Source organism: Chiloscyllium punctatum, chromosome 15 (assembly GCF_047496795.1).
Source record: "Chiloscyllium punctatum isolate Juve2018m chromosome 15, sChiPun1.3, whole genome shotgun sequence".
Taxonomy (NCBI): Eukaryota; Metazoa; Chordata; class Chondrichthyes; order Orectolobiformes; family Hemiscylliidae; genus Chiloscyllium; species Chiloscyllium punctatum.
This window is the reverse complement of record NC_092753.1, coordinates 92748482-93036839: the sequence shown is the minus strand read 5'-3', so window position 1 is coordinate 93036839 and position 288358 is coordinate 92748482. Positions and strand designations below refer to the sequence as shown.

General features: G+C 43.2%; 2 protein-coding genes and 1 non-coding gene across 3 annotated transcripts; 1 reads left to right on the top strand and 2 right to left on the bottom strand.

Moving 5' to 3' along the window:
• Positions 1-108579: 108579 nt before the first annotated feature.
• chodl (chondrolectin) lies at positions 108580-133986 on the top strand. Its single transcript, XM_072585747.1, has 7 exons — positions 108580-109205; positions 115656-115974; positions 121817-121974; positions 123792-123839; positions 128915-129010; positions 130187-130289; positions 131740-133986. The coding sequence occupies exons 1-7, from the start codon at positions 109115-109117 to the stop codon at positions 131822-131824; spliced, it is 900 nt and encodes a 299-aa protein (XP_072441848.1). The 5' UTR covers positions 108580-109114; the 3' UTR covers positions 131825-133986.
• A 2861-nt stretch (positions 133987-136847) lies between these two features.
• On the bottom strand, positions 136848-244014 carry tmprss15 (transmembrane serine protease 15). The gene is made up of 26 exons (XM_072585746.1): positions 243837-244014; positions 232567-232706; positions 230413-230480; positions 218973-219124; positions 218802-218855; positions 216986-217033; positions 215460-215579; positions 211492-211600; positions 201698-201807; positions 195352-195492; positions 192016-192165; positions 187528-187633; positions 186794-186944; positions 183553-183697; positions 178446-178535; positions 172707-172832; positions 169379-169519; positions 164758-164868; positions 163828-163960; positions 157117-157212; positions 154154-154203; positions 152698-152872; positions 150411-150592; positions 147344-147439; positions 140510-140649; positions 136848-139057 (listed from the first exon to the last, which is right to left on the bottom strand). The coding sequence occupies exons 1-26, from the start codon at positions 243973-243975 to the stop codon at positions 138890-138892; spliced, it is 3141 nt and encodes a 1046-aa protein (XP_072441847.1). The 5' UTR covers positions 243976-244014; the 3' UTR covers positions 136848-138889.
• On the bottom strand, positions 204961-205093 carry LOC140486564 (U6atac minor spliceosomal RNA). The gene has a single exon (XR_011962635.1). It is a non-coding gene; the product is annotated as a U6atac minor spliceosomal RNA (small nuclear RNA).
• Positions 244015-288358: the final 44344 nt, after the last annotated feature.

The window sequence follows — 288358 nt, the reverse complement described above, 5'->3', positions numbered from 1 at the left end:
GTTTTGAGCCTTAATACAACGTACCAGTTGCTATTGTTCACCCAGTTTGCTTAATTCCAATTCTGCAATATTCATAGAGTAACTACCCTTCGATCCAACTCTTATTAGACTGCTGAATGGACCTCTTGAATTTAAAATCTAATGTTGATCTTGCTTTTGTGCACCTCCTATGTATCTGTAACTTTGTATACCTCGCTCTGTTCAATCACTCTATGATCTGTATGTCCTTGTATGTTATGATGTGTTTGTACTGCACGCAAAACAAAATTTTTCACTGTACGTAGGTATGTGTGAGAATAATAAATCAATAAATTAAATCCATGTCGATCAAGTTTCCCCAAACAAACCAGTCCCACCTACCCTCTATCCCTTTAAACCTTTCCCATTCATGTACTTGTTCAAATATCCTTTAAATATTGCAACTGTACATGCATCTATCACTTCCCCTGGCATTTAATTCCATACACGCATTACTCTGTGTGAAAAAATTACCTGTTGGGTCTCTTTAAATCTTTTTCCTCTCACCTTAAAAATATGCCCCCTAGTTTTGAACTCCCCACTGTAGGGAAAAGGCCTTTGCTATTCACCTTATCTATGTCCTTTATGATTTTATAAACCACTATAAGGTCACCCCTCAACCTCCTATGCTCCAACGAAAATAGTCCCAGCCTGTCCAGCCTCTCCTTCTAACTCAAACCCTTCGAACCTTGCAACATTTAGGTAAATCTTTACTGAACCCTCTCCAATTTAATAATATCATTCCTATAATAGGACAACTAGAACTGTACACAGTCCTACAAAAGTGGCCTCACCTGTACAACCTCAACATGATGTTCCAACTCCTATACTCAGCATTCTGAGCAGTGGAGGAAAGCAGGCTAACACCTTCTTAACCACTCTGTCTAGATCACATCCTCTAGCTCGTCTTTGGCTAACAGATTTTTCTGGAATGCCCTCCTCTTGACCAAGTCGTGTTGCCTCAGCCTTATTTTACCATACACTTCCAAGTACTCTGTTATCTCGCTCCTAAAATTAACTCTAATATCTGACCAACAACTGAGGTCAAGCTAATCGACCTACAATTATCTGTTTCTGCTTCCCTCCCTTCTTAAACAGGGGTGTTACATTCATTGTTATCCAGTGCATTGGGCCCCCCTCTAACTACTGTGATTCCTGAAAGATCACTGTGAAGGGTAGGTTGTGCCTCACTAACATTGAGTTCTTTGAGAAGGTGACAAAAACGGTGAATGAAGGATTTCAGTAAGGAGTTTGATAAGGTTCCACACGGTAGGCTATTGCACAAAATATGGAGTTTCGGGACTGAAGGTAATTTAGCGTTTTGGATCAGAAATTGGCTAGCTGAAAAAAAAGACAGAGGGTGGCAGTTGATGGGAAATGTTCATCTTGGAGCTTACTTACCAGTGGTGTGCCACAAGGATCTGTTATGGGGCCACAGCTGTTTGTCATTTTTATAAATGATCTGGATGTGGGCATAGAAGGATGGGTTAGTAAATTTGCAGATGACACGAAGATAGTGCTGAAACATGTTGTGGGTTACAGAGGGACATAGATGTGGGCAGCATGATGGTTAAGTGGTTAGCACTGCAGCCTCACAGCACCAGGAACAGTCTCAATTCCAGCCTGAGGCAACTGTGTAGAGTTTGCACATTCTCCCCATGTCTGCTTGGGTTTCCTCTGGGTGCTCCGATTTCTTCCCACAATCCAAAGATGTGTAGGTCAGGTGGATTGGCCATGTTAAATTGCACATGGTGTTATGTGCATTAGTCAGAGGAGAATGGGTCTGGGTGGGTTACTTCTCAGAGAGTTGGTGTGGACTTGTTGGGTCAAATGGAAGAGAAAGTGGGGACTGCAGATGCTGGAGATCAGAGCTGAAAATGTGTTGCTGGAAAAGCGCAGCAGGTCAGGCAGCATCCAAGGAGCAGGAGAATCGACGTTTCGGGCATGAGCCTGAAGAAGGGCTCATGCTCGAAACGTCGATTCTCCTGCTCCTTGGATGCTGCCTGACCTGCTGCGCTTTTCCAGCAACACATTTTCAGCTTGTTGGATCAAATAACCTGTTTCAACACTGTATGGAATCTAATCGAGATAAGATGCAGAGCTGGGTTGAGAAGTGGCAAATAGAGTTTAATGCTGCAAAGTATGAGGTAGTTCACTTCAGAATGTGAGAAACAAAGCCCACTCACTTCAATAATTTCAGTCCGAGACAAGATCTGAATCAGTAGTGTCATTTATTTTACACTTGCAAGTGGGTGTGATGTCCAGTGTCTATAAGGCAGAGGACATACACACACCAAGTTCAATTCATACATAATATTTATATGATTTGATGTCTTTTGTTTTACACTGCTCCCTCCCCTGCTTACATTGTCCACTTCCCTAAGACCGGCCCCCATTACCCCTGTTTATCTCTTGCCTTATCCGGCCTTGTCTGTGACAAAATGCTTATTTCTGGCCTCACAAGGCTGTTTGACCTCATCCTGCTGTAGGTCATTGTTAGGCATATTCTTTCTTCATCATTATCTACCCCCTTCATCTGTGCCTTTCCCGAGGCCGTTCTGATCCCTATGACCCTTTTAATTGGGATTTGTTCCTGTATTTTTGTAAAAGTGGGAAGCAGATGTTTATACCTACTGTTTGTACAGGCGTATCTAGCTTAACTTCATCCCCTCACAACATCTTATCTATTTGCCCGTAATGTCTACCTTCTGACATACAGTTTTAGCTAATACAAAAACAATTATATATTTCCTCCACATCGTTTCCATTCTTGTTGACTCAGCTCGTGGCTAAAACAATTACACACTGGTGTGAGCTCATTTACTTTGTAAAATGAAATTGCAGAATTGCAGAAGTAACATTAATTTACCTATATCCCACAAGAAGAAGTAACAGGAATGCTAATGCTAAAATTCAGTGTCCAGGTGCATAAATCCCTGATAGTTGCCACCTAGGTTGATAGGTTGCTAAGAAGGCATGTGGTGAGTTGGTGTTTATTGGTAGGGGGATTGAGTTTCAGAGCCACAAGGTTGTAAGGCCGCACCTGGAGTATTGCATACAATTCTGGTCACTGCATGTTAGGAAGCATGTGGAAGCTTTGGAAAGGGTTCAGGGGAGATTTACGAGGATGTTGCCTGGTATGGAAGGAAGGTCTTACAAGAAAAGGCTGTGGGAACTGAGGCTGTTTTCGTTGGAGTGAAGAAGATTGAGAGGTGACTTCATCGAGACGTATAAAATAATCAGAGGGTTAGATAGGGTGGACAGTGAAAGCCATTTTCCTCAGATGGTGAAGGCTAACATGAGGGGACATAGCTTTAAAATGAGAGGTGATAGATTTAGGACAGATATCAAGGCTAGTTTCTTTACTCAGAGAGTAGGAGGGGCATGGAATGGTCTGCCTGAAACAATAGCAGACTCGCTGATGTTAAGGGCATTCAAATGGGCATTGGACATACATATGGATAATAATGGAACTGTGTAGGTTAGATACTTTCACAGGTCGACACAACAGGAGGACTGAAGGGCCTGTACTGTGCTGTAACATTGTATGTTCTATGTTCTATATCAACAATAATACCTCCACCATCTCCTCAGCTATCTTCTTCAGAACTCTGGGGTGTAGTCCACCCAGTCGGTTGATCTATCCAACTTCAGATTCTGGATTAGTGGTGCTGGAAGAGCACAGCAGTTCAGGCAGCATCCAAGTAGCTTCAAAATCGACGTTTCGGGCAAAAGCCCTTCATCAGGAACAAAGGCAGCGAGCCCGAAGTGTGGAGAGATAAGCTAGAGGAGGGTGGGGGTGGGGAGAAAGTAGCATAGAGTACAATGGGTGAGTGGGGGAGGGGATGAAGGTGATAGGTCAAGGAGAAGAGGGTGGAGTGGATAGGTGGAAAAGAAGATAGGCAGGTAGGACAAGTCCGGACAAGTCATGGGGACAGTGCTGAGCTGGAAGTTTAGAACTAGGGTGAGGTGGGGGAAGGGGAAATGAGAAAACTGTTGAAGTCCACATTGATGCCTTGGGATTGAAGTATTCCGAGGCGGAAGATGAGGCGTTCTTCCTCCAGGCGTCTGGTGGTGAGGGAGCGGCGGTGAAGGAGGCCCAGGACCTCCATGTCCTCGGCAGAGTGGGAGGGGGAGTTGAAATGTTGGGCCACGGGGCGGTTTGGTTGATTGGTTCGGGTGTCCCAGCGATGTTCCCTAAAGCACTCTGCTAGGAGGCGCCCCCAGTCTCCCCAATGTAGAGGAGACCGCATCGGGAGCAACAGATACAATAAATGATATTAGTGGATGTGCAAGTAAAACTTTGATGGATGTGGAAGGCTCCTTTAGGGCCTTGGATAGAGGTGAGGGAGGAGGTGTGGGCGCAGGTTTTACAGGTCCTGCGGTGGCAGGGGAAAGTGCCAGGATTGGAGGGTGGGTTGTTTGGGGGCGTGGACCTGACCAGGTAGTCGCGGAGGGAACAGTCTTTGCGGAAGGCGGAAAGGGGTGGGGAGGGAAATATATCCCTGGTAGTGGGGTCTGTTTGGAGGTGGTGGAAATGTTGGCAGATGATTTGGTTTATGCGAAGGTTTGTAGGGTGGAAGGTGAGCACCAGGGGCGTTCTGTCCTTGTTACGGTTGGAGGGGTGGGGTCTGAGGGTGGAGGTGCGGGATGTAGACGAGATGCGTTGGAGGGTATCTTTAACCACTTGGGAAGGGAAATTGCGGTCTCTAAAGAAGGAGGCCATCTGGTGTGTTCTGTGGTGGAACTGGTCCTCCTGGGAGCAGATCCGGCGGAGGCGGAGGAATTGGGAATACGGGATGGCATTTTTGCAAGAGGTAGGGTGGGAAGAGGTGTAATCCAGGTAGCTGTGGGAATCGGTGGGTTTGTAAAAAATGTCAGTGTCAAGTTGGTCGTCATTAATGGAAATGGAGAGGTCCAGGAAGGGGAGGGAGGTGTCAGAGATGGTCCAGATAAATTTAAGGTCAGGGTGGAATGTGTTGGTGAAGTTGATGAATTGCTCAACCTCCTCGTGGGAGCACGAGGTGGCGCCAATGCAGTCATCAATGTAGCGGAGGAAGAGGTGGGGAGTGGTGCTGGTGTAATTACGGAAGATCAACTGCTCTACGTAGCCAACAAAGAGACAGGCATAGCTGGGTGCCATACGTGTGCCCATGGCTACCCCTTTGGTCTGGAGGAAGTGGGAGGATTCAAAGGAGAAATTGTTAAGGGTGAAGATCAGTTCGGCCAAACGAATGAGAGTGTCGGTGGAAGGGTACTGTTGGGGACGTCTGGAGAGGAAAAAACGGAGGGCTTGGAGGCTCTGGTCATGGCGGATTGAGGTGTAGAGGGATTGGATATCCATGGTGAAGATAAGGCGTTGGGGGCCAGGAAAACGGAAGTCTTGGAGGAGGTGGAGGGCGAGGGTGGTGTCTCGAACGTATGTGGGGAGTTCCTGGATGAGGGGGGATAGGACAGTGTCGAGGTAGGTAGAGATGAGTTCAGTGGGGCAGGAGCATGCTGAGACAATGGGTCGGCCAGGGTGGTCAGGCTTGTGGATCTTGGGAAGGAGGTAGAACTGGGCAGTGCGGGATTCCCGGACTATGAGGTTGGAAGCTGTGGGTGGGAGATCTCCTGAGGTGATGAGGTTCTGTATGGTCTGGGAGATGATGGTTTGGTGATGGGGTGGTGGGTCATGGTCGAGGGGGCAGTAGGAAGAGGTGTCCTCGAGTTGACGTTTGGCTTCAGCGGTGTAGAGGTCAGTGCGCCACATTACCACTGCCCCCCCTTTATCCGCTGGTTTGATGGTAAGGTTGGGATTGGAGGGCTGCGCGTTGTGAGGGTGAGATATTGGAGTGGGGGAGGGAGGTAGACAGGTTGAGGCAGTTAATGTCCCGGCGGCAGTTGGAAATGAAGAGGTCGAGGGCAGGTAATAGGCCAGCGCGGGGTGTCCAGGTGGATGCAGTGTGTTGGAGGTGGGCAAAGGGGTCCTCGGAAGGTGGGCGGGAGTCCTGATTGTGAAAGTAAGCTCGGAGGCGGAGGCGACGGAAGAATTGTTCGACATCACGGCATGTATTAAATTCATTGATGCGTGGATGGAGGGGGATGAAGGTGAGTCCTTTGCTGTGGACTGATCATTCGTCCTCAGTGAGGGGGAGGTCTGGGGGGATGGTGAAAACTCGGCAGGGCTGGGAGCTGGGATCTGGTGTGGGTGTAGAGCTGGGAGTGGGGGCGGAACCTGTAACTGGAGTGGGAGTGATGGTGGGGGGAATGAGGGTGGAGTCATTAGCAGGGGTAGTGTTCCCCTTGGGGTTCTGGGGGGTGGGGATAGTGACAGTGGGGTCTGTGGGGGCATGTCAGCAGAATGCAGGTGAGTGGCTCTGGTGGGGGCGCAGGTGGTGGTGACCACGGCAGTAGGGGTGGCGGGAGTCACTGAGCATGTGGCATCTGCGATGGTGTGAAGGGCAGAAGTGATGTCAGGTATGATGCATGAGGAATTGTTCAGGTCCTTTTAGCTTCCTCAGCACCTTTTCCTCATTTCACTCACCTCTGCCTGCTTACTGTCTTAAAATTCTGCTATGCTGCTGATGTCTTCCACTGTGAAAACTGACATAACATAGCCAGTTTCTTTGCTATAGCTTTGTTCCCCATTGTGGCTTCTTCAGCCTAATTTTCCAGCTGTCCAATGTCTACTCTTGCCTCTCTCTTACATTTTGGATGTCCAAAACAACTCCTAAAACCTTATTTTATTTTACTAACTAGCATACTTTCATATTTAATCTCTTCCTACCTTTTCCTTCCTCTGCTGTGTGTTTAAAGTCTTCCGAATCCTTTGGCTTCCCATTAATCTTCACCACATAGAATGCTTTACCTTTTGTTTTTATGCTATCACTGATAGAAGATCTGGCATCATCTACAGGATGAAAACAGTATCAAGGAGTCTGGTCACTCTTTACCAGAACTCAGTAGTATTCAATGATTTTTTTTCTGTCCTCCATAGTCCACTTTCTCAATAAACTCCAATTTACTCCCATCCTTTTCCCACATGAAGACACATTGACTTTCAATGATAACCTGCCAGCCCCACAATTACAATTCTCTTCCTTACTTCACTGATGGCTTGCCCAAACTTATCTCAAAAATGTTCCTACAACTTCTATTGAACATTTCACAGCTCAAAATTAAACCTCCCATTCATTCTATCCTCTGCTTTTTTGTTTCTTTTTGTGTTACATTGTCACTCCCTTTGGGCTGTGTAGTGATTGGAACCAGATGGATCTCATTGACTATGACATCCTTGGTTGGGGTGTTAACCTGGGCCAATCAGGAAAGCCCTGGCTGACTGATTTAAACAGGAGATTCAGCAATCCTCTTCAGTACTGCAGTCAGTGTCTTACTGCTTCTCTTTTTTTGGAGGGGAAAACCTGATTCCTGAACTGGCTGAATTATTTAGTCAGTTTTTAACTGACATTCCTTTTAGTGAGGGCTGATTGTTAAACTCCTGATGCACATAGTGTGTTTCAGGTGTAACTCAGTTCTCATCAGGGGATTGTTGTTTCATTGGCTAGTTACAGCCTATGTGTTAGACTTTTTTACTTTTTGAGAAAAGGACAATGCTAATTTTGTGGTAGGGCTTAGCCCTTGGACACTAGTTTTGAATGTGCCTTCACTGTTTTTGGACTGAGCCCTTGTGGAAGACATACATTTCCCCAGAGGAGCTGTTCCTGTGGGGAGGCCTAGCCCTGGGACTGGGCCTCTGAAGATTTAACATCTGTGTGTGCTGGGAGGTGAGCACTTGCTGTATCCTGGAGTTTGGGAGAAGACCTTTCCTTCAGGAGTGGACTAAACCCCTGAGTTAACTTCACCTGTATGATGTTCCTGTGAGTGGGCCTGGTTTTCCAAGGCTGGGCCAGGACTCCATGGAGACTGAACACCTGTGTGCTGTGCATTTGCTGCCTTCAGGAGTGGACTCTGCAGTTTGGCATGGACTCCATTTTGGACCATGCAGCTTTAAAAACTGGAGTGGACTCCATTCCTTGGAGTGGACTCCATTCCTTGGAGTGGACTCCATTCCTTGGAGTGGACTCCATTCCTTGGAGTGGACTCCATTCCTTGGAGTGGACTCCATTCCTTGGAGTGGACTCCATTCCTTGGAGTGGACTCCATTCCTTGGAGTGGACTCCATTCCTTGGAGTGGACTCCATTCCTTGGAGTGGACTCCATTCCTTGGAGTGGACTCCATTCCTTGGAGTGGACTCCATTCCTTGGAGTGGACTCCATTCCTTGGAGTGGACTCCATTCCTTGGAGTGGACTCCATTCGCAATGTGTATCAGAAAGGACACTTTTTGGTAATTAACTGTATTGTGGTGTTGGGTCCATCACTTGCACTATCTTGTGTGCCCCTGGGTCTGGCAGGCCTTACTGTGAGCTGGGAGGTTCATGGATCATCCTGAAAGCTGTCACCCCGTGAGCCGGAATGTGGGTAGGCTATCCTGTGAACCTGAAGGTTGGTAGGCTGTCCTGAGAGCCAGATGGTGGGTAGGCTGTTCTGAGTGCTGTCGTCCCACGAAGGGGTAATCTGGATGGGCTGTCCTAGAAGTGGTCAAAAGGTATCAGCAGCCAAGTGCCAGAAGGTGCATTGGAGCAGGCTGAGATCCAGAAGGCTTGTGGGCTACCCTGCATACTGCCATCCTTGGGAAGGGGACGGGCTGGCCTTGAGATGGCCAGAAGGTGTGCAGGATAGCCTACTGGCTGGACGGTGCACTGGGGTGAATGAGCCCAATGGTACATAGGGGTAGACAGAGCCAGAAGGTGGGTAGCCATCTTTGGCGCTGCCACCTAAGTAGGTATGCCCCAGAGGTGGTTGGAAGGTGCTAAGGGTGGCTAGTGAAGCCAGAAGGTGAGTAGGCCGTCTTGACTGCTGTTCACCCCGGGTGGATACTGGGGTAGGCCCTCCTAGATGTGGGTCAGGGCAGACTGAACTGGAAGTGGTGTGGGGTGGACCAAGAGCTGGAAGGTGGGTAGGGGTGGGGGCTTGCTGGGTCTGTATTGTCTGCACGGTTTATGTAACTGGATTGGCTTTTTAATGTACAAATGTCATTGTCACTGTCTTGTCATATGTACAACTGGGATTTGAGGTTTGTCCTCCACTCTGTGAAGTGGTTGAATGGTAGGGTTTGGGGCCTGGCTTTGCTGCTCCTCTTCCTTGTAAAATTGCTGTTGTATACATCTGTAAATGTTAACTTAACTTTTGTAATTGTTTAATAAAAACAGGTGTTTTCTGTAGAGTCTGTGGACTATATATAGTGTGGGTGTTTGCACTCCCTTTTTGATTTTTCTCAAACCTCCCCTACACTTCAGTTTCACGCTCCTGATCTCTGGGTACCCGGTACTGAGGGGGAGGGCATGTCTGAAGACCTCCCCGTGGGTCTCCTCCTGGGCCTGGCCAAACTGACCATGAATAGGTCCAGGCAGCAGGCCATGGAGGGGGTCATTCGGGCCGACTGCCTGTCCCTCTTCTGTGGTTACGTTAAAGCCTGGGTGTCTCTGGAAAAAGAGCACTGTCCACCGACACCCTGGAGTTCAGAGACATGGGTGCTGCAGGGAATGGAGTGCATTATTTTCCCCCTCCAACTCCATTTTGATTTGATCTGTGCCCTCCCCTTCTCTGATCACACAGCATTGCCCTTTGATGTGAAGGGCACTTCTTGTCACATGCTATTCAGGTGTTTCCTTTCTTTCTGGTGGTGGAAATTTGAATAAAGATTTGGTGTTTGGACTGAACCCTTGTAGAAGACATACATTTTACCAGAGGAGCTGTTCCATTGGGGAGGCCTAGCCCTGGGACTGGGCCTCTGAAGATCGAACACCTGTCTCTCCACTTTCACTGTCTCACCTGCACACCACAACATGGGTTTAGGGTGTAGGTTTGCTCACTGAGCTGTAGGTTTGATATCCAGACGTTTCATTACCTGGCTAGGTAACATCAGTGGCGACCTCCAAGTGAAGCAAAGCTGTTGTCTCCTGCTTTCTATTTGTATCTTCCCCTGGATGGGGTTCCTGGGTTTGTGATGTCATTTCCTGTTCATTTTCTGAGGGGTTGATAGATGGCATCTAGATCTGTGCTTGTTTATGGTGTTGTGGTTGGAGTGCCAGGCCTCTAGGAATTCCCTGGCATGTCTTTGCTTAGCCTGTCCCAGGATAGATGTGGTGTTCCAGTCAAAATGGTGTTTTTTTTTTCCCATCTGTGTAGGGCTACGAGGGAGAGAGGGTCGTGTCTTTTTGTGGCTAGCTGGTGTTCATGTATCCTAGTGGCTAACTTTCTTGTTTGTCCTGTGTAGTGTTTTGTGGCAGTCCTTGCATGGAATTTTATAATGACATTGGTTTTGTCCATGGGTTGTACTGGGTCTTAAGTTTGTTAGTTTTTTGTTTGTGTTGGTGGGTTTGTGTGCTCTTTGGATTCCGAGGTGGCTCAGTAGTCTGGCTGTCATTTCTTCTGAAACTTTGTGGTTAGGTGGCTAGGGTATCTAGCTGTTTTGTCTGCTTGTCGTGGTTTGTTCTTGAGGAATCTGTGCACTGTTTTGAGTATCTGTTCTTCTTGAATACATCATATAGGTTCTCCTGTTTTTCAAAGTTTCTGTGCTGCAGTGTGGTGGCTTGTTGGAATAGTGGTCTGATACAGCTTTTTGTGTGCATTGGGATGGTTGCTGGTGTAGTTGAGTATTTGGTCAGTGTTTGTCAGTTTTCTGTATATGCAAGTTTGTAATTTTCCCTTGTCCTTTCTACTGTGACGTCCAGAAATGCAAGTTTGTTTCTTCCTCCTTGGTGAACTTTATGCCTGTGAGGGTGTTGATGTTAAATGTCTCTTATACCTTGTTTTGTGATGACAATGGTGTCATCTACATAGCGAACCCAGATTTTTGGGTTTGATTGGTAGGGCTGTTTGTTCTAGCCTTTACCGCTTCTGCTATGAATCCTGATAGTGGAGATCCTATGGGTGTGCCATTGGTTGTTTTGTAGACTGTTGTTGAAAATGAAGTGGGTGGAGAGGCACAGGTCCGCTAGCTGTGTGGTCAAATGAGATCATTGCTTCATCTTCCACTATTTTGGTGCTTTTGATTTTTAGGAATTCCTGGATGGAGTGCTGTGACTCTTCTAGGTACTTCAGTCTTGTATGTAGCTCTTTGGCCAGTCTGTAAATTTGTGTTCTGGGTAGTGAGACTATAGGTCTAAGGAGGCTCCTGGTTTATGGATTTTTAGTCTGTAGAATTGTGGGGTGTTGGTCCTATCAGGTTTCATTTTTCTGGCATCCATCTTGTTTAATTGTCTGGAATTGTGTAACTTTTGTTTCCTAGTTGTGGGGTTGGGCCTAGTGCCACCTTTTGATAGGTGTTGGTGTCTGCAAGTAGTGCATTGTCTTTCTCTATGTAGTCCCTTCTAGTCAGGATGACTGTGAGCCAACCCTTGTCTGCAGGTAAAATAACGATGTTTTTTGTCTTTTTGTGTTCAGTTTGTTTCCTTTCCTTCTTTGGCTCAGTAGGTGCAACTGTCTGTCTGATCATTGGTGTCTCACAGAAGAAACACAAATGCCATAAACAAATGCAGATCCAGATACCATATATCAACCTGTCAGAAAATGAACAGGAAATGACATCACCACAAATCCCAGGAACCCCATCCAGGAGAAACATAAATAGAAAGCAGGAGACAACAGCTTTGCTTCACTTGGGGGTCGCCACTGATGTTACCTAACCACGTAATGAAACGTCTGGATATCAAACCTACAGCTCAGCAAGCAAACCTACACCCTAAACCTCAACCTGAGCTACAAACCTTGCAATAACATGGGTGCTGGAAAAAATAAGCACTACTGCAGTTAGTGTGGGGGTAAGAATAATAATGGGTGTAAAAGAAAAAATATAAACCAGTTTAACCCTCTGAAGAGAAAAAAACAGGAGTCTATAGATTTATGCACCTGTTGTTGTTCACTGTCTTACACCTGCACACAAGACCTGAGTGCTGGGGGAAAATAAGTGCCACTACTGCTGTTAGATGGTGGTGGGGGGAAAGAAATAACAATTTATGCACTTAAAAATCTCTTTAGTTTAGTGGACTGATTGTGCAGGCTGGGCCATATTGTGTTATTACTGCTGTTAGTGTGTTATTTCTGGGAGAAACCTGGTTCCTGAACTGGCTGAATTATTTAAGTCTGTTTGTTAACTGGTATCCTTGAGTGAGGACTGATTTCTAAACTGCCTGATCCACACAATGTGCCTCAGGTGTAATTCAGTTCTCTCAAGGGAACTGTTGTTTCACAGGCTGGTTACAGACTGTTAGTCCTTTTTCTCAACTTTGAGAAAAGGACTATGCTGATTTTTCTGTCCCGAGAGTCAGTGGGAAGGCCATTCTGAGTGCTGTTGCCCTGCAAAGGGGTAATTGGGACGGGCTATCCTAGAGGTGGTCGGAAGGTGTTTCAGAGTGGCCGTGAACCAGAAGGTGCATGGAGCAGGCTGGCATCTAGAAGGCTTGTGGGCTGCCCTGTGTGCTGGTGTTCCAGAGGTGACCGGAAGGAGTGTCAGGGCAGTCCATTGGCCAGATGGCATGTAGTGGCAGGCTAAGAGCCAGAAGGTGGGTAGGTCATCCTCAGCACTGTCACCCCAAGTGGCTATCAGGGCAGGCTGTCCTAGAGGTGACAAAGGGTGGTTAGGGAAGCTGGAAGGTGGGTAGGCTGTCCTGACAACTCTCATTCTGGGGGAGTTTGGGGAAGCAGGAAGGGATGGCGTAGAGGTGGCTGAAAGATGTCAGGTGGACCGAGAACTAGATGGGGCACAGGATCATGCTGCTTTTGGTTAGGGAAGCCAGAAGGTTGGGGGAATGGGTGGGTGGTGGGGTGGGGGGAGGAGAGGAGGAATGGGTGGGTTGTGGGGGGAGGGGAGAAAGAGACAGGTGTTCTATATTCTATGCAGTTTCTTATTTGATCAAACTGTCTTGTGTGTATTTGTTACTGTTATTTTTGTGATGACTAAGTGGAATTTGAGGTTTGTCCTCATTTTCCCTGGAAACTGGTTGAACGGTAGGGTTTAGGGCCTGGCTTTGCCACTCCTCTCCCTTGTAAATTGATGTTTCTCTGTACATGGCTGTTAATGTTTTGTAAACTGTACTTTTTAGTAAAATAAAAAAAGCAGGGAAAAAACTTAGAATATCCTCAGTTTAGGGGACTAACTACGCTGGCTGGGCCATAATCAATGTTCTCCTGCTGCTGTTGGTTTCTGTTTTTTGTCGGGGGGAGAGACCTGATTCCTGAACTAGCTGAACTATACAGCTAGTTTGTTAATTAGTATTGCATATGTATGTATTTATTTTATTTTTCCCCACACTACAGCCTAATAGCAATAGTGCTTATATTTTCCCCCAGCACCCATGTTGCATCTGTACAGGACGTTGGACATGGTGAAAAACAAGTGTGTAAATCTTTATTCATATTCCACCACCAGGAAGAAAGAAAACACCACAGTGACCAGTGATGATGATCAAAAAAAGTGAGGGGGAGGCCAGGGATGAAATAAAATACCGTTGGAGGGGGAAATAAAACACTCAGTATTCCTTTTTTAAATTGAGGACTGACTTTTAAAGTGGCTGATTTAAACAGTCAATGTGTCACAGCTGTAAATCAGTTCTCATTAGGCAACTGTTGTTTCACTGGCTGGTTAAAGCCTGTGTTACTCTTTTTTTCTCTCTCTCTTTGAGAAAAGAACTATGCTTATTTTGTACTGGATTAGTGGTGCTGGAAGAGCACAGCACTTCAGGCAGCATCCAACGAGCAGCGAAATCGATGTTTCGGGCAAAAGCCCTTCATCAGGAATAAAGGCAGTGAGCCTGAAGCGTGGAGAGATAAGCTAGAGGAGGGTGGGGGTGGGGAGAGAGTAGCATAGAGTACAATGGGTGAGTGGGGGAGGAGATGAAGGTGTGGGCTAGTCAGTACATGTGGTGGCCGGGAGCTGGAGGGTCTGGAGGAAAGCAGGCCGTGTGGGCTGGGCTGAGGCAACTGATAGTGTGCTTGTAGGAATGCCGGTATAGGGCAGGCCAGTCAGTACATGAGGACGCTGAGTCAGGTGGCCACGGCAGCCCATAGGAAGGCCGACTGGGAGAGGACCGGTCAGTATGCAGGGAGACTGGGAGCCAGACAGCTGATGGCTGGTCCGTAGGAACGCTGGCCAGGGGAAGGGGTCAGTTAGTACGTGGGGCAGCCGGGTGCTGGAAGGCCAACAGCCTGACTGTAGGAATGCAGGTTGGGGGTGGTTTGGTTAGTGTGCAGGGTAACCGGGAGCCAGTGGATGATGTCTATCCCGGAGGAAAGCGGGCTGGGGAGGGTCGGTCAGTATGCAGGGGTGGCTGGAGACTGGAACACCAACCAGCTCATAGGAAAGCGGCCCAAGGTAATCTGGTCAGTACATGGGGTGACTGGGAGCTGGGTGGTCAACGACCAGCCTGGAGGAAAGTAGGCCTGGGGGTTGTCAGTCACTATGCAGGGTGGCCAGGGACTGGAAGGCCGATGTCTGTCGTACAGGAAGGCTAGCCAAGGGCCGTCTGATCAGTGTGTGGTGTGGATGGGTGTCAGATGTCTTTTTTTATGATTTGGAGATGCCGGTGTTGGACTGGGGTGTACAAAGTTTAAAAATCTCACAACACCAGGTTATAGTTCAACAGGTTTAATTGGAAGCACATTAGCTTTCGGAGCGTCGCTCCTTCAGCAGGGGGTAGTGGAAGGTTCAATCCTAACCTACAGAATTTATAGCAAAAATTTGCAGTGTGATGTAACTGAAATTATACATTGAAAAATTGATCATCTGTTAAGCCTTTCATCTGTTAGAATACCATGACAGTTTCACTTCTTTCATGTGTAAATCACAAAACCTTTTTTTAAGTTGCATTCTCAGGTTAGCTGTTAACAATGGTGATAGCTAGACAATATGTTGAAGGTGTTAGCCCCCTGTGTTCTTTGTCTATGCCATGATGTTTAGATTGATTCTAATCTTAAAAAGTGAGACAATGGAGTTTTACATAAATTCATGCAGTTTTTGAGCAACTGCCAGTGTACTGTGCACAAGTAAATAAAGGGTGACTTGGTGACAGGGTACAAGCCTCTGTGCAGTTATTTCAGACTGGATATCACTAACTCTTCTGAAATGTAATCTCGACTGTTATTCAGCCTATCGGTGTTTCCTTTTTGCTCTTTTCCACCTCTTCTTCTTACTCACTCAAAACTTATCACTTGTCCAACTTTTTTCCAGTTATGATGAATGATATTTGACCTGAAACATTGGCTGTTATTCTCTCCTTCACACTTGGTGCCAGACCTACTGAACACTTCACCTGTTCTGTCTTTATTCAGATTTTCATCACCTCCAGAATTCCGCTGTAAGGGAATATTGTAAGATCACATCAATTCCACTGTGTGAACATAGAGGCATACATACTGTGGGCAGGAGCAGGTTAGCTGGCCCCTTGAAACCGCTCTGCCATTCAATAGAATCTGATTGTGCCTTCAACTCCAGTCTTCTACCACAATATAGAACATAGAACGTAGAAAAATACAGCGCAGTACAGGCCCTTTAGCCTTCGATGTTGTGCCGACCGAAGCCTACCTAACCTACACTAGCCCAATAACCTCCATATGCTTGTCCAATGCCCGCTTAAATGACCATAAAGAGGGAGAGTCCACCACTGCTACTGGCAGGGCATTCCACGAACTCACAACCCGCTGAGTAAAAAATCTACCCCTAACATCTGTCCTATACCTACCATCCCTTAATTTAAAGCTGTGTCCTCTAGTAACAGCTGTCTCCATACGCAGAAAAAGGTTTTCACTGTCAACCCTATCTAAACCCCTAATCATCTTGTACACCTCTATCAAATCTCCCCTAAACCTTCTTTTCTCCAATGAGAAGTCCCAAGTGCCTCAGCCTTTCCTCATACGATCTTCCTACCATGCCAGGCAACATCCTGGTAAACCTCCTCTGCACTCGTTCCAATGCCTCCATATCCTTCCTATAGTATGGCGACCAAAACTGCACACAATACTCCAGATGAGGCCGCACCAGAGTCTTATACAACTGCAACATGACCTCAGGACTCCGGAACTCAATTCCTCTACCAATAAAGCCCAGTACGCCATATGCCTTCTTCACAGCACTATTTACCTGGGTGGCAACTTTCAAAGATCTGTGTACATGGACACCAAGATCCCTCTGCTCATCCACACTACCAAGTAGTCTACCATTAGCCCAGTAATCCATCTTCTTGTTACTCCTACCAAAGTGAATGACTTCACACTTAGCTACATTGAATTCCATTTGCCACCTTACTGCCCAGCTCTGCAACTTATCTATATCATGCTGTAACCTGCCACAACTAATATATTTTGTGACCAGACTAATCTATTGAATAGTAGGACTGACATATGAACAGAATGGATTGATTAGGATTATATTTGCAGGTGTTTAGAAGAATAAGGTGGATGTTTCATAGAAATCTATAAAATTCGCACAGGATGAGGCAAGTCTTACCAATCTGCATTTCCCTTGTGTATTTTTCCTTTTCCATCTTTCGTATCCTGTTTAGCCTTACGTGTCTGCCTGTGTCTAAAGGAGGAAATTTAAGAAGATTTAGGGTTTAAGTTAGAGGTATCTCTTTGCAAATCACATTTCCTACTTAGTTATAAACAATTTGTCTGTAATGAACAGATGTTTTCTTGTTAAATACAGAGACCTGGTGAGTGTTTTCATTTTAAATATAAGTTCATCAGTCAGATAAATTGGGGATGAAATAAAACAAAGAATTGCGGATGCTAGAAATCTAAAGCAAAATTGGAAAATGCTGGAGAATCTCAAACGAATTGGCAATATCTAGTTTTCCCTGGAGCTTTGGAGGCTGAGGGGTGACCTTATAGAGATTTATAAAATCATGAAGGGCACATAGTTTAGGATAAATAGATGAGGTATTTTCCCTGGGTGGGAGAGAACAGAACTAGAAGGAATAGTTTAGGGGAGAAGGGAATGATTTAAAAGAAGCACCTAAGGGGCAACTTTTCCACACAGAGGGTGGTGCGTGTATGGAATGAACTGCCAGAAGAATTGGTGAAGGCTGGTACAATCACATTTAATAGGCATCTGGATGGATATATGAATAGGAAGGATTTAGAGGGATATAGGTCAAATGTTGGCAAATGGGACTAGATTAGTTTAGGCTATCTGGTTGGCATGGTTGAGTTGGATCAAAAGGTTTGTTTCCATGCAGTACCTCTCCATTTCTCTTTCATAGAGTCACAGAGCTAATGTTTTGACTCCAGTGACACTTCCAGCTCTCTGTTGTTCTCTCCACAGATACTGCCAGACTTGCTAAATTTCTCCAGCACTTTTTGATTAAACTGGGGTCTTTGACTCAATCTTTTCACAACTGTGGTGACTAAGAATAATGCAGCTTGATTTCCAGCACACTACCCCAGTAAAATAGTGATAGGAGACAATCACCTTTAACTATGAGGGAGCAGTATTAATAGGATTTTCATGGTATATCTTAAAAAAAAGCTTGGTACTTATTTCTCCAAGCTGAGTTGGATGGATGGCTGATTTGTGATGCAGAATGATGCCAACAGTGAGAGTTCAAATTTCATATTAGCTAATGTTACTGTGAAAGGAAATACTGTGGGACTATGTAGGTTACACATTTTGATAGGAAGAATAGAGGTGTGGACAGTTTTCTAAATGGTGAAAGGCTTTAGAAATCTGCAGCACACTGGGACTTAAGCCCTAGCTCAGGCTTTGCTTAAGGTTAGGAAGGATTCAGTTGGCAGTTAGGAAGGCAAATGCAATGTCAGCATTCAGTTCAAGAGTGCTAGAATATCAGAGCAGAGACGTGCTGCTAAGGGTGTATAAGGATCTGATCAGACTGCATTTGGAATACTGTGAGCAGTTTTGGGCTCCATATCTAAGGAAAGATGTTGGAGAGGGTTTTACAAGAATGATCTCTGGGTTGAAGTACTTGCCATATGAAGAGCAGTTGAGGACTCTGGGTCTGTACTTGGAGTTTAGAAGAATGAGGAGGGATCCCATTTAAAACCTAAAGAATACTGAGATGCCTGGAGAGAGGGGATGTGGCGAAGATGTTTCCACTAGTAAGAGAGACTATGACCTGTGGGCACAGCCTCACTGTGAAGGGACAACCCGTCTGAACTGAGATGAGAAGGAATTTCTTCAGCCAGGGCATGGTGAATCTGTGGAACTGATTGCTGCAGTTTTCTCTCTCGTTCTCTCTCTCGTTCTGTGGTCCGATGGGACTATCGTGATTTTACCTTTACCTTTACTTCTCAAATCAATTTCCAGGCACATTTCATCTCATCCATTTATCAATCCAAAGAGATGGACTTTAATACCAAAGAGAAATTTGCAGCTCTTCCAAAGTTGAGCTTGGTGACAATATCACAATCAATCTCTCTTGAAAAGAGTTATTGATTTAGCTTTCTCATTTCAGAGATAATGCAGCATCTGTTTCATCTCCTCTGATGGGCTTTTTGAAGTTTCACTGCAGCTCTTTTCATCATTTTTAATTTCATCCACAAAAGGCAGGCGATATTGAATGAACTTACTGCTGATAGCAACCTTAATATTTCTCCCCTCACAGACTCTAGGATGTAAGGTTCAGGCAAATATAGGATCTGAGCACTATGTAATTTTGCATATTTCTATAATGTCTGATCAAAGTACTCAAAGCATTTCACGCAATTAATTACTTTTGAAATTCAAAGTCTCCGTGCTGATCTAATCTATGCTGAGCCAATCAAGTGAGAAGATTTTTCGGAAACAGTACTGATTGTGATGGGGGACTCATGATAAAAAGTTCCATCGGCATCAGCAATTCCTCAAAGCTTAAGTTAATTGAGTGATTAACACTCATGTGGCAGAATGGTGAGCTTAGAAATCATGATATTAGAGTGCATGATCATTATAAACTAAATGCAGAAGATACAAAGTGAGCCTGTCTTGTTTATGGTGATGGCTGAGCACAGATTAACAAATGGGACAATAAGCAGTTTAAAAGAAATTTGCTGTGGTGAAATAACTCCAGAGACCGATATCCCATCACCAAGTGCATGGAGCGTCCTTAACACTGATCTAGCTTCTCTGGAGTCAGCTCTGAGTGAACAGGACCTTTGACATTCCTGTTTTTGTTTCAGACATTCCTGTTTATAACCGTCAGTCAAAGTTCCCTGATTAGGACTATTAAACTGGTTCAATCGGGAACTCATATTCTATGAGGTCCACCTGGCTGATTCTGTTACAGTCACTACACCTGGTATCTGACATGCATAGGGAATCTTCAGTTTGCTGAGAAATATTAATGGCAGCTGGCAGAACTCAAGTCAATGCTATTACAAGATGAATATGTGTTTTAAAACTCAATGTTTATAAATACTGGTACATCTTGTGTCCATAGGTGTTTCTGTATCTAAGAAAAGGTAAGTCTTGAACGAGCTTTAAAAAAAAATCTGATCTGTTATTTTCTTCCAATAGCCGACACCTGTGAAAGTCCTCATGATTCAGAGCCTAAGTATCTAGGTTATTAATCCAGGGACTCGGCTGATATTTTGGGGACTTGGGTTCAAATTCCATCATGACGGATGATAGAATTTTAATGCAATATGAATCTGGAATCTAGTAGTGACCACAAACTTTTATCCAATTGTCAAGAAAAAAACTCATTGGTTCACTAATATGATTTAAGGACAGAAACCCTTGTCATCACCTGGTTTGGCCTACATGTGACTCTCAACCCACAGCAATATGGTTGTCTCTTAACTGCCCTCTGGGAAATTAGGAATGAGAAAGAAATTCTGAGCTTAGCCAACAACACTCACATTGCACAAAAGAATAAAATAATCTCTGATTCTATTTGCATTAGATTGTCGATAGTTCACTGTTTGTGTAAATGAGTGCACTTTTACCGATCGCCACTTTAAAGTATACCACACAAGGGCCAGTCTGTCTCAGTCACTTCTTTGACTGATTACTCCCCTTGGGCTACTACTCTTCCTCTGGTTTGACCATGCTGTTTAGAGGTCCATTTGTCCACGTCACAAAATTCACCACCTTTCATTCTGAAGGTCTTTAGACATGGTCAGGCATTGGGTGATGACTATAATATTTTCAGTGTGCTTTGTTCCATCGAGAGGTCTAAAGAAGGGTCAGTTCTAAAGAAAGATCAGTTCACCAATTACAGACTGGGAATCAAACTGAGTCTTTGGTTCTCTATGCAGTTCAATACTACACTGAGCAGACAGGGGCATTTACATGTTGTGTATCAAGAGATTTGTCTTTTTTTACATTCAAATATTATTGAGATCATATATCTCCTACCATTAGGACCTATGGTCTAAGATTGAGTTGTTGGTGATGTAGAAACTCTAATTAAAAATGATCTCTAATGTGCATCATTTTTATACCAATTAAACTTTAGTGTTACAATTGAGACAGTTGACTCAATAAAATTTAAATCATTGCCTTTTGATGGTATGGAATGCAAAAACCAAATGTTTCTGGAGAAACTCAGCAGATCTGGTGGCATCTTTGGAGTGAAGGCAGAATTAATGTTTCAGCTCCAGTAAGTCGTCTTTAGATAAGTGGATGCTTAATGCATTTCTTCTGAACTGAGTGTCAATCACTCAAGCTACAGAAAATACCATTCTTGGTTGGGTCTGTGCTCTGGGATAGGGAACAAAGTTTAGCAAAAGTATGGGCAACACAGTGGCTCAGTGGTTAGCATTGCTGCATCATTGCGCCAAGGACCCAGGTTTGATTCCAGCCTCTGGCAACCATCTGTGTGAATTGTGTCTGTGTGGGTTGTTAAGAAGTCAAAAGAGTGTATGGTCACTTTTACGACAAAGTGTTTTCTGAATTTAAAGTACAGCCGCAGCTGCCAGAATGCAGATCAGCTAAGAGACAGGCTTTTCCAACATAGATATACGTGAGAATTGGCTGTTAAATGGATACCTGAGTTTTGGTTGCTGTTTTGACAACAATTCAAGGGTTTCTGAATAGGAAGGGTTTGGAGGGATATGGGCCGAGTGCTGGCACTAGATTGGGGTGGGATATCTGATTGGCATGGATGACTTGGACTGAAGAATCTGCTTCACTGCTGTACATCTCTATGACTCGATAACTAATTAATTTAAATTATGCCCAAGATGCTAAACCCAATTGAAAATGAATTTATTGTATTGACAACATTGGACAAATGAGAGAAAATGATGTTGGGGCTCTAAAACAAAGGCATTTTGAAAATTAGTCAGAGCAACTGCCATCTGAAGAAATAAACATCTTGCTCTCAAAGAAATCTCAGCAGGCACTGTCAATCAAAAGGTACCTTTTCATGTAACAGCAGTAAAATGGAAGATGATGACTCATGGAGAAGACAGCAGATTCGGAACTTGGAAAGGAGATTCTATGGACTTTAGGAAATTAACTTAATGCAATGCTTAATAATTGAGTTATTGGAGCAGCATTTTTATAGAGTTGGGTCAGATAATAATTAGTTAAGAAAAAGGGGGCTTGGATTAGTTAATACTTAGTGTTCACTATTACAATTTGGAAAACAAATTTATTTTTCTATGAACAGTGGAAATCAGGGATTCTCTTTCACTCACTCACTCACTCACACTTTTAGCAGTTTACAAGGTGAGGCAAGCTTTTCTGGGTGTTTGGTTTTAATTACCAGAAGGGTTCGACCTCTGCATCATAACAGGGTTGACTCCCGCATTCCAAAGATGTGCAGGTTAGATGGGTTAGCCATTGGAGATGCAGGGATTGGGGGGTGGGTCTCGATGGGATGTTTGGAGGTTTTGTGTAGACTTGATGGTCTCCATATTGTAGTGATTCTATGATCTTAGTCAAGGCAACATTTTGACACCGACAGATAAAGATGTCAGACAGAAATTGACCATTTGATCCATCAAGCCTGTCTTGCATGGTCTGGATGCCTGTGGCATTATCATTACATAGACTCTATACACCAGCTCATATGTGATCTTTCTGCAGAGGCAGCCCTATAGTCAGGATTACGTGTGCAAGTGGGAGAGGAAATTGGAGACCTCGTTCTTCTTTCGTAGGATGAGGGCATGGCAAGGCCAGTATTTGTTCCCCTTAATTACCTTTGAGACTGAGTACCCTGACAGGCTGTTTCAGAGAGCAGCTAAGAGTCAGCCACATTACAATGAGTCTGCAGACACGTGTAGGTCAGACTAAGTAAGGATGGCAGATTTCTTTCTCTGAAGGACATCATTCAACTGGATGCAATTATATGACAATCGATGGCTTCATGGTCACCGTTGCTAAGACTAGCTCATGATTCAACAATTTAAGTTCCATCAGCTGCTGGGCCATGCTCCCTATAAGTTGCAAACGTGCACTCCGATGTTCCACGCACACCGATTTCAGCATTGACTTTCAGTGCCAGAAGACACAGCTGCACATGGTCTTCAGAGGGGATTAGAAGGGACACTGTTACAATGGTGAGATATTGATCGAAATTCAGAGCATTAACCTGTGACTCTGGATTGCTGACTCACTAACACCACACCACTGTCACCCCAAGACAACTAAAACAAGAAGAAATGCTTACATTTACGTAGTCTGAGGAAAATAGGGGAAGTGCTAAATGAATATTTTTCATCAGAATTCACATTGGAAAGAGACAATGTTGCCGAGGAGAATACTGCGATACAGGCTACTAGACTAGATAGGATTGAAGTTCACAAGGAGGAGGTGTTAGCAATTCTGGAAAGTGTGAAAATAGGTAAGTTCCCTAGGCTTGATGGGACTTATCCTGGGATTCTCAGGGAAGCCAGGGAGGAGATTACTGAGCCTTTGGCTTTGATCTTTATGTCATCATTGTCTACAGGAATAGTGCCAGACGACTGGAGGATAGCAAATGTCCCCTTGTTCAAGAAGGGGAGTAGAAACAACGTTATAGACCTGTGGGTCTATAGGCAATATAGGTAATTATAGACCGGTGAGCCTTACTTCAGTTGTGGATAAAGTGCTGGAAGATGTTATAAGAGGTAGGATTTAAAATAATTTGATTAGGGATAGTCAACACAGTTTTGTGAAGGTTAGGTCATGCCTCACAAACCTTATTGAATTCTTTGCGATCATGACCAAACAGGTAGATGAGGGTAAAGCAGTTGATGTGGTGTATATGGATTTCAGTAAGGTGTTTGATAAGATTTCCCACAGTTGGGTATTGCACAAAATAAGGAGGCATGGGATTGAGAGTGATTTTGTGGTTTGGTTCAAAAACTGGCTAGCTGAAAAAAGACAGAGGGTGGTGGTTAATGGGAAATGTTCATCCTGGAGTTCAGTTAATAGTGGTATACTGCAAGAATCTGTTTTGGGACCACTGCTGTTTGTCATTTTTACAAATGACTTAGAAGAGGACGTAGAAGGATGGGTTAGTAAATTTGCGGATGACACTAAGGTTGGTGGAGTTATGGATAATGCTGAAGGATGATCCAGGTTACAGAGGGGCATAGATAAGCTGCAGAGCTGGGCTGAGAGGTGGCAAATGGAGTTTGATGCGGAAAAGTGTGAGGTGATTCGCTTTGCAAGGAGCAACAGGAATAAAGAGTACTGGGCTAATGGTTCGGTTCTTGATTTGGAGGTACCAGCATTGAACTGGGGTGTACAAAGTTAAAAATTATACAACACCAGGAATAATCCAACAGGTTTAATTGGAAGCACTAGCTTCCTGGTTGTCTGATGAAGGAGCAGCGCTCCGAAACCTAGTGCTTCCAATTAAACCTGTTGGACTATAACCTGGTTCAATTCTTGGTAATGTAGATGAGCAGAGAGATCTTGGTGTCCATATACATAGATCCCTGAAAGTTATCACCCAGGTTGATAGAGTTGTTAAGAAGGAATATGATGTTTTATTGGTAGAGGAATTGAGTTTTGGAGCTATGAGGTCATGCTGCATCTGCTCAGAACTCTGGTACGGCCACACTTGGAGTATTGCGTACAGTTCTGGTCACCGCATTATAGGAAGGATGTGGAGTCTTTGGAAAGAGTGCAGAGGAGGTTTACTTGGATGTTGCCTGGTATGGAGGGAAGGTCTCTTTGAGGAAAGGCTGAGGGAGTTGAGGCTGTTTTTGTTAGAGAGAACAAGGTTGAGACATATAAGATAATCATAAGGTTAGATAGGGTGGACAGTGAGAGCCTTTTTCCTCGGATGGTGATGGCTAGCACTAGGGGACATATCTTTAAATTGAGGGGTGATAGATATCGGACAAATGTCAGAGGTAGATTCTTTATTCAGAGTAGTAGGGGTGTGGAATACACTGCCTGCAACAGTAGTAGATTCGCCAACTTTAATGGCACTTAAATGTCATTGGATAAACATATGGATGAAATGGGAACAGTGTAGGATAGATAGGCTTCAGATTGGTTCCACAGGTCAGAGCAACATCGAGGGACATAGCGCCTGTACTGTGCTAGAACGTTCTATGTTCTATGTTGGGCCTTTCACAGTCACCAAAGCCTAAATCTGTTCTTTTGAAACAAAAGCAGAAATTGCTGGAGAAACTCAGCAGGTCTGGTAGCATTTTTTTTGGAGAGAAAACAGAGTTAAAGTATCGAGTCTAGATACCCTTCCTCACAACTCATTTCTGTTCTTTTGGTGTTGACTGAACTATTGACCAAGACATTGAATAACTCCCTCAGTCTTTGGAATCATGCCTTAGCCTTTTGGGGTGTGCTAATTGTGGGTTGGGCAGGAGGGGCAAGGAGATAATCGCCCACAGTACTGTGCCAATCTGTGTCATCTCCCTCATCACAACACAACCGTGCCAGTCAAAATCAATTGGAGGTATTGACTGATACATGGCTGGTGAGGACTCTGACCAGCTGAAATGAGGACAAACTCTTCCTTGATATGTGAAAGAGGTAGAAAGATTTGTGCACAGTTCCAGGAAGGCATCATTCGGAGTTTTAAGATGAATTGCGTTCCCTGAATGGTTTTGGCTTTAACGTGATTAGAAGGTTTTTTTTAAACTTTGTTCTGTACACTGATCAATAAGTGCATCTATCGACAGAATGGTCCAAGGAGACGGTGGGGGTGGAGGGGGAAGGGTAATGATGCCTGGGAGATGTACAGAGAGATTAGAGGAGAGCGTTTTACAACATGCTGTTTCTGCAGGAAGCCAATTACACTTCTCTTCATTGGGAAGAGACTCACAGCAACCATTTCTTTTTATAGCACATGATGTCATTGTAAAAGGTGCAATTCTGCAGTATTCAGTCAATACTTGAAAATTACAAAAAAAAGTGTGTGGGCCAGGGGAGTATGTGAAAATACATCACTTGTGCTCAGAAACAGAAAAAAACTGAGTGTGTAAATATAAAAAGCCAGAAGGAGAATTGCATCTGGATTAAAGACATACTCTCCAGTCTCCAAGCAGCACAGTGGCTAGCAGTTAGCACTGCTGCCTCACAGCACCAGGGACCCGGATTTGATTCCAGTCTGGGATGACTCTCTGTGTGGTGTTTACATGTATTTCTGTGTGGGTTTTCACTCGGTGCTCTGGATTCCTCCCACAATCCAAAGATGTGTCGATTAAGTAGATTGGCCATGGGAAATTGCCCATAGTGTCTGGAGATCTGTAGGTGAGGTGGATTAGCCATGGGGAATACAGAGATAGGGGTGGAGTTGGGATCCTCTTCAAAGGGTCAGTACAAGACTGAATAGCAGCTTTCCATGCTGTAGGGATTCTTTGATTCCAGCACACTACTGACAGAATGCAGCATTGATTTTCCAGATGTGGAATCATTACATTAACATTTCTGTGGTACTGTTCTAAAATGAGTCAAGAACTCTCTGGTCAACCAGTAGCACCAAAATGTAGATAATGAATCATTATCTCACTGCTATTTCTTAGGATCCCAATATGCTTAAAGTGGTCAACATAAAAGTTTATGGGCAGGTGACGGCCTAATAGTTCATCTAGAGTGTTCGTCTAGAGGCCCAAATAATGTCCTGTGGCCTTTAGTTCAGATCGCACCATGGTAGAGGGTGGAATTTGAAGTCAATAAAAATCTGGAACACAGAGTTTAATGTTTACCATAACGCTATTGTTTTCAAAGTTAAAAATCACACAACACCAGGTTATCATCCAACAGGTTTAATTGGAAGCACACTAGCTTTCGGAGCGACGCTCCTTCACCTGATGAAGGAGCGTCGCTCCAAAAGCTAGTGTGCTTCCAATTAAACCTGTTGGACTATAACCTGGTGTTGTGTGATTTTTAACTTTGTACACCTCAGTCCAACACCGGCATCTCCAAATCATGGCTATTGTTTTCAAAACTGTTAGTGAGTTTTGAGAAGATTTGTAGCTCAGGTTGAGGTTCTGAATGTAGGTTTGCTCGCTGAGCTGGAAGGTACATTTCCAAACATTTCGTCACATCTTCAGTGGGCCTCCAGGCAAAGCACCGTTCATGATTTCTGCTTTCTATTTATGTGTTTGCGTTCCTTTGAATTGGTGATGTCATTTCCTGTGGTGATTTCATTTCCTGTTCTCTTTCTCAGGAGGTGGTAGATGGGGTCTAACTCTATTTCAAAATTGTTGTCAAAACCCATCTGGTTCACTGATGCCCTTTAGGGAAGGAAATCTGCCATACTTACCTGGTCTGGCCTACATGTGACTCCAGACCCAATGGGGTTTACTCTCAATTGCCCTATGAGATGGTTTAGCAAACAGTTCAGTTGTACCAAATATTACAAAGTCTCAAAGAAATGAAATTGGACCTGCCATTGACCTAGGCACTGGAAATAACAATGGCAGAAATAGCCCTCTGGGCAATTAGAGATGGCTGATACATGCTGGTCCAGCCACTAACACCCGTATCCAGTGAATGAATGAGAAAGAAAAACAAGGGGTACAAGGTTATTCTGAATGAATAAAACTCAATCCATTTCACTCATTAATCCAGAAATACCCCAACCTCTATCCAATCATACCATCACTACTATAGCTATTCATTTCTTAACTGTAACCTGAGCTTTTACCTCCGCATTTTGCCATATCAAATATTGATCATTCTCTTTGTGGGAGAGAATTTACTGATAATTTACTGGTCCTTTTACAAACATGGATCTATGGCTCCCTTGTCTTACTGTTACATTTCAAGTTAGAGTAACACTAAATACTGTAATCTAAATGCAGTGCTTTAAATGTAATAATGTTTCCTAAAAAACAATTCCCAGAAGTGTTGCAAAGGAAACAGTGACACTACAGCAGAAAGAGGGTATTTCACAGAATCCCTACAGTGTGAGAGCAGCCCATTCAGTCCACACTGATTCTCCAAAGAGCATCAGGCAACTGTCTCCAGCATTCTCCCCGTGTCTGCGTGGGTTTCTTCTGGGTCCTCTGGTTTCTTTCACAGTCCAAAAACATGCAGGTCAGGTGAATTGGCTGTGCTAAATTGCCCATAGTGTTAGGTGAAGGGGTAAATGTAGGGGAATGGGTCTGGGTGGGTTGCTCTTCGGAGGGTCGGTGTGGACTTATTGGGCCAAACAGTCTGTTTCCACACTGTAGGGAATCTAATCTAATCATCTCACCCAATCCCTGTAACCTTGCAGGCCCCATGGCTAATCCACCTAACTTGCACATCTTTGTGGGAGGAAACCAGAGCACCTGGAGGAAACCCCGCAGACATGAGGAGCTTGTGCAAACTCCACACAGACAGTTGCCTGAGGGTAGAATTGAACCTGGGTCCCTGGTGCTGTGAGGCAGTAATACTAACCACTTGAATCACCAAACTGCCCCTGGGCCCGATGAACAAAAACTAAGTCCGATTGGATGGTTTTGTGCAGACTCTTGCAGGAAGCAAGAGAACTGAACTGGTGAACTGGAGAGATTTGTCAATGATATTCCAGAGCCTCGGTCCTATGTGACTGAAGGCATGGCTGCCAATGGTACAATGAAATGAGGGATACTCAATGATCAACAATTAGAGGAGTACAGTTATTGTGAAGGATCATGGTGTTGGCAGAGATTACAGAGTTAGGTAGGGGTAAAATCCGGGAGGGATTTGAAAACAAGAAACTTAAAATTGAGACTGGAGAGTTTTAATTATGAAGAGATATTGGATGGACAAAGGAAGGCAGAGAAGACTAAGGGAAAATATGATTGAGATGCATAAAATTATGTGGGGCATCGATAGGGTAGACAGGAATAAGCTTTTCCCCTGGATCAATGACCAGATTTAAGGGAAATGGCAAGAGGTTTAGAAAGGAAGTATCTTTTTATCCAGATGGTGGAAGGGTTCTAGAACTCAATGCCTGTAAAGGTGGTAGAAGCATAGGAACAGGAGTAGGCCATTTCGCTCCTCAAGCCCATTCCACCCTTCAATGACATCATGACTGGTCTGTCGCCTAACTCCATCTTACTGCCTTTGACTCATATCCCTTAAAATGTTTGTTTTAAAAATCTATCTATCTCAGATTCAAAACTATCAACAGATCTAGCATCTACTGTTGTTTGTGGAAGAGGTATTGGGATCAGGGGTCAGAGAGGACTGGGGCCACTGGTCAGGGAGGGCATTGGTGGTCAGAGGTCTGGGAGAGATTGGGCTCAGTGTTCAGGGATGGGTTTGGGGTTGGAGGTCAGGCAGACGATTGGGATCGGAGGTCAAAGAGAGAATTGGGGTTTGAGGTCAGGGATGGGATTGAGATTAGTGGTTCGGGAATGAAGTTAATGGTAAGAGTAATGTCGGAAGAGACTAATCAGTCTTTCAAACACTTTCTTGGTGCAAAACTTGTAGAGCTGCAAGAAGATGAAGTAGCAGAAATTCTGCTCTGAAAAGCAATAATTCTGATATTTTATGAATGAACTGCATGAATATTGTTAAGGGAGCAGACGACCACACTTCATGGACATTGAAAAGGGAGCCTATAGCCACACTGCATGGACATTGTAAAGGGAGCATACAAACCACACTTTTCTAAGCTATTTATTATTTCACAAGTCTGTTATATAGACATCTTTTTTGTCTTACCTTACAACATGACAACCGAGATCAGTTCAATGGGGAAATTTTAAACTAATTTAAGATTGATCAAACAATTTGTATCGTCCCTTCTTTACAAATTCCTGAAATACTGCAATTGAGACTCATAAGCTCCATCTGACTTTGATTAATGATTTGTCTTCTTAAACCTGCTGCTTATAATCATTTAGATTGCCTTAATGAATGTGTATAACAGGGAGGAAAAATAAGTGCATGGTATCAAGATGAGTAGCTTTATGGGTTTAAAGATGAATTACAGTACCTGAATGATTTTGACTGAAAGATGATTAGAAGATCTCTTTACTCTGCTTTATACAATGATCAATAAGTAACTCTATCAAAGAGAATGGCATACTTTTCTGCACTCCCTTGCTGAATGTGCCAAGTTGCGCACATTTTCATAGAAGCTGACTGTCTTCTTCTCCAGGGACACAGATCAAATGTAGCACCATAGCTGCCGATAACAATTAGGTGAAAAGGGGTGACAGATTGAACCTGGGACATTCCTGCTATGTGTCACACTGTGTGTACAATGTGTTCTCTCATTTAACCATCGGAAACCACAGTTCTTTTCCCATTAAAGCAACCTTTTCACGAAATATTGAAGGTCGCATTTCCATCCAAGTTTTATCAACTTCATCTACCAGAGTTAATGATTTGAAACTCTGTATTGTTGTAATTGAGTGACATGCTTTTAAACAAAGTGGGGAAAGGTTTCCCAGGGGACGAAAATAAAGGTATGAATCATTACCAACTCAAACTATGAGACAGCGACTTTGCTTTTGGATGTTAATTTGAAAGACATAGAGTCAGGGAGTCATAGAGATGTACAGCACGGAAACATGGTCCAACTCATCCATGCTGACCAGAAATCCTAACCGAATCAAATTCCATTTGCCAGCACTTGGCCCAAATTCCTCTAAATCTTTCCTATTCATATACCCATGCAGATTCCTTTAAAATGCTGTAATTGTACCAGCTTCCACCACTTTCTCTGGCAGCTCATTCCATACACGTACCACCCTCTGTGTGAAAAAGTTGCCCTTTAGGTCCCTTTTTAAATCTTTCCCCTCTCACCCTCAACCTAATTCTGGACTCCCCTATTCCAGGGAAAAGACTTTGTCTATTTATCCTATTCATGCCCCTCATGATTTTATAAACCTCTATAAGGTCAACCCTCAACCTCTGATGCTCCAGGGAAAAAAGTCCTCGCCTATTCAGTGTCTCCCTTTAGCTCAAACCGTCCAACCCTGGCAGCATCTTTGTAAATCTTTTCTGAATCCTTTCAAGTTTCACAATATCCTTCCTATAGCATCTAGACCAGAATTGCAAGCAATAATCCAACAGTGGCCTAACCAATGTCCTGTACAGCCGCAACATGATCTCCCAACTCCTGTACACAATACTCTGACCAATAAAGGAAAGCATACCAAATGTCTACCTCACTATCCTATCTACCTGTGACTCTACTTTCAAAGAACTATAAACCTGCACTCCAAGATCCTTTTGTTCAACAATACTCCCCAGGACCTTACCATCAAGGGTATAAGTCCTGTTGAGATTTGCTTTCCCAAAATGTAGCACCTCAATGATGATTCAGCTGCTTGTGATGGAACCCTCCCAATTTTCATTTTTCAATTGGAAGTTGTGTAAAACATGTGATTGGTTCAAAAATTACTTATTTTGTTCAATTGAACAAAGTCTTACTCAGAGTCCAATTACTGAAACGCTCATTCTGGAGTTCGAAAGGTTGTGAGATCCAGTCTCATTTTGAGCACATTGTAGATCAATGTTCAGGATCCAGAGAGTGCTTTGGATGCAGCTTTACCTCTGGTACAGCAGCTATTCAATATACCATGGCTTTGTTCAATGAAGAACGGGAAGTTTACCTCACTCCTCCCTCAGTCAATACCATCCAAAGCACATAACTTATGGGATCTTGCTACATGAAAAATGGCTGCAATATTTAACCAAATGTTCCAAAGTTATTAATTGAGGAGCCATTTGGAAATGGGCTATAGAAATGTGACAAAGCAAGATTTCCCTTCTTCATAAACTGCGAGAGGCACAAATTTAATTGGGAACGAAACATTGTTTCTTGTGTCTGATGGTCTAATCCGTCTACGTTCCATGAACTCTAGAATAATGGTGTGGGGAAAAAGTGAACAATTCGGTCTATTCAAGGTTTGTCTTTTGCAGTTCAGCAAAGTAAATCAGGTCTTAAGTTTGGCAAAGAGAATTTGTTCTGCCTGTAAATGCCCTAGTGTGTTACATATTTAAGACATACAGAGGTCAGCCAGCTGATAAAGCTGCAGTATGTTGATAAGAATGTTATTCACTGCATGGAAGGATTTTAATGACTACAATATAGTCCTTAGAGCTGGAGAAAATTAATTCTCTGATGTAAACCCCAGAGAAGTCTTTAAGACCGTCCAGGTGCAGATAAGAACTCCCACAGATTTACAGTTTATCGAAAGAGAAAAAGGGGACTAGCAGTTTGCGCACAGTGCTTTTACTTCCATATCTCCTACACTATTTCAATAGTGGTCAGTATTTCCAACAATAATGCAATCTGGAGAGATGCCATACAAATAGAACATTTTGCTCTTTAGGAACTATAAAGGCTGCACGTAGCCACAACAATGGGAGCTCAAATGACAAAGTGTGAGTGGCAGTGTGGAAGCATTACTTCTGAGGATCATTTTACCTCCACAGGATGGGCTGTGACAGAGCTTTTAATTTCTCTTGGGATGTGTGAGGCTCTTAAATGGGTATTTGCTCCCTGTCAGTACGCACTCCAGGTTGAGATTGTTCCTGACATGAGCAGAGAGGGAATTCCAAAAGGATGCTTTAAGTGTTCCACACACATCCCTCTTAACGGAAAGGGGGAGTTGCTTTTCTAGATTGTGTAAGTCTAATGTCACTGTGCCTCAAATAATCAAAGAGATAAAGGGGCATTGTTGAGGTGTCATCACTGTTAGAAGACCATAACAACAGGAACAGGAGTAGGCTATTCAGCCCATCAAAGAGGATCATGGCTGATCCAACATCCCTGTCATCCACTTTCCTGCCCTTTTCCCATAATCCTTGAATCCTCAACTGGTCAAGAGTCAATCTATCTCTGTCTTGAATATCCACAACGACTCTTTGGCCACAGCTCTCTGTGTCAAGGAGTTTGATAGACTCACAACCCTCTGAGAGAATAAATGCCTCCTCATCTCAGTCTTAAATTTGTACTCCTTAATTCAGACACTGTGCCCTCTAGACCTAGACTCTTCCATGAGGGGAAACATCCTCTCAGCATTTACTCTGTCAAACCCCTTAAGAAACCTACATGTTTCCATGAGATCACCTCTCATTCCTCTAAACCCCAGTGAGTCGAGTCCCAACCTGCGTTTCTTTTGCTCGTAAGACATTCCTTCCCCTTTAAGAGACCAGCCTAGCAGGCCTTCTCTGAACTGCCTCCAATGAAACAGCATCTTTTTTTAAAATAAGGAGACCACAACTGCTCACAATACTCCAGATGTGGTCTCACCAGCACCTTGTACAATTGCGGTTCCCTACTCTTAAAGCCTTTCAAAAAAGGGCTAACATTCCATTAGCCTTCCTGATTACCTGCTGCTCCTCTGTGCTCGCTTTCTGTTTTGTGCACAAATCCCACTAAGCCCCTTTATGTTGTAGCTTTCTGCAGTTTTTCTCCATTTAAATAATATTCAATTCTTTCATTCTCCTTCCAAAATGAACAATTCACATTTCCTACATTACACTTCATTTGTCAAAATCTTGACTTAATCTATCAACACCTCTCTGTAAATTGTTTGTATTCCTCTCGCAACCAGCCTTTCCATTTATTTTTATGTCATCTGCAAGTTTGGCTGCGGTGCATTCACTTCCTTCTTTCCAGCCATTGGTATATATTGTAAACAGTTGCCGTCCCAGCACTGATCCCTGTGGAAGTCCACTAGTCACCAACCTGAGGAAGAAACAGCCTTTCGCTGTTCCCTGCCCATTAGCCAATTCTCTACCCACAACAATACACTATTTTAACACTGTGGACCCTTGACAGCATAAGAACTAGGAGCAGGAGTAGGCCATCTGGCCCATCGAGCCTGCTCCCCATTCAATAAAATCATGGCTGATCTTTTTGTGGACTCAGCTCCACTTACCCCACCCTCTTACCATAAGCCTTAATTCCTTCACTGTTCAATAATCTATCTATCTTTGCCTGAAAAACATTCAATGAGGACACCCTCACCTGCTTCACGGGGCAGGGAGTTTCACAGATTCACAACTCTTTGGGTGAAGAAGATTCTCCTCAATCCTTATCTTATGGCTTGATCTTTTGTAAGATGCCTTGTCGAGTGCTTTCTGGGAGTCTAAATAGAACACATTGACCTCACTCTAGTTATCACTTTCTCGAAGAGCCCTGATATGTTAATCAGACACAATTTCCCTTTTGTGCTGCAGCATAAGAAATTCAGATATGGATCTGAACATAAGGACTTCCTGTAGTCAGAAAGTGGATGAGAGGAAATATTTGTTAAGATAGTACTTCTAGTATTTCTTCAAAATAACAGCAAGTAACCTTTCACATCCCCGTGAGAGGACAAAGTGGACCTTAATTTAGTATCTCATCTGGGAAACAGTACTTTTAACAGGACAGCACTTCCTCAGGACTGCCTTGGCTCAGTGTTCAACTTTATGCTATGGAAACTGAATCCACAAACTTCTGACTTACCACAGTATACGTGTTTAAATAAAAATGCCGTTCTATCATCTTTTCACTTATATTGATATGAAACGAATTAGGAAAGTAGGAGAAAGGAAAAAAATACTGCTGAAAATCAATTTTAATTAGAATTTAGCTTTTAATTGAACACCAATTGCAGAATTGGCTTTTCACTAATACTAAATAGATTTATAGCATGAGAAAGTTAATTAACTTGCTAACTGATTCTGACATACCATGGGTAACTACAATAGAAATCAGATCTTTCACATTTTTGGATTTTAACCCCATGTTGTGGGAACTTCAAAGCTGGTTTAATTAAGCACAGTTAATTAGAGCTGGTTTCAGTTGCAATTTTCCCATTAACTCTGATTAATTTAACTGCATGTTTGTAAGGCATAGTCCACGAGGTGTATGAGATGTGCAATTGTGGGATGCTGGTGACTCTACTGCGGATCTTATGACCACATTGCACTTGTACCCCTACCCATCCTGAAGTGGCTAAGGTTAGGTTTTATTTCTTTCAGTGATAAAAAATTGCAATGCTCCTTCTCACCATTGTCTATAAACTGTACTGTAACCAGCATGACAACTTTCTGAATTCCATCTATGACAGGTGAGTACTGTAGCTTTCCTTAGTACATGTTAAATTATCGAGGAAGAAAGAACTTGCTTTTATAGAATCTCTTTCCTGCTCGCAGTATATCCACAAGTACTTTAAAGCTTATTAAGTAATGTCTTGAAATTCAGTCACATCAATGGTGTAGGACATTTCATGCACAGCAAAATCCCACAGGTCATCAGGAAGAAACTATCTCTCCTCTACAAGACACACCCACAAATAAAGTCACCAAAGCTTTATCTGGTTGAACAATCATTTTGAGAAAGACAACTGGTGGTGGTGGGTTTAGCCTGAAGGCTACCACACCTCAGGTGAGGTGCAAGGTCAAGAAGGTCAGAACTTCATGGTGACCTCAGTCAGAGCCGGAAATTAACCCACACTGTTGGCATCACCCTGTGTTAAGAAACCAGCCATACAGCCAATTGAGCTAACTGACTTTACCTATGCAGTTTTAAAGGACAGTTAGGGCCTTGGTTAGACAAGATGACGGTTCCTCTGACAGCGCAGCGCTTCCCTCGGTACAGCAATGAGAGCGCCAGCCTGGATTTGTGCTGAGCTCATGGATTGAGACTTGAGCCCTAAATCTTGCGGTTTTGAGGTGAAAATGCTACACATTAAGTACAGACTGACACAAATATGATGGCTGTGTTTTGGCATTGGAAAATGCATAAGCCATTTTGAGTAAAAGAAGTTACAGCTGAAATGTGACCCAGCTCACTGGCTTTTTTATATTTACTTGTGGACAGCGGTGGTTGGACCAGCATTTATTGCCCCTTGAGAAGGTGGGGGTGAGCTGCCTCCTTGAACCGTTGCAGTCCATGTGAGGTAGGTAGACCCTCAATGCTCATGGAGGGAAGTGCAGACAGCTTGTAAACCATGGCTCTGCATTCCAATCCAAACCCCAGAAACGCTGGCATACTTCCCAGTAGAAGGCAGAAAACCTGCTAGAATTTGGGAAGTGGTTTGGGTCCAGTGCCTAATCTCAGTGATGGACACTTGTCACTTTGAGCCAACATGAAAAGAAAACTTTTGGGCTCCATTCTGCCAACTGTTCACGGTGGCTCAGTGGTTAGCGCTGCTGCCTCATGGCGCCAGGGACCAGGGTTTGATTCCAGCCTCAGGCAACTGTCTGTGTGAAGTTTGCACATTTTCTCCATGTCTGTGTGGGTTTTCTTTGGGTGCTCCAGTTTCATCCCACAATCCAAAGGATGTGCAAGTTAGGTGAATTGGCCATGCTAAATTGCCCATAGTGTTCAGGGATGTGAGGGTTAGGTACAATAGTCAGGGATAAATGTAGAGTAATAGGGTAGGGGAATCAGTCTGGGTGGGTGACTCTTCAGAGGGTTGTTGTATCTGCACTGTAGGGATTCTATGATGTAAAATTATTGATTTTGTGCGTGTGAGGGGTGGCGGCAGATTAGGTTGAGTGAGTTGCTCACATTATACATGTGATTAATTAGCTGACATGCTATTTAATGATGCCATTATATGAGGGTTTTGGCTGCACTACTGCCGGTCAATATCTCACTGCTGACATGCTGCTGACTCAAAGCCGTATGTGGCTGCTGACTCAGTCAGTGAAACCCCTAGCTGCTCAAGTACAGGCAGGGCAACAGCAGGCTCTGAGCAAACTTGTATCAGCTCACATACAGGTCCAACTCAGTACAAGAACCCCGGGCAATAAGGATAAGAGGGTCTTGTGCTATTTTCAACTGAATGTCCGTGATTGTGGAGGAAGAGAAGTAACACATTTTGCTGAAACCTCTCCCCACATTGATATTTCCCAATCTTGGCTAAACGTGCATTTCCAACACACTGTCTGTTTTGTATTTGAAGGATTATGCATTGCCTAGAATCTGTAGCTAAGAGCTCGCCAGAAAGGACCTGCAGCTTGTTAAGAAATTCAAACTCTGCCGCTGTCTGTTGCTGACTCAGGCACAAGACAGCTGACAATCAAATTCTGCTTTAAGTAAGTACTGATGTTTTAATTAACTCAGTGCAAGAACCAGGCTGATTAGATTATGGAGAGTAGAGCACAATCCTGGAATAAAAACGACGCATACACTGGAGTAATGTTATTTGATGATGAGGTCTGTCTCTGCAGGTTCCGTTTTCCCATTTCTTTTCCTCTCTCTCTCTCTCTGTCTCTCTCTCTCTCTCCTTGTCTGTCTGTCTGTCTCTCTCTCTCTCTCTCTCTCACCTTGTCTGTATGTCTCTCTCTCTCTCCTTGTCTGTATGTCTCTCTCTCTCTCTCTCTTCTTTTCATTATATGAAGTTATTGGTAGTCAAAACCCCTTGACAACCCTCAACTCTGACTTCCTCCTTAACACCTCACTTTGTATCCTTTGAAGAATCATTCTCTTCATCAAACATTTCAATCACAAATTACATTTATATGGAATAAAAGCTGAGAGAACTGTGGATGCTGTAAATCAGATATAAGAACAGAAGTTGCTGGAAAAATTCAGCAGGTCTAGCAGCACCTGTGGAGAGAAATCAGGTTGAGTGACTGAGTTCTGAGGAAAGGTCCCTCGACCTGAAATGTTAACTCTGATTTCTCTCCATGCTGCCAGACATGCTGAGCTTTTCCAGCAATTTCTGTTTTTTTGCATTTACCTAGAGCCTTAATGTAGAGAACCTCCCAAAGCACTTCACAGTAGCATGGTCATCTTCTTGAGGAGTTGCCTCAGGGGTTCAGTCATATTTGCCAATTGAGATAAAAAACGTCAGCAACTTGTTTACCTTGCCTAGAAATATTTGCAGATGTTGAACCGATTTCAGAGTGGAACAATCCTAAACAGGTTTTGTTTTTTCGGGTCTGGCATTACTCCATCCTTAATAATAATGTGCCCAAGCAGTGAATAGATTCCTTCAAAAATTCATTCCTGTCATTAAGGGTAAGCCTTGTACGCATTTTAAAAGTTTACATTCCCCTCTGGTCATGCTACTTACCTCTTTCCTGGAAGCAGGGGTAAGGAAAGGGAACCTTAAAAGTGGCACCTGCAGGCCTCAAAGCTAATGCAAAAGCTCGCAGGCTGCACAGGGCCTGAAACCAGTTGACTCGTCAAAAACACAAAGCATTTGCCGCCATGCTCCATGTGCAATGATGCTTTCCTTGGGTGAAGTGGGGCTGGAAGGTCAAGGTCTCAGTACTCATTCAGCACGTACAATCTCCTACTGTCTGTTTGTGGTATAACTCCGGTAGGATTCATCAGAAAAAAGGTCATGTATCAATGGTCCATGTAAAGTCTCTCCATGAGGCTAGAGACATAGAGTCACAGAATTACAGAGATGTACAGCATGGAAACAGACACTTCGGGGTCCAACCCGTCCATATCGGATATCCTAAACTGATCTGGTCCTATTTGCCAGCAATTGGCTCATATCCCCCTTAACTTTCCTCTTTATAAACCTCTTCAGATGCCTCTTCTGGGAGCTCACTCCATACACACACCACCCTCTGCGTGAAATGTTACCCCTCAGGTTCATTTTAAATCTTTCCCTTCTGACATTAAACCTATGCCCTTTATATTTGGACAACCATACCCTGGGAAAAATACCATTGCTATTTAACCTAAGTGAAGAGGGGATCTGATGGAGTCTGGGGAACTGGGAGAATAGCAGGAGTTTTCAGAAGAGGAAAGTTAAAATGTTGAACAAGTGCAACATCTCCTTCTGTGTGATTAAAAAAACTGTAGGTCCAGATGAAACAAGCCAGACAGGACTTAACTGATACCCAGTTGCAGTAGATGAGAACTAGGTGCAGTGATCACTCAGTGACTGTCACAGAGATGATGCTCATAAGGCAAGCTTATTGAATATGATGGCGCCATATTGAACATTGATTCATTGATTAATTGATTTATTGTCATGTGTGCTGGAGTACAGTGAAAAGTTTTGTTTATGAGCAGCTCAGGCAGATCATCATAAGAAAGAATATACTGATCAAAAAGACTTAACAGAGGCATACAGGTAACACTGTACAGAGCGTGCACTAGACAATATCAATGTCAGCAAGATCAGCATTATTTGAGGCTAGAGAGCCCAGTCATCAAGTTAATAATGGCTGGAAAGAAGCAGTTCCTGAACCTGCTGGTGCGTGTGTTCAGGCTTCTGTACCTTCTGTCAGAAGGAAGAGCTTGTAGGAGATCATTGCCAAGGTGTGAGGAGTTTTTAATGATGTTGGCTATCCGTGGCAGTGAGCCATGTAGATGGAGTCCATGGATGGAATGTTGGCTCCCGTGATGGTGTGGGATGTGCACACAATCTTCTGTAGTATCTTACGATCCATGGCAGAGTAGTTGCCATACCAGGCTGTTATGCACCCGGACAGTATCTGTAAAAGTTGGTGAGGGTCCTTAGGATATGCCAAATTATCTGAGCCGCCTGAGGAAGAAAAGGCATTGCTGTGCCTTCTTGACCATTGCATCTACATGGGAAGTCCAGTATAAGTTGTTAGTTATTGTCACTCCTAGGAACTTTACACTCTCCACCCTCTCAACCTCCGCTCTGTTGATGTAGATGGGGGCGTGTTCTCCTCCTTTCTTTTGGAAGTCAATGATCAGTTCTTTAGTTTTGCCAATGTTGAGAGGGAGGTTGTTCTCATTGCACCATGTCATCATGTGTGGTCAAGATGCTGTGTTGCACTGGGCATGGGGAAAGAGTAAAAACAATGACTGCAGATGCTGGAAACCAGATTCTGGATTAGTGGTGCTGGAAGAGCACAGCAGTTCAGGCAGCATCCAAGGAGCTTCGAAATCGACGTTTCGGGCAAAAGCCCTTCTCATCCTGAAAGAGTAGAAGATCATGGTGCTGGAAAAGCACAGCCAGTCAGGCAGCATCCGAGGAGCAGAAGATTCGAAGTTTTGACCATCAGCCCTCCATCAGGAATTTATGAAAGGCTTATGCTCGAAACATTGATTGTCCTGCTCCTTGGATGCTGCCTGACTAACTGTGCTTTTCCAGCAGCTGCAGTCCTCACTTTCTCCATGGGAAAAGCGTAGCACTGACTTAGACAGACTGACATACAAGATGGGACATGATGAAAGACGGATAAGCTGCGTGGCTTGATTGTTAAACAGCAATGGATGTAAGTATATCCACTTGCATGTACAATGAAGTGTCAGCCATGGTACAAACACACCCTGAGAAGCATTGGTTTGTGGTTGCTTACCCACTACATCCACAATGAAGGGCAATTCCTGCTCCTAGACTTGATCTAGGATGGCAAATGGTTAGTGAAATATCTGAGAGGAACTGAGTAATGCAGTTGGCCTGCTCCAAGGATGCTGTCATTCAGCTGTTACTGGATTTCCAACAGAGGGTGAGATTCATGTTGACAGAATTAATTAGAATAGAATTGAATAGCCTTTATTGTCACACATACTCAATGAGTACAATGAAAAGTTCATACATCACCAATTACAGTGCTGACTTGGATACTTTAGGCATATCTTCTTTACTCAGTGCAGAACTAAGATGTCCAGCATTACAGAAATAAAAGTTCATTACAATATACCACACTGGCACTCAGGTTCCAATCCGCACTGGGCCCTGGCTCCACACTGTGCCAGTGACACGCCACACTGGGAGGCTCCTATGGGTAGAGGCTGCTGTGCTAATACTGCGTGTTAAATCAATTAAAGATCTTTATTAAGGGACATTTTCTGTCTGTTTTTGCTCCACTTAAATTCACAGAACAGTGAAAGTCTTCTTCATGTTATTATTTAATCTTATTACTGCAAAGCTTTTAAATTGTTCAGTACAGAACATAGAAAAGTACAGCACAGAACAGGCCTTTTGGCCTATGATGTTGTGCTGAGATTTAATCCTAATGTAAAGTATAGTAACTTAACCCACACACCCCTCAACTCATGGCTATCCATGTGCATGTCCAGCAGTCAATTAAATATCCCGAATGACTCTGCTACCACCACCACAGCTGGCAACGCATTCCATGCATTCACAACTCTCGGTGTAAAGAACCTACCTCTGATGTCTCCTTTATACCTTCCTCCTAATATCTTCAAACTATGACTCCTCATACCAGTCAATCCTGCTCTGGGGAAAAGTCTCTGGCTATTGACTCTATCTATTCCTCTCATTATTTTGTACACCTCGATCAGATCTCCTCTCTTCCTACTTCTCTCCAGAGAGAAAAGTCCAAGCTTAGTCAACCTTTCTTCATAAGGCAAGCCCTCCAGTCCAGGCGGCATCCTGGTAAACCTTCTTGACAAGGTTTCCACAGGTTTTAGCAGTAAAATGATTAATTAAATGAGCTTCTGTTCATTTGCTATTTTGATTGTTCCTTCCACTCCCAACTTGTCCTCCATCTCCTACACTGTTCCAAAAAAGTGGAGGATCTTTTGACAATTACCTGACAACCTTCCAGTCTCAACAATGAGTTTATTAATTTCTGGTCATAACAATTATTCTCATTATTTGTCTTTTGGACAGTGGTAATAATTCTGTCATTGTAATTTACACCTCCTGCTTTTGTTTCCTGATAGATCCTGTCACTAACCTCTCTGCACCATTGTTCCTTTATCATTAATTTTTTTCTACTTTCTCCCTTCAACAGAATTTCCCTTTTGTCCTTTGCTTCTTCCTCCTTTCTTTGTTTATGCTATGTTACTTCTCTCACTTTTCCCACTTCATTTTCATTGTCTCGAAAGATTCCAGTGCCTGGATTTTCCTGTCAGAAGCAGGAATGTGGGTTCGATTCTGGTCATAGCCCACCCTATAGTCTACCATTCCCCCACCAGCACCACCACCCACCCTCCCTGGTATCTCCATCTCCCCCCTCCTCAAGTGAAAGGGACCTACTAAACCAGTTTCTACTAACGTGTCCCTCCTTCATCAGAAACGTAGTTTGCATGGTGCAAATGAAAACTATTTACTTTTCCAGTTTTGTTCGTTGCTATGGTTACCTTCAGAAATTTAACAAGTTGCAGCAGTTGTCAGCTTGGTTCAGTTCCAATTAAGGTTTCACATGGTGTTCACAGGAGGAAGCTGATCAATCAGCAACTGTTTAACTACTTGCACTGTGGAGAGGCCATGAGTGAATGATGGTAGTGTTCCTATAAAACAGAAGGTCAAACATAGCGTTAGTGTTTATTTGCTGTGTACCTTAACCCTGAGATGTTAGGGACTGGATATGACACGTAGGCATTGAATGTGTTTTCAGAATGGGGGCCTGTAAGATAAGGTGGGTAACCATCCATCTTCGAGATTACCCCTGCAATCATGGAGACTTGTTCAAAGTTTAATGGACCCTAATCTTAACATGGCTCATGCTAAAATATGTCTGTGCGTTCAGATGGAACTTGACATATATTTTTTAAAGACTTACATGAACAAGGCAGAAAGGAGTGGGAACCTCATTCAAGGCATGTCCTGCTTTTAGTGTACAATGCCTGTCCTCACATCGTCCTCCCCAACCCCACCACAGTTGCCACCTGGTCATTCCTGCCTTGACACCTGCCCCACAGAACCCGATCCATCCTTTCCTCACTTTCTCCCCTCCCTCTAGGACCCCTCCCCACCCTCTAACTCTGGGAGTTAACCTCCCTGGGAAGCCAAGATCCTCTTTGCCCACTCTGACTGCAAACCAGTTGACCCTCAGGACTCGTGGGCAGGAGGATCTCCCAAGTAAGGGGCAGACATAAAAACATAAGAACTAGGAGCAGGAGTAGGCCATCTGCCATTCAATCAGATCATAGCTGATCTTTTCACGGCCTCAGCTGCACTTACTTGCCCGTTCACCATAACCCTTAATTCCTTTACTGTTCAAAACTCTATCTATCTTTGCTTTAAAAACATTCAATGAGGAAGCCTCAACTACTTCACTGGGTCACAAATTCACAATCCTTTGGGTGAAGAAGTTTCTCCTCAGCTCAGTCCAAAATCTGCTCTCCCTTATTTTGAAGCTATGACTCCTAGTTCTAGTTTCACCTGAACTGCTGTGCTCTTCCAGCACCACTAATCCAGAATCTGGTTTCCAGCATCTGCAGTCATTGTTTTTACCTGTGGAAACAACCTCCCTGCTTCTATCTTGTCTATACCCTTCATAATTTTGTATGTTTCTGTAAGATCCCCCCTCATTCTTCTCAATTCCAATGCGTATAGTGCCAGTCTACTCAATCTCTCCTCATAGGCCAACCCCCTCAACTTTGGAATCAACCAAGGGAACCTCCTCTGCACCCCTTATCGTGTTAGTGCATCCTTTCTCAAGGAAGGAGACCAAAACTGCACACAGTGCTCAAGGTCCCACAGTTAGACAACACAACCTATCTGCAGTGAGGTAAGCTTTTCTGAGCTTCCAATTCACTGACAATTTTCTTTTTCTAAACATGTCACCCCTAACCATCGCACCCAAAAGTTCCTGTCCTGTGTTGTCAACAGTGATTCATTTTCATTTTCATTCATTCAGGGGATGAGTTTATTTCCCATTCCCAGTTACCCTTGAGAAGGTGATGGTGAGTAGCCTTCCTGTCCCATTGCAGTCCGTTAACTTCTCCTGCTTTAGTTATGTGGCCACGTTAGACCAAAATCCTTACTCCACCTAAGGTTATGTTTTCAGGTTTCCATAAGACTGACACTCCAGTGCGCTACCATCACAGGACCCACCTTTCAGGTGAGATGATAAAGAGGTGCCCCATCTGCCTGAGGTGAAGATCCCACTTGGCACAATTTGAGGGAGAGCAGGTGCCTTGGTGCTCCAGCCAGTATTTATACTTTATCAATATTGCCAGGCCAGGCTGCCCTTGGTTGCTGTTTGTGGGACCTTGCTGGGAGGAAATTAATTGCAGATTTTCAAAGGTGCATAAGAGACAGACAGTGAGATTTTCATTCAGGAACCACATCAAGAGTTGTGGGGAAAATGTATGGAATTGGTAATGAAGATTGTCAGATCAACTATGATCTCATTGAAAGGTAGTGCAGGCTCGATAGGCTGAAAGGCCTACTTCTGCCTATATGGTAAATACCACTTAAAAGAAAACCAGTAATACTTGGAAATGAACATACTGGTCACACCTGACCTCCACCTTGAAGTACATGAGAGAAGTCAGACTGATGTTTGCAAGTCATTTGCATGTTTGACCTATTTTTCTTTCTGGTGACTACATTTTGTTGCCTGTGTTGGCTGTAGCTCATTAAAGGACTACATAAATGTAAGTCGGGAGCAGTGGTAGCGTCCCTCCCTCTGAGTCCAGAAGCCCAGGTTCAAGCTCAGAGGTGTGTCATACAATATCGATATTGCATCAGATGACTGCCCACCCCACCCCTAACCCCACTCAGGGGTGCTCAGATCAATTGAGGCATTTCATCCACAGTGTCAGCAAGACTCGGCTGCCTTACTGTATCAAGGACGGAACCTGCAGCATTCCTGATGTGGACCGTGAACATTTAAAGAGTGTCTAAAAAGGAAAAATAGAAAAATGTGCAGATAGGTAGAAGGACAGGTAGCGTTGAGGAGGCAGAGAGGCTGCAGAAAGATTTGGACAGGTTCGGAGAGTGGGCAAGGAAGTGGCAGATGGAGTACAATGTGGGAAAGTGTGAGGTCATGCACTTTGGTAGGAAGAATAGAGGCATGGACTATTTTCTAAATGAGGAGAAAATTCAGAAGTCTGAAGAGCAACAAGAGTTGGGAATTCTAGTCCAGGGTTCCTCAAGGTAAACTTGTAGGTTGAGTCAGTAGTTAGGAAGCCAAATGCAATGTTGGCATTTATTTTGAGACGACTTGAATATAAAAGCACGGATGTACGTCTGAGGCCTGGTCAGACCACATTTGGAGTATTGTGCGCAGTTTTGTGCCCCATATCTCAGGAAGGATGTACTGGCCTTGGAGAATGTTCAGAGGAGGTTCACGAGAATGGTCCCAGGAATGAAAAGCTTAACATATGAGGAACGTTTGAGGACTCTGGGTTTATACTCGATGGAGTTTAGAAGGATGAGGGGGGGAATCTAACTGAAACATACAGAATACTGAATGGCCTGGATAGAGTAGATGTTGGGAAGATGTTTCCATTGGTAGGCGAGATTAAGACCCGAGGGCAAAGCCTTAGAGTAAAGGGAAGATCTTTTAGAACAGAAATAAGGAGAAACTCTTAGAGTCATAGAGATGTACAGCAGATGTTTGGTCCAACTCATCCATGCCGGCCAGACATCCCAACCTTATGTAGTCCCATTTGTCAACACTTGGCCCATATCCCTCTAAACCCTTCCTATTCATATGCCCATCCAGATGCCTTTTAAATGTTGGAACTGTACCAGCCTCCACCCCTTTTTCTGGCAGCTCATTCCATACACACACCACTCTGTGCATGAACAATTTGTCCCTTAGGACTCTTTTAAATCTTTCCCCCCTCACCCTGAGCCTATGTCCTCTAGTTCTGGACTCCCCCACCTCAGGGAAAAGACTTCATCTATTCACTCTAACCATCCCCCTCATGATTTTATAAATCTGTATAAGGTCACCCCTCACCCCCTGATACTCAAGAGAAAACAGTTCCATCACATTCAGCCTCTCCCAAAGCTGAAATCCTCCAGCCCTGGCAACATCCTTGTAAATCTTTTTTGAACTCTTTCAAGTTTCACATCATCCTTCTGATAGGAAGGAGACCATAACTGCAATATTCCAAAAGTAGCCCAACCAATGTCCTGTACAGGTGCAACATGACCCCTCAACTCCTACACTCAATGCTCTGTCCAATAAAGGACAGCATGTCAAATGCCTTCTTCACTATGGAATTCGTTGCCACAGAAGGCTGTGGAGTCCCAGGTCATTGAGTATATTTAAGACTGAGATTGATAGGTTCCTTAGTATCAAGGGGGTCAGGGGTTATGGCGAGAAAGTAGGAGAATGGGGTTGGGAAACTTATCAGCCATGATTGAATGGTGGAACAGACTCGATGGGCTGAAAGGCCTAATTCTACTCCTTATGGTCTTAGGTCTGGACCCTTTTAAATGTTTCCGCTCTCACCCTGAGCCTATGTCCTCTAGTTCTGGACTCCCCAACCCCAGGGAAAAGACTTTGTCTATTCACTCTAACCATGTCTGGCCGGCATGGATGAGTTGGACTGAACATCTGCTGTACATCTCTATGACTCTAAGAGTTTCTCCTTATTTCTGTTCTAAAAGATCTTCCCTTTACTCTAAAGCTTTGCCCTCGGGTCTCAATCTCTCCTACCAATGGAAACATCTTCCCAACATCTACTCTAGCCAGGCCATTCAATATCTGTGGAGAGAAATCAGAGTGAACATTTCAGTTGAGTGACCCTTCCTCAGAACTGATGGTAGCTGGGAAAATGTTGGTCTATACTCAGAAGATAGGGTGGGGGGAGGGAGGTAAGGAGTAAACGATAGGTGGGGATAGAGCCCAAAGAGAGTGAAGAACAGTTGAACAGACAAAGGAATAGAAGAGAATCTGGCTGGGAGGGTAAATAGTTATTAATGGAGACTGTTAGTGGCTAACAATAGGTTGTGTGTAATAGCAGACAATGTGATAATAAGGCTTGGTTTTTGGGTTTCGGATAAGGACATGGAAGAGCTCTGATATAAATTGATATTTTGCTGGCTACCATTAGTTCTGAGGAGTGGTCACTTGATCCTGATTTCTCTTCACAGATGCTGCCAGACATGCTGAGCTTTTCCAGCATTTTTTTTTGTTTCTGATTTACGCATTTGTAGATCCTTTGATCTTTACTTGGTTTCCAAAAGCAACTCCTGTCAAACAAAAATGTAAGGGCACATGGAAGAATGCTATCAGTGTAGAGCTCTCTACCTACAGAGGTGTCACTCTGTTGGATTCTGTTGTACTCGTTTGATTAATAATTAAAAATCGACAATATAAAGAGATTTTCTGGGGTCATGGTGCACCTTTAAGTGACACTTTTAATGCTGTTAACACATCTCAAACATTTTTGTAATATAGCAGCAGAATTAGCAAGTCACCCATTACTATTTTGTAGCTTAGTTTTCATAACCTAATTACATTCTGCATTGTGGAACGATAAATCCTGACAGAGAAATTTAGATGCTTGTCAATTTACTTTGGATAGGTCGTACGATACTGAAGAATTGCTGATTGTGGTTACAGTTCTCATTAATCAATGGAAAAGCTTATTTAACTTCGCGGAATTTATGCAGGACTGACAGAATCACAGCCAATGATCTGACAAAGCTTTTCTGTCTGGAGAAATGCCATATTAAATTAAGTACCCAACCTAATATCTTCCGTTCATCCAACAAACCTTCTGCTGTCTGAGTCTATAGAATCTCCAGCAGCAGAGTTCCATTTTCAGATCTTGTTAAACTCTGCCAGTTGTTCTCTTGTTGTAAATCTTTTGCTTTCTTTTCCTCGCTTTTCTTCCTGCCAATTGTAAGTAATTGAGTTGCTTGATCTATTTGTCCTATTGTGCATCACATCCACTTCTCCCCTTTTAAATTCTCCTCCTCTACCTTAGAAGATCTATGGGGAAAGAACAGGAAGTGAATCATTCCAACGGCTGAATGGTCTCATTCTGCTTAATTTAAAGTGACAGGGTAACAACAAGGACTGCAGATGCTGGAAACCAGATTCTAGATTAGAGTGGTGCTGGAAAAGCACCACTCTAATCTCGAACCTTTTCCAGCATCCTTAATTTAAAGTGACAGACAAACAAAGCACAGGTGATGTCAGAAAAAAATATTCTCACACAGCGAGTGGTTGGGGTCTGGAATGCACTGCCTGTAAATGTAGTGGAGGTAGCTTCCATTGAGCCATTCAAGAGATAGTCCACCAGGTTTATTTGGAAACACTAGCTTTCGGAGCGCTGCTCCTTCACCGAACCACCTCTTGAAGGAGCAGCGCTCCGAAAGCTAGTGCTTCCAAATAAACCTGGTGTTGTGATTTTTATCTTTGTCCACCCCAGTCCAACACCGACACCTCTGCATCATGGCCACTCAAGGAGGCATTGGATGATCATTTGAGTAGAAATGATGTGTAGGGATCTAGGGAAAAGGCAGGAGCTTGGCATGAGATAATAGAACCAGTACAGACATGATGGATTGAATGGCCTCGTTTGCACCGTAATAATTCTATCATTCTACAATTCAATGAAAAGTCTTTTGTTCTAACATTTGGAGATGTTGGCGGAAGAATCTATCCTGGTTCTCAAAATTGGCTCTGAAAATGTGTTGCTGAAAAAGCGTAGCAGGTCAGGCAGCATCCAAAGAGCAGGAGAATCGACGTTTCGGGCAAGAGCCCTTGGCATTGATTCCTGAAGAAGGGCTCATGCCCGAAACGTCGATTCTCCTGCTCCTTGGATGCTGCCTGACCTGCTGCACTTTTCCAGCAACACATTTTCAGCTCTGATCTCCAGCATCTGCAGTCCTCACTTTCTTCTCAAAATTGGCAACAACTAATTCACATAAAACAAGAAGTGCTGGAGAGACTCAGCAGATCTGGCAGCACTTGTGGAGAGACAAACAGAATTAATGTATCAAGTTTGATGCGACTCATCTTCGGTTCAAAGAAGTGTTAGATTAGATTTGAGGTGGTAATGCTGTTTCTCTCTCCATAGATGCTGCCAGACCTGCTGAGTTTCTCTAGAATTTTCTATTTTCATTTCCAATTTCCAATACCCTCAGGGCTTTGCTTTTGCACTAGTAGTAATTGGTGGCCATTTTGCACCTTGCACAATTTTAATTTCTATTGTCTCATTTCCTTTCTAAATTACCTATTACCTAATCCTATATTATTACCCGTTCCCCATACAGTATTTTTATCTCGTCCCTGCACTTTGGCGAGGATCGTAGATCACCCACCATTGACTCATGTTGAAGTATAGCTCCCACAAATATTTCCACTGCACCAGATTGGATCCACCTCCTGGATGACATGGACTATGAGACTTGGGCAGAGATTTTGTTCATAAGAGCATCATGCCATACCCAATTGTGGCCATAACAGCCATCTGTGCATATTGTTCAATAGCAGCTGGTAGGATCCATCAGCCTGAGGGAAGCACATTTGAATCTCTACCTTACAAACCCAATAACACCAGCTACGCAGCACTGAGTGACAGAAGCAGCAGTGTGGAGTAGCTAAAAGATGTATTGCTACAACTCATGAAAGATCCTTCGGCAGCATCTTTCAGAACTACAATTTCTACTACTTAGGACAATTACTGCTGATGAATCAACTGCAAGGACCCTTTGGAAATTTATCACCATTCCTCCAGGGTTACAGGGTCAAAATTCTAGAACACTTTTCATTTGGCACCATGGGTGTCCGTATACCACGAGGAGAGCAGAAGATAGCTCAGTACTACCTCGGACATTTAAGGGTGGGTAACAGATGGTGACCAAGCCAATTATATATTTTAAAAATTCTGTTGGATGAAACACAATCTGAAGGCCTGTCCTACCACCCCAAAGAATTTCTCTCGTTCACATGCAGTAACACGGAAAGGGGATGTGTTTAATGAAGAACATCCAGTTGAGTGATTTCTCTGTTTAAAGGCCAACTCAAAAGGTTGGTCAGAGAGGAGACCACGCCTATTCTCTCAACAAATTCAAAAGGGAGCTAGAAAGATATTCGACAATGAGAGAGAAGTCTGTGTGAAATGGAACAGTTTCAATGATTGTTGGAAGAGACAGAATGATCTGGTTGGAAATTAAATAGTGCCACTCTCTCAGCAACTATTTCACCAAAACAACACCATTTATTCTTTCAAACTAATAAATCTATTTTACTTGTTGACATGAATTGGTTGCAATAGGACGTTTAAAATGAAAACCAATTTCTCTTTAACAGCAGGAACTGAGAACAGTGTTCCAAAGACACATTTTGTCTGATCAGTCCTTGAACAATGGGATGGTCGACACTGTGTTCGAATTAGCTTTCCCTGGGTACAGCAGGAACTGGGTGCCTTGGCTCATTAACCGCACTTACCGTCCATTACGTCTTTGTATTGCCTTTAATTGACAGCTCTCCAGCAGCTGCCTGAACCTCAGCATAAATGAGATACGCTTTTGTCAGTTCCCATGCTTTCTTGGAAACTGCACATTCAAATCACTGTTACTGTTTTCTTTCTGCCTTATTGAACCACAGATTGACGTATGTTCAAAAGGAATGAGAATTTTAGATTTGATGGATTGATCATAGCAAACGTTTGAAGGCTGCGCTGACTCAGGACTCCATTTTGTTCTTCTTATAAGCTGAATTTTCCTTCTTATTCTTCATTGTAATTTGCTTCTTGCAATAAATGCTTAGGCTACATGATCTGTCAAACATATAACTTTGATTTGTTGGTCATGTAGCTGCTTGTATAATTCCCTGTGCACACTCCTAACAGCTCCAGGTTTTTCAGAGGCACTGTTGGCTTTCTCTCAGGTCATGTAAAGTTGAGTCACGTAACTCCATTCAATGAAAGACACAGGAGTTCCCTGCAGTTTCCTGAGTTAATAGCAAGACCTTAACCAACATCAAAATGCTGTTTATGGGAGATTGCATTGTGCAAAATGACTACATCATTTTCCACGTTACAACAGCGACTCAAAAGCACATTGCTGATTATTTACATCATGAGAATGTGAAAGGTGCCATGGAAATGCAATTATAGAGTCATAGAGATGTACAGCACGGAAACAGACCGTTCAGTCCAAGTCATCAATGCCAAACAGATATCCTAATCTAATCTAGTCCCACTTGCCAGCACCCGGCCCATGTCTCTCCAAACCCTTTCTATTCATATACCTATCCAGATGCCTAATAAATGTTGCAATTGTATCAGCCTCCACCACTTCCTCTGGGAGCTCATTCCATACACGTACCACCCTCTGTGTGAAAAAGTTGCCCCTTGGGTCTCTTTTATATCTTTCCCCTCTCACCCTAAACCTTTGCCCTCTGGTTCTGGACTCTCCCACCTTTTTGTTTCCTTTTTCCATCCTGTAACTGTTATATGAGATGAGAAGGATGTTGATGGGACTTAGAATTGAATATAAATATAAGGACATCTTACTAAAACAATACAAGTATACAAGACACTGGTCAGAACATAGCTGGAATACTGTGAACAGTTTATCTAAGAAAATACATTCTAACATTGGAGCAGTCCAGAGAATATTCACTAGGTTGATCACAAGTTTGGATGGAGCATCTTACGAAGAGAGTTTGAATGGATTGGACCTGTGCTAATTGGAATTTAGAAGAATGAGAGGTGACCTTATTGAAACACACAGGATTATTAGAGGATGTGATAGAGTAGATGCCGAGACATTGTTTCCCTGAGAATCTAGAACCAGAGAGTATAATCTTATAACAAGGGGCACACATTCGATGGAAAGATAAGGAGGAAATTCTTCTCTGAGGGTTGTGAGTCTGTGGAGCTCTTTATCAGAAAGGTCTGAGTGAATGCTAAGGGAGCAAGTGAACAGCCCTGTGATGCAGCTGGGTCCAATCTGTGTGTTGGCTCCTTTTCCGTTCATGCAACATGTCCCCACAGCTACCTTCCAATGGGAGCTGCCAGTATTCCCTGCAATTCAAGTCTGTGCTTCCAGTACATCCTGCAAGTGTATTGAAGAGATGCAACAAAGGTTGTGGTAGGCTGGCAGATGTGAGATGACAATGTTCATGGTGAAGAGGAGCATTCATCTGGTGCCCATGAAAAATACTGTCAGATGAAGGTTGATCATAACAAATGGGAAGAGGCAATGTCCTAATAGCATTATCACTGAATCCTGAGATGCAGGTAATTTTCTGGGGACTTGGATTCAAATCCCACCACAGCAGATGGTAGAATTTGAATTCAAAACGAAAAAGTCTGGAATTAAGAGCCTGATGATGACCATGCATCCATTGTCGATTGTCAGGAAAAACCCACCTGGTTCACTAATATCCTTTTGGGAAGGAAATCTGCCATCCTTACCTGGTCTGACCTATGTGTGACTCCAGACCCATAGCAATGTGGTTAACTCTTAACTGCCCTCTGGGCAATTAGGGATGGGCCATAACTGCTGATTTAGCCAGTGATGCTCTCATCCCACGAATAAATAAAGAAAAGAAATGGAGGGCACCTACAATGCATCAAGTGTTCGCTTTGTTTCCAAACCAAATTTATCTGAAGTCTAGCATTTTTGGTGCGTTTGTTGAGGTAGAAAGCTGAATATTAATGAAGTCAGTTTGATCCTCAAACGAGGTGTTTAACGCACAATAATCCCCAATAATTAGCAACGCGCTGCTGCCTAGTGAGAAACGCACGAGACTTAGTGAAAAGTATAGAAGATGGAGCATGATGCTGTGAACATTGGAATAAGTGTCAGCAGACTTTTCATTTAGTTTTGTCACAAAGCTCACGATGGTTCACATCACTCAGACCCATATGGGATGTCACCGTTTAGATTTTTTAATCACTCCATTTCCCCCACAACTCTCTAAATCTTTGCTTTTCAAGCAATTTCTTTTGAAAGCTACTGTTGAATCTGATTCCACGGCACTTTTAAGGCAATATTTCTTATTGATGTTTATTGTGTCAAAGGCGTTACATTAGTACAAATCACTGCTGCTGCTTTTTTTTTGTGTGGGACACATTTGCCCCATTTCAGAGATTCAGCTATTTGCAAATCGAGCAGTCTTGCGTGTTCTTCAGAAATGAGCAAGCTGCCGGTAATCCCTTGCAGGCATGTTTCATATTCATGTCGGCACAATGGATTCATTATCCAGGTGAGCAGGGCTGCAGTGCTGCTCCTGCTGCTGCTGGGTCAATATTGTTCCCCTGGAACCAGGGATTAATTCAGCCTTAATTATGAATAACCGTCAAAAGCTCCATATTCGTTTGACCATGCAATCAGTAAGGCAACTATTAGTGGGGGAATATCAGGTACGAGCAGTAATTGTGCCAACTAGGAACAAAATCTGCTTTGTTGTATGAATGTATATCACTGCTGAGGTTATAGAATCTTAATAGCACAGAAGGAGGCTATTCAGTCCCCATACCTATGTCTGCTCTGTGTAAATTATCTTATTTGAATCATTGATATTTAAAATTCATTTATGGCATGTGGGTGATACTGGCTGGGCCAATACTTATTGCCCATCCCTAGTTGCCCTGGTGAGTTGCTGACTTGTGCCACTATACCCCCAAGTGTTGTTAAGAAGGGATTTCCAGGAATTTGACTCAGAAGGAGCAGTGAGGAATAACCAAGCAGAACAAAACTCACTTATCCTCACTCTTTGGTTAACTAACAGAAAGCAAAGAGTCGGGATAAATGGGTGTTTTTCTGGTTGGCGATCAGTGACTAGTGGTGTGCCTCAGGGATCAGCGTTAGGACAGCAATTGTTTACAATTTACATACATGATTGAGAGTTGGGGACCAAGTGTAGTGTGTCAAAGTTCACGGACTATTATTTAAATAGTGAAAATTTGCATCATGCTGCTATACAGAGGGACATGCGTGTCCTTGTATATAAATCACAAAAGGTTAGTCTTCAGGTGCAGCAGGTAATTAAGAAGGCAAATAGAATATTGTCCTTTATTGCTAAAGACATGGAATTGAAAAATAGTGAGGTTGTGTGCAGCTGTACAGGGTGCTGGTGAGGCCACACCTGGAGTACTGTGTAGAGTTTTGGTTTCCTTACTTGAGAAAGGATGTGCTGGCACTGGAGGGGGTGCAGAGGAGGTTCACTGGGTTGACTCGGAACTGAGAGGGTTGGCTTCTGAGCAGATTGAGTTCATTGGAATTTAGATTAGAGTGGTGCTGGAAAAGCACAGCAGTTCAGGCAGCATCCGAGGAGCAGTAAAATCGACGTTTCGGGCAAAAGCCCTTCATCAGGAATACAGGCTCTCTGCCTGTATTCCTGATGAAGGGCTTTTGCCCGAAACGTCGATTTTACTGCTCCTCGGATGCTGCCTGAACTGCTGTGCTTTTCCAGCACCACTCTGGTTTCCAGCACCTGCAGTCCTTGTTTTTACCTTCATTGGAATTTAGAAGAATGGTGGAGGAATATTACAGAAACATATAAAATTATGAAGGGTATAGATAAGACAGAAGTGGGGAGGTTGTTTCCATTGGCGGGTGAGGCTAGAACTAGGGAGCATAGCCTTAAAATAAGAGGAACCAGGTTTAGGACTGAGTTGAGGAGGAATTTTTTGCACCCAAAGGGTTGTGAATCTGTGGCATTCCCTGCCCAGTGGAGCAATTAAAGCTACTTCATTGAATATTTTTAAGGCAAAGCTAGATAGATTTTTATAGGAATTAGGAGTTATAGGTGAACAGGCGGGTAATTGGACCTGAGTCCACAAAAAGATCAGCCATGATCTTATTGAATGGCAGGGCAGGCAAGATAGGCCAGATGGCCTACTCCTGCTCCTGGTTCTTATGTTCTTCTCTATTCCCAAGTGAGGCTGGTGAGTGCTTGGAGGGGAACATGCACGTGGTGTACAAATGTAGTTGCTGTCCTTGTCCTTTTGGATGGAAATGTTTGTGTTTTGGTGGGTGTTTCCTCGGGAGCCTTGATGAGTTTCTGCAGCGTATCTTGTAGATGTGACAGAACGTTTAGATTAGATTACTTACAGTGTGGAATCAGAACCTTCGGCCCAACAAGTCCACACCAATCCTCCGAAAAGCAACCCACGCACACCCATTCCCCTACAATTACCCCTTCACCTAACACTACAGGCAATTTAGCATGGCCAATTCACCTAACCTGCACATTTTTGGACTGTGGGAGGAAACCGGAGCATCCGGAGGAAACCCACGCAGACACAGGGAGAAGGTGCAAACTCCACACAGACAGTTGCCTGAGGCAGGAAATGAACCCGGGTCTCTGGCGCTGTGAGGCAGCAGGGCTAACCACTGTGCCACCGTGCCACCCATTGTTGTTCCTGAGCATCAGTGGTCGAGGAGTGAGCATTTGTGGATATGGCATTGCCACTAAGCTGCAGGGGTCCACAGCCTCTCTGAGGTTCTGCGCATGCCAACACATTGACTATCGCACATAACAAATAGGAGTAGGCCATTCAGCCCTTTGAGTCCACATGGAGCTCAATGTCCAAAAAAGTATTTAAAGGACTTATTGGTGCCACTCAAGTGATGTAATGTAGAAAGTGGCTATTCTTCATACCTCTGCTCGCTCTTTTGAAAGAGCTATTCAATTAACCCTATGGTCTCTGTTCTTTCCCAGAGAAGAATCTCAAGGTTTGGAAAAATGGGATATCTTATAAAGAAAGAAACAGCAGATTATGACTGTATTCATTGGCATTTCATGTGTTTATCTGTGTGATAGTTGACCAGATGACCACAGGACATAAGATAATCTTACTGAAACATGTAAGATTCTGAGGGGGCTTGATTGGGTGGATTCTGAGAGAATCTTTCATCTTCTCGAGAATCTAGGAGGCACAGTTTAAAGGTATGGATCAGATTTGCTGAAGCAGGAGAAGTTTCAGCTCCACAAACTCAAACTTAAAAATGTCCACCCGCGCTCTCCAATTTTGGTCTGGACTGGATGATACAGGGACATCAGAGGAAATTCCCAGTTCCTGAGCCCAGCTGGGTGGAGAGCTTGCTTGAGCAAGCCCAATAAGAAAATGTAAAAGTAAAATTTAAAACACAAACATCCTTCCTCCTCTCACTCACTGACCACCCCCCCACTCTCACTACGCCTCATCCCTGTCCAATCCATGCTACTTAATCCTTTGTATGTACCCCCATGACTCCCACACCCTCGATGCAATTTATATCTCTGTACCATGAAACCACATAACCCCTGTTCCAATATATGTTCATCTGCCCATTCTCTTATTGCCCCTCAAAATCATGACTAAAACACTAACTTATAGGTGACCCTCAATTGTCATTAAAAACTCATTTGGTTCACTAATGTCCTTTTAACGATGGACTCGTACTGGACTGGTCTAATGTCACTCCAGACCCATAGAAATGTGGTTAACTTTAAATTGTTTACTGGACAATTAGGTTTGTCCAATCAGTTTTGCCGATGGAGTGATATCCACATTAAATGAATGATTAAAAACACTTCATGGTCCTTTGTAACCCCTGTGCCATTTCAGTACCAACCTTCATCCTCTACTCTTTGTCCAAAGATGTGCAGGTTAGGTGGATTGACCATGGATAATGCAAGGTTACAGGAAAAGGGTCTGGGTAAGAAGATGTTCTTCAGAGGGTCAGTGTGGAGTCTCTGGGCTGAAAGGTCTGTTTCCACCCTACAGAGATTCTATGATTCTTTGCACTTCTTTACCAGGACATAGGATCCACCAGAGAAGTAACTCAAGAGGCAGCCTGGCAGAAAATACATTTGCCTGTCTATTAATTGTATTGTAATTGAAGCAAAATACATTCTCAATGATACAAAAAAATCAGTAGGTTGAAACTTCGCCCAGAATATTCTGTAAAAAAACCAAACGTTTCATGTAACTGCTTAATCCATTACATAAACAAACATTTCCAGCAGTTTCAGATGTCCATCAAAATGCTTACTTGATAGGTACCCCATTGTGAAAATCATAGCTCTGAAAATCAGTCATGCTGCATAAATCCTATAATGGCATGTGTCAACAGGAATGTTCACACTGTTTGTTTTTTAATGCCACACAGTTTTTTTTTATTGGACAGTTCTTCACCTTTTTGGCAATCCTAATCAACTTTGATATCATCAACAAAATTATGGAGTGAGTTGTCGACTGTGCCATCAAGCTGCATGTGCTCAGCAATTATCTGCTCATTGATGCTCAGTTTTAATTCTGTTAGAGCCACTCAGCTACTGACCTCATGATAGCCTTGCACCAGTTGTGGACAAAAGAGCCAAATTCCAGAGGTGACACGTAGCTGCCCTTGATATTATAGCAGCATTTCATTGAGTGTGACATCAAGAATAAGTGGGAAAACTCTCCACTGGTTGGTGTCATATCTGTATATCAGGGCATTACCCTGAGGAACTAGAGATTTCTTTGAGCTGAAATGACTGTCCTCCAACAACTGATACCATCCAACCATCTTCAGCTACTTCATCAATTACCTTCCCTCCATTAAAGGTGGGAAGTGGGGATATTCACTAATGCTATGCAATATTCAAAACCATTTGTGACTCTTCAAATACTGACGTAGCTCATATTCGTATGTGGCAAGACCTGGACAATATCAACGTTTGGACAGATAAGTGGCAAGTCACATTTAAAGCATACAAATGTCAAGACAATGATCATCTCCAACAAGTGAGAATCTAACAATCATTTATTTTCATACAATAGCATTACCATTGCTAAATCTCCCATTATCAACTATCTGAAGGTTACCATTGACTGGAAACTGAAATGGACGAGACATATAAATACAGGGCTACAAGAGCAAGTCAGAGGCTATGAACATTGTGGCAAGTAACTGACCTCCTGACTTTCCAAAGCCTGTCCACCATCTGCAAATAACAAGCCAGGAATGTAATGGAATACTTCCCTCATGCTTGGATAAGTGCAGCTTCAAAAACACTCACGACGTTTGACACCATCCAGAACAAAGTAGCCCAATTGGTTAGCATTCCATGCACTGTCTTCAACATTCACTCACTTTACCATCAGCACATGCTGTCAAACTATACAACAGCTTCGAGATGCTCTGCTCTAGCTCACCAAAGCTCCTTAGGCAGCACTTTCCAAAATCACTGCCTCTCCCACCTCGGACAATGGCAGCAAATGCACAGGAACACCACCAGCTGCAAGTTTTCCACCAAGCTAAACATTACCCTGATTTGGAAATTTATCAGTATTCCCTCCCAGTTGCTGGGTCAAAATTCTGGAAATCCCAAATGTTACTGTGGTCTACCTATATAAAATAGGCTGCAACAGTTCAGAAGATACCACACTACTAACTTTTCAGGGCGGCACGGTGGCACAGTGGTTAGCACTGCTGCCTCACAGTGCTGGAGACCCGGGTTCAATTCCCGCCTCAGGCAACTGACTGTGTGGAGTTTGCACGTTCTCCCCGTGTCTGTGTGGGTTTCCTCCGGGTGCTCCGGTTTCCTCCCACAGTCCAAAGATGTGCAGGTCAGGTGAATTGGCCATGCTAAGTTGCCCGTAGTGTTAGGTAAGGGGTAGATGTCGATGTAGGGGTATGGGTGGGTTACGCTTCGGCGGGGCGGTGTGGACTTGTTGGGCCGAAGGGCCTGTTTCCACACTGTAAGTAATCTAATCTTTTCAATTAGGAATGGGGCAATAAATATTGGCTTAGCCAGTTACTGTCTGAAATTTATTGCAGGGCCAGCTCCAAATGGATACCTTAACTCTTAAGAGGGGTATCCTGCCTTTCTAAAAGAACAGCACTGAGTACAGTCAGAGAAAGTGATATTGATTCAGAGACCCAGGTCATATTCTGGAGACCTGGGATCAAATTACAATGTGCCAGATGGCAGAAATAGAATTCAACAAAAATTCAAGAATTCACCATTCAACAAGGTAGCCTCAACTACTTCACTGAGGAAGGAATTCTACAGATTCACAACCCTTTGGGTGAAGAAGTTCCTCTTCAACTCAGTCCTAAATCTGCTCCCCCTTATCTTGAGGCTGTGCCCTCTAGTTCTAGTTTCACCCGTCAGTGGAAACAGCCTCCTTGTTTTTATCCTATCTATTACTTTCAGAATTTTATATGTTTCTATAAGACTCCCCCTCATTCTTCGAAGTTCCAGTGAGTACCATCCCAGTCTACTCAATCTCTCCTCATCAGCCAACCTTCTCAGTTCTGAGTCAACCTAGTGAACCTCCTCTGCACTCCCTCCAGTGCCAGTACATCCTTTCTCAAGTAAGGAGACCAAAACTGTACACACTACCCTAGGTGCCAAACCATATACTGCTGCAGCACAACCTCTCTATTTTTAAATTCCACCTCTCTAGCAATGAAGGACAATATTCCATTTATCTTCTTAATTATCTCCTGCACTTGCAATCCAACATTTTGCAATTCATGCACAAGGACATTCAAGTCCCTTTGCACAGCAGCATGCACAATTTCTTGCCATTTAAATAATAGTCCATTTTGATGTTATTCCAACCAAAATAGATGAGCTCGCATTAACCAACAATGTACTCCAGCTGCCAGACTGCTCACTTAACCTATCTGTTTCTCTCTGCAGACTCTTAGTGTCCTCTGCACACTTTGCTCTCCCACTCATCTTAGTGTAATCTGTGAAGTTTGCCACACTACATTTGGTCTGAGCAACGATGTTTCGGGCATGAGCCCTTCTTCAGGTTTCCTGAAGAAGGGCTCATGCCCGAAACGTCGATTCTCCTGCTCTTTGTAAGCTGCCTGACCTGCTGCGCTTTTCCAGCAACACATTTTCAGCTCTAACCTCCAGCATCTGTAGTCCTCACTTTCTCCGACACTACATTTGGTCCCCAACTCTAAATCATCTATGCAAATTGTAAACAATTGCCATCCCAATGCTGATCCCTGAGACATGCCACTAGCATTCGGTGGTCAAGCAGAAAGATAAGTAGAAACTGGCTTGATGGGCTAAAAAGAATAATCCTACACTATTTCTAGGTCTGAATATATTGCTCACAATGATCTGGATGACATTGGAGATTCATTAAAGGAGGATGGTCGGATCAAACTTGTTAATAGAATCCAGGTCAGTCGATTTGATTGAAATCAAATTGCATGTATTTTTTCTTTAGTATTAAGAGTTTATTGACTTCCTCAGTCTTACTCCTCTCATCCCACACCCAGTGTCACTACTGTAACCTATTTACATATGCTCACACAATTAATTGGCTCAACTTGTTTCTCTCAGCGTTAAAAAAAGGCATGAACAAATTTTCACCAATAGGATTAACTAGCCATTACCATGGAGACTTATTTAAGACTCTCATCTAAAAGATGACACTTCCAGCAGTGTGTCACTTTCTCAGTATTGCGACCTAGATTTGATGCTCAAGCCTGTGGAGTAGGAGTTGAACTCTCAGCCTTCTGACTAAAGTGAGGATGCTACCTCTAATATTACATCCAGTTTAATTGTACCTGATTTCTTACAATTGCTTTTTTCCTACTATCATTGTTGCCTGCTAAGATGCTTGTTCCCTACTAAGCTGAGTTCACGTGTACTGGGTTGCTGATGCAGTTCATTTCCAGGCATTTAGTCAATCAGCTTGAGAGCCTTCTGCAGCAATCTGTTACAACCGTTGACTTTATTTAATTCTCATTCATTAAGCATGCTCTAGATGAAGGGTTTTCAATAGCAATTGTACACGGCAAGCATTTCATGACTTTTTGCTGTGTGTCTGGTAGACTGCTATCAGAGCTACTAAACTACAGCAAACATAAGTGTGTGCGTGATTGTTAACCTCAAAGATAAGGACTTGAATGATTAAAAGCTGGGAAAATTGGTAAGGACCCTGCTTTTGTGCATTGAATGATGAGAGCATAGGGTGCCTTACTAGAGATGGTAATAGGAGAAGAAATCACAAAATCCATTTTGGAAGAACAAATAAGAATGCGGAATACAGGGTTAATGGTAGGGTTCTTAGTCAGGTGGAGGAACAGAGGGATCTTGGGGTCTATGTACATAGATCTTTGAAGGTTGCCACTCAGGTGGATAGAGTTTGTAAGAAGGCCTATGGAGTATTATTGTTCATTAGCAGAGGGATTGAATTCAAGAGTCGTGAAGTGATGTTGCAGCTGTACAGGACTTTGGTTAGGCCACAGTTGGAGTACTGTGTGCAGTTCTGGTCGCCTCACTTTAGGAAAGATGTGGAAGCTTTGGAGAGGGTGCAGAGAAGATTTACCAGGATGTTGCCTGGAATGGAGAGTAGGTCGTACGAGGACAGGTTGAGAGTTCTCGGCCTTTTCTCGTTGGAACGGCGAAGGATGAGGGATGACTTGATAGAGGTTTATAAGATGATCAGAGGAATAGATAGAGTAGACAGTCAGAAACTTTTTCCCCGGGTACAACAGAGTGTTACAAGGGGACATAAATTTAAGGTGAAGGGTGGAAGGTATAGGGGAGATGTCAGGGGTGGGTTCTTTACCCAGAGAGTGGTGGGGGCATGGAATGCCCTGCCCGTGGGAGTGGTAGAGTCAGAATCATTGGCGACCTTTAAGCGGCATTTGGATAGGTACATGGATGGGTGCTTAATCTAGGATAGAAGTTCGGCACAACATCGTGGGCCAAAGGGCCTGTTCTGTGCTGTATTGTTCTATGTATCTATGTATCTATCCTTTAAAACAGCATAGGGATAAGAGAAATAAGCAGATAGACTTGAAGACATAATATCCCTGAGCAGCACTGAGTGTGCACCATCTTTCAAATAAAACTTTAAAGGAACCTTGGTGTCCAGGTGCATAAATTCCTGAAAGTTGCCACCCAGGTTGACAGGGTTGTTAAGACAGCACATGGTGTGTTGGTGTTTTATTGGTCGGGCAATTGAGTTTCAGAGCCACGAGGTCATGCTTCAGCTGTACAAGACACTGGTAAGGCCGCGTCTGGAGTATTGCGTACAGTTCTGGTCACTGCATTATAGGAAAGAAGTGGAAGCTTTGGAAAGGGTTCAGAGGAGATTTACTAGGATGTTGCCTGGTATGGAAGGAAGGCCTTATGAGGAAAGGCTGAGGGAACTGAGGCTGTTTTCGTTGGAGAGAAGAAAGTTGAGAGGTGACTTAATCAAGACATGTAAGAAAATCAGAGAATTAGAGTCGACAGTGAAAGCTTTTTCCCTCGGATGGTGAAGGCTAACACAAGGGGACATAGTTTTAAATTGAGGGGTGATAGATTTAGGACAGATATCAGTATAAGTTCTTTACTCCGAGTAGTGGGGGCATGGAACAACCTGCCTGCCACAATAGTAGACTTGCTGACGTTAAGGGCGTTTAAATGGGCATTGGACATACATATGGATAATAGAATGGTATAGGTTAAGAGGGCATCAGATTAATTTCACAGGTTGGCGCAACATCAATGGCCAAAGGCCCTGTACTACACTATAATCTTCTATATTCTATGAACACCCTGATCTGTTATATCAGTTGGTCACAGCAGGGCACCAAACAGAGAAGGACAGCAAAGTCTCGGTTGTATTAACTTCACCAGAACAGTTTATCTGGCCATTCTCATGTTGTTGTTGGTGGGGCTTGCTTCATGTGGGTTGGCTACCTCATTCCTCACATTACAGCAGTGACAGTGATTCAAAGAAAAAACGCTGTCTTAGTTATGACGTACTTTGTGATATCCTATTATATAAATGCAAGGCTTTTATCGTTTGACTAGCAGTTTCAAAGGGTTGGAATGGCTCTGATAGGCCAAAGGGCCTCCTTCTTTGCTTTAACATTCTATGGGGTAGACTTTAACTTTGAGCGTAAAACAGGGGGCATCAGCTCGCTTCCTTACATCTCCCTTACACTTTACACCTTACGTCTCCCTCATTTTACATTTCTCGGTCAGAGATTAAAGTTGGCTGACCAGCTGTGTCGCACTATCATGGGTGATTTCCCTTCTTTATTTCAAAGAATGAATTTTGCTGTTTTCAATGTCGATAGCTTCTTTGTCCTGGTATTCAGCAATTATCAGTGCGAATTGCAGCTCACCCATCAATTTCTGTGCCCCCTCGATATCATCTTTTCCTTCAGAGAGCCTTGTTTTTGATACACCACCAGTGAAGAATAATCTTGCCCTGGACAGCTGAGGACCGAACCCTGGGGGACTCTGCTGGTCCCAGCTGTTCAGCTACAGCTACATCGATTCCTACTTTGTTTCTTTGAATGAGTTAGTCCATCTGTTACCCAATTTACATCCTTTACCTAACCATAGTGGCTTTTACATTAGTTGCAAGTCTTTTATGAACACTTTATTGAATTCCACATTTATGGCATTACACATGCTGCTGAAAAGGTTGCCTGTGCAAGTATATTTGTGAGGATTATGATATCCTTTCCCTATTTAAAGTCAATTCCATAGATCCATTTGATGATTTTTTTTCAGCAATGCATTGCTTACATTGCTGAATTCAAATTATGTAATAAGTCATTTACTTTGTCGGTTGTGACTGACTTATTAGGAACTGAGCTGAAAATGTGTTGCTGGAAAAGCGCAGCAGGTCAGGCAGCATCCAAGGAGCAGGAGAATCGATGTTTCGGGCATAAGCCCTTCTTCAGCCATTCCTGTGCTTTTCCAGCAACACATTTTCAGCTCTGATCTCCAGCATCTGCAGTCCTCACTTTCTCCTCCTTATTAGGAACTGAGTACATATAGGAGAACCACTCTGAACTGGAAAGCTTTTTAAAAAAATTCTTTCATGCGATGAGGGTATTGCTGGCTAGGTAAGCATTCATTGCCCATAGGGCGATTAATAGTCAACCATATTGCTGTGGGTTTGGAATAGGCCAGACCCAAAGGATGGTGGTTTCATTCTCCATAGGGCACTAGTGAACCAGATGAGCATTTCCAACAATCAGCAATGAATTCATGGTCAACATTAGATTCTTGTATCCCAATTTAAAAAAAAAATTGCAATCAATCCCACCATCTGCTGCAGCAGGATTTGCACCTGGGTCCCTAGAACATTACCCCAGTCTCTGGATCAACAGTCCAGCGATTTTACTATGAGGCTGTCGCCTCCCCTAAAGTAGAGAGATGAACGAGGAACCCAGAACCCAGAGAAAGTTAATAACACAGAAGGAAGCTATGCTCTCCATATCGAGTCTGCACTAGCTCTCCAAATGACCATCCACTTTGTGCCATTAGTCTGACCTCTCCCCTCAACCCAGCCCATTGTTCCCTTCCATTTGATAATCTGACTCCTTCTTGAATGCACCCCCAATTGAACCTATCTCCCTGATGAGTTAAAATAAATGCCCTTAAGAAGAGATGTGTGCTTCGGTGTCCTGGCTGCGTGCAGACTATATTTCCACTAAATGTCCACGAACCGCTTCAAAAGGGATCGCACAAATGATTTACAACAAAGGGTTGCAGATGCTGGACATGTGAAACAAAATCTGAAATTGCTGGAGAAACTCAGCAGGTCTGTGGAGAGAAAGCAGAGTTCTGAAAAAGGAGCACTGGGCTGTAAATATTAACTTTGTTTTCTCTCTTCAGATGCTGCCAGACCTGCCAGCAATTTCTGTTTTTTGAGACCAACAAGTGAGTGTAACTAAGAGATTCCAAAGAAGACTCAGAATTGCCTTGAAACATTAACTTTGTTCCTCTCTCCATAAATGCTGCAGACTTGCAGAGTTTCTCCAACACTTTCTGATTTTAGCCCAGATTTCCAACATCCATGATAGTTTATATTTATTTCTGTGGCTTGAGGGTTGAGCTTGCGAATGGTCTCCTTAACTAATTAATAGCCTTTGCTGGGAAATCATAGAGTCACACAGCACAGCAACAGACCCTTCGGTCCAACCAGTCGATGCCAACCATAATCCCAAACTAAACTATTCCCACCTGCATGCATTTAGCCCATGTCCCTCCAAATATTTCTTATTTCTGTATTAATTCAAATATCTTTTAAATGCTGTAACCGTACCTGCATCCAGCACTTCCTCTGCAATTTCATTCCACTCACAAACTATTCTCTGTGTAAAGAAAAGTTACCTCTTGTGCAGTTTTAAAATCTTTCTCCTCTCACCTTAAAATTATGCCCCCTAGTTTAGAAATCCCCACTCTAGGGAAGAGATACCTGTCACTCACCTGATCTATGCCCTTCATGATATTATAAACCTCGATAAGGTCCCCTCTCAACCTCCTATATTCCAGTGAGATAAGTCCCGTTCTATCTAGCCTCTCATTATAACTCAAACCTTCCCTTCCCAGCAATATCCTGGTAAATATTTTCTGAACCCTCTCCAGCTTAATAATATCCTTCCTATAACAGAGTGACCAGAACTGGACACAACTCCAGAAGAACCCTCACCAACTTGCTGTAAAACCTTAACATGACGTCCCAAGTCCTACACTCAAAGGTCTCCATTCCGTGAGCTGGATATGTTAATTCAGCATTTTACCTGATATGGAAAACCTGCATTTCTATAGCGCCTTGCATGACTTCAGGTATACTAAAGCATTTTATCGTGCACTTCCAATTATTACACAGGCATAGACCCTGCTGTAATGCAGGAAATGCAGCAGACATGTCCAACAATGCAATAATAGATAGAAAATGAGTAGAACACCAGGCTGAACTTTGTTTCTCTTCTTTGATATCATAAGATCATCAAACCAGAAGAAAACAGGACCAAGGAGAGGAGAAGTTGGCATGGTATTCCTGATTGGAGACATGACTTGATGTGTGTTCATGTAACACATGTCAAGATTTCAGGGCATCCTGATGATCCTCACAGCTTTAAAGTGTAATGGTTATAATATCGGAAATGTAACAAATTTGCACACAGATGCAGCCACATCATCCTAATTTCTTCCCTCAGAAGGTTGAGACTTTAGAATTCTTCTCTCTAAAAAGCTATGGGTGTCACACTGTTGAATAGACTTGAGGCCAAGTTAGACAAATGTTTGATTGACAAGGGAGTCATGGGAGATGGGGAGCTGGGTGACACGGTGGCTCAGTGGTTAGCACTGCTGCCTCACAGCACCAGGGGTCCTGGTTCGACTGTTTGTGTGGAGTTTGCACATTCTCCCTGTATCTGTGTGGGTTTCCTTTGGTGCTCCGGTTTCCTCCCACAGTCTAAAGATATGCGGGTTAGGTGAATTGGCCATGCTAAATTATCCATTGTGTTCAGGGGTGTGCAGGTTAGATGCATTAGTCAGGGGAAGTGTAGGGTGGTGTGTTACTCTTCAGAGGCTTTGTGTGAACTTGTTGAGCCAAATGGCCTGTTTCCATGCTGTAGGGATTCTAGATATGACAAGAGAGTGGAGTGAAAGCCACAATCAGATCAGCCCTGAACTTATTGAGGGCAGAACATGTTCAAGGGACCATGTGAGCCCAGGGGCCTTTTGCTACCTCTTGTGTTCATCTGTTCTTGTGTTTAATGGCACTGATATGACCACCCATCAGCAAGTATTAAAGCCTTCTGAACAGAGAGTAGAGTCGTTGGTGGAGCTAAGTGGTTTATTTTTAAAGTTAAACATAAGCAATTTCTCTATCTTCCGATTCTACTCCAATGTTTAATGAGCTCTGAACACCACAGGTCCCTTAAATTTATTCACATTTTTTTAAAGTACTCTCAACTTCTGCTCCACCTGGCCCTGTTGGCTTATGAATATTACAGATCTTAAATGAGTATTTAATGATTACACTTTAATTTCTCCAAAGTGTTCTGTTCCAAACACACTATTTTTACCGGTTCTATCCTCTTTCTGCCTAGGACATTCTCTCTTTGCCGGCCTTCAGAAAATTGTGACTTCTATCAGTTATCCCATGGGAGTGCAGAATCTCAACAAGGTAACTTTTAAGTGGAAATCAGGGAATAATTGACCTACAGGTCTTATTATTTTGTGTTGTTCACATCTATGGTCTCCCACTTGCCCCAGAGTTATGTTTCTGACTCCTATTCCTTCCCCATAACCAAAATCACCTCTTTCAACCTTTTGACGTTGTCCATTTTGGTCCCACTGCAGCTCAGCTACTGCTGAAACCTTCAGTTATGTGTTTCTTGCCTCAAGGTGCTACGACATTACATCTTCTGTAACTCTGAGCTTTTCCTATAGTCCCTCTGTATTGTTCATCAGCCTTACAACCCTCTAAGATTTCTATACCCTTTCCAATTCTGTCTCTTGCCCACTTCCAATTCTTTTTCGATTAGATTCCCGACATGGTAGAAAGATTAGATTAGATTCCCTACAATGCGGAAACATGCCCAACCAGTCCACACTGACCCTCCGAAGAGTAACCCACCCAGACCCATTTCCCTCTGACTAATGCACCTAGCACTAGGCAATTTAGCATGGTCAATTCACCTGACCTGCACATCCTTTGGATTGTGGGAGGAAACTGAAGCACCTGGAGAAACCCACACAGACATGGGGAGCATGTGCAAACTCTACACAGGCAGTCACCTGAGCTGGGAATCGAACCCAGGTCCCTGGTGCTGTGAGTTAGCAGTGCTAACACTAAGCCACTGTGCTGTCCTTAGCTCTATAGCAGGTGGCTGTAGCTGTGAGGGCAGTAATAGTGTCATAGTTATATCAGGGATTCATAACCCAGAGCTAAGGCCAATGCTCTATGGTCAAGAGTCCCACTAAACCTGGTTGTGGAGTTTAAGTTCAATTCATAAATCCAGTTTTGTCATGTTGTTTTGACCGAATAGGACAATGTACTGCAAGTTAAGTCCTGCTATTCCTGGAGTTGTACAAAATGTTAAAGTTTTTTCATATTTGCACAATTCCCCAGTTTACCTACTTTTATGACCAAAGGGAAAAATAATCATGGCCGAGGTTACTGCTTCACTAATCTCCTTTAGGGAAATAAAATCTGCTACCCTTACGTTGTCTGGCCTAACTATGACTCCAGTGTCTAGATTAAAGTGGTGCTGAAAAAGCACAGCAGGTCAGGCAGCATCCGAGGAGCAGGAAAATTGATGTTTCGGGCAATGAAGCACCACTCTAATCTCGACTCTGATCTCCAGCATCTGCAGTCCTCACTTTTTGCCTACATGTGACTCCTGACCCACAGCAATATGATTGATGCTTAATTGCCCTCTGAAATGGCCAAGCAAGCCATTCAATTCAAGGTGCAATTAGGGTTGTGTAAGAAATGCTGACTTTGCTTATATGCTATGCCCAATAAATAAGAAAAATGCTGCCCAGGTGCTAAGCCATGGGATCTGTATCCTAAACCTTTCTGCCTCTATGTTTCTCTTGTCTCCTTTTAAGAGGTCCATTCAATTTACATCAGTGACCAAGCTTTGATCATCTTGTCTGATGTTTTGTGGCACAGAATCAAAATTATTTTTATCACAGATTCTGTGAAGCAACTTAACAAATTTTAAAGGTGCTACACAAATGCAAATTGTTTTTATGGTATGTATCAATGGACTGAATGTTGGATGCCTTCTGACAATGAGCATATGATTGTTTTGGTTCATGCGGTGTCATTGTGTAATTTTAAATCAAAAGGAAACAGAGCTATGGTTATAAGTCAGAGCAGCCATGCTCTTACCAAATAGCTGGCTAGAGGGGCTGAATGGCCTTATTACTGCATCTAATTTATCTATTTGCATGTCCAGAATCTTAATAATTTCAGATTATGCTCCTGTGAGGCTCTTTGAGTGGTCTCATTACATGAAAGGCACGTGCTGACAAAGGGTCTCCGGACCTAAAATGTGACCTCTGCTTTCTCTCCACAGATGCTGCCAGGCCTGCTGCGTATTTGTAGCAATGTCTGTTTTGTTTCAGATCTCCAGCATCTGCAGTTCTTTGTTTTATTTTATATCACTGCAAGTTGCTGTTATTGGTTCATGGCACAGAAAGTGAGGACGTTCACATTTTGAGAGTGATTGGGATTTAGGGGGTCCTTTAATAGGAGGAGGTGAGGAGGATTAGTCCAGCATCTGCTCCTATATTCAAATGTAAGCTGCTGGAGTGATTGCTTCCTCTACACTACCCAGTTGTGTTTCTCCATCCTGTTGATTTCTCTTTATCTCAAGAACCTCCTGGGAACAACTTTGAATTCAGCTTTTGATTGCATTCCCCTGTCTCACTTGGTTACTCAGTGGGTAGCATGCAGCTCCAGGTAGCATGGAGTGTGAAGGGGGTGTGCTTAAATCTCACTTCTGAAGCTTATGTAGTTAATCAGGACTGATGATGAGGGCTGCACAGTTGGACCTGCTGTCCCTTGGATGAGACACAAACCTGATTTCCATTTGACCCACTCAAGTGTGTGCAAAACACCTGAAGCAGAGGTGTTGTCCCTTCTGCCTTGGGCAATATTAGTTCCTCAAGTAAGATCATTAAAGACAGATGAAATGGTTATTGTTTTATTGCTGTTTCTGAGGCACTGTCGTTCACAAGTTAGTTACTGTGCTTCTGTTACTGGAGCGCGGATTGCATTTCTTTGCCTTTTACGAATCGCTAGAACATTATTGCTAAATCAACTGTCTTCAAGGATAAATGTTAAACCTATGAGGAATGGGTTTGAGATCTTCTCTGGAAAAGTAATGACAGAAATCTTTCTCATTAAGAGCTGCCGGAGCAACCATGCATTTCCTCTTGCCATATGAAGGAGAGATCCCATTGAAGACCTTTGGTCCATTCAATGTTGTTCATGCATTGGCCACTTCAATGAGTTACTGTATTAAAAACCCTTTACCCAATTGCTCTTGTCAGTGAGGTGGACAAAGGACACGGAATTTTGTTTGCAGTTCAACTTGATTTTATTAACAAAATATTCCTGATTATAAATACTATGTGAACATTTCTTAAATCCCCACAATATTTATTCTCTATCTAGCTCCATCCAGCTGTGAAAGGATAATTATCTGCAATGATCCACATGTTTGAGCTGGGCCATTAGAATCTCTTCCTGTCTGATATAGGGCTGGCTCTCTTCCACAAGGGTGGGTCTCACAGGTCAGGGTGGACCTGCTACTGGGTCCGATTGGTTGCTGCATGGTCTTCCGCCATGAATCTTTGCTGAGACTCTACATTGAGGAGTTTGTTTCCAGATGTGTGTCTTTATCCCTCCTTGACCCAGACCTTCCAGAGTGTTCTAAGGCCTTTGGCCAATGGGCTCGTGAGCAGGATTCAAAGCATCCAATGGTGTTGCACCAACACTGTTGCCATGATGTATAAAGTGCATGACTTCAGGAATGTTCGGAAATCAAGGTGCCAGAACATTTGATCCAAACTTCACCAACTTTTCCAATTTTGGGCCTGAGATCGCTTGACCACAATTCACTTACGCAAAAAAGAAAGATATTTGAGTTTATTCCACTAAAAGTTGCAAAAGATTCTCATTCCTTTCTACCTTGTCACTGCCACTTCATGGCCTAGCTAGATTGGTTCGGCCATGATGCTGGCCAGACAGTCAAGGAGACGGCCTCATCCATTGAGGAGCAGGACCTTGTTGAAACTGTTTGCCATGGCAACAGAAAGACACCATCTGATTCATTAAATTCCTTTAATGAAGGAAATCTGTTGGGGTGGCACAGTGGCTCAGTGGTTAGCACTGCAGCCTCACAGCGCCAGGGACCCGGGTTCGATTCCAGCCTCGGGCGACTGTCTGTGTGGAGTTTGAACATTCCCCCTGTGTGTGCGTGGGTTTCCTCTGGGTGCACCGGTTTCCTTCTGCAGTCCACAGATGCGCAGGTCAGGTGAAATGGCCATGCTAAATTGCCCATAGTGTTAGGTGCATTCATCAGAGGGAAATGGGTCTGGGTGGGTTAGTCTTTGGAGGGTTGGTATGGACTTGTTGGGCTGAAAAGCCTGTTTCCACATGGTAGGGAATCTAATCTACTTGGTTTGAACTACATGTGACTCTAGACATACAGCAATGTGGATGACTGTTTGGCCATTTTTAGAGTTACACAGCGTGGAACCAGACACTTTGATCCAATTTGTCCATGCCAACCAAGTTTACTGAACTAAACTAGTTTGATTTGCCTGCATTTGGTCGATATCCCTCTAAACCTTTCCTAGTCATGTACTTATCCAAATGCCTTGTAAACATATTTCCACAAACACCCACAAACAGGGTCTCATCTGGTGCCTCCAAGGGCACATCCCTTATTCTACTTCCCTCTACCTCATCGTCTACATTCCCACACTCATGTGGTTCACTGTCACCTAACATCCCTTCTGCTGGGTTTTCCTGGGTATCTCATTACAGCCTCCCATTTTGCCCTTCTCATGTTAGAAAAAGTGTGCAATTTTCCCGTATTTAACATTTTTACAAGGGTGTGTTGGGTATGCAAAATAATATTCCCTGTCATCACAATGGGTTCACTGACCCTTACGACCTATGTGTCACAGTCTAACGCAGCTATAGATCTGGGCAAGCTGTTAACTACGGGATGCTCAGCTGTAGAGTAGTATCCTATAAGTCACTGTTTGCTGCCATGGAGCTGGGTTACTACCACCGAGTAAAAGCCTCCTTTCTTGTTGCAGTCTTTACTCGCATTTGGCAATCCCAGTCCAAGGGCTGACATAAACTCGGCTTTCAGTTTTGCATAGGAATCATCTTACTCCGGTCCCCAGTCAACGGGATCTGTCGCACGTTTCTCCCCCTTTACCAAACGTTGAATGGACTTGACTAATTTGGCAAACTCAGGGATAAAATTCCTGCAGTAATTAAACAAGACCAAGAACTTTCTCACACCAGGGACTGTCCCAGGTCGTGGCATTTGTTGTATAGTGGTCTTCCTATCTTGAGGTATTTTTCTTGTGCCTTGGGAGATTAAATGTCCCAAGTAAAGAACTTTTTAGTTTTCTCAATCTGAGCTTTTTTTGAGCTGGCTTTTAGCCCTCTGTCCTGCAAGTGTTTCAGGGTTAAATCTAGTGCCTCCTGATGTCCAGTTTGGACTCAGAGGCCAGTAGGATGTCATCCACATATTGAAGTATCATATTGCTGGGGGGGCAAATCAATTTCCCTGAGTACCTCACTCATTATTCAGTGAAATTGGCTGGGCTGTTATGGAATCCTTGGGGAAGTCTGGTCCAGGTATACTATTTATCCCCAACTGTAAATGCAAACTTATCTTGAAAATCACAATGGACTGAGTTGGACCAGAACCCATTGTCAATGTCCAATACAGTAAAACTTTTCTGGGTCAGGGAGAACCCATTTAAGATTATAGATGGACTTGCTATGATGTAGTTTAGGAGCGACCTTATTTAAGGCCATATGATCAAGCATGAGAGAGTAACTCCTATCAGGTTTACTGATCAGCCAGGTAGGTGAGTTAGTGGTACCCGTAGTCTCTCGGAGTATTGCCCTCTCTACCAGTCCTTCCACAATTTCCACAACTGTTCTTCTGGCTTCGGGTTTTATAGGGTATTGGCAATGCGGTTTGTGTTCCAGACTCTCTACAACTATGGGTTGATTTTACTTCGGCCTGTATCTAATTTAGTTTCCGCCCATACCCCGGGAATGGAGGCACAATAGACACTGAAGGCACTGTCCTCGAGTTGCCAATTGTGTCCCTCAGTGGATGCAACTTGGATGATGTTCAAGTGGCTTGCATAGCTTCCTATTTTCTCCTTCCTCCCATCAGGATGGGGCCAGAGTAATTCATCCTTCCCATAGTCTGTAAGGACTTTATATTTCTTAGTTAAATCATTCCCCATAATGGTTCCTTCATTATTTTTACACACAAAGTTACATCGGTACATATACAGATTATTGATTTCTACTAAAGTCGATGTGTAGGTTAGGCGAACTGGCCATGCTAAATTGACTGTAGTGTTCAGGGATATGTACGTTAGATGAAATGGCCATGCTAACTTGGCTATGGTGTTCAGGCATGTGTAGGTTAGGTGCATTAGTCAGGGTAAATATAGAGTAATAGGGTGTTGTGGAAATTAAACTGAATCAACTCAGATGCTAGCAAGAGCAAAGAAAAAGCTTTATTAAAAACTGCATGCAGGGCCAATGCACTTGGCAGAAATACCTCATGTAAGGGCTTCAAACCAGATTCACATATTCTTCTTATACCATTCTTATCACCTGCTGAAGGATAAGGGCTGGGGACATTAGAGTCCTTGATTTTTCCATTTCCTTGCTGTGGACATAACTGTCTTTATGTTTTCCTTAGCTCAAATCTGAAGTCGACTGCTCACAAGGCCAGTTTGAATGTTTACAAAGTTCCGCAGAGACAAACTGTCCCTTGACTGCAGACTCCAGCAAAGTTGCAAAGTGTCAGAAAAGTTTTAAATTTAGTAAAGCATTCTCTCTCAGGTTTCAGAGAAAATGGATTTCAGAGTAAATGTTAATTTTGCGTTATATAGGAGTGGGGGGGATGGCTCTGGTTGGGTTACTCTTCGGAGGGTCGGTGTTGACCTGTTGGGCCTAAGGGCCTGTTTCCACACTGTAGGGATGCTATGATTCTGTAAATGTTGCAACTGTATCTTCAGTCGGCAGTTCATTCCATATATGCACCACCCTCTGTGTGGAAAATGTTGTTCTTTTTAAATCTTTCCCATCTCATCTTAAACCTATGCCTTGTAGTTTCGTACTCACACCCCCCATGGAAAAGACCTTTTGCGCCTATACCCCTCATGATTTTGTAAACCTCAGTAAGGTCACCACCCCTACCCCCACCGCACCCCCTCCCCCACCCCCCAACCTCCTGTGTTCCATTGAAAAAAGTCTTAGCCTGTCTAGCCTCTCTTTATAATTCAAACCTTCCTGTCCCAGTAACATGATTGTAAATCTTTTCTGCACTGTTTTTCCAATTTAATAACATCCTCCTGATAAAATAGTAACCAGAACTGTATGCAGTACTTCAAACATGGCCTCACCAATGTCCTGTACAACCACAGCATGACATTTCAACTCCCCCACTCAATGCACTGACCACTGAAGGCAAGTGTGACATAGAACATAGAACAACATTACAGCACTGTACAGGCCCTTTGGCCTTCAATGTTGTGCTGACCATTTATCTGACTTTAAGCTCAAACTAACCTACATACCCTTCATTTTAATATCATCCATGTGCTTATCCAAGAATCGCTTAAAATGTCCCCAGTGCACCACTGCTGGCTGTGCATTCTACGCACCTGCCACTCTCACATAAAGAACTTACCTCTGACATCTCCCCTACACCTTCCTCCAATTACCGTAAAGTTATGCCCCCCCTCGTGATAACCATTTCTGCCCCAGGGAAAAAGTATCTGGGCTCCCAGCCCTGCCAAGTTTTCACCATCCCTCCAGACCTTCCCCTCACTGAGGATGAACGATCAGTCCTCAGCAAAGGAATCACCATCATCCCCTTCCGTCCACGCATTAATGAATTAAATACACGCCGTGACGTCGAACACTTCTTCCGCCGCCTCCGCCTCCGAGCTTACTTTCACAATCAGGACTCCCGCCCACCTTCCAAGGACCCCTTCACCCACCTCCAACCCACTGCATCCACCTGGACACCCCGCGCTGGCCTATTACCTGCCCTCGACCTCTTCATTTCCAACTGCCGCCAGGACATTAACCGCCTCAACCTGTCGACCCCCCTCCCGCACTCCAACCTCTCACCCTCACAACGCGCAGCCCTCCAATCCCTCTGCTCCAACCCCAACCTCACCATCAAGCCAGCGGATAAAGGGGGGGCAGTGGTAGTCTGGCGCACTGACCTCTACACTGCTGAAGCCAAACGCCAACTCGAGGACACCTCCTCCTACTGCCCCCTCGACGATGACCCCACCCTCCATTACCAAACCATCATCTCCCAGATCGTACAGAACCTCATCACCTCAGGAGATCTCCCACCCACAGCTTCCAACCTCATAGTCCGGGAACCCCGCACTGCCCGGTTCTAACTCCTTCCCAAGATTCACAAGCCTGACCACCCTGGCCGACCCATTGTCTCAGCATGCTCCTGCCCCACTGAACTCATCTCTACCTACCTCGACACTGTCCTATCTCCCCTAGTCCAGGAACTCCCCACATACATTCGAGACACCACCCACGCCCTCCACCTCCTCCAAGTCTTCCGTTTCCCCGGCCCCCAACGCCTCATCTTCACCATGGATATCCAATCCTTCTACACCTCCATCCGCCATGACCAGCGCCTCCAAGCCCTCTGTTTTTTCATCTCCCGACATCCCCAACAGTACCCTTCCACCGACACTCTCATTCGTTTGGCTGAACTGGTCCTCATCCTTAACAATTTCTCCTTTGAATCCTCTCACTTCCTCCAGACCAAAGGGGTAGCCATGAGTACACATATGGGCCCCAGCTATGCCTGTCTCTTAACGCAGAACAGTCGATCTTCTGTAATTACACTGGCACCACTCCCTACCTCTTCCTCCACTGACTGCATTGGCACCACCTTGTGCTCCCACAAGGAGGTTGAGCAATTCATCAACTTCATCAACTTCAACACATTCCACCCTGATCTTAAATTTACCTGGACCATCTCTGACACCTCCCTCCCCTTACTGGACCTCTCCATCTCCATTAATGACGACCGACTTGACACTGACATTTTTTACAAACCCACCGACTCCCACAGCTACCTGGATTACACCTCTTCCTACCCTACCACTTGCAAAAATGCCATCCCGTATTCCCAATTCCTCCACCTCCGCTGTATCTGCTCCCAGGAGGACCAGTTCCACCACAGAACACACCAGATGGCCTCCTTCTTTAGGGACCACAATTTCCCTTCCCACGTGGTTAAAGATGCCCTCCAACGCATCTCGTCCACATCCCGCACCTCCACCCTCAGACCCCACCCCTCCAACTGTAACAAGGGCAGAACGCCCCTGGTGCTCACCTTCCACCCTACCACCCTTCGCATAAACCAAATCATCTGCCGACATTTCCGCCACCTCCAAAAAGACCCCACACCAGGGATGTATTTCCCTCCCCACCCCTTTCCGCCGTCCGCAAAGACCGTTCCCTCCGTGACTACCTGGTCAGGTCCATGCCCCCCTGCAACCCACCCTCCCATCCTGGCACCTTCCCCTGCCACCGCAGGAACTGCAAAACCTGCGCCCACACCTCCTCCCTCACCTCCACCCAAGGCCCTAAAGGAGCCTTCCACATCAATCAAAGTTTTACCTGCACATCCACTAATATCATATATTGTACTCGTTGCTCCCGATGCGGTCTCCTCTACATTGGGGAGACTGGACGTCTCCTAGCAGAGCACTTTAGGGAACATCTCCGGGACACCCACACCAATCAACCACACCGGCCTGTGGCCCAACATTTCAACTCCCCCTCCCACTCTGCCGAGGACATGGAGGTCCTGGGCCTCCTTCACCGCCGCTCCCTCACCACCCGAAGCCTGGAGGAAGAACGCCTCATCTTCCACCTCGGAACACTTCAACACCAGGGCATCAATGTGGACTTTAACAGTTTCCTCATTTCCCCTTCCCCCACCTCACCCTAGTTCCAAACTTCTAGCTCAGCACTGTCCCCATGACTTTTCCTACCTGCTTATCCTCTTTTCCACCATCCACTCCACCCTCTCCCCCCGACCTATCACCTTCATCCCCTCCCCCACTCACCCATTGTACTCTATGCTACTTTCTCTCCACCCCCACCCTCCTCTAGCTTATCTCTCCACGCTTCAGGCTCTCTGCCTTTATTCCTGATGAAGGGCTTTTGCCCGAAACGTCGATTTCTACTGCCCCTCGGTTGCTGCCTGATCTGCTGTGCTCTTCCAGCGCCATTAATCCAGAAAATGTATCTGGCTATCCATTCTATCTATGCCTCTCATCATCTTCTACACTTCTATCAAGTCAAATCTCATCTTTCTTCACTCCAATGAGAAAAGCCCTTGCTCCCTCAACCTTTTCTCATAAGACATGCTCTCCAGTCCAGGCAGCATAAATCTCTGCACCCTCGCCAAAGTTTCCATATCCTTCCTATAATGAGGTGTCCAGAACTGAACGCAATATTCCAAGCGTGGTCTAACCAGGGCTTGAAAGAGCTGCAGCATAGCCTCACAGCTCTTCAATTCAAACCCCTGTTAATGAAAGCCAACACACTATACTCAGCACCCTAGAGAAAATCATGCCCCTCATGATTTTATAAGCTGCAGTAAGGTCACCACCGCCCCCCCACCCACACACAAACACACACACACACACACACACACACACACACACACCCCACCTCCTGTGTTCCATGGAAGAAAAGCCCTAGCCTGAATAGCTTTTCCTTATAATTCAAACTTTCCAGTCCCAGTAACATCCTTGACAACTGTTTCAACTTGGGTGGCAACTTTGATGGATCTATAGCCATGGACGCCAGCCCCCTCTGTTCCTTCACACTGCCTTTAACCCTGTAATCTTCAGTCAAATTTGACTTTCCAAAATGAATCACGTCACACTTTTACAGGTTGAACTCCATCTGCCAATTATCAGCCCAGTTCTGCATCTTATCAAAGTCCCATTGCAACCTACAATAGTCCTCCACATTATCCACAACATCACAGTCCTTCATGTAATTGGCAACCTTACTAATTGATTCCTGAAGAAGGGCTTATGCCCGAAACGTTGATTCTCCTGCTCCTCGGATGCTGCCTGGCCTGCTGTGTTTTTCCAGCACCACATTTTTCAACTCTGGTCTCCAGCATCTGCAGTCCTCACTTTCTCCTAACCTTACTAACTCACCCTTCCACTTCCTCATCCAAGTCATTTATAAAAATGACAATGAGCAGAGGTCCCAGAACAGATCCCTGCAAACACTACTGGTCACCAAGCTCCAGGCTGAATACTTTCCATCTACTAACACCTGTGTCATCTATGGGACAGCCAATTCTTTCTCCAGAGAGACAAGTTTCCCTATATCCCATGCCTCCTTACTTTCTAAATGAGCGTACCATGGGGAACCTTATCAAACATTAAAATTCAGTACACCACATCCACTGGTCTACCTTCAGCAATGTGTTTTGTCACATCCTCAAAGACTTTAATAAGGTATGTGAGGCACGACCTGCCCCTCACAAAGCCATGCTGACTATCTCTAATCAAATTATGCTTTTCCAAATAATCCTAAATCCTGTTACTCAGAATCCTCTCCAAGTTGGTCTGTAATTCCCAGGGTTATCCCTATTCCCTTTCATCCGGAGGTTCACTGAAGATGTTGCCTAGAATGGTGATGACGCGTCTGAAAATGAACCTTCCAGTTCAGTGAGCAAATCTACATCCAGAACCTCAACCTGAGCTACAAATCTTTTCAAAACTCAGATTTATCTATCCTTATGTTTTTCAAAATTTCCAACACATCAACCTTCTTAACATCAACCTGTTCAAGCATATCAGTTGGTTGCATGCTGTCCTCACAAACAACAAGGTCCCTTTCAGTAGTGAATACAGAAGCACAGTATTCACTAAGGACCTCCCCTACTTCCTCTGATCCTAGATGCAAGTACCCTCCATTGTCCCTGATCAGCCCTACCCTCACTATGGCCATCCTCTCGTTCCTCACATAAGCAAAGAACACTTTGGGGTTTTCCTTAATCCTACCTGCCAAAGCTTTTTCATGCCCCCTTCTAGCTCTTCTAATTCCATTCTTTAGTTCCTTCCCAGCTGCCTTGTAACCCTCTAGAGCCCTGTCTGATCCTTGCTTCCTCAACTTCATGCAAGCTTCCTCCTTCTTCTTGATGAGATGTTCCACATCTCTTGTCATCCAAGATTTATCCACCCTACTATCCCTCCCTTGCCTCAGTGGGACAAAGCTATCCAGCACTCGTAGTGATTGCTCTCTGAACAACCTCCACATTTCAGAGTCAGAGTCAGACTTATATAGCGCAGAAACAGACCTTTCAGTCCAACCTGTCTGTGCTGACCAGATATCCTAAACCGACGCAGCTCCATTTGCCAACATTTGGTCCGTATCTCTTGATGTACCCATTCAGATGCCTTTTAATTGTACCCACCTCCACCATCTCCTCTGACAGCTTGTTCGACACCACACACAACCCTCCACTTGAAAGAGTTGCCCCTTAGGTGCCTTTTAAAGCATTCCCCTCTTACCTTAAACTTGTGCCCTCTTGTCTTGGACTTACCTTGCCTGGGGAAAAGGCCTTAGCTATTCACCTTATCAATACCCTTCATGATTTTATAAACCTTTATAAGGTCACCCTTTCGCCTCCAATGCTCCAGGAGTAAAAATGTCCTAGTCTATTCAGTTCTCCCTTTTGCTCAAACGCTCAATCCTTGCACATTCATTGGAAATTGTTTATGCATTGTCTCGAATTTAGCAACATCTTTCCTAGTAAATATTCTGAACAGTTTTCTTGATAGTTCTTGTTATGGAAAAGTTTTCATGTTGTTATAACTTTGAATGCATGACTATTACATACATATCTATTTCAATCCTTTCTTTCTTAGTTTCTAAATGCTTAAACAGTTCCCGTACCAACAATGCCATACAGCAATGTCCTGTGTCTGGCTGTTCAGAAGTCATCTCTGTACTTCCTTCAGTTACTTAATTTAGCAAAGGCAAATTCCCAAAACTAAGTACAGCTCTTCCTGAACTTTTGTTAGGACTACTATTGCTACTGTAGTTCAAACTTTGCCATTTAATGGATGGGGTTTGGCACAAGTAACTTGTTACTAACTTTATATGTTTCCCATTTCTTGATCAATAAGCTATGTAGTCATAGAATCATACAGATGTACAGCACAGAAATAGACCCTTTGGTCCAATTCATCCATGCTGACCAGATGTCCTAAACTAATCTAGTCCCATTTGCCAGCACTTGGCCCATATCCATCCAAACCCTTGCTATTCATTGTCCCTTCCAGATGCTTTTAAATGTTATAATTGTACCAGCTTCCACCACTTCCTCTGGCAGCTCATTCCATACACGCACCACCCTCTGCATGAAAAAGTTTCCCCTTTTATAAGTTCTTTGCTTATGTGAGGAATGAGAGGATGGCCAGAGTGAGGGTAGAGCTGATCAGGGACAATGGAGGGTACTTGCATCTAGGTTCGGAGGAAGTAGGGGAGGTCCTTAATGAATACTGTGCTTCTGTATTCACTACTGAAAGGGACCTTGTCGTTTGTGAGGACAGCATGCAACCAACTTTTATATCTCTTTTATATCTTTCCCCTCTCACGCTAAACCTATGTCCTTGAGTTCTGGACTCCCTCAACCCAGGGAAAAGACTTTGTCTATTTATCTTATCCATGCCCTCCATGATTTTATAAACCTTTATAAGGTCACTCCTCAGCCTCCGATACTTTGGGGAAAACAGCCCCAGCCTGTTCAGCCTATCCAACCCTGGCAATATCCTTGTGAATCTTTTCTGAATCCTTTCAAGTTGTATATTACCCTGAGAGCACCAAACACTTTCTTTACCACCCTGTCTACTTGTGATGCCACTTTCAAGGAACTGTGTAGCTGAATCCCGAGAGCTCTCTGTTTGACAACACTCCCCAGGGCCCTACCATTAACTGTGTAAGTCTACCCCTAATCTGTCTTACCACCATGCAACATCTTGCATTTATCCAAACTAAACTTCATCTGTCACTCCTCGGTCCAGTGTCCCAGCTGGTCAAAATCCCTTTGTAATTTCACATAATCTCTTCACTGTCAACTATATCACCAATTTTGGTGTTATCCGCAAATTTATTAACCATGCTTCCTACATTCTCATTCAAATCATTTATATAAGTGACAAACAACAGTGGACATAGCACAAATCCGTGCAGAACATTGCTGGTGACAAACTTCCATTCTGAAAATTAACTCTCTACCAATACCCTTGGTCTCCTACTGTCAAGTCAATTTGGTATCCAATTGGCTCGCTCTCCCTGGATCCCATGTGATCTAACTTTACTAACCAGTCTACTGTATAGAACCTTTGCTGAAGGCCTTTCTAAAGTCCACGGGGACAGTGTCTACCGCTCTACCCTCCTCCAGCTTTTTGGTCAAAGCCTTAAAAAGCCAGATTGTGCTTGTGAGACAGGGTTAAGAATGAGCAATAAATGCTTGGCCCAGCAACATTATACGCCACAAATGAATTAAGAAAAAAGCTGGAGAGCTGAACATTCTTCTTAAGGAAATAGATAAGGAAGAGTTAATCGATGAGCTATATTGACAATCTGCCCACTTTGATCCTGAAGCTAGCCATTGGGTAGAACATCAGGCAGTTTGGGCAGACAGCAGTCTGAAACTATCTTTTTGATAGTAATAGTAAATGCATAACGTAAGTGGGCGGCACGGTGGCACAGTGGTTAGCACTGCTGCCTCACAGCGCCTGAGACCCGGGTTCAATTCCCGCCTCAGGCGACTGACTGTGTGGAGTTTGCACGTTCTCCCCGTGTCTGCGTGGGTTTCCTCCGGGTGCTCCGGTTTCCTCCCACAGTCCAAAGATGTGCAGGCCAGGTGAATTGGCCATGCTAAATTGCCCATAGTGTTAGGTAAGGGGTAAATGTAGATGTAGGGGTATGGGTGGGTTACGCTTCGGCGGGGCAGTATGGACTTGTTGGGCCGAAGGGCCTGTTTCCACACTGTAAGTAATCTAATCTAAACCTGTAAATTGCTGTGGAGATGTAATAAACTGCATCCTAATATCAAAGACACAAAGGTCTTCTGCTGAGGCTTATTAATAGTTCATCCTCCTCCGTGGACAACTGAGTAGCTCCTTAGTTTGATACATGGACGAGGACTGTTGGCAGTACTGTAGCCCAACTCCAAGAGTTTGGAATCCAGGTATCACTTCCTAATGCAACAAAATGACAATGATGGTTTTTCTTTACTGCTATAACACAACATATGATTCTTCCACTTGTGAAGAACGACAAATCTAGGGGCACTTACGACAAGATATTGACTGATGTAATCAATGAGGGAGTTTTTTTTCACACAGAGAAAGGTTAGAAAATTGAACTTGCTTATAGAAACTGACTGGCCTGCCAATTTGGATGATAAGCTCAGATAAAGACAGTTAGGAGGAGATTCGTGTACAAATATCACTGTAGTTTTGGAGAAGGGCAAATATGAGCCAGGAATAAGTGCTTTAAATTGGGGAGAGGGCAATTGTACTAAACCGAGTGGATACTTTTGACATATCATGTCACAGCTTAGTACAATTGTCCCTTCCAGCTAGTTGAAGATCGATCAATGTTCAGAACAGCAGGAGACAGTAGACAGAGAGGTTTCAGAACAATATATTCGTTATGAAGGAGGAAGGGACTGCTAACATGGGCCTGTTGTTTCTAAGGAGAGAAAGATTTTGACACACGTAATTACAGGCCTACCAACCTAACTACATGGTGGTCACCTTATTTTAAAAGAATGTATTGTTCAGGGTGACAGAATTAATAATAATTAAAAAAACCCAGGACTATTCAGGAGGGATTTGTTAGCCAGAAGTCATGTCTGACTAACTAGGTTTTGTTGAGACAGTAACAGGGAATGTGGATGAGGATGGCACTTTTTTTACAATATTTTTGGGTTTTAACAAGAGTTTTAATACAGCCCTATGTGCCTACTGGTCACAAAGCTACGAGCACTTGGATTCAAAGGCAAAATCACAATCTCGATCCAAGATTAACTCAGTGGCAGGAAGCTAAAAAAAAATATTTTTTTAATTCACACACAGATTAAGGGCATCACTGGCTAGGCCAGCATTTATTACCCATCCCTAATTGACTCTGAACTGCTGTCTGGACAATCAGATTACCGTGGGTCTGAAGTCACATTTGTCCAGACCAGATAAGAATGGCATCTTCCTTCTCTGAAGGACATTAATGAACTAAAGAGGATTTTTCTGACATTGACAATGGTTTCATAGTCATCATTAGTCTCTTAATTCCAAATTTGTATTGAATTCAAATTCCATCACGTGCCATGGCAGAATTCACACCCGTGGTCCCCAGAACAACACATGGGTCTCTGGATTAACAGTCCAGTGATCATACCACTAGGTCACTGTTTTGCGCTTTGATAGTCTGCTCGATGGTTGATTTTGGAAGCTGTTTCCTGTTGTGTTCAATGAATACTCAATACTGGCTCCTTTACCTTTCATGGTAATTATTTCATGCAAATAATATGAAAATTGACCATGTGATTGATGAACAGCAACATTCGGAGACATGACTGGTCAGATGGGCAAAGGAGTGGAAAACTGAGTTCAAGTGTGAGGTAATGAATTCAGGGAGAGCAGATAAGGAGACAAATATGCAGAGGGGGCAGTCAATACAGGAATGAAGGTGTACTTAAATGCACACAGCATACAAAACAGGGCGAATGAGCTTGTAGCACAGATTGAAACTGATGGGTACAATGTTGTGGTGCCACAGATGTGGCTGCAAGAGGATCAGGGTGGAGAACAGAATAGTCAAGGATACACATCCCATTGAAAGAACATGCAGATGAGCGGGGATGTGTGAACTTGCTCGGAAAAAATGAAATTTGATCAATAGCAAAAAGAGATCTAACTTGGACAGCATAGAATCTGTGTGGGTAAAGTAGAAGAACCACCAATGAAAAAAGGTGGGAGTTGTGTACATAACTAGCAGCAGTTAGGAAGTGTGGAAGAAAGTAAGTCGGGAGATTAAAAACGTCATGTAAGAGAGGCACTACTACGATAATCATGGGAGACTTCAATATGTAGGTGGACTGGGAAAATCAGGAGTGTAGCAGATCCCAACAAAAGGAATTCATGGAAGATCTATGTGATGGCTTTTTGGAGCAGCTTGTGGTGGAGCTCACGAGGGAACTGCCATTTCTGGATTTGGTGATTTGTAATGAGGCAGACCCGATTAGGGAATGAAGGTGAAGGAACCCTGAGGGATCAGTGACCATAATATGATAGAACTCCCCCTGTAATTTGAGAGGGTGAAGCTGGAATCAGGTGTAACTGTTTTACAATTGGGGAAAGGTAACTACAAAGACACAAAGGAGGAGCTGACCAGAGTTAAATGGAGAGGAAGAGTAGCAGGAAGTGGAGCAGCAATGGCAGGAGTTTCTGGGGGTAATTTGGGAGGCACATCAAAAATTCATCCCAAGGAAGAAAAGCATACTGAGGGGAGAAAAATTGCTAATATAACCTGCCTGTTTAATAAGGGCGTAAGGCAAAAGATCGGAAATTATAGGCTGACTAGTCTGACCTCAACCATTGGTAAGACTTTGGAAGAATGAGATTTCTGAATGTTTGGAAGTATATGGTAAAATAGGACAAAGTCAGCATGGTTTCATCAAGGGGAGGTCATGCCTGACAAATCTGTTAGAATTCTTTGAGGAAGTAATGAGCAGGTTAGACCAAGGAGAGCCACTGGATGTTATCTATCTGGATTTCAAGAAGGCCTTTGATAAAGTACTGCACAGGAGGCTGCTGAGTAAGATAAGGGCCCATAGTGTTAAAGGCAAGGTGCTAGCATGAATCGAAGCCTAGCTATCTGGCAGGAAGCAGAGAGTGGGGATAAAAGGGTCTTTCTTAGGGTGGCAGCCAGTGATTAGTGGTGTTCCGCAAACTCAGTGTTTGTTCCACAACTTTTCACTTTATACATTAATGATCTAGATGAGCAAACTGTATTATCTGCAAATGTTTCCAGAATGCCCTCAAAGATAGATGGAGGGCAGGTAGTATTGAGGAGGGGGGAGCTGCAGAAGGACTGTTTAGGAGACTGGGCAGATGAAATACAATGTGGGCAAGTGTGAGGTCATGCCCTTGGGTAGGAAGAATAGACGCATGGACTATTTTCTAATTGGGGAGAAAATTCAGATATTGGAAGTGCAAAGGGACTTGGGACTTAGAATCCTATTCCAGGTTTCTCTTAAGGTAAACTTGCAGGTTGACTCGGTAGTTAGGAAGGCAAATATTCATCCCGAGAGAACTAGAATATAAAAGCAGGGAGGTACTTCCGAGGCTTTATAAGATTCTGGTCAGACCATATTTAGAGTATTGTGAGCAATTTTAGGTCCCATACCTCAAGAATGATGTATTGGTCCTGGAAAGGGTCCAGAGGAGATTCATGAGAACAGAAATGAAAGGCTTTCCTTATGAGGAACGTTTGAGAACTCTGAAAGTATATTCAATGGAGTTTAGAAGGATGAGGGGGTATCTGATTGAAACTTTCATAGTACTTAATGGCCTGGACAGGGTGAACATTGGGAAGATGTTTGCAATGGCAAGAAAGATAAGGGTACAGCCTTAGAGTAAAGGGAAGACCTTTCAGAAAGGAGATAAGGAGAAACACCTTTAGCCAGAAAGTGGTGATTCTGTGGAATTCATTGCCATAGAAGACTGTGGTGCCTAAATCGTTGAGCATATTTAGACAGAGGTATATAAGTTCTTGACTGCCAAGTGGTTCAAAGGTTATGGAAAGAAAGTGGGAAAATGGGGTTGAAAAACCTATGAGCCATGATTAAATGGCGGAACAGACATGGCCTAATTCCTGCTTCTATGTCTTCTGGTCTTATGGGTGGATGATGCAATGAGGGCTGACAGGGAGGTTGGGGACAGCATAAATGCAAAAGAAAAAGCATACAATGTGGTGAAGATTAGTGGGGAGCTAGAGGATTAGGAAGCCTTTAAAAACCAGCAGAGGGTAACTTAAAAAAAAACACTGAGTGGAGAGAAATTGAAAAAATAACAGTAAGTTGGCTCATAATATAAAAATGGATTGCAAGTTTTTTTGATATCTAAAAGCTAAGAGAGAGGCAAGAGTGGAGATTGGACTGCTGGGAAATAGAACACAGAACACAGAACATAGAACATTACAATGCATTCGGCCCACGAAATTGCGCCAACCTGTGAAACTAAAATGAAGTCCACCTATCCTACACTATTCCATTATCATCTATATGTTTATCCAATGACCATCTAAATGCCCATAAAGTTATTGAGTCCACTGCTGTTGCAGGCAGGGCATTTCATGCCTCTACTACTCTCTGAGTAAATAAGCTATTTCTGACATCTCTTCTATAACGATCACCCCTCAGTTTAAAGCTATGTCCCCTCATGCTAGCCATCACCATCCAAGGAAAAAGGCTTTCACTGTCCACCCTATCTAATCCTCTGATCATCTTGTATGTCTCTATTAAGGCACCACCAAACCTTCTTCTCACAAATGAAAACAGCCTCAAGTCCCTCAGCCTTTCGTCACAAGACCTTCCCTCCATACCAGGCAACATCCTGGTAAATCTCCCATGCACCCTTTCCAATGCTTCCACATCCTTCCTGTAATGTGATGGCCAGAACTGTACACAAAACTCCAAGTGCGGCTGCACCAGAGTTTTGTACAGCTGCAACATGACCTCATGGCTCCGAAACTCAATCACTCTACCAATAAAAGCTAACACGCCATACGCCTTCTTAACAACCCTATCAACCTGGGTGGCAAATTTCAGGGATCCTTGCACATGGACACTGAGATCTCTCTGTTCATCCACACTACCAAGAATCTTGCCATTAGCCCAGTATTCTTTATTCCTATTACTCCTTCCAAAGTGAATCATCTCACAATTTTCTGCATTAAATTCCATTTGCCACCTCTTAGCCCAGCTCTGCAGCTTATCTATGTCCCTCTGTGACCTGCAACATCCTTCCGCACATTCCCCAACTCTACTGACCTTTGTGTCATTGCAAATTTATTAACCCATCTTTCTACACCCTCATTCAGGTCATTTGTAAAAATGACAAATAGCAGTGGCCCTAAATTAGGTCCTTTTGGTACATCACGAGCAACTGAACTCTAGGATGAACATTTCCCATCAACCATCACCCTCTGTCTTCTTACGACTAGCCAATTTCTGATCCAAACCACCAAATCACCCTCAATCCCACGCTTCCGTATTTTAGATTACAGTGTGGAAACAGGCCATTTGGCCAAACAAGTCCACACCGATCCTCCGAAGAGTAACCCACCCGGACCCATTTCCCTCTGACTAATGCACCTAACACTATGGGCAATTTAGCATGGCCAATTCAACTGACCGGCACCTTTTTGGACTGTGGCAGGAAACCGGAGCACCTGGAGGAAACCCCTGCAGACACGGGGAGAATGTGCAAACTCCACACAGACAGTCACCCAAGGCTGGAATCAAACCCAGGTCCCCGGTAATAGCTTGCTGTGGGGAACCTTACTGAAATCCATATACACCACATCAACTGCTTTACCCTCACCCACCTGTTTGGTCACCTTCTCAAAGAAGTCAATAAAGTTTGTGAGGCACAGCCTACTTTTACAAAATCGTGCTGACTATCCCTAATCAAGTTTCCTTTCTAGATTATTATAAATCCTGTCTCTTATGATCCTTTCCAACACTTTACCCACAACAGAAATAAGGCTCACTGGTCTATAATTACCAGGGTTGACTTTACTCCCCTTCTTGAACAGGGGAACCACATTTGCTATCTACCAGTCTTCTGCCACTATTCCTGTAAACAATGACGATAGAAAGATCAAAGCCAAAGGCTCTGCAATCTCCTCCCTAGCTCCCCAGGTGAATCCTAGGATAAATCCCATCCGGCCCAGGGGGCTTATTTATTTTCACACTTTCCAGAATTTCTAACACCTCCTCCTTATGAGCCTCAATCCAATTTGGTTTAGTAGCCTGTAGCTCAGTATTCATCTTCACAGGATTGTCTTTTTCCATGTGAATACTGACGCAAAATATTCATTTAGTGCTTCTCCTAACTCCTCAAACTCTACGCACAACTTCCCACTACTGTTCTTGACTGGCCCTAATTTTACTCTAGTGATTCTTTTATTCCTGACATTCCTGTAGAAAGCTTTAGAGTTTTCCTTGATTCTACCTGCCAAACACTCTCTCATGTGCCCTCCTGGCTCTTCTTCGCTCTCTCCTTTGGTCCTTCCTGGCTAATTTGTATCTCTCAAGCACCCTAGCTAAGCCTTCACAAATCATCTTTACATAAGCCTCCTTCTTCCTCTTGATGAGGAACTCAACTTCCTCAGTAAACCACGGCTCCCTTGCTCGACAACTTCCTCCCTGTGTGGCAGGTACATACTTATCAAGGGCACGTAGTGGCCGTTCCTTGAACAAGCTCCACATTTCAATTGTGATCATCCCCTGCACTTTTCTTCCCTATCCTATTCATCCTAAATCTTGCCTAATTGCATCATAATTGCCTTTACTCCAGCAATAACTCTTGCCCTGCAGTATATACCTATCCCTTTCCATCACTAAATGAAACTGGGGAAGTAGTAATGGACAACAAGGGAATGGCGGAGGAGCTCAATAGGTACATTGCATCAGTTTTCACAGTAGAAGACACCAGCATCATACCAGAACTTCGAGAGTTGATGACAGAGGTGAGTGTTGTAGTCATCATTGAGCAGAGGATGCTGGGGAAGCTGAAAAGTCTTAAGGTGGATAATTCACCCAGACCAGTTGGACTACAGCCCAGAGTTCTGAAGGAGGTAGCTGAGGAGATTAATGCGGTACTACTGGTTACCTTTCAAGAATCACTGAAGTCAGGGAGGGTCCAGGAGGATTGGAAAATGGCCAATGTAACACCCCTCTTTAAGAACAGAGGGGGGGCAGAAGACAAGAAGCTATTGGGCTGGTTAGCCTGACCTCGGTTGTTGGTAAGATTTTAGAGTCCATTATTAAGCATGAGATCGTGCAGCACTTAGAAGTACATGATAAAATAGAGCTGAGTCAGCACGCTTTGTCAAAGGGAGGTCATGCCTGACATTCTGTGAGAGTACTTTAAGTGGCTGGCTAGAAAGTTAGACAAAGGAGAGCCAGTGGATGTGATCTATTTGAATTTCCAGAAGACCTTTGACAAGATGCCGTATGGGAGACTGCTAAGTAAGGTCTGGCAACATCCGCGGAGAGAAACAGAGTTAACATTCTGAGTCCAGAACTTCAGAACTGAAGAAGCAGTTCTTCTGAGCTCCTCTGAAGAAGAGTCAGACTGGACCCATCATGTTAACTCTGTTTCTCTCTCCACAGATGCTGCCAGACCTGTTGGGGATCACCAGCAGTCACTGTCTTTGTTTTTCGTTTCTAGCATCTGCAGTATTTTACCTTTATTCAAGTCACACATGAATTGTGTAAAACACTTGTTGGGCCACAGCTGGTGTATTGTGTAAGTTCTGGTCACTGCATCACAGCATGAGACCGATTCCTTCCTTTAGGCTTCTAATCGTGCCATACATTTTGAACGTTTCTAAGCCAGTTGTGTCTTAGAATGGCCCGTTCCTTTGAAGTAAAATTTCAAAATCTCATTAAGATGAATTAAACAAAAAAAAAATACCCGTGGGTGCTTTAGCTCTTTGCCTCTCCACAAGCTGCTGCCTGTGACTGCTTTGTAATTTAATGTAAGTGCTGATTGACAGACACAAGTGCAGGACGCGATATAGTTGCTTTAAAGATTCATTCTTCAGATCAATAGGAGTCCATTTGAAGGCAGGAGGTGCCATGGAGAAAAAGACAGGCGCTGCAGTCTCCTCATTCCCAACACTCCCACCCCCACCATTTAACTAAATTACACACACAGCGTATACACACACAGCATCAATTTGAGGAAGTACACTTTAGTCCCTCATCCAGCCCTAACCGTCTGCCTCCTAATTATTTCATATCAATGCTGTAATGCACTTCACCTCCCTTGAGATAATGTTATTTAATTTGTGCAAAGGTGTGTAGCTGCACTCACAAAACAAAAGGAAGGAGGGAGCACTGGGCAGCATTGAAATATTAAAGGTCCCATTTTACCCATTGTACGCCCCTGCCCAGAGTACCTGGATGATGCAGGGTGTGATAAAAACCAGACGTTCTGTTACTTCTCTCAGTCACACAATCATCTTTGTAGACCGACACCCAATCTCTCCTCTTTCTCAGCAGGACATCTGAAGCAAGTACGTTGCCCAGCAACAAATTCTTGGCTTCTCTGACGGCAAGGTTCTATCCTCAAAAAGTCAGAGGTTGTGACAATGGTTACTGGCGTGGTAAAGACATAAATTACAACTAATCGAATGAAAATCTAAAGCATTGTCATTAAGTGAGGTCATCTGAGATTCAGCCCCGACAGACTAATCAACCAACTCTGCCTGCTCAAGACGTTAGAGTGCTCAGTATTGGTTGTACTTAGCCATCCATCAGTAATCTTGTTGCTGTCAATCATTCACTGCTTGGATCCATTTGCCTGACAAGGTAAGCATTGAGTCAACACCGATGGGAATCAAATGCATATGGGTTTCAATACAAATGCATTGAGTTATCTTGAGGAAATTCTCATCCCTTACATTAGGGCTGGGTGGTTGATTTGCACCTTGTCCCTTGCATTTAACATCCAATCCTTCCACCCTCAATGCTCAGTAGCAGCAGTGTTTACAGTGTACAAGATACACTGGAGAAATTCACCAAGGCTCCTTAGACAGCACTTTCCAAACATGAAGGATAAGGGCAGCTAATACACAGGAACACCACTATCTGTAAGCTCCCCTTCAAGCCACTCACCATCCTGACTTGAAAATATATCGTTGATCCTTCACTGCATCCTTGATGGTATCAATCGAAACCAAATGGATTGGATTGGTTCAAGAAGGCAGCTCACCACCACCAACTCAAGATCAACTATGGTTGGACCATAAATACTGGCCCAACTCCCATACAGCAACTCCCTTGTCCAATGAATGAAAAAAAAGTTAATCATGAGTTCATTACCTCCCAGACCTGTAAATCAACCGTGCCATTGATATCCCCAATTCGTTTACATCATGGATTTTATATCCCTTGTTTCACCCTCTGAATGAAACCTCTTGCATATGTTCTTAAAATTAATCAGCAAAATAGTTCATCTTTATATCTTCCAGAACCAAACCTGTCCTGCTTCTCTATTCAGCTATCAGTCATGTTATATCTCACACCTGTTACACTGTATACCATTAAGGGACATATCATGGGATCATTGCTGTATTATACCATGTGCACTCAGGATATAATGGTCTCAGACTCCATTTAACTAAAATCACTTGAAGCATGACATGTTTATGGAGATGTGCTACTCTGTAACCAAAATATTTCAGTATAAGTGCAGACACTGAAGTAACTGTCACTGTAACATACATATGTAACATGAGCTACTATAAGGAGAAAGTGGGGACTACAGATGCTGGAGATCAAAGTCAAAAAGTGTGATGCTTTAAAAGCACAGTCAGGCAGCATCTGAGAAGCAGGAGAGTCGACGTATCAGGCATAAGCCCTTCATCATGAAGATCTCTTCCTGATGAAGAGCTTATGCCAAAAACATCAACTCTCCAGCTTCTTGGATGCTGCCTGACCAGCTGTGCTTTTCCAGTGCCACCCTTTTTGACTCGGAGCTATAATAAGTCTAATAAATATTCCAGTCCCAACATCCAGTATTTTTTACATTAAAGGAGCTTACATATATAATGCCTCATCAGATATAAATACACTACTGGAAGCGAAAAGGCCACACCAGACTGTCACATACCTCCCCCAATTAGAATCTTAGGGCAATACACCATAAAATCAATGATAAATAGGACAGCAGGAAGTCATTGGCTCATTATACATTTATTGTTGCTTGTTTATTAACTGGATCTGTCTGTTTTAATCCCACTTTCCTCCATTTCAATAGTAATCTATTTTCATTCTAAATAATGGCTACTTTATTAATGCTCTTGCAATCTCTACCCACTAATCACAGTTTCTAAAGAATTTCATGTTTTAAAAATCAATATAAACAAAATCCTCCTCATCTCTCTCACCTCTTTTCCAGTGACAATACTCAATCTGTATCAATTCACTGATAGATTGGCCATGTACTGTTTACCCTCTCAGTGTTTCATAGTTTTGAGAAAGATCATTTGATTTATCATAAGGCACCTGGGTGGGTGTGTGAATAAGGAAGGGTTTGGAGGGATATTGGCCTGGTGCTGGCAGGTGGGACTAGATTGGGGTGGAATATCTGGTCGGCATGGACGAGTTGGACCGAAAGGTCTGTTTCCATGGTGTACATCTCTATGACTCCAAAAGCTACTGGGGAAGTGTGCTCACAAGGTAATTCCCCCCCCCCGGCTCCCCCCCACCCCCAACCTATTGTTTTAAATGGGATGAGGGTGTCACTGGCAAGGCTTTTGGAATCTTGTGAGCAGTTTTGGGATGTTGGATCCTTCAGGAAGGACGAGCTGGCCTTTGAGTGGGAATACAATGGAGGTTTACAAAAGTGATCCTGGTGAGGAAGAGCTTGTCATATGAGGAGTGGATGACAACTTTGAGTTTGTGCTCAATGATGTTTAGAAGGATGGGGGGAGTCCCTATAGAATACTGAGAGGCCTGGATAGGCTGGACATGGGGAAGATGTTTCCACAAATAGGTTACTCTAGGACCCAAGAGCACTGCCTCAGAGTGGCAACTGTTTAGAATTAGAATCAATCATAGAATCCCTGCAGTGTGGAAACAGGCCCTTCAACCCAACAAGTCCACACTGACCCTCCGAAGAATAACCCGTTCAGACCCATTCCCCCTACGCTCTATTTACCCCTGACTAATGCACTTAACCTGCACATTCCTGAACACTATGGGCAACTTAGCATAGCCAATTCACCTAACCTGCACACTTTGGACTGTGGGAGGAAACCGGAGCACCCAGAGGAAACCTGCACAGACACGGGGAGAATGTACAAACTCCCCACAGACAGTCGCCTGAGGTCAGGATTGAACCCGGGTCCCTGGCTCTGTGAGGCAGCAGCGCTAACCACTGAGCCATTGAGGAGGATATTCTTCTTCCAGCAGGTGATGAATCTGTGGGACTTATTGCTGAAGAAGTTTGTGGAGTCCAAGTGTATTTAAAACAGAGATAGACACAGGGGAACTCATTAAACAGGAGTCCTAGGAAGTGCAGAAGATCAGAGAGACCTTGGTGTGTGTTCATGGATCCTTGAGTGCAGAAGGACTGGTATATAAGTTGCTTAAGAAGGCAGACAGGATATTTGTTATTGTTGGTCAAGACATTGAATACAAGGGCAAACTGTTGCATAAAATCTCATTCAGCCACAGTGGCAGTACGCAGATCTGATGGGCCAAACTGCCTCTTTCCATGTTAGAAAATATCTCTGACTCAATGACTGTACTTCATGAAAATATAAAGAGGTGGAAAAAAACACCTTTGGTGACAGGTTATTTGTGAAGGCTGTGAGCAGGAAGCCTTCTCTTTATCAAGGTGTGTTGAACATTCAAGAGCATTGAATGCTGAAAACTGGTGAAAGTCAAGTAGAAGTCTGAAATAAAAAGTAACAGCTAGCCTACACATCCTGTGCCATCCCTTTAAATATCACTGGTGAGGTAAGGTCTATTTAGCTTATCACCACCATATCAGAAGGATGTGATTGCATTTAGAGAGATTCATCATGATGTGGGCGGTACGGTGGCACAGTGGTTAGCACTGCTGCCTCACAGCGCCTGAGACCCGGGTTCAATTCCCGCCTCAGGCGACTGACTGTGTGGAGTTTGCACGTTCTCCCCGTGTCTGCGTGGGTTTCCTCCGGGTGCTCCGGTTTCCTCCCACAGTCACAAAGATGTGCAGGCCAGGTGCATTGGCCATGCTAAATTGCCCATAGTGTTAGGTAAGGGGTAAATGTAGATGTAGGGGTATGGGTGGGTTACGCTTCGGCGGGGCGGTGTGGACTTGTTGGGCCGAAGGGCCTGTTTCCATACTGTAAGTAATCTAATCTAAAATGATGTTGTCTGGGTTATAGGTAATTCAGCTACAGAGAGAGACCATATAGACTGGGATTGTGCTGCTTAGCACAGAGAAGGCTGAGGGACTTTTGATTAAGGTGTAGAGGATGTTGCTTGGGCTGGAGCAATTTATCTACAGAGTGAGAGAGACTAGGTAGGACGGCCAATCCACTGTAACCAGCACATCTTTGGACTGTGGGAGGAAACCAGAGCACCCGGAGGAAACCCATGCAGACACGTGGAGAATTGTGCAAACTCCACACAGACAGTCACCTGAAATTAGAAGCGATAATGTAGAAGTGATAATAACTCAGTTTTAAGGGAAGGAACAGAAAATTCAGAGGGGGGTTGAGGTTTTATTTTTCACTTGGAGAGTTGTATCCACTTCTCACTGTCTAAAAGGGTGGTAGGAGTGTGAACCCTTCAGCATTTAATAACTACTTAGATGAACAATGAAGTGCTACAGTCTACAAGGCTATGGGCCAGGGTGCTAGGAAATGGGATTATAGCAAACCGATGTTCAGTGGCTAGCATGGATGTGATGAGCTGAAGGGTCTCTTTTTCTATGCTGTAAAAACTTTATGACTCAATGACTCTATTTCATAAAAGATTAATGAGGGAGAAGCAAGCCTTTACCTATATGAGGTGACAGATTATTTGCAAGGAATACAAGCTCAGGAATATGAACAGGAAGGCTTCTCTCTCTCAGGGCATATTAAATATTCAACCATTTTCATACCAAAAACTCTGAGAAGTCAAATGAAGCCTGACACAAAAAGTAACTGTTTGCCTACACATCCTGCGTGATCCCTTTAAATATCTCTGGTGAGGTAAGGGAATGGGTCTAATTAGTGTCCTGTTGTGATGAATGAAGTCAAAAGCATCCTGCATTCAGCATGGAAAACCTTACAAACATGTTTTGCTACCTCATGAACATTCTACCACCATCTGTTCCCCTCACAGAGTTCACCTCCTAAAATAACACCAAATTATCTTTATATAGCACCTCTAAACTATTGAAACATCCCAATATGTTCACAGGACCAGTATGAAATGTTAAGAAATCATAGAATTCCCACAGTGCAGAAGCAGGTAATTTGGCCCATTAAGTGTGCACTGATCCTTCCACCAGACTCTCCCCTATATTTCCAATGGCTAACCCACCTTTGGAATGTGGGATGAACCCAGAGCCCCCCGGAGGAAACCCATGCAGACACTGGGAGAATGTGCAAACTCCACACAGACAGTTGACGAAGGATGGAATCAAACCCAGGTCCCTGGTGCTGTGAGGCAGCAGTGCTAACCACTGAGCCATTGTGCCACCAAATCACATGTGTAAATGTTAGATGTGACCACCAAAACTCTGGCCAAACAAATTGGTTTCAGAGAGTGTTTTAAGGAGGAAAGCAGAGTCAAGAGATGAGAACAGCGTGTGATGGAAATCCCACAGCTTAGGACCTGGGTGACTGAAGGCAGGGAAACAAGAGAGGTCAGAATTCGACGAGTGCAGATGTCTTGGAGGTTTGTGGGGCTGGAGAAGGAAAGGGTGAAGCCTGGAAGTAATGTGAAAACAAGGTGAATTTTAAAAATCAAGACACTGCTTGACCAGGAAGCAAGGTAGGTCAGTGAGCACAGGAGTGATAGTTATGGGAGTTTGGTCAAAGTTCAACCACAGGCAACAGAATCCTGGGTGACCTCAATTTACAGAAGGTGGAATGTGACAGTCCAGTCAGGAGTACACTGGAATACTCAAACCTAGATATAACAAAAACAGGAATATAAAGTTAATAACATTGCCTGTCAGAAGTGCTTGTGTGCAAATTAGATCCCATTTTTGCTCCCTTCCGGTTCCTGAAGAATGGTAGGCATGTGATTCAATTTCATAGAAGAACAGTGTAATACTGTCCAGAAAGGGTTATTTGGATCATCATGCCTGATCCAGTTCCTGGTACACATTCTTTTTCTCATCCTTGACAGCTATTGCCACACCAATTTCAAGGACAATATGAATTCACTGCTGGACAAAACTTGACCACACATTGGCATTGCATGTCCGTCACTGAAAGCTTTGCTTATGAACATGACACTATGTCCTCAGCATACTTGTTCCTTTAGCATTGCACACTCAGCAGGCATCAGCAAACAGCCCTACCACTAGCACAGAGGCTTCACTTTATGCAGCAAATGACCTGTTGTAATGGAATGTTGCATATGGGACATTAACTCTTTGGTTGTTAAATAAATGGCCTTGTTTGCACCCCATCGACTTTCCAGCCCTTTCCCACTCATTTCCGTGAGCAGTGAATGTATAATATTATACTGTTAATGACAGTGCCTCTGGTTAAGTGAGATATATTTAATACTTTCTGCCACATTAGTGCAAGTCAATGCTGCTCGTTTTGAAATGCTGCTTTGATTTCTGTGCTATCTATTAACTATGTTTACAGCTTTTGTCTTTGAGAGCATTAAACATGGCTAACTTCTTTGAGACTCTCACAATGCATAGTATTCCATATGATATACTGCATTTATAATTTTGAAAATATATAGTATCAGCTATAATGCTCAGTATAGAAGATAATTATATTGCAAGTCCCCTTTTCTTCCTAAAAGTCCTATATAATTTATTGCTTTGTAAATCATGGCCATCTCTTCTGCAACTCTTTGTTTTCATCCAATTTCCACCTTTTCCACAGCACCAAAGCAACCCTAAATAAAGGTACGAACACTATTCTGTGTCTTAATTCACATCTGTTATCCTTCGTCATTCTCCTTGACGTCTGCTCAGTCTTCCCAGTCAAACAGTGATGAACACGAAAGAAATGTCTTTACCCAGAGTGGTTAGAATGTGCAACTCGCTACCAAAGGTAGTAGATTAAGGTTAATGGATCGATGCATTTAAGAGGAAGATAGATAAGAGGGATAAATAAATGGAAGAATATGTTGATAAAGTCAGAGAGAGAAAAGTGGCAGGAGTTCCTGGGAAGTATCGATAGTGGTTTGTGAGGGAGTTGGGGGGGAGGGGCATGTTGCATTCATCAACTCAGTTTGACTGGATGGTGCTGGTTTGCGATGCAGAGTGACACCGACTTTACAGGTCCAATTTCCATACTAGCTGAGGTCACCATGAAGGACTCTCTCTCTCAACTACTCCCCTGACCTAAGGGGTGTGGTGATCTTCAAGGTAAAGCACTGCCAGTCATCTCTCTCTGTCTCTGTCTCTGTCTCTCTCTCTCTGTTGAGAGAGCAGTCTTGTGGTCCTCTGGATTATGGACATTAGCAATACAGTGACTGGAACCAATGGGTCCAATTGGCTATTGCAAATACTTTGGAGAGTTGGTCCACAGTAACAATTCTTCAAATTTGGAATTCTTATCCCCCCATTATGTCTTTGCTCCCCTGCCTTGAGCCTCTTTGGTTTCTAGGCCAAAGTGAGGACTGCAGCTGCTGGAGATCAGAGTGGTGCTGGAAAAGCACAGCAGGTCAGGCAGCATCCAAGGAGCAGGAAAATCGACGTTCCGGGCAAAAGCCCTTCATCAGCTCTCAGGGTGAACAGAGCCTCTGATATTTATTTATTTATATATTTATATATTTTATTTTTTTTAAACCCCACACTACCGCCTAACTGCAGTCGTGCTTATTTTTTCCAAATCTCCTGTTTATATCTGTTAGCTGGGGCTCCCTGATTGGCCCAGGTTAACAACTGCAATGAAGGATCTCATTGTCAATAGAATCTATCTGGCGCTCGTTTCCTCCTCCACTACATCTCTCTCCTGTTAAGTCCAAGGATGTAGGCCTCTTCTTTTCCTTGCAGCTTCTCCTCAGATGTTTTCACACCAGGTCTGGTTCCTACAACTCTGATTTGGATATGGGCAGTGTGTACCAGACCATAGCTTGTCTCTTACACCTGGAATGTCTCGGGCAGAGTTTCCTCCTCATCTTCAGATGGTAGAGGCAGAGTTAATGATAGTTGTCTTTTCCCAAGGATGAGGGATTTCAAGACTGCGACGCACATTTTTAAGGTGAGAGGAGAGAGAGATTTTAAAAAGACATCAGAGGCAAATGTTTTCGCAGAAGGTGGTTCGTGCATGGAAATTGATGGATGTAGGTACATTTACAACATTTAAAAGACATTTGGCTAAGTACATGTATAGGAAAGGTTTGGAGGGATATGGACCAGAACAGACAGTGGGACTTGTTTAGTTTGGGATCTATGTTCTGCACGGACTAATTGGACTGAAGGGTCTGCTTCCATGTTGTACGACTCTATGGTAAAGATATCGAGGCTGCATTCATCTTGGACTCTGAAGTTTCATTGATGCTAGATGCAGGGGAAGAACCCACAGTCTCTGACATCCTTTCTTGCTGTTCTGTGGGGCTAGGTACTTTAGCCTCAATCAAGGATCTCATAGTCAATAAGATCGACCTGGTTCTTGTTCCAATTACGACAGACCTGAAACATGAAATCTATTTCTCTCTACAGATACTGCCTGGCCTGTTGCTTGTTTCTTGTATTTTTGTTTTCTATTTTATATTTGCAGTATCTGCAGGGTTTTACTACTGCAACAACATCAACTTGCATTTATGTCACAAATTACATTGACAAATTATTGCTACTGCATTTGTATACACCAACCTCGATACATTATGGGATCATCGACAAGCAGAATTGGACTCTGAACAATACAAGGAGATATTAGGATAGGTGATCAATAGGGGAATGAAGAAAGTCAGAGACATACAAAAGAATAGAAGGAGTACAGAGATCCCAGAGGTTTTTGGCTTGGAGAATGGTACAGGGATGAGTGTCTGCAAGGCCATGGAAGAATTTGAGAGGATTAAAGAGAATTCTAAACTTTACATGTTGCCTAATGACAAGCCAATGCAGCACAAAGGCAATGGGTAAGTGTGACTGGATGCCAATGAACAGAGACTGCATTATTGGAGATGATACCAGATATAGAGATTGTATTTATATTTTGTATAATGTATTTTAGTCGCTCTGGATGGCCAAAGTATTATAATGTGTACAGATTATTTTCAAAGCTTAGTCACATAAGAACACAAGAACAAGGAACAGGAATAAGCTCCACCACAACTCCATTTTTCTTTTTACACTCTCGAACTCTTCAACCCACTACTAATTAAAGATCTGTCTATAAGAATATAATAGCTAGGAGCAGGAGTAGGCAACTTGTTATGTAGAGGAACTTTGTGGCCAATTAATATTCAAAGAAGCTCCATGAAAAATAGTGAGATACTTTAGCAAAGGTGATACAGAGGCACAAAGTAACTAATTGGCTCTCTGTGTGTGCTAAGCCATTCAATGAATCAGTGGATAAATCCGACACTGGTTATTTTATTTTAATACTGTTGCTTGAGAGATTTATAATGGCCAGGACTTTGAGAGAACACATTGACTCTTTTCAATGTAGTGCTATGGTAACTTTAATGACCACGTGAAAACAGCATCTCACATAAAGAACACCACCTTGCAATAATGAGGCATAATCAAAGTCCTCCATAAGGCTTCATCATAGTTTAGGTGCTCAGATCGTGGAATTTAAATCACATTGTACGAGGCTTCAGAAGAAGGATTTCTACCAGTGAAGAAAGTACAGAAAGCTGTAACAAGTCTAATTCCTGACAATCAGATTAGAGTTTGCAAAGTTTCTCCAGTTAGTGTGTGAAACCAAAGTCCAATACGGACAAAATCTCCAAACAGTAGCAATGCACAGATTAAAAAAAACTCAATTTTCTTTCTTTGTCCAGAGATCAATTGTTATTTTCCAATCCAAAACCTCTCTACAATTTGATCTAAAAAGCTTGAGATCTTTAGAGTTTGATTTTTACAAAACATTTTTCTTCGTAGTTAATTATAGAACATAGAACAGTGCAGCACAGTACAGGCCCTTCGGCCTCAATGTTGTGCCAGTCAAAGATCAAACTAACCTACATACTGTTCATTGTACTATCTTCCATGTGCTGAGCCAAGAGTCGCTTAAATGTCCCTAATGTATCTGACTTTATTACCACCACTGGCAGTACATTCTATGCACCCATCGCTCTCTATGTAAAGAAACTACCTCTGACATCTCCCCTAAACCTCTGCTTTCCTCTCACAGTCTCCATGTTGCGCAGGTTTGGTGGATTGGTCACTGTAAATGCAGGGTTATGGGGACAGAGTCAGTCTGTGTTGGGTGGTCTTCTGAGTGTTGGTGCAGACTTGCTAGGCTGAATGGTCTCATTCAACACTGTAGGGATTGTATATTCTACAGCAGATCGTGAAACAATCTAGAGTACAAAGCTGCTATACAGACGGTCGCCAATTTAATGAAATTCTGACTTCCAAGTGCAATCCCATTCAGAGTGTATTAATAACAGTTTTAAAGATCCAACATATTTCTTCCAACAGCTATTTTATGTTGTCCTCATTGAGTTATTGCTGAACCATTAATCCAGGGATCCTGTTAATATTTTGAGGACCTGGTTCAAGTCACGCCATGGCAGATTGTGGAATTTGAATTAAATAAGATTTTAAAAATCTGGAATTAAGAGTCTAATCTTAACAATGAAATCATTGTTGATTGTCAGATGGGGTCATATGAGTCAGATTTATCTCTCCACCTCTGAGGGTCCTGGCCTCATTCTTGATGAAGGGCTTCTGCCCGAAACGTCAATTTTCCTGCTCCTTGGATGCTGCCTGACTTGCTGTGCTTTTCCTGCACCATTCTAATCTTGACTCTATCCTCCAGCATCTGCAGTATCTACTTCTGCCCTGTCAGAATAACTGATCTAATCTAAAAACCGATTCCTAATGTCCTTCACGAAAATCTGCCATCTTTACTCAATCTAGCCTAAATGTGACTCTAGTGTCATAGCAATGTGGTTGACTCTTAATTATCCTCTGAAATGACTTAACGAGCTGCTCATTTGGAGGCAATGTCCACATCCTATGAACAAATGAAGCATAAAAGAACTGATGACTAAGACACCCTGGTCTGACCTGTCCTGTACTACATCACAATGCAACTGCAATATGACTAACATATTCATTTCCAAGGATTACAGGCTGCTTTCTCCTCTTCAGATTTGTTTCAAACAAAACCACAAGCTTTCATCCTGGCATCATTTTTGCCATCTTCTTATCTCAGGACTGCACGGCCACTTTTTTGTTCTCAGTTTTGACACGAGGTACAAAGTGAGGGACACAACCCAATAGCTTCTGCAAACAGCTGACCCAAAAGCATCTTGGAATGAACAACTTTTGACCATTTCAGGATTTCTGACTATAGCATAAATCTACAAGTCAAAAGAAATCATAAATGTTAATCAGGTGAAATGGATCAACATTGCTATCCTGTATCTACACAAATAACAAAAGGGGTGTCTTGAAACACCTCTTAACATTTATTTAATCAATTTAATGCTGGAAATAAACCATTGCCAGTGTTTACATTGCATGTCTTTAAAAGCAACATTTAGCACGAGAAGTCTAGAAGATCAATATTAAGATACACATTAAGTAATAGCAGCAGTTTTCTTCTCTGAATATAATGACCATCTTTAATACACATAATGGTAATGGAACTATTTGCAATGAATGGGGGGGAGGGAATGATACACAATGAGCGCGTCAATATAATAGCTATCAATGGTTGTTCAATACAATATTGACATAGCTGTTTACTTTTCTGTGTGCAGGGTAAGACAGAGTGTCCTTTCTATTTCAGGCATGTGTTGAAATGGGCTGCCATAGGGAACTACAAAGTAAAGTACTGCATGAAGTGTCTGCATTCAAGACACATAGCTTTGAAATTGAAAAGAAAAAGTATATCTCTTTTAGCATTTTGCTACCAATTTCCTAAATCACAGGGTTAGGCTTTTGTGCATGGAATGACGTGCAATTTAACACTTTTTAAGTCTTCACTTCGTGAATGCTCTGTAGATCAAAACAGCAAATTGCAATGTGAGTTTTATTTAAGGTGTCTCATCATCTGATTTATAAATTGATGTAGAACTGGTGAGGCTTACCAAGGTTCTGTGAAACTGCAGTAAGACTGAGAATGTATGGTTTCTTGCGGAAAGCTGTTAAAAACTGACAGATCTCTTTGTTTGTTCATGGGATGTAGGTGTCACTGGGTGGGTCAACATTTATTGTCCATCTCTAGAACTGAGTGGCTCCACAGCACAATTAAGAATCAGTTGTATTGCTGTGGGTATGGAGTTACATATAGCCTTGCCCAGGATAGCAGATTTCCATCCCTAAAGGACAAAACTGAACAAGCTGGGTCTTTATGACCATTGATGACAGTTTCATGGCAGTACTACTAAGACTAGGTTTATATTCCAGATTTATGAAGTGAATTTAAATTCTGCAAACTGCTATAAGACAAAAGAGCAGGAATGAAAGGCTTAACATATGAGGAGCATTTGTGGTCTCTGGGACTATACTCGATGGGGTTTAGAAGGGTGAGGGAGTATCTAATTGAAAGTTACTGACTACTGAACGGCCTGGACAGAGTCAAAGTTGGGAAGACATTTCCATTGGCAAGAAAGACAAGGACCCAAGGGCACAGCCTTAGAGTAAAGGGAATACACTTTAGAACAGAGATAAGGAGAAACTTCTTCAGCCAGAGAGTGGTGAGTCTGGAACTCATTGCTGCAGTGGCATGTGGAGGCCAGGTCATTGAGTGTATTTGAGAAAGAGGTAAATAAGTTCTTAATTGTCAAGGGGATCAAAATATATGGGGAGAAAACAGGAAATGGGGTTCAAAAATGTATCAGCCATGATTGAATGGTGGAACAGACTTGATGGGCCAAATGGCCTAATTCCAATGTCTTCTGGTCTAAGCTGTTTGTCCCATTGGGTCTGATCAGCCTTTCAATAAGATATTGGTTCCACTTTGCTGCTTCTTCTCTATGACAACTTTGTTTAATCACTTGTGAGATGTGGGTGTTGCTGGCTGGCCAGCATTTATTGCCTGTCCCTACAGACTAAATATCTACCTATTTCAGCCTTGAATGTACTTAATGACTCAGCCTCACTGCTATAATGGATTTGAACCGGTGTTCACTCAACGAATTATTCAGGTCCTCTAGATTGCTGATCCAGTGACAAAACCATAACACCACCACCTCTCCGATTGCCTGGTGCTGTACAGTTCAGGAGTTATTTTCATGACTGACAAAGTTGCCTGAGGTGCCTGGCAGATTGGAATAGGTGGAAGTGGTTACGCAATGAGGGATTTGGGATTAAGGTCATTGCTCAAAATGACGAGGGTACATAGCAGGAACTTGCAAAGAGAGCCTGACCCAAGCAGTTGCACTGCAACTTCCACATGGTCTGGGTGACCAGGAAACTTTCCAGCTCCCATTGTCTGCTACAGCTGTATTTACAAGTTGATAAGCATCCTGCTTGGCCACTTTAGGGCTCACTTATCCTGACCATTGAGTGCCAACGTGAGACCCAAACACAGACGGGTGGGTAAGTGGAGCTGAGTCCACAGCAAGATCGGCCATGATCTTGTTGAATGGCGGAGCAGGCTCAAAGGGCCAGATAACCTACTCCTGCTCCGAGTTCTTATGTAATGACTGCTTCGTTCAGAGGTGCCAGACCTTTCCCAGTCCAGCACTGTACAGAAGAGAAGGGAGAAAATTAATTGTATGGTTTTCAAATTGTGGAAACAATTCAGTTTTGAGTCAGAAGTGATGCTTGATTTCAACACAATGATTCACAGGAAGGCGTAAGTGCAGGTTGGATGGCTATTTGAAGATTAGAGTCAAGTAGGTAGTGCCTACTTGCCACCCAGGTTGACCGGGTTGTTAATAAGGCATACAGTGTTTTAATTTGGAGATGCCGGTGTTGGACTGGGGTGTACAAAGTTAAACATCACAGGTTATAGTCCAACAGGTTTAATTGGAAGCACACTAGCTTTTGGAGCGTCGCTCCTTCATCAGGTGGTGCTGGGACTATCACCTGATGAAGGAGCCTCGCTCCGAAAGCTAGTGTGCTTCCAATTAAACCTGTTGGACTATAACCTGGTGTTGTGTGATTTTCAACTTTGTACAGTGTTTTAGCTTTTATTAATAGAGGGATTGGGTTCCAGAACCATGAGGTTATGCTATAGCTGTACAAAATTCTGCTGTGGCCGCACTTGGAGTGTTGTGTACATTTCTGGTCACTGCATTATAAGAAAGATGTAGAAGCTTTGGAAAGGGTGCAGAGGAGATTTACTAGGACATTGCCTGGTATGGAGGGAAGGTTTTATGAGGAAAGGCTGAGGGACTTGAGGCTGTTTTCATTAGAGAGAAGAAGGTTGAGAGGTGACTTAATAGAGACATATAAGATAATCAGAGGGTTAGATAGGGTGGACAGGGAGAGCCTTTTTCCAAGTATGGTGACGGCGAGCACGAGGGGGCATAGCTTTAAATTGAGGGGTGATAGATATAGGACAGATGTCAGAGGTAGTTTCTTTACTCAGAGAGTAGTAAGGGTAGGGAATGCTTTGCCTGCAATGGTAGTAGATTCGCCAACTTTAACTACATTTAAGTTGTCACTGGACAAGCATATGGACATACATGGAATAGTGTAGGTTAGATGGGCTTCAGATTGGTATGACAGGTCGGCGCAACATTGAGGGCCGAAGGGCCTGTACTGCACTGTGATGTTCTATGTTCTATGCCTAAGTGCACAGCAAAGGCCATGCTGGGTTGACAGTGTGGTGGGCAGTTGCTGGGGGTGGTGGTGGTGGGGGGGGGGTGGTGGGTGTGGGGGAGTGGGGATAGTAGTTTGGGGTGGCATAAGCGAGTGTGGGAAGAAGATGTTGTTGTCATGGGAAAGATGCTAGAGTAGGAGACTTGGTGGGAGCTGGGTGCAGTAGAAGACATCGAGTGAGTGTGAAATAGCAAAGAGGGAATGGTGACCCTTCAAACTGGGAGAGCGGAGAAGATAATTCACCTTCTCCCTGCACTGACATGGGTAACCTTGGACCAGGTCATGTCATGTGACCCCAGCTGGCAGCTCTCTCGGGGCAACCCTTGAGGATGGCCTTCCTTTGTAGCATCCCTATCCATCAGGAGGTCCACATTCCTGTTTGCAAAGCAGGATGCCAATTCCCCTTCTTAGCCAAGGGAAGGGTTAATGTCTGCAAGTGAGCAGAGCAGTGCCAGCCTACCAGTGTTTGACTGGGTGCATAGTGGCCTTTAAAATATACTGCCAGCAGCAGGGATGCTCCCTTCACTGGCGAATGCTTGTAGCTACAGCGAGTTGGAGAATCAGGCTGAGAGAAAACCGTACAGACATTGCAGATCATTAATGAGACTAGTAAAAACAGGGAAACTCAGCAGGTCTGTCAGCATCCATGGAGAGAAAGCATAGTTAACGCTTGGGTCCAGTGACCCTTCCTCCGAGTGATTTATGTTGATGAAGCTAGTTTGGGAATATAGTATGAGAAACCCATTTAGTCGCATGCAGTGAAGCCCTGAGTGAAACTCAATGAAAATGACACTTTGCCAGACTATATTCAGGTTCAGTCCTTGAGTCTTTTAGTGCAAAGGAATGATTATCAGGTCCTGTTTTGATAAGAGAGCTGTATTCAGGACCTGCACCTTCTCATACTGGATGGAGAATTGATTGTTGAGGAGAAAATGTGATGACTTTGGTAGGAAGGAGGAAGCCAATCCTCTTGGAGGTAGGTAGAACTGAAGTGTTCCACTCACTGCTGTCTTAATGGCTCAGATCGTGACATGTGCAGTATCGCACAATTCATTCTCATATGTGTCTCAGTTTTCAACAGATGCAATACATATTTGGAAATGGAGCAATTTGTTCTATTTCTCTGCATATGCAATGAACATCCTGCAAAAACAAATTTCATTGCGATCAGAGAGTCTCAGTCATCGACATCGTCAATGAAGATGGGGAAACTGTTCAGAAGAGTGTTCTTTTTGTTTAATCAGTCTCCAATCCTTGTCAAATTCTGTTTTAAGTAGGTTTTCTGCACTAACTAGCTCTCCTGCCTCGCTCACCAATTCACTATAAACATCAATCCTGTTCAGTCTAAAATAATTAAATCAAGCTAATCCTGTGCAGCTTCTCTCTTCGAAATTGGAGCATATGTCCTGGTACAGTATGGCAATCCATGGTGCTTTACTGTGACATGTCTGCCCTATCGACTTTCAATGCTGCAGACATGCTGCAGTTGCCTGGCTTTCTGTCTGTACTAAAAGGCAGAATTACTGCAATCTTCTCATTTCTGAAGGAAGGAGCAATATGCTCAAAAAGAACAAAACTGTTATGAATGTCCAAGTAAACACAATGTGAATGCCTGCTCAGAAAAAGCAAGCTAACAGCCCTGAGATATTTACCTTTTTTTTAATGCACTCATAGTGTGAGGGCATCACTGGCTAGGCCAACAGTAAAGCTGGCACTTTTCTTTCCTAAAGGACTTTAGTGAACTAGATGGGCTTTGACTAACAATTGACAATGGATTCATGGTCATCATGAAACTCTTTGTTCCAGATATTTATTGAATTCAAATTCCACCAACTGCTGTTGTGGGATTCAAATCTGAGTCCCCAGAATATTCCCTGGGTTAAAGTGGATTAACAATCCAGTGATAACACCACTAGGCCATTGCCTCCTCCTTGCACCCAAAGCAGCCCAGCAGCAGAATTGCAATTTAAGGTAGCGGTGAGCTCCAAAGTGCTGAAACTGTACGATAATTTCATCTGAGGTGTGCCATCATGATATGGTGTGGCTGGTACTTTGCTAATGTCAACCTCTGTGGATAGAGTGTGGAGGTGGGCACTACCTATGGACAATATCATCAGATGCTGAAGCATGATGTCTAACCAGAAGAAGATGCAAATGCCAAATAAATGTTCCAACTTTCGAGTTGGGAATTGGCACCAATTAATTTCCCTCCAGCAACTGGGAGAACAGCAGACTACCTAGAAATGAATCATTAATAAGATGCAAATGTCTGGAATTAGGGTTGTCTCTGTTTACTCGTGAGGTTCTCATTCAGCTATTGAAGAGGAAAACTGGAGTTTGTTTTCTCAACACAAGATCCGGTTTTTATTCCTGCTGCATTTTCCCAAATTTCTCATCATTGCCCATGCTGCTCAAAGGCTTGGAAGATTCCATTTCATTTACTGCAATGGCCACGAAATTCAGGTTGATTGCTGCCTATCCTCATACTGGATGGCTCAATTCTTACGTGAAGTTTCCTTACTGCTACCTACTGTGTGATTCATTTCGGTGAGCTCCCCATTACTCCTAGATGCTTTTTCTGTTCTATATCGTCCATTCAAGATTTTTTTGGTTCCTATTCTCAATGCCTGATTCTCATCACTTTGCATTTATCTGCATTAAATGCCAATTGCTTGTTATGAGCTCTTGTTTGCAATTTGTCTAACTCTGCAGTGAGCTTGTCTATTTCCTTCTGTTTGCATTGCGCTCTCCTCTTTATGTCTTAATTTGGCAACGTCTGCAATATCAAATTATCTTTATCTGTCACTACCGCTAAATCATTGATATGCGCCATAAATAGCAAATGTCCTGCATGGTTTCTCCTGCGCTGCAGGCTATGGAGGCCAAGTCATTGAGTGTACTTAAGACAGAGATAGATAGGCTCTTTATTAGTAAGGAGATCAAGGGTTACAGGAAGAAGGCAGGAGAATGGGGTCGAGAAACATAGCAGCCGTGATTGAATGGTGGAGCAGACTTGATGAGTCAAATGGCCAATACCTTATGGTCTTGTGATTGCTCTGGTAGCCCCTGTTTGTAACCCTTTAGTTACCTTTTAACTGTTTCATTATAACCAGGAGCCTCATGAATTTGGCATTGCCAAAATCACAGCTAAACTGGCATTACTTTCTCTTTATTCAGTTCAGCACTGTCGGATTTCTCTTCCCTTCCTCCTGCCCCATCAACTTTACCTTCGGGTTGAATTTTGGCCTGGTAGCTCCGAGAAGAATTCTCTGCCTCAGCACTGAGCTAGCACTCTGTCACAAATTAATCTGTGCAGTGCAGAAGTGAGTGCTTCATGCCAAAATGATTGAGGAGGAACAATAAAGAAAGTCGGAACAGATCCAATAAAGTGTGGCGGGGTTGGGTGCAGTACAAAGGGCTGGGTTAGAAGGAGCTCATTAGTTAAATGTAGAGACTGACAATAAGTACTTATTGCTGGTTGCAAAATGGCTGGCATTACAGAAAGAGAGAGAGATGGCTTTTGAAAGGCCAGGCAGATTGGGTGAGTGTTTTAAAATGAGGACATTGGACACATATCATTTTGTGATTTACAGTTTCCAGCCTCTACCATTTGTTTTCCCAAAGTGTGTCATTTATTTCACAGTTAGTGAATATAATGGAAGATAAGAGGTAATTCAGAGCTTGCAGTTAGTCGACCCCGTAGGAGCCAATGCATGGAGCATGAGCACTGTACTTTGAAACAAAGGATCATAAAACAGTTACAGCACAGAAAGAGGCCAACAGCAACACAACTAATATTCTTAACAAAAACAGCAAGGATGGCGAAACTCAGCAGGTCTGGCAACATCTGTGGGAAGGTGCAGAGTTAACATTTTGAGTCCGGTGACTCTTCATCAGAACAGTTTGCAGCTCAAAAGACCAGTGGTATTTATGCTGAAGATAAATTTGGGGAAAGGGGAAGGGGAGAGCTGAGTGGATGGGTAGAGATGGAGCCCAGAGAGAGACAGATATGAAAGAGACAGGGAAACGAGGAGATTATAGACACCAGGCTCGGACAATACATGGTCACTGTTGCAATGTACAAAACACAGTAAGTTCCATAAGCAGCAATGTAATAAATGAACAGATAATTGCTTTCAGTTATTTTCACTGAGTGCTAGGCTTTTGATGGGAACAGCCTACTCTTCATAAAATAGTACCGTGGCACCATCTACAATCATCCGGCAGGTAGGAAAGGGCCATAGCATGAGCACTTGAACTTTTAGTGTCGGCCTGCATTTTTAGAATCATAAAGATGTCCAGCATGGCCGTTGGGCCCAACTTGACCATACTAGCCAATTCTCACAATTAAATTAGTCCCATTTGCCTGCATTTGATCCGTATGCCTCCATACCTATCCCATCCATGTACCTGTCTGAATGTTTATTAAATGACAAAATTGTACTCGCCTCTACCAATACCTCTGGCAGCCTGTTCCAGACACTGACCACCCTCGGTGTGAACAAATTGCCCCTCCGGACCCTTTTGTATCAGTCCCCTCTCACCTTAAAACCTGAGCCCTGTTGTCTTAAGACTTCCCTCATCCTGGTCTGAAATGGCCTTCCTCACAAATTTTACATTGAAATGTTGATCTCACTCTTTGTACACTTTCTCCACAGCTATAACATTGTATTCCTCGCTCTGTTCTATTGCCCTACTGCACTTCCAACGGTGCGATCTGCCCGCTCTGCACGCAAAACAGAACTTTTCACTGTGTACGGGACAATAATAAATCAAATCAGATCAGTATCCTTCGACTGTGACCTCTGTTTCAGGGCTCCCCAGCTTTCACCTTCTCCAATCCTATTAGCATTATGTAGGAAATTCTCCTAATTCTACCTCATTCTCCTAAACTCCAGTGAATACAGCCCTAATGGATCCAATAGGAAATAAAGTTTGCTGTTGGCAAACCTCCTCTCAGGATTGTATTTGCTGCGGGGGTTTGACAGGGACTGGTTATAGGGGGGTGGGTGAGGAGGTGTTGGCAATGGGCAGAGGAAGGAGGACGCTGATGGCCTGTGATGCTCTCTCAGCTGGTCTCTAGGATAAAAAAGCTTCCGTTCCCAGGCTTCCTGCAACACTTTCTACGGACAACGAGAGGAGAGGGGGTGGAGGGAGGGAGGGGGGCGTGGAGCTGGAGTTAGACGCAAAGGAGGAATCTGCTCTAGAGGCTGCCCCCTGTCTGTGCCGTGTCTCTGTGGAATCAGACGGCGGTCGCTGTCAACTTGCAGTGACTGTCTGTGGCTGCTCCCTGACTCTGCTCCGCGCAAACCCCTCAGTTGTTTCGCAGTTTTGGTTTGGCCGCGTCCCTGGCTTTCACTTGAGCCTTTATTTTTGCGGCGTCGCCGATTTAAGTTGCTTCAAGTTTCGCACGAACCCTTCAGTTGAAAGTAAAACCCCGCAGGAAACTCCACTGGCTGTGCAGCTTCTGTGTTTGCATGGGAATCCCCAGTTCTGGTGGAGTTGTTTCCTCCAGTTGGACCACGCTCCCTTTTCCCCTGGCGTTATCGAAGTTGCACTGCGCCCAGCTTTCCTGGGCTTCTGCGGATTGCATTTCGTCCCATTTACCCCGATTCTCTGGGTTGCACTGCGCCCAGTTTCCCTGGGACTCTCTGGGTTGCACGGCCCCCTCTCTGTGTGGTCGCTGCTGCGGGTCCCAATGCTCCCTCACCAGGTGCTGTCCACTCGGATGTTCGTGCTGATCCTGAGCGGGATTCTCGGCGGCGGCTCCAGCACCCGGGTTTTGAGCGGTGAGTGAGATTCTATCCTTTGCCCCATTCATGGGGGAAGGGGGGGAGGGGGTGTTGCATGTGTCCACGGCGTGACTCGGGGTCGGAGGGCAAAAGTAAACCAGCAAAAGGAGTCATGATTTGGAGATGCCGGTGTTGGACTGGGGTGTACAAAGTTAAAAATCACACAACACCAGGTTATAGTCCAACAGGTTTAATTGGAAGATACAGGTTTATGTAAAACTCTGTTATCTCACTTTTTAGGTTCGAATCAATCTAAACATCAGGTCATAGACAGAGAACACAGGGGGCTAACACCTTCAACATATTGTCTAGCTATCACATTGTTAACAGCTAACCCGAGAATGCAACGTTTTTTTAAAAAAAGGGTTTTGTGATTTACACATGAAAGAAGTGAAACTATCACTGTATTCTAACAGATGAAAGGCTTAACAGACAATCAATTTTTCAATGTATAATTTCAGTTACATCACACTGCAAATTTTTGCTATAAATTCTTATGATCCAGCCCTCCACTATCACCTGATGAAGGAGCGTTGCTCCAAAAGCTAGTGTGCTTCCAATTAAACCTGATGGACTATAACCTGGTGTTGTGTGATTTTTAACTTAGCAAAAGGAGAGGTTTCGATCTGAGCTGCCTTTAACATGTCCCATCTGGACTTTCAATTGTCCGATGTCATTGCGACTGGGGATGCTCAACATTTGCCTGGATTTTGGTTTGAGTGACTTGCTTGGGAAGGAGATCATTACCAGCTCAAGTACCAGCTTGGGCGCACTCTGAGAGTTCAAGTCCCTCACGAGATCTGGGCACAGCAATCGTGATGACTGTCCCACTGTGGTACTGAGGAAGCATTGCATTGTTATGGGTACCGTCCTTAGGATGAGATGTTAGACTAATGTTCACAATTGTTCCATTACGTCAAAGAATTGTTTCTTGGTCCCTATTTATTATTGTAGGCAAGGAAATTACTTATCCCTCAGTCACTTTTACCCCCTCACATTATTATTGTATTTATGATTGTGGAATCTTGTTGTGCTTACACTTGGCTGCTGTGTTTCAAAAGTGGCGCTTGCATTTTGAAAGTACTTCATCAAATAGTTTCAGAATAAAGAGGCATCAATTTAAGACAAGGAAGAATTTCTTCCCTCAGAGGCCTCCAGTGGCAGCAACACCGTGATGAGTTGGATATGGCTCAACCCCAGCCTGGGGTCTCCCTGTGAGTGAGGAGCACTTCCCAGGCCACCTCTTACGCCTCCCCCCCCCACTCCACCGGCCCAGATTGGCAGGCTGAGCTGAGGCTCTAGGTCCACAGCTAAGCCCTAGCACCGGAAGCATCGATGAACAGTCTGATGGAGGACATAGATTCCCAGTGAGCAGTGGCAGCATTGGATGGGAAACAAGAGGGACAGAATCTGCACATGCCCAAGATCATGGCGGCAGCCCAGTTGTGGCAGTCCTGATGGTAGCAGAAGTGGAGGCCAGTAACCGAGATCCCAGAGCCTGTTACAGAGACCCTGGGGCCCATTACAGAGACCCTGGGGCCCATAATATTGACCCCAGAGCCTTTTATAGAGACCCCAGAGCCTGTTATAGAGATCCTAGAGCTTGTTACAGAGATTCCAGGGCCTGTTACAGTGACCCCAGGGCCTGCTACAGAGACCACAGACCCTGTTACAGAGATCCTGGCACCCGGTACAGAGACCCCGGAGCCCATTGCAATGACCTCAGACCCTGTTACAGAAACCCCAGAGCCTGTTACAGAGACCCTGGAACCCAGTACAGAGATCCTGACTGATGTCAATCAGTAACTTGACAGGCAGTGGAGGAGAATCAAGAAGAAGAAAGAAAGATGACCTCTACTGCAATAAAACCTTACTCAATATTAAATGTTTCAAGATGGTGCTGGAGCATGATGTCCCTGTGTATAACACATAAGCAACACTTTTCAATAAATTTGTGCACACATGTGACAAGAAGGAAGGCAATGGCCTAGTTGTAGTAATGGTGGAGCAGGATTGAGAGGTTGAATGACCTGTTCCTGTTTCTGCTTTTATGGTCTTATGAATGTGAAGCATTTTGAGATAGTGAAACACTGTAGGCTGCAACATGTCACACTGTGAATGTATATTTTCTGCATAATGCTTTGGGGGCTGAGACGTAGCTGTTGGCAACACAATTGGAAAGTCCTGGTACTTGGAATATTGCTACACGTTTCAGTGTTTTACAATGTGCTTATGTACATATACGTAAATCCATGTTTATGTGTATGTTCTATGTACCAATATGGGGTAACACCACACCATTTTAATTTGTGTCATTAGTGAGTTGCATACATTTACGTGAATTTCTCACTGTCACTGTCTGAGTGTGTGTTTATGTGACTCTCTATTGCACAATGTACTGTACCTGCACATTCCTACCTTTCAATGGTATGCCTAGCTAACTGTATATGAGAGAGTATGCATTTTCACTGCACTGTGTGCATGTGTATGTTTATGCATCTGTATGTTTGTGTCTTTGTGTGTGTATCCATGTGGGTGTCTGTACTCAACGTCTGTGCATTTTTCTGACACTACCTGTGTGCATGCATCCATGGATGTATGTGTGGGTGTGTACTGTGTCTATTTATCCTATGATATGCGTATGAGTTTCTCTCAAACACTAAGGATGCATAATTGTATGTCTGCGTCGCATTTTTATGTCTGTGTTACTATCTTGCCATCTCCTTTCTGCTATGTAACTCTTAGTTCTCCAAACCTCACCCTGATCAAAACAGTCCATGGCTTTCTGGTGGGTTGCTTCTCTTGTTTGCTCCTGCTTTTACTCTCATTTCCCTCCATACTGATTTTTTTTAACTGTGTAAAGACTCAGCAGAATCCTTTATAATCTGCACCCTGGTATAGTAAAATCTTGATCATCTAAACATCAATTATCCAAATTTCGGATTATCCGAACAAGATCTCAAAGTCCCGTAAAAACAGCATTAGGTAACTCAGCATCCAGTTATCAGTTAAATGGCATTATGGTGTGCATTGCCGGATAACCGAGAAATGTTCGGATAACAGGCACTCATAAATTACCGTTTGTTTCCAGTTATCCAAACAATCAATTATCCGACCAAAACACTGCCCGCCAATCTCATTCGGATAATCGAGGTTCTACTTTACATCCTTTATCTCCCTCTCTCTCACCTGTTGGGGAACAGCAGCTGTTGGATCAGGGTATTTTATAGATTTTGTTCTCATCTGTCACAAATCAGCAAGGTTTGCTAAGTCTTTCTACTGAAAAGAAACAGAACAATTCTCAACTGTCGGTGTGATTTATGAAGGGAAAATAATGCAGACTTAAAATGATTGTAATTTTCCATGAGTTCATATTTGGCTATATATCTGGAGGTGTCAGTTTTTTTTGCTGGCAATTTTAGTAAAATTCTAGTCACGGGAAAAGGTGCTTTAACAAATTGACAGTTATATCACAGTGTTCCTGACTTTACAGTTCTTTAATGGCTGGTTCAAGCGCTGACAGAGTAGTTATGAAGTTGGCTGTAATATCCAGAGTAATTCATCCTGAAATATAATACATCATACATACCAGTAATGGGACAGTAAAGAGCTGAGACTTATCGATAAGGAAATGTCTGGTTGGGTTTTGTGCTGAGCTAGTTGATCCTAAACTGTGGACAAGATTGGAGCCGCAGCCATTGGTGTCGGTTATTAAATGCTCAGAAAAGCAATACCAACCTAGGTCCAAGCCCTGGCTGTGTCAGCCTTTATGTTTGGATGCTTCCTTGAGGACAGAGTTGTGATGAATGCAATTGACACCTCCCTGCATCTCAAAGTATGGTAGGCATGGAAAAATGACAAGCATGCCCACTGCCAGCCTAAATGTGCCTCCTGTCCTACATCAGTTCTTTTTATTCCTTCATGGGATGTTGGTGTCACCGGCAAGGCTGGCATTTATTGTGCATTGCTGATGTCTTTCAACTGAGTGGCTTGTTTAGCCATTAAACAGGGGCATTAAGTGATCCACTCAGACATCCTGAGTACCCTCTGACATGGCCTGATGAGTCACTTGGCCATATTAGGTGCTTACAACATGAAGTGCTGTGGTTCAAGAGGAACACTGACTATCATATAGCAAAGAAGGATGGACAATAAATTATAGAGAACAATGGGGTCTTTTACGTCCACCTGAGAAGGCAGGCAGGACCGTAGTTTCAATCTATCTCTCCAAGGAGTACTGCTTTGATGGTGCGGCACTGATTGTTTAGCTGGAACTAACTGCTCAGGTCTCCACATACATGACACAAATCCCCAACTCTGCTGGTGATAACATACTATCTCAAATTAACTCACCACCTGAAACCTACCTCTCTGACCATTCATCATTCATCAACATGGGACCCCTCTTTGTCTCAGACCCTTTCATTTTGGGTCTTGCTATCGTGAAGTACTTTGAGGCATCTCCCCAGTTAAAGATGCCATGCAATGCTGGGTGTCGGTGCAGTAGTCCATGATTTTCCTCTGCTGAGGATCGCGCAGAAGATGGTGGCTTGCAGTAGGTGTCTTATCAGCTCACACCTCCAGGTGAATGATCAGCCCAAGTTTCTACTCCTGATTATAATCCAGTTAATCTTCATAGAACGCCTGCAATGTGGAAGCAAGTCGTTCTGCCCAACAAGTCCACACTGACCCTCTGAAGAGCATCCGCTCCCCCATCCAATTCCTCCACATTTCCTATGGCTAATCCACCTAGCCTGCATACTATGGGCAATTTAGCATGGCCACTTCACCTAACCTGCACATCTTCAGACTGTGGGAGGAAACCAGAGCGCAGGGAGAAAACCCATGCAGACACAGTGAGAATGTGCAAAGTTCATATAGACTGTCACCCAAGGCTGCTGCTAACCACTGAGCCACCGTTCCGCTCTACCTTCTTAGAGAATGCACGTTAAGAGGCAGCGTGGATGCAATATGTTGAGTAATTGACCAAATAAGATACTCTACTGATCAATATTTAGATTCCAAAGCTAAGCTGTGCAGTTTCAGTTCTGTCTGTGGTGTCAAACAGTCTTAGCACAGGTGCAGCACTGAAGTTAAATGCCATGTACAGATGCCCCTGCAATGTCCTGTGAAGCACTCAGAGAGTGAAGCTAGACTATGCAAGGAGCCATGGAGTTGAATCCATACTACAACAAAGGCTAGTACCAATAAAGTTGATGTGAGGGAGAAATTGGCAGCTACAATTGGAGATGGGAACCACCACCTGTACCCTGGCATAGAGAAATGCTGCCTAATTAATTGTGATGGGATCACATAAAGGATGGAACTGCATTTATATAGTGGCTTTTAATAGCTCAGGATGGAACTGATCACAAGTTTTGTTCTGCAGGCAAGATGTACATGAATAGAATACACAGTGGCAATGAGGTAATGAATATAGTGACTGTGGGATATTTAAAATGCATTTGCAGACAGATTGGGCTTCAGCTTGAAGCCTCGTATCTAGGACAGGATACCCCTCTACCATCATATTCATTCCAAATACCCCACCAGAAACTCCATTGACACTACCCTTCTCTTGGCAAATTTGCCCTTGCTGCGCACTACATCAGTTATCTGTTTAAACTTCCAAACACTCTGAAATTTCTTCAGTGCTCTTCTCTCAAATTCCTCAATTTCGAACACTCCACTACCAGTAGGGATGCCAAGCTATTAATTTCCTCCCTAAATCTATCCACTTTTTTTTCCATCTTAAAGATCCCTCTTAAAGTCCAGATCTTCACATGAATATATGATTAAGCAGGAGTGGGCCATTCACACCCACATCCCATAAAACCCGCTCCACCATTCAATAAGATGATGGTTGATCTGATTGTAACCTCAAATCCACATTTCTACCTACTCTATGTGAACCTTTCACCCCCTTATTTAATCTATCCATGTCTGACATAAAGCTACGCAAGCACTCTGCTTCCACTACTTTTCCATAAACAGGATTTCCGAACACTCATGAAAGTAAAAGGAATCACCTATGTCTGTTTAAAGTGGGTGACCCTGATTTTTACACAATGGCCCCTAGCTCCAAATTCTCCCATAAGAGGAATTATTCTCTCTGTATTCACCCTGCCCTCTGTTCCAATACCTTCTCCTGTGCCTTGATGTAAAACTTTGATAACACTCCTTGGATGAATCATATTTCATCTTGTTAAGAGTTACTGTTTAGTATGAGTTATTAATGTTGATAATTCAGCATTCCCTCTGCACTGTGCTGGATGGGAGCCGCCTATATTTCTTTCCTGAGTGGAAGCTTCAACCCATGCCTTTATCGCTCACATGAGAGTGTTGCCCACTGAGTTACTGCTGAAACTAGTGTGATGGATTGTTGTTTATTTTTTTTTGCTTTGCTCTAAGAGGTGGTTCGTGAGGTGTGAATTGTCCTTCTTGCAGGTCAGACCGTGTGCTATGGCGGCCCAGAGTACCCCTGCTACAAGATCGCCTACTTCCAGGACCTAAGCCGACGTATCGGCTTCGAGGAGGCGAGTCAGGCTTGTGAGATGGACGGGGGAGCCCTTGTCAGCATCCGCTCAGCCACTGAACAGCGGCTGATTGAGAGCCTCCTCCAGGACCTCACCAAGTCGGGCTCTGGGCTTTCGGATGGGGATTTCTGGATTGGACTGAGGAGGAGCGATGAGGGCCAGTCCCACAACACTTTCAGTGGATGCCCCAACCTCTACAGGTGGACAGATGGAAGTGCAGCCAAGTTCAGGTATAGGCAGTTGTGTTTGGAATGTACTGTCTTGTGACTTTGGGTGTTCTCCTGTTGTGGGTCCATCAGTGACTTAGCAAAGGTGTTTTAATGGCAGATTCATACAGCTTGAAAAGTGAACATTCATCCCATTATTTCTTTGCTGGATCCTAGAAAGAGCGATGCAATTAGTCCCACTCCCCTCTCTTTCCCTACAGCAAATATTTACCAATTTTTAAAACATTTTCATCAAATTTCTTTGAGGAAGTTACTATTGAAATTGCTTCCCCCATCTCCCCAGGCACTGCATTCCAGATAACAATAATTCATTGCATAAATGAAAGTCCTCACATCTCTCCACTAATTCTGGTAAAATTCTGGTCTCCCTCCTATCAGAAGGATGTTGTGTGACCTGAACGGGTTCAAAAAATATTTACAAGCATGTTGCCAGGGTTGAAGGGTTTGAGCTATAGGGAGAGACTGAACAGGCTGGGACAGTTTTCCCTGGAACGTCGGAGGCTGAGGGGTGACTTTATATAGGTTTATAAAGTTATGGCGGGCATGGATAGGGTAGATAGACAAGATCTTTTCCCTAGGGTTGGGGCGTCCAGGCCTAGAGGGGATAGGTTAGGGTGAGAGCGGAAAGATTTAAAAGAGACCTGAGGGGCAACCTTTTCACACAGAGGGTGGTTCATGTAAAAACCAGCTGCCAGAGGAAGTGGTGGAGTCTGGTACAATTACAATGTTTTAAAAGGCATCTGGATGAGCACGTGAATAGGAAGCGTTTAGAGGGGTATGGGCCAAGTGCTGGCAAATGGGACTAGATTAGTTTAGGACAGTTGGTTGACATAATCGAGTTGGACCGAAGGGCCTGTTTCTGTGCTGTACATCTCTATGACTCGATAATTCTTTAGTCAATTATCTTAAATCTGTGACAATCCCATCAGTGTGAACAGCTTCTCCTCAATTAGTCTATCAAAATGCCTCATCATATATAAACACTTAGCATTTATTGCTCAGTTATATTCTGTAACATTGTTTCCTGTGGGCCAGATCTAACATATATGTCCAATCAATGGTGGAGATGAATGCCCCAGTGAAATCATTTGGTGGGAGGTTCTGCTGGGGTTCAGGTTGCTGATGTGATCTCAATTAAACGTTCCCACGCAGTGCTTGAATATGGACTAACATCCAGTTGTTGGGGTGAGGTGGAGGAAGGAGTGGTGGAATGACATTGCCGTGGAATTAACTGGCTTTAGTGGCTTGGAGGATGGGAATGACTCCCCTTGGTCAACAATGCTTGCTGCCTACAGTTGCTAAACCTGCAGTACTGGCTACGAGACTCCAGGAATTTAAACAAAAATACAACCCATCACCTCTGTTGTGAGAAAACCCAGGAGAAAGGGCACCAGAATACAACTGGACAAAATCTTTAGGGTGGAATTTTCCCATTCTCCATTGTTGTGAGGAGGTAAATGGAGTGAGAAAGAAAAAAAAACAGATTTTCAGCAATGCGGAATGAAAACCGGCGTTCCTGCGTAATGTTGATGACTAGACAGGAATCTCATTAATGAGGGGTGGGGATGAGTTGCTTGCATTAACGTTCCACCTCATTCCTCAGCAGCTTGCCGTTTGCCAAGATGCAGATAGAAGCTAGATGCCAACAAGTCCCGGCTTGAAGGTCAGAGTGATGGCCCAAGGCTGCTGGTGTCTTCACAGGGTATCCTTCATAGTAACTATTCACCAACATCTCAGCACATACTGCTTGGTCAGGGACTGCTGTACTCTGTCCATGCAGGTTGGCATCAGTAACTATCAGCAAAGCACATTATTATGGCACAATTGAGATTCACTTATAAAATGGTTAGAATATAGTTCATAGAGTCATAGAGATGAACAGCATGGAAACAGAACCTTTGATCCAATTTGTCCATGCCAACCAGATATCCTAAATTAACCTAGTCCCATTTTCCAGCACGTGGCCAATATCCCTCTAATCCCTTCCTATTCATATACCCATTCAGATGCCTTTTAAATGTTGCAATTGTACCAGCCTCCACCACTTCCTCTGGCAGCTCATTCTATACACGGACTACCCTCTGCGCGAAAATGTTGACCCTTTAGGTACCCTTTATATCTTTCCCTACTCACCCTAAACCTCTCCCCTCTAGTTCTGGACTCCCCCACCCCTTGTCTATTTATTCTCTCCGTGCCCCTCATGAATCCCTTCAACGCTGCCCCTTCGGAGCTCAGCACCACCTTACATGGCAAAGCATCTGCCCACTTTCTGATAGACACCTGACTCAAGTATCAGGCCAGGATGCATCTCAAGGTTCTTAACTTGTTCTCTTACCATTCACTCAGTCGGACACTCGGAAATATCAGGTGAGACCACAACTGTTTTGGTCTTCTTACTTGAGGAAGGATATACTGGGGCTGGAGCAGATGCAAAGGAGGTTCACTAGGTTGTTTTTGGAGTTGGGAGGGTTAGCTTATGAAAAGAGAGATTGAGTAGTCCGGGACTGTACCCATTTCAATTTAGAAGAATGAGGGGGGGGATCTCACAAAAACATATAAAATTATGAAGGAAATGGACAAGATAGAAGAGCAGGGAGGTTGTTTCCACTGGTGGTGAAACTAGAACTCGGGGTCACAGCCTCAAAATAAGGGGGGTGGGGGGGGGGGGGCAGATTTAGGACTGAGCTGAGGAGGAACATCTTCACCCAAAGGGTTGTGAATCTGTGGAATTCCTCACTGAGCATTTTTTAAATTCACTCGTGGCATTGTTGGTTGGACCAAGTTTAATGCCTGCCCGTAGTTGCCCCTTGAGAAGGTGGTAGTAAACTGTCTTCTTGAACTGCTGCAGTCCACCTGCTGTGGGTTGACCCACAGTGCCCTTGGGTGAGAGTTCCAGGATTTTGACTCAGTGCCACTGAGGAAAAGACAATATAATTAAAAGTAAAGATAGTGAATGGCTTGGAGGGGAACTTGCAACTGCTGGTATTTGCTGCCCATGACCTTCTGGATGGACGAGGTCGTGGGTTTTAAAGGTGCTGTCTGAGGATCTTTGGTGAGTTCCTGCAGTGCATCTTGGTAGATGGTATACACCACTGCTACTGAGCGTCAGTGGTGGAGGGAGTTGAGAGGATGTGCTTGGGGGCCTGGTGAAGGATTAAGGAAGTACTGAGCAATCACTCTAAAAATGGTAAGGAATCATGCTGGAACTCTCGGAGAGTGGACGGATACATGGCAGGTGTAGTTTAATGTGGATAAATATGTGGTTATCTACTTTCGTAGCAAGAACAGGAAGGCAGATTACTACCTAAATGGAGTCAAGTTAGGTAAAGGGGCAGAACAACGAAATCTAGGTGTTCTTGTACATCAGTCAATGAAGGTAAGCATGCAGGTACAGCAGGTAGTGAAGAAAGCTAATAGCGTGCTGGCCTTCATAACAAGAGGAATTGAGTATAGAAGCAAAAAGGTCCTTCTGCAGCTGTACAGGGCCCTGGTGAGACCGCACCTTTAATATTGTGTGCAGTTCTGGTCTCCACATTTGAGGAAAGGCATTCTGGCTATTGAGGGAGTGTAGCATGGGCTCACGAGGTCAATTCCCGGAATGGCAGGACCATCTTACACTGAAAGATTGGAGACACTGGGCTTGTATACCCTTGAGTTTAGAAGGCTGAGAGGGGATCTGATTGAGACGTATAAGACTATTAAAGGATTGGACACTGTGCAGGGAGGAAGCATGTTTCCGCTGATGGGTGAGTCCCGAACCGGAGGACACAGCTTAAAAATAAGGGGTAGGCCATTTAGGACAGAGATGAGGAGAAACGTCTTCACCCCGAGAGTGGTGGGTGTGTGGAATGCTCTGCCCCAGAAGGCAGTGGAGGCCAAGTCTCTGGATACTTTCAAGAAAGAGTTGGATAGAGCTCTTAAGGATAGTGGACTCAAGGGTTATGGGGATAAGGCAGGAACAGGATACTGATTGAGGATGATCAGCCATGATCATAATGAATGGTGGTGCTGGCTCGAAGGGCAGAATGGCCTACTCCTGCACATATTGTATATTGACAAAAGGCTGTTTGATGAAAATCAAATATCATCCAATTGGATATTTGGTTTCTGATGATTGTGGGTAGGTGAGGATAGATGTTGACACTGAGCAGAGATGTGTTGGTTTGGCCTAGTCGGGAGGACAGGGGTGTCATGTACTGATATCTCCAAAAATGCTCCCAACCAGCGTTCTCAACCGATTGCAATGCTAATCTCTTCCGTTTCAGGGAGCTGATTCTTTGCCGCAAAAAGTTTGCAGACAGTGTCCTCTAGTGGTGAGTATCAGATATGTCAGCACTCCTCAGCAAGAGCACAAAGTCCTTTTAAGTAAGATTTTCGTTCAAGTTTTTCCAGTGAGACTCAAACTCACAACCTTTTAAACTCAGAGAAGTGAGAGTACTACCAGAAGAGCTAGTCTTGGAGGAAGAACGTGATCCTTTTACAGTGTGTGTGTGTAACATTGATTGTTTCTTTTTATATAATTAGCCGCATCAACCCTGGTTTCCTCAAGAGACAATTCAGAGTTTCTTGTGATTTTACTGATTTTATTTTCGAACAGTTTATAACCACCACTGGTGTTGCTCTTTGCTAAGTTGGGTTTTAATCAAGAATGTTAAGGTGAGGATCAACCCTATGTTTTCTAGACTCCTTCTGAATTGGTTTCTGAATGTTATTAATTCTTTTAATCTTCATACACATTCAATTAGATCACCTATGTTATCTACTCAAAAAGTTTAGTCCTCATAAATTAGGCATTTTTAATCACAGTATCATTATTATTAAAAAGCAAATAAACATTACTGTAAGTATAGGGTTATGGCAGAACCAGTACCTTTGAGCTTTTCTGTCAGTAAGTGAGATTAAATGAGCTTATTAGTAATTTAGCTCAATTGACCCGATCTTAACTCCATAATGCTTAATACCATTATCGAGTCAAAATTGATGGTCAATTTAAAATTGTTAGTTGAGAGAGCCCCCATTATGAATTCCACACCAATATAAATCTCTGCATGTTAGAGTGCTTCCTTGGATAAAAAACAGAAGGTGCTGGAGAAACTCAGCATGTCTGCTACCTTCCTTGATTCCAAAGAAGAGCAGTATCAGACTCGAAGCGTTAACCCTGTTACTTTTTGGAGATACTCCCAGACCTGCTGCATTTCTGCAGCAATTTCTGCTTTTTCATTTCAGCTCTTCAGCGTCCAGTATTTGGCTTTTCTGAACTTTCCTCCTGAATAGCTAAGCTGTGGTGGCCTCCCAGGGGAGCTGGTGTTGAGAACCCCATTTCAGACAATGACAAAACACGCAATTAGAAAAACAAAAATGTTTGCAGGCTTAATTGCCAATTATTGAGTTTTATTCCATGTTTATAGAAGCTCTTAAGGTCCAATTTTACATTTCTTGCATGTTTACTGTCAGATACTATTATTCTCCCCTTAACCAATCTCTTGGTCCTCCTGTGCTGAATACTAAACTTGTATTCCTTCTTTATTCAGTCATTGGCAGTGGCATTGTTGGCTGGGCCAGCATTTATTGCCTGTACCCAGTGGCCCTTGAAAAACTAGTAGTGAGTTGTCTTCTTGAACTGTTGCAGACCATTTGATTTAGTTACACACACAATGCCATTAGGAGGGGATTTTGACCCATTAACATTAAATAGGTTTACTACTGTATGTGAATCCTGTTTGGATTGAAGATGATCCTTAATTTCTTTTGCAAGCAATTTACTGCTTTGTTCTAATAAGGCCCTCTCTTTTCTCCTTCTGAAAGCAAGGTATAATCAGACCATCTCTACTTCCTGCTATTCTAGGAACTGGTATGCAGATGAGCCTTCGTGTGGGAGTGAGGCTTGTGTAGTGATGTATCACCAACTGACCGCTCAGCCTGGCCTGGGAGGCCCCTACCTCTATCAGTGGAATGACGACAGGTGTAATATGAAGCACAACTTTGTCTGCAAGTATGCCTCAGGTATGACAGGTCCATTGGGCTGAAACTACTGCTGAGGAATTGATGCAGGACCAGTTACACCTCTCCTTCATCTATTGTTGCAATGGAATGTGACCTTTCCCAACGTGTGATATTGGTCAATATAAAACTTACCAAGCTGTCCTAGATTTGCAATAATTAAGCCTAACAGAAGCATCGAAGTTAGAAAGAGCAGAAGGCTAGTCAGGCCACCAGTTGGGAGGCGATGGCATAGTGGTATTATTGCTTCACTGTTAATCCAGAGACCCAGGTCCTATCCCAGTGACCTGGGTTCCAATCCTGCCACAACAGATGGTGGAATTTGAATTCAATAGACTATTAATTCCCGACTTCTAATGGCGACCATGAAGCTATTGTCAGGCAAAACCCACCTGGTTCACTATGTACTTGTGGGCGGCACGGTGGCACAGTGGTTAGCACTGCTGCCTCACAGCGCCAGAGATCCGGGTTCAATTCCCGCCTCAGGCGACTAACTCAGGTGACTAACGTTCTCCCCGTGTCTGCGTGAGTTTCCTCCGGGTGCTCCGGTTTCCTCCCACAGTCCAAAGATGTGCAGGTCAGGTGAATTGGCCATGCTAAATTGCCCGTAGTGTTAGGTAAGGGGTAAAGGTAGGGGTATGGGTGGGTTGCGCTTCGGCGGGGCGGTGTGGACTTGTTGGGCCGAAGGGCCTGTTTCCACACTGTAAGTAATCTAATCTAATCTACTTCATGGAACAAAGCTGCCATCCTTACCTGGTCTGGCCTACATGTGACTCCAGACCCACAGCAATGTGGTTGACTCTTAACTGTCCTCTGGGAAATTGGGATTGGGCAAGAAATCTGGCCTCGCCAGCAACACCTTCATCCTGTGAGTTAATTTTTAAACAACCCCACTCAGTGATTAAGCATGATCATGTCTGATCCTCTATCACAACACCATATTCCTGCTCTGTCATTATACCCTTTGTCATTTTAAGTCTTGAGAAATATATTTTTCCTTTTTAAATATATTTAGAGATGCAGCCTCTGAAGGCCTCTGTGGTAGAGAAATCCGCAGGCTCATCAGCGCCTCAGTGAAGAAAATACTCCTCATCTCAGTCTGAAATGGCTTACTGAGACCATAACCCCTTGTTCTGGAGCTCCTGGTCAGGGGAAACCTAACCCCTGCCTCTAGTCTGTTCAGCCCAGCCCAGTCAGAACATTTCAGTAAGACCTCTTAGCAGTGGGCGGCATGGTGGTTAGCACTGCTGTCTCACAGCACCTGAGACCTGGGTTCAATTCCCGCCTCAGGCAACTGTCTGTGTGGAGTTTGCCCATTCTCTCTGTGTCTGCGTGGGTTTCCTCCAGGTGCTCCGGTTTCCTCCCACAGCACATAAAAATGTGCAGGTTAGGTGAATTGGCCATGCTGACTTGCCCATAGTGTTAGGTGAAGGGGTAAATGTAGGGGAATGGGTTTGGGTGGGTTGCTCTTCGGAGAGTCGGTGTGGACTTGTTGGGCCGAAAGGCCTGTTTCCACACTGTCATCTAATCTAATCTCCTCTCAGTGTTCTGAACTCCAATGAGTGCTGGCACAGTCAACCAACTCTCTCGTCAAACTACACCCTTGCCATTCCAGGAGATAGTGCTGCATTCCCACAATGATAAGTATCTCTTTTCTTAGGTAAGAGCTCAAAGCTGCTCACAATATCCCATAAACATGAACTAATATTCCTATAACCAGTTCTTTTAATATGGACAATGTTGCATTTTGTTTTGTGTCCTTAATATCACGATGTTGATAAAAGAGTGCTCCATTTTACCATTCCTTTTACTGTTGACAGAAAACCTCTTGACCAATGAATCGGAAGACCTTGTGGAGTCAGATTATGGTAAGTAAAATGTGACTATTCTCTTGCATATTTCATGACAGTATTTAATCAGAGGGAAAATCAGAAATCGCTGGATAAGATCATCAGGTCTGGCAGCATCCATGAAGAGAAATCAGAGTTAGCATTTTGGGTTGAGTGACCCTTCCTCAGAACTGTTTTTTAAAGTTGGATTTTGATCATCAGCTCTTAGTGACAGAGATTTGGCAAGTGATTTCATCACTACCATCTACCCTGGGCGTGTTATGCCCAGAGCATTCTGAGAGAGCTGATCCACAGTTTATCTTTCAGCTATCTTGTGTCTGTTTTGCATGAAACTCCTCTGTCCAAAGAACAAAGAAAATTTACAGCCCGGGAACAGGTCCTTCGGCCCTCCAAGCCTGAGCTGATCCAAATGTACTGTCTAAACCTGTCGGTCAATTCCTAAGCATTTGTATCTCTCTACTCCCCACCTACTCATACATTTATCCAGACGTACCTTAAATGAATCTACGGTGCCTGCCTGTACCACCTCTGCTGGCAACGTGTTCCAAACGCCCACCACCCTCTGTGTGAAGTACTTGCCCCGTGTATCCCTCTTAAACTTTCCACCTCTCACCTTGAAAGCATGACCTCTCATAATTGAATCCTTCACCCTGGGAAAAAGCTTATCTCTATCCACTCTGTCTATACCCTTCATGATGTTGTAGACCTCAATCAGGTCTCCCCTCAATCTCCTTTTTTCTAGTGAAAATAAACCTAACTTACTCAACCTCTCTTCATAGTTAGCACCTTCCATACCAGGCAACATCCTCGTAAACCTTCTCTACACCCTCTCCAAAGCATTCACATCCTTTTGGTAATGTGGCCACCAGAACTGTACACTGCAATAATTTAAATTGCATGGGTCAATACCAATTCGAACCACAGGTTGCACTCTGACAGCATCTTTAGTGCAGTTAAGCATTCCACATTATTCCATAAGAACGTAGACTCATACTAACATGAAGAGGGAGTTCGGAGTGATCAGGAGGAGGCTCCCTGCAACTCCTGAAGCTTAATTCTACTAGAACACCACCTCTCCCCAAAATGATAGATGGCTAAAAACAAAATGCATTGAAGTTCTGAAGAAGGATTATATCACCTCTGCTTTCTGTCCATAGACGCTGCCAAACCTGCTGGGTTTCTCCAGCAATTTCTGTTTTCACTTTGCAAAAATTAAAAATTGATTTGTATTTACCAGAGTTAGGGTATTAGATGCAAAGATACTACACCATAGTTCAGAATTCACTATAGGTGACCAGGCGGCAGAAATATGCACAATGGAACTCCTTTTAAACAGGTTATTTTTCTGGAGATACTCATCAATGGTAGGGCTGGAATGGATATTCATTGCTCATTTCGGTTAATCCTCCTGAAGGGGATGAAGGGCTTCCTTCTTGACATCCAACAACCTTGTGGTGAAAGGCTGTTTGGTTTGGGATGTGGATCCAGCAATGCTGCTGTACTTCCTGGCTGACAAGATTCAAGCTGTACGTCACTCCTGGGAATCGGATAGTGTTGATATGTCTGCCCTGGTATCCCCGCTATCACTGTGTGTGCAATATTACTATGCTGGTGTTAATCCTTCTTTATAAAAGGGAAAGGTAGGTGTCCTAAAATCAGAAAGTAACCAGCCAACACTTATTCACACAGAGGTGAGTGGTGGGGACACAATGATTTATTGAAGGGGTGATCTATATTCACCTGACCTGATGAAGGATCAGCGCTCTGAAAGCTTGTGGTGTCAAATAAACCTGTTGGACTATACCCTGTTGTCGTGTGACTTCTGACCTTGTCCGCCCCAGTCCAAGACTGGCACCTCCACATTATTATATAATAACAAACACAGAGGGCAGAGAAATCCAAACTGTATAGTTGGTGATCTAGATACTTTTGTCAAAATTATAACACAGAACAGTGCTAATAATTAATGCTTCTAAAGGTCAACGTGTGATAATCTCAGTTAGTCTGCAAAATGTCAACGTGCCAAGTTTTAGGAAAATACAGTCGCAAAAAAAGAATAGCTTTGATAGACAGTTAAAGGCTAACTCTGCCCAGAAGAATTATTTTTAAGGAGCCTTGTCTTTCATTCCTGCTGTAACTTGAAGTAATTTGCTGATGGAGAGCAGACTTATATCCCAGGGATGAGTCTCAGGACTCTTCAGAGGTCCCAATCCACTGACTCTGTGGGTTACCTGGGAAATTTGAACAATTTTCACAGTCCCAATACCCTCTGTAAAACTGGAGCAGAGTCAGAAGCTTCAGACAGTTCTGACGTACTGGAAATGTTACCCAGGAAATATTAGAAAGACTGTTTTTGTAATTCATTCAGGGGATATGATTCTTGCTGGCTAGGCCATCACTTATGCCCATCCCTAATAAGTGGTATGGTCCCTACTCCAGGGCGATGCGTACAGTGGTGGATTTGCTGTGATCATGGGTACAATAGTGGGTGATGATTATGATGATGTGGTATTTATGCTCTTGGACTAGAATCATAGAATGCTATGGAAGCAGGCCATTCAGCCCATTGAGTCCCCACCGCCCCTCCGAAGGGCATCCCAGCCAACCCTCCTCCCCATACCACATCCCTGTAACCCTGCATTTCCCATGGCTAACTCACCTAGTCTGCAAATCCCTGGACACTCGGGCCCATACATCTAACCTGCACATCTTTGGACTGTAGGAAGAAATCAGAACACCCAGAGGAATCCCAGGGGAAAATGTGCAAACTCCACAGAGACAGTGACCCGAAGGTGGAATCGAACCCAGGTCCCTGGCACCGTGAGGCAGCAATGCTAACCACTGAGCCATCATATTGCCCCTAATAATCCAAATTTGCAGCTCAAATCCCATCATTGCAGTTTAAGAATTTAGCTCCAAAGGAATTGATGAACGTGATAGTGGAACTGTTGAATTGTTGTGAAGTCCCTGGTATGTTGAGGTCTTTCTCAGAAGAAAGCTTCTGCCCTTATCTGGTATACATGTGAACCCAAGCTCCTGACTCAGATATCCAGCTACAACTAGATATACTCCTGGTGGTTTTCACTCGTGACCATGTGCAAAAAATCACTGCTGCGGTCAATCTCCAAGAAGGGTCTATTTCTCTGTTGTTTAATGCCATCTCCTCACCAAGTAGAGCATTATTCGAATGAATGATTCCCAACTGTATCAAACTGTCTTTTTGCTAATGATTTTTTTATTATAAACCAACAAATATATTCATACACATGGCATTCTCCTGGAGATTCATCTTTAGTTCCTGGTCTGTGCAGAACAGTCCGACTGGGTGACAACTGAAGTAACTCCACAGAGGCTGGTATCCCGTCACCAAGTCACCCTTTATTTATACGTGCATTGTACTTGACACTAGTCTGGATTCCTCACACCCAGCTCTCAGAATGAACAGGACCTCTGACACACTTGTTTATATCCCATAGAATCCCTACAGTGTAGAAACAAGCCCTTTGGCCCAACAAGTCCACACTGATCCTCTGAAGAATATCCCACCCAGACACATTTCTGTACCCTATTACTCTACATTTACCCCTGATTAATGCACCTAACCTACACATCCCCGACAACTATGGGCAATTTAGCATGGCCAATCCACCTAACCTGCACATCTTTGGTTTGTGGGAGGAAACCAGAGCACCTGGAGGAATCCCACACAGACACGAGGAGAATGTGCAAACTCCACACCAACAGTCACCCGTGGCTGGAATTGAACCCGGATCCCTGGCACTGTGAAGCTAACCACTGAGCCGCCCTGCTGCTCTGTCAGCCTGGGCTCCCTGATTAGACCAGGTTAAAAGCCCCAGTCAGGGAACTCACATTCTGGCTGACATTGTTCCAATCTTTACAACCATTGTATTCCATGCAAATGTGCTTAATGGAAGGAGGTGGTGGCATAATGGTAATGTTAGTGTACTAATAACGCCAAGCTAGTCCTCCTCCTGAGGTCAAAGGGTGCAAGGGGGAGTCAAGGACCTAGTCGTGGTTTTGCTACACTATTAATCCACAGACCCAGGTCATGTTCTGGGCACCTGGTTCGAATCCCACAAGGGCAGATGATGGAATTTGAAATCAATAAAATAAAAATAAAATCTGGAATTAAGAGTCTAATAATTGAAAATTAATTCATCACCGATTTTTGGGGAAAACCCTGTCAGTCTCACTAACATCATTGAGGAAAGTAAACTGTTGTCCTTACCTGGTTTGGCCGACATGTGACTCCAGATTCACACCAATGTGGCTGACTCTGAGCAGTCCTCTGGGCAATTAGGGATGGGTAATAAATGCTGGCCTGGCCTAGCCTAACCCACATCCCGTGTGTGAAAAAAATGGTTTGAAGCATCTAGATTGTAATCTGTAAGATCCTGAATGTTCTTACTAAGGTAGATGTAAAGAGATTGCTGACTCTAGAACTAATAATAAGGGGTCTCCTATTTAAACAGGAATGAGGAGAATTTTATTCCAACAGTCGGCCATTCATTTTAGGAACTCTTTTTCTGAAAAGTGAGTGGAAGCAGAGACTTTCAATCTTTTTCTTTAAGCCAGAGATATATAAATGCTTGATTAGCAAAGGGGGTGGGGGGAGGTGAAAGCTTGTCAAGACATAGATGGGAATGTGGAGCAATCAAATCAATCATGATCTTATTTACTGGCAGAGCAGGGTCAAGGGGTCAAGTGGCCTACCCGTGTTTATGATTCATAAATTCCAATGTCCTCTTCAATCTCTGATAACCTGATCAAGCAAACCACTTTAAGGTTTATCAAGGGTATGGTATCCCACTGGCCCTCCCTCAGAATTCTTAGTGGTGGGCAATAAGTGTCAAACTCACCCTCTATCATACAGCCTGAAGTAAATTGATAAAAAGAATGGGTATCAAATGCTGGTGGAACCGGGATTTGCTTCATTTGTTATTGAGTTTCTGCTTTGATCCTGACCAGAATTTCAGTTCCACTGTGTCATCTTGGGAACTGATTTTAGAGGAGTGTTCCTCCTGGAAGTTGTTGTGTGAAAAGTAAGCTAGAGTGATTCTCATCTTCCCCAGTTTCAGAAAATGTGTCCGCGGGCCCAGAACTCAAGGTTCAACCACCGAGTAACTCTGCTGATGACCAACACCACATGGTTGTGACAGAATCATCAGGTAATTCCCACCATATGTGATTCGAACACTTCATCTGTGAGTTTGGATGTCAGTAGGGTCAAGAATTGTCTTGGTTTTGTTCCAGTGTAGTGGAAGCCTAATTCTAGCATGAAATTGGGCCTCATGTCAATAATTTGGGCTAATAATCAGCTCAGCTTGTACCTGCATGGACAACTTGGCCAGATTCTGAAATAAAACTCAGAAAGGTTTAAAATGGACAACTGATTTGCATCACATCAGAATGTGGCCCCAATGAGTTATCATGGCTCTGAATCCTTATCTCTACTGCAGTATAGGATAAGGAGTTAGAAGCATAGCACTATTACTCTATTTGCCAATATTTGAATCTTTGTTCTATGGACAAGGGGTGATTGACAGCAGTTACCTTACTCGCATACAGCAGAATTGTCTTCAGTGTTAGCCCCAGCCACCTTCCAGAATGGTTTCTCTGTGGAACCATGCATTCACATTGGGACTCTCTAGCATCCCAGTAATTAATGTGTGGAACTCAGTCACAAAGATTAGGACAGTTCAGACCCTAGTCTGTTCTAAATGAGGTGGTTAGAATCTGAATTCTGGTTGAGTCTAATACTCCACTGATGGATTGGAAGACCATTTTCCAAATTTTTCACCCCTAATGATTGTCCAGTGACTCTTGCTGGTGTCAGAACCGAGTCCTGAGTCCATTCAGGTTTAAATAAATTTTTTCCATATGCACACATATCAATAACTAAATTGCATAGATTCGAAAGGACGCTTTGTGCAATATATCAGTGCCTCTAAAGGAAAATGCATACAACCACTCAGATTAGTTCTGCCATAGATTTAGTGCTTACTTGATGGGATTATGAGCCAAATGATTCATCTCCCAGTTGCACCACTGTGACATTCTTTACACCTTTTTGTCAGTGTCACACAGAGTTGTCACACATTGACAAGGTCATAGCTTAATCTGGAGTGTCCAATAGGGTATCCCGATCTTTGTTTTAACCATGGAGTGAAAGCCCATCCTGACATTACCCATCTTCGGGGACTGTCTTTGAAACCTTAGCTCATCACTAATTGACAGTGGATGTTGAGTGTGGGTTGTTGTGGAAGGAGGAATTTAGGTCGCTTGCAATCTTACAGATTCCGTGACTTGATGGAAATTCTTGAATCGATATTTGTGTTTTCCAGGGATAATGCCCAATGTGGTGTACGTCATCATTCCTACAATTCCACTGCTGTTGTTGTTGGTGGTTGCCCTGGCAACCTGCTGCATCCAGATGTTGACCAGAAGGTACGTCAACTACATTAGTCTATAGTCACTGAAGCTGCACTGAATGTGGTGTGGCTGGACAACCAACCATTAGGGAGGTCAGATTCTATTCCGGCCCATAGCTTTTCAGTTAACACAAGACTTGTATATCTTCTACATTTTTCAGTGTGTCCCAAAATGCTTAATTAAATACTTAATTAGTGCAGCCACTGTTGTGATGTAGAAACCATAGCAAAATCTCACAAGCTACACTGTGAGAATGTCTATATCATCTTCTTCAATGATGGAACAATTATTGAGAAAGGAGAACTTTCATTATTGTTTGTTCATTCAGGAGATGCGGCTGGTCCAACATTTGTTGTCCATCCCTACTTACCCTTTATACCCTTGGGGATGAGCTGTCTTCTTGCAGTCCATTTGGAGTGGGTAAACCAGATGGGGCAAGATTACCTTGCTCCTCTCTGAAAGAAAAAGGCATTGAATGTTGTATTTGCATCTGAAGACAAGATCTCACCTTAGGGTCTTAGACACAGTGAGTATCGCAGGGACCCCACACCAGGAATGTTAGACTGGGCTATATGTCTCCTTGAACTTCAATGTAAATAATGATCAGAACAGATGAAAGACAATTCATTCTCAACATTGTCACACAAAAGTGAACTTAACCCCAAGAGAATGCATGAGTTGGAGGATTTTAAATTTGAGATAGCCAATATCTGGGTCAGGCAGGCGCAAGTGTGGTTTCAAACAGCTGGGTGGATTGAATGGTCTACCCTGCCACAGCTTTGGAAGAGACCCTATTCCTGAATCAGTGTGACGTTTAACACCACAGTACAGTCATAACCTTTCTCGAGCAATGTTGCCAATTCTGCGTCCGTTCAGTGACAAAATGATATGATGAGATTGATGGGGTTCAGATTGGAATTGAAAGCCTTCAGGATCCATTCATTAAAATCCTGGTGGAGTGAGTCAATTTCTTTCTTGTTGGGTCCCTGAGGTGAAAGGGCAGTGTGAAAACTCACAGGGTCCATTCTTGGAGACAATGTGTGTTCTTTGACCCACTTTGATCCTTCTGCAGGGGCTATTAGATGATTCTCGTCTGTCTTGATTGGTAGCGGAAAGGTTATTGGATTAATAACTTAGAGACCTTGACTAATGGTGGGGAACATGAGTATGATTCCCACAATAACCAAGTTGCTATAGAACCCAATTGGGTTGACCATTGTCCTTTGGAGAGTAAAATCTGCTGTCCTGCCCTGGTCTGACTAATGAAGAATTCAGATCCCACAATGATGTGGTTGGTCTTTGTCAGTGTCAACTCAGTAAAGAGTTCTACATTCCAGCAACACCCACATCTAACCTAATGTACTCGACTTGGCTGCTTAGTATTGGAAGGCACTATTGCAAATAGACATGTTAACTCCGAGGTTGGCTTATTCACAAATGACTTATTTTCTTTTATTGCCCTCAGCAAAGACCGATCAAAGAGCAGCCCAAATGAGTCGACTCTCTGGATATCCGCAGCTCCGAAAAAGGAGAACCTTGCTGATGTTTAGTAATCTGCAGGCCAGACTTAATCCCATGGATAAAGAGTCAGGCAGCAACATCAGTAAACACACACACACAAAGCCAACCATCCGACAAGCTGATTACAGACTTCTGAGAGAATGCACACAGAGACAAGACAGGTCTGAGAGAGACCAAGGAGCATCAACCAGATCATCAACCGAAACGAGAAATCAAAATTTCCCTTCCTCTTGTCAATTTTTCTTTTCACTGCTGTGTCCAGGATGGATTTTAGAAAAAAGCAGAAGAGATACAGTCGCTGAGGGCAGTGTCAATGGAAATGATGAGTGCTAGTAGTACACAGCTTTTGAACAAATGCCAAGAGGTGGACAAAACCAAGAGACAGGTCAGGGTTCTAATCTGGAGGTTTTGGCAGAAAATGGACTGCTTAGGGATTTGAAAACTCATTTCGTTCGGGGGGCGTGGAGTGGAGGGGTGGGATGGGATGAGGCAGAAAACATGTTCCTGAGGAGCAGCAGTGAATGGCTTTAAATTGATGAAGTGTTATCATTGCTTCAAGGTCAAGCTTCTGGTGAAGATGCCATTATCAATGACTCTGGACAAACTATAATGGCTTCCAGAGAAAAGATGAACCAACTCTCACTTATTTCCCTCCAATTGTCCAGAATGAGTATTTCCATTTTTGGCATGTTTATTGCTTCTTGTTTGCTTGGAATTGTGCTTTTTTTTTGTCCTGGGAAGATATTAAGAAAGTTTGGGGTGAGGGGGAGCGAAAGGTGAAATATTTTTAATTAAATTGGACTGTATGAAGAATTGAATTGTTTATAGTTTTCATTCTAGTTGGCAAAGATGGTAAATTGGGCCAATTCTGGTTTGGGGAGTGTCATGACTCGCATGTGCTAGATTGTTAATCATGCCAACCCTGTATGAGTCATGTAGTACTCAAATACCAGACAGACAGTGGCCCATTCCTGGCTGGATTTGTGGTCAATTAGTGGGACCTCTAGAGTTGTCTGAGGATTTTTCTACTCTCTATTGTCAACCATGAGCCTAATTGGTGGTGCAACCTAGAATCATAGAATCCCTACAGTGTGGAAACAGGCCCTTTGGCCCAACAAATCCACACCGACCCTCCAAAGATTAACCCACCCAGACCCATTCCCCTATCATTATATTTACCCCGAGTAATGCACCTCACCTGCACAACCCTGAACACTATGGGCATTTTGGCATGGCCAATTCACCAAACCTGCACATTTTTGGATTGTGGGAGGAAACTAAAGCATCCAGAGGAAACCCATACAGAGACGGAGAGGATGTGCAAACTCCACATCGTTGCCCGAGGCTGGAATTGAGCCCAGGTACCTGGTGCTGTGAGGCAGCAGTACTAACCACTGAGCCACTGTGCTGCCCAACATCCCTACTTCCACCTCTATAACATCTCCTGCCACTGGCCAATGTCAGCTTTACTTCTGCTGAAATCCTCTTCCATATTGTCTTTGTTGGCTCCCAATTCAATTATTTTCCTACTCCTCTGGCCTATTTCCCACCTTGCACCGTCCTTGAATGCGAGCTCATCCAAAATGCTTTCAGGTATTTCCTACCTTGGACCATGTTTCTTTCACCCATCGCTTACCTTTTCACCGAGACTGGCTACTTGACTTTAAAAATTCTCATCTTTGTTTTCAAACCCTTTCATGGTTTTGCCCTGCCTATCTCTAACCTCTTCCATCTAGGAAACCCTCCCAGATTCCTGTGCTCTTCCTAAATACAGAGGAACCTCAATTATCCAAAAGACCTGGGCGGGGAGTATTTCTTTTGGTTAATTGAATTCCAGATAATTGAATGCTGGATAGCATAGTCTAGCAAAGCATCGGGACCTTGCAATCTTGCCGGATAATCCGATATTTGGATAATTGAATGCAAAATTATCGAGGTTCCTTTGTATAATCTCTTATTTATCCTTACTATTTGGTCTGTCATTGGTGACTGTGCATCCACCTACCATGATACACACGTCAGTATTTCCCTCCTCACATTTCTCCCCCTCTCCTTTCCTTCACGATGCTTCTTAAATCTCTGACCTGTCAGAACATCTCTTTGTGTGACTATCTGTTAAATTTGATAAAGCTCCTGCAAAGTGCTATTGAAATGTAAGTTCCTGTTGATTGATAAAGGAGTGACAAATTCATTCTGGTAAGCTGTGTATTTTATTTTTCCAAATCGAGGTCCATAGGCCTTTGAAAGTGGAGTTGCAGATAGACAAGGTGATGAGGAAGGCATTTGGTACTTGCCTTTATTGGTCAGCGCATTGAGTGTAAGAATTGGGGTGTCATGTTGTGGCTGGACAGGATATTCATGTGGCCACTTTTAGAATATTGCATACAGTTTTGGTCACTCTTCTATAGGAAGGATGTTGTTAAACTTGAGAGGGTGCAGAAAAGATTTACAAGAATGTTGCTGGGATGGGAGGGTTTGAGTTATAGGGAGAAGCTGAATAAGTTGGGACTTTCTTTCCCTAGAATGTTGGAGGCTGAGGGGTGACCTTACAGAAATTTATAAAATCATGAGGGGCATGGATAGGATAAATAGGTAAGGTCTTTTCTTCCCAGGGTAGAGGGAGTCCAAAACTAGAGGACATAAGTTTAAGGTGAGAGGGGAAAGATTTAAAAAGGACCTAAAGGGTAACTTTTTCATGCAGACAGTAGTGCGTGTATGGAGCAAGCTGCCAGTGGAAATGGTGGAGGTTGGTACAATTACAACATTTAAAATGCATCTGGATGGGTATATGACCAGGAAGAGTTCAGAGAGATATGGACCAAATGCTGGTAAATGGGACTAGATTAATTTGGTCGGTGTGGATGATTTGGACTGAAGGGTCTGTTTCTGTGCTGTATGACTCTAAAACCTGTTCAGAAATGTTTTTACACACCTCTGGAGCAGGTAGGACTTGAAAATGAGCCTCCTGGCTCAGAGATAGGGACGCTGCCAAAGGGAGAAAAACAAAAGGAAAAACAGTGTCATATTTGCAAATGTCGTACTAGAACACTGTTCTGAGATACAGAGAATAAGTCAGATCAGTATGCATCATTGACAAACTTTTCTGTTTATTTTTCTGTATACAACTGTGTCACAAGAGTCCAAATTCTACATTTGCATAGGGCACCAAATCGGAGGAATTACACGTTGGTATTTTTTAAGCGACCTGTTCAGATATGTAATACTACATCTGAAGCTCATGAGGCTTGAACCTAGACCTCCTGACCCAGAGGTAGGGACACTACCAATGCACCATAAGAACCCTTAAGTACTGACTGAGCCCTAGTCGTGTGTTTTTCTTGGGTAAATGTTATTTCTATAGCCACTTTGTAGTAAAACACTGGGCTGATTTCTCACTCGTTGGTCATGCCTCCCCTTCCCCTGATACATGGATCCTACGTTCTCTATATCGCTGCTGAGATTGGTCAACTCAACTCAACCCAGAATTCAGTGTTGGAATCTTCTCTTTTTTGGAGACAGTGACTCTGTTCACCATCTCCAACCTGCAAGTATGAACATTTCCACTTTAGGTTCAAGGAAGACAAACCAGAAGATTTTTCCTTTAATGTGAAGAGTCTAGCAAATGTGGAGGAGAAAAAATTCATACATGTATATACGTCAATCTTGAAAATTGCTAGCATTCCTATAGTGTGGAAACAAGCCTTTCGGCCTAATAAGCCCACACAGATCCTCCCTAGAATAAAACAATGAGACGCATTCCCATACTACTCCTGACAATTGCACCTAACCTACACATCCCTGAACACTATGGGCAGCTTAGCATGGCCAACCTACCCTAACCTGCACATGTTTGGACTGTGGAAGGAAACTGGAGCACCCGGAGGAAACCCACACAGACACGGGGAGAATGTGCAAACTCCACACAGACAGTCACCCAAGGCTGGGATTAAACACGGGTCCCTGGTATTGTGAGGCAGCAGTGCTAACCACTGTGTCACCCCATCTAATGGCCAGATATAGACCCCAGTCAAAAAGGCACATTAAATGTTTGCCTTTGTCTTTCAGGAATGGGAATAGAGACAGGAAATATGACTACTGGCATGAAGTAGTTAGTTCTGGCCACTGCATCTCAGGAAGGGTCTGTTAGCCTCAGAAAAAAATGGTCTGTGCATATTTAGCAGCCTGAAAGAGTAATACGTTGAATTAACCTAATTTGCATTATTGTGAATATTGATGATTAAGGACAATCTTTGGAATGATAAAAGGATTTATTCAGGGCAGTGAGGGGAAGGACAGAGTGACTATTTCTCATGGTGGGAAATCTGAAACAAGAGGAAATAATTTTGAAATCAGAGCCAGGTCCATCAGGAGTGAAAGTCAAGAAGGATTTTTTTTAAAAATGCAAAGTATTGTGGAATTCTTTCAGTCTCTTTCCCCAAAGGCTATGGATGCAGACAATGTGTGAATTTGAACTTTCCAGACTGGGACTGACAACTTGTCATCGAGTATGGGTTTCAGCATGGGAGATATTTGGAGCAAGGTAAGTGACTGGAATTGAGCCACAGATCAGCCAAGATCGAATTGAGTGGAGTAGCAGGGGGTGGAGGGACTGAATGGTCTCTTAGATTAGATTAGATTACTTACAGTGTGGAAACAGGCCCTTTGGCCCAACAAGTCCACACCGCCCCGCCGAAGCGCAACCCACCCATACCCCCACATCTACCCCTTACCTAACACTACGGGCAATTTAGCATGGCCAATTCACCTGGCCTGCACATCTTTGGAGTGTGGGAGGAAAGCCACGCAGACACGGGGAGAATGTGCAAACTCCACACAGTCAAGTCGCCTGAGGCGGGAATTGAACCCGGGTCTCTGGCGCTGTGAGGCAGCAGTGCTAACCACTGTGCCACCGTGCTGTCTCCCCATTCCTATTTTCAGGAATATCTGTTGGCTTGCCTTTTGATCATATTAAGGAGTACAAATTAGGATAACAATAGCTCGTCGTCATATACCATAATTTTAATGTAAAAGAAAACATGATTCGATGTGTTTCACAGAAATTTATTAAATAATGGATGTAGAATGAGTGAGGTATGGTTTACATAATCCTGGTCAAAAAAAAAGTCTTCTACTGAGAATAATAGAATAATTACTAGATGGAGCATGTGGCTCAGGTGGTTTAAGACCTGCCTCCAAAAGGTGGATTGAAGGAGGAGAATAATGCTCAACAGTCCCGAGTTAGGCAATTGTAAACTCTAGTGGAAGGGACTGTGCAGCAGGAATGTTACAAAGAAAGGCAACGCGAAGCCACAAGGGATCTAAATACAAAGAATAGAATTTGTTAGACTAGGAGCCAGTGTGGATCAGTAGCAGGTGAGTCATACCTAGTGCAAGTTGCAGTGCAGGGAGGGTGGAAGATGAAAGGCTAGTTCGAGCAATACTGGGTTGGTTGAGTCTGGATGAGGGTTTCATTGGCTGATAGAGTGAAGTTGAGTTACAGACGAGAAATATAGAGGACAACTGATCACGAACTTCAAGTGAACTCAAGGTAACGGAGTCTGCTTGAACCTGAATCTGTGGCTGGTGAGGCAGTTTGGAGACATTAGCAAAGCTGTGGAATTGATGCCCACATAGCTTTGCTTTTGACAATGTTTCCTTAGAGATCCAGGTTTCAGCCAAGCAGTGCGGCAATACAGAGGCATTGGAGGACTGAGAGGGCAGGGTACAGAGGGTACATGCATGGAGTGACCTCAGTTCTGTGGATGACACTACGAAACAGTATCTGGAACGAGAAAAGGAGGGGTGGTCAAGGGTAGATCTTTGCAAGACTCCTGCAGCAGAAGTGTGAGAATTCGAAACAAATCATTGACAGTGTTTCTTTCACTGTGATCACAGAAAGAATTGGGACCAAGTGAGTGTCTGCTTAAAAGATTCAAGAAGATCAATCTGGAAGAAGTCATAACACGGCAGCAGTAATTGCATCTTGATTGAATGTGCAGATTGTTTCCTTTGAAAAATTTCTGTCAAGCAGCAGTTTAAACACAACTCTTTAATGTGGCATTACATAAAAATCTGAATATTTTTTTAGAAACAATCAATACCAGCAGTTTCCATTCAACAGATCTTTAGAAATAACTGTTGCATATCTAAACACTGAGAGATTTGGTTTTCTACTGGTAATACATTATTTTACAAACTCACATGTAATTCCTGTGCTTTTTTTTGTTTACTGGATGTGAACTTCAAGCAAGGTCAGTAGTTATTTCTCATTGCCAATTGTCCTTGAGAAAGTGGTGCTGAGTTACTGTCGTGTGGGGACTCCCACAATGCCATTGGAGTGAGGGACCTTGATCTTGTGACACTGAATCAGGACAGAGAATGGCTCAGAGGTAACTTGCAGTCGATGGTGTTTCCAAGCATCTGCGACTCTAGTTCCTCTATGCGGTAGAGGTTGCAGGTTTGAAAGGTGGTGTTGAAGGAGGCTTTGAAACCTATTGCCAAGTATCTCGTAGATGAAACACATAATTAACACTGTGTGCATGGGTGGTGTGAAGGGAATAAATGATGGAGGTGGTGGATGGGGTGCCAATCAAGCAACCTATTTTGATAACTGTTGTTGAGTTTTTCGAGTGTTGTTGGATCTGCACTCATTCAGGCAAGTGGGGATATTCCATCACTCTCCTGACTTGTGCCTTGTAGATGGTGCACAGGCTTTGGGGAATCAGGAGGTTAGCTACTTGCTGCAGGATTCCTAACTTGTGACATGCTCTTGTAGCTGCCATATTCATATGGCTGGTCCAATTAAGTTTCTGGTCAATGGTAAGTCCCAAGAATATTGATTGTGTGGGATTCAGTGATTCTAATGCCATTGAATGTGAAGGGAGTTAGTGGCTAGCTTCACTCTTGTTGGAGATGGTCATTGCCTGGCACTTGTGTGGCATGGATGATTTTTGTGTGCTGCCTTACCTATGCCAAACAAAACGTTGAAGAGCTGTGGTAAAGTAGCACATGGGGAATTACATGCGATTATACTTAGCAAAATGTTACCAGAGAAAACTAAAACCTTTGAATATTAAGGCAAACCTTAAGTATGTTCAAATAGTGTAAAATTTAATAATCTCTTCTATCCAATCCACAAATTTTGTAACGCGTGCATAAACCCCTGCACTGTGAGGGAGCCCACATCCATGTCCAAAGGAGGTAACTCCGACCAGGTACCACTGACTGTCTTGCTTACAGATGAGAGGGCCTCCTGAATCTCCCTGAATAAGAACAACAAAAATGTTAAGAATTATGTTTATGTATTGTCTTGCTCCACTCACAGTTACATCTTGAAGTGCTTCCCATCAAATGGGCAGGATTTTCCACTCTTAAGCCAAGGAGAATTGTTTTCATGCGGAGAGTGGGGAGCCTGTGGAATTCTCTGCCATCAGAAAGCAGTTGACGCCGAAACATTGAACATTTTCAAGAAGGAGTTAGAAATAGTTCTTAGGGATAAAGGGGTTGAAGGATAAGGGGAGAAAGTGGGAAGAAGGGACTGAGTTGATGACCAGCCCATGACCATTTTGAGTGGCAGAGCAGGCTCGAAGGGCTGAATGGCTTACTCCTGCTTCTATGTTTCTCTGCTTCCTGGCCTTCTGGGGGCTCAAATTCTGTGAAATGAAATGGTTTGAAATGATAAAAGATGCTATGTTGGCAAACTTGCTGCCAGTTTTCAGACAGCAAGAACAGATGTGGTCTCTCTGTTTGTGTGGTGTTTGGTTAAAAGAGAGATGTTGTTCAATGGTAGTAGAAGTTTCTGCTCTTTTACTACAAGAAGGGGATCTTTAATATTCAATTGAAGGACAAAAGGCAGACAGGACTCAGTGTGACATCTTGACCAAAGGCCATGAGCTTAGATAGCACTGCATTGTAGTTCCACTCCTTATTATTTGTTGACGTCTTTGAACTTGTGATCTTTGAGCTGGCATTGCCAGCTGATTAAAATTCAAAAGCTGGTATGTTAGGTTGGAAATTGGAAGTTTTCAGAAGTAGTGTTAGAGTGCAACTATGAGGATTTTCTGAGAAGTTTGAGCAGGTTCCAGATAGAGGAACTGTTTTTATCACTTGAGATGGTTTGAATCAGGAGTTCTCTGCCACGTGAGGATCTCAATGCCTTAACACTGAATGTATCTAAGAAGGGAATGGATAGATTTCTAGACACTAAAGGCATCAAAGAATGCGGGAAGAGAGTAGATGTATGGGTTTCACAGAATCACAGAATTGTTACATCACAGAAAGAGGCCTTTTGGCCCATCGTGCCTGCACCGATTCTATTACCTCGTAACAATTGCCTGCTTTTCCCTCATATCCCTGTACACCATTTTTATCCAAATAACCATCCAATGCCTGAATTGAGCATGCCTCCACGCATTTGTTGCCAGTGTATTCCATACCCTAGTCACTCACTGAATGAAAAAAAAATGTTTGCTTGCTCGTCACTTCAAATTGATGTGCTTTAAGATAGAGCATCAACGATGAGGTTGCTGTATGGCAGAGCAGGCTTAATGGGCCGAATGGCCTACTGTTTTCTAAATTTGTATTTCTCATTGGTTGAAAACTTGACATCCAAACACTGAAAGACAGGAAAACTGATATGCATCGAAGAAATCCTCAAATGCTTACACCAGGTAATTTCAAATCATTTCTTTGTTACTTTGGCTTAAAGGACTTACCCGGCACGTGTCCACACCACCTTCTCCATAACCAGCACAAACCATGTTCCCCGTTATGTTATACTGTGGCAACTCCTCTTGGCATTCTTGATTGGATATGAGAGGGATCACTGCATCCTGCAGAACACTTGATGGTGGCCCTGGGTGTGGGGAAGATGATGGAGGGTTGGCAGGGAAGAAAGATGTGAGAGAGGTTGACTGCAAACAAAGGGGAGAGCCATCTACTCTAGTTCTACTCCCCTCTGCACCCTTTATAGCATCTAATGGTCATCTATTTGAATCAAGTCTCCATTTTCTCTTTCTAGTATTGTCAATGTTGCCTCAACACTGGTGTGTTGATCCCACATTCCTTATTCTCGCCAAGTGCTACACAAGGAAATATTTCCTAATTTCCCTTTATTTCATGTTGCAGTTATCAATGTTATTTGCCCTCTATATTATACATGAATACAATGCCTCTGAAAAAAAGAGAATTTGCACTTTATGATTTAAAAAATGTATCCCAATACAATCGAGATTTACAATCTTGTGGAAACACCTTTTTTTGCTTTTGTGTTTAATGTCCAATCAGAGAGGTTTCCAACTTTGTTTGTGAATATTCCTGGAGTTTTGATCTTCTACCTCCATCTGTCCTAACTCTACAATTCTAATCACAGTTGAGAGAACCATTGGACCAAGTAATATTCCAGTATAAAACCTGGCTTGATCGGTTGTTAAAAACAGAAATTGCTGGAGAAACTCAGCAGGTCTGGCAACATCTGTTCAGAGAGAAACAAAGGTGATGGTTGGAGTCCAGGGACCCTTTGTTAGCATTGACTTCTTTCACAGATGCTGCTAGACCTCTTGAGTTTCTTTAGCAATTTCTGCTCTTGTTTCAGATTTCCAGCATCCACAGTTCTTACTGTTAATTGATAGATTGTATGCTTTTTCTTAAATAAAAATAAATACTCATTTACTGTAGTGGTTTATTAATGAGATAGATTCACATGAGGCTAGAAGTTTTCTTGAACATCAGAATGGAAGTTTTTTTCACAGAAGAAGAAATGAAAATCAAAACAAGCTCTTTAAGCTAGAAACATTTCAGAACACACATAAAGGCAAACTTCAATCTGTTTTCCATGATAGTGACACAAGACCAGAGAAATTACAAAACTATCTCAACTCTTTAGTGTTCTACTTAACTGAATCTCAATTGCTTTCTTGGCCTGGATTGCAATGATTTACAAATCTGATTACATGAATGCTTCCACAAATCTGAGAGCCTAAACTCTCTTGATTCTAATTGTCTGCACATTTCTAACCAAACACCCCTCGTCTGGATGTTTTATAAAGAAAACCCTTCTGAGGAGGCAACTGGTCCCCTGAACTACCCAGAGAGAAAAAAATCCTAGTTTGTTTCTAAACTTGACTCTGGTGGTTTCGGAATTGAATTAACAACCAAAATTGCTCAATCTTAGATCCTTCTAAAATTAAAACAAAGCAACAAGCCTTATGTGTTTACCTCACCTGTCATAAACATAACAAGATAAATGTCCTTCCATTAATGTCACAGGGGTCTGTCGTTACCTACTTTCTGACAAATTGCTGGATTTAATCAATTTTGTAAAGACTCTCTCACATTTTGAGTCATAGAGTCCTACAGCACAGACACTGGCCCTTTGGCCCAAATTGGTCTGTCTACGCTAACCCCATTTCCCTGCACTTGGCCCATGTCCTTCTAAAACATTTCGATCCATGTATTTGTCCAAATGCCTTTTAAATGTTGTTAAAGTACCCAGCACACCGACTTCTTCTGGCAGCTCATTCCATATGTGTACCACCCTCTGTGTAAAAATGTTACCCCCAGGGTTCCATTTTATTCTTTCTCCTCAAGCCTTAAACGAATGCCGTCTTGTCCTTGATTCTCCAAGCCTGGGAAAAAAGACTGAGTGCATTCGCCCTATCGATGCCTGTCACGATCTTATACACTTCTATAAGATGCTACCTCAGTCTCCTATGCTCTTAAAAAAAAAGTCGGTGAGGCACGGTGGCTCAGTGGTTAGCACTGCTGCCTCACAGCATCAGAGGCCCAGATTCAACTCCAGCCTTGGGCGACTGTCCGTGTGGAGTTTGCGCATTTTCCCCGTGTCTGCGTTGGTTTCCTCCATGTGGTCCGTTTTCCTCCCACAGTCCAAAGATGTGTAGGCCAGCTGAATTGGCCATACTAAATTGCCCATGGTGTTAGGTGCATTAGTCAGAGGCAAATGGGTGGGTCTGGGTGGGTTACTCTTCGGTAGACTTGTTGGGCCAAAGGGCCTGTTTCACACTGTAAGGAATCTAATCTAATCTAAGTCCTAGCTTGTCCAATCTCTCCCTATAACTCAGACTCTTGAGTCCTGGCAACATCCTTGTAAATTTTTTCTGCACTCTTTCCAGTTTAATAACATCCTTCCTAAAGCAAGCTGACCAAAATCAACACAATACTCCATGTGCGGCTTCACCAACATCCTATACAACTGCAACATAACTCCCAACTTCTATATTCAATACCTTGACTTATGTAGACCTCCATCACTGCCCTGATTACCCGTGACTCTACTTTCAGAGAACCATGCACCTGAACTCCAAGGTCCCTCTCGTCCACTACACTCCTTAAGGTCCTATCATTCACAATGAAACTCCTGCCTTGATTTGACTTTCCAACATGCAAAAAAAAAGAAAATGCTTCACCAAGATAAAGAACTACTATTTGCGAATATTGAGATCCACATTTGAAAAAAATGATTTTATATTTAGGGTTATGTTTATATATACAATATATAAATGTATACTCAATACATATTATACATATGTGGACAGCATGGTGGCACAGTGGTTAGCGCTGCTGCCTCACAGTGCCAGAGACACGGGTTCAATTCCCGCCTCAGGTGACTGTCTGTGTGGAGTTTGCACATTCTCCCCATGTCTGCGTGGGTTTCCACCGTGTCCTCTGGTTTCCTCCCACAGTCCAAAAATGTGCCAGTCAGGTGAATTGGCCATGCTAAATTGTCCGTAGTGTTAGGTAAGGGGTAAATGTAGGGGTATGGGTGGTTTGCGTTTCGGCGGGTCGGTGTGGACTTGTTGGGCCGAAGGGCCTGTTTCCACACTGTAAAGTAATCTAATCTTTCATCACCCCTTCTCCCAAAATCATAGATGCATCCTAAACCGTCATTTTCATTTCCTATCAAAATGCTCATCCTAATACATAATATTAACAATTATAATATATTTAGATTAAATGCATAATAAGTTTTATAACTTTTTAAATGCAAGTTGACTTGTTTCCCAACATTTGGTTTCCTTTTTATATCCACTTGATAAAGCATCCACTATATCTGGAATGCCCTTTCCAGGGAATGATGATTTTACAATGATACGGCTGTAGCATTAAACTTAAACAAAACACAGTCAATTCTTATCCCAAAATTTTTTTCAACAAACTGAGAATCATGGTCTGTATAAATAAATTTCTTCTGAGTTGTTGGAGATATAAATTGCAAAGTGATGTCCAGCCAGCACAAGACTCAATGTTTGTTTTTCTTCCATTGAGCATTTCTATTAACATTGAAAAATAACTGGCAAGCTGTTCGATCCCCATTTCATCTTTTTGTAGTAAAATAGCACTCACACCAATATTGCTAGCATCAATGGCAGTTGAAATGGGTCTCATAATTTTTTAAAATTCATTTTTGTGGGATGACTAGGCAGCATTTATTGCCCAGAGGGCAGTTAAAAGTCAACCATATTGCCGTAGGTCTGGAGTCACATAGAGGCCGGACCAGGTAAGGATGGAAGCTTCCTTCTCTAAAGGACATTAGTGAAGCAGATGGTTTTTTTTTCCTGATAATTGTCAATGAATTTGCAGTCATCATTAAATTCTTAATTCCAGATATGTATTGAATTCAAATTCCACCATCTGCCATAGCTGGATTTAAACCTGGGTCTCTGGATTAAGAGGCCAGCAACAATACCACTTCCCTCCCCTCATTTCTAAGCTCTTAAAGGTTTCAAACTGTCAAAGGCTCTTTGAAATTATTTTGTACATGCAAATTTCTTGCATTTTTAAAATAAATGTGCCCAAAGAGACATTGCAGTACTAAAGTTTCAAACAATCTTTATACATGTCAATATATCACAGAATTTCAAGGCTCATTTAAGCCGCAGGAAAATCCAAATTCATCTTTGTTTGTGCTTTTGTTGACCTTACACCATAGGGTGGCCCAAAGAAGTTATTTAACATTGGTAAGTTCACTTTCAGCCAGATTTATAACCGAGTTAGCTTTTTGTAATTGATCAACTTGCTTAATCAATTGGTCTGAATGTTTTCCCTAGATTTGACTGAATGATGTAGACAGTTGTATACATCTTTAAAGATTTTGATTGTTAAAATGCCAGTGCAATTTTCATTCCACTTTACATTGATAAAGTCCACCTGAGGTTGCAAAGGCTGACATTCCTTTGACCCTTTCAATCAATGAAACTTGCCAATATCCTTTTAGCAAAGTCAATCTTAATGACAAATCTTGCACGTCCATTTCTTTCAGTGCAGTCCTCCAATCCTAGAACAGGATTTGAGCCCACATGTTTAGCTGCATTAACTTTGCAATAGTATAGAATCTTAGTGACCCCTCATTACCATCACAATAGGTAAGCTCCAGCTATGACAAGTCAGCCTTCTGGGAGATATATGTTAAACAAACACCTTGATGTTATCCAATCTGATTACTGGAGGATCAACATTTCAATTTTCAATTGTGATTCACTCTCCAATTTTTTTCTGATGTATATTTCACTTCCTAATACTTTTACTGCTATAAATACACTTATCTCCTGCTTACTCTCCTTGTCATTATATTTCTTTAATGAGCTGACATGGTGAGGACAAGAGTTGCTACTTATGGTGATGAGTATTGAAGACCCCCACACAGGTTATGTTCTGCACCTTTCCCACACTCCGTGCTTCCTCCAAGTAGTGTTCAATATGGTGAAGCACTGATTCATTAGCTGAAGGAGGATGGTGTGTGGTAATCAGCAGGAGTTTTCATCGCTTATGTTTGACTTGATGCAATGAGACTTCTTTGGTTCTCGAGTCAATGTTGTGGGCTAACAATTATACCCAGGGTAAGTGACATTGCCTGTAATGTGTGACTCTGTGAGTAAGGCTATATCAGTCTGTTTCTTGACTAGTCTGTGAGGCAGCTTTTGCAATTTTTGCATTAGCCCCCAGGTGTTAGCAAGCAGGACATTGAAGGTTTGACAGGGCTGAATTTGCCATTCTAGTTTCATTCCTCAATTTTGCATTAGTTAAAGATCTCAAATGATAGATTGTTTTGTCATCTACTACGAGAGAACTATTAGCAACACCTAAGCTAATTTTGAAAATTCAGTCCGTGTAATGAACTTCAACACAACTCTCCTGTTTATGTTCAGTACATCCATTTCTTTGAAAGAGACATTGATTGCTCTTAAACTCAATGAATTTGAAATATCTGTCTAGAATCATCACTTGTTCTGATCACAATGAAACTTTTTTTCCCTCAGTTGGTTAGACTTTGAGACATATTCAAAGGAGCCTGCAGACTTTCTTTAACAACAGAACATGTATATTATGTTTGTACATTATACAAAAGAAAAAAATGAAGAAATAAGCTATCTCAATATCGAAGACAATTGAAACATCTGATAGTTTCAACCCATTTCCCAAAACTGTTCAATACAGAGACTTAAGACCAGAGAAGTTCTAGCATTATCTCAACTTCTGGGGGTTATACTGAACTGGCTCCTAACAGTTTTCATGCCTTGGATTGTGTATTTAATTCAGAGCACTTTCCAAATCTGCTGACATGAACATTTCACAACTCTGTAAGAGTCTTACTTTTCTCAGTGTTAATCATCTGCAGATTTCCAATGACCCTCTTCTGGTCTGGGAATTTTGCAAACGAACCATTCCTATTGAAGTAATTGGTACTCTGACTGCCCTGTAAAGCTCCTCTAGAGGAGAAATTAAACTTGCTCCTGCACTCAACTCTGCTGCATTCTGAGCTGAATGAGAAAAGAAAGAAACTTGCACAAACCTGGGTTTTTCTGAAATGAAAACAAAACTGACAGCCTTACATGTCATAAATACACAATAGGAACATTTTAACAAGAACACCAAGTGAGCTACAATCACCCATTCTCTGACAAAATACTGGATTTAATCATTGCTCCATAAAAACTCTGTGATTTTCTATATCCTTTGCAAAGAAATCCTTTGCATAAGTAAATAGCGTCCATCTATCTCTATTTCGAAATTCAAGTTCAAAAAATATGCATAAATGATACACTTTTCATCACAGCACATTTGCATCATTCAATTCTTGTTCAGTTCTCGAGAATTATTAGTGATCAAATAGAAACTGGCATTCCAAGGTTTGCCGATGGCGTTGGTGGTATTATCACTAAACTATTAATCCAGAGACCCTGGTAATATTCTGGTGACCCAGGCTAGAATCCTGCCTTGGCAGCTGGTGGAAGTTGAATTCAATAAGTATTTGGAATTAGAAGTCTAATGATGGCCATGAAACCATTGTCATTTGTTGGAAAACCTGATCTGGTTCACTTTAGGGAAGGAGACTGCCATCCTTACCTGGTCTGGTCAACACATGACAGCAATGTGGTTGAGTCCTAACTGCCCTCTGGGTAATTAGGGATGGGCACTAAATGCTGGCTTGGCCATCAATGCCTCCATCCCGTGAATGAATAAGTAAAAAAATCCTCAACAACAAGTTCCAAACTAAGCATGTCCGCACTGTTAGGGACTCCTGTTTTGCTTACCATTTTCTGATAGGGCACCCCAACCAGCAACGTAACAACTCATTCCTGGTAAGAAGTGCTGGTTCTTGTCTGGGAGGCACATAGGCTGAACAAACGCTGAAACATAAACATACACGACTTGTTAGTGAAACATTCAATGCTCTCCTAAATGTATTACGGGGTGGTGGAGGTGGGCAGGAGTAGTGAGTTGGTCATGGATGAGGGGGAATGCTATCAGCAATTTTGCAAGTCCATGATTAATTGAACAACAGCAAGGAGTTAGAGTAATTCCTTAACCACAGTGCGAGACAGAATGTGAGTGTTGGACTGTTCTAAAATGTTCTCATGTTGACAGCCTTAGTAATAACAGGGACAATTCTGTCCATTACTACTGTTCAATTCGATAGTCGCATCCTCCGAGGGGCTCTGACCTTGTTTTGACAAGCAAGTGCTTCATTTTAATGTTACAAAGAACAAAGAAAATTTACAACCCAGGAACAGGCCCTTCAGCCCTCCAAGCCTGAGCCGACTCAAATCTACTGTCTAAACCTGTTACCCAATTCCTAAGCATCTGTGTCCCTCTACTCCCCACCGACTCATGCATCTGTCCAGACGCATCTTAAATGAATCTACCATGCCTGCCTCTACCACCTCTGCTGGCAACGCGTTCCAAACGCCCACCACCCTCTGTGTGAAGTACTTGCCGCGTGTATCCCCCTTAAACTTTCCACCTCTCACCTTGAAAGCATGGCCTGTCGTAATTGAATCCTTCACCCTGGGAAAAAGCTTGTCTCTATCCACCCTGTCTCTATTCTGCATCATTCCTCTAACTACATGCTAGAGGATGACTAACCTGTTCTTAAATCAATGCTGTAATCAATAGATAAGTTGACATATTTTTATAGAATTGATTGATAAATAAATACTGTTTCAAAGAATGAACCTTTCTTTTGATATAATTTGTTCTTAATGTTCACCTTAGAGTCATAGAGTCATAGAGATGTACAGCATGGAAACAGACCCTTCAGTCCAACCCGTCCATGCCGACCAGATATCCCAACCCAATCTAGTCCCATCTGCCAGCACCCGGCCCATATCCCTCCAAACCCTTCCTATTCATATACCCATCCAAATGCCTCTTAAATATTGCAATTGTACCAGCCTCCACCACTTTCTCTGGCAGCTCATTCCATACACGTACCACCCTCTGTGTGAAAAAGTTGCCCCTTAGGATTCTTTTATATCTTTCCCCTCTCACCCTAAACCTATGCCCTCTAGTTCTGGACTCCCCGACCCCAGGGAAAAGACTTTGCCTATTTATCCTATCCATGCCCCTCATAATTTTGTAAACCTCTATAAGGTCACCCCTCAGCCTCCGACGCTCCAGGGAAACAACCTCAGCCTGTTCAGCCTCTCCCTGTAGCTCAAATCCTCCAACCCTGGCAACACCCTTGGAATTCTTTTCTGAACCCTTTTAAGTTTCACAACATCTTTCCGATAGGAAGGAGACCAGAATTGCACACAATATTCCAACAGTGGCCCAACCAATGTCCTGTACAGCTGCAACATGACCTCACCAAAACATGCACCTCCAACCATGCAGTGCTCCCTCAGTGTTTACCTTCTGACAATGCCGCACTCCCTCAGCAATAACCCTCCCATAGTGCTGTACACCCCCAGCACTAAAACTCTGAAAGTGCAGTACTCCCTCAGTTCTGACCCTCCAACAGTGCCACGTGCTCTCAGTACTGACCTTCTGAAAATGCACGCTCTCTATGTACTAACCCTCTGACATTACAGCGGTCCCTCAGCACATTCCTTTTGACACTATGGCACTCCCTCCAAATGGGCGGCATGGTGGCACATTGGTTAGCACTGCTGCCTCACAGCACCAGAGGCCCGGGTTCAATTCCTGCCTCAGGCAACTGTCTGTGTGGAGTTTGCACATTCTCCCCGTGTCTGCAAAGGTTTCCTCCAGGTGCTCCGGTTTCCTCCCACAGTCCAAAAATGTGCAGGTTAGGTGAATTGGCCAAGTCAAAAATTGCCCGTAGTGTTTGGTGAAGGGGTAAATGTAGGGGAATGGGTCTGGGTGGGTTGCGCTTTGGCAGGTCAGTGTGGACTTGTTGGGCTGAAGGGCCTGTTTCCACACGGTAAGTAACCTAATCTAATCTAAAACTAATCCTCCAACAGTGCACTGCTCCCTCAACAGCATCTATCCAACAGTGCCACACCCCTTCAGCCTTCAGCACTAACTACCCAGCAGTATGGTGCTTCCTCAACACTACCCATCCAACAGTGTGCTACCTCAGCACTAACACTCCAACAGTGCAGTGCTCTCTCAGCACCAACTACTTGACAATACAGCACTCTCTCAGGACTAAACATTGACAGTGCAGCGCTCCCTCAGCATATCCCCCTGTCAGTGCTGTGCTCCCACAGTACTGACCTTCTGATAATGTGCTCTCTCTGTGTAACAACCCTCTGATAGTGCAGCACTCACTCAGTAAGGACCCTTCCACAATGTGAAACATCCTCATTACTCAGCCTCCGACAGTGCAGCACGACCTCAATACTGGCCCTCCAACTGTACAACACTCCCTCAATACTGACACCTGACAGAACGAAACCACCTTAGCACTGACCCTCCAGTACTGACATTCTGGCAGTATGGCACTCCCTCAGCACTGACCCTCTGACAGTACAACGCTCCCTCAATACTGACTCTCCAAAACTGCAGCACTCCCTCATTACTGAACCTCTGACAGTGCAACGCTCCTTCAGTACTGACCCTCTGATAGTGCAGCACTCCCTCAGTACTGACCCTCTGATGGTGTAGCACTCCCATTCCTGATGAAGGGCTCCTGCCCGAAATGTTGATTTTCCTGCTCTTCAGATGCTGCCTGACCTGCTGTGCTTTTCCACCACTACTCTAATCTTGAGCACTCTCTCAGTATTGACCCTTTGACAGTGCAGCACTCCCTCAGTATTGACCCTCTGACAGTGCAGCACTCTCGCAGCGAATTCCAAGTCAATGCCCTGTCAACTCATAGCAAGAGGAGATAGATTGGGTTGAATTCTGAATACTTACCCGTGTAAGTCACTGCAGAAACCAAGTGCAGCAAGGCAATGTCACTGTCCTTAGTCCGCCTGTTGTAATGAGGATTCATCAAGATTCGGTCAATTACTCGAGTCTGTGTGTGTGGGGAGGTAAGATTGAGCTGTGTGTGTAGGCCCAGGATTGCCTTCCAGTGAGAGGGCTCAAGGTTTCTCCTGCAGATGAGAAAGTTACCATTCTTTATTCTAAAATGAATCTTGCAATTTAATCTGTCAATAAACCATTTCTCAGCAGCTACTGGTCCAAGCCTGTCATTGTAACTGGCTGTTATTAAAATATACCCTCATCACTGCATGCGTATACTAATCAAATCTCATATCAAAGATTCACAACTACTTGAGAGACCAAACAGGACACTTCTGACAATGCAGCACTGGATGGTAGCCTACTCATTGTGGATGAAGGTGGGCCTGCTTTCTCAGGCTGTGCTAAGGGAATATCGCAGTGTCAGAGCTTCCATCTCTCAGATCTGATGACAGACTGAGGCTGCACCTTTCCTCAGGTGGATATAGATTTTTGTGATGTTGGCTGAGGAATGAACATTGGCTAGAATGCTCTTGCAAAGAACACTCCAGTTACATCCTCTTCCTTAGGTAGCTGTGTTATTCATCGCATTGGAATCTGTCACACAGACTGGAGTTTTCTGGTCTGGTACATCTCCAGATTGGCAGTCAGACTAGTTTGAAATCTCACTTCCTTTAGTATTGATCCACTCTAAGGTAAAGCTACTCACTGAAGCAACTGAAAATAAGGAAGGAGACTCAAAACAGCTGCTAGAGTCAGAAATGATCACTTTAGTATATGTGTGTTTGGAGCTATCTGTTTTACAGTAACGGGTAAGAGGTAATGGTGAGCAATGTAAGCAATGATCACAGTGGGCATCTGGTTGTGTGTAGGTCTTGTATGATTAGATTTACTTCCATCAATCTTTCTAGTAACATTAGTTTATGGGGCTTTCTGGTTTTAAGCATTGAAAGATTAACCACTAATAACTCTTTGGCAGTAGACACTGGTATTTGAATAACTCATGTTTTCTAACATAATGATAAGAGAATAGCTTAAGACTGGTTAGCTTTGCTAATATCAGGTAAGTGACACCGTCATTTCCTAAAGAGATAGCACATGAACCCACTAACAATTGTACTAGACCCTCTCAGAAGCAATCATTTATATGCCAGTGGGCAGTGCTATTCAGAACCTTGTTAACCATTTCAGGCCAGTTATCTTACACAGTAAGGAGGACTTCAAACAAAAAAGATTTCCTCTTTATTCTATGTACTTCTTTAAGGGGGAGAGTCCAGAACTAGAGGGCATTGGTTTAAGCCAAGATTAGAGTGGTGCTGGAAAAGCACAGCAGGCCAGGCAGCATCCGAGGAGCAGGAAAATCATCATTTCGGGCAGAAGTCCATCATCAGGAATAAATTTAAAAGTGAGAGGGGAAAGATATAAAAGGGGCTTAAGGGGCAACTTTGTCACACAGAGGGTGGTGTGTCTATGGAATGAGCTGCCAGAGGAAGTGGTGGAGGCTGGTACAATTACAACATTTAAAAGGCATCCAGATGGGTATCTGAATAGGAAGGGTTCAGAGGGATATGGACCAAGTGCTGGCAACTGGGACTAGATTAGGTTAGGATATCTGGTCGGCATGGACGGGTTGGACCGAAGAGTCTGTTTCATGATGTGCACCCCTATGATTCTATGACTTGAAGATAATGTTAAGACGCTAAGGCTGCGTAGGTGGTATGTGTACTCTTGAGCAGAGAACATAAAATGGTGATTTCATTGAAGTGTTTATGATGATGAAACTAGTTGTGCTGATGGGTAGTGAGAAACCTATTTATCAGTTGGGGGAGTCCAGAACGCTGTTAGAGCAAGGTCATTTAGGATGGAGTGCTTATAGTAGGAAGCACTTATTGATGGAAAGGATCATGAACTGGGGTATTCCTAGGAGCCGGGGTTCAAGTGAAAGTTTAAAAATAAGATTTTTAGATGGGCAGAAATATTAAAGGTTATGGCATTAAGGTGAGTACATTGAGTTAAGTTCCAGATCAGGTACATGATCTAATTGAATGACAGAACAGGAGTTTAATAACCATCACCTCTTTATGTGTCCCTAAACCAGTAGCTGCCACTTTTTCTATTGTCCTTGTAGTCACTTTTTACTGATATTGTCAATCAAGCCTTCATTCAATCAGAGTCCACGGATAGGACACAACGATGAAATTATAAATGAGGGGAAGGGGCTCATGGTGAGTGTTACCTATAAACACAGTGAGCTGCTGAAACGATCCACTGATCACTGAGTAGTGTGGCTCCACACATATGCCGAAAGCCAAAATGAAGAGAAATGATCCAGGGCCATGTGCCTTCTGCTGCATCCATACCACCTACTATCTTTCCAAGACCCTTTGGTTCGTGCAGACTCTTCCCACATGCTGAAAGGAAAGCAGCAGACAATCCTTAAACTGAGTGTGGTGTGCCAAAGTTCACAGATGACACTAAGAGGAGTGGTAGAGCAAAGTGGAGGGGGCACAGAGGAGGTTCACTAGGTTGGTTCTGGAGTTGAGAGGGTTGGCTTATGAGGAGAGACTGAGTCGACTGGGATTATATATTCATTGGAATTTAGAAGGGAGGGGTGATCTTATAGAAATACATAAAATTATGAAGGGAATAAATAAGATAGAAGCAGGGAAGTTGCTTCCACTGGTGGGTGAAACTAGAATGAGGGGCATAGTCTCAAAATAAGGGGGCACAGATTTAGGACGGAGTTGAGGAGGAACTTCTTCTCCCAAAAGGTTGTGAATGTGTGGAATTCCCTGCCCAGTGAAGGGCCTCGTTGAATGTTTTTAAGGCAAAGAAAGACAGATTTTTGAACAGTAAAGGAATTAAGGGTCATTGTAAGAGGGCGGGTAAGAGGGGCTGAGTCCCTGAAAAGATCAGCCATGATCTTATTGAATGGGGAGCAGGCTTGATGGGCCAGATGGCCTTCACCTGCTCTTAGTTCTTATGGCCTGATATCCTTGTGGACTTAGTGTCACAGCACCATAGAACAGTATAACCCAGATGGAGGCCATTCTGCTCACTCGACAATCCTATAAGAGAGCTCAGACAGGTGCAAATCCATTTCCCTTTCTTTGTTCCTGACCCTGCAAAATGTCTTCAATTCAAGCGTTTATTCCATTCCCTTTCACAAATTATTATTGAATCAACATCTCTTGCAGGCAGTGTAATCATAAGAAATTGCTTTGTAAAAAGAAAATTCAACCCATCTCTTACTTAGTTTTTTGGCCACTTATCTTAAATCATTCCCTTGCTGACTCTTCAAATGCTGAAACACATTTCCCTAATTGTTCCCAATCAAAGTGTCTCATAATTTTGAACACCTCCATTAAATCTATCTTTAGCTGCTCTACTGTAAGAAAAACTATTCCAGCTGCTTCAGTCTCTCTAGATAACTGAAGTTGCTCATCCTCAATACCATTGCAGTACATTTCCTCTGCATCTTCTCCAAAGCAGCTTGCTGGGGGTTCATTACTGTGCGAACTGGCTGTGTTAATACTGACATCAGTGGGACCCCTGCTGTGAAGAGAGTATCTATCAGTCACATTTTAACTGAATGTTAGTTTCAGTGCTTGAGGCAGGTTGTGAGCAGGGATGTGTTTGAAGCTGTTACACTTGCAGTTCACTTCTTGGAAGTTAATCTTCAGTTTACTTACGTTTCCTGTTGCAATTCAGATACACTACTTTGTTCTGATGACATGTCGCACTGGAAGGCAAAAAAAAGAGATGCAATGTAATTTTCACTCATGATGATGCTGGACTGACCTCCAGCAAGTTTCTCTAGCAGCAATTACAAATGTTGAGATCGCTCTCAAACCACACAGTCAATACAGTCAAGAGGCATAGAGATATGCAGCATGGAAACAGACCCTTCAGTCCAACTCGTCTATGCTGACCAGATATCCTAAATTAATTTAGCCCATAAGCCAGCACGTGGCCCATATCCCTCTAAATCCTTCCTATTCATATATCCATCCAGATGCCTTTTAAATGCTGTAATTTAAGCCTCTACCACTTCCTCTGGCAGCTCATTCCATACATGCACCAGCCTCTGAGTGAAAAGGTTGCCCCTTAGGTTCCTTTTAAATCTTTCCCCTCTCACCCAAAACCTATGCCCTCCAGTTCTGGACTCCCCCACTGCAGGGAAAAGACCTTGTCTATGTACCCTATCCATGCCCCTCATGATTTTATAAACCTCTGTAAGATCACCCCTCAGCCTCCAACACTCCAGGGAAAACAGTCCCTGCCTATTCAGCCTCTCCCTATAGCTCAAACCTTCCAATGTTAGCAACATCCTTGTAAATCTTTTCTGAGCCTTTTCAAGTTTCACAACATCCTTTCGATAGGGCACAAGAGAAACAATTAGTTGCATTCTGTTTACTCTTCCACTTTTCTTCTAAGAAATTATTGACCCACAATGTGGAATAAAGATATTTTGTGACATTTTTGAGATGATGAGGCATTTTGCTTTGACTCTGCAAATTCTCTCACTGAATGCCTCCACCTCTTCCCCTGAAAATCTCTGCCTCAAGCCCGCTTATTTAACCAGGCTCTTGGTCACCTTTCCTAATCTGTCCTTTAGTTTGGCAGCCATGGAGTCCAATTCATATTGCTGGTCACACGTTACAGCATTAAAAGACTTTGCATCTCTCATGGGAATGTTTGCAGTGTGGAAACCTTTCTTGGGAGCTTGCTGGGCAGGAAAATTATGCCTTCTTGCTGAGAATTTAACCTTAATTTGTATCTTTCTAATGTCAGACCATGAGCAGCATTAGTGCAAGAATTAATCACAGAATCACATAAGTCTTATAGCACAGAATGAGGACCATTGTGTTCCATTAGCTGTTAAAATGATCATCATGACCTAGTGCCAATCTCTTGCTTTTCTCCTCACACTGTTGCATATTATATTTATCCAAATGACGAGCCAATCCCTCTTGAATGACCATTGAAGCAGACTCTACCACACTTCTATACCCTAAGTACTTGCTATGTGAAAATGTTTTCTCCTCGCTTTGCTCTTACTTCTTTCGCAAATTACTTTAAATCTTTGTCGTCTCGCTTGTGTCCCTTTTACAGGGAGGGGCAGTTTCTCCTTATCTACTCTATCTAGTCTGCTTGCGATTTTGAAGTCTTCTGTCAGATCTCCAAGGTGAACAGTCCTAAATTCTTTAATTCTACCCTCATAACTGAAGTCCTTCATCCCTGGAACCACTGTTGCAAATTGCTTCTGCACTCTCCCCCTAATGCATTCACCTCCTTCATATCATGTGGCAGCCAGAATTGTACACAATGCTTCAGCTGAGGTCTAACAATTGCTTTTTACAAGTTCAACCCCGCCTCATTGCTCTTGTACTGCATGTCTCAATTAATAAAGCTGAGGACACTATGTTTTATTAACTGCTGTCTCTGCCAGGCCTGCACACCCAGGTCCCTCTGCTCCTGCACCCCCTTTCAAATTGTGCCCTCAATTTTATATTGTCTTTGAGTGTTCTTCTGACTAAAATACATCACCTCACACTTCTGTGCATTGAAGCTCATCTGCTATCTAAGCGCCCACTCCACCATGTTTGTTTGGAGATATACACAATCCTCCTCACAGTTTATAATTCTTCCAAATTTTGTGTTAGCTGCAAACTTTGAAATTGTCCCCTATAGACCTCAAGGGACAGTCTTCAGTAGCATCCAAACCCATTGTCTTTGCCACCCAGTAAGGTTGAGAGTAGTAAGTGAAGGAATCACCGTCACCCAAGATCCCCTCCGTGTAGTATTACCCAGACTTAGATGTATATCTGCCACTCTTTCATTTCCATTGTATCAACAAGAACTCCTTCACTGATAGTGTTGTGGAAACACCTTTCAACTCATGGACTGCAACGCTTCGAGAAGGAGGCCTGCATCACCATCTCACAAGCAACTTAGGATGGACAATTAGTGCTGACTTTTGTCACAAAGCTGGTTCTTTTTTCTAAAAGCTGTTCCTTTTCCTTGAGTTTTTTTCAGAAGGGTCATAAAACACTCCAGGCTCTGAAATGGTTGGGTTTGTTTCAGAGATGAAAGGCCTTTTTGTTTATACATAAACAGATGAGTCTTTAGGCCAAAGCTTTTATGTTTTTAAAAGTAACCTGTGTAAGTCAAGGGGGCATGGCCAGCTCTCTAGCTGAGCAGTTCAGTCCCAAACTAGTTGGGGAGTGCAGCAGTGGACTGTGTGGAAACAGGCTGCTAAACTATCTCTCCTTCTGCCCTTCTAACTTCGACCTGTAAGCCTTTGTTTCATTTTACTGTATTTAAGGGGGTTTGCTTACTGGGACTGTTGTGTATATTTGAAACAGCGTAATTAAGTCTAGTTTGGATAGACTGAGTTCTGTCGGGGGTCTTTATTCTGTTCTTTGTGTTCCATTGTGTAATTTTGTGAATAAAATTTTGTCTGATTTAAAACCTGATAGTCAACCTCGCTAACTTACTCTGGGTAATTTTCACTGTGCACTTACCAAAACAAATTGCAAAGTTATGGTCTGGGCTGCCTGCTTTAGAATGCTTTGAGTGGTCTGGCCTAGTTCATAACACCTCGGCAGCAATGCCCATGTCAGTTAAATGAAATGAAATGTGTTTTAAATACCTTGGTATGAAAACATAACTTCCATTCGAGTTCTTATCCAGTTTTACAGAGGGCTCGTTGCCATCAGCAGAAATTGATGATGTTTTGTTGATGTTTCTGTCAGTGAGAAAATAGGATGTTAAACACGCACCTTAGAAACACTTAAAGCATTCATATATTTCTACTAACTTCAAGCTTTCACCCAGCCCGCCCTGCATATTCCCCATGTGCTGACCTTCGCCATTGACCCAATACTTGCTCCCAAATGAAGATAAAGAAATGTGAAGTGACACAGTTTAAGTGAGCAAGTCTGTGCTAGTCCTCAAATAAGGAATTTATGTTTATTGAGAAATTTGCACACAGTCTCAGGATGTCCTAAATTGCTTTTAAAGTTAGTGTTTGTTTTGAAGTGCAGTCACCAATGTCACAGAAATGGCAAGTTGTGCATGGCAAATTTCCACTGTCAGAAGAGTATTGACTCACTGACCACTTCTGTTTGCGATATTGATCGAAGGAAGTGATATTCATCTAAGACACTTGGGAGAAAGCATCCCTCTTCTTCTTTGCAATGCTGCTAGAGGATGTTTTACATCCATCTCAGATGGCAGATGGAGCCCCAGCTGAATGCTTCACATGGGAACTGATACCTCTGGCAATACAACGGTCCTTAGTGATGCTGCTGTTTAATGTTCAAACCTCTGGAATGGGAGCTCCAGCAAACAACCTCTGAATCCCAAAGTAACCATTTTAAGGGCCTGGCGTTTTCTGTTCATTTTTTTAATAAAACGTTTTTAGCGCTAAGAATCAGGGCAATTGCCTTCATTCCCAACATGAGCTTCCATCAGAGCTTAAAAATGTGTTGCTGGAAAAGCGCTGCAGGTCAGGCAGCATCAAAGGAGAAGGAGAATCGACGTTTTGGGCATAAGCCCTTCTTCAGGATGAGCTTCCATCATCAAACACTTGAGCAGAAAAAAAACTGTTAATGTACTGTAAAGAAAATATTGCAAGAACACAAGTGAGCAGTTAAAAGACAGTTAATGAAACTTACATAATTATTATAATAAAAACATAACAGGAGATGAAAGTAGAAAGTTGCTTTTCTAAGCATGGATCAGTTGCTGCTAAGTGACAATTCTAATGGTGCTGCCTTCAGTTAATCCCACTGAATGAAACACTCAGGAGATATGATAGAGACTGAAGAAGTCAGTTAAGTTAGCAAAAGCTAATTTTCAGTAGCAAGTAGCAATCAAGATGTTACAGGATGCTAATCTTCATTGGAAGATGTATTGAAGAGAAATCACATGGAGATTTATGAGCAGTAGATAAAAGTTTGTCTGGATCTCAAATAAAATTATGCCAGGGATTCCATCCCAATTCACCACCACCATCTCACCAGGAATGCAATGCAAACACAGCTTTTGCTTCTGTAAGTGAGGCAACTCTTGAGAAGTTGTAATAACAATGATTGAATGCAGATATTCAGAGATCTTATTGCAAACTTCTCGAGCAGGTGTGACTAGAAGCTACGCCTTCTGGCCCAGAGATGAGAACATTACCATTACCCCACACAAGCCCTAAGAGGCAATTCTTGGAGATATTTTCCATTCAGAGATGTTACAGTGTACTTCTGGAAGAATTGAATAATTTCAAATAATTGAAGTTGAACAGCCTCAATAATTGAATAGACAACTGCCAATGGGGTAATTATCACTTGAGGTCAGGCAGCATCCGAGGAGCAGGAAAATTGACGTTTTGGGCAAAAGCCCTTCCTGATGAAAGGCTTTTGCCTGAAACGTCGATTTTCCTGCTCCTCAGATGCTGCCTGACCTGCTGTGCTTTTCCAGCACCACTCTAATCTAAACTCTGGTTTCCAGCATCTGCAATCCTCACTTTTGCCTAATTATCACTTTGTTCAAAAAGGACATTTAACTAATGAAAAGATACAGTGAGAAAAAAAATCAGTATTGTTGCACCTGAAAGGAGCAAGAAGCTTGGATGAAGTCACAAAGTCTGGAGAACTTTCAGAGAGTTCGCGTAGCCTAGTTTGTAAGTCAGGTAAACACATTGGATTTTTGAACTTGGTAAGATGGAATTTGAGTAGGAGAAAGTGAGGACTGCAGATGCTGGAGATCAGAGTTGAAAAATGTATTGCTGGAAAAGCGCAGCAGGTCAGGCAGCATCCAAGGAGCAGGAGAATCGACGTTTCAGGCATAAGCCCTTCTTCAGGAATGAGGAAGGTGTGCCAAGCAGGCTAAGATAAAAGGTAGGGAGGAGGGACTTGGAGGAAGGGCGTTGGGAATGCGATAGGTGGAAGGACGTTAAGGTGACGGTGATAGGCCGGAGAGGGGGTGGGGGCGGAGAGGTCGGTAAGAAGATTGCAGGTCAAGAAGGCCTTGCTGAATCTGAGGGTTGGGACTGAGATAAGGTGGGGGGAGGGTAAATGAGGAAGCTGGAGAAATCTGCATTCATCCCTTGTGGTTGGAGGGTTCCTAGATGGAAGGTGTTGTGTTGCCATGGTCTGGCGATGGAGGAGGCCAAGGACCTGCATGTCCTTGGCGGAGTGGGAGGGGGAGTTAAAGTGTTCAGCCACGGGGCGGTTGGGTTGGTTGGTGCGGGTGTCCCAAAGGTGTTCTCTGAAACGTTCCGCAAGTAGGTGGCCTGTCTCCCCAATGTAGAGGAGGCCACATCGGGTGCAGCGGATGCAGTAAATGATGTGTGTGGAGGTGCAGGTGAATTTGTGATGGTTATGGAAGGATCCCTTGAGGCCTTGGAGGGAAGTGAGGGGGGAGGTGTGGGCGTAAGTTTTGCATTTCTTGCGGTTGCAGGGGAAGGTGCCGGGAGTGGAGGTTGGGTTGGTGGGGGTGTGTGAACCTGACGAGGGAGTCGCAGAGGGAATGGTCTCTCTGGAATGCTGGTAGGGGAGTGGAGAGAAATATATCCCTGGTGGTGGGGTCTGTTTGGAGGTGGCGAAAATGACGGAGGATGATACGATGTAGGTTGGTGGGGTGGTAGGTGAGGACCAGTGGGGTTCTATTCTGGTGGCGATTGGAAGGGTGGGGTTCAAGGGAGGAGGAGCGGGAAGTGGAGGAGATGCGGTGGAGAGCATCGTCAACCATGCCTGAGGGGAAATTGCGGTCTTTGAAGAAGGAGGCCATCTGGGTTGTTAGGCATTGGAATTGGTCCTCCTGGGAGCAGATGGAATTTGACACATGCTTTAGAAGCAAGAGGCCATTGCTCCCTAACTCCTGCTTTGCAAACCCTTTCAGCAAAATGTGTGAGCTGAAAACCCACCAAAGGTCACCATTCCCATTTGTGAAGGCGACATGGTGAAGATCTTTTGGAATCTACCCCATCATCTGAAGCAAAGAAATTCAACCAGGAAGACACCTCAGTGTCAAATGCTTGTGTGCAGAAAAACTTTTGAATAATAACACCATTGGGACAATTCAAGACTAACCTTTCTACATGATATTAAGTATTGCTTGGCCAAATTACTTTGATGTAAACTCTGCAGAATTTTTAGTCTTTTTGTTTCTCCACAGATGTGTGTGTGTGTGTGTGTGTGTGTGTGTTTAATTTGGAAAAACGTTGATATATGTAGTTTCAAGGAGGTGAGAGTTTCTTCGGAATTGTAGAAAGTGGTTTCTAGGTTTCAATCTCATTAAATGGTGGCACAAGTTTGTAGGGATGAATAATCTACTCCTGTTCCTAATTCATATGTTGGTACATTTTCATATATTGGCTTAATCTAAACTTTCAATAATCTTTGCATCTTTGATGCGGAGGTGCCAGTGTTAGACTGGGGTGAATCAAGTTGAAAATCACACAATACCAGGTTATAGTCCAACAGGTTTATTTGAAACTGTAAGCTTTTTAGAGCACTGGTCCCCCAACAGGTAACTAGTGGCTCCAAAAGCATGTACTTTGCATCTTTGTTTGAGCCAGTTGGTGACTAAAGAAAGTTGACTTATTTTGTACCGGTCATCATCCCAAAACTTGTACAACTGACCATATCACCAAACTGATTAATTTAATATTGGTTGTGACCAGTGGAGAAATAGGATCAGACAAGGAAACAGTGCACCCCTCAGACATATCAACAGCAAGTTAAAATATTCATAAGATGTATGAAATGGGCTTTTAGATGACAGGTTTAGTTTTGAGTGATACAAAATACATTGCAGAAGCTATACAAGCCTAATAGTCAGAACTATAGATGCCAAAATAATTTAGTGCAATGCTCAAACACCTCAACGCAGGGAGTTATGAGAACAATGCAGTTACAAATTATTGCTGATCTTGCCCACCTCATGATGATTGATGTATTTTCTTTATTCTCTCACAGCTGTCAGCATCTCTGGGTCAGCATTTATTGCCCATCCTTTGTGCACAGAGGGCAGTTAAGAGTTAGCCACATTGTTGTGGATCTGGGGGCACATGTAGACTGATCAGGTAAGGATGGCAGATTTCCTTCCCTAAACTAGATGCGTTTTCCCACAGAATGGATTCACGATCATTATTAGACTCCCAATTCCCGGCTTCTTTAGGAACTTAAATCCCACAATCTGTCATAGCAAGATTTGAACCAGGGTTCCCAGAGCATGAGGTAGATTTCCGGATTAATGGTCTAATGATTAAATACTGCTAGGCCATTGCCTGCTCCTGTGATGTTGATTATAAATTACTGTCTGTTATAAAAGACACATTGAAGTCACTCAGAATGATTGCCTGCTTGGCATTTGGAATGTTCATCACTTTGCCATCTAGAATGTTATGGGAATGGTCTTTGTCAAAGATGCCACAATAAAATGCTGATGGGTATTAGGAATGTATTTAGATGGGACGGAATCATGGACGTGGCAGTCGTCCTGCATGTTAAGGTGAAATCACTATAGTCCTACCAGTTCGTAGGGCTGCTCACTCATTGGAGAGAGATGACTGGTGGTGGTTTAACATGAGAGTCACCACATCACAGGCAAGGGGAAGGATTGAGAAGGAAAGCCAGTTTGGGAATTGAACCTGCGCTGTCAGCATTCCTCTGTCTTGCACACCAGCTATCCAGCTAACTGACCCCTCCAACACTTGGTTTGTGTTCATCAAACAATAGCATTTTTGGTGACTCAGCCAAGTTTTCAGGATGGAAAGTGATTGTTACCAAAGAGCTTCTGCATGGTGTGGTAGCTGGAGCAATGATCAGTGAAGATCCGACAGTCCCACAGCAAGAGTGCTGTGACATGAAGGCCTAAACATTGGTTCTCAGACCTGGGAGTCACTGGCAGATGAAGAAAGAGAGAAATGGTGATCCCCCTACTGTAGGTTCGTGGCCTGCCCATGGGCAATGCAGCTGGATACAGGTATCAATGTTGAACACACAACCACAATGTTCTTTGGTGGCTCCACATGCAACATGTACAATGGCAGAACTTGCCTTTCAGGTATTACCTGCCATGGTCATCACAAATGCACAACAAGTAAAGACTTTCCATTGAAATGGATTGTTTGCTGCATATTCATCATCACTAGCAGTTGGAAGGTTGTCAACAGGCAGTACAAGGAAGTTGAATAGTAGTCTAATAGAACCTGTCCCTTCACTAAGTCAAAACTCTCATGGATATCTTTACATCCTAACAATGTACAAGTCTGGTCAGCTTAGGCTTCATGAAGCAAACATAGTTGTATTAATTGTATGTGGCTTAATGTATTACTGTTGAATGATAGTGTTACTGGCTGGGCTTGAATGAAATAGAACATTATCGTGGCCAGGCTAACAAGTCTTTGGTGTAATGGTGACCCACGGAAATCCAATCCCAGTGAACATGATTGAATGGGACAAAGTGTGAAATAATTGGTGAAAAATTAATGATGTCCAATGAAAGCAAAATTAGGCAAGGAGTATAATAGGGAGGCTGTAGTATGGTAATAAAAAACATCAGGTTAATGAGCTGTGACTGCAGTTTCAAATCCACCATGGCAGATGGTGTGATTTGAATCGAGTATAAAAGCTGTTAAAGATTATGATGGCTGGATGATTCCAAGTCTCCAGTTCCATCTGTTCTTCTCAGAGTACATTTCTTGCCCATCACTGATTGGCTTGCTGGGGCAGTTAAGACTGACCCACATTGATAAGGTTGGTATCACATTTAGGCCAAACAGGGTAATGGTAGCAAGCTTCCATCTCTAAAGTTCAGTAATGAGTCAGACTTTCCAAAAGAAGGTGGCTCAGTGGTTAGCACTGCTGCCTCACAGCACCAGGGACCCGGGTTTGATTCTAGCCTCTGGTGACCATCTGCGTGGAGTTTGAACGTTCTCCCTGAGTCTGCGTGTGTTTCCTCCGGGTGCTCCAGTTTCCTCCCACAATCCAAAATAAGTTAGGTGGATTGACCATGCTAAATTGCCCATAGTGTCCAGGGATGAGTAGGTTAGGTGCATGAGTCAGGGGTAAATGTAGGGGAATGGGTCTGGGTGGGATACTCTTCGGAGGGTCGGTTTGGACTTGTTGGCCGAAGGGCCTGTTTCTACATGGTAGGGATTCTAAAAACAGTAATTGATAATTAGCCATCATGGACTGCATTTATTAATTGAACTGAAGTTTCATCAGTTGCTCTAATACGATGTGAGCCAATGTCCCCATTACCTCTGAGTTATTAGTTCAGTGACATAAGCACAACACCACCATCACACCCAATGATATAACACAATTAAAGTATCAATAAAGAAGGAAAAATCCCTTACCTAAAGCCCAACTCCACACATAAGGCATTTGATATGTTCTCTGACCAATTGTCTACACATATTGAGTACCATTCGGTCTTCAAATTGAACTGCACCAACCCATCACTGCTACGAGATCCATTCAATAGGCGCACTGGGGATTTGACCAGAAAATGACAACTTTCAAAACAATGATTGAGAAGAATGGATGCCCTTTACAAGGACTTCTGGAGAATCATTCACTTGAAGGACTGCTCCTATTGAGCAATAGTGCAATAGGGCTTTACCATAGGAGTTCCTCAGGATGGTGACCAGAGCCCAACAATCTTTAGCTATGACCTCCCTCTATCACAACATCAGAAGTGGAGATGTTTGCAAGTAATTGCAAAGTGTTTAACTCACAACATCCCAGGTACTGAAGCTATCCATATCTGCACAGAGCAAGACAAGTACAGTGTTCACGCGTGGGCTAATAGCTGGTACACACATTCACATCATGCAGTTACCAATTAGTTAGCATCTGCAACATCTTCCCTTAATAGTCAATGGCATTACAATTGTCAAATCTCCCACCTTCAATGTCCTGGGGAAACGGTTAACCAGGAATTTAATTACATGACCTTCTAGAAAATATTTAGGGGTAGATAATAAACATTGGCTTTTATCAGAGATTCTTGCATCTCATGAAGGAGAAATAAGACACTTTCCCATCTTAGCCTCCTAATGGCTAACTTCAACCATCAATTTACTACCCTTCCATACGGGGTAATAGTATGACTTCCAATCAATCTTATAAGCCAAAGTAAGGTTAATTGCATCCAAATTATACATACCTCCAGGATGCAAACATCCAGGAAAAGTAGCTCCTATGTTGTGTAAAACATGCTCGGGTATTGAGCAGAACATTTTACATCTGCACAAGAATCAAAGACCGTGGTCAAATCTGCTTACCACAATGTTTTTCATCAGATCCATCTTCACAATCTTGATGGCCGTTGCATAACTTATCCATAGAAATACATGAACCATTTCTACACTGATAATCTGTGGTAGCACATGGAGCTATGGAAACAAAGAACAAAAGACATCAAGTTTGGTTGGGTCATAATTAATAAACCTCAAGCAAGACTAAAGATAGGATTGGAATATACTGCCAGATTCTTATTGAAATTATTAAGTCAGTGGGGAAATTGGATAATGATGGGACTGTGGGATAACTATTGGAAGCAGAGGAATGTGCAGGATTATGGGAAGAGAGTGAGGCAATGGGATTAATTTTGATTGTTTATGATGAGTTTGCATTATCACAATGTCTTCTTCTTCACTGTAAATATCAATGGTTTGAGACAAGATAAAGAAGATGACAGGAATAAATAAAGTTTACAAAACCAACACTTTACTCCATTTCTGTGATGCAGTACAAGGAGTTTTCATATTGGGGGAAATATTCTAGGTAAATATCAATAGTAGGCATCCATGCCTCTTCTCAAAGGATAGCAGAAAATTGATTGTGAATTTCTGACATGAAAACGGCACTGTTCTGCTGCAGTAAATGTAGGATTTTTTATCTTCTGCTTTTTCATCTTCTCAATATTCTCCCAGGCTCTCTGAAAGCCTCTGATGTATGTTGGATGTAGTTCCAATAAACATTACAGCAGATGAAATAGTTTTAGTGTGTGCTGCGTACAAACTGCAGTCAGACCGTCTGGTGGGTGGGGTTTGTAGCTTCTTCTTTGGAGTCAGAGAGTCACACAGCACTGAAGAGGCTCTTCGGCCCACCAAGTCTGTGCCAAACTATCTACAACGATCCCACTTTCCAACTTTTGACCCAAGACATTTTAAATGCTTATTCAAGTACTTTTAAAGTTTGTGATGTTTCCTGCCTCCCAGGCAGTGCATTCCAAATCCCCACCATTCTCTGGGTGAAGAAGTGTTAATTCAAATCCCCTCTAAATCCCCTTGCCCTTCACCTTAAAATTATGCTCCCTCATTATTAACCCTTGAATGAAGGAGAACGGCTGTTTACTATCCCCACTGCCCATGCCCCTCATAATCTTATACACTTCTATCAGGTCCCTCCTCACACTTCTCTGCTTTGAAAATAAACAACCTCAGCTTATCCAACCTCTCTTCAGAGCTAAATGCTCCATCCCAGGCAACATCCTGGTTAATCTCCTCTGCACCCCTTCAGTGCAATTACGTCCTACTTATGGTGCAATGATGAGTGCAGTGATCTAACCAAACTTCTGGACAGCTCCAACATCACCTCCCTGTTGTTATAGTCCAGTTCATGACTGATTAAGGCAAGTTTCCCGTATAACTTCTTAATCACCCTACCAACCTCTCCGGCCACCTTCAGGGATCTGTGGAAAAGTATCCCAAGATCTTACTGTTTCCTAAGCTTCCTAGTATCCTACTATTCTTTGAGTAATTCCTTGTCTTGTTACTTCTTCCAAAGTGCATCATCTTCTCCTTTTCAGCATTAAAATGCATCTACCAGTGGTCTGTACATCTGACCAATCCATCTATCGCATCATGTATTCTAAAACCTTCTTCTTCACTGTCAACCACCCAGTCAAGTTTTATGTCATCTGCAAACATATTTATTACCACCATCCAACATTCTTATCTATATCATTTATAGGTGTTCCCATAGCTACTCATGCTGAGCCTGATCGTCTTGACTTGTAAGTTGTTCCAAATTTTCTCACACCATTTCAGTCTTTTAATTGGACTAGTAATACTTAGCTTGAAATTGATCCTACTTTATTTCTTTGCTCTTTCAGATCTTCATTCATCATTGCAAGTTGAGCAGTGATATTCCTTAAAAAACACATTACCTTTGAGGTGATATTCTCAAGTCTGGATTTGAATTTGATTTTGAATTCGCTTTATTGTCGCATGTACTCAAATGAGTACAATGAAAAGTTTACAGCTGCTGCATTACAGTGCAATCTTAGGTACAAAGGTATCTAGACACAGATTAAGATACTTAGGGTTTGTCTTGACCATGTTGTTCAGATTCTTGCTCCTGAACATTATTTTTTTTCCTACACAACAGCAAGCTCGGAGTTTAGCTGTTCCTACTCAGAAGAAATGAGATAGCCCATTCTTCTTAAATATTGAACTCTATAAATTAATCTGGTGTAGTCTGGTGCAGTTTCTAGTGTGTCTCTGATGTTTGAGTAATTCCATGGATGATGACAAGTAAGAGAGCACGGCATGCAATCACTGGCTCAGCCATGCCTGTGATCTGGAACAAATTCCGGTTCAAAACAGAATCAGAAATTGCTGGAGAAACTCTGAAGGTCCGGCAGCATTTGTGGGGAAGGAAACAGAGTGAATGTCTTGAGTCCAAATGCTGCCAGACCTGCATCAATTTCTGTTCTTGTTTCAGATTTCCAGCAACCACAATCCTTTGTTTTATTTTAGTTAAGGATCAAAACAGATTGACTGTACTTGCTCTCAAGCATCATTGTACATGCAGCTGATGAACTGTGTATATGATGTGGTGATGCTGCCACTTTAAGAGGTTATTTTGTCCTTTCGTTTTGAAGAGAGGTTGTAAGGCAGAAGCGTTGAGCTGTGTCTAAGAAATCAAACAAATTCTGAGGCCTGGAGGGATTTTCTTTTTAGTAGGAACCATGGAAGTAGCCTAGGTATAGCCAACTCTCACAGACCAGGCTGTCTGTTGTATTTTACTTTTTAGGTTTAGTCTTAAGCAGAACCCTATGGGGTCTCAAAAGAGTTCGATGCTTCAGTGAATGTCTCCTGGCTGCTACATTCTCTGAACTTTCTTTTGCTGTTCTTTCCCTCCTGGATTGGAGAACTGCATGGGAGAAGCCGTCTCTGAATTTGCCTTTTTGCTAAAGGGTGTATTTATGGGATGTTACTGTATTGGACCAGTTAATTAGTAATAGTTATTGTATCCAGTTAAGTTTTTCAATGGTTAAGTTATTCTAAATTCCTCTATATTTTGTTTGTATTTTAACTATAGCGTTTAAATAAATTGTATTTTGCTTAACATTGAGCGGTTTGACCAGTCAGATTCCATTTGGAACTTGGCACTTTCACATCTACCTTTAAAATAAGAAGAAGTTAGGGTCTAGACAACCCCTTCTTAAAGTATATGAATTGAGATTTTGAAAACGTTTTTGGTGCATTGATATTTCCCACGGGATAAGCAGTGAGAAACATGCTTTCACCATTTGTGTCTTGTCTGCTACATTCTCAGGCTACTGTTCATCAGTTGCACTTGTGTACGTTTGTAAATGGGGCCAAGAAGTGTGATGCTGGAAAAGCGCGTGGAGTATGCACATTCTCCCTCTGTCTGTGTGGGTTTCCTCCCACAGTCTGAAAATGTGCAGGTTAGGTGAATTGGCCATGCTAAATTGCCCGTAGTGTTTGGTGAAGAGGTAAATATACAGGAATGGGACTGGGTGGGTTGCTCTTCGGAGGGTCGATGTGGACTTGTTGGACCGAAGGGCCTGTTTCCACACTGTAAGTAATCTAATCTAATCTAATCTAATCACAGCCGGTCAGGCAGCATCCAAGGAGCAGGAGAGTCAACATTTCAAGCATAAGCTCTTCATCAGGAATGTAAATGGGGCACCTGCTAGTTTGTGTTGAAACTTGGAGGCTGTCCAATCAATTCAAAAACTCTCTGATCCAAAACAATGCACATTTGATCATATAGTACTCATTAGTCTTGTACCAAGAGAATTGTCCTAGATTTTATGCTGAGGCTTAGAGGTAAGAAGTTGTTCGTTAACATAACAGTCATCAGATGTGTTGTGGAACAGAGAGAGCTAGGGGCTCAGGCACATAATTCATTGAAATGTCTGCTACAGGTAGACAGGGTATTTAAGAAGGCATTTGAGTATAGGAGTTGGAACGTCATGTTGGAGGTAGTACAGGACATTGGTGAGGCCTCTTCTAGAGTATTGTGTGTAGTTCTGGTCCCCCAGTGAGATAAAGGATATTATTAAGATGGAGAGAGTTCAGAAAATGTTTACCAGGATGTTGCTGGGACCTAAGGGCCTGAGTTATAAGGAGAGGCTGGAGAGGTTTCATTCTTTTCACTGGAGTGTAGGATGTTGAGGGGTGACCTTATAGAGGTTTATAAAATCATGAGGGACATAGGTAAAGTGAATGGCAAGGGTCTTTTCCCTAGGATGGGGGAGTTCAAAACTAGACGGCATACTTTTAAGGTGAGAGGAGAAAACTTTAAAAAGGAGATGAGGGGCAACCTTCTTACACAGAGAGTTGATCATGTGTGGAATGAACTTCCTGAGGAAGTGGTGAATGCAGGTACAGTTAGAACATTTAAAAGACATTTGGATAAGTACTTGAATAGGAAAGGTTTTCAGGGAAATAGGATAAACACAGGAAAGTGGGACTAGTTTAGTTTAGGATTATGGTCGGCATGGACTGGTTGGATTGAAGAGTCTGTTTCTGTGTCAGATGACTCTATTCCTCGTGAAACCTTGGAACTACTTATAGATTACCAATGAGTATTTCAGCTACTTTAATGTATAAAGGTTTGGCAAGATAAAAATGAGACTGTCCATACCTGGCAGTCCTAAGTGAAATCCTGTTGTGAAATTTGCCTGGAAACCGCTTCTGGTTTCACTATCGTCTGAGGTGAAAAACACTGTCATTTCACTTCTGGTGGAGAAGAGATCATTCAAGGAACGGTGACCTGTATACACACCTAGAACCAGAGAACCAAAAACTGAGCACACATTTTAGGCTTTACAAAGCACAAAGCATTTCTTTGACATTATCCTACATTTCACTATGATTCATATTTCAGTTTCTGGATAGTCAATTGCCTGTGGCATTTTTATATGCAGAGGTGGCCAGAATGTTTAACCATATCGTGATAACTGACACAGCAGAGTTGAGTGCAAATTTTTCACGTTCCAATTAACTATAGACTGAAGGAACAAGGGCTCTTGTGGTTCAATGGTGGGGTCCATACCTCTGAATCAAGACACCCATCTGCTCCAGAGGTGTGTAATAATATCTCTGAACAGATTGTTTCTGAAGATATCCAGCAAGGAAGAATTCCATTCCTCATTTCAAAGGCCCAGACAATAGTAAAACACCTTTAACCTCTGAAAAAGTGTAGTTCTTTGTGTAATGTAAGAGGTTTAGCAATGACCAGATTTCCAAGTTTCATTTCCTAGTTCCGTGTCCTCTCTCCCCTTCCCCTAACCCCAGTGGAACTGCCTGTTCTTTCTGGTCTGGCAGTTAGACACCCCATTGTTCTGCCATTCTCACATTCTTATCACTTAGTCTGAACTATCAACATACTTTCTCCCCCAGCACTCCATTCTTCCCACTATTGCATAAATGCTGACTTCCCCACACTTCATATCAGCTCTGATGAAGTGTCATCTGGACTCGAAATGTTAGCTTGCTGCCTGTCCACGGATGCTGTGATCTCCAACATTTGACGTTTTCAATACAGATTCTAGCGTCTATAATAATTTGCTCTTCCTTCCTTGTTTTCATGGTATTTTGAAGGGTATTGATCTGGACTTAGAATCAGAGAATCATAGAATGATACAGCACAGAGAGGGAGGCCATTCAGCATGTCATGCCTGTTCTAGTTCTTAGATAGAAGTTTCAAATGAATTCTTCCTTTTCTTTTCTCTCTACAGCTCTGCAAATTCTAGTTCCTTCAAGTATTATCCAGTATTCATTTGAAAGTTAGAGAACAATACAGCGCAGAACAGGCCCTTTGGCCCTCGATGTTGGGCCAACCTGTGAACTATTCTCGGCTCAACCCCCCCTACACTATCCCATCATCATCCATGTGCTTCTCTAAGGATTGTTTAAATATCCCTAATGTGGTTGAGTTGACTAAATTGGCAGGTAGGGTATTCCACGCCCTTACCACACTTTGCGTTAAGAACATGCCTCTGATATTTGTCTTAAATCCATCACCCCTCAATTTGTAGTTATGCCCCTTTGTACAAGCTGACATCATCATCCTTGGAAAAATACTTTCACTGTCTACCCTATCTAATCCTCTGATCATCTTGTATGTCTCTATCAAATCCCCTCTTAGCCTTCTTCTTTCCAATGAGAACAGAATCTGTTTCCACTGCTCATTCAGGCAGTGCGTTTCAGTCCATCAACAAGTTACTGCATGAAAAAGACCTTAAAAAGTCTTTGGCTCTTGTGTCATGCACTTGAAATCTGTGTTCTAGTTCTCAAACATCCCAGCAATGGAAACGATATCTCAGTCAGAACTTTGAACACAGTTCTCAAATCTCCCTTTAACCTTCTCTGCTCTAAGGTGATGTCACCAACTTTTCCTGCCTGCAAATCCTAATTCTTAAATATTATACTCCTGACACCATTCTCATAAATCACGTCATGGTCTGAGGATATGGGTAAGCCACTGAGATGAGGAGAACTTTCTTCACCCAGAGAGTGGTGAGCTTGCAAATTGTTTTTGCCACAGCATTGGTTGAAGCCAAAACACTACATCTTTCAAGAAGGAGTTAGATATGTTAGAGGTGATAGGTATAGGACAGATGTCAGAGGTAGTTTCTTCACTCAGAGAGTAGTAAGGGTATGGAATGCTTTGCCTGCAACGGTAGTAGATTCGCCAACTTTAAGTACATTTAAGTTGTCATTGGACAAGCATATGGACGTACATGGAATAGTGTAGGTTAGATGAGCTTCAGATTGTTATGACAGGTCGGCACAACATCGAGGGCCGAAGGGCCTGTACTGCACTGTAATGTTCTATGTTCTATGTTTCTTGGGGTTAATAGGACCAAAGATATGAGGAGAAAGCAGGAACATTATGCTTTGTTGGATGGTCAGCCATGATCATGTTGAATGGTGGAGCAGACTCAAAGGGATGAATGGCCTACTCCTGCTCCTTTTTTAATGTCTACACTCTCTCCAAAGGTTTGACAATCTTCTGAAATGTGATTCTCAGAATTGAACACAATGCCTTTGCCCATGTCTAAACTTTGATCCTTGAAGGTTTAGCTCAACTTCCTTGACGAGTATTTTATGCATGGATTGAAAATTTTGGTCTGGTCCTTGTTACCTTGAAGAAGTGATAGTGAGCCTTGAGCTCTGAACCAGTGTGTTGGAGGTATCCCCGTGGCGCAGTGAAAGAAGGAGTTCCAGGATTCTGACTGAGCTGTAGTGAAAGAGTAATGATGGAAGGCACATGGCCCCTATGTGCTTGTCCTTTAGAGAGCATTGGGTTTTGGTAGATGCTGTTTAAAAGGGCTAAGAGGTGCACAGGAAGGCAGTAGGGGAGAGGTTATGTAATTTGCCTAGTAACCCAACATCCGTCGTAACTTGTGTTCTAACCCCACCATGAGTGGCGGTGTAATTTGAGTTCAATAACAAAGTCTGGAATAAAAAGTTACATGAGTATGAACTTGTTTTCTGGTCATGAATCTGTGACAATTTACTGGACCTTGGTGTGAGTAAGTTTACATGTAGCCATCCTTTTGTTAAGAAAAGAAAAACCTTCTGGTTCACTAATTTGTTTCTGAGAAGGAAACCTGCCATGTTTATCTGATCTGGCCTATATGTGACTCCAGACCCACAGCAACGTGGTTGACTCTTAACTGTCCTCTGGACAATTAGGGATGGGCATTAAATGCTGGCCTAGCCAGCGATGCCTATGTGTTGTGAGCAAATTATAAAAAACTTGTACTCTACCTATTCAGGGAATCGGAAATGCATAGTCTCTTGTATCTATTATTGTACAAGGTTAGATTGGAAACAATACATGCGCAATCACAAATACACACTCACCTGAGTAGAGTGGTGCAGTGGAAATGCAACAGAGCAAACTGCAGGCAGTTAAAGATGATCAATAAAAACAATAAAGGCTATATCCAGCTGACTCTTACCCATCAGTAATGAATCTTTTCCTCTCCCATCTCTGACCTCCAACACATCAAAAATATTTTCCAAGTTGAAGTCTTCAAAATGGAGTTGGATATTTTTACCCTTGTCTGCAATTAAATACCACGTGCCTGAAATTTGGAAAAAAAGGTGATGAGTCTGGAGGATTCGATGAAGGATGTAGAGGGTCAGCAATGGGAATGGGAACACTTTCTTGTTGGAAGCAACCGATGTATCTATTGTGCTTACTTGGTCTGGTCTATAAGTGACTCCAATGGTATGGCTGACTTTTAAATGCCCTCTGAACTGTCCCAGTGATCCACTCAATTGTATGAAAGAATATCCAAGACTAATAAAAAGAGATAGACTGGGGGTGGTAATGGCCTAGTCGTATTATTACTGGACTGTTAATCCAGAGACCCAGATAACGTTCTGGAAATCCGTGATCGAATCCTGTTGAGGGAGATGATGGAATTTGAATTCAATTGAAAAAAACCTGGAATTAAGTTCAGCTGATGATATAGCCGATCGTCAGAAAAACCCACATGTCTTTCTGCTGTCCTTACCTGGTCTCGCCTACATGTGACACCAGATTCATCACAATGTGGTTGAGTCTTAACAATGTGGGCAATTAGAGATGGACAATAAATGTTGGCCTAGCTGGTGACACCATCATTCTGTGAATGAATAAAAAAATTGCACAAGACACTAAAAAAATCACACCCTCAGCCTCACATCTGCCAACTGTGTAAAGTCCTCCTTAATTGCATTTGTTTTTGTTTCATTTTTTTATGAGACACAGGCATTGTTAGCAAGGTCAGCATTTCTTTGTCCATTCTTAATTACTGTTGAACTGATTTGTGAACAATTGCAATTATGGGATGCAAGCTCAAGCTCCCCAGAGTTTGTTTCGGGCATCCGTACTACTTGCCAAGTAATATCGTTACTGCAGTAACATCGCCTCAAAATCCTAGTATGTGCTGTCCCACTGGGAGGACTAATTCACTGTAGGCTGTGTAACTGTGGTATACAGATGGGAAGGAATTGCCCTGGGAACCTTCAACATTGACACTGAGACCCACAAACTCTCATGGCATCATGTCAAATATGGGCAGGGAGGTCGCCAGCTGAACACAGCCCATTCAGTTTAATAATGTATCCTCCTTCACTTTGAATGTCAATTAAAAGAACAGAGAGTGACAAGAGTGCAGAACGTACTCCAGGTGGGGGATTCCAATGCCCACCACCATGGAGTGGTTTGGTGGCACCCACTGCTGATGAAGCTGGAGGATTCTGAAAGAAAATAAATGCTATATTGGATTTGTGACAGTGCGTGAGGGAGCCAGAAAGACTGATAAACGTATTTGACCACATCCTCATGAATCTACCTATCACAGATGCTTCTGTACAGGACAGCATTATAGGGTTGATCACCACACATCCCTTGTGGATTTGAAATCCGACCTTCACATTGAAGATATGCTGCCACATGCTGTGGATCAGTAATTGCCGAGTGTGATAGTTTTAAAATAGATCCAGCAACTCGAGACTGGGTATACATCTAATGCTGTAGACCACCAACAGCAGCAGAACTGTATTAGACCAGAATCTGTTACCTTATGACTCGGCAAATCTTCCATTTCACCATTACCATCAAGCCAAGGGATCAATTCTGGTTCAAAGAAGAGTGTGGGAACAGAAGCAACAGGCATAAAATGATGAGTTGAGCTGGTGAAGCTATAACACCAGATTACTTTGAGAAGCAACCCAGTGCGAAAGACAAGGCTGAAGCATTTGCAGCAGTCTTCAGCCAGAAGTGCTGAGTGTGTGATCCATTTCAACCTTCTCCTGAGTCCCAGCATCACTGTTGCCAGTCTTCAGCCAATTCATGTGAAAGCAAGAAATGTCTAAATGTACAGGATACTGTAATGTCTATGAGACCTGAAACCACTCTGGCAATAATACTGAATATTATGCTCAAGAACTGGCTGCATACCAAATAAAGCTGTTCCAGTGTAGCTACAACACTGTCATCCATCCAACAATTTGAGAAATTGTCTAGGTGTCAGCCAACCACAAACAAAAACAAGATAAATCCAACCAAGTCAATTAATGCCTCCTCGGTCTACTCTTGATTATCAGTAAAATGTGTCACTGACTGTGCTAATAAGAGGCACAGACTTGTCAATAACTTGTTTCTCAGTTTGGATTCTGCCAGAATACAGAGCCCTGGGTCGCATCATGACAATAGACAATAGACAATAGGTGCAGGAGTAGGCCATTCTGCCCTTCGAGCCTTCACCACCATTCATTATGATCATGGCTGATCATCCTCAATCAGTATCCTGCTCCTGCCTTATCTCCATAACCCTTGATTCCACTAGCCTTGAGAGCTCTATCCAACTCTTTCTTAAACGAATCCAGAGACTGGACCTCCACTGCCTTCTGGGGCAGAGCATTCCACACAGCCACCACTCTCTGGGTGAAGAAGTTTCTCCTCATCTCTGTCCTAAATGGCCTACCCCTTATTTTAAGCTGTGTCCTCTGGTTCGGGACTCACCCATGAGTGGAAACATGTTTCCTGCCTCCAGAGTGTCCAATCCTTTAATAATCTTATACGTCTCAATCAGATCCCCTCTCAGTCTTCTAAACTCAAGGGTATACAAGCCCAGTTGCTCCAATCTTTCAACATATGATAGTCCCGCCATTCCAGGAATTGACCTCATGAACCTACGCTGCACTCCCTCAATAGCCAGAATGTCTTTCCTCAAATTTAGAGACCAGAACTACACACAATATTCCAGGTGCGGTCTCACCAGGGCCCTGTACAGCTGCAGAAGGACCTCTTTGCTTCTATACTCAATCCCTCTGGTTATAAAGGCCAGCATGCTATTAGCTTTCTTCACTACCTGCTGTACCTGCATGCTTGCCTTCTTTGACAGGTGTACAAGAACACCCAAATCTCTTTGTACTGCCCCTTTACCTAACTTGACTCCATTTAGGTAGTAATCTGCCTTCCTGTTCTTGCCACCAAAGTGGATAACCACACATCTATCCACATTAAACTGCATCTGCCATGCATCTGTCCACTCGCCTAACCTGTCCAGGTCACCCTGTAATCTCCTAACACCCTCCTCACATTTCACCCTGCCACCCAGCTTTGTATCATCAGCAAATTTGCTAATGTTATTATTAATACCATTTTCTATATCATTGATATGGTAAAAAGCTGCAGTCCCAGCGCTGATCCCTGTGGTACCCCACTGGTCACCGCCTGCCATTTCGCAAGGGAGCCATTTATCACTACTCTTTGTTTCCTATCAGCCAACCAATTTTCAATCCAAGTCAGTACTTTGCCCCCAATACCATGCACCCTAATTTTGCTCACTAACCTCCTATGTGGGACTTTATCAAAGGCTTTCTGAAAGTCCAGGTACACTACATCCACTGGATCTCCCTTGTTCATCTTCAGAGTTACATCCTCAAAAAATTCCAGAAGACTAGTCAAGCATGATTTCTCCTTCAAAGGTCCATGCTGACTCTGACTTATCCTGTTACTACTATCCAAAATACAACACATCTGGATAGCAGTAACAGGATAGTCAGAGTCAACATGGATTTATGAAGGGGAAATCATGCTTGACTAATCTTCTGGAATTTTTTGAGGATGTAACTCTGAAGATGGACAAGGGACCATTAAGTGTATAAGCCCTGCTCTGATTTGCCTTTCCAAAATGCAGGACCTCACATTAATCTAAATGAGCAAAGAATCTCTCATATTCAGTCCAGGAACGGTATGGTGCAAGAAAAATACTATAGTTTAACTTGGGCGGAGATTCTGTGCCACAGACAATATTTAAGTATACAGCAACAGATTGCAAATGTCTCTTCGCACATTGAAGATTGAGTAGTCCTAGCTTTAGACTTGATTTGGCTGAGGTGACTGGCATTTGCTTTCCATTTATGAATCCTGTTTCTAGATCTTTGTTCATATGTCTGCAATGGATTCACAAAGTACTCTGGAATCTCAGCATGAATATGATGCCATCAGATTGTCTAAACCTTACTTTCAAGAGCTTCATTTTGAACCATTATGTTGAGCCATTGTGCACAGGTCTGTGAAGAACCTGATATTGACAGATGCGCCAGTGTCAATCTGAGATCTCAGGTTGACCTGATGTTTTCCTCATGCAGTCCTCATTCAAAAAGCCACACCCCGTGCCTCACTTATCAAGGTGACTGAATCCACGTGTCGTATGGTTCAGCTCATCAGAATCTTCAGTCAAAATCTTTCCATTGGTCATTTGTAGTTGCTTTCCTTTTTTTTTGTTTACTTCTAGCCAAAATCTTGCATCCAAAATGATTCAGCTTTTTGCAGAGAGAACACTGCTTTCCCCAAACTGGGCATACCCACTCTGCCTTGGAAAAAATACCCTCTGCAGTATTCGCATCATGTCAGTGATTGTTCTGCTCTTCATACCTAAAGGATCTGACAGCACAACGCAAGACCTCATTGCTGTAGGACTCTATGACTCTATGATCCTGCCATTGTTATGTCCTAGCTGGCAATTTACAATGTCAACACATCTGCTCGTATCAATTATTCTCTTGAGTGTAACGTTCCCCTCTCTTAATAGATATGCTCTTACTGCTGCATCCCTTATGCTTCATGCAAACATGTCCTCCCTTAGATCATCTTTTCATAGCACAAATTCTGAGAGGTCTGGTAATGACATAATATATTGATCATCATGTTATTCCTTTGATTCCTAATTTTGATGTAGAGCCACTCACATGTGACATTCCCTTGGAGTTCAAACTGTGCATTCAAAGCTTTTGAAATTTCTCTATTTTTTCTAGAATATATTTTGAAATAGCCTCGTGCCAGGGATACACTTGTAATGACTCGCCCTTGGCTTGTTCCAACAATTCTGTTGCTATTTTGGCATCGGGACGAAAAATGATTCCAGGTTTAATTCAAAGCACCTGTCACATGAACAGGAGTTGGCATGGGAAAGGGTGCAGCCATTTACATTTAAGCTGTGCCTTGCTTCTTTGTTCTTCATTCTTATTTAGTTGCAACTCACAGCTTTGCACATATCTGTGTCTGTCTCTCCGTCTGTAGCTGTGTTTTTCCTACAACATTGCAATGCTCAAAGTGTGTCTTGTGTCGCATGCTTTGTGTGCATAGTGCAGCAGTATGTTCAACACAAAGTTTTTATTGAAGTGAACTGCTTGCACTGTGTACACCTCACATGATTGCAACAGGCTAAGAGGGACATTTCACATCATTGTGTTTCATCTCAAACACTGCCTGAATTAGAGAGTGATTCTTTATCCTCTCCATGACAAGTGAGAGATTCAGTATCCTTTCTACTGTCCAGGCTCTCTGGAAATGGAGAAAGTGCAAAACTGTATCATGGCAGACCTGCAGATGATCATTCCTTCTGAATTGGAGATTTATGAGAATGGGGGGAGGTGTTTTATGCAGGAGGGGATATCTGGTGTAGGAGGAGTGTTCTTTCCCAATCAGAAACTTAGTCCATTCTCCTGCTGCATGGTTTGTTTGAGCATGAGCAGAGGGGGAACGTCTGAGCAGGAAGGAAGTGATGAGAACACTAAAGGGAAAACACAGCAAGCATAATAAAAAACATTAACTTCATTCAAATGGAGCATCCATTCTCAAATTGCCAGGACCCAGAAGAAAAATCAAATTTAAACATTGTTAAAGAAGTCTGACTTACAAGAAGCATTATTCACATAGTTTTTGGGGAAATTTATTGAGCTGAAGGTTGTGTTTGGTTCCCTTAGTTCCAAAGGTCCTCCACAGTCAGCTGTAAAGAGAAGAAATGTTCAATGATGCATAGCACACAGTATAACACTGCAACTATTTCATCCCTGGCTTTCACCTTAGATTTGTAGATTCGCACAGCTTAGAAAAGACCCTTCGGCCCATCGGGTCTGCACCATAACTACCACTAATTCCTCTCTGGTCACAGGAGAAGTGCCAGAAGACTGGAATGGCTAATGTGGTCCCATGTTTTGAGAAGGGTAATAGAGATGAACCAGGAAATTACTGACCAGTGAGTTTCATGTCAGTGTTAGGGTAACTATTGGAAAACGTTTGAAGGGGCAAATTAATACTCACTTGAAAAGGCATGGGTTAATTAAGGATGATTAGATTAGATTCCCTTAAGTGTGGAAACAAGCCATTCAGCCCAACAAGTCCACACCAACCCTCTGAAGAGCAACACAACCAAACCGATTCCCCTACATTTACCACCACCTAGCACTACGGACAATTTAGCATGGTCAACTCACCTAACCTGCACATCTTTGGACTGTGGAGGAAACCGGAGCACCCAGAGGAAATCCACACAGACATGGGGAGAACGTGCAAACTCCACACAGTTGCCCGAGGCCAGAATTGAACCCAGATCCCTGGCACTATAAGGCAGCAGGGCTAACCACTGAGCCACCGTGCTGCCCGGGATAGTCTGGCTTTGTCAGAGGGTGGTCATGCCCATCAAATTTGTTAGATAGTTGCCAGGCAACTCAGTCCACCCAATTGTCTCCCATCTTTTTCTGCGTGCAGTCTTACTGGGCATCTGGCTCTCAGGGAATGGGTTGCTCCCTGTCAGACACCACTTCATACAGAGCAGGAACATGCATTTAAACCAACCTATTATAATATATCGCAATATGCTTTAGTTCGTTAGCTTAATGTGGAGCGCAGTCTTCATCCAGGGAGTGGCTTCAGCTGGGAGCCATCAATAGAGTGCATTGCCATGTTGTTTTCATGTTTGAGGGGGCAGGGACTGCACATCTGGATATGAACATAACTCTGTTGATACCCACGCTATTTTTGAGCCAGTAGATTATAACTTTAAGGCTCACTCTCGGTGGACTCTAAGCTGTGATTCTAATTTAATTTGGTCTTGAGTATCACATGTTTGAGGATAGTTGACCTTCTAATGTAGCATCCAATTGAGATTCAGTTTGCCTGTTTTGATGAACAGTAAATATTCCCTTATTCCACCCACAAGAGATTCAAACCACTAGATGTTGACCTGTGCCTTTGGTACCCAGTCCTCCTCAGCTAACACCACTGCCAAACTAGATTAAGTGGGCAATTAAATCATTGCTACATGGGGATTGTTGTTACTGAATGAGTTGTTGGATTAGTCTGAGTAATAGAGCACATTTCAAAAGGAATCCATGAAACATTAATAATAATGATTATACTGTGAGCAAAAACAAATAATCTAATGACTAACATTTTTATCTCAGACAAACCCAGACTGTAGCTCAGGGAATCCTTAAATAAATTCTCCTAATGCATGAGCTCAGGAGTGAATTGTGGGGAATTGCAGCTTGCAATGCATCCTGGTTAAAATTTGTTAACTCGCTACAGATTTGGAATCATCCTGATCCTAATGGCTCAGTTGCTGGTTTAAGTGAACTCCTCAGTTTATTTTGTTAAAAAAAATGTTCTTTTGCAAATCTCTCTCTCTCTCTCTCTGGCCTGGATTTTTGGCATGTCAGGTTTACATTTAAAAATAATGGGAGGGGTTGAATTCCAGGATTTCTAACTCCATTCCCAGGGTTTCTAAAGTCCATCAGGGCCTATTAAGGACGCAGGTGATTCAGTTGTAAACCTGCACTTGGCACATCTAACTATGTTGGCTCAATTGCAGGGGTAAGAAACTCCTAGGCTTCCATTATTATCATGGAGTTAGGCCAACATTTTAAAACATAAGGTTTCTACTGTTCTTAGCCAAACCTTATTTCTTACATCTATTTCCCTGTTGAAATGACGGAGCCCTTGCTTGATGGACAGCTCTCTGCTGTCAATTGTACAATGTTTATTTACCCAAGATTAAGAGGTTTCAAGTGCTTACAGTTTCAGCTATTGATAAATAAATAATGTTGGAGGATTGACACTTTCATTGGGCTGCAGGGACCATGAGTTTATTTTAAATACAAAATGATCAATGAAAAATAAAAAAAATTACATATTCTGTCACTATAGCATGCATTGTTGTTATTCCCTGTACAGAATGAGGATGTGCATGAATTAACCTTGCTTGGCATTGCCCAATGAGAGATTATTAGGATTAATGGAGCATGAAGGTTGACTGGAAGGGCATTTCTTGGAATGAGGTGCATGAGGACCATCATGTGAGGAAGTGAGGCGGAGGTGCCATACCGCAGGTGTGTGAGTAGGGGTATGAGGTGGATGAGGTGGCAGATTAACAACATGAGGGGGATGAGGGATGGAGGACTTTTCTGTTTTTTTAATTATAACTGGGGGAAAGTCCCATAGTACTGAAATGGTCCTTTTAAACAGTCGGTCTCCCTGACATCCACTGAATCTTTTCCAGGCTTGGCTTGCTCAACAGCGCCAGCAGGCATTTTGGGTGGCATAGTGGCTCAGTGGTCAGCACTGCTGGTAAAAACAATGACTGCAGATGCTGGAAACCAGATTCTGGATTAGTGGTGCTGGAAGAGCATAACAGTTCAGGCAGCATCTGAGGAGGTTCGAAATAGACGTTTTGGGCAAAAGCCCTTCATCAGGAAAACAGGCAGTGAGCCTGAAGCATGGAGAGATAAACTAGAGGAGGGTGGAGTGGGGAGAAAGTAGCATAGAGTACAATGGGTGAGTGGGGGAAGGGATGAAGGTGGTAGGTCAGGGAGGAGAGGGTGGAGTGGTTAGGTGGAAAAGGAAATAGGCAGGTAGGACAAGTCCGGACAAGTCATGGGGACAGTGCTGAGCTGGAATTTAGAACTAGGGTGAGGTGGGGGAAGGGGAAATGAGGAAAGTGTTGAAGTCCACATTGATGCCCTGGGGTTGAAGTGTTCCGAGGCAGAAGATGAGATGTTCTTCCTCCAGGCATCTGGTGGTGAGGGAGCGGCGGTGAAGGAGGCCCAGGACCTCCATGTCCTCAGCAGAGTGGGAGGGGAAAGTGAAATGTTGGGCCACGGGGCGGTGTGGTTGATTGGTGCGGGTGTCCCGGAGATGTTCCCTAAAGCGCTCTGCTAGGAGGTGCCCAATCTCCCCAATGTAGAGGAGACCACATCGGGAGCAACGGATACAATAAATGATATTAGTGGATGTGCAAGTAAAACTTTGATGGATGTGGAAGATTCCTTTCGGGCCTTGGATAGAGGTGAGGGAGGAGGTGTGGGCGCAGGTTTTACAGTTCCTGCGGTGGCAGGGGAAAGTGCCAGGATGGGAGGGTGGGTTGTTGGGAGCGTGGACCTGACCAGGTAGTCACGGAGTGAACAGTCTTTGCGGAAGGCAGAAAGGGGTAGGGAGGGAAACATATCCCTGGTGGTGGGGTCTATTTGAAGGTGGCGGAAATGTCGGCAGATGATTTGGTTTATGCGAAGGTTGGTAGGGTGGAAAGTGAGCACCAGGGGCGTTCTGTCCTTGTTACGGTTGGAGGGGTGGGGTGTAGACGAGATACGTTGGAGGGCATCTTTAACCACATGGGAAGGGAAATTGCGGTCTCTAAAGAAGGAGGCCATCTGGTGTGTTCTGTGGTGGAACTGGTCCTCCTGGGAGCAGATCCAGCGGAGGCGGATGAATTGGGAATATGGGATGGCATTTTTGCAAGAGGTAGGGTGGGAAGAGGTGTAATCCAGGTAGCTGTGGGAGCCGGTGGTTTGTAAAAAATGTCAGTGTCAAGTCGGTCGTCATTAATGGAGATGGAGAGGTCCAGGAAGGGGAGGGAGGTGTCAGAGATGGTCCAGGTAAATTTAAGGTCAGGCTGGAATGTGTTGGTGAAGTTGATGATTTGCTCAACCTCCTCGTGGGAGTACGAGGTGGCACCAATGCAGTCATCAATGTAGCGGAGGAAGAGGTGGGGAGTGGTGTCGTTGTAATTATGGAAGATCAACTGCTCTACGTAGCCAAGAAAGAGACAGGCATAGCTGTCCATGGCTACCATGGCTACCCCTTTGGTCTGGAGGAAGTGGGAGGATTCAAAGGAGAAATTGTTAAGGGTGAAGACCAGTTCGGCCAAACGAATGAGAGTGTTGGTGGAAGGGTAATGTTGGGGATGTCCAGAGAGGAAAAAAACGGAGGGCTTGGAGGCCCTGGTCATGGCGGATGGAGATGTAGATATATTGGATATCCATGGTGAAGATGAGGTGTTGGGGGCCAGGGAATCGGAAGTCTTGGAGGAGGTGGAGGGCGTGGGTGGTGTCTCGAACATATGTGGGGAGTTCCTGGACTAGGGGGGATAGGACAGTGTCGAAGTAGGTAGAGATGAGTTCAGTGGGGCAGGAGCATGCTGAGACAATGGGTCGGCCAGGGTGGTCAGGCTTGTGGATCTTGCACTGCTGCCTCACAGCACCAGTGACCCAGGTTCAATGCCAGCCTCAGGCAACTGTCTGTGTGGTGTTTGCACATTCCCCCCGTGTCTGCGTGGGTTTCCCCCAGGAGCCTTGGTTTCCTTCCACAGTTGAAAGATGTGCAGGTTAGGTGGGTTGGACATGCTAAATTGCCCATATTGTCCAGGGGTGTGCATGCTAGGTGGGTTAGTCATGATAAATGCGGGATGGGTGCTGAGTCTGGGTGGGATACTCTGTGGAGGGTTGGTGCGGAATGGATGGATTGAATGGCCTCCTTCTGCATTCTAGAGATTCTACATTATGTTTCTCCTAGGGTGACCAGACTGACCCGGGAGATTTACAAATCCCATTATCTATGTCAAGGATGGAAGTCTAGAACCTCTCTGACTGTTTGCCTGCCTACTTGTCAGTACAGCTATCGATGTATCTCTCACTATCTATGTCTCTATCTACCTAGATATACGTCTTCCTCCGAATTTCCTTCTTACTCACTTGGTCCAGGAATTGGAGTTGTGGGTCGTGGCTCAGCTGTTGGCTCTGGGTATTCACTCTCATTGCAGTTGCTATTTGTAAGTGATATATCATCCAATGAGATTTCAGAGAATTGTCCAGGATCCTTAATAGCTTCAAAGACAACCTGAATAACGAGTAAATGGGTACACAGAAACACATGGGACAGAACTGAAACATTGACACTTCTTCCAGCTCTTTCTAATAGAGGTTTTGCAAGACACATCTGGTTTTGATGTAATTGGATTTTTTTTGTGGTGAATGGTTTCTTACTCAGAGTTTTCCCTTCGTCCAGTTTTCAGACTTCCTATGCCCTGCACTATCAGGGACCCAGATTCAATTCCTACCTCGGGCGACTGTGTGTGTGGAATTTGGACATTCTCCCCGTGTCTGCGTGGGTTTCGTCCGGGTGCTCCAGTTTCCTCCCACAGTCTAAAGATGTGCAGGTTAAGGTGGATTGGCCATGCTAAATTGCCCCATAATGTTCAGGGATGTGTAGGTTAGGTGGGTTAGTCGTGGTAAGTGCAGGATGGGCACTGGGTCTGGGTGGGATGCTCTTTGGAGGGTTGGTGCAGACTCAATGGGTCGAATGCCCTCTTTCTGCACAAGTCACGGGGAATACGTCAGAAAACCCATCCATTAGGAGGGGATAACATGGGGAGATCACCCGAATTGACCTTTTGAAACTCCATTTCTCACCATGTGAGGCAAGATTCCCGCTGTGGTTTGGAATATGTCCATGATGATTTCATCAATGTCAGGAGTGCACAGCAATAGTGAGATGTTTCCCCTCATGGGGGAGTCTAGTACCAGAGTGCATAGTCTCAGAAATAAGGAGTGCCAATTTAAGACTGAGATGAAGGGGGGGGGGGGGGGTGTGGGTAGGTCTTTTCTCAAAGAGTTGAGTCTTTGGAACTCTTTGCTACAGAGAGCTATTGGAACAGTGTCTTTGCGTACATTTAAGGCTGAGATAGATTCTTGATTGGTAGGGATCAAGGGTTACAGTGAAAGGGCAGGAAAGCGATTGTGAGGAATGTTGGATCAACCATGATTACACACCACCTATTGTTAGCCACTGTTCCCATTAATAGCTAATCGACCTCCCAGCCAGATCGTTATCAACTCCTTTGTCTGTCCAATTGTCCTTCTCTCTCTGGGCTCTATCCTACCTATCATTTACTCCTTACGCCCTCTTCCAACCCTACCTTCTGCATATAAACTGACATTTTCCTCGCCACCATCAGTTCTGAGGAAAGGTCATGTTAACTCTAATATTTCTTTATTGATGCTGCCAGATCCGCTCAGCTTTTCTGGCAACTTCTGTTTTTGTTTTCGATTGCAGCCACTCAGTCTTTACAAATCTGAGCAGGTTCCCATGTCTCACCTGACCATCTGCACCTCAGCAACACAGTTTCCTATGAAGATTTACCCATCATCGAGCCATCTGAGTAAGAATGCCAAGGAGTAACTATTGTGGAATGTGGGGAAAGGTTTATCCTCTATGTCTGTGCCTACTCAAAAGCTGAGTTGAAACCAAAGAAAGTGAAATGAATCTCCAGAAACTGCCATCAGAGAGGCCTCTGCTGCATTTGAGTTTGAGATAGTATCAATCCCAGAACCATCTTCTTCCGAACTGAAGAAGAGTCAGACTAGAATCTCTATCCACAGATATTGTCAGACCTGCTGGGTTTCTCCAGCACTTTTCTGTATTTATTTCAGATTTCCATAGTCCCCAGTACTTTGCTTTTATTGAAATGAACTACAAAGTGTTTACTCCACAAGATTGTTCTCATTAGAACAGGAATATTTTTACCCCCAAAATGTCTACTAGACCACAGAAGGCACTAGGCACCCACAGATTCAGATTATTGAAATGGTGAAACATGCATCAATTGCCACCTTCCATGTTAGAACATAGAACAGTACAGCACAATACAAGCCCTTCGGCCCATGATGTTGTGCCGAACATTTATCTTCATCTAAGATTAACCTAACATACACAGCCCGCAATTTACTGCTGTCCACGTGTTTGTCTGGCAGCCGCTTGAATGTCCTGAATGTCTCTGACTCTACTACCGCTGCTGGCAGTGCATTCCACGCACCCACCACTCTCTGCATAAAGAACCTACCTCTGACACCTCCCCTATATCTTCCTCTAATCACCTTAAAATTATGATGCCTCATGACAGCAATTTCTGCCCTGGGGAAAAGTCTCTGGCTATCTACTCTATCTATGCCTCTCTTTACCTTGTACACCTCTATTAAGTCACCTCACTCCTCCTCCACCTCCTCTCCAGTGTGAAAAGCTCCAGCTCACTCAACCTCCCTTCATAAGACAAATCTTCCAATCCAGGCAGCATCCTGGTAAATCTCCTCTGCACCCTCTCTAAAGCATCTACACTTCTTATATTGAGGTGACCAGAACTGTACATAATACTCCAAGTGTGGTCTAACCAGGATTTTATAGAGCTGCAGCAAAACCTCACGGCTCTTAAACTCAATCCTCCTGCTAATGAAAGCCAAAACACACCATACACCTTCTTAACAACCCTATCAACTTGGGTGGCAACTCTGAAGGATCTATGAACATGGACAACAAGATCCCGCTGTTCCTCCACACAGCCAAGAATCCTGTCTTTAATCCTATATCCAGCAGTCAAATTCGATCTTCCAAAATGAATCACTTCACATTTATCCAGGTTGAACTCCATCTGCCACCTCTCAGCCCAGCTCTGCATCCTGTCAATATCTTGTTGTAGTCTGCAACAGCCCTCAACAATATCTACAACACCTTTGTCTTTGGCAAACTTGCTAACCCACCCTTCCACTTCATCTAATTCTTCATTTATAAAAACTACAAAGAGCAGAGACCTAAGAATAAATCACTGTGGGACACCACCGGCCACCAACCTCCAGGTGGAATACTTTCCATTCACTACTATTCGCTGTCTTCTTTCGGCCAGCCAATTCTGTATCCAAACAGCCAGATTTCAATGTATCCCCTACCTCCTAACTTTTTGAATGATTCTACCCTGAGGAACTTTATCAAATGTCTTACTGAAATAAGGCATTCTTTGTGCAATTCTATGAAACAGAAGAGGTTCAATAGTCCGAACATTATCCCCTGAGTGGCAATGCTGCTGCTTTCTATTGAGTGTTAATGAGGCCCCTGTGCAAACATGATGAACAAGTCCTTGAACAAACATCAACTGCAGATACTGACCATTACTTTCTCGGTTTCATTTATCGTCAGTTGCCCGTAATTCCACTGATTGCCGTAGTTTCCCTCTTTCTGGAAGGCTGTCTCTGACACATTTGTGTTGCTGGTGATGTAAACACGCAAGTGAGAAACTTGTCTTCCATACATATAGTACCTGGGTGGAGAAGGAAATCACAGTACATGCAGGAACATGGCAAAGAGACTGAAGACTTGAGCACAGAGTCACAAAGCATGGAAGGAGGCTGCTCGGCTCCTCACGTCTGTGATGGATCTTTGAAAGACTATATGATTACTCCCAGCCTCTGCTCTTCATCCTCCAAAATCTTCCTTATTCACAACATACACAATAGTCCGTTAGAAGTTACGATTTTCTGCATTCATCACTTTCACAGACAGAGAATTCCAGATGATAGCAACTCAGTGTGAAAGTATTATTTTTGTCTGTCTCCAGATATTTCCATTCATCCATTAGCTCACGAACACAGACCCATGTGCCCAGTGCACACCTTAAGGCACTGATAGACAAAGCATACATACCCAAACATACCTCATACTCTGCTCATACTCTGCACATCTTCATAGTTCTTGACCGCTATCATGACATGGAATTTACAAAGTTCGTACATGTCACAGCTACCTTCTGAGAACTGCACTTTTTAAAAACTTTCTCAGCTCATTTTGTCCAGGGACTTCACTTGGTCTCTGAATAAAAATTAAATCTTGGGTTCATTACCTACCAGAATCTGAGACATGAAGGCTCAGTCTCAACAGATAACATAGGGCTGAAGAGTCGGATCTTCCTTGGCTTGTTAGATGGTTGTACTGGAGTTGTGATGTAATATCCTGGAATTAAAAAGAGATCATTAAGATTTTTGTACAACAGAAATTTACATTCATAAGTCTCCTTTGACAGGACTTTCCAAGCTATAACAGTCAGAGATCTGCAGCACAGAGAAAGCCCACTGAGTCTGCACCAGTCAAAAACCACCTAACTATTCTATTCCCATTTACCAGCACTGAGTCCATATCCTGTTTGCCTTGGCAATGCATGTGTAAATCTAATTGCTTCTTACATTTGAGGGTTTCTGCCTCTACCATCTTGAATTCCAGATGAAGGGCTAATAGTCGAAACATTTATTCTCCTGCTCCTTGGATGCTGCCTGATCTGCTGGGTTTTTCCATCGCCAGCCACACTGTTCATTAGTGGATTCCAGATTCCCATTAACCTCTGAGTGAAAACATTTTTCCTCTCAGTTCCTCTATACCTCCTCCCAATTACCTTAAATCGATGCTCCCTGATCATTGATGCTCCACCAAGATGAAATGTTTTCCTGTCAACCCTGTCTATGCCCCTCATAATTTTATCCACCTCAAATGACATCTCCTCTCAATTTCACCTGCTCTAGGACAGCAACTCTAGTAGTATCCAATCCCTCTTCATAACTCACTCTCAAGCCCAGGCAACATCCTGATAAATCTCTGTCGCATTGTTTCCAGCGCATTCACCTCCCTTCTATAATGTAAAGCTTCCGGTCACAAAAACATCTCTTAAGCATCATCCTCTGCTTCTAGCAGTTCAGCCAATTTAACATGCAATTGGACAAATTTCTTTGGTTCCTGTGGGCTCTTACCTTCGCTATCAGTCTTTCAAAAATTATGCTGTAAGTTGACTATATCGAATGCATTGTTCACCTGGTCACACTTTAGAAAATTTCATCAAAATGGTCAGACACAATATCCTCTTAACAAAACCATCCTGACTGTTCTTGTTTAATCCCTACCTCTCCAAATACAGATTAATTCTGTCCTTCAGAATTGCCTCCAATAGTTTTCCCTTCACCAAGGTTAGACTGTCTGGCATGTAGCTTCCAGTTCATTACTTGCTCCCTTCTTGAACAATGGTACCACATTGGCTGACCTCCAGTCTCCTTGCACCTCTCCTCAGGCCAGAGAGAAATTAATCATTATTGCCAACGCTCCTGCTATTTCTTCCCTCACTTTACCTGACAACCTTGGATACATTTTATCTGGCCATGAGGATTTATCTACTTTTAAGCTGCCCAAATCACTCAGAATTTCCTCCCTGCCTAGGATAATTTATTTAAATATTTCAAAATTCTTCTCCCTATCTTCCTTGCCCACATTGTCCCTTTCATTAGTGAACACTGACACAAAGTATTCATTTAGAACATTAACTACATTCTTTGGCTCCATGCACAAATTATTGTTGTGGTCCATAATATGGTCCATTCTTTTCCTAGGTATCCATGTATCCTTACCATACTTTAGGGTCATAGAGTTATAAAGTCATTTTACCTGCCATTGTTCTTTCATATCCCCCGTTTGCTCTCTTGATTTCCTTTTTAAGTGTCCCCTTGCACATTCTGTAGTCCTCTAAGTATTCTAATGTTTTGAGTTCTCAGTATCTGCTATAAGACTCTTTTTTTCTCCTATATCCAATCCTGTTTACCCCTCGATACCCAGTGTTCACATGATTTGTTGGTCTCGCCCTTTACTGGGACAAGTTGGCCCAGTACGCTCCCTATTTCCTCTTGAATGCATTCCACTGTTCTGACACAAATCATACCTGATCTTACTGAAATCAGTCTTCTCTTAGTTTAGTACTTTGATTTCAGACACATCCGCATCTTTTTTCATACAATCTTGAATCTAATTAAGTTATGAACGCTGTCTGCAAAATGCTCCCCCACTGATACTGCAACCATTTTCTAAAACCTAAAATTAAGTCTAGGACCTCATATGGCCTCCCATGTACTGTCCAAGATGCATTTTAAGAATTCTGCTCTGTCAACCTTTCACACTGTGACTACCCCAGTTAATGTTGGAGAAGTTACAATCCTTAAACACCACCCTATTACTTTTATACTTCCCGACATCTGCCTCCAAATCTGGACTTCTTTTTCTCTGAGCTGAAAATGTGTTGCTGGAAAAGCGCAGCAGGTCAGGCAGCATCCAAGGAGCAGGAGAATCGATGTTTCAGGCATGAGCCCTTCTTCAGGAATCTCCTGCTCCTTGGATGCTTTTCCAGCAACACATTTTCAGCTCTGATCTCCAGCATCTGCAGTCCTCACTTTCCCTTTTTCTCTTAGGCTGGTAAGGGGCCTATACTACACTCTCAGCAAGGTGATTGATCCTTTTTGGTTTCTAAGTCCTATTTGTATGGCTTCATTTGAGGAGCCTTCTAACATGCCATCCCTCCTTACTGCTGTCATAGATTCTCTGATCAAAATTGTGACACCCCCACCTCTTTTCATAGAATTCCTACAGTCCACATTGACTGTCCAAAGAGCATCCCAACTAGACCCACCCCTCTGTGCTATCCCTGTAAGCCAGCATTTCCCCATGGCTAACCCACCTAGCCTGCGCACAATGGGCAATTTAACATGGCCAATCCACCTAACATGTACATCTTTGGACTGTGGGAGGAAACCGGAGCACCCGGAGGAAACCCACACAGAAACAGGGAGAATGTCTGTGTGGAGTTTGCACAGTCTCCCGAGGGTAGCATCAAACCAGGTCCCTTGCGCTGTGAGTTAGCAGTGCTCGCCACTGGGCCAGCATGCTAATCCCTTTATCATCTGATGATGATACAGGGCAGCCGTGATTTACTTTGTGCCCTCAATTCAGCTACCTTGTTCAGCCTCTTAGCATTAAAATAAACACCTCCCAACCTCCCATAAAATTAGATTCCCTACAGTGTGGAAATAGGCTCTTTGGCCCAACAAGTCCACACCGACCTTCTGAAGAGTAACCCACCCAGACCCATTTCTCTCTGACGAAAGCACTTAACACTACGGGCAATTTAGCATGACCAATTCACCTGACCTGCACAGCTTTGGACTGTGGGAGGAAACCCACACAGACACAGGTAGAATGTGCAAACACCACACAGACAGTCACCTGAGGCAGGGATCAAACCTGGGTCCCTCACGTTGTGAGGCAATAGTGCAAACCACTGTGCCACCTGTAGCCTATAACTGGCCTGTATTTTTTATGTCTTCAAGATTCACTTGCTGTACCTTCTAATTGTGGCCATTTATCTCCAACCTTGCTGAACATTTTCTCTGGAGCTCAGCCCCTACCAGGTTAATTTAAGCCCTCCCCAACAACACTAGCAAACATCCCCGTGAGGATACTGGCCCCATCACAGTTCAGGTGTAATCCAACTGCTGTGTAGAAGTCCTGATACCTCTACCACCCAGGGGGACAAGGGCAGTAGTTACATGGGAACACCACAATCTCCAATTTCCCTTTCAAGGCATTCACCATCCTGACTTGGAAATATAGCGCTATTCCTTAAGCTTCTGGGTCAGAACTCTGGAGTTACCTTCCTAACCACACCGTGAGTGTACTAACTTGGATTGTAGCAATTTGCAGAGAAAGCTTCTGTCAGTTTCTCAAGTGTATTTAGGGATGGCCTAATTATTTGTTTACTCATTTAGTGAGACCATTTCTACAGAAGACATGGAGCTGACCACCTTTTCAACAGTTTGACTACATGAGGGTCACACAGATAATAAAACTATATGACCCTAAGAAATAGGAATAGGCCATTCAGCCCCTCAAGCCTACTCCACCATTCAATAAGATCAGAGAGGCTGGAAAGACGGGGACCTCCTTCACTGGCGTTTAGGAGGTTAAAATCATGAGGGATGTAGATAAGCAGGAGACTGAAACAACATAGTAAGCCAGGCAGCAACAGGAGTTGGAGAAGTCAATGTTTCATGTGTAGCCCTTCTTCAGATGGCCTAGTGGCATTATCACTAGACCGTAATCCAGAGACCCAGATAAGGTGCTGGGGGGCTAGATTCGAATCCCAGTGTGGCAAATAGTGGAATTTGAGTCCAATAAATATCGGGAATTAAAAATCTAATGATGACCATGAATCAATTGCCAGGAAAAATCCATCTGATTCACTCGTGTCCTTTAGGGAAGGAAACTGTCATCCTTGTCTGGTCTGGTCTACATGTGACTCCAGACCCACAGCAATGTGGTTGATTCTTGACTCCCCCTCTGAGCAATTAGGGATAGACAATAAATGCTGCCTTGCCCATATCCCATGAATAAAGACTCCCTTTATATCAGGCACGTCCTTCCTCAGGTGAGGAGAGTGATACTGCATGGAGGAATAAATGAAGGGATAAATAGCCTTTCCCTGTGTTGAACCATCTTTTTTTTGATGAAAACAGCATCATCAATCTTACCTGATTGGTTCCCAAATGTGTGGTCATTATTTGGGCCGGTTAATGGTGGGTACGTTGGCCCATTGAATCTCTCCCAATCACCCTCGTTAGTTAGATCTTGTCTCCAGTAGCAAAATCCATTCTCAAAACTGCAGTTCACTTTCTCCTGATCTGCGGGCACAGACCATGACAGCACAGGTTTAATCAGCATTGTTTTCAGCAAAAATTCTGATCTGAGTGTAAGCAAGACAAATTGTTTTGCACTTTCTACGTTTCACAAAACAAATGTGGAATGTTTGGTGTTTAAACCGAGGGACGTATCATTCACAATATACGGAGTGGAATCTCTGTGGAAAGAAATGCTTTTACAGGGGATGGTCCAAGCCAGAGGGTGAAATATGAAATGAGACAGATCAACTTCTTAGGAGTTTATTCATAAAATGCATTAATTTGATTATCCTGACTGAAAATACAAAAATGCTAGAAATCACAGTGGGTCAGGCAGCATTCATGGAGAGAGAGAGCAAGCTAATGTAACTCTTCATCCAGACTCAGAATCTTAGCTTGTGCTCTCTTTCCATGGATGCTGCCTGACCTGCTGTGGTTTCCAGCTTTTTGTTTTTAGTAAAGATTTCAGCAACTGCAGTAATTTGCTCCTAATTTCATTGTCTTGCTTCCAATCTACCAGTCTTGTGTTCCAAAAGTCTGTCTCCTGCTCTCTCTCTCTCTCTCTCAAATATATCACCTTGATACCATAAAAGCCCTGTCCAAACTGAGCCAAATTAGAATTGAAAGCCCCATAAGTGGCACTGTCCCAAAAGTCAGATCACAAACTAGAATATCACTTCCGTGATGATGCAAAGCCCGACATTGCCCATTGATCAAAGACCAGAAGACACCGTCTCCTCCATCTTCCAGGACACCCAGTCCCATACTCCAGATATTTTTCATTCAGCCTGTTTGGAGACATTGTTACACACCACTGGATCCAGTGGGACTTAAACATGGGCCTCCTGGCTCAGAGATCAGGTCACACTTTTGCCCAAGTTGCTCATCTACCTGAGTATCTCACTATGTGGTCCACTGTACTACTGACTCTAAGTCCTCCGTGATGTGCTTTGGGACTATTTAATGTGCCAAAGGCACACTATCAATACAAGTTGTTATTGCCTGCTCCAAACTGGAAGATTGAGTGAACTGGAAGACTCCTCAGACAATGGAAGCCCAAGAGTGTGAACTCTGCAGATCAGTAAGACTCCTCAATACAATCTAGTTGCACAGAGAGGAGGGGGATACCCAATTCTCCCAGAAAGACTGGTGGGTTTAATGCTGGATGACACTGGCTGAAGTGCTTCTTATAAAACTACAAAGATCATATCCCCTCTACTGTGAGCATTTAGGCTCATAACAGCAGTGTGCGGAGACATCACAAAATATTGGCATTGGAGCATTGGGCAAGATAGGAAGTCATTCCATGTTGCTGTCCACTCAAACCCTGCTAGGACCACCCATGGGTGGTGCAAAATGACCGACAGCTGACATGGCTACAGCAGTTAGAGCATGTGGGAAAATACTTGCTTAATACAGTCTCCATGAGTAGAACAATAGCGGATCTGTCTTAGATTGGATAGAATGTGGGGCTGACAAATATTATCCATTATGAAAAGTTTCCAGGAGAAAGGTAGGAAAGTCTGAAAACATCATAACCAGGGCTGAACCACCAGCCCGTCCATCTTTTTGAGATGCTGTACCAGAGAGCCAATCACAGAGGGATTGATGTTACTGACCAATAGATTAGATTACTTAGTGTGGAAACAGGCCCTTCAGCCCAACAAGTCCACATCGACCCTCCGAAGAGCAACCCACCCAGACCCATTCCCCTACATTTACCGCCTCACCTAACACTACGGGGAATTTAGCATGGCCAATCCACCTTAACCTGCACATCTTTAGACTGTGGGAGGAAACCGGAGCACCCGGAGGAAACCCACGCAGACACAGGGAGAATGTGCAAACTCCACACAGACAGTTGGCTGAGGCAGGAATTGAACCCGGGTCTCTGGCGCAGTGAGGCAGCAGTGCTAACCACTGTGCCACCGTGCTGCCCAAAAGGGGGTGGAGCATATGTATGCTCTAAGTTTTAACTGTATACAATCAGAAGTTTGTGTGTGGCTCACTGTGAAGCAAATCTTAAGTTGTAATGAAGTGGTAGGAAAATAAAGTTATACCTGGATCTACCACCAGACTTGGACTCAGTGGAAAATATGAGATCAAACAGTCCCCAATTCTGTAATATCATGACATTAAAAGGCAAAGGAGCAAAATTAGGCCATTCAGCCCATCGAGTCTTCTTTACCATTCGATCATGACGGATGTTTCCCGACCCCATTCTCCTGTCTTCTCTCTGTAACCCTTGACCCCCTTACTGATTAAAAACCTATATCTGTCTTGAATATACTCAATGACTTGGCCTCACAGCCTTCTGTAACAATGAGCTCCACGGATTAATCACCCTGTGGTTGAAGAAATTCCTTCTCATCTCAGTTCATAAAAACTGAGAAAGTTAGTGCAGGAGTAGGGCATTCAGCCCTTCGAGCCTGCACCACCATTCAATACGAGCATGGCTGGTCATGCAATCTTCGTATCCCATTCCCACTTTCTCCCTATACCTCTTGATCCCCTTAGTCGCAAGTGCCACGTCCAGTTCCTTCTTGAATATGTCTAATAAACTGACCCCAGCAGCTTCCTGTGGAAGAGAATTCCACCGGTTCACAACACCGTGAAAACAAATTTCCATATCTCAGTTCTGAATAGCTTACCCCTTATTCTTAGGCTGTCACCCCTAGTTCTGGACCTCGGGAACATTCTAGAGGGTCGTCCCTTCACTTTGAAAGTGTGCCTTCGCTCTTAGTCCCTCCTACTAGTGGTAACAACATCTCCATGTCCACTCTATCCATGCCTCTGTATCCTACAAGTTTCAATCAGATCCCCCTCTATGTTTCTAAACAACTAGATTACGACTTGTCTTTACCTCAAAATCCCTTTAGCTACCTTTAATTCACATGTGTTGATATCTCTTACCTATAAAAACCTATCAAATCAGTCTCAAAATCTTGAATTCTCCTTCCAGCTTTTGTGGGAAGAGCACTCCAGATTTCCACTACCCTTTGTGTAATAATTTGTGTCATGATTCAGGATTAGTGTCCCCTTGTCCATGAGGCCCAAGTTTGTCCCAGAGCAGTAATACTGCAGCTGCTTCATTCCGATGTCTTGCTTGTGACCAGTGACTGAGAACTGAAGATTACTGTAAAAAACGAATGAGTCACAGCTTCCTCAGAAACAATAGTGGGAACTTACTGCTGGTAAGAGTAATGTTAAACACGGTGAACGTTGCATTGAAACCAAAGTCAGAAGATGGGAATTCATCAGCCCAGAATTCAGCTGTAGCCTCGTTTGAAAAAATCCTTACAGATCCAGGATTGACACCTGTAAGTGAAGCTAAGTGAAACAAAGCAAGGTTAGTATTTGGTGTCTTCACATAGAGTGTCATTCATTAAAATAAATGCTAGAATCCTTTCTTCCTTTGAAGATTTTTCTTCATAGACTTCAGTGTTAATATAGCAAGATATTAAAGTTATGGGAAATAAAGATGGTGGCTGTGAATTGATGCCTGGATATATAAACAGAGAACAAAGGAGGCTTTTGGTCCAGTGTTGACATCTGTATCTCTGGGCTGAGGGGCCCAGATTGATGTCTCACCTGCTTTGGATTTGTGACAAAACATGTCTGACCAGGTTTTAAAAAGAAAAAAAAATTATCAAAAGGTTCAGAGGATCTTGCAGTGAAGGTGAGTGTGTTTGCCTCTGGGTGAGAAGATTTAGGTTCAAGCCCACTTTGAGATGCAACGACCACAGGTGTTTTCATAACACAAGCAAAAAGTTTGATTCAAAGTGTAAAGGAGTGAATGAAATGGCTTTAACTAGAAGACACAGCTATTGTACTGGTATCAGTGGGAAACACCCTGCACTAAGAAAGCTTGTGGGCTGAATCTTATTAGAAATCGGTTAAGTGTCATTTGTGGATTGTTTCTTTCCAAAGTCCTACTGTGTTTCCATATGCTATCTATCTTCCCAATCTCACTTCCTCAAGGCAGCCTGCCTGACATCATCAGATCACTTCTGGGACTTCCAAGGATTCCTGGCACTGGTGCCAACTTTTAAGATCAGCCATGCTCCCAGTTATGTGCTGGCACTCCACAGCTGCCCTGCACATTTATTTCTAAAATGTCTGGAGCAAATAGAACTAAAAGAATTGGCACCCTGTTATGGCACAGGCATCTGGAGGTGCTGCTGGATAGGGGATGAACTGCCCATGGAGCTGTCCGGAAGAGCAGGTGAAATTACTAAGTATTTCACGTTGAGAATTGTCGCCACCTACTCTCCATCTGATTGACAGGAGAACAGAAAACTGCATATCAATGAGGTAAAGTTACATAAAAATGAAATGTTAATGCATACAAATAGATCTCTCCCAATGCACTAGCAAGGATCACCATCTAAATCTGGAAAATGGGAATTTTTGCTCTTGACATTGAGAAGTTCCTCATTAGACATCTCACATGAACAAAGCCCACCCTGTTCTGTATTTGGGAAGACTCTGTCCAAAATCTTTAGGTTTTGCTTTGTGAGAGTCTGTTAACATTTGCATCCAGGTGCACTCTCTATGGGACATGCCTTTCACTTCCATACCTTGTCAAGTATTGATCTTCAGGAAACCAAAGCAAGTGGTCACTCAACCATTTCTGAAGCAGAAAACTGGCAGCGATTGTGAGGAGAAGACTTAATCAGCATTAGTCTGGTGAGCTGAGAGCTGCCCAATGGGTGGGTAGTGTGGGGACGTATAGGGTATTTTGAAATTGGGAAGGGTCACTAGAGTTTACTCAGATTGCTTCTGTTGATGTTGAGATACATTATTTGGAAGAATAAAGGGGACTTCATCCTTAATACATGTTGCTAATATCAAGTGGTCAGGGTGAATGTTGAATTTTGACAAGGAAGAAGCTTCACTTTTGGGACAAACAGCAAGAAACTTTTCTTTACATTAGTTCATGGGATGTGGGTGTTCTTGGCTGGACAACACTTATGGCTCATTCCTAATTGCCCTATGATAGGTAGTGGTGAATGGACCTCCTGAGCTGCTGTAGCTGTTATGGTGTAAGTCAACCACAGTGCTGTTCAGGAGGGACTGTCACCCAGCAGCAGTGAAGGAACACTGACATAGCTCCAAACTAGAATGCTGTGTGCCTTGGAAAGGAATTGGCAAATGGTGGTGTTTTCTTTCATCTGATGCCTTTGTCTGACTCAACGCTGGGACACAGACAGACCTCACACCTATTGTTAAAAATGCTGAGCTATTTTAAGAATGTAATTTAAAAAGTTCTGTGATTTACATATCAAAGAACAGAAACCAGCATATCCCATTCTAAAAGATTAGATTCCCTACGGTGTGGAAACAGGCCATTCAAACCAGTCCACACTGACCCTGCAAAGAGGAACCCACCTCCCTCTGACTAATGCACCTAACACTATGGACAATTTACCATGGCCAATTCATCTGATCTACACATCTTTGGACTGTGGGAAGAAACCCACACAGACACAGGGAGAATGTGCAAACTTGACACAGACAGATAGTCACCCAAGGCTGGAACTGAACCTGGGATCCTGGTGCTGTGAGGCAGCAGTGCTAACCACTGAGCCACCGATGAAAGATTTAATCTAAAATTGCTTAATGTATCACATCGTCGTGACACCGGACTCCTTTGGCTATACATTCTGTGATCATGATCGTATTTTCCACAACCACCTGATGAAGGAGCAGCGCTCCAAAAGCTAGTGCTTCCAAATAAACCTGTTGACTATAATCTGGTGTTGTGCGATTTCTAACTTTTTCGACTTCAGTCCAACCCCGGCACCTCCAAGTCATTTGTCCAGCTATTTGTAAATGTGCTAGGTTTGGAAGATGCTGTCAAAGCTGCCTTGGTGTGTTTCTGCATCGCCTGGTGGTACTGCTGGCGATTGGTGGTGGTGGGAGTGAATGTTGACAGTGTTAGATGGACATTGATCAAAGTAGGTAGAAGGACGCAGCTTGCCTGCTTTGTGAAAGCTATCAGCTCAGTGCCATCTTTCTGGCCCCAAGATATAGCAAGGAAAGGGGAAGTTAGAATGTGAGAGAGAATGAATGAGAGTGTGTGAGAAAGAGTGAGAGAGAGAGAGTGTGAGAGATGAGAGAGAGTGAGAGATGAGAGAGAGTGAGAGAGAGAGTGAGAGATGAGAGAGAGTGAGAGATGAGAGAGAGTGAGAGAGAGAGTGAGAGAGAGAGTGAGAGATGAGAGAGTGAGAGAGAGAGAGAGAGAGAGTGAGAGAGAGAGAGAGTGAGAGAAAGAGTGAGAGTGAGAGTGTGATTGAGAGAGTGAAGTATTGGATGCAGCTAGAACGGGGGCAAATAGCACTGGTCCAATTATTCTCAAATTGCTTGAGAGGGAGTCCTCTTTCACCCAGTTCAGTAAACTGTTGAACTGTCAATTTAGATTTTTTTTTAAGATTCTCTACAGTGTGAAAACAGGCCCTTCAGCCCAACAAGTCCACACCGACCCTTCAAAGAGTAACCCACCCAGACCCATTTTTCCTCTGACTAATGCACCTAATACTATGGGCAATCCACCTGACCTGCACATCTTTGGACCTATGAGAGGAAAACAGAGCACTGGGAGGAAACCCACACAGACACAGGGAGAATCTACAAACTCCGCACAGTCATCTGAGGCTGGAATCGAACCTGGGTCCCTGGTGCTGTGAGGCAGCAGTGGTAACCACTGAGCCCCCATGTTGGATCTGATCATCTACACTCAGCAAAGGACTAAGATTTATCCTTTTACATCCACATCTCAAATGAATTCAGGCATGACACCCCATTTAACACATCTTCTATCATCTTCACTTCCATGCCCACTTCTTTGATTGTTGTCATCTCTCCACTCCAATGATCCTTTCACCCATCTCCAATACTCATTCTCAAGCTAGAGCCCTCCCCCTGATCTCTTATCTGCACTCTGTATATTCATTGAGAACTGTGAATGTGACATTGGCCAACTTCATTTCTCTGCTCTGTTCTGCTCACAATTCTAACCTGTCTCTCTCTGAACTTGCTGCACTCAGTTCCCTCATGTCCAATCTTGATCTTGTTATTGAATCTGCTGATAAGGTGAGTGCTTTTGCCATCTGGTGTGCCAACCTCTACCTCCCAAGGGCTAAGAGACAGCTCACAGACATTTTCTCCCATCTTCCCCACCACTGAACATCAGGCTGTAGCTTCCAGGACTGTCGCTGACCTCATCTTCTCATTTATGGGAGATACACCCTACTCAGCTTCCCACTCACAGACCCCCAAACCCACACAGGAATGCCTGGGAGATCATTGTTTGAGCTAGTTCCTGTCCCAGTGAACTTGTTCCTTTCTACCTTGACTCTATTTTGTCCCCCTGGTTCGATTAAAAATAGGGCCCTGTAGTGTTGTAGAACAGAGAGACCCTGGGGTTCAAGTGCATAATTCTTTGAAATTTGTGTGTGTTTAAGAAGGCATTTAGCCCTCTTGCCTTCATTGCTCAGACCTTTGAGTATAGGAGCTGGAACGTCATGTTGAGGCTGTACAGAACGGAGGTTCCTTCTGGAGTACTGTGTGCAGTTCTGGTTGCCCTGCTATAGGAAAGATATTATTAAATGGCGAGGGTTAAAAAAAGATATACCAGGATATTGCGAGATATGGAGTTATAAAAATAGGCTGGATATTTTGGGACATTTTTCATTGGCGTGTAGGAGGTTAAGGCGTGGTCTAATTGAGGTTTATAAGGGTATGAAGAGCATCGATAAGGTGAATAGCAAAGGTCTTTTCTCAAGGGTGGGGAAAATCAAAATGAGGAGGCATATTTTTAAGATAAGGAGAAGAAAGTTTTTAAAAAGTCGTGGATCATGCATTTTTTTTTACACAGAGGTTCATGTGTGGAATGAATAGCCAGCAAAAGTGATGGATGCAGATCCAGTTATAACATTTAAAAGATGTTTGGATAAGCATATGAGTAGAGAGGGTTTTGAGAGATATGGGTGTCTAGATTAGAATGGTGCTGGAAAAGCACAGCAGGTCAGGCAGCATCCCAGAAGCAGGAAAATCGACGTTTCTGGCAAAAGCCCTTCATCTAGACTCTGATCTACAGCATCTGCAGTCTCACTTTTGCCTTTTGAGAGATATGGGCCAAGCACAGACAAGTGGGACTAGTTTAGTCTGGGAATATGGTCAGCGTGGACAAGTTGGACCAAATGACTTGTTTCCATACTGCATAACTCTATGATAATTTGACTCTTTTCATATTTATGATTCTTCTGACACTTTACAGATCCCACAATTTCCAGTGTCCTTGCCCCAAGCTGCGTCCTCTTCACCGTGGATGTGCAATCTCTCTACACTACCATCCAACACATCAGATTGCTCTGAGGGGTCTTTGCCTCTTTAAGTAAAGGCCTGCACTGCCTCCATCCACCATCATCCTCCTTCACCTGAACTCATTCTTATTTTGATCAGCTTCTCCTTGAAATCATCTCACTTGCTCCATGTCAAAGGTGCCAATATGGGTTCCTAAATGTCTTATGTCCCTCTCCTTGTGGGCTGTGTGGCTCATTGCCTGTTCCAGTCTTACTCTGGCTCCCTGCCCATGCTTTCTCTGGTACATTTGTGACATTGCCAAATCTATTTTCTATTCTCAAATTAATTAATTTTGTTTCCAATTTCCATCCTTCCCTCATTTTTACCAGTCCATCTCTTCCCTTCTTCACCTTCTTTGTTTTCATTCCTGGAAATAGTTGTTGCCATGAACAGTCTCCCTCAGTAACCTTGATTCCTTTATCCCAGTTTCTCTGGCTCCACCCCATCTGTTCCAGTGATGCCACCTACCATTGGGTGCTTCTGACATGTCCTCCATTTTCTTCAACCAAGGATTCCCACTTCCACTGTGGTTGACAGAACCAATAGCCATGTCTAACTCGTTACCTGCACTTCTGTCCTCACGCTTTCAGAGAACATCAGTAGGGTTTCCTTTTGTCCTCACTTTATACCTCACCAGCCTCAGCATTCAAAGCATCTTCCCTGCCATTTCTGCCACTTCCAGCAGACTGCGACTGACAAGCAGACTTCTATTCCCATTAGCACACCCATTAACTTTCGCTCTGGGTACCCTCACCATCTATTCCACTTGTTCATCCTTCCATTTTATCAATAGAAAATTTTTCATTTTCTAGCCACCTTCAGTTCTGCAGAAGTCCCATTGAACTCAAAACATTAAATTTGCTTCACTTTCCACAAGTGCTGCCAAATCTGCAGAGTTTATCTAATACCTTCTGTTTTTATTATAGGATCCCACTAGCACTGGAGTTCCATGAGGTCTATTGACTGTGGCATGCAGGAACCTCATCTACCTAAATAAAGGGTCCAGTTCAAATGGCAGTTGGTTGTGGTTGAAGAGGAAATGTCTTTGGCATCACTAATCATTACGGTTTACCTGGCAGTTTGAGACAAACCTCCAGCATTAATGCCCTTATTTTCACCTCAAAGAAGAAGAAGATAAGTTTAACATAAAAATCAGTTGGTTACTTACCGATTAATTCCTTACTGGATCCTATTCCTTGGTACAGGTAGAGATGGTCACTCCATGAGTTGAGTTTGAAGTCAGTGAAACTCACTTGAATGTAAAATCCTGGTTCAACTCTAGTCACAAATGCACATCATGCATTAGAAGTTTCAATACCAACATAACTTATCAGTTCCAACTTCCTTTGGTTAGTGTTCACTGGTTGAGACTTCCTTGAAAATCTCTAATAAATTAGACACAATTTCCCTTTCATCAAACTATGCTGATGCTGCTTGATTAGACTATGATTTTCCAAGTGTTCCATTATTACTTCCTTAATGTCACACAATTGCATTAATTGGAATGTATTTAATCAGTTACAGCATTGATGATTTGACACTTTAGAAACTGCTGAAGGGCTTCTTTATAAGGAACCTATTTCTTGATCAACTTTCTCCAAAATGTCACGACACAGGTGGGACTTGAATCCGGGCCTTCCTGACTCAAAGGTAGACAGACTACCACTGCGTCACAAGAGCCCTTGCTTTATAACTAAAGGACTTGATGAAAATTTCATTCATCTGGATGTGTACTGTGGCAATTAAGTTCTTCATGAGTCAGATGCTCATCTGACAGACCTAACCAAGTGCACTGCATTCTGAAAGATGCAGATCCACAGTTTTGTTTTTACAGGTGAGGTCAGGCTCACATTCTGCTCCTGACTTGTACCTTCCCAACCCTAGTCAGTCATTTCCCAGAGGGTTTAAAACACAAGTCCCTCAACTCAAAACACCATTTCTCCCTGATATTCAACATGCTTATAACTCAAACTGGAAATTGTTTTACTAGAGGGGAAAAAAACAGTTAAAGACAGTAATAATTGGAAATAGACACATTGATCATACTAGAGCACTAGCCTGAAGTATACAAGACAAGTTAGACCAATATGCTTCATTTGCAATTTTTACTGATTTTCCTTCAGAGTTTATATTTTTTTTGGTTCTTTGGCTCAGAGCAGTGTCCAGAACAGTAATTTTCTTTTATGGTAGCAGTCTAAGGGACAATCCTGTCAGGTTGATAACCTTGCTTGGGAACAAATGATGTGAAATTTCCCTGAAAGGAGCAGTAGGAACCTTTATTACTTATCTGACTTACTGATAGAGTGAAATAAAAGCAACATAGTGCGGATGCTGGAAATCTGAAATAAAAGCAGAACATTCTGAAGAAACTCAGCAGGTCTGACAGCAGCTGAGGTGGGAGAAACAGAGTTGATGTTTCAAGTCTGAAATGACTTTTCTTCAGCAGCAATACTTTATGACTTGTGCAAGAGACAAAAAGCAAAAACTTGACACGGAATGATAGATCAATGCTCTTCACCCTGAATGGTTCTAGATCAGCTACCACGAGTGCAGAAACAAGAGGAGATGCATCAGTTCATTGACGCTGTTCTGTCATTTAATGACTTTTGCTCTGGTCCCATGTCTTTTTTAGATTTTTTTGTCACCTTTCTCACATCAGTTCTAAAAATGAACAACTGAGCTGCCATCTACAGCTTTCATTGTGAACATACTCCACATTTTGTCTACCATTATGAAGCAGAATTTCCTAACTTCTTTCCTGAACTACATGGTTCTGATTTTAAGGTGGTGTACTCCTGTACTATACTTTTGCACATATAAAATACTTCTCTTTCAATCGAACAATTCATTTCAAAGCCCTAAAAGCCTCAATCAAATCACATTTAAACAACATTCAAAATACATGGTGCAAGTGGACAATACACGTGTGCATGCCCAAATCTCCCTGGAAAATCTCCCAATGGGGGTTAGCAATCAGAGAAAAGTCATCCTCACAAACAAAGGAATCCTCAGCTAACTGAAGAATAAAATAACTTTAAATCGCTGTGGTAGTGAATTCCTTACAAATGGATATGGAATATCTCCTTTAACATTGTATAAATTCAGCTCTTACTATACTTGGATAAAATGGACACTTGGATCTCGCTTTATTGAAAACCATATTAATTGTTACATTCCAATCTGAGACTGAGATATGGTACACATGAAAAGGTCAGTAACTGACTGGTTAATATACTTTGAGGATATGCAATGAAAATGCATGAGTTGTGATCTCAGCAATGCTACTAGACACTATCTTAAACACTTGGGAGAAGTTCACTGCATTTTGTTATTCGCAACTTCAACATAGCACCGCCCTGCCAAAGTGAGCTGCTGTAACTACATCCACAGCTAGTAGAACCGGGAGTGAACCCGACACCCGGTAGGGGGTGGAGTCTACATCCACAGCTTTAAACCACTCAGCTACGCTCTGTAATCTCAGCAGCCTGAAGAAGGCGTGTTTCGGGTGATGACCTTATGCATGTAGAAATGTGTTTGTTATTTTGAAAATAAAACCCATTTATGTTTTCTTCCCCCCTTTATTCATTCACAGGATGAGGGCACCACTGGCTAAGCAGCACTTATTGCCTATCTCTAATTGCCCAGAGGGCAGTTAAGAGTCAACCACATTGCTGTGGGTCTGGAGCTACATGTAGGCCAGACCAGGTAAGGATAGCAGCTTCCTTCCCTGAAGGACATTAATGATCCAGACAAGTTTTTTCAACAATCGACAATGGATCCATAGTCACCATTAGATTCTTAATTCACATTTTTATTGAATTCAAATTCCACTCTGTGCCATGGCAGGATTCAAACCCAGGTGCCCAGAACGTTACCTGGGTCTCTGGATTAACAACCACTAGGCCGGCGCCTCCTTTTTTGATTGCTCTATGCCAACCTCAATACTACGATACCTACATAGTAACCATATTTTATCTTATTATTCATTCACACGTTGAGGGCATCACTGGCTAGACCAACATTTATTGCCCCTTCGTTATTGTCCAGAGGGCAGTTAAGAGTCAACCAGATTGCAGTGGGTCTTGAATCACGTCGAAGCCAGACCAGGTATAGGTGTCAGAAGGGCTTTTGCCCGAAACGTCGATTTTGAAGCTACTTGGATGCTGCCTGAACTGCTGTGCTCTTCCAGCACCACTAATCCAGAATAGGTGTCAGATTTCCTTTCCTAAAAGACATTAGTGAACCAAATGGGCTTTTCTAACAATTGACAATGGTTTCATGGTTATCATTGGACTCTTAATACAGATTTTTATTGAATTCAAATTCCACCATCTGCCCTGGCAGGATTCATACTCAGGTCGCCAGAGCATTACCTGGGTCTCTGGATTGATGGTCCAGCAATAATACCACCCTAGATCATCACTTTCCCATTTAAAAACAAGGTTCGATGTCACCAAATAGATGGCAATGCCTTAGCCATTTGTGTGTTGTAAGGATTCAAGGACCCCTTCCATCCTTATCAAGGGGTGGGACGTGGTAACCTTCTCTCTTTTCATGCACACACAATGCAGTCTCATTAATGCTTGCATGGTGCATCATGGTATAAAGTTTAAAAGACATTGATTACTATTCAGGATAATAAGTAATTCTTCTAGTTCTGTTTCTGTAAGAGGCCACATACCTCTTATGTCAACACAAAAAAGAAAATAATGTTACTATATGACTGCACTAGTTAGTGAGTATGAGAAAGTTGCCCTCAAAATCCAAAATGTAGCCCCAAATATCAAAAGGATCACTGAAGACAATATTGAGGGCAGCCTTGAAAAGAATAACGTTTTGGTCCCTGTCTCCCAATCTTCTACATTTTTGGGAATGCAAGCCTGGTTCCTGAAGCCACAATTTAATGCTCCCATGCACACTACTATCATGCCACCAATCATTGGCAAAGTTGGACATGTGGCTCTCCATTGAGTTAGAATCATTTAATTCTAAAGTGCAGAAGAGGTTCTTTGGCCCATTGAGTTAGTGGTGACAAAGCAAGATTCAAATTCTACTCTATTCTTACTTTTCAGCACTTTACTCATGGTGTTGAATGTTATGACATTTCAAGTGCTCATTCAAATAACTTGTGAGGTTTCCTACCTCAATTACCCTCCCAGGCAGTGCATTCCAGATTCCAACCACCCTCTGTCTTCTACTGCTCAGCCAATCTCTCTATAATAATTTGTCCAGTATAAGAATTCAAGCAATAAAAACAGGAGGAGATAATTTGTTTCCTAAAGCCTATCTGCATTCACCAACCCTGCCTCTTCAGAGGGTCAGTGTGAACTTCTTAGTCCGAAGGGCCTATTTCCACACTGTAGGGAATCTAATCTAATTTAATCTAATATGATGGTAGCTGAGCCGATTGTGGCCTTAATTTCATTTTCCTGTCTGACTCCAGTAGTCATTAACTCTGTTGTGAACCAAAACAATCCATCTGCTTTTTAGTCTTAAATATTTTCAATGATTTAGTCTCCATTGTTAGAGAATTCCAAATGTTATAGTGACCTTCTGAGAGGTGAAATTCACCTTTTTCTCCTTGATTTTCTTGTGTTTTAATTTTAGCTATTTTTTTGATTTGGCACCTTAACAAATGACTTTTGGAAGTTCTAGCAGACTGCATTATTTGACATTCCTTGACCTTAGTTTCTTATTCTGTAGTTTAATTATGTCTGCTAGACAGGAAACTGTCTAATCAGTTCAAATTGTGTTGTCATTCCGTTTTTAATTATAGATTCCAGTACCTTCCCCACAACAGATGTTGGCTTAACAGATTCATAATTTATTAATTAGTTTCTTTCTCTATCTCTCTCACCCATCTTAAACAACAGAGTTATATTTTTTAATTTTCAACAAGGACAGTTCCTGAATCCTTTGAATGGCATTCATCTTTTATTATCCAATATAATTTGAAAATCTGGTGTAAATCTGGACAGAGTTTGTATGTTTCCATTTTTTACTCATTTTTACAGTTCTTACTGTCTCCTTCTTTGTTATTCTATCTCTCCCTGGATTTTACATGCTCTAACTTTAATTTCAGCTATTGCTCATATCCTTTGTCAAGCATGGTTGCTTTATTTGGCAAGTAGAGCTTTTATCCCTTAAGGCCATCTACTGGTCTGAGAGATATAAATTCTTTGACAACACTTTCCAATGTTCACCTGCTGTTTTACTCAATAACAAATTTCCTGAGTTTACTGTCATCAATCTTTGCCTCATGCTGTTAAAGGTAGCTCGACTAAAAGCCTAAAATTTGGCAACTGTTTTTACTCTTTCAGGAGCAGGTGGCAGGTCAACCTCTCCTGATATGGATATAAAACACACACACACACACACACACACACATACACGCACACATACACGCACACACACACGCACACAAACACACACACATACACACACCTCTGTGTCTCATTCTGTTTCATTTCATCGAAAGTGACTCGCCAAGCATAAATTGCTGAAGTTACGTAGAATTGGACCACAAATGAAGGCTCTCACAGGAACTACAAATAAACAAAGAACTGTGGATGCTGGAAATCTGAAACAAAAGCAGAAATTGCTGGAGAAACTCAGCAGGTCAGACAGATTCTGCAGAGAGAATGCAGAATTAATGTTTTGAGTTCAGTGACTCTTCACTGGCGTGGCTGGGTAGTTTGCTTGTTCACTTTTCTTGTTTTCATGTGTGGCATATTAATCATATATTCTGCAAATTTCATATTTTACATCATTATACCCATGTGTATTAATTATGATTAATTGTAAAGTGTTTTTAAGCATATCTTTGCATACACGTTCCTTGCTTGAGGGGGGGGAGGTCGTAGAAGGATTTCCCAAACTAATTATCAACCAATTGAACTGCATATGGATGATCTTTTCATGAATAACAAAACTTTAGATGGGACTTGATCTGAGAGCTTCTGCAGCAGAGATAGGAACACTACCCACTGTGTTACAATACCTCTTGCAGTTCATGTAATGACAACACAATAATGGATAAGTATTTTAGGTGCTCCTAATGTACCATCTGTTCTCTTAATAAAGCCGGTAGAAGCAAATTTATTACGTAGGCAGTGAGGGATGGTAAGCAAAGCAATGACTATAATTCCCAGAAGCAGCAGACCCAGAGTCACCTGAATATATATTGGCTTATAAAAAAAAACATAAGAACAGCAGTCCGAAAAGGTTGACTGAGCAGATATTGGACTATTAGCAGAAGCATGCAGAGATGCAAAATGATTCTTTCCTCTTTGTCTTAATGGATACACTTCTACAAACAAGCTTAACATTTAAGGTGAACTCTAAATTACAGTCAATCTCCGATGTTCAGGAAGAGCTTATGCTCGAAATGTTGAGTCTCCTGCTCCTCGGATGCTGCCTGATGGGCTGTGCTTTTCCAGCACCACACTCTCGACTCTGATCTCCAGCATCTGCAGACCTCACTTTCTCCCAGGGGTTTCAAATAGACAACAGTCTCTGCTCCCTCTTGGCACAGAGTTTAACATTTCCATGCTACTTCTGAGTATCCAATTGTCTTCAAATGTCCACCCTCTGTGATCTTAAGCTTTTCATAATTTTGCTGTCTTTAGTCTAACTTGGAGTAGACAAGCAGGAGGCTGGGAGAATACAGCAAGCCAGCATTGTGAAGGTGTATCAGGAGAATTAGACTTTTCGGGTGCAACTCTTCTTTGGGACTGTAGTTTCTTTGGTCTCTTTAGTCTAACTCACACCAAGTCCCATTCACCCATCGCCCAATTGTGCCTGGTACCTAACTGGGATAAAATTTAAACATTCTCATTCTCAAATACTCCTGAGACCTCAGCAACGCCCCCGCCCCCCCCCCCCCTCCCCACCCCCACCCACCTTGCTTCACTCCTAATTTCTTTTACCTCTTCTGGCCTCTATTAGATTCCTGAGATATCTGTATTGCTCCACTTCTGCCTTTATCAGTTGTCACTGTGGCTACATATTGCATTTTTAAATTCCTTTCCTAAATATATCTGTCTCTCTGTCTCTAGTTCTACCTTTAAATATTTCTCAAAACCTGATTCTGGATTAGTGGTGCTGGAAGAGCACAGCAGTTCAGGCAGCATCCAAGTAGCTTCAAAATCGACGTTTCGGGCAAAAGCCCTTCATCAGGAATAAAGGCAGTGAGCCTGAAGCGTGGAGAGATAAGCTAGAGGAGGGTGGGGGTGGGGAGAAAGTAGCATAGAGTACAATGGGTGAGTGCGGGAGGGGATGAAGGTGATAGGTCAAGGAGGAGAGGGTGGAGTGGATAGGTGGAAAAGAAGATAGGCAGGTAGGACAAGTCCGGACAAGTCAAGGGGACAGTTACTGAGCTGGAAGTTTAGAACTGGGGTGAAGTGGGGGAAGGGGAAATGAGGAAACTGTTGAAGTCCACATTGATGCCCTGGGGTTGAAGTGTTCTGAGGCGTAAGATGAGGCGTTCTTCCTCTAGGCGTCTGGTGGTGAGGGAGTGGCGGTGAAGGAGGCCAAGGACCTCCATGTCCTTGGCAGAGTGGGAGGGGGAGTTGAAATGTTGGGCCACGGGGCGGTGTAGTTGATTGGTGCGGGTGTCTCGGAGATGTTCCCTAAAGCGCTCTGCTAGGAGGCGCCCAGTCTCTCCAATGTAGAGGAGACCACATCAGGAAACTGCCTATTGGCCAAAGTTTAGGTTATCTGTCAGAATACCTCCTTGTATTATTTTTCTTCTGGCCATACTCTTGTGAGACAGCTGTGGATATGAAATCACTAATACAGTCCACATTCTAAGTTAGCCAGAACAATCTTTCTTTCAGTGTCATAATGATAGCCCTTATAAACATACAACAGACAGCCATCAGGAATAGCTCCTTTTGTTCCATGCATGATAGTAATAGATGAAATAATCAGGAACTGATTATTGCTTGTGTAGGAATTCCAATGTTCCCTGGGTAGATATGCCACCATCCTCCAATCATAGTGATCCTGATTTGGTGCCTGATGTTTAAGTTACTTGGTTCAACATCGTTACTGGCTGCAACACTTCTGACATTACAACAGTGGTGACGGCTTCAGGAAGGACTTGCTTGACTGTGAGGTTGTGAAAGTTGCTGTTTGAATGCAGATCTTTGGTGGTTAGTGTTAACTATTGGGACACCATCCCTGTCCTCAGGGTAAGAGAAAGGGAAAAATGACCAGGCTTTCTGTTCCTAATCTTATCCAATGACACACACTGGAGACCATCTGTGGTGAATGTTACGTGAAGGATGGATTTGCTTGATGTTTGAAGTTTGAAACACTGGGTAGTTAAGGGCCATGAGGAGACGGCATGAAAGAGGTGTTGAAGCCTAAGTCAGAGAAACCATGATCCTTTGGAATAACAGGCAGGCTTGAGGGGCTGAATGGCCTACTCCTGTCCTAGAACATAGAACATAGAACATAGAACATAGAACAATACAGCACAGAACAGGCCCTTCGGCCCACGATGTTGTGCCGAACTTCTATCCTAGATTAAGCACCCATCCATGTACCTATCCAAATGCCGCTTAAAGGTCGCCAATGAATCTGACTCTACCACTCCCTCGGGCAGCGCATTCCATGCCCCCACCACTCTCTGGGTAAAGAACCCACCCCTGACATCTCCCCTATACCTTCCACCCTTCACCTTTCTTACATTCTTCTGTTCTTCCAGTTTCAAAATGGTGGGATTGAATTTGGGAATAGCAAGATCCCACAACTAACACTTTGATAATCTCTGCAAACAGCTGAGTGAAGAGAGAAACAGATGAAGGCTCAGAGCCCAATGGCAGAGGGGTACGACGTAAATGTACCTCCAACTGTTTTATTCTATACCTGTACTTACTGGGCCCTTTTTAATTGGTGTATGGGGACTAATAGAAACTAATCATCTGTTTATCTGAAGCAATGTAGATTGAAAGACAGACATTGACTAGGGTTTGTCTGCCTTATTTTGAATTAGCATCATGAGATCCTTTCTATGTACAGGCAGTTCTCCTATAAAGTGCATTTTTTCAATGCAGTTGAAGAATTTAGGCCAATATTTGTAGAACATGAACCTTCCTTATCTGTACTGGCTATAACATGATTCTGGCTCCATTGGTTTAAACAGCATGGCTACTGCACAATTTTCTTATAACTCAAGATAGCACGAGAAGGGAACTATCGTGTTATATCAGGCCAGACTGTACCAGAAAGGTACATGTCTAACTGCAATACAGCACCACCCAACATTGCAGCAGTCCCTCAGCACAGAAACAGCTGCAACCACTTAGATTGTAATACCCCAGGCTCACCGAGTGGGACTTGAACCCACAACCTTCAAACTCAGAGAGGTAGGGTGTTAGCTGCTGAGCAAGAGCTAAATAGGGGCAAGGTGATGGCCCAGTGGTATTATGGTTGGATTATTAATCCAGAGGAGTTAGGTAATGTTCCTGGGACCTAGGTTTAAATTCTGCCCACTGCAGATGGTGGTGGAATATAAATTCAACGAAAATCTGGAATTAGGAATCTCAGGATGACTGCAACACCATTGCCAATTGTCAAGATAACCCAAGGTTCACTAATACTCTTTCGGGAAGGAAACAGCTGTTCTTACTGATTTGGCCTACATGTGACTCCAGGCACATGGCACTGTGGTTGACTCTTAATTGCTCTGATGTTTTTTTTCTATTGTGGACATCTCTGGCTAGGTCAGCATTATTGTCCAACGCTAACTGTTCAGAAGGAAATCAGGGTTGGACAATAATGGTGGCTGAGCCAGAGATGCCCACGATAGAAAAACAAGTATGAAATTGGACAGTAGACATCTTCCATTTACTTTGAAACTAAACTATAAAGCAAGTCGAGGATTAGACATGAGTCAAGGAACAGGGGCAATAATTAAGTTAATACCTCGAATAAAGAAAAGTTCCAGTCATTTACCTTATAATCCATCGGCAGACAGTGTTAGGGTCGTACGGATTGGAAATATTATTTGAATGAAAGGAACCAGTTGTCCCAGTCAGCAGAAATTTTCCATCACAGGGTGTAGCTGTGGAAAATTGAGAGGAACAATCAGTAATATCTTCAGCCAACACTGAATATTCACTGCCAGTAAATTTATTATTGAAACAGAAAATGCTGGAAATCTGTAGCATTAGCTTCTGGAGGCAGAAGGAAAGGGATAATGTTTCCGATGGACTGCACATCAAGAGGAGAAAACAGCGTATCAATAATGTTACAATTTTGGCCTTTTTAAAAATTTTATGTAACATAATAGCTGGGAATATCCTGGATTTTTTAGCTGAGCAACAGGAAACAGGAAAAAGAGGGAGGGAGATCCTAATGTAGCTACATCTCAGAGAGAGGGGCCAGCATTGAATGGAGACCCAGAAGCTCAGGACATAGCAGCTATTCCAAAAGGAATGGGGGATAGGCCACAATTCAACTTTCAGTTGTACTCTGGGTAACATGGCAAAGTATGGCATGGAAACAGATCATTCTGCAGAAGGTGCCCCATCTCACTGTTGCATCATTTCACCTTATTGTGCATTATAATTGCTGTTTGTGATCTTTCCTACAAGTAGAAATATATTTTCTATTGTATCCGTTGCTCCCGATGCGGTCTCGTCTACATTGGGGAGACTGGGCGCCTCCTAGCAGAGCGCTTTAAGGAACATCTCCGAGACACCCGCACCAATCAACTACACCGCCCCGTGGCCCAACATTTCAACTCCCCCTCCCACTCTGCCGAGGACATGGAGGTCCTGAGCCTCCTTCACCACCGCTCCCTCACCACCAGACGCCTGGAGGAAGAACACCTCATCTTCCACCTCAGAACACTTCAACCCCAGGGCATCAATGTGGACTTCAACAATTTCCTCATTTCCCCTTCCCCCACCTCACCCTAGTTCTAAACTTCCAGCTCAGTAACTGTCTCCATGACTTTTCCGGACTTGTCCTACCTGCCTATCTCCTTTTCCACCTATCCACTCCACCCTCTCCTCCCTGACCTATCACCTTCATCCCCTCCCCCACTCACCCATTGTACTCTATGCTACTCTCTCCCCACCCCCACCCTCCTCTAGCTTATCTCTCCACTCTTCAGGCTCACTGCCTTTATTCCTGATGAAGGGCTTTTGCCCGAAACGTCGATTTTGAAGCTACTTGGATGCTGCCTGAACTGCTGTGCTCTTCCAACACCACCAATCCAGAATCTGGTTTCCAGCATCTGCAGTCATTGTTTTTACCTTATATATTTTCTATCTCTACCCTATCCAGCCTTAATATCCTCTGGAAAACAACTATTATGTGTCCTCTTGGTCTAATCTTTCCCAAAGAAACAAAAGCCCAACCTGTTCAGTCTTCCCTGATAGTTAAAACCTCTCAGGTTTGTTATTATCTTGGTATATCTTTTTTGAATATTTTGCACTTTTGGCCACTTGAAAGCTCAAAGCTATACATAATATTTGAGATCATACTCCTACTACATGGAGACAGACTCTGCAGTCCAACTGGTCCCATTTACCTGCATTTGGCCCATAACCCTCTGAACTTTTCCTATTCATATACTTACCCAAATGTCTTTTAAATATTGTAACTGTAGCTGCATCTACCACTTTTGCTTCCAGTTCATTACTCATAAACACTACCCTCTTTAGGAAAATGTTGCCCTAAAGTCTTACTAACCATGTCTCCTAAATTCTCATCCAAATCATTGATCGAAATAACAAATAACAATGACCCCAGCATTGCTGGTTACAGGCCTTCAGATGGTCTTACCAATAATCTTTATATCTTTCTCCTCTCATCTTAAAAATATGCCCCTAATTTTGAACTCTCCCATCCAAGGTAAAAGACCTTGGTTTTTCACCTTATTGATGCCCCTCATGATTTTATAAACCTCGAGAAGGTCACCTCTCAAACTCCTACACACCAGTAAAAAAATGTCCCAGCCAATCTGACTTCTCCTTATAACTCAGACTCTCTAGTCCTGGCAACATCCTGGTAAATCTTCTCTGAACCTTCTCCAGTTTAATAATATATTTTCTATAACAGGACATCAGAACTGCACACTTGAAAGGGTTCAGAAAAGATTTACAAGAATGTTGCCAGGGTTGGAGGGTTTGAGCTATAGGGACATGCTGAATAGTCTGGGGCTGTTTTCCCTGGAATGTCGGAGGTTGAGGGGTGACCTTACTGAGGTTTATAAAATCATGAGGGGCATGGATAGGATAAATAGACAAGTTTTTGTCTCTGGGGTGGGGAGTGCAGAACTCAAGAGCATAGGTTTAGGGTGAGGGGGAAATATTTAAAAAGGATCTAGGGGGAATCTTTTTCACACAAAGGGTGATGTATGTATGGAATGAGCTGCCAGAAGAGGTGGTGGAGACTGATACAATTACAACATTTAAAAGGAACTTGGATGGATATATGAATAGGAAAGGTTTAGAGGGATATGGGCCAAATGTTAGCAAATGGGACTAGATTAATTTAGGATATCTGGTCAGCATAGATGAGTTGGACCAAAGGGTCTTTTTCCTTGCTGTACATCTCTATAACTTTATGACTTTAAGTGGCCTCACCAATGTCTTGTACAACTTCAACATGACATCCCAACTCCTATAGTCAATAGTTTGATCAATGAAGGCAAGTGTGCTAAAAGCCTGCTTCACCACCCTGTCTATCTGTGACACAACTTTCAAAGAGCTATGTACCTAGACCCATCAGTCTCTCTTTCTCTCTGTTTCACAACACCACCCAGATCCCTACCATTAATTGTATAAGTCCTGACCTTGTTCACTTATCAAAATGCAAAATCTCCCATTTATTCAAATTAAAATTCATTAGCAACTCCTCAGCCCATTGGCCAATTGATCAAGATCCTTTTATAACTTTAGATAACCTTCTTCACTGTCTACTATACCACCAATTTTAAAGTCTTACTAACCATGTCTCCTAAATTCTCATCCAAATCATTGATCGAAATAACAAATAACAATGACCCCAGCATTGCTGGTCACAGGCCTTCAGATGGTCTTACCAATAATCTTTATAATTTCCATCTAAGTACTTCTCAATTCTATTTCTCAAGAAGTATTACTGTCATAAATTATTTTCAATGGATAATCCCTGCCAGAGTACCAAAATATTTCACATAAAGTGAACAGATCTTCCAAGGTATTGGGCACAATGAGAACATAATTGTCCTATGGAGAGATCTTGGGCAAGTTGAGGCCTGGATTCTCTAGAGTTTATAAGAATGAAAGATGATCATTAAGTACTCACACAGTACTTAAAGGTATAGACAGGTTCAGATGCAGGCAAGTTGTTTCCCTTGTTAAGGGAGGGGGGGGGGATTCAATTTACAAATAAGGAGGTTGCTACTTAAGACTGAGATGAGGAAAATCATGTTTTAGTCAGAGGGTTGCAAACCTTTGAAATTGACTCCAACAGAGAGCTGAGGAAGCTCAGTTTTTGGATTATGTTTAAAATGAATATTGATTAGAAGCAGACTTTAGGAAAGAATCATCTGTAGGGGTGAACCTAACCTGGGGTTTGGCTGGGAATTGAAAACTAAATGACACAAAGATTCAAGCTGGGAAGAATGGAAGCTTAAAAAAAGAGCACTTGCTGATCACAGGATATGGCTCTGTCAATGCGCACGGGCACCATGTCTGAAGGAGCAAAGGCAATTGATTCACAGAAAGTGCTGAAGAAACTCAGCAGGTTTATCAGTGTCTGTGAAGAGAGAAACAGATTTAACATTTTGAGTCTGACATGACTTTTCCTTAAAGCTGAAGTTCAGACGTAGTTTTGAAGAAGTTGCCCTGTTCGTGTAAAGATGTAATCAGGAGGCATCATTTAGAAAATGCAAAACAACAAGCGACAAGAAATGTTTGAATAGCTACCACAATGATGTTCATTTTCATCTGAACTGTCTGGGCAATCTGCTTCTCCATTGCAGAACAGGACCTCATCGATACAGGTTATACCATCAGCACATGTCCTATTTCCTGGGAGGCAATGTCCTGACACGGAGAAATAGAGCAACAAATGCAGGTTATTTGTAGTAACCATACAAAACTTCCAAATCTTTGAATATATTATGATTAATTGATAGCCAAGTACTGATCTCTGATGAAGGACTTTTGCCTGAAACATCGATTTTCCTGCTCCTCGGATGTTGCCTGACCTGCTGTCCTTTTTTAGTACCACTCTAATCTTGAAAAGAAAACCCACCTATCCTTGCTCTCTTTCTCCTGTCTACGAACTAATTCTCAATCCATGCTAGCGTATTATCATTAACATCATGTACTTTGATTTTGCACACTAACCACTTATGTGGGACTTTATCAAAAGCTTTCTGAAAATCCAAGTGTATCACACCCTCTAGTTCTCCTTTATCTAGTCAACTTGTCACATCATCAGCAAAATCCATTAGATTTGACAACCACAATTTCCTTTTCATAAATCAATGCTGACTCTGCTTAATACTGTTATTATTTTTGAACCATTCCGTATTATAGACGCCAGCATTTTCCATACAACTGATGTTAGGCTAACTGGTCTGAAATTCCTGTTTTTTTTCTTCTTTTTGAACATTAGAGCTATATTTACCATCTGAAATTGCCAGGATGGCTCCAGTAGAATGTTGGAAGGTGACAACCAACTCATTCACTATTTCCATAACAACATCCTTTAATAACATGGAATATAGATTATCAGGCCCTTGTCATTTAGCAGATTCAAGTCCTGTTAGTTTTTACAGTATTATGTTTCTGTTAGTTTCTATCAAAGTTTCCTTCCTAAAATAAAACCTTTGCTTCCCCAGCATTTCTCAGAAGCATTTTTCTGTCTTTTTCTGTGAAGACAGAAAGAATGTTGTTCGAAGGCATTTAAAGCATTTAACATCTGTTTCAGAACATTTCCCTATTGGGCAGTCCTGAAAGTGTCAAGGTTTCCAACTTCAGGAAAATCAAATTGACATATTTGGAATTGCCAATATCCTTCAAATCCCAGAAGCAAGCATGCAATTTCAATTCGTTGTTGTTGGAATTAATTCAGGATCAGTACTACTGTCCTTAGCCCTGGGTAGCTACTGTAGCATTAGCTGATTCAGGATGGATGAGGAGTTCAGAATTTTTTACACCAATTTTATAAATGTATGCAGAGTATCATTTGTGTACATGGGAAATAGATTGGTTTCAGACCCTTTCATCGTCCAGTTAGTTTAGGTGGAAAGCTGATAAAATTGAGCCAGAAAATAGGCCCCACTTTTGCTAATGAACCCATTAATCTTAGTCTGAATGCTTATGTTATTGTTGTTGGTTTGCTTGATCTCTGTTGATCGAAGGGTTATGTAGAAATTAACACATTTACACACAAAGTGGTGGAGTTGAGTTCACAACTATACTCTGACTAGATCAATAATTACCTGGCGTTGACATTTGGCTTACTTGCTGGCTGCTTTGCTGTCCATTGTCTTGGGAAAGAAGAGAAATGAAACAATCATTTGCTATTCCGGTTATATGAACAAAAACAGAGGTAGGTCACTTGATTCTCTGAGCCTCCACTCTCATTCAATAAGTTCACGGCTTATTTGACTTTAATCTCAACTCTATGTTCTTGCATATCCCGGTAATCATTAATTCCCAACATTGCAGACTTATAGAATCATAGGATTCCGACAGTGTGGAAACAGGCCATTAGACCCAACAAGTCCACACTGACCCTCTGATGAGTAACCTACCCAGACCCAATCCCCCCTACCCTACTACTCTACATTTACCCCTGACTAATGCACCTAACCTACACATCCTTGAATGCTCTGGGCAATTTAGCCAATTCACCTAACCTGCACATCTTTGGACTGTGGGAGGAAACCAGCGCACTTGGAGGAAACCCATGCAGAGATGGGAAGAATGTGCAAACTCCATACAGGCAGACAGTTGCCAGAGGCTGGACCCCGGGGTTCCTGGCATTGTGATTCCAGCTTGAATCTTGTTGAAAGGAAGGACTTGTTGCCGAAGGCTTTAGCCCTGCACTCATAAGGACAAATATAAGAATTACAAATGTGATTGTCTGAAATTTGATATTCTTGCATGTGTCCTATTGAGGAGGAGAAAGTGAAGACTGCAGATGCTGGAGATCAGAGCTGAAAAATGTGTTGCTGGAAAAGCGCAGCAGGTCAGGTAGCATCAAAGGAGCAGGAGAATTGACATTTCGGGCATAAGCCCTTCTTCAGGAATGAGGAGCTGTGTCCTATTGAGGGCAAGATTAAAACCTTCGACAATTGATTCAGCGGTACATCAAATATGCAACTACAGTGGGTGAAGGCGAGATAATCATAGAATCCCAGATTGCACATGTAAAAGTAGCAAACATCACCAAACAAGCAATTTGAGAATTGTTGGAATAGGCAAGGTGATGACCGAGTGATAGTATTGACAAACAATTCGGCCAGAAACCCAGGCAATGTCCTGGTGACCTGGGTGTGAAGCTTATCATGTTAGATAGTGGAATTTGACATTAATAAGAATACCTGAAATGAAGCGTTTAATGATGACCATGAAATCACAGGTAATTGTTAAGAAAAAAACATCAGGTTCACTCGTGGCACGGTGGGCGGCACGGTGGCACAGTGGTTAGCACTGCTGCCTCACAGTGCCAGCGCCCGGGTTCAATTCCCGCCTCAGGCGACTGACTGTGTGGAGTTTGCACGTTCTCCCCCGTGTCTGCGTGGGCTTCCTCCGGGTGCTCCGGTTTCCTCCCACAGTCCAAAGATGTGCAGGTTAGGTGAATTGGCCATGCTAAATTGCCGTAGTGTTAGGTGCAGGGTATATGTAGGGGAATGGGTCTGGGTGGGTGCGCTTCGGCGGGTCGGTGTGGACTTGTTGGGCTGAAGGGCCTGTTTCCACACTGTAATTTAATCTAATCTAATAGTATCCTTCAGGGATGGAAATCTGCCACTCTTACCTGGTCCACTTCTCCACCTCCTGATGCTGCCTGGCTTGCAGTGTTCCTCCAGCCTTTTGCCTGCCTACTTTGGATTCCAGCATCTGTAGCTTGTTTTGTGTCATCTTTACCAAGTCTGGTCTACATATGACACCAGACCCACAGCAATGTGGGTTGACACTTAACTGTCCTCTGGGCTATAACCATAGGCAATAAATGGTGTCCTAGCCAGTGACACCCATGTTTTGTGAATGAATAAAGAAAAACAACAAACAGTTTTACTAAATTGTACTTACTTGTTGTTGGTATTGGCTTGCTTGGTGGTTGTTGAGTTGTCCATTCTCCTGGTGCTGGGAAGTGTACAGAGAAGCTCAGTAAAACATCAAACCCCCGTGGTAAAATAGAGACAAACGTGTAATTCTGTTATTGAACCATCACCCTGTTTTGGGCTCAGTCCATTTCTCTACCTGTGATCTGAATGCTGTCCGTGTCAACTTGGAAGTTTCCCAGAAATGATCCCTGATTAGTTTCGATGGCAGTCTGCATTTCAGTCTTCACCTTGATGTTTGACACAGTGGTAGAGAAATAAAGATTGAACAATACAATCACGGACCCATTTCTGAAAAATACAAGAAGCACCGACAATGTGCACTTGTTCAGCAGCCTTAACTTAGTAAAATTGTCCAAACATGCTTCGCTGGAGTGATGGTCAAATAATAATCTTGACATTGAACCAATAGATTTTGGTCAAAGACTTGCCTTACATGAACTACACAAAGGGGGAATGAGACAGAGAGAATTCAATGACTGAGGCTAGCGAATCCAAACAGTACGTTCTGACTGAAGGTACTTCTGTCATTCGTTGCCTGTTGGTGTTTCATGGAATCCCTGCAGTGTGGAAAGAAGCCATTCAGCCCATCAAGTCTCCACCACCCCTCTAAAGATTGGCTACTCCGACCCAGCCCCACTCCCACCTCCCCCCAACCCTATCTCCATAACCCTGCGTTTACCACTTAACTTACACAATGTTGAACTGTAGGAGGAAACCAGACCATCTGGCTGAAACCCACGCAGACACGGGGAGAATGTGCAAACTCCAGATCCAGGAGTCACAACAAGCTAGAATTGAACCTGGGTCCTTGCTGCTGTGAGGCAATAGTGCTAACCACAGAGCTACTCTATCCTAAGCTATTTGCTTCACAGTTTTAATTAATAATGATTTGCCATTACTTTCCATTCTCAGAGCATACCCCAAGTGTACAAACGACTTCTAGTCATAGAGATGTACAGCATGGAAACAGACCCTTCGGTCCAACCCGTCCATGCCGACCAGATATCCCAACCCAATCTAGTCCCACCTGCCAGCACCTGGCCCATATCCCTCCAAACACTTCCTATTCATATACCCATCCAAATGCCTTTTAAATGTTGCAATTGTACCAGCCTCCACCACTTCCTCTGGCAGCTCATTCCATACTATACTACCCTCTGTGTGAAAAAGTTGCCCCTTATGTCCCTTTTATATCTTTACCCTCTCACCCTAAACCTATGCCCTCTAGTTCTGGACTCCCCCACCCCAGGGAAAAGACTTTGTCTACTTGCATTATCCATGTCCCTCATAATTTTGTAAACCTCGATAAGAACATCCCTCAGCCCCCGACGCTCCAGGGAAAACAGCCCCAGCCTGTTCAGCCTCTCCCTATAGCTCAAATCCTCCAACCCTGGCAACATCCTTGCAAATCTTTTCCAAACCCTTTCACATTTCACAACATCTTTCCGATAGTAAGGAGACCAGAATTGCATGCAATATTCTAACAGTGGCCTAACCAATGTCCTGTACAGCCAGAACATGACCTCCCAACTCCTGTACTCAATACTCTGACCAACAAAGGAAAGCATACTAAACATCTTCTTCAACATCCTATCTACCTGTGGCTCCACTTTCAAGGAGCTATGAACCTGCACTCCAAGGTCTCTTTGTTCAGCAACACTCCCTAGGACCTTACCATTAAGTGTATAAATCCTGCTAAGATTTGCTTTCCCAAAATGCAGCACCTCGCATTTATCTGAATTAAACTCCATCTGCCACTTCTCAACCCATTGGCCCATCTGGTCAAGATCCTGTTGTAATCTGAGATAATCCTCTTCGCTGTCCACAACACCTCCAATTTTGGTGTCATCTGCAAATTTACTAACCATACCTCTTATGCTTGCATCCAAATCATTTATGTAAATGGCAAAAAGTAGAGGACCCAGCACCGATTCTTGTGGCACTCCACTGGTCACAGGCCTCCAGTCTGAAAAACAACCCTCCACCACCACTCCCTGTCTTCTACCTTTGAGCCAGTTCTGTATCCAAATGGCTAGTTCTCCCTGTATTCTGTGAGATCTAACCTTGCTCACCAGTCTCCCACAGGGAACCGTTCTGCCCTCATCAATCCTCTTTGTTACTTCCTCAAAAAACTCAATCAAGTTTGTGAGACATGATTTCCCATGCAAAAGCCAGGTTAACTATCAGTCCTAATCAGTCCTTGTCTTTCCAAATACATGTACATCCTGTCCCTTAGGATTCCCTCCAACAACATGCCCGCCACTGACGTCAGGTTCACTGGTCTATAGTTCCCTGGTTTGTCCTTACCACCTTTCTTAAACAGTGGCACCACTTGAGCTGGAATCAACTCATTTCTTCATTCATTCTTGAGGGTTGTTGTCGGGTGGTGGTGTAGTGGGGGACATCAATGATCTATTTGAATTCCAATTGATTAAAGCCTTTGCTAATTTACAGTTCCTCGTATCATGTTTAGGTAACCACGCAGTATCAGAGGACTGAGGAGGTTTAATTTGCATAAATGTCAAACAGCCTTTTAACATACTACAAAAGGTTCAAAGAAAAGTAATAACTTTGTTTCCAATTCCCAAAAACACTTTCCTAAATTGACTCCACCAGTGTTAGTTTTAAGCTAAGGATCCATCTTGCCTCTCAGTTGGAAGGGGAGAATGCAGGAGAATGGTACTTGGCGAGACACTCAGTTTGACAGCCACACAGCCACGATGGGCTAAATGGCCTCCTTCTCTGCAACTGTAATAATTCTGTGATTCCGGTTGGACACAAAAAAAAACTTCAGGGCAACTGTCCAAAAAAGGCTGTTCCCTGTGTCCAAGCTAGTGCTCATCCCTCAGTCAGAATTATTACATCAAGTTATCAGATCAATATTGTGTTTCTGTTCTGTGAGCAAGTAGTTTTTACATTACACACTAACATTTCATAAAGTACTTCACCAATGTTCCTCAGGGCATCTTGAGTTTGTGAAAAATGCTCCACAGGATTCAACCTCAGTCATTCCAAAAGTTATAAAAGTGTTGGCAGCTTGCAACATAAATCTTGTCAGCAGAACGATATGTGACATTACTGAGAATTTTCTGCAGAGAATAGTTTATAGAGATGAAATTGCAAAACCCAGAACAGAGACTACACATTATATATGTGTATCATGTTAATTATGTTTACACTAACATATGTGGGATATATATTTGTGAAGCCAGGACCCTGGACTGGATGTCAGATCAGATCTCTTTTTGGTTTATATGAAAGAGATGTTTAAACATTGACTCCCTCTACCACTGATAAACAAGTGGCAGACGTGTGTACAGTTTACACAGTTGTGTAATGGAATTCACAGAAGTGATTAGGGTGAACTGATCACATAACATCACAAAGGAGACATTAGTCTAGACTGACGGTGTGAAGAGAGAGGTTATAGTTACTGCACTAGAGAGCTTGTTTGAGGACATACCGATGTAAATAATGCATTATTAAAGTACATAATTTCCTCTCACAGAGAGTGATTTTTTGGAGCTCCTTACCACAAAGAATCTTGGGAGGGCAGATTCTTTGTGTATATTTAAGGTTGAGATAGATAGGTCAGTCAGGGAATCGAGGATTACAGCGAAAAGGCAGGGAAGTGGACATGAGGAATGACGGATCAGCCATGATCCTATTGAATGGTGGAGCAGACTGGAGAGGCTGAATGGCCTACTCCTGGCCTTATTTCTTATAGTATTATAAGGAGTCATAGAGTCACAGAGTCATAGAGATGTACAGCACAGAAACAGACCCTTCGGTCCAACTCGTCCATGCTGACCAGATACCCCAACCTAATCTATCCCACCTGCCAGCACCTGGCCCATATCACTCCAAACCCTTCCTATTCATATACCCCTCTAGATGCCTTTTAAATGTTGCAATTGTACTAGCCTCCACCACTTCCTCTGTGTGAAAAATGTGCCCGTTAGGTTGCCCCTCGCTCTAAACATATGCCCTCTAGTTCTGGACACTCCCACCCCAGGGAAAGGACTATTTATCCTATCCATGTTCCTCAAGATTTTATAAACCTCTATGAGGTCAGCCCTCAGCCTCTGATGCTCCAGAAAAAAAGAGCCCTGGCCTATTCAACCTCTCCCTATAGATCAAATCCTCCAACTCTGGAAACATCCTTGTAAATATTTTCTGAACCCTTTCAAGTTTCACAAAAGGAATTGAAGAGTTTTGCATTGACAACATTTAATACATTTGGAAAAATACATGGATCGGAAAGGTTTAAAAGGATCTGGGCCAATTGCAGGGAAATGGGGTTAGTGTGGCTAGACACTTTGGTTGGCATGGACAGGTTTGGGTTGATGGGTCAGTCTCCGTGCTACGGAATGGGATGGTTGCAGTAGCAGCCCATGTGATGACAGAGTGCTCATGCCCTCACGTTATAGAATTCAGTATTAAGTCCTGAAGGCTGAAGGGTCTCCTAGCAGAAAATGCGGTTCTTCCCAGCTTGTGCTGAGCTTTGCTTGAGCACTGCAGGAAACCTGAAACAGAGATATTGGCCAGAACACAGAGTGGTGCATTGAAGTGGCAGGCAACTGGATGCTCAGGGTCTTTTTTACAGACAGGATGTAAGTGTTCTTCGGAGCAGCTGCCCAGTCTGCATTTTATCTCCCCCGTGTGGAGACAGGAGCAGTGAATCCAGTTGAGTAGATTGAGTGAAGTGCGGTAAATCACTACTTCACCTGGAAAGTGTGTTTGGGGCATTGGATAGTGAGGAGGGAGGAGGTCAATGGGCAGGTGTTACCCCTTCTACAACTAGAGGGGAAGATGCCATGGGACGTCTTGAGAATGGAGAAGGTGTGAACCAGGGTGTCCCAGACAGAATCTTTATTTAGTAGAGAGTTCCTCTCGTTTCATGAAGTTGAAGAGATACTGCTCTGACCTGTCCTTTGTATTTCAGACCCTGTGACAGTGTGGGCAGAATTTTACTGAGCAGCACGGTGGCTCAGTGGTTAGCACTGCTGCCTCACAGCACCCAGGAACTGGGTTTGATTCCAGCCACGGGCGACTGTCTCTGTGGAGTTTGCACATTATCCCTGTGTCTGCGTGGGTTTCCTCCGGGTGCACCGGTTTCCTCCCACAGTTCAAAGATGTGCAGGTTAGATGGATTGGCCATGCTAAATTGCCCACAGTGTTCAGGGGTGTGTGGGTTTGGTGCATTAGTAAGGGGGAAAAAGTGAGGACTGCAGATGCTGGAAACCAGAGTTTAGATTAGAGTGGTGCTGGAAAAGCACAGCAGGTCAGGCAGCATCCGAGGAGCAGGAAAATCAAGAAAAACTTTGATTTTCCTGCTTCTCGGATGCTGCCTGACCTGCTGTGCTTTTCCAGCACCACTCTAATCTAAGCATCAGTTAGAGGTAAATGTGGAGTAATAGAGTAGAGGAATGGGTGTGGGTGGATTACTCTTTGGAGGATCTGTGTGGACTTGTTGGGCCAAATGGCCTGTTTCCATGCTGTGTGGATTCTCTGGTTGATTCAGGTCTGAGTGACATGGGCTACAGTGAGTTTACAACAAGGGATAGAATGTGATGAGATATCTGATAAAGACTTATCTCAACATGGGGAGTTTCCCTCTCCAACATTTGCCAGGCAGTACACAAAATTGGCAATGCGCCCGGTTCCCCTTTAAGAGGGATGGCTGCTTGTTAAATACCACTTGATGATCCAACTCTGGCCTCGATAGTAGACAACTTTCTATTGATCGATCATACCAAAGAAGCTGGGCTTCATGCAAAGTTGGTGTGGAATTTAGAATGGTACCTGGCGAATTTAGAGTGGAGGCCTGATGAATTCAGCTCACAGTTGTATTGAAGGAGCACCCAGTTGGACATTGGGTTTCAGGGGTACTGGCAACATGCCAGCAACATGCAGACCACGTCCAGAGACATTGGCATCCAGTAGGTGCCAGACACTACATACCTTCATGGTACATCTCTGAACCACTACAGTACTCTGCTGCATTTCAATGCTATAATCAGGATGCACTGGTAACCCTCATTGTAACACTACAGCAAGGATGCTGTGTGCTCAGGGCCAAACACCCAGCTCAGAGTCTGGACGAGACTGTATCTCCCAGCTCTTTGCTCCCTATCAAAGTGCTCAGTCACAGCATCCCTGCCATGACTTCGAGGGAGATAGCCTTCATTCTGGGGATCTTGTCCAGGGGCTTGGGAACATTCAGTCAGCTGTTTGGGATGGTCAGAGTCAGGATGTGCTCCATATAAAGGGCAAGGAGCTAGACATTGGTCAAACTGCCACTCGTCTTGACACTTGAATGAAAGAGACGCCATTATGAAGGGAGCAGAAAGTGGGTAGCACAGTTGTTACATTCGGCGCAGGTGGAAGTTTTGAGGGCATGCAGGGATAGTGGTGTCAAGAGCAGACGTGGATGACAATGAATGAGGGCAGGAGTTGCAGGAAGATGTTGTGTGGTAAAGCATAAGTTTTGGCCAAAGGTAGATACATTAGCAAAGGTCACATGAATGTATTGGATGCCAGTGAAATCTGAAGGAGGAGGTTTACAAGAATGAAGCAGGGAATGAAGGACTTGTCATATGAGGAATGGTTGTGGACTTTAGGTCTATACTCAATAGAGTCTGGAAGGATGAGGGGGGCTCTGATTGAAACTTACAGAATTCTGTTGGTTCTTCAACATGAGTTGGCTTTACTGTGATTGAAGAATTTAGACTGCTATTTGTAGAATGTGAACGTTCCTTACCTGTATTGGGTATAACCCGATTCCAGCCCCATTAATTTAAACAGTGTGGCTATTGTGCGATTTTCTTAAAATGTGAGATCTCACAAGAAGAGAACTGTCACATTATATCAGAATCGACTGTACTGAGAGGCGTGGGTAGAGTGGACGCGGAGAAGATGTTTCCAATAGTAGCACAGTCTAGGACCCAAGGACCCAGTCTCAGAGAAAAGTGATGACCTATGGCTGAAATGTTTCTTAATCCCATTCTCATGTCGCTCCTCTGTAACCCTTGACCCCCTTAATAATCAAGAACCTAACTATCTCTATTTTAAACATACTCAATGACTTGGCCTCCACAGTCCTCTGCAGCAATGAGTTCCACAGATTTACCAGCCATTGGCTGAAGAAATTCCTCGTCATCTCAGTTTTAAAGGGTTGTTCCTACACCCTGAGGCTGTGCCCTTGAGTCCTAGTCTTGCTGCCAGTGGAGACATTTTCTCCATTGTCACTTTATCCTGGACTCTCAGTACTCTATAAGATTCAAACAGATCCCTCTTTCATTATTCTAACTTCATTGAGTACAGCAGTCCTCACCCACTCCTCATATGACAAGCCCTTCATCCTGGGATGATTCATGTAAACCTCTTCTGGAGCCCCTCTAAGGCCACCTCATCCTTTCTTAGTTACAGGGCCCAAAACTGCTCACAATGCATTACTTGTCAAGATTGTTCCAAAATATGTCTAATTGGCCTGTCTACTATATGTTCCCCATTATTGCTTATTCTGTTAAACTCAGCGTGCAGTTAGCTTAAAAAAATGTAATGTTCAGCCCTGCATTAGACAGACTTGAGCAGGCAATGCTGTTCATGTGACCAGCTTATTAAATAACATGATTCATCTCTGAATGCCTAAGTGCAATGCAAAGGGTTTCACCAAAGATTTCAGTGCATCAAATTATGTAATTATTGCTTTTGCACACTTTTGCAGAGCATTTAATTTTACTTCTGCACATTAGCTTAATGCCCTTGAAATGATTTGCCAGTCAGCCTGTGTAATCTGCTAACACACTGTCTGACATTAAATGGGATTTCGATCTCGCAATCATTGATTTAATCATGAGAGCTCGGTAGACATTGGAATGTGATCTTTCCTGAGGAGGTGCAGCCCATGTTAAAACAGGGTTTGTTTAAATAATGACACCACACTATAAATTATAAGCAGCTGATATCTGAGGCTAAAATACATTGAAATATCATATTCTACTTTAAAGCTGCAAAGCACTTTATACTCTTGTAACATCCCATTGAGCTCTTAAACACTGAACATTGACTGATTTGGTTATATAGAGAAAAGTGCTGGAGAAACTTAAGCAGGTCTGACAGCATCTGTTGAGTGAGAAACAGAGTTTAGATTTCGAGTCTGAGAAGACTCTTCTTCAGATGAACACATATTTCTGCTCAGCAGTGAGGTATTCTGAGTGGAGCTACCTCTTGTTTTTGACTCCTCTCCAGAACCATTATACTGGCCTCAAATGTTAACTGTATTTCTTTCTCCATACATGCTGCCAGATCTGCTGAGTTTCACCAGTATTTTCTCGTTGTTTGTTTCAAATTTCCAGCATCTGTAATATCTTGTTTTTATTTGACAGATTTGATGAATTTGGAGCATGAGCAAGTTTTTGGACATGACATAATTTATTTCCAATTCATCAAGTTGGAAAAAATGATTTCATAATGATGTGTGACAGTAATCGACCATTACAATGTCAATGGTTACTAATGCCAATCATATATGTGCCTTATCTCAATAACTCTGGTGCAAATAAATTTCTCAAATCTCTCTCAATGTATTGTTGCCTAAGAAGACATTGACAATGGCCTTCCAGGTGTTGGTCTATGTTAAAGGACTGATAGGGTAGCATGGTGGCTCAGTGGTTAGCCCTGCTGCCTCATAGCACCAGGGACATGGGTTCAATTCCAGCCTTGGGCAACTGTCTGTATGGAGTTGGCACGTTCTCCCCATGTATGTGTGGGTTTCCACTAGGTGCTCCAGTTTCCTCCTGCAGTCCAAAGATGTGCCGGTTAGGTGAATTGGCCATGCTAAATTGGCAATAATGTTAGGTGTATTAGTCAGGGGTGAATGTAGGGTAGGGGGTGGGTGTGGACTTACTCGGCCAAATGGCCTGTTTCCACACTGTAGGTAATCTAATCTAATTACTCATAGCTCTCCTGCTCTTAGTTCCTGACCTAGGCACATCAGAAGGATTTAGAGGTTGATACTCAAGAATCAACAGCTGAAGGGTGATACACAGAGCCCCTTCTCCACTGTATAGACCAACCTTTTCCCAGATACAACCAGTTCTGAAGAAGGGTCACTGGACCTGAAATGTTAATTTTATTTTCTGTCCACATATGCTGCCAGACCTGCTGGGTTTTCCCAGCAATTTTGAGTTTTGTTCAATCGAAAAGTCATTGACATGCAATGTTGGCTTTGTTTCTCTCTTCACAGACTCTAGCTGGCCTGCTGAGTCTTTCCTAAATCTGATGCCTTCTTTTTGAAATGTACGGGTTGCCCATTGTTATCTTAACTGGGATATCTGGTGACCTGCTGTGGGGTTTCTGTGAATTGTAGCAAAATCACTTGCTTGATCTGTATAACTGGATGCACAATATTGTTACATATGGGGGTCTTTCCTTCCATTTGAAAGTTATGTGTTTGGAAATTATAGTACTCAAACTGTTTAAAAGTGCAGACCAGCTTTCACAGAATCTCTGAATACAGAGGGTGAGGCTAGTTAGCTTTGTTTGATCATCTAACCAATTGTTTTACAAGAAAGAAACACTTGTGTTATGGTTGCTTGGGAATTTGATGTTTCCCCAGTGTCTGGGATGTGACGAATTAAGTTCCTGAGAGTTGGAGATTTTGATGGGTTCTGACTCATTTAAGCCTAACAGTTATGTAGGAAAGGTTTGAAGATCAAAAATCTATTCTAACTCCCTGGTAACTATTAACCTGGAAAACTAACTCAGCACTGACCTCCTCCCACCATCAATACAACTCCCGGACCGTGAAACACTATAGCCCAACACCCTTCCCGCACGATCCATTGGATTGGACAGCCTCTCTCTCAATAGAGTCATCGATTCATATAGCCCTTCGGCCCAACTTATGCATGCTGGCCAGATATCCTAAACTGAACTAATCCCATTTGCCTGCATTTGGCCCATATCCCTCTAAACCCTTCCTATTTGTGTACCTGTCCAAATGTCTATTAAATGTTGTAATTGTACCAGCATCTATCATCTCCTCTGGCAGCTTATTCTATACTTTCTTCTCAGGTCACTTTAAAGTCTTTCTGCTCTTAACTTAAACCTATGCCGTCTAGATTTGGACACCCCTACCCCTGCAAAAAGACCTTGTCTATTCACCCTATCAATGGTCTTCATGATTTCATAAATCCAAATAAGGTCAGCCCTGAGCCTCTGACACTCCAGTGAATAAAGTCCCAGCCTATCCAGCCTCTCCCTATAGCTCAAATCCAGTCCTTGCAACATTCTTGTTATTCCTGAACCTTTCTAATCTAACCGCATTCTTATTATAGTAGGGGATCAGAATTGTATGCAGCAGTCCAAAAGTGGCCTAATCAATGTCCTGTACAGCCACAACATGACCTCCCAACTCTTGTACTCAATGCACTGATCAATGAAGGAAAGCTCACAACCCCTGACTTTTCCTGAGCACTCATCCAAACAGAAACCAAATCTCATCCTCCCCACCTGAACCTACCTCCTGATCCCACTGGGCACTCTGCCCCTCACTCACCTAGACACCTGTCCCCATATTTAAACTCATATTTACCTTGTCAACAGGTGGTTTTACCAGAATAACCTGAAGAATTGACACTCAACTCAAAACATTAACTTTGTTTCTCTTCTCCCACAGAAGCTGCCAGAACTTTTGAGTTTCTCCAGCAATTTATTTTTTGTTTCAGCTACCAAAACACTTGTTACTCAAACCTTTGGGATCCCTTACCTTTTCAGACTAACATGAGGTAGACCATGCACTCTTCAAGACCTTTGGAAACACAGTGACTAACTCCAGTGAACCTGTAATGAATGTCTTTGAGTATGTATTCTTTGAAATCAAGATGTTTGTCTTTGTTGCTGATAACAATTTGTTGAGTCTTCAACAAAATGCATGTCCAATCTTAGTGATGGGTCCAAATTCCTCACCCTTGGACTTGGTGCTCAACAGGATCAGACAAGCTTGCACAAAGGCAAGCAATTAGGCAAAAGCTTATTGGACTTGTATGACAACAACAAGTTCTGGGCGATATACATGTTAGGGTCTGTTCTTATGGTTCATGTCTCCGTGAATATGTAAGACACATGAAAAGTGGTGTCTCTTTATGCCCTACCTTGTTAGTGACCCAGGCTGCACAATATGAAGTAGCCAAATGGCTGGACATTTTCCTGTAAGTTTTCTACATGCATGGTGAAGGATTATTTACAAAGACTATCTGAGATGTACATATTTATGCCGATGCAGTATCTACGAGTTCACTTGACCTTGCTAGCCTTTTTATCAATCTACCACTCAAGGAAGCCATAGACATCTGCTGTGAATTCAGTGAATGTACAAATTCAACAACTCTAGCAATCATAGTCTATTTGTAAACCAATTATCATGCACTTCTCACACAGTATAAACATTGTTTGCACTTCATATTGGTAGTCTTGTGAATTGTCCTGTTGAGTGCAAAATAAAAAATGTTGACAAAATCTGTAATTTTTTCAGCAGTACTCAAATATCAAGATAGCAGTGAGTCACTTACTTGAACTGTAAGACCTGACAGTCTTTGTATTCATCATGGAGTCCACCATGCATGAACATCTTCTGAACCTACAAAAACCAAAAGGTTTGCGTGTTACACCACACAGTTTGTGCTCAGTTCCTGAATTTGCATTTTGGAAACAGATTGCAGCATTTAAGAGTATTTTGTATTCATTGGTTTATAACAGACTGAAACATGAGGTGAGGAAACCTAGAGAGATTTGAGAACCATATGTCCAAATTGACTATTCCTCCCTGGTGTGCTACATTCACCATAGCATCTCAAATTGCACACATATTGGACTTTGAAATATTACTTTCAATGCAAGTTAAATTAAGATTCATTTAAGTGAGAAGCTGTTCCATGGATTCACTAATTGTTCACTGAAATCTTGTGTGCAGGTTTTCACCCCTCTCAGGATGCAGGCTGATAGTTACTTAGGGGGCTTTGATATGTTGTGCTAGAGCATTGGCCCATCATCTACCTGCCTTCACTGTTTTTTTATTGGGGTGTTAGGGGTGAGAGGACTGGGATTGGTGAATAGTGTAATGTAGCTGAGAGACGTCATGTATGTTGAGGGGAGCCCTCACTTTCTTTAACATGATGTCCCTTCACGACTAGAACCATAACAATACTGGCTCTCTATCTACCCTGTAAGCATCTGCAAGACTTGTCCTGGAGAAATCCTCCACTGACCTTTTCTTAGCTCCTTGCCCCTGGGGGAGCTACCTACACTTCCTGAAGTGGCTATCACTCCTGGGGGCACTGCTGGGATCGGTGAGCTATGAGGATGTTTGACTGAACACAGCTTCAGAGGCTCCAAGGTGGAGGTAAAAGACCTGACAAAATCTCAAGGTAACATCTGTACCATTGCTTGCACAGGTCAGTCTTGAGGGTGAATGCATAACATTTCGGGATATGTTCAGATGTTCTGAAAATTTCCCCACTGATTCTCTCTCAGAATTGACAAAATACCACTAGTCTGAAGCAATAACTCTTTCTCCTCAGACATTCCCTGGCCTATTGACTTTTCCAGCATATTCAGATTTTATTTCAAATATCCCCACAGCAAAATGATTGACTTAAATTGCCCTTGCAAGCTACTTAATGGTAAGATAGCTCCACCAGCAGCTCAGTAAAGCAATGACAGATAAGTAATAAACCTAGACATGTCTGTGATTCCCATATCTTGACTGATGAAAATCAGAGATACCTAGGCATATAGATGATTGGGCAGGGGTGTTGCTTCAATTAGCTGAAAAGAGGTTTGAGGAGAGACAATCCAGAACACAGCAATGGGAGCCAAATTGCCTGATCCCATGTTGAAGATTCATAAAGTCATAGAGATATACAAGACAGAAACAGACTCTTTGGTCCAACTTGTCCACATTGACCAGATATTCTACATCAATCTTGTGTCATTTGCCAGGATTTAGCTCATATCTCTCTAAACCTTCCTATTCATGTACCCATCCAGATGCCTTTTAAATGTTGTTTTTGTACCAGCCTGTATCACTTCCTCTGGCAGCTCATTCCATACACAACCCACTTTTTGACCAACAAAGGTCCCTTTAAAATGTTCCCGTCTCACCTTAAACCTATGCCCTCCAATTTTGGACTCGCCTACCCTGGGGAAAAGACCTTGGCTGTTCACCCTATCCATGCCCCTCATGATTTTATAAACCTCTATAAGGTCACCCCTCAGTCTCTGACCCTCAAAAGAAAACAGCCCCAGCCTATTCAGCCCCTCCCTACAGCTCAAACCCTCCAACCATGGCAACATTCTTGGAAATCCTTTCTGAACCCTTTCAAGTTACATAATAACTTTCCTATAGCAGGGAGACCAGAATGGAATGCAGTGTTCCAAAATGGCCAAACCAATGTCCTGGACATCCACAACAAATGCAAATGTGAATCAAGAACTGAGCCTGGACATGAAGGACATCTCAAACAGTGAGATGCTCCATCAATGTGCCCCTGGGGAACAGCATTGGCTAAGTTCTATTGTCCCATTGTTCTCTAACTCTGTGGCGAACTTTGCCTGATACTGAATGACAGTCTGCAACAAAAAGAAGACTGAATTCTTTCCTCTGCTTCCCATGCAACTTTAACACATGAATCAAAGAGTATAATTGAAAGTTTGGTCACACATACCAGGTGTTCGACTTCAAAGGCAAGTGCCTTGAATTGTATTGAGGATTTGTTCTGTAACATAGTCGTGTATGAGGCTCCTTGGGTGATTTTAAAGGACCCCCTTGAGGCTTGGGAAGGCTGGTTGGTCACATTGTGGATATCTGTAAAGAAAATAATATCAAACTAATCAGCCCAAGTAAAGTGAGAACATGCTTCCCATCTTTTTCTTATTCACTCACAGGGCATTACTGGCTTATCCAGCATTTACTTCCCACCCCAAATTATCATGGAAAAGGTAGTGATGAGCTACCTCAATGAATGACTGCAATGTGTGAGGGTAAGTAGACCCACAGTGCTGTTAGGAAGAAAGTTACAGGAATTTGACCCAGTGACAGTGAAGGAACGACAATATATTTCCAAGGCAAGATGATAGGCGGCTTGAAGGGGAACTTTTAGGTGGTGGTGTTCCCACATATCAACTGTCGTTGTCATTCCATGTGGTGGAGGTCACAGATTTGGAAGGTGCTTTCAATGGAGATTGGGTATATTGTCATAATGTATCTTTAAAATGTTACACACTGCTGCTATTGTGTTTTAGTGGTGGAGGAGTAAATATTTTGGACCTGGTGTCAGTTAAATGGGCTGCTTTGTACCTGGATGGTGTTGTTGGAACTGCACTCATCCAGGCAAGTGGAGACCATTCCATTGCACTCGTGACTTGTTGATGGTGGACAAGCTTTGAGGAGTCAGTTAGTGAGTTACACACCACAAAATTCTCAGCTTCTGGCCCGGTCTTACAACACAGTTTTTATATGGCTGGTCCAGTTATATTTCTGGTCAGTTGTGACTCCCGGGATGATGACAGCACGGTGCTCAGTGATAACAATGTTATTGAACGTCAAGGGGCAATGGTTGTTCACTGTCTTGATGGAGATGTTCATTTTCTTGCCACTTGCATGGCCTGAATGTTGCTTGCCACTCATCAGCCCAAGTCTGAATGTTGTCCAAGCCTTGTTGCATTTGGACATGGACTGCTTCAGTATTTAAAGAGTCATGAATGGTGGTGAACATTACGCAATCATCGGCAAACATCTCTCCTTCTGACCTGATGATGGAGAGAAGGTCATTGATGAAGCAGCTGAAGATGGTTGGAACAAGGACACTACCTGAGGAACTCCTGCAGCGATGTCCTAGAGCTGAGCTGACTGACCTCCAACAACTACAACCCTTTTCCTATGTAAGACTCCAAGCAGCAGACATCAAAGGCACATTTTTCATTCAGTTGTTCATGTGATATGAGTGTCACCGATTGGTCAGCAACTGATGTTTATCCCTAATTGCCATGGAGAAGGTGATAATGAGCTGCTTTCTTGAACTGGTGAAGTCCTTGGAATCTAGGGACACCCAGAGTGCTGGTAGGAAGGGAATTGAAAGATTTCTATCCAGATACCAATGTCTGTTCAATAACTGATGTTTTTGAAACAAACCTTAATTGTCCAGTACTGACAATGCAGTCTTCTTTAAGTGGAATTGAATGTGAATCTGTATTTATTTTGTAATAATCTGTATACAATTTTAACCAATCTGATTTCACGACCAATAGATGAATTCCAGTTACTGTGACTTGGTCCAGTAATGGTATTTCCACTATGAACTGGATCTCTTCCCCTCCTTGGGCTAACTGCTCTGGCTTGAGCGTGTAAGGATATTGCTTTATGGTTAATTCATCCCTTTCAGTCGTGTGTCCATTTGCAATCCCGGCCCAGTTACACAAATTGTGTTTCTGAATCTGTAAGTGGATTTGATATTTTTCTATGAAATAGCATAATATTATATCAAGCCTTTTAAACTCTCTCATATTATCCAATCCCATCACTGGGTGATCAATTGAGAAATATAAAATTTTCTCAAATCACTCTGGTAATTTTAATTCATTTCAAACTTCTTTTCACCAGTGTAAAACACACTCCTCTTCATACTGCACTCACTATCAGAGCATTGCTTTAACATATAAACGTGACACACAATCTGAATTTTCATGCTATTTTGAATACTCACTACTTAGTCACTCACATTACAAAGTTCCATTTTGATTTGGCAAGTTCCAATGAAGTTGCTTTTAACAGTAAGAAACTGTCTCCAGCTACAACATTTTGCCATTATTTTACCTCAAATTTTTATTTTCTTTATGATTTTTGATTTTATCGTCATGTATACTCAAGCACTGGAGGCAAGTGAAAAGTGTACAATGTCACCACTCAAGGTGTCACCTTAGGTACAAGTACCTCAGTACAGCATCTTAAGAACAAGGTAGAAGAAAGAATAAAGCCTTAGAGTAAAGGGAAGACCTTTTAGAATAGAGATAAGGAGAATCTTCAGCCAGAGAGTGGTGAATCTGCGGAATTTATTGCCACATGAAAACTGTGGAGGTTAGGTCATTGAGTATATCTAAGACCGAGATAATTACGTTCTTGACTGTAAAGGGGGTCAAGGGTTACGGGAAGAAAGCAGGAAAATGCGGTTGAAAAACCTATCAGCTATGATTGAATGGTGGAGCAGACTTGATGGGCCGAATGGCCTAATTTCTACTCCTATGTCTTATGATCTAAAGTTAAAAGTTAAACATTGCAGTAATTATAGTATAGTGTAAAACATACAAATTAAGGTTAAAAGTTACACATTGCAGACCTTCTTAGTTTTAATTAGAAAATAAAGAAACGATGCTGAATATTCAAATATTGCATGTTCAAACATGCTCTCACTTTTATTATTTGAATGCCGATTGTCTAACTCATGTGCTTTAGTTTATTTTTTTGTGAAAAATTGACACAAAGTTCAGAAGTGTTGTACCTGAACTTTAGCTTGTAAATGTTTCTTTAATTGGTCTTTGGGATTCTCTTACCTCATGTCCATATATCAGTTATAAAAAAAAAGTAAATCCTCTGAAGTCATTACAGACATTCTTAATGGTAAACAGTATCAGGAGAAATTGTTAATTCCAATCATTAGCACATTTCCATATCATGATTTTCACATCTTTTTTTAAATGCTCCTTTGTAATTAATGATGTTAAGCTGTATATGTAAGTTGATTTATTCCCAAACTATTCAACTGGTCTTTAAATATTTGTGACATACATTTTGAACCTTGATCTAATTACATTTATTAGGTAATCCGTATCCTGTATAAGACTGAATTAACTTTCCACTACCATTATTCCATAATTTTCTCCAAAGGCACTGTCTCTATAAATCTTCTTCAGACACCCAAATTGTTAAAAGAAACTTCTTCCTACTTCTGGTATTATGTCTGACACAACCTATTAAGATACAGCTAAAGAGTTCTCCAAGCCTGATATTCAAATTAAAGTACAAGTTAAATTAATAGTTGGGGTTTCCTGAATAATCTGGGCAATAAAAATATTTTAGTATTTAAAGCCATGTGACCTGCTATAGAACCTTTGTAACCAACTCATAAAATTTTATTATGATAGCCAAATGGCTCTACCACCTATTCCTTATTGGCTTGTACTTGAGTTGGTCTCCATTTCTCTTTAGCTTCAGTCTATGAACAGTTTTCTTGACATAGTCCTCTTCATTCAAAGTCCATCTGTTGCATTACTTTTAAAGAAGTACACTTAACATGTCAGCATCAATCTCTTTACAATCCTTTTTTGTTTAAGTTCTTGAAAATAGCGCCAGATAACTGAATTTCCATGTCATCTGTATTTTGTGAGGATTCTTCCTTTTCTGGTCTAATTCTGTGGGTCTGAAATCTAGTCGCAGCACAGTCAAAACACAATCAGGATTTCCAAGTTCCTTTTACTGCTAATACCCTTAGATGAAGCTAATAATTCTGAATCAGCAAGGTCATTCCCCAAGATCGAACAAATTATTTTTGTTGTATATTAGTGCATTACTCCATGGCTATTACTCTTCTCCTTACTAAGTTACCTTTAATCATGTTTTATATAATTAGACCTGTTACTGATATGCATTCATACTGCTAACTAATATCTTTCCTTCATTAACCCCTCTGAAAACAAATTGCCACCTCAGTCAGCAACAGTGACTGACTCAGTGCAGTGTCTATCTATATCTTTATTTCGTTTGTGGAAGAGTAACGAATTACCTCTTCCCTACAAACAAAATTGTTAAATTCTCCCATAATTACATAACATATTTTGTTGGAGGTGTAAGGGAATGCATTGTCCTTCAACATAAAATATCCAGTATTCTGAGTCTCTTTAGTGTGATGATGCTGTGGTTTTAAGAGATGTATTTTGTCCTGGTTTTTTAAAGAGAGAGATTGAATGAGAGGTACTGAGCAGTCTGTGGTAATGTAAACAGCTTCTGAGGTATTGAGTATTTTTTTAAAGTTGGAACAATCAAAGCAGCCTGGATGGGTGTGGCCAGCTCTCACAAACCTGGATTTCTAGTTTTTTTTTGTTTTTTAGGTTTAGCTTTAAGCAGGACTTGCTGGAGTCTTGAGGACGTAGAGACTATTTTTTCCCCTTTCTCGGTCATAGCTAGAAGCTGGGGTTTCGCTTTGTACTACGGGCATTGCATATGAGAAAATCTGATTTCTGAATTTGCCTTTTTGCCAAGGGTTGTGCTTATGAGATATTACTATATTGGAGCATTTAATTGGTAAAGGTTACTTTATCTATTATTCCCTTAAGTTTTCCAATAGAGTTAAGTTATTTGAAGTTCTTCTTTCTTTCATTGTATTTTAACTATAGTTTTTGAATACACTGTGTTATGCTTAACGTCAAGTTGTTTGACCAGTTGAATTGCATCTCAAACACATCACTACATAGCTGCCTTTTAGACAACAGAAAGTCGAGACAGTGGTCTCGGGCCACATAGAGATTCAGAAGGGAGTCAGTCAATCAGTGTGCTTTTTGATTATTTGTTCACAGCTTGTGGGCCAATATTTATTGTCCATCACTCAATGACCAGAGGGTAGTAAAGAATATTGCTGTGGGTGGGGAATCACCTGCAGGCCAGACTGGGTAGATTTCCCTCCCCACAGGACATGAGTGAACCAGACAGGCTTGTTCAGCCATCAGGATTGTTACATGGTTACCATTTTAGATCTAATAGATAAGGGAGTCTAAAACTAGAAGGCATAGGTTTAAGGTGAGAGGGGAGAGATACGAAAGGGTCCAGAGGGGCAATTTGTTTCACACAGAGGATGGTGAGTGTCTGGAACAGGCTGTCAGAGGTAGTGGTGGAGGAGAGTACAATTTTGTCATTTAATAAACATTTAGATTGGTACATAAATGGGATAGGTATGGAGGAATTTGGACGAAATACAGGCAAATGGGACTAAGTTGAAGATCACGCAACATCAGGTTGTAGTCCAACAGGTTTAATTGGAAGCACTAGCTTTCGGAGCGCTGCTCCTTCATCAGGTGGCTGTGGACGACACAATTGTAAGACAGAATTTATAGCAAAAGTTTACAGTGTGATGTAACTGAAATTATACATTGAAAAATACCTTGGTTGTTTAAGTCTCTCATCTGTTAGAATGACCATGATAGTTTCACTTCTTTCATATGTAAATCACAAAACTTTTTTAAAAAGTTAAATTCTCAGGTTAACTGTAACAATTGGTGTCAGCGCAGATAAGATGTTGACATGTTGAAGGTGTTAGTCCCCTGTGTTCCCTGGATTAGTGGTGCTGGAAGAGCACAGCAGTTCTCTTCCAGCACCACTAATCCAGAATTTGGTTTTCAGCATCTGCAGTCATTGTTTTTACCCCTGTGTTCCCTGTCTGTGCCATAATCTTTAGACTGATTCTAATCTAAAAAGTGAGTTAACAGTCTTACATGTATTCATGCAGTTTTTGAGCAAAGTACAATGTAACACTGCAAGTACAAATTCACCCACAAATGTGTGTGTGTGTCTGGGGTGGGGGTTTGTGAGTGTGTGAGAGAGAGTGTAAGTGTAAAGTGGTCTAAATCTGTGAGAGGGTGCATGTGTGAGTGTCAGAGTGTGTGTGTCAGTAGGAGTGTGTGTTTGTGTGTGTGTGTCTGTCTGTCTGGGGTGGGGGGTTGTGAGTGTCTGTGAGAGAGAGTGCATATGCGTGTGTGAGTGTGAAATATCTAAGTTTGTGAGAGGATGCAACCCAGTCCAACACCGGCATCTCCAAATTGGGACTAAGTTGAATTGTGAAAAAATGAGTGGCATGGGCAATTTGGACCAAAGGGTCAGTTTCCATGCTGTAGACCTCTATGACTCTATTAGACAAGGCTTCTATTCCAGATTTTATTGAATTCAAATTTCACCTACTGCCACAGGGAGATTCAGATCCACATCCCCAGCTTATTGCTCTGGGTCTCCTTGCTAGTCTAGTGACATAACCACAACACCATAGATTGAAGACATGAAATTTCTCCAGTAAGGAATGCTACAAGTCGACTGTAAATTAAGTCAAAGGGATGCCTTTGTTTGCTCTGAAGGTAGTGATGTGAGCTTGCACTTTGTTTTAGGTGTCTCACAGAGAGAAACACACTGGAGAAAACGAGCATCTTGTGAATGCGCAGAAATTTTCCATAAGGATACTGATTGCAGCTATGGCAGTCTGAGCATGAAGTTTCAGTGTGAAGATAGTGGTGAATCCTCACTGGGGTTTGTAAGGATGTTGCTGGGATAAAAGGAATAGTGTGAAACTTAGAACACATGTCTCCCTGTTCTTAACACATAAAATGCAAGACATGAATGAAAGTTTCAGTTAAACCTTGTTGCCAGTGCAATGGAAACATGCCAACAAGGCAACAAGGTAAAAACAATGACTGCACATGCTGAAAACCAGATTCTGGATTAGTGGTGCTGGAAGAGCACAGCAGTTCAGGCAGCATCCAAGGAGCAGCAAAATCGACGTTTCGGGCAAAAGCCCTTCATCAAGAATAAAGGCAGTGAGCCTGAAGCATGGAGAGATAAGCTAGAGGAGGGTGGGGGTGGGGAGAAAGTAGCATAGAGTACAATGGGTAAGTGGGGGAGGGGATGAAGGTGATAGGTCAGGGAGGAGAGGGTGGAGTGGATAGGTGGAAAAGGAGATAGGCAGGTAGGAAAAGTCCGGACAAGTCATGGGGACAGTGCTGAGCTGGAAGTTTGCAACTAGGGTGAGGTGGGGGAAGGGGAAATGAGGAAACTGGTGAAGTCCACATTGATGCTCTGGGGTTGAAGTATTCCGAGGTGGAAGATGAGGCATTCTTCCTCCAGGCGTCTGGTGGTGAGGGAGCGGCGGTGAAGGAGGCTCAGGACCTCCATGTCCTCGGCAGAGTGGGAGGGAGAGTTGAAATGTTGGGCCACGGGGCGGTGTGGTTGATTGGTGCGGGTGTCCTGGAGATGTTCCCTAAAGCGCTCTGCTAGGAGGCGCCCAGTCTCCCCAATGTACAGGAGACCGCATCGGGAGCAACGGATATAATAAATGATATTAGTGGATGTGCAAGTAAAACTTTGATGGATGTGGAAGGCTCCTTTAGGGCCTCCGTGACTACCTGGTCAGGTCCACGACCCCCTACGACCCACCCTCCCATCCTGGCACTTTCCCCTGCCATCGCAGGAACTGTAAAACCTGTGCCCACACCTCCTCCCTCACCTCTATCCAAGGCCCTAAAGGAGCCTTCCACATCCATCAAAGTTTTACTTGCACATCCACTAATATCATTTATTGTATCCGTTGCTCCCAGTGCGGTCTCCTCTACATTCGGGAGACTGGGCGCCTGCTAGCAGAGCGCTTTAGGGAACATCTCCGGGACACCTGCACCAATCAACCACACCGCCCTGTGGCCCAACATTTCAACTCCCCCTCCCACTCTGCCGAGGACATGGAGGTCCTGGGCCTCCTTTACCACCGCTCCCTCACCACCAGACGCCTGGAGGAAGAACGCCTCATCTTCCGCCTTGGAACACTTCAACCCCAGGGCATCAATGTGGACTTCAACAGTTGCCTCATTTCCCCTTCACCCACCTCACCCTAGTTCTAAACTTCCAGCTCAGCACTGTCCCCATGACTTGTCCGGACTTGTCCGACCTGCCTCTCTCCTTTTCCACCTTTCCACTCCACCCTCTCCTCCTTGACCTATCACCTTCATCCTCTCCCCCACTCACCCATTGTACTCTATGCTACTTTCCCCCCACCCCCACCCTCCTCTAGCTTATCTCTCCACGCTTCAGGCTCACTGCCTTTCTTCCTGATGAAGGGCTTTTGCCCGAAACATCGATTTCGCTGAAGGCAACGCCCCACCCACCCACCGCAACATTTCTTTTGCAAATTCTAAAAATGCCTGGTTATGTTTCCAATTTAACATCCTAAATTTTAATTGATAAGCTTCAGAGACAAGCTCATTAGAACAAAACCTTTATTAAACAAGATAAGCATGAATTATATAATACAAACCAAAATGATTGGAAAGATTTCATTGCAACCACCAAAACAGAAATCAAATCCATAGGATAAATGCAGAAAGGATGTGAGGGAGTCCAGAACCAGGGTCAAAATTTAAGGATAAGGTGTAAATATTTTGGACTGAGATGAGGAGAAATCTCTTCACCAAGAGAGTGATGAGGCTATGGAATTCATGACCATAGAAAGTGGTTGAGGCCAAAACATTGTTTTCAAAAAGGAGATGGCTAATGGAATCTTTTGCAGATCGCATTAAATCTATGCCCTCTTCTTTGTCTTCCTTTTGTGAGCAAGAACAGAACTTCTCCCTATCTGCTCTGTCCAGCCCCTCATGATATTGAACAACCTGTCATCAGATCTCCTCTCAGTCTTCTTATCTACAAAGAGAGCAGCCACAACTTCTTCAATCTATCCTCATCTCTGAACTTCCTCAGACCATCCTTGGGAATTGCTTCTGCTGTCTCTCTAAGGTGTTCATATCCTGGATGTAGGTTTGCTCGCTGAGCTGAAAGGTTCATTTCCAGACAATTCATTACCTTACTAGGTAACATCTTCAGTGGACTTCATGCAAAGCCATGGTGTCTCTGGCTAGGCCAGCATTTACTGCTCATTCCTAACAGCCTGGACGACACCCACATTGCTGTGGATCTGGAGTCACATGTAGGCCAGACCTTCCTTAAATGAGATTAGTGAACCAGATGGGCTTTTCCAACAACTGACAATGGTTTCATAATTGTCATTAGACCCTTAATTCCAGATTCTTTTTTGTTGAGTTCTAATCCCACCATCTGCCATGGTGGCATTAGAACCCAGACCGCCAGGACATTAGCTGAGTTTCCAGGTTAATAGTCTAGCAATAATACCACGGGACCATCACCTCTCCTAAGCCTCTATACACAAAGTATGGTAGAGATTGGGAATTCTCTTCCTCAAACGGTGCTTGATGCTGGATCACTTGTTAATTTTAAAGCTGAACATAGAACATAGAACAGTACAGCACCACTTCGGCCCATGATGTTGTGCCAAACATGATGCCAAATTAAACTAATTCCTTATGCTTGCCCTTAGTCCATAACCCTCCATTCCTTGGTCATTCATTCACTTTTCTAAAAGTCCCTCAAACACCCCTATCATGTTTGCCTCCTCCACCACCCCTGGCAGTGCATTCCAGACTCCTACCAATCTCTGTATAAAAAAACTTGCCCCTCACATCTCCTTTGAACTTTCTCCCTCTCACCTTAAATGCACGCCCCCTAGTATTAGACATTTCAACTCTGGGAAACTGATTCTGACCGTCAACGCTATCTATGTATCTCATAAATTTTCGATTTCCATCAAGTATCCTCTCAGCCTCCGCTGCTCCAGTGAGGCTTCTCCTATAGCTCACCTCCTCTAATCCAGGCAACGTCCTGCATCCTTCTGCATCCTCTCCAAAGCCTCCACATCTTTCCTGTTATGTGACGACTGAATTGAATGCAAAGGATAGATAAATTTGTCAAGATAAAGGGATATGGGCCAAAGGCCGTTATAGAACATAGAACATTACAGCGCAGTACAGGCCCTTCAGCCCTCGATGTTGCGCCAATCTGTGGAACCAATCTGAAGCATACCTATCCTACACTATTCTATTTTATCCATATGATTATCCAATGACTATTTAAATGCCCTTAACGTTGACGAGTCTACTACATTTGCAGGCTTGATATTCCATGCCCCTACTACTCTCTGAGTAAAGAAACTATCTCAGACATCTGTCCTATATCTATCACCCCTCAATTTAAAACTATGTCACCTCATGTTAGCCATCACCATCCAAGGAAAAAGGTTCTCACTGTTCACTCTATCTAACCCTCTGATTATTTTATGTCTTAATCAATTAACCCTCTCAGCCTTCTTTTCTCTAATGAAAACAGCCTCAGTTCCCTCAGCCTTTCCTCATAAGACCTTCTCTCCCTACCAGGCAACGTAAATCTCTTGCGAACCTTTTCCAAACCTTCCACTTCCTTCTTATCATGCGGTGACCAGAACTGCTCGCAATACTCCAAGTGTGGCCAGAGTTTTGTACAGCTGCAACATGACCTCATGGCTTCGAAATTCAATCCCTTTCCCAATAAAAGCTAGCATACTGTATGCTTCCTTAACAACACTATCAACCTGGGTGGCAACCAAGATCTCTCTGCTCATCTACACTGCCAAGAATCTTACCATTAGGCAAGCACTCTTTACTTCTGTTACTCTTTCCAAAGTGAATCATCTCACACTTTTCCACATTAAACTCCATTTGCCACCTCTCAGCCCAGTTCTGCAGCTTATCTGTGTCCCTCCGTAACCTACAACATCCTTTGCCACTATTCACAACTCTATCAACCTTAGTGTCATCCGCAAATTTACTAACCCATCCTTCTACACCCTCATCCAGGTTATTTATAAAAACTACAAACAGCAGCGGACTCAAAACACATCCTTGCGGTACAGTACGAGTCGCTGAACTCCAGGATGAACATTTCCCATCAACTACCATCCTCTGTCTTCTTTCAGTGAGTCAATTTCTGATCAAACTGCTAAATCATATCTGGGGTTAGGCCTCAGATCATTGAATGGCACAACAGGCTCAAGGAACTGTTCTTACGTAGATGCTTCCCTTATTTGAATTGATCCCCAAGCAATCAAAGATACAAATTAGTTGTTGTGTTGATTGCTGCTGTTATTGTTCAGTGGAGAAGGGTCCTGTGACCCACCAGGGATTGGGAATTGAGTGGAGTGAGAGGATGGGGTGTAATTTTAAGCAAAGTCGGTACACTACATAGAGTTAAAATGTTGCTTTCAAATGTTGTGCTCCCAATAGGTAACACCAATTGGATTTAAAACAAACTCACCCAGGGAATGGGGTTGCCGGATCACAAGCCAGCCGAAGATTAGTAAACCAACACAAAGAGCCAGCAGACAGAGGAAACACCCAATGATCATCACTTCAAAATTGCTGAGTTTTCTGAAGTTTTTTGAGCTGAAAGACATCTTGTAATTGTTGTAGGCGCTTCCACATAAACTGTGGTGCAAGGAGAGACGTCTGAGACTTTGCAACCAGAAAGAAGTTACTCGCGTGACCTGTAGCAATCAACTTGTTGACAACTTTTATCTGCCACGTTCACACTGATTGATACATGATTAATGAGATTTAATTGCATGGTGTGTTTGTTCATGGAATCACGACACTTCAAGAGGAAAGCAGTTCTTCAATCTTCTAAGGAAAGAAAGTTGTAAAATGTTAATTATCAGCCACACTGAGAAGCAATAAAATAATTTACGCAATGTCCAATCCAAAGTCTCATAATCCTTTCACAATGAGTGCAGAGTTTTTATTGTGAAGGGTAGTCGTTTTTTGTAGAAAATGTAGCACCCAATTTACACACAGCTAGCTTCCGTAAAAGTATGACGAGCAGACGTGACAGCAAGGCCGTCCTGTCTGAAGAGCCTGCACGACCATTCAATGAGATCAAGGTTGATTTGATCATTCTCAACACCACTTTCCTGCCTTTTCCCCAAAACTCTTGAAACCCTTACTGATTAAAAATGTCTACCTCAGCCTTGAATACATATAGTGACCCAGTCTCTATAGCCCAATGGGATAAATAAGTCCGCAAACTCCACACATGAAATGACTTTAGTAAGCAAGATTAGGGAGAATCTGGAGGTATGCTATATGCATGTTCAGAGCAAAAAGGGAAAGGGTACATCCACTCAAAGATGAGGGAGGGAAATTATGCATGGAGCCAGAGGAAGTGGGAGAGGTCCTTAATGAGTAGAATACATCAGTATCAGTCTGCATTACATTGGTTACATTATCCGTACTTACCACATCCCCTCTGATCTACACATCCAACCAAAGGATGGTAATTTCTACCATAGAATCCCTACCGTGTGGAAACAAGCCATTTGGCTCAACACATCCACACTGACTCTTCAAAGAGCATCCCACCCAGACTCAGCCCCCTACCCTATAGCCCTGCATTTCCCATGGCTAATCCACATGTTTGGACTGTGGAAGGAAACCGGAGCACCCGGAGGAAACCCACACAGATCTGGGGAGAATGTGCAAACTCCACACAGAGAGTCACCTGAGGCTGGACTCGAACCCAGCTCCCTGGCTCTGGGAGGCAGCAGTTTTATAGCTGATGTTAAAAATCTATCAACTAGTACAGGCAGAACGACCGTGCTGCCTGTACTAGTTGATAGATTTTTAACATCAGCTATAAAATAAAGTTATTTGTTAAGTTATACACAATCATACCTAATAATACAGTTCTTTGATTTGATTTTGTTTTCATTTATTATTGTAACATGTTGAGAGTGTGATGCTGGAAAAGTACAGCAGGTCAGGCAGCATCTGAGGAGCAGGAGAATCAATGATTCAGGCATACAGCTTTCCTGATGAAGGACATATACCCAAAATGTCGATGCTCCTGCTCCTCAGATGCTGCCTGACCTGCTATGTCTTTGCAGCAGCACACTCTTGACTCTCAACTCCAGCAGCTGCAGCCCTCACTTTTTCCTTATTGTCACACGTGCCAGGATACAGTGAAAAATATTGTTTTGTGTGCAAGCCAAACACATTTAACTTTACACAGGGTAATGGAACAGAATGCAGAATATAGTGCTACAGCTACAGAGAAGGTGCAGAGAAAGATCAACTCTAATATATGAATGATCCATTTATAACTCTGATAACCTTCTCATAGATGGCTGACATGGTTGGTAGTGTTCAGGCTCCTGAGTACATCCACTCCAGGCCAGACACCTCCTTCTCTTTCTCTCCTTTCTTGTTGTTTTCTTTCTTTTTAATTCTTTTCGTCATGTTCTGATGTCATGGGGAAGCCGGAGTGGTTCTTTGCGGGCTGTCAGTTGTGGCGTTGGTGGTTCCTGGTTCGAGACCTCCAGGCTTCAGTCAGCCTGTCATTGTTTTTATCTAACTGATCCCCTTGCAGAACCGTCTCCATGATGCCCACCACGTCATACCTGTCCATCTGTGCTACAAGCTCATTTACCTTATTCCTTATACTGTGTGCATTCAGCTATAACACCATCAGGATTGTAATAACCATCACTCTCTTCATTGTCATTCGTTTGTCCAGTGTACTGGAAGTTTGAATGCTAACCCTTACCAAATACTCTGTCTATGTGTATCTGTGGGGAGAGTTTTAATAACCTCTCTTGAGCTCTGCAGTTTTATCTCCTCCTTTAATTAGTGTTTTATAATTTCCCCTATGACCTAGCCCCCCTCCCCTCTCCCATTTAGTTGAAAGTCCTGCCTACAGTCCTTGCTATTCAATTCGCTAGGACTCTGACCCCAGCACAGTCCAGCTGAAGACCATCCCATCAGGACAGGTCCCTTCTTCCACAGTACTGGTGCCAATGTTCCATGAATTTGAACCCAATTCTCCCACACCAATCTTTGAATCACGTATTTACTTGCTTAATCTGATTGACCCTATGCCAATTAACTCGTGGCTCAAGTAGTAATCCAGGGATTATTACCTTTTTGATTCTGCTTTATAATTTAGCTCCTCGCTGTTCATAATCCCTTAGCAGAGCCTCTGCCCCAGTTTTATCTATGTCATTGGTATCTACATGAACCATGGCCACTGGATCTTTTCCTTCCCACTCCAAAGTTCCTCTGAAGCCCAGATGAGATATCGCGAATCCGAACACCAGGCAGCAACACAACATTCGGGACTCTTGATCATAGCCACATGGAACATTGTCTATGCCACTAATTGTACAATCCCCAATTACAAAATCATTTCTCTTCTGTCCCTCCACTGTATGGCTCCGTGCACCACAGTGCTGTGGTCAGCTGGCTCATCCTGCCTGCAGTCCCCAATCCCACCCACACAGGGTATGGCTTTCTTCACTGGAGCAATGGAGGTTGAGAGGCGACCTTAAAGAAGCTTATGATGTTACAACACTGGGTAAACCCTCCTGCGTAATTTAAACCAGCAACACAGAAAAGGTTTATCACATGTAGTAATCTGTGAAAATTTGAGAGGTCAAGAACTATTTAAAGTAAAAATTACCAACTTTATGCCTTAAAGTATAGCAGAGAGTATAACTAACAACTATTTACAACGCCTTCCTCTAACCTATCTTTTACTTTCCCCTCTACAATACCGGTCTGATAAAAGTCCTGATTAAGATTGACAAAACAAAATTTCCTCTCTCAAAACCATGCAGCTTTTGGTTCTTCTCTGTATTCCTTTCTTCTTTTCTTCTTCACAGGTTACTGAGCGATAAAGGTACCTTTAAGAGACCTATTTTTCAGGCAGTCTTTATATGCTGGTGACTTCTCCTCCCAACTGTTCAATTTTTCCCCGTCTTATACCACCAAAACCTTGGATTGGGTACTGGCTTTTAAGATTGTCAATATACTAATTTCAAATTAGATTGGAGTTTGGTATTTTTCAGGGTATGATTTACACTGATTGGTCAAATTTGTATTTCTTTTTGTCTCCAGACAACCAGCTAATCAAATTATTCAAGCAAATGTTGCACTTTTTTTTCAGAACACTTGGTGCTGTCAGGTAGTTCTGCTAGCTTTTAACTTTCTTAAAGGTACAGTACACCCACATCTTCATAACACCTCTCGACTTAAGAAAAAAATAAACCATCACAATGAAAAGGTAGCTTCATATTTTCTTCTTTTTTTAACACAATACAGATAACTTTAATGTAAGTTCACCTGGGGGCGGCACGATGGCACAGTGGTTAGCACTGCTGCCTCACAGCGCCAGAGACCCGGGTTCAATTCCCACCTCAGGCAACTGTCTGCATGGAGTTTGCACGTTCTCCCCATGTCTGCGTGGGTTTCCTCCAGGTGCTCCAGTTTCCTCCCACAGTCCAAAAATGTGCAGGTTAGGTGAATTGGCCATGCTAAATTGCCGGTAGTGTTAGGTGAAGGGGTAAATGTAGGGGAATGGGTCTGGGTGGGTTGCTATTCGGAGGGTCAGTGTGGACTTGTTGGGCCGAAGGACCTGTTTCCACACTGTAGGTAAGTAATCTTAACTTCTTCCCATATATATATATATAAAACATTAAATAAATACAAATCTCATCTAAACCTTCTCAGTTATATCGGTGATAATGTATCTGCGATTACATTCTTACGACCCGCAACATATACAATTTTAAAATGAAACGTCTGTAACATTAAGCTCCAATGTAATAGTCTCATATTCTTATCTTTAAAGCATTCTAAGAATGTAAGTGGATTGTGATCCATGTATACAACTGTCTCTGACACATTGTTCGTGACATACACATTAAAATGTTGTAAGGCCAGTACCAAACTCAATAGTTCTCTTTCGATCATGGAGTATTTCCTTTGGTGGATGTTGATCTTCTTTGAAGAGTAACCAACTGGCAGTTCAATCCCATCACCATCTTCCTGTAGGAGTACTGCTCCAACTCCAATGTCACTAGCATTGATGGCGACTTTAAAAGGTTTTGAAAAGTTTGGTGTCGCTAAAAGTGGCTTGGTGGTTAATATCGATTTCAAACGGTTGAATGCCTCCTGGCACGGTTCTGTCCATGGAAACTTTGTGTTCTTCTTCAGCAAATTGGCTAACGGTGCCAATGCACTGCTGAAGTTTGGAGCAAACTTCCGATAGAATCCGCTGAGTCCTAAGAATCGAAGCACCTCTTTCTTCGAGGTTGGTCATGGAAATTCCTCGATGGCCTTCGTCTTTGCGTTCCGTGGGGTCAACCTTCCAAGACCGATGTTATGTCCCAAGAATGTCACCTCTGCTTTCACGAATTCCACTTTATTTAAGTTTATCACCAGTTTTGCTTCTCAAAGTCATTCAAAGAGCTCTGCCAACAGTACCATGTGATCTTTCTAGAATGTACTATAGATCACTACGTCGTCCAAATAGACTGCATAGTTTGTTACCCAGCCACAACTCTGTTCATGATTCCTTGGAATGTGGCAGATGCATTCTTCATTCCAAAGGGCATCAATTGAAACTGATATAGCCCATTTGGGGCTACAAACACAGAAATTTATTTCGTCATCTCTGATAAAGGTACCTGCCAGTATCCACGCTTTAAGTCCAACTTGGAGATGTAACTGGCTTGTCTGACTTTCTCGATACAGTCCTCCAATCTAGAAATTGGATAGGAGTCTGAATTTGTAATGGCTTTGACATTCCAATAATCTACACAGAATCGTTGAGTCCCAGCTGGTTTGGGAACTAAGACGGTTGGTGAACTCCACTCGCTCTGGCTTAGTTCGATGATGTTAGATTAGATTACTTTACAGTGTGGAAACACGCCCTTCAGCCCAACAAGTCCACACCGACCCGCCGAAGCGCAAACCACCCATACCCCTACATGTACCCCATACCTAACACTACGGACAATTTAGCATGGCCAATTCACCTGACCTGCACATCTTTGGACTGTGGGAGGAAACCGGAGCACCCGGAGGAAACCCACGCAGACACGGGGAGAATGTGCAAACTCCACACAGTCAGTCGCCTGAGGTGGGAATTGAACCCAGGTCTCTGGCGCTGTGAGGCAGCAGTGCTAACCACTGTGCCACCGTGCCGCCCATGTCGAACATGGCCTCCACCTCCATCTGGACCTGTCTGGCTTTGAAAGGATTAAGCTGATAGGGGTGCTGTTTTATTGAAGCAGAATTCCCTACGTCTACCTCACAGCACCAGAGTCTCAGGTTCGATTCCAGCCTCAGGCGGCTGTCAGTGTGGAGTTTGCACATTCTCCCCGTGTCTGTGTGGGTTTGCTCAGGTTTCCACCCACAGTCCAAAGATGTGCAGGTCAGGTGAATTGGCCATGCTAAATTGCCCATAGTGTTAGGTGCATTAGTCAGAGGGAAATGGGTCTGGGTGAGTTACTCTTCAGAGGGTTGGTGTGGACTGGTTGAGCCGGAGGGCCTGTTTCCACACTGTAGGGAATCTAATCTAATCTAAAATCTTTAGGGTGGCACAGTGGTTAACACTGCTACCTCACAGCACCAGGGTCCCAGGTTCGATTCCAGCCTCGGGCGACTGTCTGTGTGGAGTTCGCATGTTCTCCCTGTGTCTGTATGGGTTTGCTCCAGTTTCCTCCCATAGTCCAAAGATATGTAGGTCAGGTGAATTGGCCATGCTAACTTGTGTCAGGTCCATTAGTCAGAAGGGAGTGAGTTACTCTTTAGAGGGTTGATGTAGACCTGTTGCCAAAGAGCCTGTTTCCACAGTGTAGGTAATCTAATCTACTTCATGTACAATAGCATTTGTCCTCCCAATCTGATTTTTACATGTGTCCTTATACTGCAGTAACGAATCTTTCAACTGCGTTCTATGCTCCTGAGACAGATAGCTTACTAATCTATCTGCCTCCTCAAGGATTTCTTCATTTTTAATCTATTTTGAGGCACATCAAAATCCACATCATCTGGATTTGATTCCTCACTCAGCAGGGCAGTAACTGACACCTGTTTCTCAAGTTCTTTCTCTCTCGAATAATATGGTTTCAACATGTTCACATGACATACCTGATACGTTTTCTTCCTATCTGGCATCTTTACTAAATAGTTTACCTGACTCAACATTTTATCAATTTGATAGAGACTACTAAACCTGGCTTGGAAGGGATCTTCTATCACTGGTAACAGTACTAACATATTATCCCCTTGGAAAAATATCCGAGTCTCAGAGCTTTTATCTGCCACCTTCATTCTACACTGTGCCCTCTTTAAGTGCTGTTTAGCAAATTCACCTACTCAATTTAGTCTCTGCCTCACCTCTGATACATAATCTAATTGTGAGACCTCTGATTTTGGTCCTGTCAATTTTTCTTTAATTAATTTCTAAGGACCTCTCACTTCATGCCCAAACATTAACTCGAAGGAATGAATTGAATAGATTCATTTGGGGCATCTCTAATGGCAAACACTATGACTGGGATACCTTTATCACAATCACTCTGGTAATCCTGACAGTATGCTCTCAACATGCTCTTCAAGGTCTGATGCCATCTTTCTAAATGTCCCTGGGATTCAGGATGATACACACTGGATTTAAAGTGCTGTATACCTAAGCTATCCATCACCTCCTTAAACAGCCTAGCAGTAAAACTTGACCCTTGGTCTGACTGAATCTCTCTGGATAGCCCATAATGTGTGATGAAAGCTATTACCTCCTCTACTATCCTTTTTGCCTTGATACCCTGGAATAGAATTGCCTCCGGAAATCTGGTAGATATATCCATTATCGTTAACAAGTACGGTTTCCCACTTTTAGTTCTCTGGAGGGACCTACAGAGTCAATTATAACCTGCGTGAAAGGTTCTTCAATTGCGGGAATTGGCAACAAAGGTACTGGTTTTATTACCGCCTGTGGCTTACCTACCATTTGGCATGTATGACACGTACGGCAAAATTTAACCACAGCCTTGTGCATTCCAGGCCAATAAAATGCTTTTGTACCATAGCCTGAGGCTTTCATCCCATAGGTGACCTCCTATAGGTAGTTCATGTGTTACCCATAATACCTCCTGTCTGTAGGCTACTGGCAACACAATCTGGTGCACTTTGGCCCATTTCTTCTCTGCACTAATCTGCCATGGTCTACATTTCCATGTTAGGATTCTAACTTTCAGATAATAACCCTCTGGGATATTCTCTGCTTCATTTTTGGAGTACATATCCACATATATCTGTTATTGTCTTTCTTGCTGTTGCAAGTGTCTTACCCTTTCAGGACTAAACACTCTGTCTGACCCTCTGCCTGTTCAGGTCTTTCTCTCACCATTATGTCAAACAGTGTTTCTGCCAACTGAGTCGAGAGTGCTTATGCCCGTACCATCAATTCTCCTGCTCCTTGAATGCTGCCTGACCTGCTGTGCTTTTCCAGCACTACACTCTCGACTCTGAGCTCCAGCATCTGCAGTCCTCACTTTTTCCCTGTCCGCTAACTGAACCTCAACTCCTCCATCTTTCCCATTACTTTTTGCTTCGTGCTATGACTTATGATAGTGGGATCTGGTTACCACATAATCTGGGAAAATACTAGAATATTTCCGTTTGAACCCCCCAGTTTCTTTGTCTTCATTGGTTGTCCACAACATGATTGTCACTCCCACCTTTGATCCTGCCAAATCATTCCCAAGAACAAACTGAATTCCTGAAACTGACATTCCATCCCTCCCACTGTAAATTCCCCAGTCTGGGTTGGCACTCCAACCTGATTTTACATAAGAAAATGCTAAATTTCTGTCCACGTATTCCATAAATTGCCACACTCTCGGGTAACAGATCAGAAAGAGTGCATATTCACTCATCCCTTACCACCAGCAACTAGTTAGATCATGTATCTCTCAAAATTATAACTTCTTGTCCTTCTCCCCCTGTTTTTTTCTGAGTAAACTTGACCCACAGAGGCAAACTCTTTGGAGAGATCAGGTACTAAGTCCATACCGAGCTCCTGTCCAGGCTGTGCACTCTCCTGGAGCTCCTGGGCTCTTCTTGGGATCTCCTCTCCTACCTTTACTAATGCTACTGGCTCAGCTTCTTTTACCACATCTTTTCCCACAGTGTCTTTTTTTAGTGACCAGCACAGTGACTTTACGTGTCCCACCTTCTGGCAGTGAAAACACCTTTTCCCAGTGGTGTTCTGAAACCACCAACACCGTAATTTTCTGCATTCCTCTCCATTACAGTGAAAATACCTGAGGCCTTTCACCTCCTATTCACCCTCTTGGGCTCCTTTAACTTGTGGTAAAATCTTACCAGTGCTCTCTACTCTTGGTTTTGTAGCGTAGGATCTCCCCTTCTCCCAACTTTTATTCCTCACAGATACAGGCAATAAATAGTTACAGGCAATAGAGAGAAACATTCACTCCATCTGGATGAAGGTTAGAACAACAAAAAAGTATAAACAGATTAATCTTGCAAAAATACCAAGAGACAAATAATATCAGCAAGAGGGTCTGAAACAATTGTGAAACAGTGTTATTCTGACTTTGAGAGAATGAACGTTGGCCCCATCACAACCTCATGCACAACCTAAAGAACAAGGGATGAATGACAGAGAAAAAAATGATAAGAAGGTCCTGAAGAAGGATTACACCTGAAATGTCGACTTCTCCACCTCCTGATGCTACCTGGCTTGCCGTGTTCTTCCAGCCTCTTGCTTGTCTACAGAGGAAAACTACGAGACAGAGAGAGGAAGAGGTCATATCCTCTAGAACTTTAAAGAATCTAAATAAGCTTCTGTTAATTTGATAGAGCTGTAACAGTGATTAAATTTCATTCATATTAATGGGATTTGAGAGCGTGCCAAATGAAAAGTACTCAAAGTAATGACGATAAAGTCCGTTCTGGTATCAAACTTTAAACCATCTTGCAGCATACAAATTGAAGAAGCTGTAAATGACAGCTGCTAGACAGAGAGAGATTGTGTTTGTATGGCCTTTTAAAGTCAAGTAAGAGAGAAGCTACTCCTGAAATGTCAGCTTGGTCATTGAACTGTTAGGTATAACTGTGTATAACTTCATGAATAATCTTATATTAGAGCTGATATTCCAAATATTATAACAATTGGTAGAAATGAACATCTTTTCTAATCTTCTGTACTAGGGCTAGCCAGGAATATGAATTGCATGACAGGATTTCAAAAGTCATTAGTAATAAGCAAGTAGACGATGTAGCTGACAAATGTCTGGGAAGGGGCACAAACAGTATTGGAATGTGGAGAAAGTGAGGACTGCAGATGCTGGAGATCAGAGTCGAGAGAGAGGTGCTGGAAAAGCACAACATCCGAGGAGCAGGAGAATCAACATTTTGGGCATAAACCCTTCATCAGGACTTCTGGATTTAGGATTCCTGATGAAGAGCTTATGCTCGAAACATCAATTCTTCTGCTCCTCAGATGCTGTCTGACCTGTTATGTTTTCCCAGCACTACACTCTCGATTCAGGATTGGAAAGTGGTCAATAAGATGCATTGTAACAGCCCAAAGACATGTGATAGGAGTTCTGGCAACTATCATGAGATGATGGGAACACCTCAGGTTGTCTATGAACTTGTCCATCATCGATTGCGTATTCACAGGGTTAGATGTGTAGGTCAGAGAGGATGTGGAAAGTATTGATATGTAACCATTATAATGCAATCTGTGTTAAAATCCTGTACTTTATTGAGAAAGTCATTGTTTTTACCTCGTTGATTTTAACCCTACTGCGAATCCTCTTGCAAGGATGCCTGCCTTGAAGAAGTTTTCCTCCTCTCTCTACAAGAATCTCAGGGAGTCCCTCTCCCACTGCAACTCCCAGGTCATTTCCTCTGCCCTGAAGCTCTTCAACCATGTCGTGAAACAAACTCGCCACCACAGCCACATTTGCTTCCTCAGTGCCTGCTTCCGTAACCAACTCATCCCACACGGACTCCGGACCACCTTTAAACCAGCAGAGTTCGGACCCGAACAGGACAAACAGTACAGACTACAGATTCAAAAACACCAGCAACAGTTCTCCTTCAAGATCCTCCGCTCCACGCTTGCAGCAATGCGCCGGCACCTAACCTCTCTCCAGTCAGCCCTGCCTCAGCTGAGGGCCACACTCTCTCAGAATTGCAAAGGATCCACTCTGTACTACATCCTCAAGAGAATTCATACTCTCAACAAACAGTATTTCAACTCCATCTCAAATATCAAAAACTGTAAGTACAACAAACTTTTATCCACCCACCTCCATAACCAGCGCTCCTCAAACATTCCAGAAGATTCCCCTGACCTTGGAACCTATTCCACCATTAGCCATGCGGCTGATGCAGTTGCCACCCCCGCGCTGATTGATGATGTCACTTCCGTTCCCATCATGGCCACTCCCACAACCACTTCCACCCCTCACAATTCCTCACGCATCACACCTGACATCACTTCTGCCCTTCACATCATCGCTGATGCCACATGCTCAGTGACTTCCGCCACCCCTACTGCTATGGTCACCACCACTTCCGCCCCCACCAGCGCCACTCACCTGCATTCTGCTGACATGCCCCCCACAGACCCCACTGTCACTATCCCCACCCCCCAGAACCCCAAGGGGAACACTACCCCTGCTCATGACTCCACCCCCATTCCCCCCACCATCACACCCACTCCAGTTACAGGTTCCGCCCCCACTCCCAGCTCTACACCCACACCAGATCCCAGCTCCCAGCCCTGCCGAGTTTTCACCATCCCCCCAGACCTCCCCCTCACTGAGACGAACGATCAGTCCTCAGCAAAGGACTCACCTTCATCCCCCTCCATCCACGCATCAATGAATTTAATACACGCCGTGATGTCGAACAATTCTTCCATCGCCTCCGCCTCCGAGCTTACTTTCACAATCAGGACTCCCGCCCACCTTCCGAGGACCCCTTCGCCCACCTCCAACACACTGCATCCACCTGGACACCCCGCGCTGGCCTATTACCTGGCTCGACCTCTTCATTTCCAACTGCCGCCGGGATATTAACCGCCTCAACCTGTCTACCTCCCTCCCCCACTCCAACCTCTCACCCTCACAATGCGCAGCCCTCCAATCCCTCTGCTCCAATCCCAACCTCACCATCAAACCAGCGGATAAAGGGGGTGCAGTGGTAGTCTGGTGCACTGACCTCTACACCGCTGAAGCCAAACGTCAACTCGAGGACATCTCTTCCTACTGCCCCCTCGACCATGACCCCACCCCCCATCACCAAATCATCATCTCCCAGACCATACAGAACCTCATCACCTCAGGAGATCTCCCACCCACAGCTTCCAACCTCATAGTCCAGGAACCCCGCACTGCCCGGTTCTACCTCCTTCCCAAGATCCACAAGCCTGACCACCCTGGCCGACCCATTGTCTCAGCATGCTCCTGCCCCACTGAACTCATCTCTACCTACCTCGACACTGTCCTATCCCCTCTAGTCCAGGAACTCCCCACATACGTTTGAGACACCACCCACGTCCTCCACTTCCTCCAAGACTTCTGTTTCCCTGGCCCCCAACGCCTCATCTTCACCATGGATATCCAATCCCACTACACCTCCATCTGCAAGGACCAGGGCCTCCAAGCCCTCAGTTTTTTCCTCTCCAGACGTCCCCAACAGTACCCTTCCACTGACACTCTCATTCGTTTGGCTGAACTGGTCCTCACCCTTAACAATTTCTCCTTTGAATCCTCCCACTTCCTCCAGACCAAAGGGGTAGCCATGGGCACATGTATGGGCCCCAGCTATGCCTGTCTCTTTGTTGGCTACGTAGAGCAGTTGATCTTCCGTAATTACACCAGCACCACTCCCCACCTCTTCCTCCGCTACATTGATGACTGCATTGGCACCACCTCGTGCTCCAGCGAGGAGTTTGAGCAATTCATCAACTTCACCAACACATTCCACCCTGACCTTAAATTTACCTGGACCATCTCTGACACCTCCCTCCCCTTCCTGGACCTCTCCATCTCCATTAATGACGACCGACTTGACACTGACATTTTTTACAAACCCACCGACTCCCACAGCTATCTGGATTACACCTCTTCCCACCCTACCTCTTGCAAAAATGCCATCCCATATTCCCAATTCCTCTGCCTCCGCCGGATCTGCTCCCAGGAGGACCAGTTCCTTCACAGAACACACCACTTGGCCTCTTTCTTTAGAGACCGCAATTTCCCTTCCCACGTGGTTAAAGATGCCCTCCAATGCATCTCGTCCACATCCCGCACCTCCACACTCAGACCCCACCTCCCATACCGTAACAAGGACAGAACACCCCTGGTGCTCACCTTCCACCCTACCAACCTCCGCATAAACCAAATCATCTGCCGACATTTCCACCACCTCCAAACAGACCCCACCACCAGGAATATATTTCCCTCCCCACCCCTTTCCGCCTTCCGCAAAGTCCGTTCCCTCCGCGACTACCTGGTCAGGTCCACATCCCCCTGCAACCCACCCTCCAATCCTGGCACTTTCCCCTGCCACCGCAGGAACTGTAAAACCTGCGCCCACACCTCCTCCCTCACCTCTATCCAAGGCCCTAAAGGAGCCTTCCACATCCATCAAAGTTTTACTTGCACATCCACTTATATCATTTATTTTATCCGTTGCTCCCGATGCGGTCTCCTCTACATTGTGGAGACTGGGCGCCTCCTAGCAGAGCGCTTTAGGGAACATCTCCGGGACACCCGCACCAATCAACCACACCGCCCCGTGGCCCAACATTTCAACTCCCCCTCCCACTCTGCCGAGGACATGGAGGTCCTGAGCCTCCTTCACCGCCGCTCCCTCACCACCTGACGCCTGGAGGAAGAACGCCTCATCTTCCGCCTCGGAACACTTCAACCCCAGGGCATCAATGTGGACCTCAACAGTTTCCTCATTTCCCCTTCCCCCACCTCACCCTAGTTCTAAACTTCCAGCTCAGTAACTGTCCCCATAACTTGTCCGGACTTGTCCTACCTGCCTATCTTCTTTTCCACCTATCCACTCCACCCTCTCCTCCTTGACCTATCATCTTCATCCCCTCCCCCACTCACCCATTGTACTCTATGCTACTTTCTCCTCACCCCACCCTCCTCTAGCTTATCTCTCCACGCTTCAGGCTCACTGCCTTTATTCCTGATGAAGGGCTTTTGCCCGAAACGTCGATTTCGAAGTTACTTGGATGCTGCCTGAACTGCTGTGCTCTTCCAGCACCACTAATCCAGAATCTTTATTGAGAAATGTTAAGCATTCTTAACATGCTTTGTTGGTCGGGAACTATGAATAAATATCAATTTCTGCTGCTGAAGGTAAGACTCAAGACTACCCGTTAAAATCTCTCTCTTACCTTGATATTCTAGGACATGGCAATAGTACGAAGGAGGAAGTGTTGGGTGTCAAGGAAAATATCAAGATAGATAAGACCCCAGGGTCTGGTGGGATCAACCCCAAGATACCAAGGGAGAGAAAGGAGGAGATTGCTGGGGCCTCAACAGAGATCTTAATTTTTTTTTAGCCACAGCTGAGCTGTCTGAAGACTGGACAAAAGTCAATGTTTTTCTTTTGTTTGAGAAGTACAACAGGGAAAATCCAGGAAATTATAGGCTAGTGGGCCTCATATCAGTGGGCAGGAAATTACTTTAATAGGTTCTTAAGGTCAAGATTGGGTCAAGTATGCAGCCTTGTTGCCAAGTCCCCTCGCGTCCGTCAATATTCTCCTCACGATCCCAAATGCTGTTCCCCCGGACATCTGAGGGGCACTGTGGATTCGCTGACAGCTGTTAGCCCTTAAAGGAATGGTGGAGTCCTGTCTCAAGTTCATCCAGAGGGAAAAATAAAAGTGAAACAAGCAGTAATAGTTAGAAATGAACATACTGGTCATACATGTTATTCACAACTTATTACTGTGTTTTGTCTTCTGGATAATGTCTGTATGGAAAGAGGTAGGCACTCCCTCCAGGCCTATGCCTGTGAGTTGCAGGATAAAGATACTACTTTCTGATTTCAATGCATCAGTGGTGCCAAACAGAACACAGCTAGCACCATGCACCTTCAATCTCATTCCTTCCAATCTTCTGGAAACTTTCAATAAATAAGCTTCCTCATTTCCCCTCCTCCCACATCATCCTAGTTTCAAACTTCCAGCTCAGCACTGTCTCCTTGACTTGTCCAGACTTGTCCTACCTGCCTATCTCCTTTTCGCCCTATCCACTCCACCCTCTCCTCCTTGACCTATCACCTTCATCTCCTCCCCCACTCACCCATTGTACTCTATGCTACTCTCTCCCCACCCCCACCCTCCTCTAGCTTATCTCTCCATGCTTCAGGCTCACTGCCTTTATTCCTGATGAAGGGCTTTTGCCCGAAACGTTGATTTCGCTGCTCGTTGGATGCTGCCTGAACTGCTGTGCTCTTCCAGCACCACTAATCCAGTATTTGGTTTTCAGCATCTGCAGTCATTGTTTTTACCTCCTAAATCATTACAGTGCAGAACGCAAACATTATTGAAAAATGACACAAAGCTGAAACTCTGCATCTTGAACTAAAGATTGTGTGGTCAAGTGGCCAGCAGCAGCTATGCTTTGAGATGGGTTAAGATGGGTCAAGCATGCTGGAAATTTTGGTCAAAATAGTTTAAACTACAGCCAGGACATGTTGCGACCCGCAGTTTCTTGTGTTGACCAAATAAGGAAGTGTCATGTGGTCAGCTCGACAGACTCCTACCATATTACCTTTTATGGAGCATGGAATGCAGCTGTTTAACATTTGGGAGTGACTTTTAACCAGTAAAACTCCATTGACTGGAATTGAACCATGTGATCAGGTGTTGGTCCATTCATTGGCTGAGTGCCAGAGATGTTTCCGGAAAATGATCAGGCTTTCGGAATAAAAGTTAACAGAACAACAGATTCTCAGGCATAGCCTTTAAGTCCACATGTAAGAAGTATGCCCTCTGAAATTATCTTCAGAGAAAACAAAGACCCATGAGGCAAGATCTATATTGATAGCCAATTTGGCCACTTCAGTCAAATCAGCGAGGTGTTTATTTCAAGCCAAACTTAGGAAGTTAAAGTCAGAGTTAGGGTTAAATGGTTGCAGTGAATGTACGTTTTATATTGGGTGTTGGAACATAGAGTTAAAATAAAGAAGGGTTTGTTAAATTAATTTCTGAGTCACGCAAAGGAAGAATACTGATTCCTGGGATGGCAGGATTGACAAATGAGGAAAGGCTGGATTGACCAGACTTGTACTCACTGGAATTTAAAAGAATGATGGAAGATCTCATGGAAACATGTAAAATCCTGATGGGACTGGACAGGCTAGATGTGGGAAGAATGTTCCAGATGTTGGGGATATCCAGAACTAGGGGTCACAATTTAAGAATTAGGAGTAGGTCATTCAGGACTAAGATGAGGAAGAATTTTTTTCACTCAGTGCTGTGAACCTGTGGAATTATTTCACACAAGAAATTGTTGGGGCCAATTCATTAGATATATTGAAGAGGGAGCTGGATGTGGTCCTTGTGGCTAAATGGACTAAGGGGCTACAGGGAGAAATCGGGAGTGGGATACTGAGATTGCATGATCAGCCATGATCATATTGAATGGTGGTGCAGGCTCGAAGGGCTGAATGGCCTACTTCTGTTCCTATTTTCTATGAATCTATGAGTACCTGAGTAAAAGATTTGAGTACTCCTCTTGGGACAGAAGAAACCAAATGTTTTGGTGATTATTGGTATTTTTTTTTCCTGTATGGTTTCCTGTATCATTTGAGGAGCAGGAGATGAAGGGCTTATGCCTGAAATATTGATTCTCCTCGTCCTTGGAAGCTGCCTGACCTGCTGCGTTTTTCCAGCACCACACTCTCAACTCTGATCTCTAGCATCTGCAGTCCTCACTTTCTCCTTCCTGTATAATTGTCATGATGGGTTCAATACAAGAAGTTTTACTAACTGAGTGACTGACAAACTATCTTTTTTTTAATAGTCACTAGTTGTACACGGGCATCACTGGCTGATCCAGCTTGTATGCCTGTCACTAGCTGCTCTTTAGTCTAATGACAGACCGGAGCTGAGCTCAAACTAATTTCAATACTGGATGTTGTCTGAGCACAGCTCATTAGTTAGTGCCCTCACCATTGTGTCAGAGGCTTTTTTTGGGTCAAGCACCATTCAGCACTTGGTTAAATGTAATGATGATTGAACAGTGACATTTTCAGATGAATGCAGAAAGGAAATATACATTTCCACAAGAAAAAGATAAGGCCACTGAATTAAAAAAGGTTAACAAGAATATTAAAAAGAAACTAAATTGAACAGAAATGACTAGTCAAGCAATAATGGGCAATGAGAATCATACAAAAGAGTACAAAGTTCAAAATAGGAAAGTAGATTGCCTGATTCTCAAGGATTTATTTCTTAAAGCTATCAATAAGATGTGCAGGAATTAAATTGGTATTTCTTTTCTGTTCCTTTTATTCAATTGCTCTTGGGTTCAGTCAGTGATTTCATGCTTTTTGCTTCCTGAAAATTTTCTTTATGTTCATGTTTCAAAAATTCTCAGGATGTAGCACCTATCATGGTCATCATTCATAACCCTTTATTGCCCTTGGAAAGTTGATGGTGAATCTCCTTCATGGATTGCTGCAGTCCACTGAATGTAATGATACGTCTAATCCCATTACAGAAGGGAACTCTGGGATTTTGACTCAGGCAACAATGGGAAACTGAGATAAATTTATGTCAGAATAGCATTCATACATTGAGTTTTGCTATTTATATGGGGTTTCCAATCAATACACACATTCTCTCAAATCAGTACACACATTGGAAATCACCACCATCTCTCATGGGTAGCACTGTTTGGTCAACAAATGTTGGCCCAGCCAACAATGCCTATGGTACACATCTCATGAGCGAATAAGAAAATAATTGTTTCAAGTCAATTTGCACATTTCTTCAAATCAATGCACACATTTTCCCATGAGGTGCTCCCTTCCAGTTATCTCTGTGACAAATGTAATCAAGATTTGGAGATCAACATCACGTCATTACACAAAATTATTTTCCAACTTGGAGATTACTGAGTTGGGGAAATCAGAGGGTTAAGAATCTTAAGAATTCATAAACCCAGAAGATTGAGTGCTCCATTATTGAATACATTGAAGGCTGGGATAGATGGTCTTGTGGTGTCAGGGAATAAAGGGAAATGGGGAGTGCGCAGAAAAAAATGATTTGAAGCGCAAGATCAGCCATGATCAACATAAATGGGGGCAAAGGATGTTTGAAGGGCTGATTTGGTCTGCTTCTGCTCCCATTCCCTTTATGTTCATAAGTTGCCAAGCTGCACTTGTTCATCTCAGTGATGGAGGTTGCTGCTTTGTGATGAGAATTTGCCTTTATTGGAAAATCACAAATGTCAGCGAGAGCTAACAGACAGTATGATTGTAAATAGCCTGGTCAAGGCATGAGTTCTCACATCCTTTCTCATTCCCCTTACTTTTGTTATTCTGATGACTCTGAAAAATGATAAGGTTAGAAATGAACCCCCCCCACCCCCTGCCCCCGCATCCCATAACACAATCCGACCATTGGAGCATCAGTAGACCATTCAGCCCTTCAAGACTGCTCCATCATTCAATCTTGGCTGATACGTTTTTCAACACCATTCTCCTGCCTTCTCCCCAAACTATTGAATCCTTTACTAATCAATAACCTATCACTGTCTCAAATACATTTGATAACTTGGTCTCCACAGCCTTCTATGGTAAAGAGTTCCAGAGATTCACCAGTTCTGAACAAGAAATTTCTTCTTTTCACAGTCCTAAAGGGTTGACTCCTCACTCAGAGGCTGTGCCCTCTGGTCCTAATCTCCCTTGTCTTCTGGGACCCTAACTGTCTCCATTGATTCCTGAAATGTCACCACCAATACCTCTACAATCTCCTCAGCTATCTCCTTGGGGATGTAGTCCATCTGGTCTGGATGATGTATCCACCTTCAGAGCTTTCAGCTTCCACAACATCTTCTCCTTAGTGGTGGCCGCTACACTCACCCCTGCCCCCAACTATCGAAGTTCTGGTATGCTGCTGCTCTCTTCCACTGTGAAAACTGATGCAACGTACATATTCAGTTCTTCTGCCATTTTGTTTGTTTCTCATTACTGCTTTGCCAGCTTCATTTTCCACTGGCCTAATGTCCATTCTTGCCTTTCTCTTACCTTTTATATATCTGAAAAAACTTTTGTAATTTTCTTTTATATTAATAGTTAGCTTGCCCTCATATTTCATCTTCTCCTCCTCCCCTGTTTTGTAACTTATCCTCTGTTGGTATTTAAAGGCTTCTCATTAATTTACACCATTTTATATGTTTTTCCTTTCATTTTTATGCTCTCCCTGACTTCTCTTGTCAGCCGCAATTGTCTTGTCCTTCCCTCAGTATGTTTCTTCTTCCTTGGGATGAATTTCTGCTGTGCCCCCCCGAATTACCCCCAGAAACTCCTGCCATTGCTCCACCATTTTCCCTGCTCAGCTCCCCTTCCAATCAACTCTGGCCAGCTCCTCCCTCATGACTTTGTAGTTACCTTTAGCCAATTGTCTGATTTCAGCTTCTCCCTCTCAAACTGCAGGGGGCATTCTGTTATATTCTGCCTCCCAGGGATTTTTTCATCTTAAGTTCTCTAATCAATCCTGCCTTATTACACATCACCAAACCCAGAATTGCCTGTTCCTTAGTGGGCTCTGCCACAGCTGCTCCAAAAAAACATTTCTTGGATATTACACAAAGGCCTTTGAGACCCATTACTAACCTGGTTTTCCTCATCCACCTGCATATTATGGTAATCACCCCATGATTATTGTAACCGTACCTTACTTGCGTGCCTTTTCTATCTCCTGACTACTGCTAGGAGGCATCTAATAATTCTCATAAGGGTCTTTTATCCTTTTTGGTTCCTTAACTCTACCTAGACAGATTCTACACTTTCTGTCTCTGTATCATTATTGATTAAATTTCATTTCTTACCAACAGGGCATTCCTGCTTCCTCTGACCATCTGCCTGTTCTTTCGATAGGATGTGTATCTTTGGATATTTAGTTCCCAGCCTTGATTCCTTTACAACCATGTGTCTGTGATGTCCCCAACATTGTACCTGTTAATTTCAATCTGCGCTGCAAGCTCATTTACCTTGTTTCGCATCCTGCGTGCATTTATGTTTATGCTACCAAAATAGATAACTTCACATCCTGCGTTGACTGTTCTCCTTCTCATAGTTGTTCCCTTATCTGATCTGTCTGAAGTTAAACTCCTGAGTCTCTGTCCTATTACTATTTCTGCTAAGTCCTCTCTCCCTTAATTTTTACCATAATTTTCCATGCAGCTGAATCACACCCCATTACTTAGTTTAAGATCATAAGAAATAGGAAAAGGAGTAGGCTATTCGGCCCCTCGAGCCTGCTCCATCATTTAATAGAAAAATGTCTGATCCACCATTCCTTACATCCACTTTCCTGTCCTTTCCCTGTAACCCTTGATTCCTTGACTGATCAGGAATCTATCTATCTCAGCCTTATCTATACACAAGAGACCCCATGGCTCTCTGTAGCAAGGAGTTCCAAAGAATCACAATGTTCTGAGAGAAGACATTCCTCCTCATTTGAGTCTTAAATTGTTGTCCCTTTATTTTGAGACTGTGCCCTCTGGTCCTAGGTTCTCCCATGAGGGGAAACATCCCCTCAGCATTTGACATGTAATGGTCAGAATTTGCTGGGAAAATTCAACATGTTCAGGGGCCTTTTTTAACCACCTGTAAATAGAGACATGGAGGAGAGACACTGTGAGTTGTGAATCTCCACAAATTGAGCTCACCCTCAATGTTCCCATGAATGGTGATAGATTGGGGAAGGATAAGGTGCAACAAGACCTGGGTATCTTTATACAAGATTTCTTAAAAGACAGCATGTAGCTGTAGCAGGTGATGACAAAGGCAAATAGTACATTGGTCCTCATAGTGTAAGGATTCAAGAACAGGAGCGGGGATATCTTGCTGAAATTGGACAGGCTCTTGGTGAGACGACACCTGGAGTATTGTGCAGTTTTGGTCTCTCCATTTGAGGAAGGATGTTCCGGCTTATGGCTGAAACGTTGACTCTCCTGCTCCTCAGATTCTGCCTGACCTATTGTGCTTTTCCAGTGCCACACCTTTAGACTCTGACTTCTCTAACATCTGCAATCCTCCCTTTCGCCTGGGCCAGGAAGACCATGCAACCAAAGTTTACCAGACTGCTTCCTGGCATAGTGGGCCTGAAATATGAGGAGAAACTGGATCAGTGAGCACTATATTCATTGGAGTTTAGAAGAATCTCTGACATTCTTGCAGGACTAGCAGGGTTAACACAGGAAGGATGTTCCTGATGACTAGGGAGACCAAAACCAGGGGTTACATTCTGAGGATATGAAGTAGGCAATTTAGGAAAAGACGAGGAGAAATTTCTTCACCCAGAGATTGCGGAGCCTATGGAATTCTCTGCCACAGAAAATAGTTGAGACCAAAACATTGAATGTTTTCAAGAAAGAATTAGATATCGTTCTTCAGGCTAAATGTTCAAAGAGTATGAGGAAAAAATGGGAACGGGGACTGAGTTGGATAGTCAATCATGATCATATTGATTGAGAGAGCAGGCTCGAAGGGCTGAATGGCCTATTCCTGTTCTTATTTTCTATGTTTCTGGATAAAAGTTAACACCAATAAAGATCAGTTTGAAGCTGCCAATGGTCATAAAAATCCAAATTGTTCATGAATGTCCTTTATAGAAGGAAATCTAGCATCCTTAACCTGTCTGACCGACATATGATTACAACAATATTGTTAGATTTTAACTACTTGCTGAATATCAGAGCAAGTTATTCAGTTATATTCTAGAAGATGGCTCAGCCCACTACCTTCTCAAGGACATGCAGGGATGAGAATTATATTGTCACTGCATGTAACTTGTTCTGAAGAAGAATCATATTGTACAGTTAGAAGATCCTATATCTGAACATCCAAAAACCGAAAAGCACCGAAATCTGAACGTTTTTTGTGAAGTTTGTTTCTCATTAACAAGGTTGTTTGATGAGCAAACAGTTACCCCAAGTCGACACTGACTCAATGTGTGATGTGGGGGTGGGGCGTGGCCAAGCACATTCTTACTTAGAAATTTCCTCCTCCAGTAAGATTTTTAAAAATTTCACCATTAAACTATCACTATTCTGAAAACCAAAAAAAATTCCAAATTCCAAAAAACAGCTGGTCCCGAGCATTTCGGATAAAGGATCTTTTACCTGTGCTAGAATTGGTGAAGGGCAGTTAAACAACTCACTGGAGGAAGGTGCTCCACAAATATCCCGAGGGAGTTCAACACTTGGTTGCAAAAGATAGGGCTGAAGTATTTGCAACCATTTTCAGTATGGAGTGGGTGAGTGAATGATCCACTTTGGCCTTCCTCAGAGGTCCCAGCATCACAGATACCAGCCTTCAGCCAATTCAATTCATTCCATTTGATATCAAGGAATAGTTGGGGACACTGAGTACTCCAAAGGTAATGGGCCCTGACAATATTCTAGCGATAATACTAAAATATGCTTTTGACCTTGCCTTGCCTGTAGCTAAACCTTTCCTGTAGAGCTTGCAACGCTGGAATCTACCAAAAATGTGGAAAATTGCCTGGAGACATCTTGTGCCCAAGAAGATGGACAAAAACAACTTGGCACTTACTGCCCCAGTCTGTTATTGATCATCAGCAAATTATTGGAACATGCCTTTGATTGACCGATTTATTGTCTCGTGTTCTGGAGTACAGTGAAAAGCTATGTTTACGAGCAGTACAGACAGATCACAGTAAGTAAGGATGTACAGATCAGGGTCTTGAACAGATGGTCCAATGGGCTGAGAAGTGGCAGATGGAGTTTAATTCAGATAAATGCGAGGTGCTGCATTTTGGGAAAGCAAATCTTAGCAGGACTTATACACTTAATGGTAAGGTCATAGGGAGTGTTGCTGAACAAACAGACCTTGGAGTGCAAGTTCATAGCTCCTTGAAAGTGGAGTCGCAGGTAGATAGGATAGTGAAGAAGGCAATTGGTATGCTTTCCTTTATTGGTCAGAGTATTTGGAGCTGTGCCCCCTCATACAAGTGGACGTCATCATCCTAGGAAAAAGATTCTCACTGTCCACCCTATCTAATCCTCTGATCATCTTGAATTCAAGAGTCGTGAAGTGATGTTGCAGCTGTACAGGACTTTGGTTAGGCCACAGTTGGAGTACTGTGTGCAGTTCTGGTCGCCTCACTTTAGGAAAGATGTGGAAGCTTTGGAGAGGGTGCAGAGAAGATTTACCAGGATGTTGCCTGGAATGGAGAGTAGGTCATACGAGGATAGGTTGAGAGTTCTCGGCCTTTTCTCGTTGGAACGGCAAAGGATGAGGGGTGACTTGATAGAGGTTTATAAGATGATCAGAGGAATAGATAGAGTAGACAGTCAGAAACTTTTTCCCCGGGTACAACAGAGTGTTACAAGGGGACATAAATTTAAGGTGAAGGGTGGAAGGTATAGGGGAGATGTCAGGGGTGGGTTCTTTACCCAGAGAGTGGTGGGGGCATGGAATGCGCTGCCGTGGGAGTGGTAGAGTCAGAATCATTGGCGACCTTTAAGCGGCATTTGGATAGGTACATGGATGGGTGCTTAATCTAGGTTAGAAGTTCGGCACAACATCGTGGGCTGAAGGGCCTGTTCTGTGCTGTATTGTTCTATGTTCTATGTTCTATGTCTCTATTAAATTCCCTCTTAGCCTTCTTTTCTCCAATGAGAACAGACCCAAGTCCCTCAGCCTTTCCTCATAAGACCTGCCCTCCAGACCTGGCAACATTCTGGTAAATCTCCTCTGCACTTTTTCCAATGCTTCCACATCCTTCCTGTAATGCTGCACCAGAACTGTATTCCAAGTGAGGCTGCACTAGCATTTTGTACATTCGCATCATGACATCACAGCTCCGGAACTCAATCCCTCTACCAATAAAACCTAACACACTGTATGCCTTCTTAACAGCACTATCAACCTGGGTGGCAACTTTCAGGGATCTATGTACATGGATGCCAAGATCCCTCTGCACATCCACACTACCAAGAATATTTTCATTGACCCAGTATTCTGCCTTCCTGTTATTCTTCCCAAAGTGAATCACCTCACATTTATCTGCATTGAACTCCATTTGCCACATCTCAGCCCAATATTGCAGTATTTCCAAGTCGCCCTGCAACATTTTTCTAAACTGTCCAATACTGTCACTTTGGCGTCATCTGCAAACTTACTAAACCATCCACGTATACCTGCATTCAAGTCATTTATAAAAGTGAAAACAGCAGTGTCCTAAAACAGATCCTTGTAGTACACCACTAGTAACCGGACTCCAGGCTGAATATTTTCCATCAACAATCACTTGCTACCTTCATATAGAAAACTAGTTTCTAATGTGGTGGCGCGGTGGCTCAGTGGTTAGCACTGCTACCTCACAGCGCCAGGGACCCAGGTTTGATTCCTGCTTTGGGCGACTGTATGTGTGGAGTTTGCACATTCTCCCCATGTCTACGTGAGGTTCCTCTGGGTGCTCCAGTTTCCTCCCCCAGATCAAAGATGTGCAGGTCAGGTGAATTGGTCATGCTAAATTGCCCACAGTGTTAGGTGCATTAGTCAGAGGGAAGTGGGACTGGGTCGGCTACTCTTTAGAGGGTTGGTGTGGACTAGTTGGGCTGAAGGGCCTGTTTCCATACTGTAGGAAATCTATTCTAAACCAAACTGCTAAATCGCCCTCAAACCCATGCCTCTACATTTCTCCAAACGCCTACCCTGTGGAACCTTATTGAAGTCCATGTACACCACATCAACTGCCCCACCCTCATCCAGATGCTTGGTCACCTTCTCAAAAAACTCAATGAGGTTTGTGAGACATGACCTGTCCTTGACGAAACCATGTTGACTATCTCCAATCAAATTGTTGCTTGCTAGATGATTATAAATCCTATCTCTTATAATCCTTTCCAACACTTTCCTACAATAGACAAAAGGCTCACTGGTCTATAATTACCTGCGTCATCTCTACTGCCCTTGAACAACATTTGCAATTCTCCAGTTCTCTGGTACTAAACCTGTAGACAATAATGACTCAAAGATCAAGGCCAAAGCCTCGGCCATCTCCTCACTAGCTTCCCAGAGAATTCTTGGGAAAATTCCATCTGGCTCAGGAGTCGTATCTACTTTCACACCTTCTAGAGTTGATTACACCTCCTCCTTACTAACTTCAATCCTTTCTAGTCTAATAGCCTGTATCACAGTCTTCTCCTCTACAATATTCTCCTTTTCCTGAGTAAAAAGCAGATCAGAAATAGTTGTTTAGAACCTCTCCGAACTCCACAGGGCCCACACACAACTTCCTACTTCTGTCTTTGATTGGCCCTATTCTTACCCTAGTCATCTGTTTATTCCTTACATAACTATAGAAAGCTTTAGGGTTCTCCTTTATTCTACCTGCTAAAGACTGCTCATGTCCCCTTCTTGCTGTTCTTAACTCTCTCTTTAAAGCCTGCCTATCTAATCTGTAACTCTGCATCACCTCATCTGAACCATCTTGTCCCAATGTCACATAAGCCTCCTTCTTCCACTTAACAAGAGATATGATTTCTTTAGTAAACCACTGTTCCCTTACCTTATCACTTCCTCCCTGCCTGACAGGGACATACCTATCAAGGAGACGCAATATCTGTTCCTTAAACCAGCTCCGCATTTCAATTGTCCCAATCCCCTGCATTTTGCTACCCCATTCTATGCCTCACCACACTCCGCAACTCTGATCTCCAGCATCTACAGTCTGCACTTTCTTCCAAGTGATATGTCACATTCATGCTACACAGAGTGTTTTACAATAACATCTTCAACAACAGAAAATCTAATTATCGTGTCCTTGATAATCAATGGCATTGCCATCACTGAATCCCTCACCATCTTTGGGGTTAGCACTGACTAGACTGAACTAGGCTAACTATACAAATAGTATGGCTACAGGCACAGTTGAGACACTCAGAATCCTGTGTCAAGTATTCCTCCTCGTTCACCAAAACCTGTCTGTCATCTGAAAAGCACAAGTCTGGAGTGCGATGTGTTTTCTCTACTCAGCAAGATCACTTTAATACCAAAAACACTGCAGAAGTTTAACATTATCTAGATTAGAGCTGAAAATGTGTTGCTGGAAAAGCGCAGCAGGTCAGGCAGCATCCAAGGAGCAGGAGAATCGACGTTTCGAGCATGAGCCCTTCTTCAGGAATTATCTAGATTATCCAGGATAAAGCAGCCTACATGAAGGGCAGCAAATCTGCAAACTGCAGTAGTGTGTCCCAGTGCAATACTGCTGCTCCTTCAACAAGGTTATGTTGTCCTTGGTTTTGTTTTTCAGGAGGTTGTAAAAAACACAGGCTCTGAAAACTCTGGGTTTCTCGGGTTTTAGGGCCAATTTGATTCTGACTAACGCATACTGCCTCAGACATAAGGCTTTCAAGATTTTTTTCTTAAATAGCACTTATACAATGAAAGGGAGGTGTCCAGTTCTCCCAGCTCAGCTTCTCTCTGGTTTGGTTTGGTTTGGTTTTAGCAGTCTGGCTCTACACTGAAAGCTGTCAGGTAGTTTGGAGGTGGCTGGTCCAAGAAACAGCTCCATGGAAGAGGGTATTCCATACTGCCATCTCCCTCTCTTCTGTAAGACCCTGTGTTTGATTTTACCTTTTGTACCAAGGGGTGTTAATGGGGATTATAGCAAGTATTTGGAACAGCATCATTAAGTGAGGATAATCTGATGGGTTTTTTTTGATAGGTTAAGTCATTCAGGATTCTGTTCTCTTTTGTCTGTTTCATTTGGTAATGTTGGAAATAAATTTTGTTTTGTTTAAAACTAAGTGGTTTGACCAGCTGCAACTCTCCTAAAATATCGACTCTACTCCTGATATAAACAACTAGCAAAATTAGGGTTATGCCTGAAATGTCGATTTTCCTGCCCATCGGATACTGCCTGACCTGCGTTGCTTTTCCAGAACCACACTCTTGACTCGAGCAAAGTTAGGGTGTGGGCTACTTTCTTGAAATGTATTGAGGGGGGCCTGGTCTGGTCCATAAAACCATCTACAAGACGTCCTACAAATATTTACCAAGACTCCTCAGACAGAACTGCCAGCCTCATGGCAGTGTGGGTCTACCCGCAGCACACAGACTACAACAGTTCAAAAGGCAGCTCTTCACCAGTTTCTCAAGGCCAATTGGGTGTGAGCAATAAATGAGGCCAATTGGGTGTGAGCCCAGCCAGTGATACCCACCTCCAATGAATAAAGTTGAAAAACTCAAATTGTGAAATACTTCCTTCTCCACCGATGCTGCTACTGAGTTTCTGCAGCACTTTCTGCTTTTTTCTTCAGATTTCCTGCATCAACAAAATTGTATTATCATTAACTTGGTAAAAACAATGACTGCAGATGCTGGAAACCAGATTTTGGATTAGTGGTGCTGGAAGAGCACAGCAGTTCAGGCAGCATCCGAGGAGCAGCAAAATCGACGTTTCGGGCAAAAGCCCTTCATCAGGAATAAAGGCAGAGAGCCTGAAGCGTGGAGAGATAAGCTAGAGGATGGTGGGGGTAGGGAGAAAGTATTAACTTGTCAGTGGTTAGGGAGGTCCTCTGTCAAGAAGTTAATACTTTGCTGTATGTCATTGTCACTGGAACCCAAACAGAAGAGGTTTTTTTCTGATTTTTTTTTTGGAAAAAATGTTGTTTCTGAAAATTTTGTCCAAGGAGATTGTTGGGAGAGCTCAGAGTTCTAATCTGTTGTGTTGTTACAGGAAACCAGAACTCCTGCAGTACAGCTTTTGCCATCACTGTTGCAATGTACCAACTGCAGCAGCCAATATGTACACTAAAGTAAATATGAATCTTGCCAACACCCACATGGCAATAATTAAAGGTGGAACATAATTACCTTGCTTATGATGAGAAGGCAACATGCTGACTCAGTAGTTAGCACTGCTGCCTCAGAGAGCCAGGGACACAGGCTTGATTCTATCCTTGGATGACTACCTGTGTAGAGTTTCCATTTTCTCCCTGTGTCTGCGTGGGTGTCCTCTGGGTGCATTGGTCTCCTCCCAAAGTCCAAGGATGTGCAGGTTAGGTGGATTGGCCATGCTAAATTGCCCATAGTATTTGGAAAGTGCAGGCTTGGTGGGTTAGCCATGAGGAATGCAGGGTAACTGGGATAGAGTGGGTCTGGGTGAGATGCTCTTCGGAGGGTCAGTGTGGGCTGATTGGTCTTCTTTCATATTGTAGGGATTCTATGAAACCATGACATTGGAAATTTGGTTTCTTTCAATGTTGATCAGCCTCCTTAATCATTAAGACTGAAACTGCAAACTCTCATTTTTGTGAGGTATTTTTAGAGGTGTTTAGTTTTGCTGTATTTTTTTTTCTCTCTCAATTCATTATTTTAATCTCTCCCTGTGTATGTTGCATTTGCAATTATCATGAAGGAAACAAAGCAGCCAATCTACACTCTACAAATTCTCACTTTTCTTTTAGTCGTTCTTGGGATGTGGACATCCCTGGCTAGACCAATATTTATTTTTCATTCCTGATTGGGCAGAGACCAGTTCGAAAGCAACCACATTGCTGTTGGTATTTGTAGGCCAGACCAGGTAAGGACAGCAGATTTCCTTCCCCAAAGGATATTAGTGAACCAGATGGTTTTGTAATGACCACAAATGACCAGGTAATATGATACACAGAAAATCTGATATAGAAATAATAACAACCCTTGGCTCCATCCAGACTACCCTAGATGATCGTGACAGCTTCAATACCACAACATACTGCAACCCCACCCCACTCAAAATCATGTGCTGTCCTGGAGGAAATGAAAAAGTAACTAAAAACACAGATAATTTGGAGAAAGGAATCCTGTCGTATTATTTATGTTGTATGAATTGAGGGATAAAAAGCATTGACATGGATAAGGCATTCCGTCTTTTTAGATTAGGTTCCCTCCAGCATGGAAGCAGGCCAACTGACCCAACAAGTCCACACCAACCCTCCGAGTAACCCACCCAGACCCATTCCCCTTTACTTAGCCCTGACTAATGCACCTAACACTATGGGCAATTTAGCACAGCCAATTCGCCTGGCCTGCACATCTTTGGACTGTGGGAGGAAACCGGAGCACCCAGAGGGAACCCGACAGACACGGGGAGAATGTGCAAATTCCACACAGACAGTCACCTGAGGTAGGATTTGAACCTGAGTCTCTGGTACTGTGAGGCAGCAGTGTTAACCACTGAGACACTATGCCATCCCAAAGTCTTTGAATTAATGTTGATGAAGTCTTTGCCCACTCCATTTGAGAGGTCAGATGGGCCCTTAATTTGAAGGTATGCCTCTAAAAGCTTGCACCTCCATGAGGAATACCTTGATGCATCCTGCTCCTTGGTTGTTATCAGTTCCTACCATCAATCAGCCTGCAATGTTGCCATCACCTCATCGGAACTTTGCAGGCTGCCACATTTATTCATATCTTACTTTGAGCAAGCAAAAACAAGACTAAAGCCAAATCCTTTTTGTGCCACTCAACTGCAAATAGTCGTTAATAAACTTCAGTGTACCAACACTGAGATTATTCAACAGAACCATACGAGATTTGGTCTCCCATTGAATTTTTTTATGGCAGAGAGCTAGCAAATCATGTTGTATCGACATCGTTTTAGCAAAGCTAACTTGGGCTGTGATTGAGTCGATGAAGGAAACTTTTTCCACATGGGGACATTGACAATAAGAAAAGTGGATTCCTTTCTCCAAATCATCTATGTTTTTAGTTACTTTGTCATTTCCTCCAGGTCAGCACATGATTTTGAGTGGGGTGGGAATTCTGAATATTGTGTTATAGAAGGTGTCATTATCATCTAGGGTAGTTTGGATGGAGCCAAGCGTTATTGTTATTCCTACATCAGATTCTTTATTTCAGATGTTAGCAACAAGAGTCAGGTAGGAGATATTTTTTAACAATGACTTGTTCTGATCTGGGATGCACTCTGTGTAACAAAGATAGAAGCAGTTTCATCAGTAATTTTCAAACAGGAAATAGATATATACTTTCAAAGAAAAGAAATTAATCAGACCGCTGGAGAAAGAGTAAGAGAAATGGAGCTAGTTAGTAATTCTATCAGTGGACTAGCACAGATACAATAGGCAAAATGGTTCTGTCTCTGTGACACAACTCTGTATAACATAATGCTAAATACATTGTTAAAGGAAAATTCATGCTAAATATAAGATATATAACCCAAGAGTGGAAGTCATGGAATATAAACATTTAAGAGTCGTCTCAGAGTTCATTCTCCATTGACAGTTCCTTTGACCTATCCTTTGGTGTATGTGCAATGAACAGGTCTAAATTCAGACCCATAAATGTTTAACTCTTTCTCAAGGTCATAAGAAAGTTATGGATTGAGGGGAAAAAAAGCTATTTTGTTAATCTGGTTTATTTATTTAACATATTCACTCTTCCATATCGTAAACAATTTGTTAGCATTATCCAATTCAATCAATTTTCAGAGGGAACAATAAATATATCTCCAAGATATGGAGCTCTGTGAAATGTTCACTGATACTAAAGGGGTTTAAAGATGATAGAATGTGCATCCACCAATCGGAAATACAGCACTTTCATTATGTGATACCATTGAATTCAATTGCATCTCATTGGGTGACTTGGATTATGGATCATCGTCCCTCATAACCTTCTTTACTATATAAGAACAACACTTTCAGTTCCTGATCTTTCTCTTCATTGCTTGTATTTCAAAGTGCTCCAAATTTTCCTAAGCACTATTCCCTGTACTCTCATTACACAAATGTTCTTTTCAGCCTCCAACATTTTCAATAGTTTCTTGGTAATTAGATGCAAAGTGTTTACTGACTTACTTCAGATTTTCAGTCAGTGGGGACATTGCATTTATATGGACTCATGCCCTCTAGTTTTGATTGACTTTTCCTTGTCAGTGCGTTTTCATCATCAAGCTGTTCAGTGCAAAGTGCTCATGAGACATTAGCCGACTGTGAGTGTGCACAAAGAAGCTTTGAATCCCAGACACATTGCTGTAATGGGTCCTTTTCAAAGAAAATCATTCTTTTTCTCCTGCCTACCACTCTCTATTCCACAACTTGATTATCATCAACAATTTGAGACACTATGACTGGCTATCCCTCAATTTCAGGATGATGTCTGCTCAGCCCCCAATGGAGACACATGTATCGTCTCTCGCTCATGTTCATTATAATTATGCCCACCCAGTTATTGTTATTTGTGTCCATTGCTGTCAGACAACAAACTGCATCTTATCATGTATGATAAGTGCTTCTTCCTGTTAAGATGCGGAGGTGCTGGTGTTGGATAAAGTTAAAAATCGCATGATACCAGGTTATAGTCCAACAGGTTTATTTGGAAGTACAAGCTTTCGAAGCACTGCTCCTTCATCAGGTAGCTAGTGGAGTAGGATCATAGGACACTGAATTTATGGCTATAAATTTATTGCTGTAAATTCTGTGTCCTGTGATGAAAGAGAAGCACTCTGAAAGCTTGTATGTCCGAATAAACCTGTTGGACTATAACCTGGTGTTATGTAATTTTTAATCCTCTTCTTGTTCAGACTTTCTAGTGGTTTATACACTCCATCCGATAATCACACAGGCACTTAGACACACCTAAAGAGGAAAACTACTTGAGCAAACTATTCCAGGCAGTGGTTGGTACCTGAAATCTAATATGTCAAGGTCAGCATTATTGTTGAAATTTCTTCCTGAAAATCCATCGAGAAAAATAAACATGAGTGAGTTTCTTACTTTAAGAACACTGCCACTTTAAGAAGATGTAGATAGTTTGTCAACACTTGCATTGTGAAAGCCAACAGTGATCTGTGCTTGTAGGAGCTGAGACGGTACTCAAGGAAAAAACCTTCACCTTATAGCTGGTAAGGGGCACAGGGAAAACATTGAGGGCAAGTAATACAGTAAAAGTGAGCCACACTGAGAAAGAGACAGAAACTTTAAAGAAAAAGGCTTTGTGGGAGCAATTTGAAGTTTCAGGAGTAAAACTGGAGATCACTTTGAGCAAAAGTGGTTTGGGCAAGAATGCCAAGTAAAAGGCTGTGAAGGAAAGCAATGAAGAGGAATAATTACCATTTAAAATGAATTTTTTCACCATTACAGATAGTTTCCACAAGGTAAATCAGTAGTAGACAGAGAAGGGGTCAGAAATATGCCAAAATTGCAGTTTTGGAAAACTTGAAAAGTTTATTTAAGGGATCGAAAAAACAAATTTAAACGATTGAATAAAGAAATGAAGACAAAATGTGAGTTTGAAGAATTTAAAACTTTTAGATGAGAAGGATGCTCATAATTTAAGCAAATTTAGTGAGAAGAATCATATCTACACAAGTTTCTTTAAAATGGAAGTCAGGTAAGTGGATGTGTAGTGTATGTTAGGCTGTGAATGCTGGGAAACATTCATGTTGCCTGTGAAGAAGCAGATTGTCTCCATGTTAGCTGTTGAAACTGTGAAGTCTCCAGATGCTATGAAATTGCCATTTAATTAAGAAAGGCTGAAAAGCCAAAGTAAGCAGTACAAAGATGCTTTATCAAAAATTTATTCTTGGGCTGAGGGCATCACCAGCTTGGCCAGCCCTAATTGTCCAAAGGGCATTAAGAATCAACCATATTGCAGTGGGTCTGGAGTTACATGTAGGTCAGACCAAGTAAGAACAGCAGTTTCCTTCCTAAAGAACATTAGTGAAGTGGACAGGTTTATCCCCTGACAATCAATAATGGATTTATTGTCATCATGAGATCCTAATTCCAGATATTTATTGAATCCAACATCCCCATCTGCCATGGCAGGATTCAGGTCCTAAGAACACGAGGATCTCTGGACCACAATAATAGTACTTGGCCATACTGGCAATTCAGACTTCTAAAACTTTGGAAAAACTAACACAATGCAGGTTTGCTTATCAACTGAATTTTAAACGAAAACAAATACAAATTACTCATAATGCAGAATTTAAAATGTGTAGCTCGGGTGTCAGTTGCCATGGTCCTCGGTATTCTGGATTAGTGGTGCTGGAAGAGCCTTCCTCAGGACAGGCTTTTGCCCAAAACGTCGATTTCGCTGCTCCTTGGATGCTGCCTGAACTGCTGTGCTCTTCCAGCACCACTAATCCAGAATCTGGTTTCCAGCATCTGCAGTTATTGTTTTTACCCCATGGTCCTCTGTATGTTTGCTGAGCTGGAAAGTTGATTTGCAAACATTTCATCCCCTGTCTGAGTGACATCTTCAATGCTTTGGAGCCTCCTGTGAAGCGCTGCTGCACTGTGTCTTCTGGAATCTACTTAGTTCAATTTCTGCTGCTTCTGGTTATTTGTTGTAATGGTTGGTATATTGGGTCTAGGTCTATGTGTTTGTCGGAGTCTGTGGATGAGTGCCATGCTTCTCGAAATTCTCTGGTTATCCACTGTCCAACACCATGCTCACAGGGATCAAATTTATGGGAGAGGAGGAAACCAACAACCAACTTCCATTCCTGGATGTAATGGTAGAAAGAATACAGAACGGGGAAATGCATGACAAGAGAGTGTATAGGAAAGCCACACAAACCAACCAGGTCCTGAATTACAACGACCCAAACACACATAGGAGAAGCTGCATTAGGACCCTGTTCAAAAGGGCTACAGCACTCCCAACCTGTGAAGAGAAGGACACCTCTACAGTGTATTCACCAAGAATGGATGCCCCGCAACTTCATCTGCAGATGCCTAACAGACAAACAACATGACATGGACATGACATGAGCTAACACACTAGCCATGCTACCTTACATTAAAAAAAATTTCAGAACTGGCAGCTAGACTTCTCCGACCACTGGGATTGATGAGAGCCCATAAACCGACAGCCACGCTCAGACAACTCACCAGGACAATAGACCCTATGCCCATCATGTGCAAGACAAATGTAACTTACAAGATTCCATACAAAGACTGCACAAGACAAATATGACAAATAGACAGACCAACTAGCAATCCACATCCACGAACACCAACTAGCCACTAAATACCACAACCCTAGTAGCTACACACACACAGATGACAAGGAACACAAATTTTACTGGGGCAACACAAGGATCACAGGACAAGCTAAACAGAGGACAGCCAGAGACTTCCTAGAAGCATGGCACTCATCCACAGACTCCATTGACAAACGCATAGACCGAGACCCAATATACCGGCCATTACAAAAAAAAACAACCGGAAGCAGCAGGAACGGAACCAAATAACTTCCAGAAGACACAGTACTGCAACACTTCACAGGAGGCGCCAAAGTCCTGAAGATGTCCTCTAGATAGGGACGAAACGTCTGCAAATCAACTTCCCAGCTTGGTGAACATACCCATAATTATGGAAGATTTAAAAGCTTGACACAAACAAAATTCTGCAAAAAATACAGCTAAAATGCAGCTAAAAACTTGAAGAAATTTTAAAACGGCAGCACTTTGTCAGCATTGAGTTAATGCATGAACACAAGCTTAAAATCAATAGATTAAACACAGAATTGATATCCTACAGGTTAAAAACAGTTTTAAGTGAATGCAAATAGATAAACATATTGGAATGAGAAATAATAATTCCAAAAAGATTTCATGTCAAAAATGGACCAAGCAAAAGTCAGGATTGGATGTCTTAAAAGAATTCTTGAGAAACAAAATTGTTTTAAAATGAAATGCAATGGCTGCAGTTGAATAATTTAATAAACTATTTGAATTATTATTAGGTGATTCTTGATCAATAAGAGAGGCAAGGATCATGGGGTAAACACAAGAAAGTGAACATGAGGAATGGGGCTTCAGTAATGATCCTATTGAATGGCGGAACAAACCTGAGGACCTGAAGGACCTACTCCTGTTCCCATGTCTTATCGTCTTAGGTTCTAAATGTCACTCTTATCCAATTAGATTTATTGGATAAAGAATCAAAGTTACAGCCCACAGAACTGAAACTACATGGTCCAGATAGAAGTTACAGTGTAAGACAAAATAGAGTACAAGATGAGCGCACGATCATGTGTTTACAATCAACACTCCTCACTTTTCAGTCTGCAAAACAACCAGTCTTGGTCTCAACAATCTTGTGGGATTATGGAGGGGTTTGACTCATTTCCTGGAAACAAAAGGTTCAAAAACAAACTGCTAATAATCATTGGTAAGGGAGCAGTGGTAGAAGATTTAATTGTGCTTTCTAGACTCATGCCAGAACTCAAAAGTAAGATTGAATCTATTGAGATTATCTATGTTGGCAGAAGAAAGGTATTCACTCCCACAACAGGGAGGAGATCAAAGATTTGACAGGCTTAGTGGAAATTGTTACCTCCCTATCATCACGGAACAACACTTCAATTTGTTGTGTCTCAAATCAGAATTCAGTGCCAGAGACAGAAGGAATGCAAAGTGCTCCACAATCCTGCAGTACCATGACTGAAGATGTGGAAATGCCTAGTTCCCCAGAAAGACAACAACAGAGGGTGAATTAAATTGTCCAATCTAATCAATAAGTTGAAGGCAAGTGGCAAGAAGGCAAGTTCTTTAAGTATATTAAAGGATAAAGAATAACTAGAGAGAGACTAGGACCCTCCAAGGACCAAAGTAGAAATGTATGTGTAGAACCACAGAAGATGAGTGAGGTCCTCAATGAATATTTCTCCTCTGTGTTTACCATGAAGAAAGACATGAAGACTTGGGAACTTGGGGAAGTTAGTGACCATGGAGGGGGCACAGTGGCCCAGTGGTTTGCACTACTGCCTCACAGCACCAGGGGTCTAGGTTCGATTCCAGCCTTGAGCGACTGTCTGTGTAGAGTTTACACGTTCTCCCTGTGTCTGCGTGGGTTTCCTCCCATAGTCCAAAGATGTGCAGGTTAGGGTGGATTGGCCATGCTAAATTGCCAATAGTGTTCAGGAATGTGCAGGCTAGGTGCATTAGTTAGGGGAAATGTAGAGTAGTAGGGGAATGGGTCAGGGTGGGATACTCTTGGGAGGGTCAGTGTGGACTTGTTGGGCCAAATGGCCTGTTTCCACATTGTAGGGATTCTATTATATCTTGCGGACAGTCCATATCACAGAAGAAGAGGTGTTGGATGCGTTAGAATGTATGACGGTGGATAAATCTCCTGGTCCTGACCAGATATATCCAAGAACACTGCAAGAGGCTAGAGAAGGAATTGCAGGGGCCCTCACTGATACTTTTGCATCATCGTTAGCCACAGGTGAGATTCCCTGAAGACTGGTGGGTAACGAATGTTGCACCTTTATTCAAGAAAGACTGCAAAGAAAAATTTGGGAACTATAGACCAGTAAACCTAACATCTGTGTTAGGTAAGTTACTTGAGAAAATTCTGAGAGATAAGATATACATGCATTTGGAAAGACAGAGATTAATTAGGAATAGTCAGCATGGCTTTGTGCGTGGGAGATCATGCCTCACAAATTTGTTAGCATTCTTTGATGAAGTGACCAGGAAGGTTGATGAGGGCAGGATGGTAGACATTGTTTATATGGATTTCAGTAAGGCCTTTGATAAGGTTCCACATGGTAGGCTGCTCTGGAAAGTTAGATTGCATGGAATCCAGGAGGACCTGGCAAATTGGTTACACAATTGGCTTGATGTTAGGAAGCAGAGAGTAATAGTGGAAGGATGCTTGTTGGATGGAGGCCTGTGACTAGTGAAGTGCCCCAGGGGTTGGTGATGGGCCCATTGCTGTTTGTTATCAATATCAATAATTGGGATGAGAATTTATAAGGAGAAAATGAGGACTGCAGATGCTGGAGACCAGAGCTGAAAAATGTGGTGCTGAAAAAACACAGCAGGCCAGGCAGCATCCGAGGAGCAGGAAAATCGACGTTTCGGGCATAAGCCCTTCTTCAGGAATGAGGCTGGTGTGCCAAGTGGGCTGAAATAAAAGGTGGGGGGAGGGAATTTGTGGGAGGGGCACTGGGAATACGATAGGTGGAAGGAGGTGAGGGTGAGTATGATAGACCGGAGAGAGGGTGGGGGCGGAGAGGTTGGGAAGAGGATTGCAGGTCAAGAGGGCGATGCTGAATCTGAAGGTTGGGACTGAGATAAGGTTGGGGGAGGGGAAATGAGGAAGCTGGTGAAGTCTACATTCGTCCCGTGCGGTTGGAGGGTTCCTAGGCGGAAGATAAGGCGCTCTTCCTCCAGGCGTCATGTGGTCAGGGTCTGGCGATGGAGGAGGAGTGGGAGGGGGAGTTAAAGTGTTCAGCCACGGGGCAGTTGGATTGGTTGGTGCGGGTGTCCCAGAGGTGTTCTCTGAAACGTTCCGCAAGTAGGCGGCCTGTCTCCCCAATGTAGAGGAGGCCACATCGGGTGCAACGGATACAGTAAATGATGTGTGTGGAGGTGCAGGTGAGTTTGCGATGGATATGGAAGGATCCATTGGGGCCTTGGAGGGAGGTGAGGGGGGAGGTGTGGGCGCAAGTTTTGCACTTCTTGCGGTTGCAGGGGAAGGTGCTGGGAGTGGAGGTTGGGTTGGTGGGGGGTGTGGACCTGACGAGAGAGTCACGGAGGGAGTGGTCTCTCCGGAATGCTGGTAGGGGAGGGGAGGGAAATATTCCTGGTGGTGGGGTCTATTTGGAGGTGGCGGAAATGACGGAGAATGATACGATGTATCCGGAGGTTGGTGGAGTGGAAGGTGAGGACCAGTGGGGTTCTGTCCTAGTGGCAATTGAAGGGGCGGGGTTCAAGGGTGGAGGTGTGGGAAGTGGAGGAGATGTGTTGGAGAGCATCATCAACCATGTTGGAGGGGAAATTGCGGTCTTTGAAGTAGGAGGCCATTTGGGTTATTCAGTAGTGGAATTGGTCCTCCTGGGAGCAGATATGGTGGAGGCAAAGGAATTGGGAATATGGGATGGCATTGTTACAGGGGACAGGGTGGGAGGAGGTGAGAATTTATAATGCATGATTAGTAAGTTTGCAGATGACGGTAAAACAAGTGGTATCATGGACAGCGAAGAAGATTATCAGAAATTGCAGCAGGACCTTGATCAGATGGTCAAATGGGCAGAGAAATGTCAAATGGAGTTTAATCTAGATAAGTGTGAGGTCTTGTATTTTAGAAAGTCAAATCCAGGTAGGAGTTGCATAGTGAATGGTAGGGACTTAAGGAGTGTAGTGGAACAGAGGGACCTTGGAGTTCAGGTGTACAGTTCTCTGAAAGTGGGGTCACAGGTAGACAGGGCAGTGAAGGAAGCTTTTGGCGTGCTGGCCCTCATGAATCAGGGCATTGAGTATAGATGTTGGGAAGTTATGTTGCAGTTGTATAGGACGTTGGTGAGGCTGCACTTGGAGTATTGTGTTTAGCTTTGGCTAATTTGCTATAAGAAGGATGTTATTAAACTGGAAAGAGTGCAGAAGGAATTTACAAGGATATTGCCAGGATTCAATGGTCTGAGTTTTGGGGAGAGGTTAGACAAGCTAGGACTCTTTTCTTTAGAGCATAGGAGACTGAGGGGGACCTTATAGAGGTGTATAAATTGAGGCATGGGTAGGGTGAATGCACTCAGTCTTTTTTCCCAGGATTGGGGAATCAAGGATTAGTGGGCATCAGATTAAGATTAGAGGGGCAAGAATGAAAAGGAACCTGAGGGGCAACTTTTTTACACAGAGGGTGGTATGCATATGGAATGTGCTGCCATTGGAAGTGATTGAGGCAGGTACTTCATCAACATTTAAAAGGCATTTGGACAAATACATGGATAGGAAAGGTTTAGAAGGATATGGGCCAAATACAAGGAAATGGGGTTAGTGTGGATGGACATTTTGGTCGGCATGGACTAGCTTGGACCAAAAGGGATGTCTCTGTGCTGTAGGACTCTATGACTCTATTACACACATAAACCCAGCTGTGTCATCAGATTGCAAGTAAAGATTCATTTGAACAAAATAGAGCTGAGCTGCGTATAGAATGTCCACAGATTAGGGAAACATTTAAAAAGAAGAAAGTGCTTGATCTGAACATCCAGGATACTGCAAGAAAGGCAAGAAATGTTTAAAAACAGATGACAATTGCCTGGCACAGACATCCAGGAAACTGCAAAAAATAAAGCATTTCTTTCAATGGAATCACCAATTTCCATGTTGCACATTTGCAAGATTAAAGATCCTTCCGATGATGTCTTGACATCAGGGCAAATACATAAAATGCTTAAGGGAAAACTTCCTCTATGAAAGGAATTAAGGAGATTGACAGTCCTTCAGATAAGGTAATAGACCAACTATTCAGTTTAGAAGGAACTGCAATCCTCTCCGAATGACATCCAAGACCCATGAGATCATAGACCATAGAATTATATAGTCCAGAAGAGGCCCTTCAGCCCATTCAGTTTGTACTGCCAAAGATACACCACTACCTATACCAGTCTCACTTACCCACACTAGATCCATAAGCTTGAATATTGTGACACTTCATATGCACTGCTTTTGACACTCCAAGCAGTTTTGAGATTATGGTTTCCCACTTCAGCTCCCCTATCAGGCTGTGCACTCTAGACCCCCACCACCTCTGGGTGACAAGAATTTTCCTCAAATCCCCTCTAACCTCCTTGCATTTCACTTTAAATGTATGCCATTTTTCTTGATCCTTCAACTAAGGGGAACAGACTCTTTCTCCCCACCCAGTCCATGCCCCTCATAATCTTGTACACTTCTTTCAGGTTCCTCTCTCAGGCTTCTCCAAATAAAACAATCTGGGTTAATTAAACATCACTTCAGAGCCAAACTGCTCCATCCCAGGCAACATCCTGGTGGAGCTACTCTGCATCCTCTCCAGAGTAATCATATCCTTCCTCTCGTACAGTGACCAGAATGGCCCATTGTATTCCAGCTGTGGACTAACCAAAGTTTTGTACAGCTCCAACATGACCTCCCTGCTCATATAATCTATGCTTTCACTGACAAAGGCAAAGATCCCACATGCCTTCTTTACTAACATCCGGGGAGAAATCGTTCACAGACAAATAAATGTCAAGGTCAGAACCAAGATCAAATGTACTCAGGCCAAAGACCTCCCCATATTTCAGCTTGGAAGGAATTCTGTTCTGAAAGCACTGTGCAATCTCTGGAATGTCTGCATTTGGGAAGCGAGAGACCTGACAGAATATGGGATCGCAATAAATGTAAAAGTAGTTATTTACATGTCTATATAAATGATAACTAGGGGGAAAAGCTTTGGGGACAGATGTTGCATGATCTAATGTTTCTGATGGAGTTACTTTTAAGTCATGTTGGCTCCACCCCATCTGATAATGTAACAGTCTTTGGGTAGAGAATCAGATAGTGTTGTAAGAGATCCTGACTAAAACAGATGAGTCATCTCTCAAACCTGATAGTTATAATTAGGTCTAACTAATTAATGTTATTTGTACCTCTTGTTATCAAGCAACAAAGTAGACCGTTTTGTATCAGACAAGGGATTGTTGCTGTTAAGACTTTCCGATTTTTATCTGCAATCTCTGGTATTTAGAGTCAGCACAAAAAGAAGGATTAATGGCAAAGACTCCAACAAGAAACCACCAGCAATCGGTACCCTGAACCCAAAATGGCAAAAATCTCAGTTTGGAATTAGAAATTGGTGGCTTCAGGTTCTACACCAGAGGGCACGTTTTAAAATTTCACTCATGGGACACGGCATTACCAGCTGGTCACCATTTATTGCCCTTCCCTAGTTGCCCTCGAGCAGTTGGGGGTGAGCTGCCTTCTAGTCTAGTCCAAGGTGGTGGCAGAATAGAGCTTCTGAAGTGATGCTCATCCTCTCCATGCGCTTTTCTTTCTCCCTTTTTCACTTTATCTACTTTCTAGTTTTATTTAGTAGTTCTCTCTACGGATAGACCTCCTATAATGTCATAGTTGCATTCCAGAGAAACCCCCACTTAAAAGAAAATCGCTTAATACAAATCAGGGGCCGATGGGAAAAGTGGGGTTGGGGCAGACTGACAAAAAATATCACTCACCATCGCTCAAAAATCATACAAATGTCTAACGCAAAGCATAGCACACACCTGAATGAAAGTTGAAATATAACACAGTACATTTGAAAAATGTAAGGAGGCTGCTCTCTGTACAGGACCTCTCACAGAAAGCTGCTCTGTCAGAAGCTGACATCGGTGCATGCGCAGAATTGTTCAGAGACTTCGGTGCAGACTCCGGTGCATGTGCAAAACAGCAAGAACATCGGTGCATGTGCAAAACGAAATGTGCAAACAGATCCCTGCTGGAATCACACTGTTGCCAATAGAGGTAAGTGTTCTCTAAAATACTACTGCTCCCCCCCTCCAATTCTTCAATGATGTTATAGCCAAATTGTGCTGCCAAAACATGCGCCCAGAAATACCTGTACTGATCCTTCTGGAGGGAGCTTAGTCATGGAGTCAGCAGCTGTGGGCCCAGAACGGGGGCCTTGGTGGTGGGCCATGCAGAGATTGGTGTAGCCGAGCAGAACTCCGGTGATCATCAGCATTGCAGAAGTGGCTGGGGGCCCGGAGCAGCACCAGGGCGGGGTTCCGGTGGCCTGTGGTGAGGCAGCTGGTGAGCCCGGATGGTAGTCAGCGATGAGGCAGCAGTGTGGAGGAATGGGGATTGTGAGATTGAATCCAGTGCAGGAGAGAGATCGAGACCTTGTGAAGAAAGCCCAAAGTGGAGCAATTGCATGCCAATGGCGAAAGAAGGATTGTAATTTGGAACTTTGAAATTGATTTCTTATTTACTCATTTATACTGACAAAAACTGTAATGCTGAACTTAACAACATATTCTTTAGTTCTCTACCCTTTACCTAAGATTTTGTACTGAGGTACCTTACACCTCAGTTGACACCATGAATGGCGACATTGTAAACTTTTTACTGTACATCTGTTTCCCTGCACTTCAGTAAATGTGTAAATAAAATTTAATCCTAATCCTATCCTAATTCTTGAACTGCTGTAGACCACATGCTGGAGGTGGACCCAAAATACGATGGGAGGGAATGCTAGGATTTTGACCCAGTGACAATGAAGGAATGGCGATATGTTTCCAAGTCAGGATGGTGATTGGCTTGAAGGGGAACTTGAAGATGGCGGTGTTCCCATGCAACTGTTGCCCTTATCATTCGAGATGGAAGTTTTCGTGGATTTGCAAAGTGCTGTTTGAGGATATTTCGTGGATTTCTATAATGCATCTTGTGGACATGCTGAGTTGAAGAGTACAGATATTTATGGATATGGTGCTAATCAACTGGGCTGCTTTGGCCTGGATGGTGTCAAGCTTCTTGAGTCTTGTTGGAGCTGAACCCATCCAGGCAAGTGGGGAATATTCCATCACACTCCTCTTTTGTGCCTTGTAGATGGTGGATAGGCTTTGGGGAGTCAGGAGGTGAGTTACTTGCCACATTTGACCTGCTTGTGGAGCCATTGTATAGAGTCATAGAGTCATAGAGATGTGCAGCACAGAAACATTCCTTTTGGTCCAACCCGTCCACACCTACCAGATATCCCAACCCAATCTAGTCCCACTTTCCAACATCCGGCCCATATCCCTCCAAACTCTTCCTATTCATATACACATCCAAAAGCTTCTTAAATGTTGCAATTGCACCAGCCTCCATCACATCCTCTGGCAGCTCATTCCATACACGTACCAACCTCTGCATGAAAAAGTTGCCCCTTAAGTCTCTTTTATATCTTTCCCCTCTCACCCTAAACCTATGCCCTCTAGTTCTGGACTCCGCGACCTCAGGGAAAAGACTTTGCCTAGTTATCCTATACATGCCCCTCATAATTTTGCAAACCTCTGTAAGGTCACCCTTCAGCCTCCGATGCCCCAGCCTGTTCAGCCTCTCCGTGTAGCTCAGATTCTCCAACCCTGGCAACATCCTTGTAAATAGTTTCTGAACCCTTTCAAGTTTCACAATATCCATCCTATAGGAAGGAGACCAGAATTGCACACAATATTCCAACAGTGGCCTAACCAATGTTCTGTACAGCCACAACATGACCTCTCAACTCCTGTACTCAATACTCTGACCAATAAAGGAAAGCATACCAAACGCCTTCTTCACTATCCTATCTACCTGCGACTCCACTATCAAAGAGCTATGAACCTGCACTCCAAGGTCTCTTTGTTCAGCAACACTCCCTACAACCTTACCATTAAGTGTATAAGTCCTGCTAAGATTTACTTTCCCAAAATGCAGTATCTCGCGTTTATCTGAATTAAACTCCATCTGCCACTTCTCAGCCCATTGGCCCATCTGGTCCAGATCCTGTTGTAATCTGAGGTAACCCTCTTTGCTGTCCACTACACCTCCAATTTTGGTGTCATCTGCAAACTTACTAACTGTACCTCTTATGCTAGCATCCAAATCATTTATGTAAATGACAAAAAGTAGAGGGCCCAGCCCCAATCCTTGTGGCACTCCACTGGTCACAGGCCTCCAGTCTGAAAAACAACCCTCCACCACCACCATCTGTCTTCTACCTTTAAGCCAGTTCTATATCCAAATGGCTAGTTCTCCCTGTATTCCATGAGATCTAACCTTGCTAATCAGTCTCCCATGGGGAACCTTGTCGAATGCCTTACTGAAGTCCATATACATCACATCGACTGCTCTGCCCTCATCAATCTTCTTTGTTACTTCTTCAAAAAACTCAATCAAGTTTGTGAGACATCATTTCCCATGCACAAAGCCATGTTGACTATCCCGAATCAGCCCTTGCTTTTCCAAATACATGTACATCCTGTCCCTCAGAATTCCCTCCAACAACCTTCCCACCACTGAGGTTGGGCTCACTGGTCTATAGTTCCCTGGCTTGTCTTTACTGCCCTTCTTAAACAGTGGCACCACATTTGCCAACTTCCAGCCTTCCGGCACCTCACCTGTGACTATCGATGTTACAAATATCTCAGCAAGAGGCCCAGCAATCACTTCTCTAGCTTCCCACAGACTTCTCGGGTACACCTGATCAGGTCCTGGGGATTTATCCACCTTTAACCATTTCAAGACATCCAGCACTTCCTCCTCTGTAATCTGGACATTTTGCAAGATGTCACCATCTATTTCCCTACAGTCTATATCTTCCATATTCTTTTCCACAGTAAATGTTAGTGCAAAATATTCATTTAGTATCTCCCCCATATTTTGTGGCTCCACACAAAGGCCGTCTTGCTGTTCTTTGAGGGGCCCTATTCTCTCCCTAGTTATCCTTTTTTCCTTAATATATTTGTAAAATCCCTTTGGATTCTCCTTAATTCTATTTGCCAAAGCTATCTCATGTCCCCGTTTTGCCCTCCTGATTTTCCTCTTAAGTATACTCCTAATTCCTTTATACTCTAAGGATTCACTCGATCTATCCTGTCTACACCTGACATATGTTTCCTTCTTTTCCTTAACCAAACCCTCAATTTCTTTAGTCATCCAGCATTTTCTATACCTACCAGCCTTCCCTTTCACCCTGACAGCAGGAATATATTTTCTCTGGATTCTTGTTATCTCATTTCTGAAGGCTTCCCATTTTCCAGCCATCCCTTTACCTGCGAACATCTGCCTCCAATCAGCTTTCAAGAGTTCTTGCCTAAAACCGTTAAAATTGGCCTTTCTCCAATTTAGAACTTCAACTTTTAGATCTGGTCTATCCTTTTCCATCACTATTTTAAAATGAAAAGAATTGTGGTCGCTGGCCCCAAAGTGCTCCC

What these genes read in the sequence shown, in the direction of transcription:
- chodl (XM_072585747.1), top strand. Translation starts at nt 109,115, where the DNA reads ATGCTCCCTCACCAGGTGCTGTCCACTCGGATGTTCGTGCTGATCCTG. An exon ending in CAGCACCCGGGTTTTGAGCG is followed by an intron (nt 109,206 to 115,655) that starts GTGAGTGAGATT and finishes TCCTTCTTGCAG; the next exon opens with GTCAGACCGTGTGCTATGGC. An exon ending in CCTTGTGGAGTCAGATTATG is followed by an intron (nt 123,840 to 128,914) that starts GTAAGTAAAATG and finishes CATCTTCCCCAG; the next exon opens with TTTCAGAAAATGTGTCCGCG.
- tmprss15 (XM_072585746.1), bottom strand. Translation starts at nt 243,975, where the DNA reads ATGTCTTTCAGCTCAAAAAACTTCAGAAAACTCAGCAATTTTGAAGTG. An exon ending in AAGCCAAATGTCAACGCCAG is followed by an intron (nt 215,580 to 216,985) that starts GTAATTATTGAT and finishes TCTCCGTGTCAG; the next exon opens with GACATTGCCTCCCAGGAAAT. An exon ending in AACTCCAATTCCTGGACCAA is followed by an intron (nt 178,536 to 183,552) that starts GTGAGTAAGAAG and finishes TTCTCTTTACAG; the next exon opens with CTGACTGTGGAGGACCTTTG.